Source organism: Grus americana, chromosome 25, assembly GCF_028858705.1.
Source record: "Grus americana isolate bGruAme1 chromosome 25, bGruAme1.mat, whole genome shotgun sequence".
NCBI classification, from domain to species: domain Eukaryota; kingdom Metazoa; phylum Chordata; class Aves; order Gruiformes; family Gruidae; genus Grus; species Grus americana.
In genome coordinates, this window is record NC_072876.1 from 6,179,510 (window position 1) to 6,452,534 (window position 273,025).

The 273,025-nt window shown below is 53.5% G+C and overlaps 17 protein-coding genes across 37 annotated transcripts; 12 read left to right on the plus strand and 5 right to left on the minus strand.

The window, feature by feature from the left end:
* Nucleotides 1-29,150: 29,150 nt before the first annotated feature.
* FMOD (fibromodulin) lies at nt 29,151-36,086 on the plus strand. Its single transcript, XM_054804189.1, has 3 exons — nt 29,151-29,471; nt 31,824-32,834; nt 34,796-36,086. The coding sequence occupies exons 2-3, from the start codon at nt 31,844-31,846 to the stop codon at nt 34,945-34,947; spliced, it is 1,143 nt and encodes a 380-aa protein (XP_054660164.1). The 5' UTR covers nt 29,151-29,471; nt 31,824-31,843; the 3' UTR covers nt 34,948-36,086.
* A 10,055-nt stretch (nt 36,087-46,141) lies between these two features.
* On the minus strand, nt 46,142-50,616 carry BTG2 (BTG anti-proliferation factor 2). The gene is made up of 2 exons (XM_054804058.1): nt 50,374-50,616; nt 46,142-49,375 (listed from the first exon to the last, which is right to left on the minus strand). Exons 1-2 carry the CDS (start codon nt 50,534-50,536, stop codon nt 49,035-49,037), a joined length of 504 nt encoding a protein of 167 aa, XP_054660033.1. The 5' UTR covers nt 50,537-50,616; the 3' UTR covers nt 46,142-49,034.
* A 25,371-nt stretch (nt 50,617-75,987) lies between these two features.
* On the plus strand, nt 75,988-79,625 carry LOC129196421 (acidic mammalian chitinase-like). The gene is made up of 11 exons (XM_054803871.1): nt 75,988-76,069; nt 76,590-76,619; nt 76,705-76,906; nt 77,215-77,271; nt 77,377-77,542; nt 77,652-77,776; nt 78,248-78,356; nt 78,447-78,632; nt 78,784-78,903; nt 79,003-79,144; nt 79,307-79,625. Exons 1-11 carry the CDS (start codon nt 75,988-75,990, stop codon nt 79,312-79,314), a joined length of 1,227 nt encoding a protein of 408 aa, XP_054659846.1. The 3' UTR covers nt 79,315-79,625.
* Nucleotides 79,626-82,199: 2,574 nt separating this feature from the next.
* On the plus strand, nt 82,200-86,068 carry LOC129196424 (acidic mammalian chitinase-like). The gene is made up of 11 exons (XM_054803875.1): nt 82,200-82,281; nt 82,800-82,829; nt 82,915-83,116; nt 83,425-83,481; nt 83,587-83,752; nt 83,862-83,986; nt 84,462-84,585; nt 84,711-84,896; nt 85,048-85,167; nt 85,267-85,408; nt 85,767-86,068. Exons 1-11 carry the CDS (start codon nt 82,200-82,202, stop codon nt 86,024-86,026), a joined length of 1,494 nt encoding a protein of 497 aa, XP_054659850.1. The 3' UTR covers nt 86,027-86,068.
* A 614-nt stretch (nt 86,069-86,682) lies between these two features.
* Nucleotides 86,683-89,182, plus strand: PIFO (primary cilia formation). The gene is made up of 6 exons (XM_054804123.1): nt 86,683-86,707; nt 87,062-87,204; nt 87,523-87,621; nt 88,170-88,303; nt 88,578-88,704; nt 89,114-89,182. Exons 1-6 carry the CDS (start codon nt 86,683-86,685, stop codon nt 89,180-89,182), a joined length of 597 nt encoding a protein of 198 aa, XP_054660098.1.
* Nucleotides 89,183-90,408: 1,226 nt separating this feature from the next.
* On the minus strand, nt 90,409-96,999 carry TAF8 (TATA-box binding protein associated factor 8). Of its 4 annotated transcripts, XR_008574164.1 has the most exons (9): nt 96,940-96,999; nt 96,152-96,308; nt 95,389-95,487; nt 95,048-95,110; nt 94,481-94,605; nt 94,022-94,169; nt 93,131-93,273; nt 92,003-92,665; nt 90,409-90,535 (listed from the first exon to the last, which is right to left on the minus strand). XR_008574164.1 is itself a non-coding variant. In XM_054803849.1 (8 exons), the coding sequence occupies exons 1-8, from the start codon at nt 96,997-96,999 to the stop codon at nt 92,522-92,524; spliced, it is 939 nt and encodes a 312-aa protein (XP_054659824.1). In that variant the 3' UTR covers nt 90,903-92,521. The 4 variants fall into 4 exon arrangements, 3 of the variants coding, with proteins under 3 accessions (XP_054659824.1, XP_054659826.1, XP_054659825.1); XM_054803849.1 differs by lacking the exon at nt 90,409-90,535 and having other exon boundaries at nt 90,903-92,665; XM_054803851.1 differs by lacking the exon at nt 90,409-90,535 and having other exon boundaries at nt 90,903-92,665; nt 96,954-96,971.
* Nucleotides 97,000-97,670: 671 nt separating this feature from the next.
* CCND3 (cyclin D3) lies at nt 97,671-143,371 on the plus strand. Of its 2 annotated transcripts, none has more exons than XM_054803853.1 (5): nt 97,671-97,881; nt 130,281-130,496; nt 137,805-137,964; nt 138,503-138,645; nt 141,600-143,371. In XM_054803853.1, the coding sequence occupies exons 2-5, from the start codon at nt 130,326-130,328 to the stop codon at nt 141,759-141,761; spliced, it is 636 nt and encodes a 211-aa protein (XP_054659828.1). In that variant the 5' UTR covers nt 97,671-97,881; nt 130,281-130,325; the 3' UTR covers nt 141,762-143,371. The 2 variants fall into 2 exon arrangements, with proteins under 2 accessions (XP_054659828.1, XP_054659827.1); XM_054803852.1 differs by lacking the exon at nt 97,671-97,881 and adding an exon at nt 128,216-128,469.
* A 1,516-nt stretch (nt 143,372-144,887) lies between these two features.
* BYSL (bystin like) lies at nt 144,888-147,969 on the minus strand. The gene is made up of 7 exons (XM_054803505.1): nt 147,558-147,969; nt 147,312-147,474; nt 147,080-147,218; nt 146,613-146,746; nt 146,313-146,473; nt 145,678-145,780; nt 144,888-145,490 (listed from the first exon to the last, which is right to left on the minus strand). Exons 1-7 carry the CDS (start codon nt 147,832-147,834, stop codon nt 145,142-145,144), a joined length of 1,326 nt encoding a protein of 441 aa, XP_054659480.1. The 5' UTR covers nt 147,835-147,969; the 3' UTR covers nt 144,888-145,141.
* Nucleotides 147,970-147,982: 13 nt separating this feature from the next.
* Nucleotides 147,983-154,099, plus strand: MED20 (mediator complex subunit 20). Its single transcript, XM_054803506.1, has 4 exons — nt 147,983-148,046; nt 148,195-148,349; nt 149,853-150,106; nt 151,763-154,099. The coding sequence occupies exons 1-4, from the start codon at nt 148,033-148,035 to the stop codon at nt 151,976-151,978; spliced, it is 639 nt and encodes a 212-aa protein (XP_054659481.1). The 5' UTR covers nt 147,983-148,032; the 3' UTR covers nt 151,979-154,099.
* Nucleotides 151,978-182,640, plus strand: USP49 (ubiquitin specific peptidase 49). Of its 4 annotated transcripts, none has more exons than XR_008574131.1 (7): nt 151,978-152,079; nt 174,091-174,235; nt 175,133-176,543; nt 178,387-178,591; nt 180,541-180,649; nt 181,443-182,142; nt 182,443-182,473. XR_008574131.1 is itself a non-coding variant. In XM_054803491.1 (7 exons), the coding sequence occupies exons 3-7, from the start codon at nt 175,161-175,163 to the stop codon at nt 182,631-182,633; spliced, it is 2,094 nt and encodes a 697-aa protein (XP_054659466.1). In that variant the 5' UTR covers nt 151,978-152,079; nt 174,091-174,235; nt 175,133-175,160; the 3' UTR covers nt 182,634-182,640. The 4 variants fall into 4 exon arrangements, 3 of the variants coding, with proteins under 3 accessions (XP_054659466.1, XP_054659469.1, XP_054659467.1); XM_054803491.1 differs by having other exon boundaries at nt 181,443-181,648; nt 182,443-182,640; XM_054803494.1 differs by having other exon boundaries at nt 181,443-181,497; nt 182,443-182,615.
* Nucleotides 182,641-184,053: 1,413 nt separating this feature from the next.
* LOC129196286 (basic proline-rich protein-like) lies at nt 184,054-201,616 on the plus strand. 6 transcript variants are annotated; one of them, XM_054803495.1, is made up of 15 exons: nt 192,048-192,156; nt 192,615-192,706; nt 196,733-196,840; nt 197,134-197,247; nt 197,461-197,619; nt 197,711-197,869; nt 198,055-198,146; nt 198,351-198,487; nt 198,608-198,750; nt 198,864-198,995; nt 199,272-199,388; nt 199,548-199,760; nt 199,928-200,086; nt 200,657-200,764; nt 201,227-201,616. In XM_054803495.1, the coding sequence occupies exons 1-15, from the start codon at nt 192,048-192,050 to the stop codon at nt 201,407-201,409; spliced, it is 2,025 nt and encodes a 674-aa protein (XP_054659470.1). In that variant the 3' UTR covers nt 201,410-201,616. The 6 variants fall into 6 exon arrangements, with proteins under 6 accessions (XP_054659471.1, XP_054659470.1, XP_054659474.1 ...); XM_054803499.1 differs by lacking the exon at nt 198,055-198,146 and having other exon boundaries at nt 192,088-192,156; XM_054803497.1 differs by lacking the exon at nt 192,615-192,706 and having other exon boundaries at nt 192,088-192,156.
* Nucleotides 190,114-192,074, minus strand: TOMM6 (translocase of outer mitochondrial membrane 6). The gene is made up of 3 exons (XM_054803507.1): nt 191,940-192,074; nt 191,754-191,855; nt 190,114-191,412 (listed from the first exon to the last, which is right to left on the minus strand). The coding sequence occupies exons 1-2, from the start codon at nt 192,047-192,049 to the stop codon at nt 191,759-191,761; spliced, it is 207 nt and encodes a 68-aa protein (XP_054659482.1). The 5' UTR covers nt 192,050-192,074; the 3' UTR covers nt 190,114-191,412; nt 191,754-191,758.
* A 545-nt stretch (nt 201,617-202,161) lies between the features above and the next one.
* PRICKLE4 (prickle planar cell polarity protein 4) lies at nt 202,162-209,543 on the minus strand. Of its 2 annotated transcripts, none has more exons than XM_054803502.1 (8): nt 209,300-209,543; nt 205,092-205,244; nt 204,787-204,894; nt 204,569-204,706; nt 204,281-204,481; nt 203,842-204,028; nt 203,348-203,665; nt 202,162-203,049 (listed from the first exon to the last, which is right to left on the minus strand). In XM_054803502.1, the coding sequence occupies exons 2-8, from the start codon at nt 205,239-205,241 to the stop codon at nt 202,556-202,558; spliced, it is 1,596 nt and encodes a 531-aa protein (XP_054659477.1). In that variant the 5' UTR covers nt 205,242-205,244; nt 209,300-209,543; the 3' UTR covers nt 202,162-202,555. The 2 variants fall into 2 exon arrangements, with proteins under 2 accessions (XP_054659477.1, XP_054659479.1); XM_054803504.1 differs by lacking the exon at nt 209,300-209,543 and adding an exon at nt 205,341-205,446.
* Nucleotides 209,544-212,106: 2,563 nt separating this feature from the next.
* FRS3 (fibroblast growth factor receptor substrate 3) lies at nt 212,107-222,588 on the plus strand. Of its 5 annotated transcripts, XM_054804100.1 has the most exons (9): nt 212,107-212,317; nt 212,740-212,915; nt 213,287-213,412; nt 214,863-215,003; nt 215,210-215,298; nt 215,828-216,014; nt 218,026-218,187; nt 218,770-218,927; nt 219,720-222,588. In XM_054804100.1, exons 5-9 carry the CDS (start codon nt 215,233-215,235, stop codon nt 220,641-220,643), a joined length of 1,497 nt encoding a protein of 498 aa, XP_054660075.1. In that variant the 5' UTR covers nt 212,107-212,317; nt 212,740-212,915; nt 213,287-213,412; nt 214,863-215,003; nt 215,210-215,232; the 3' UTR covers nt 220,644-222,588. The 5 variants fall into 5 exon arrangements, with proteins under 5 accessions (XP_054660075.1, XP_054660077.1, XP_054660073.1 ...); XM_054804102.1 differs by lacking the exon at nt 213,287-213,412 and having other exon boundaries at nt 214,896-215,003; XM_054804098.1 differs by lacking the exons at nt 212,740-212,915; nt 213,287-213,412.
* A 7,877-nt stretch (nt 222,589-230,465) lies between these two features.
* On the plus strand, nt 230,466-234,287 carry LOC129196422 (pepsin B-like). Its single transcript, XM_054803873.1, has 9 exons — nt 230,466-230,551; nt 230,850-231,003; nt 231,429-231,546; nt 232,206-232,324; nt 232,675-232,874; nt 233,026-233,148; nt 233,375-233,519; nt 233,773-233,871; nt 234,026-234,287. Exons 1-9 carry the CDS (start codon nt 230,496-230,498, stop codon nt 234,176-234,178), a joined length of 1,167 nt encoding a protein of 388 aa, XP_054659848.1. The 5' UTR covers nt 230,466-230,495; the 3' UTR covers nt 234,179-234,287.
* Nucleotides 234,288-237,152: 2,865 nt separating this feature from the next.
* Nucleotides 237,153-240,627, plus strand: LOC129196423 (pepsin B-like). The gene is made up of 9 exons (XM_054803874.1): nt 237,153-237,208; nt 237,348-237,498; nt 237,994-238,111; nt 238,396-238,514; nt 239,118-239,314; nt 239,480-239,602; nt 239,682-239,826; nt 240,103-240,201; nt 240,475-240,627. The coding sequence occupies exons 1-9, from the start codon at nt 237,153-237,155 to the stop codon at nt 240,625-240,627; spliced, it is 1,161 nt and encodes a 386-aa protein (XP_054659849.1).
* A 1,706-nt stretch (nt 240,628-242,333) lies between these two features.
* TFEB (transcription factor EB) lies at nt 242,334-260,394 on the plus strand. 4 transcript variants are annotated; one of them, XM_054804068.1, is made up of 9 exons: nt 242,334-242,472; nt 254,737-254,983; nt 255,064-255,318; nt 255,410-255,490; nt 256,187-256,307; nt 256,494-256,550; nt 257,003-257,078; nt 257,251-257,398; nt 257,725-260,394. In XM_054804068.1, the coding sequence occupies exons 2-9, from the start codon at nt 254,789-254,791 to the stop codon at nt 258,163-258,165; spliced, it is 1,374 nt and encodes a 457-aa protein (XP_054660043.1). In that variant the 5' UTR covers nt 242,334-242,472; nt 254,737-254,788; the 3' UTR covers nt 258,166-260,394. The 4 variants fall into 4 exon arrangements, with proteins under 4 accessions (XP_054660043.1, XP_054660040.1, XP_054660041.1 ...); XM_054804065.1 differs by lacking the exon at nt 242,334-242,472 and adding an exon at nt 245,700-246,915; XM_054804066.1 differs by lacking the exon at nt 242,334-242,472 and adding an exon at nt 249,056-250,207.
* The last annotated feature ends 12,631 nt before the right edge of the window (nt 260,395-273,025 follow it).

Here is a 273,025-nt window from a genome sequence, read left to right on the forward strand (position 1 = left end):
GGGGCAGGGGGTCCTCTCCCTCCCCACGAGCCGTCCTCTCTCCAGCCAAGCGGATCTGCAGCGGGGGCCAGGAAACCTGAGCTGCTTCGGCTCATTGAAATCCCAGTCCAAACCCCACCGGAGGCTGGCAGCCATCCAGGAGGGTCCAATCCTGCACTCCCACACTCGGCTGACGGTGGCTACCAACAGTGGGTTCAAACAGCTGAAATCAGAGCCTCCCCCAAAGTTCCCACCCGCTGGACTCCCCAGTTTTGCCTAGGGCTCCCTGCAACCCTTAAATATATTTGTTCCCAACACAGTGCCCTTCCCCTTACCCCAAAACCGGAGTGGTGCTGGTGAGTGCTGAGTGCCGGGAGCAGGATGGCCGGAGGGCACAGCCCTCGCCCTGCAGCGAGCTGGGGCACTCAGATGCCTAAAAACCAGCAGGTAGCTCGAGTGCCAGCCAGGAAAAGGAATGGAGAGAAACCACATCGGTATTTCACGTCGTTTAAACACAGGGTCAGGATGGAGACGTGTGTTTGCCAGCTGGAGAAGGATCAGAATCAATAGGGAAAGAGTATGCTATTTGGAGATTCATGCCAATTGCTTTAAAAACTAGTCAAAAGTCCCCAGATCCATGGGGACATGTTTCTTTTTTTTTTTCTCCCTGCTACCTAACGATACTCAGCTGGGCACTGGAAGAGGGAAACTGAGGCACCGAATGGGGTAATTGCTTGCGCAAAAGCCACCCTGCGATGCCAGGCACAGAAAGGTCTCACATCTTAGACCTTAACCACCGTGCTGTCCGACCCGTGAAGCTGCTAACACAGCTCCCATTGCTCGGAAGCACGAAAACCTTCAGCAAATCTGGTGAGTATAAATTTTGCTCTCAGCCAAGGGACTTTGTTTGTTGAATTTTCTTCCTGCAGGAATTCCTTTCAGTGTCCAAGTTTTGAATCCACCTTCAAAGACGTCCTTTTTAATTTTTAAGACGCAACAGGCTGCAGCCTTGAACGTGGCTCTGGGCACTGCGTGCTTGGTTTATTCTATGTCTGGAGCAAAATGTGGCCCCACTCTTGCAGGCGAAGGGGATGATGGAGCAAACCTGCTCCTACGGCTCTTGTTGGCTTGGGGGGATCCCAGTTCCAGTGCCCCTGCCGTGGGCGAGCAGCATCCTGGCCATCCCTGATCCCCCGGTGCCACGTCCCTTCGGCTTATCCCCTTTCCCAGCCACGGCCCGTTTGTTCTGCAGAGGTTTGTAACAGAAATACCGCTCTGGTCTGGCGGAGGTAGGAGAGGAAATGTCTGAGCATGAAAGCACTGGGAGATGGAGCCAGCGCGGCGAGAACGGCCTGTCTCGACCAAAGGCAACATGAGGGATGGCCGTCGAGTGGGTAAACACGGAGGAATGTGGTCCCCAGCGAGCCCGGAGGCTGCATCCCACCAGCCCATCAGGCACGGGGAGATTTCGGCACCCGGCCATGCCCCGGTCACTCTGCCCATCCCTGCAGGGAGTCGATGGCAGCCACGCAGATGCCCCAAGGGAGGAAACACAGACAAGGGGCAGCAGAGGGTTTAAGGGGGAGGACATGAGCAAAAAAGCCCCCATTATAACCAGTGGCTCCATCATCTCTAGCTGGGAAATGTTAGACACAGCGAGCCCCCACATCCCTCGTCCTCTCCATCCATCCCAGCCAGACCCCTCACACACCATCGCGGTGCTCGTGCGCGGCTCGTATCGGGTACGGTTAAAATACGCATCCCCTTCCCCTGGCAGAGGGTCCCTCCCTGAACCTCAGCACGTTGATGTCCAACAGCGCAGCCTCCCCGGCTGTTCGCAGCTCAGGCTACCGCAGTGTCTCCATGTCCCCCGGGCAGGGGCAACGTCGAGGGGACAGCCCCAGGGGACGTCACGGAGGGGACAGCCCCAGGGGACATTGCAGCACACCAAGAGCTGGCGGTCGCAGCCCCAGGAGTTTCAAGAAGGGGAATTTTGCAGCAGCGCAGGAGGCTTCTCAGACAGAGCCGAGCAAAGGCCTGTTCTCAAACCAGGCTCGCCTTCCCCACACCACAGCCGGGGCTCCTCAGGAATAGCAGTTTAAAATGTTTATTTGGCCAGAGGGAGATGCTTATTCTTTATGTGATCCCAGCATCAGCCACCCTGTCCCAAACCGAGCCTCCGCTGCGCTCGGTGCTGTACAAACACAGATGATTTACAGCACAGCCGTTCTTTCTGACGGCCAGATCTTAAAACTCCTTTCGGAGAGCTAAAAAATTTAATTTCAGAAGGGGGGAAAAAAAAAACCAGCAGGAAACCTGAGCTGCCCCTGTGGCCGCTTGGTCAGAGCGGCGTGTGTTCTATGCAAAACGTCAAATCTCAGGCGTTTGGCAGCGAAGCCTCGCAAGCCAGTCGTGTTCTCCATCATCAGCCGCCAGTGTTGTGGGAAGGGGCCACTGAACAGGGACAAGGGGAGCCCAGAGGTCCCCCCAAAATGATGGCTGGTGGATTGGGATGGACCCATTCCCTTGGGACCATAGCAGGACGGTGCTGCGCTGCCCTTCGGGGTAGCCACGGCTCTCCCGGGGCTCTGCATGCCTCCCCCACCGCAGGGTGTTGCCACTGGCACTGGGTGGCCACTAGCCTGGAAAATTAAACTCAGCTTCCCCCAAACCTCACGGCAAGCTGGGGACAGGCTCCTGCCCGTCCCAGCCCGGGGAGCACGCGGCAGCCTCTGCATGCGAGAGCCAGCGAGCCGGGAGAGCGTCACCATCCGTAAGCCCAGGAGAAACACTTGGCTCCCAGCAAAGCTCTGGAGGGGGAAGTGAGCGAAGGGGAAAAGTATGTTGCTTTGTAATGCACGGATCCTGCTCTCCTGGTGCTGAGATGCTGTGTGATGCGCTTCCTCCCCCCCCCGGCTGCACGTGTGGCAGGGGCAGAGCGTGCCTGCTCCGTGCTCACGTTTCCATCTCCAGCAAACATCTGGAAACATCTGGGAACGTGCTCCATGAGTGTGGCTGCAGAAGGGATGTGCAGAAGGTGCTTGAAACTCCCCTTGAACAAAGCAGCCCCCAGCCCCAAACGCTCCGGAGGCAGGAGGACGTGCGGGTTCAGCTCCGTGCTTGGCCGGGGAAGGCGTTTGTGTCCCTTTGGTCACCCCAGCACAGGGAGGGAGGCCGGAGGAGGAGGAGGAGGTGGCCTGCATCCCTTCCATGCAGATACACTCATCCCAAATGCCTGTCCTTTCTTCCCAGACATGGCCTGGCCTCTCCATCCATCCCTGAGCATCTCACACTGCTCCAACAAGGGAGAAAAACCCCTGTGGACCAGGACTCACAGCTTCTCCAGCACAGACAGACAGACGGGGCCAGGCTGGAAAGGGCAAGCTGCGCTCGCTCCCGCGTGAGAAACACAGCCAAAAAGGCCAGCTGACCTCTGCCCCGGCCAGGTGTTTAAAATAAAAGAGAGGAAAAACAAGAAATAACCCCTGTTTTGAGCACAGCCACTGCTTTGGTCATTAAACCTATGGCAAATCTCCCCTGGAGAAGAGCCTCCCGCGTTGGGTGCCCGAGCCCAGGCGCTGTGGCAGCCAGGGACGGGTTAGGGAATGGAAAACACCCGCGAGTCGCTCGCCCTCGGCGCTGGCTCCCAGTGCAGACGCAGCAGAGCAACGTGAACCCCGCCGCAGCTTCCCGCCTGCAGCCGTAAACCCCTTTCCGCTCGGGTTTTGCCAGAGACGTGACGCTGCGTGAGGAGCCAGCGAACGCCACGAGCCAGCCGGAATCAGGACGGTCCCGGCGGCTCCTGCTCTGGAGCCAGGCACGGCCAGCAGCCGGTCCTGCCCCCCATCACCGTCTGAGCCAAGGATGCAGGGAGGGGAGAAAGGGAAAACCACATCGCCCACCATCCACAGGAGAAACTGAGGCACAAGGGAGCTCTGCGCTCGCAGGGTGATGGAGCCAGCTGCCTTTTCTGTTTAGACAACCCATAGTATTTCCAGAGTCATGCAAAGCTTTTATTTTTATTCCTTTTCTGCCTTGGCACGGAGAGGCTGACGCGCACACACACCCCCCAGTCCGAGCATGGGGCTGCGAGCGCTCACATCCCAGCCCTGCGGCTCATCTGCATCCCCGGCGCAGAGCACGCGGCCGTTGCCCAAACCACCTGCTGCCCATCGCGACGGGACCCACTCCATCACCCCCATCCTCCCAGTCCGCCCAGGAACGAGGCCAAACTGGAAGCAATGGTCTCCCCATAGGGAAGGAGCAGTCCTTCCAAGAGGGGCTGAGACCCAGCAAACTCATTGCCAGACAGCCCGGAGGAGCCTTGGTTCCTGCCAAGCAAAAGGCAAAGTGGAGGGAGGGGGTTGAAGCTCTTTGCAACGGGGACCAGCCCAGTGGTGGGGAATTGGCATCGCGGCACACGAGGACCCCATCCCTGCTGCCTGTCACGGTCGGGGTGACAGCAGGGCAGTCCCTGTCCCCAGCGATGGCCGCAGCGTGGCTGCCGGCTCCACTCGCTCTGTGCCACGGACACTGAGCCCCCCAACCCTCCCTGCATCCCCCAGCCCCTTCCTACCCCACCTCCCATCTTTTCTGCTATTCTCGTGGCTGCTTTAAGTGCAGGGAGGAGATACAGAATTCATCAAACCTCACATTTCTCAGGGATTAAATCATCCGGCTCATTTCTTGGAGGGAGAGAAGTCCAAAAACCCTTTTTTTTTTTTCCCCTGCAAGGCTGAGCAGCCGCTTATTAGCTCCTGGCAGCGGGGCCGAGGGCTGCTCAGCACATCAGCTCACGGCCACAGCGCCGGGGGCCGAGCATCGCCCCGGGAACTGCGCCTGCGCAGGGAAGCACTGCGGGAACCAGGGGGCCCCCCACCTTCCCCTGGGGTCCCCCCCAGCACTGCCCCTGCCCTCCCCGCCAGGCTGCAACCCCCAAGCTCAGAGGCAGCAGAACCCAGTAACCCCCAGACAGGTTTCTCGTCACTGCACCACCACTTGCCCCTGCACCCCCAGAGAGAACAGCCCCCCGTTATTCCCCAGCTGGGCAGCTCCGGGCACGGTACAGAGATGCTATGAAAAATCCTGTCTCTCCGCTCACGCAATATTAGGGCTGCCATTTTAAATAAGCAAAGACAAAGCCATTCCAAGCCCAAGCTCCCCGGGCGCGTGTTTCACCGTGGGGTTGTTCTCTAGGAAGCAGTTACTTGCACCCTCCCCCAGTAACGCTGCTCCATCTCGGAGGTCACATCCCATCTGCTGAGCCCAAAGCTGCCTCCTCTGCTCTGCTGCCTACTTTGCAGAAGGGGAAACTGAGGCACACACCCAGGGAACCGATTTGGGAGCGAGCAGCAGGCCTCCTGCACCCACCCTCCTCCAGGGTCTGCAAGAAATCCTGCAAGGCTCCAGCGTGTCGAGCTCTCCCAGCACTGGCCGCTTTGCTCCAGCCCTTGGAAAGCGAGGACATCCTCTCCCCTCTCTTTATTAGCTCCAGCAGTTTGACCTGTCACTGAACCGGTTCCTATCAGCGCTGGGTTTAGCAGCACATCGCACTGGGAACAAAACATTTTGGGGCTGAGTGAAGGAGTTCTCCTGGCTGGTGGTTTCCCTCGCCCCACCATGAAGCAGCAGCAGAGCCGATGCCCCATCCCCAGGATGTTCAGGAGTGGGGGGAGCCCCCAGCAGCCCCCCCAAGCAGCTGGAGAGGGGAGATGAGCCAGGGCCAGCACATCCCTCCCCTCCAGCCTGGGGCTGCAGCTAGAGCAGGGCTGGGAGCAATTTACCCCCGGGGGTACACGGTGCCTATCTGGGCACCCGCCTTGTGCCCACTCTACCCTTCCCATGGCACAAGGGCAGGACACCAAGGGCGGCCCCTGACCCCCCCATCCCACCCCACCCCAGGATGGGGCTGACTTCAGCCAGCACCTCCCTGGTGCCCCCCAACATGGGGAGGGGACCACCCGCACCCCGAGCCCCACGCACAGCCCTGCCTGCCCCACAGGGCTGACGGAGCGGGGAAGACCACACACACCATACCACGGCCCCGGTACGCGCGCTCACTTCTTGCGATGCTTCGCTCGCTTGCTCTCTCGCAGCGCTTTGCAGATGGTCCCCGCGTTGGCACCCCGAGCTCTGCAGCTGGCTGCCCGCCACCAGCCACACTTTATTTAGCTTTTAGCAAGAGAGAGGACAGCTTTCCCCTCTGCTCCTTGCTATTTGGGCAGGACAAGAGGTAGCTGCAACACTCCCCCCCCCGCCCCCCGGCACGTCTCCCACGGGCTCAGCACGCTTCAGACCACGCTGGCAGCAGGGATGGGGGGGCACCACGCTGGAAAGGCTTCCTCCAGCCACGACAGCACTTTCAATGGTGGAAGGGTTCTTGGTGTCAGCTCAGCAGTGGGAAGAGCTGCCAGTGTTGGTTAAAACAAGAACAAGGGGGTGATTCAATGAAACTCCAAGTGAAGCGCACTGAAAACCATGAAAGCAAATATTTCGAGCCGAACACACAATTAGCCGGTGGGACCCATCACCACAAGATGCCGCTCAGGCCAAGGGTTTAGCAGGGTTTTAAATAAATACATAATAAAATACGTGAAAGACTGCCCACATGTACGGAGACTGGGGACATTGGGGTGGCAGGACTCAATGGGAACAAAGACTCGGACAATCCAGAAGGCATGGAGGACGCAGAAGAAAAGGAGTCACCAGGCTGCCGTGGACATCTGCCCTGCCTTCCTGGGTGACACGTGCCTGTCACTGCTGGCTGGCACTTGCTGTGCCCCTGGGCAGCCCCTGCGGGGGTGGGAGCAGGGGGTGCCCACCACGCAGGTGCCCCCTGAGCCCTCCGGCTGCCCCAAGGCAATGGCCTCCATCACCTCCCTCGTGCTGTCTGGGCTCCACCACCCAGCTGCTGTTTGCAATGGAAACACCTGGGTTGTGTCTAGTCCTCCCTTGAGTTTGGCCTTCAACCTTGCCTCCTCCTTCTGGTCCAGTATTTTTCCTCTCCGAAGGCAGGAGCCAGCCAGACACTTTCCTTGCATGACATCAACTGCCTCGAGAGCCCGACTGCTTCCCTGGTGCTCCCCAGGCAAGGGGCACCCACCACCATGGTCCCCACTGGGGACAAGGCACAGTCCTGGGGGCTGCTCCATCCCCCAGGGGCTGCTTCCCCTGGAGAAATTAATTGGGGTGCTATTTAGGGCTAATGGTAAAACCAGCTTCACCCTAGCTGGCAGCCTCCACTGGAGAAGGCATGATTGGGGACACCCTTGTAATTGCTTTTTTCTGTTAATAAATATTCTCCTCCTGTGCAAGAGTGAAACATTATGGAGAAAATTCTATAGCGAGGCGATATAACTGCCATATCCTAGTGGAAACAACAATGTGCCTTCAACCACAGGAGCTCTTATAGCGAGCTTCTTGCCCGCTCAGCTGTCCCCGGGAAAGCCCAGCCCAAGGGACAGTCACAACCAAAAGCATTTCAGCCACAGCTGCCGAAAGACCTTGAGATGTCCAGAGCTGCGTGCCTGGGATGGGGAGATCTCCTACGTGGAGACCGCACCGAGCATACGGCACCGTGGTGGTCCCCGGGGTCCTCCTCCATGCATGCGTGATGGGGAGGTGAAACCAGAGAGCAGAGACGGGCCAGAGGGCGCGGGGTGATGGATGCACAGGCCTGATCTGGGGATTAATCTCCGTGGCCCCATTATATTCTTGCACATTACACCCAGTGCAGACTTGCCTCTACGGCTTGGCAGCGCGCGAGTAGAAAACAGGCCTCTGTCAAAACCCCAGAGATATTCAGAAACTGCTCCAAATGTTACAGCTATAAATTCAGCTCATTTTTCTAACTGCTAAGAGCTGCCAGGGGCTTTGACTTAATCCATCTCTGCCTAACCTTTGCGCCAGACCCCTGCAGGCACCCGTCCCTCTGCAGCTCCTGCATCACAGACCCCCGCCTGCCCACGTCCCGCCCAGCTGGCAGAGCTGCCTGCCCCTGTCCCTGCCAGCATCCCACCCCACCTGGCTTCTGCCCCTGCTTTCCCACACCCTCAGCCCCCAGGGTCTGTGCTCGCCCATCACCCCTCCTGCTGAGTTAACCCCCTCCCTCCAGACCCACGGCCACGTTTGCAGCAGTGTTGGGGCCACTCAGGCACACCCAGGCTGCAGCAGCTGGTCCCCGACCCTTTCTGCCTCCCTTGCTCTCGCCACAAAACCAAAAACCATCTGCTCTACCCAGCATCCTTTCTCCTGCTTTCCCCTTCACAAGCAAATGCTCCATTTTCTCCTCTCAGCCTCTTTCAAGGAATAAAGATCCCATGAGAAAGTGCCCTGCAGCAGCATGCACGATGTTTGCAGGGAAGAGTTAACTCTTCCTCGGGGCATTGCACATGGGTCAGCCGTCGAGCAGGGAAGCATCAGAGACAGCATCAGATTTCCAAAACCATTCCAGGCTCCGTCCTGTCCTCCGAGGGCTGTATCCTCACACCCTGCTCCTCATAAACGCTTTTCTTCCACCCTGGGGAAGAGCAGGGCTGTAATTAACCCGGGATCATCCCCAGGCTTGGTAGAGCTGGGAACCATCCAGAACATGGACTCATCACCCAGCCCTTCCCCTGGCTTCGTCTGGCCACTCATCACCTAAATATTTTGAGGCTCAGTTGTGCAAAAAGCTCATTGTGCAAAAGGATGGAGCAGAAAACTGCTTGGCCGTTTGCAAGGGGAGGTGGGCACCTAATTTCACCCTGGATGGGGGGGTTCAGCATTTCCCATGTAGAAGCAACCTTCGGGTCTGGGACACTGGGGCTCACCGCTTCCATTCGGGGGGCACGAGCTGGCAGCGCTCCGGCAGCAAAGGGGGAGGTGGGAAGAGGCGCTGGGTAACGTCCTGGGCCCCCTTCCTCCAGCCCCAGCCTCAAAACGGGGCAGCAGCTTCAGGAGGACAGCGGTTTGCCAAGCACCCCGAGACCCCGCAGCTCCCGACATGCATTGCCCCGGGGAGCCAAACGCTGCAAAAAACCCTGTCAAGTGCATGTGAAATCATGTCCCTAAAAAACAGTCTCTATTTCCCACTTAGGGCTTTACTGAAGATAAAAATAGGTGTGAAATATTTTGATTGTATTGGAAAAAAGTTTCTTTCAACTCCAAGGAAGATTTTTCCAACAGTTCTGTTTTACGGGAAATGTCTTATTTTTGTATTATTTTGGAGTGGAAAAAAAAGCAGAATATGGGGCCTTTCCAGTGAAACTGAAACCCCTGGTCCTATCCAGCTCCAGTCATTGCTCTCACTCTCTTCTTTGAAAGAGAGATCAAGCAAGGCCCAGAAATGGAAAAGGCAACGCACCGGGAGAGGCTGCTGTGACGAGGTTTCTGTATCTCCTTGCAACACAGGAAATCTCGTAACGAAAGTTGTCTTGGTGAAAATCCCAGCTTGGTTTAAACAAGCTCCAGAGGCCTCGATAGTCAAGGTGATCAATCACAGCCCAGGTCGGGCTCCAGGTTTGTTTTGCTGGCGATGGTTTTGCTCCGAGTCTGGTTCTGCATGGAGCCGGTCCAGTCATTGCACAAGCTTCCTGATAAACTCTTCACAAACCATGATGAAAATTGGAAGCAAAGGAGATGAAGGGAAACAGCAAATAAATCAGGCTCCTCCTGTATTTTCCACCTAGCCGAGCTTCATCCCTTATCGCCCCGTCTCTCCCCGCTTGCTCCCAGCCCTTTCCAGCCGTTCCCTGGCACGGCTCCACGGGCACAGCCTTTACCTCGCCTCCCGCAGCTGTTTTCCCTCCTTTGCTGGATTATCTTTCTCCTCTTTCCTTTCCTGTTTTTCCAGGTGATCTGGGGTGAGAGGGAGCAGAGAGTTTCCTACACTGGTGTTCCTCCCTGCCCTTCCCACTCTTGGAACAGGGGTGGGAGGCTCCGATGCCCATCAGCATCTCAGGTTCTTCCCCATCTTTTCGGGCCAGGTTCAGTGAGGGGCGAAGCAGTTCAGACACTCTCCAACTGCAGCAGCCTGGTTCCAATTATTCCCCCAGACGGGTGTAAGGGAAGAACAACCCCCGGCCTGGGAGGGTTTAACCCCTTCGAGGAGGGAGAGCAGAGGAGGATGGGGGCTGGCTGGAGCCTGCACGTGAGCCGTCCATCCTCAGCAGGGCCAGGGATGTGGAAGGTGAAGCTGGGGCTGGGCTAAAACAGAGAGTTTGTGGAGCTTTGTATGGAGAATCTGGGAAGGCAGCTCCCCCCATGGCTGCTTGGTCACCGCCTGGATCCAGCCAGCTCCAGGTAGCTCCCAAGGCTCCGGGGAGGGAGGAGAGGGGGCAAACCAGGAGCGTTTGCAGGATTTGGGAGCCAGCACTACAGGCAGCTGGAAGGGATGGACCTCATCCCTCCACCTCCTCAGTCCTGGGGTCCCCATGCAAACCCACCATGCTCCCCCAAAGCCCCGGGGGCACACGGAGCCTTCCTCGCCTCGAAGAGGATGGGGGACACCTGGCAGCCCCCTGCCACTCCCCCACACTGGTGAGGAGCTGGAGCAGCCGCCTCTCTGCACTGCCAGCGGTCTGCCAGCACAGCCCGAGATCCAGAGGTTAAATCCCCAGGCTGGTGAGTCAGAAAATCTTTGATGCAGCCAGAAGGAGCTGAGTAATTTGTGTATCTGCAGAGGTCACATTGCCTCCTCTCTTTTTATGTCTGTTACTCATACTGCTCCTTCCCACTCTCCCTCCACAGCCTGGACTCTCCTTTTCTCCCTCTTTAACTCACCAGCTCTTTCTACCACCGTTGCTATTAATTACTGGCATTAGAGGAGCCCCTGGCAGCAGCTGCCCATCCCACTCGGTGCTGGTTCCCATCAAGGGCAGAGCAGCGGTCGGTGCCAGAGCCTTCGCAGTCGGCGCTCGCCCTGCTCCTTTCATCTCCCTCGCTCCTCCTGGGACATCCATCGCTCTTTGCTCTGCGGTTGCAGCTCAGGCCCGAGTGGCAGCATTTCTATAGGAGAAACCCTGCCGTCGGCTCTGGATCTAATTTTCCACAAAGTCGTTTAACCCCTGAGCGACAAACCTCACAAGGCAGAGAGGCACAGCCTTTTGCATCTCTATTTTCAAGCCTGTTGCTTTGGCTGGGCGTTGGGGCACACACCCGGGGCTCTCCTGCGCTCCCACAAGCCAAGTGACAAACAATGACCATGGCAATTAACCACTGCAAAATCAGAAACAAGCTATACTTAACAAGGTGCATCTTAAAGCACAGCATCTCCCAAGTAATGGTTTCAATAATCCCAGGTTGCTACAGAGCACCAGGGCAGCCAGAAAGACTTCCCTGCATTTAATCAAATCACTTCATTAGGTTGTTTAATAAGCAAGGGAGCTCTGGGAACACCGGGGTTTCACTGCTCTCAAACAGCATTCGGAGGAGGAATTTATGGCAGAGCTATTAAGTCCCAATCAATCTGCCTCTAATCCTCCCGCAGCCTCCACGCCACATAAAGCTTCCCCACTCCCACTGCCCCGGTGACGCCTGGGCCACCCCACGCGATGGGATGCTTCCCATGGAGCTGCCTAAAGGGATGGAGATGGTCCAGGCACAAGGTTAACCCATCCTGACCGCTGGCATCACCCCGGCTCCTGCAGACCAGCAGCAGGGTCTGGGGTTTCTGCACGTGAAACGGGGACTCCGCAGCACGCAGGGGGCTGGGGACAAGCGCTGAGCCCCGCTGGGTTCACAGGGCAGCGGAAAGAACCCGCAGGAGCGGAGCCACGCAGCACCTCATCTCACACATCCAAAGCGAATCGGGCTTTTGCCCAGGGGTGCCAGCACGAGAGCAGCTCTCCCCTGCTAGTCCCCACCACCAAGAGCTGAAATTATTTCCCCGTAGCATTTGGCTGTATTATTCATACTCCCTGCCCCTCGTATCGCCTTTGCGCTTCAGGACAGTTACAGCAATTTAGCAGAGGGACAGGGACCCACGGGCAGCAATCACGACACCCCTGAGGCCCCCCACAAGGTGCCTGCACGGCCCCGAGGGCTGGGACGGGAGCCTGGGGACGGCGCCCCGCAGCCAAAGGGAGCGTTTTCAGCCCCGGGGATTGCAATCCCAGCTGGCACCCGTGGGACAAAGCGGCTGCAAGAGCACGAGGCTGCAGCCAGAGACCCAGGTCAGCTCGATGGGCTCCTGCCAGCCATCGCTCACCGGCCGTACAGGGAGCTCGGTGCTTGCTAAGCCCCAGGCATTGCCCAAAACCTGGCTGCTTGCTGAGCCGCGAGCTGTTTGGACAGTCTGGTTAGCAGGGATTAAAGCCGACAGAGCCCTTCTGAGCCCCTCCAGCCCCTTCCTAAAAGAGAGGGACACTTGAGCAGGCACCTTCTGAATGCCTGTACTGGACTCGCTGCCCCGAGGAGCTCACGGCATCCGTGACGTGCTGCTGCCATTCCCCAGTCCCCTCCAGATGGATTTGCTTTGCATTTTCCAAATTGGGCCTTTGTGTTTCCTGCAGATTTTTCTAACCCCTCTGTCCTCTCTGGTATTTGCAAATCTTCCCAGTTCTGCATCCTCAGAGGATTTTGTGCATGTGTTATTTCCTCCCTCATCCAGAGAGCTCCCAAACCCCAGTAAACACAGCCGGTCCCCATGGACCACCACCGGACCTGCACTTTCAATCTTCTCTGACTTTGAGAGCCCTGAAAATCCTCAGATGAAGACACAAATATTTCCACAGTAAATTCAAGTCCATGAACCCCAAACATCTGCCAGACATGGCTAAAAACCTCCATGCAAGACACCAAGCCCCACCTGATGCAGATCACCACGGCCCCGCAGCATCCTCAGCTCCCAGCAGGGCATGGAAACGTGACCTCCGCTGGCTCATCCCCCGATGCCTCCACAGTTCCCCCAGGTCCTGAAAACTGGCTGGAATTACTGGCTGAAGGTGCAAACTTTCATTCCTCCATCCAGGAGGCATTTAGTAACTCCCCAGCTAACGCAATCACTTGCACTCAGTAATTACAGCTGCTTCTCACCCCACACCTGGGAGGACCTGAGACATTGCTTGGAGCTCAGGTGTTTGCTCTGGGTATGACCGCACCTTTCCTTTGAGGGGTCAGAGCTCAGCCTGGCACGCTGGCAGCTCACATGGCTTTTCTCAGCCCCCCGGTACCCTCCTTGGCCCCCTGCCCCTCTCCCAGCATCGCTCCTGGTGACAGGAAGCCCCATCCCCAGGGACAGTTTGTTCCTGTGGCCCTCAGCCTCCAAAGGAAACCTTGGGAAGGTGTCAAAGCAACTCGTCCCAGCCTCATCTCATTTCTTCCCTGTCTTTTTTCCCTTCTTAAGGGGCAGTCCGCGGTGGCCATCTCAGCCCTCCTCCTCTCTCCGAGGAGCTGGGCACAGGCAGGATCTGGCCGGAGGCGCTCGCCCTGTCCCGGTGTGCACTGTGGCTGGCAAGTTGTGGCTGCAGAGCCCTGCCAGGCCTTCCACCCCAACAAGCACCAACATTTCATAATAAATACATAGCTCAGGGCTGGAAAATAAACGTCTTTCTGTTTCCCTCTGCCTGGGGAGTTCGGCTCTGATACTTTAATATTGCACATTCATTTTGATTGAAGCAGAAGTGGACGGAAGGCTGAGCAGAGCTGCCAACACTGTAAAATCAGCTGTCAGGAGCCTTCCCAGAAGCTGCTGTCCTCCAGCCGTGCCCACCACCGTGTTTGCCATGGAGGGATGGGCTGGAGCTGAGCCGGAGCAAAGCACAGGCAGCTCTGGAGGGCAGAGCAGCCACCCCGGGGAGCATCAGCCCCCCCCCAATATCTTCCCGCTGCAACAGCACCATCCGGAAAGACTGCCTTCTGCCCACAAAGGTGGATGCTAAATTGCAGCATGGCCAAAAAAAAATTAACCCCAAAATGGTGAAAATCTGCAGCATCTGGGGGGCTCTGTTGGAGCTGAGCCACAGCTGACGTGGGGACCGGCAGGGCAGGCAGGGCTGCCCCTGCGGAGGCACCACCCTGCTGTGTCCAGGCTCGGGGAAGGCGGCTGGGCTGCACTCGAGTGCCAGGCGGCTCAGCTCTGCCCCTGCAAGGGCCGGCTTGTCACAAGAGGTCAACTGCACAAAGCGTTCACCCCTCGCCCAGGGACCTCTCCCACGTGTGACACAGCCCGTGATACCCATCAGAGCCTCTAGAAACGGGTGCTGAGGACCCACCAACTCAGTGCACCCATGGAGCCGATCCTCCAGCAGGCCAGCCGCATCCCAGGCTGCAGACAACCCGCCCAGGTCTGGTCCGGCGCTGCCGGCCGGGATAAACACCCGGTTCCCCGGACAACAGCCTGGGACGGCTCCTCTCCAAGCTCCCTCCCGGAGCCAGCGCTGCCCCACGCCGCCACTTCACGCCTTTCGGCATGATGAGCAGCGTGCGTAATGGCTCCAGGGAGCTGCAGCTCTGCTTTCCCAAATGTCAGGTGGAGGTGGAGCGGCAGAGGAAGTGTTTTCATCTCGAAGGCATCTGTGCCGCTGCTTCCAGCTGAGGCAGATGCTCTGGTAGCCGCTCCTGTCGCATCTGAGGCTCTGTCCCTCCTGCGGGTTAAGGGTTGCAGATGCCGGGGTCCGAGAGGGCTCCAGGCCCTTTCCTGCAGCCCCCAGCATCTTCCCAACGTGGCAGGGGGACACGGCAGCCTGGAAGTGTCGCTGGTTCCTCCTCCTTTAGCCACCACCAAAACCTGCCCGAAACAAGGAAGGTTCCCGGGAGGGAAGGGGAGGCACAGGGCTGCAGAGGCGCTGGCCCCACGGGTGTCTGCAGCAGACACCAGCCCTCTGCCCCCACAGAGGGGATTCAGCATCTCTGCCCTCAGCCGACCCCAGCACCAGCAGCGGGGAGTGTGGGGCAGCAAGGGATGTGGGGAGAAGGTGGCTGTGTCCCGCACAGTCTGTTTATTTTTCAGTGCAGACTGGGGCTTTGCTGGAGCTGGAGAAATTAATCTCGCTGAAAGAGCCTTGTTTTTCACAGAGGAAATGAGACAGCGCTCTTTTAATAGGAAATAAAAACACATAAAATAAAGAGAAACTGAGACACGGGCTTGGAAAAAAGTGGAGCCATCCAGCTGCGTCTCGCCAGCAGCCTGGCCCCTGCCAGCAACCCCGGCGGCTGCACCGGTGTGCGCAGCACGGCCACGGCCACACCGCGCTCACCCCCCGGCCCCTCGCTCCCCTCTCCCATCCCCAGCACCCGGCAGGTGCACCCCACAGATCTCCATCCTTTCCGTGTGCACCCCCCTCCCTGCCCCTGTACCCTCCTTCTGCACACGTGGGGTGGAAGGGATTGCTTGGGGGGTCTCTGGGTGGATGGATGGATGGTTGGATGGATGGATGGATGGATGGATTGATGGATGGATGGATGGATGGATGGATGGTTGGATGGATGGATGGATGGATCGATGGATGGATGGATGGATGGTTGGATGGATGGATGGATCGATGGATGGATGGATGGATGGATGGATGGTTGGATGGATGGATGGATGGATGGATGGATGGATTGATGGATGGATGGATGGATGGATGGTTGGATGGATGGATGGATCGATGGATGGATGGATGGATGGATGGATGGATGGATGGATGGATTGATGGATAGTTGGATGGATGGATGGATGGATGGTTGGATGGATGGATCGATGGATGGATCGATGGATGGATGGATGGATGGTTGGATGGATGGATGGTTGGATGGATGGATAGTTGGATGGTTGGATGGATGGATGGATGGTTGGATGGATGGATGGATGGATGGATGGATGGATGGATTGATGGATGGATGGATGGATTGATGGATGGTTGGATGGATGGATGGATGGTTGGATGGATGGATGGATGGCCACATCAATAGATCCAGCTGTTGTGTTCCAAGGAAATTGTTGATGCCTCACAGCAACCTCCCTGACATTAGCAACAAGGAACTGTTCGATAAACCCCAGAAGAGTTGACTCTTGCAAACGTGCCCCAGGGTTCAGTGGGTTTCACGCAGGACTGGAAATGAATATTAACACAGATTGCGGGGACAGTTGGGGGTGTTCAATCCTGGCTGATCTGCCAAACGTGAGCAGGGGCTGTGTGCAGGACGGAGGCAGTACACAGAAATGGGGTTATGAAAAATACGCCCGGCGAGGAGTGCAGGGAACGGACTGCGCAGCACCCGCAGCTCGGGGCAGGCGTGGAAGCCGAGGACGTCGGCGGGGAGGCAGGTGAGGGCAGAGCTGCGCTGCCATGAGGACAGCACAGAAGGACTTTCTGGCTGACTGGGGTGCCTGGTGCCCTGAATTGTGCCCTCCAACGCTCCCTGGGGAGCTCTGCCAGCCACCCCGGCGCAGGACATGTTATGAGTGGGATTGCTGGCACCCTGTGGGCAAACAGAGCCCAGCCCTGGCAGGTACAGGGTGAGGTGAGGAGCATGTGCTTCAGCAAACACGCGTGGAAAACCAGCCAAAGGCTGGGGAAGAGTTTTTCCAGCTGCGTGTTTTACAGGGATTTGCACCGGGATCAGAGACCGTTCATGGCTCATAACTCATTTGCATTGATTAAGTGAGGCAATTAAACAGCAAGGGAAGGGCTTGGTGGCGGGACGTGGTGGCTGTGCAGGGGAGGAGGCTGGGGAATAGCCCTGGAAACACATCCGAGAGCTGTTCACGGATTTATGGTCTCACAGTAAATATCTGATTAAATCGGAATGAAATGCACTTCTGGAGGTGGGGCCGGGGAACATCTGTCCCCCTCCGTCCGGGAGCCCGGGGCCTCATCCCAACGGCATCGCGCTGCCGCGTGTCCCTCGGACCTTGCACCAGAGCTGTCCCACCACGGCTGGGACGGGCGGCAGGACATCCCAGCCCGGTGGCTCCTTGGACCATCTGCCGGGCCACGGCTGGGGCTGGCACCGTTCTCTGCTCAGCAGCTGGAAATTGTCCCCAGGGCCAGGAGGGACCACCCTGAGCAGCAGCTTTACAGCCTGCATTTCTCTTAACTCCTTTCTGAGCAGGCAGCCGGTGGCCCAGCAAACCACGAGCCTCACACACCAAGTCAGAGCTCCCGAATTCAAGGCTGAACGTTCCCCATCGCTCCGGCATTGCTCACCCCCCCCCGCCCAGCTACCGCATGGTTTCTTTCCATCAGACACCGTCCTGACGTATGAAACCAAACTCCTCCTTACGTAGCTGTTGGCCATTGAAGAAATAGCGGTAGCTATGGATGCAAACAAGCGATGTTTCCACACCGGGCTGCCTGCAGCCCTGTCCTGGTTTGTCTGCAGAGAGCTGCACCCAGCGCTCGAGCCATGCACCAAGGGCTGGGAGGTTTGGTGATCCTGACCCGGCATTTCCTAAAAACCTGGGGACAGCGATACCTCGGGCCGTGCCGTCCCCGTGCCCGGGTCCCGCTGGCTGCGTGCAGGCCACCCCGGAGCTACAGCAGCACAGAGCCAGTATCAGAGAGCGGTTAAAGTCTTTGAAACCACTCCTCAGAGGCAACCTGCCGGGGATTTCTGAAGCTGCAGACACTTCAAGACAACCTTGCTGGGAAACATTTAATTGGGAGGGCTGGGAGGGAGAGAGGAGGAAGCCTGGGGTGTACACAGCACCCAGGGAGCGGGGAGAAAAGCTGGGAAGGAGCTTGCGGTGCAGGGGCTTGGGCTCCGGCGGGTGCCCCAGTGAAGAGGGATGCTCCCGGAGCTGTGCGTGGAGCAGAGCTGTAAATCCCCCAGGATCAGCTTTGCCGGATGGGGAAAGGTTGGGAGAAGGAGGCAGGAACAGAAACCTAGAAGTTTTCAAATTACTCTTGCAGCCATTTCCCCAACAAAAGCTCCTTCAGTCCCAGGGCGCCCGGCCCCTCGCGTGCAGCCAAGGGTAACATTTGTGCATGTGGAGCTATAGGGAAATGTGTTTATTTTTCAGCACGTTCACTGAAATGCTGCGTGCTCGGGTGAGGGGAGTCAGTGACCGAGGGCCGGCTCCTCCGCCGGTGGGAGCTGGCAGAGCTTTCCCCGATATGGTGGGACCGGTGCCAGCTCACACCAGCTCCTAAACCCACCCTGGAGCCGCTGCGTGACCCCATCCTCTTCCCCGTGACACCCACATCCCTTCTCCCAGCAGCGACAGCCGCACGTGAAGCTCTCCATCCTTTCACAGCCACGCCGCTGCATCCGAAGTCAGCCGGCAGCAGGGACAGCAGGAGCATGCCCAGCACCTGTACCGATGCACCGAAAAGCCACGGCACATCACATCCTGGCACCGCGGCTTGGGGAGCACCAGGAGCCAAGTGGGGCCCCCAGCCCCCCGCCGGCCCACGGGCCGTGTCCGCTAGAGGGAGAGCGCGGCAGCTGGCTTCCATCTCCGGCACCGCGCAGCACCCCGGCAGAGCCGGCGTAGCCGCAGGGCACAGCTAGGGCTGGGTGCCCCCGCAGCCCCCAGGAGCTGGGCTCCCCCCCGCACGCAGCCCCCCTGCTCCGGCCACACACACACTGCCCACCCGAGCCCTCCCGCTTGCACCCGTGGCCCCAGGCAGCCCCGTGATGTGGGGTAGTGGGTGCCGTCCTGCTTGGGCTGCAGGGTGCCGGGCAGGGTGCTGAGCCGGGGGTCTGCCGGAAGGCAGGAGGGGCTCAACCCCCCCATGCACCAGCCATGTGAGTCTGCAGCTGCTTCCTGGCAAAGGGTGGATGTAATCACCACCAGACCTCGTTGCGCTGCTTGCTAATTAACCCCGGGCCGCTGCGGTTTTCCTTGCAAGACCCCCAGCCCGTTGACTTGGGGGGCAGAGCCAAGGCAGCGGCTGCAGAAGCCGCCCCCCCGTACCCCCAGTGCTTGTGAGGTTAAACAGGGGGGTGAGAGGAGCGGGGGGCAGCAGCCAAGCCTGGGAGCAAACAGCACGGCCCCCCTGGAGTCAGACTAACACTCTCCCTGGTGCTGTGCACGGGGTCAAAGCTTTCGTTGAGTTTAAAACCAAGCAAACACGTTCCCACCCCTCCCACGTGGCAGCTGGAGGGAAGGACCCTGCTGGGATCAAGGCCATCTTTGGGGCTGATTCCCAATTAAATACCTGGGGGGCTCCTGGAGATTGCACCATCGGTGCCAGTGTTTGCTCGTGGGTTCCTGTTAAACGCACCTGAATGGAGACATTTACTTAGGATTTCACATTATTAACAGCCACAGCAGGAAAAGGTTGGGGAAAGAAAAAGCCAATGTTATTTCCCAGAGGAAATGCTCAGTGAGAGGATGCTGGCGGGGGTTTCCTCCAGCAGCTCCATAGCAAAGGGGAATTTTCCCCTTTAAAACACCCAGAGAAAGAAGCCTCCAAAAAAACTGCTGGAGGGAAACCCCCCCTGGGTGAGTGGGATGCGGCTGCTGGGGCCAGGATGCCCCAGAGCCATCGCCGGGTACTGCTGGCAGCCTGAGCTGCGCGTAACCGTTCATCACCGGCCCTCGGAGGCATTACGTGAGAGGATTAATTAAATTTTACACACAGAGCTTAGCGCAAGGCTGGGTGTGATCATGTATTATTCATACGTTCAATAACACAGCTGATTTATTAATGTAAAGGTCAGACTCCCTGGAAGTGAAGGCTTGTTGTAAAATTGCTTTGAGCCGGGATGTTTCGGAGGAGCTGCTGGAGTGGATCCAGCTCGGGGCTCGGCCGTGCCGGGGCTGCAGCCGCTGCCGGCCGGGACAGGGATGGCACAGCGAGAACTGCCCTGTTCCTTCCAGCCCGTTAATCCCCACGCTGCTTCGGAGACGCACGTTCCCGCTCCAGCACAGGCAGACAGCAGCGGAAATGTATAGGCAGGAGCCTGGAGGAGTATAGCAGCGTCTATAGGGGCGGCTTCCTGGCTGCCTCCTCCCCGCAGCTGCTGCTTCAGCCATGGAGGACCTGGGGAGCCAAAGAGACCCAGAGCTTACACATCAGCATCTCCGTCTTGCAGGGAAAAGGAAGAAAGCCGCAGGCAGCCAACCCCTCCCTCCAGCGCGGTGCCGGCCGGGAGGGAGCTGGCTGTCGGCTGGGAGAGCAGGGGCTGGAGCAATCTCCAATAAAAAAATAAAAATAAAGGAAGGAAATCCTTATAGCAGGAGCTTTTTTCCCTGAGGTTGCTCTTGGGGACTAATAGCCCGCCTAACTCGCAGCCCCATATTCACGTTGGCCCCGCTTCGGGCACCCCCTTTCCTCTCCTCGCCTCTCTGGAGGAGGGCAGCAAACGCTGCGCTTGGGGCTGAGCCGCCACCAGCCCGGCTCTTCCCGGGGAAACACAGGAACCAGGAACGTCTCCAGCGTTTTCGCACCCCCGGGGCTGTCCTGCGTCCCTGACACGGAGCGATGCTCACACAGCGTGCCTCATGTGACGGCTGAGAGGACAGCTGCCTGCAGACAGCACAGGGGACAGAAGGTGGGAGCACAGAGAGCACCCCAAAACCGGACCCGTGGCTCAGGGTCAGCCCTGCCCCCCCACGCCCCAGGCACCAGCCGTCCCCTTTTTCCCGCTCCTGCTGAGCGGTCCTGCAGCAGCCGGGGTCGGCCGTGGGGCTCGCATCGGCAGCGGTTTGCCTCCCTCTTTGAAGGCAGAGACAAAACTGAGCCCCAGAGCTGCGAGAGGTCCCGGGGCTCCCAGACACAGTGTGCCCCACTGCACAATTCCGAAGGGAAGGACCGAGAGGAGAAGTGGGGAGAAAAACACCCGGGGGGGCCACGCAGGTGGGGATGCAGTCGAGGTGCAAGCCCTGAGCAAGCAGAGGGGCTCGGGGGCGAGCGGGGAAATTGCTGGGACAGGTTTGGGGGAGAACGGGGCTTTTCTGGATGCCTCTGCTCCGTGGGCCGAGGCCGGGAGGAGGCCAGGAGCGCTGGGCAGGGGTTTGCCATGGATTCCTGCTTGTTTCTGCAGAGCAGAGCGTGGGTGCATCTCACACCCCCACGGAGCCGCTGCAGCCAGCGGCAGCAAGGGAGAGGAGCTGGGTCCTGGAAACGGCTCGTCCAGCACAAACAGGCACCCCCAGGGCAGGAGAAGCCACGGGTGTCCCCGCTGGGGACCAGAGGCAGCTGGCAGCCGTCCCCACTCTGATCAGCCCGCACACACTGTCCTCGGAGAGGGCCAGCGGAAATCAAAAGAAAACAAAGCAAGAATTTATCAAACCACATGTAGCGTGTCCGGGGCACATCTCATCCAGCCCTCCCACTGCGGGCGCCTCCGAGGAGGGAAGTGCAGGCAGGGGCACGGGAGCAGGGGTCTGCCAGCCCTGACTGGGGTGCAGGGGCTTGGTGCCAGCTCTGAGCGGTGACACGCTCCGCTGGGACAACCCGGGCAAGAGCCCAGGGCAGGGATGTGGGTGCCCCGGCTGTGGGGACAGCTCTGGCTCCGTGCAGGAGGGGCCAAATCGCAGGCTGGGGTGGCTCAGCAGCTCCACCATCGCACTCCTCAGCCTGCTCCAGTCCCCGAGGAGCTGCCAAACTCTCGTCCTTATTTGCCTTAACTCTCTCTTCTTGACTTGCAGAGATGCAGCGATGGAGACCCCGTCACTGCCAGGCTGGTATCAGAGTCCCCGCCGTGCCCTGCACACCAGCCACCCACGCACAGCTCTGCCCACGGGGACACTCTTCCCCAGCCCCCCAAAAATCACCCCACTTTTTTTGGGGGGTCCTGGGAGCAGCTCAGCCCCAGCAGACATCTGCCCGCACAAGGCGCTTGCCTGCGGGCAGGAGCGGGTGCTGTTTTTTCCCTGCCAGCAGCCGGAAAGCTCACTGAGATTTCCAGGCATCCGTATTCAGGGCTGTCGGGAAGAAGCCGCTTTGATCATCGCTAATTATTGCTCAGGGGCTGACAGCACCCGCGTGAGCTCTGCGGCACCCAGCCCACCCCCAGCTCTGCTGCCTCTGCCCACGGACCCCCCGGCAGCCCCTCGCCACCCCAGCCCCTGCCTGTCCCCGCTCCGTGGGGCTGCAGCACCGTGTCCTGGGGATTATCCACATCCCAGCGCCCACCCTCGGCGGGGGGAAAGGTGAACAGGGCACAAGGGATGCACCCCAGAGCATCCCGGGGCATGGCAGAGAGGGGCATCACCACCCCAGACCCGAGGCGATGGCCCTGTCCCTCCAACGCCACCTCCTTCTAGATGCTCTTTTTGTCTCCCTAAATTGCAGTGGTGCTGCCAGGACCCCAAGTTTTCTCCAAACAACTCAATTCAGCTGAACAGCAGCAAAAGCAGAGAACGCCCACGCCCTGCTTCTTGCTCCTGTTTATCTCCAAAGCTTTTTTTTTTTTTTTTTTTTTTTTAAAAAAAGAAGAAAACCACGTGCACCTTTAATCTGGAGGAGTGTTTGCAGCTCGGAAGAAGGCCCAAGCATGGTGATGGGAGCCAGGGCAGAGCAGGGCAGAGGTTCGCCGCGGTGGCCCCTGGCAGGGCTGAGCTCTGCTCCGCGTGAAACGATGCCAGGGCGAAGAGGCTCCGGGCAGTGGGACATTTTGATTTGTTTGCTAGCGCGGGAAGCCAGGTGGCAGGAGCAGACAGGAACGCTGATGGGTTTCCCAGGCAGCTGATGTTTCACTTTTCTTCTTTTTTTTTTTTCATATTTCAGATGCTTTAGAGAGAAAAACAGCCCATGCACCGTTTGGGAGGGGAGTTTGGTGCCATGACCATCCCAGAGCCGGGGGGATCTGGGAAGCTGGGGGGAACCACGAGGCACTGGGAAAGGGCTGAGCACGCCATGGGCCAGCCGGGCGCGGGTACCCATCACAGGGCTGTGGGGATGCACCCGGCTGCAGAGGGCACAGCGGGACAGGATCAGGCCCTGCTTTCTCCCCCTGCCCACCCGCACGGCTGTCCCCACCCTGGAGCTGGCTGCATTTCACTATCAGGGGAGTAGATTTGGGAGGCTGTGCATTTTAAGAGCGTTAGCAATGATAGATGTGCGGGTTTAAAGGCACCTCGGCACGGGGGACATTCGCCCTGCTCCTCTCCGACGGTCCCTGCTGAGCCAGGAGGGACCCCCAGCAGCTTGACTGCATGCAGGACCCTCTCCTGTTTGCTGCCTGATGCAGCTCAGACTGCTGGTTATAATTTATTAATCTCTACATGGGTTTATATTTGGCTTCCAGTGTGTCTGCAACCCTGTTTGCAGAGAGGTTTGGGTACCAAGCTTGCCTTGGAGGAGGAGGTCTGCACCGAGCCCTCAAAGCTGGAGAGGAGAGACCCGGGGCAGGGGGACAGGTTTGGGGCCAACTTTGGGGACAGGCAGAGATGTGGCTCTTGGGCTCGGTGCTTTGCAAGAGGGCTCCGATGCTCCCTGCTTGTGGGAAACATGACGTGAGATTTTCCCCATCCAGGAGCCTCAGTCAATGGGCTGGAATGAACCTGTTCCCTCCTGCTGTTTGTTCAGGAGAGCTGGGAGGCTTCGGAGAGGAGCCAAGCATTCAAAGGGCCTTTGAAAACATGAATTGAAGGCTCTGAGCAAGGAAACGCTGCGTTTTTTCCTTCTGCTCCTTGGACAGCTGCAGCCAGCGCCTGGCAGCCTTCAGAGCTACCTTGATGCTACGGTGGGGAGAGAAGGGGAGAGGCAGCTGGGTCCCGGCGGGACACCTTGCTCAGCCTCAAAGCACGGAGTAATCACCACTGCCAAATGTCCTGGGGCTTCCCGTGCCCCTGTCCCCTCCCAAGGTCCGGCAAGGGGCTGGGACCTGCTGCCACATCCCGGCGGAGCTGCTCTGCCCTGTGACGGCTGAGCACCGGGGCTCTGCGTTTGGACGCGCGTCACCCTGGGGAGCAGGGGCAGGTCCTGCGCCAGGCTGCTGCACATCAGGGTACGGTGGTCCCACAAACGGGGCTGGGAAGACCTCAGCATCCCGCCAGGTTTGATCCCGACACCATGTGATACCCACGAGCAGAACCGAGCCATACCCACGCAGCCGTGGGCAAACGTCTGCATCACAAGCCGGGGCACAGGCAATAAATCACGGCAGCAGCAGAGCCTGTGACACCTGGTGGGACGTTGTGATCTTTGCAGCTGTCGTCCCGAGTGGATTTGCACTTGGCTAATCTTGTGCAAACTGCTCTCCTGGCTCCTCTGCAAAACCCAGAGGCCCTCAAACGTATTTCGCTGTGTGCTCGTAACCAGCCTCGGTTAGCCATGGAGATGTTAGCAGCGTAAAGCATACGTCCAGGGACAGGCGAGGGAGCGACGGGATGAGGAAACGCTTCATAGTTTCCAGTTCTGTTCCAAATTAAGCACTTAACCTTTTCAAAAACATTTTACAGTGGTTGTAATAAGCCCTGACCCTCCTTGTTCTGAGACATCCTCTCCCAGCACAGCCCAGGGCACCAGCCACGCTGCAAGGGGAGAGACACCAGAGCCCGTAGACGGAGATTTAAGAAACCCGGCGTCTGGGGTTTGCAGGGAGGGGGATGAGAGCACACATGCTGAGACCGTTGGGTATCCAGAGCCATGTCCGTGGAGCTGGGAGCTGTGGAACAGGCTGCAGGGACATTCCTGGCTCTGGGTGCTGGGAGGATTGAGTCCACCCCATAATAACCCGCAGACCCCGAGAGACCAGGGAGTTATTACACGAGGCTCCAGAGCGCCAAAGGCAGCCTGTAATTACGGTGGGATGGGGCAAAGGCTTCCCCAGCCAAACTAGCGTGTCCCGGCGCTGGCAGCCGTGCCAAGTCAGCAGCTGGGGAGGGTAAGGGGCAATTTGGGGTTTGCTCTCACTCCCCCGGGCCCCCCCCCAGAGGCAAATAGGAGCTGCTTGTGGCTACTGCACAGCCACAGCCCGGCCCCGGTCACTGCCGGACCACGATGGGATGGATGAGCGAGGATGGGGGGACGGGGGCTGCGGGGCTGCTGTGCGCAGTGAAAGGCGGGCATCACCCAGGGTGGCACCCGGTACGTGTAGCGTGTCCAGGGCAGGGGACAGAGCAGCGACAAGGGGACACAGGTGGGGGCTGGGAGCTGGCAACCCCCTTATTTCTGGCGCCAAGGCACCTCTCTGGTGCAGGCTCCTTTTCGGCACGGAGCGGCTGGGGTGTGGGGTGCGAGTGAGCGAGCGGGGCTGCAGCTGGCCACCGATTTCACAATCCCGGGCGTCCCGCGGGAGGGAGAGGAGGGGAGCGGGCAGCGGGCGACCGTTCCCAGCCGAGGGCTGCCTGCCATCCCATTCCTAGCCAGGGAAAGCCTGGGCTGAGCCCTTGCAGCTCGTTGCACGCAAGGGAAGCTTTGAAGCACCTCCCATGGAAATCGGGTGACCCTGGGAGCCCCGGGAGCATCAGACCGTGCTGACACACGGGAGCCGTGGTGAGAGCATCGCCCCGACAGCCCGAGTCAGAGTTTCCAGCAGAGCCCCGGGGCTCGCTCGGCAGTCGCGCCGTCTCCGAGTGACCAACTCCCTCCAGATTGCCTCAAATCTCGATTCAAGAATGTTGTTTGGGCTGAAGAATGTATCATTAAAAAAAGAAAAAAGGGAAAAGGGAGGCCAGGGTGAGAAGGGAGGTCAAGGGAGGGTTCGCCCTGCCCTTCCGCACTGACCTTTGCATTTTTGGAGAGGAGGCTGCAGCCTCCCGGTGCAGACATTTGCCAGATGTTGAGAGTGTTCCATCCACCCGGCTTGGCTGAGGCCGAGCCCGAAGGGACCCGATGATCCCTGCTCCCCCCCACCCGCTGCCTGCACCCCCTCAGGACTCTGTTTCCCTGCCTGCCTTCCCACTGCCTGCTCATATCACGGCCGTCCTCAGAAATCAGGTGGGGGCTTCCAGGTGAGTTTATTTTGGGCAGAGCCCTTTGAAAAGGAGCAGCACAGCCCCGCGGGGGGGCATCCCAAGGGATAACTGCTCTGAAAGCCACGGGGCTGCTCCCCCAGGCACAGCCCCCCAGCAGACACGAGAGGGTTCCCTGCACAGCACGGCGGGATGGAGCGACGCGGACGTACCCGGAGAAGGGCACTCGCTGGCAGTGCCCGCACGAGAAGTCTCTCTGCATTTTAGAAAGGCTGGAAAGAGCCAGGACTAGTGAGGAAGAGGAGGTTTAGGTTGCAAACTTCCAGAAAGAACATGCAAACCTGGGAGCCACAGACCTCTGGGCACTGGCTCCAGAGCTTTCTGCTCAGCTGTGTCAGGAGGCCTGATGCAAAGAAGGGGCTCTGGATCGTGGCTTCAGGGGTCCCTCCACCGTGCAGGCTCTGCAGGCGATGCCCCACGCCTTTCCACCCACCCTGCCTGAGCAAGGCTGGGGATGCCAAGGGACAAGGTCTCCTACTTGGACTCTTGTCACTGGAGCCCCTTAAAAGAGCAGCTGGGACCTTCACCCTTCGGGGATCTGCGTTTAAAGACGAGGTCTAGGAGGGGACCTGCAGGAGCTGCCAGGCGGACAGGGCAGGGCATGGGGAAATGGCTACACCAGCACCCTGAGCCCAGCGGGACTGGTAACCCCCTCCCAGGACGGGGAGGGCCATGGAAATTAAAGAAAATAGCATGAGTGGGAGGACAGAGCAGCCAACAGCACCAACAGAGCTGAAACTTCTTGGAAATGTAGAAGAGGCAGAAATAACATTTCCATGAGTAAAAAGGGAAGCTGCTCAGAAGTAGCCGTGCTTATGACAGTCGCTGTTTTTGGATGCTCACGGTAGGTTTAATAGTTCTCCCTTCAGCCAGGCAGAACGAGCTTTAGCCTTAGCAGGAGCATCAGACTTTTGTTTCTTTGTTATACTGTGAAGCATTCGGTCCCCGTGCCAAAAGCATCCTGAGAAACTCCGCCCATCCACGGAGAAGACAGCGCTCCCGGCTCCGAGTGCAGGATTTACAAATTAAAGGCAAACTCGGGCCAGATTCAGTGGTTTCAAATACAATGCTCAAGAGCATTTGATCAAAACAACTGGAACAAACCCAACCAAAATAGACGTTGTTCACATCAGTTCGGTTCAGAAAACCAAAGCAAACCAATACAGGCATCTCTCTGGCCCTGATGAGATGCAGACCGTGACCGTTGGAGTAACTGCTCCGGATGAGGTTATGCAGCGATAGGGACCATTGGCTTGGAGCAAGCAGGACAGCATGTTCCCAGTTCCTGTCACCAGTTCAGGGCTTTCTTTGAACTGTCAGCAACAGGGAAGAGGGGTTTATAGGAAGAGCTGTTGAAAAGGTTTCATGGAAGTCACTTGGGAACCAAGGGGAGTTGTTTTGCACTGGCCTGAAATGAGCAGTAGCGTTGAGGTCTTATCAACACCCGCCTCATGCCAGGCAAACGGACCGAGCAAGGGAGCCCTGCTAGCAGCTTGGGAGATGCTGGACGCCTGGAGCATGAGATTTCAAGGTTGGATGGAGGAAAAAAAAGACATATGTAGTTCATTAGACAGTAAATTTTCACTTCCCTGAGATAGTCCTAAACTGGTCAGGATGAGATTCACAGAAAGTCCTGGTGCCTGCGGGGAACATACAAACCGAGCTTCAACGTGTCACTATTTTCAGGTTTAGGCTGGGAAAGGGGGATGCGGCCATGGGGAACGGCACCATTCGGAGCCAGCTCATGCGGGGAGGGCTCCTCAGCCTCCCCAAAGGGCGCATGTCCTGGGGCATGAATATTTTTAACTTCCAGAAGGCAGAGACACCACGCTCCTTATCTAACCTAGCTTGGGACAATTTGCTTTTCCAGAAAAACATCCAAGCCCTGTGAAAGCCTCCGAGCTGTTGGCCACCAGGACACCTCAAGCTGCCAGAGATGTGACGTTGGTTGACACCATCCGAGCGCCGAGCAGCAGATGTTACTGGCTGCCACCACCCTCCCCACCATTCTCCCTGGAACGGAGCTCCCTGGCAGCGGGAACAAACCCCTCCGAGCGGGGTCATTCTCCGCATCAGCCCAGAGCCTCGAACCACCTCCCTGCCCGCGGTGAGAGCCCTTCCCCAGCTGCCCCACGCCACGGCAGCGCTCGATGGGGAGGAAGAGATGCCACCCGCCAAATGAAAGCCCCCACCCCACTTCACTAGGGTTTTACCTCCTTTTAGGCAGCACTACCCCCCTGTCCTCTTTTCCCACTCGAAGGCAAGGCTTTCTCTGAATCCTCTCTCTCCTTGCAGATCCCGGCCCCGTGCTGCGGTGCAGCGAGCTGTGCTTTCCAGGCACACTCTTCCTTCCCAAACAGACCGGCTTTCTGGCAAAGTCCCCACTGTACAGCGTGTCCCTCGCAACCCCGGCTGCCAACCACCCCGCGCATTCCTCCTCCTTACAACAAGGACCTCGGAGCGATAAGGATCTTTGCAAGGCTTCCCAGGGGAAGAGGATGTTTTGGCTGGGAAATTTTGATGGAAAGCAAGGGAAAAGTAAGCCCGGAGGGAGTCTGGCACCTGCTGAACCTCACTAAGTAATTCCAGGCTCCTGGGAGGGCCTGGGTGTGCTGCTGGAGCCGGACACGGGATGGCGATGGGCGGTCAGGGCTCCTCCTTTCCTTTCCTTTCCCTTCCTTTCCTCGCTGGAGGAAATGCTTCGACAGCCCTGGAAGAGCTGTCTCCAAAGCTGAATGCATGGAGAGCCAGGATGGGGACCTGGGGGGAGCTGTGACAACACCCGCTGCTCCCCCGCTTTGCAGGACATCCCCAGGGCCAGGCTGGCACCGGGAGGCGAGGAGCCTTGCGGCAGGGAGAGCTGCGAGCTCTCCTCTCTGTGCGTGACCACGGGTGCCCTCGGCACACGCTCCCCTGCCCCGTCCCCCCGTACCCACCCCCAGGTCAGCCTCGGAGGGGAGCGCACCCCCGTCCCGGGCGGATGGGAACAGTCTGCAGCAATGCCAGCTTGGCATCTCTCTCCTGCCAAGCTGAAGACAAATTCCTGCTGTCACAGTGGCCCTTTGGTAGGCAATTTATTTACCTTGGATGCTGCAGCCTTATCGTTCATGGAAATGTTTATCCTAAATATTTAATAGCAGGACTGCATAAACTGAGGCTTCCTGGGGAAGAAGCCCAGGCTGCAGTCAGAGCAGGCACTAACGTCTCTTCCCCTGGTACTGCAAAAGTTAAAGATACTTTCTCGCTTCTCCCTAAGAATCACATCCTCAGCGCCTCAAAATCAGATATTTTTTAATCTGGCCAAAGGCCTCCTCGTTGCTTCCTGATGAGAAACGCAGCAGACCTAACAACAGCCCTTTTAAAAACAACATCCCCGATTCCACTAACTCGTTAAACAGAGAGAGCCTGAAAAGTGCCAACACTCCTATGAGAAAAGACGGGAGAGAGAGAGAGAGAGAGGGAGGAAAGAAAAAGCAGGTTATTTATAACGCCAGGCAGCATTAGGGTCTCTTCAGTCTCTTCTGCAAACTGGCTGCTGCTGGGAGGTCACTCCCAAAAAACCTGCCGAGCCCGTGACCTGCAAGCACAATATTTGATCTGGGATCTAGGGCGGGCACCAGCCTTTGCAAATTTGGAGACACACTCACATGCTGCTTGACACACCGGAGATCCCGGAGAAGAGCAGCGAGGCTTTGGAAAGGAGGCTCTTAGCTTGGTAAGTCCTTCTCTATATTTATTATGATTTTTTTTTTTTTTTTTTTTTTGAAGCCTGATTTCCATACCCTTGCCTCGGCGGGCGGGCGGCTGCCACGCGAAGCACATGCCAGCGACACGGGTGGCACAGCTTGAAAGCCAGCGCTCCGGAGCCGCGGCGGCGGGGAAGCCCTCTCCACGGCTCTTGCCCCTCTGGCAGCTCCTTGCCCACCTGGCTGGGAGCTGGACACCTACAGCCATCGACACCCGGGTGCGGGCAGCGCCTGCTCGCTGCCCCCCTGCCCATCCCAGCTCTGCCCGTCCCGTCTGCCGCGGTGCAGGGAAGGGGCAGCTGGTCTCACGCCTGGCGCAGCAGCAATGGGCCAAGTCCATGGGTGGCCACAAGACCGTGAAGCCCCTTGCTCCAAAACCTGCTCCCTCTCCGGGTGAGGAGCTGACCCCATTAGCCCGGCAGCCTCTGGCACGGGAGCATGGGCACCGGGAGATGGCACGGGCACCGAGAGGTGGCATGAGCACCGGGAGGTGACACAGATCTCATGGCCGGCACACTCAGCTCAGATCCCACCCAAAACCAGGGCTGAAGCCCACTGGGGAGGGGAGAAGCAACCTGCACACGAAGCAGGAGGCAGCGGTGTCTGCTGAGGACACGCTCTGGGGTTACCAGTATGTTGAAGGGGGCCACTAGAAAAGGTGGAGGGACCCCATGGATCGGTCCTGCCCCGCACAGAGGGGCCCCCGGGGAAGGGGCTGCCAAGCAGCTCTGCATGGGTGGAGAAGCCAGGGCGGCTCTGGTATTTCAGCAGGCAGAGTGCCCTGGAGCAGGAGGGAGGAGGAGGAGAAACTCCTCTGCCGCTGCCAAGCTCCCCCGTTGCACAGAGCATCCCAGAGGACCACGTCTCATCTGCCCCTCGGCCGCACGAGCACGCGGAGGGGGAAGGAAGGAAAGGAGAAAGCGAGGGAGCCATGCCTGCCCACCGCCACCTCAATCCCTCTTTCCTTCCAGCGCGAGCAGCCTGCCAGGGTGCCTCGGTGGCAGGGCAGCCGCTGCCTCGGAGCAGACTGTGCCCTCTTTGTCTGCCGGGCGAGACGTCCCCTCCTCGCTGCGGGCTGGGGATGCGGCGAGGTTTCATCGGACGACCCCACGGCCACCCCCCCGGCACGGCGAGGAGGGACGCTGGCCCGTGCTTGCACGTTGCCCGCACCGCGGCTGCCGGAGCGGAGCTGGCAGCGATGCAGCCGCAGTCCCACAGCGCTGTGCTCCCAGCCACGTCTATAGGAGCCAGCAGGCAGGAGCGACTCCTCTCCCCCTCCGAACAGCACGGCCCAGCGTGTTTCCTGGAGGCATTTCAAGCCGCCTCGCTCCAGGCCGCTCTGTGTGCTCGTTTAGCCCCGAGACGAGGAGTCAGGATGAACGGCCGTAGCTGGAGCCCTCCGGCTCTCAGCACCCCGGCGTGCCGGCACACCGCCCTGGGCACAGCGAGGGGGCGGCTGTGAAGCCCACACCAAGCCGAGGGGCTCAGGGACAGGTTTGCCTCGCTCCGAGCCCTCCGCCCTGCTCTTTTCTGGATGTCGGCCCTCGGCAGGCTGGACGTCACAAGCAGGGTCCAAGCACCAGGTCTGGTGACGGCTCCCTCTCTCCCTGGTCACACTGGCCTCGAGGGGCCAGCGGATGCTGGTCCTTTTTGCGTCGGGGCTGAGCTGGGGAAATCTAAGCTTGAAAGTGGTTTCATGTCAAAAATAAGCCAGAACTTGTTTACCAGGATTTACATCAGTCCCGAGCAGCATGAGCATCCTGCTTTTTTGTGGGGGAAGGGAGAGCTGGATGAAACCCACAGCGAATCATGTCACCAGCGAGTGTAGCATAAATATAGCTCCATCGAAACATGCCTTGAGCTCCATCAACCTGTTCTCACAGTCCTTTCTCCTCCCTCCCGTGCAGAGCCAGTGCAGGCAAATCCCGGGAACCTCGGAGCAGAGCTGCGCGACCTTACCCAAATTCAGACCACGTGCCCCATACCTCCATCCTCTACTCAGCTCTAACAGAAATACCCATAAGTAAAGATTTGGCAAGCAAATATCCACTGGGATGGAGGTTTCTAGCAGGTGAAAAGGGGGGGAGATCGGGTAACTGCAAACAGGGAACATGTCTGCAGCCACATTTTTTTGGGGGTAGGATTCACTCAGGTCCCCTGGTTCTCCAGCTCTGCTGCCAAGTGCCACCAACCCCACGCAGGGCTGCAACCACATCAAACCCCTCTGGATTCCCAGGCCACGGGATGCAGCTCTCCTGCCTCTAGCCCTTAAATCAGACCTGACAGCGCTGATGGTTTCCTCCCCATTTCTCCCCACCCAGGTCCCTCCAGCATCAGCACCATGCGTTGGGCCACCATCCTGATCATCGCTGGGCTCTGCGGTGCCTCCCTGGGCCAGTACAATGAAGAAGAAGACATGGCTTGGTTACAGTACTACATGCGGCAATCCCGTATGTCCTCCTATAACTACATGCCCTACTACGAGGATGAGAACACCCCTTACGTGTACTCTTACCTCCCAGCTCCAGACATGGAGGCGGAGCCTGGCCCTGAACCTCAGCAAGCCCCTTCCTGGCAATGTCCCCAAGAGTGCGATTGCCCCCCTAACTTCTCGTCAGCCATGTACTGTGACACCCGCAACCTGAGGTACCTGCCCTTCGTGCCTTCCCGCATGAAATACGTCTACTTCCAGAACAACCAGATCACTGCCATCCAAGAAGGTGCTTTTGACAACGCCACGGAGCTGGAATGGCTCGCGCTGCACAATAACCAGATCACCAGTGAGAAGATGGGCAAGAGGGTCTTTGCCAAGCTCAAAAGCCTGGAGAGGTTGTACATGAACAACAACAACCTAACCAAGATGCCCAGCCCCTTGCCCCGGTCCCTGAGAGAGCTCCACTTGTCTTACAATCAGATCTCCAAGGTCCCCTCCAACGCTCTGGAGGGTCTGGAGAACCTCACAGCCCTGTACCTCAGCCACAACTACATTTTTGAGATGGGAGCATCCCTCAAAGGGCTCAAGTCCTTGATCCTTGCTGATCTCAGTTACAACCACCTCAGGAAAGTCCCTGATGGGCTCCCAATGGCTTTGGAACAGCTCTACCTAGAGTACAACTACATCAACACCATCCCTGATGACTATTTCAAGGTCTCTCCCAAGCTGCTCTATGTACGAATGTCCCACAACAGCCTGACAAATCAAGGTCTCTCTACCAACACTTTTAATAGCAGCAGCATCCTCGAGCTGGACCTCTCTTACAACAGGCTCCAGAAGATCCCCCGGGTCAGCACCAACCTCGAGAACCTCTACCTTCAAGGGAACCAAATCAACGGTGAGCAGAAATGTGTCAACCAAAGCGTGGTGGTGCAATAGAGGGATGGGGAGATGGGGATGCAGAACCTGTGCCTCCCTGTGGGACACTACCGGGATAATGGTTTGAGCAGGAAGCTGGAATCTGGGAGACTTCTAGGTGGCTGTCAGCAAGGCAGGAATGGGGCCTGTTGTGTCCCAACATACCCGGAGCAGAGAAGCTCCCAGCTCTGAAGGCTCCCGTGTGATCCACAGAGCCATGGCGCTGGTTTTACTGAGCATTTATCTACCAGAAGCCTGAGCATCTTCTGGCTAGAGATGCCAGAAACCAGCCATGGGTTGAAGCTGACGCAGGGCACAGGGACGTACCCTGCGGTGCCCGGCGGTCTGCAGCACTCGGGGCCAGCACAGCCCCTTTCTCCAGCCCCTTCTGCCCACCTCCCTCCCCGCCTCGCAGGGCTCCGGCACGGCCCGGGCACAGCCCACGGCCCCAAAGCCCCCCAAGGGTCGTGGTCTGCAGCCGAGGGGCACATCCTTGCTGGGGCTGGGACAGACGGGAGCTCTTAGTTATTAGAGCCATCAACGCAGCATCTTCTGCCAGGACTAAAATTCGCTCCACTTAATACACAAATAAATAAAAGGAACAGATTGTTCTGGGGCTGCTATTTATAAAAATAAGCTAGAAAAAAAAAGCCACCAAGCAGTCTCCTGGAAAAATCCAGGCTTGCTCCTCTCACCTGCCAGGCCTGGAGGGCAGGACCCCCCCCGGAGCGGTGCTGGAGCCCCTGAGCAAGCCTGGGACGGGGATGGGGATGTGTCAGTGCAGCCATCAGCTGTTGCAGAGGAAACGCACAACCCCGCACCGGGGAACCGACAGAAACACAAACCCAAGAACAGATTCCCAAATGTTTGCTCTCAAAATTTGTAGCTGTTAACGTCTGCCCACAAACGCCATGAAACCACCACGGAGCCGTTCAAGCTTTACAGCAGTTTTTCCTCCAGCTGCAGGTTTTGCCGCTGACCTTTACAGCATCCCCAGGAGCGAGGGGCTGCGGGTCCAGGCGTGCAGCACCAACCTCTTCGGGGGGCACATCCCACCCCACGGGCCATCAGGGCCGGGGTCGTGCCCCTCCAGCCACCCCGGGAGGTCCCCGCTTGCCTCCCCGCGCACCGCAGGGCTTGCAGCCCCCCAAGCCCCCGGCCTGTGGGTGCAGGGGTCCCCCGGCACCCCGCTGCCTTCCCCAGCAGCATCCCGGCTGGAGCTTTGCTGCCCTCTAGTCGGTCGCTTCTCTCCCAAATCCTGCACAAAATTTTTCTGGATTTTGTTGCATCTTTTCCCTCCAAACGCCGCCCGGGAAGGGCCGGAGTTTCCCTGCCTGGAGCTGGCAGCAGCGGGTGGCAGATGAACGGAGAGGGGATGTCTGCGGGCATGGGATGGGGACGGGGACAGGGATGTCCTCCCTCCCGGACACGCTGCCTGGGTGGTCCCGTGGTGGCCGGCGGGAGTCGGGGGCTGGAGGCTGCAGCGTTTGAAGCCTCACGGAAGAGGCTGCAAGGGCAGTTCCCGATGAAAAGCAATGATGTTCTCCATCTGACTCCACCTGGCTTTTTCCCTACGAGCGCTCCAGCCAGGCTGGGAAAGGCAGCCGGGGGTGGGCACTGCCACCGCTTCCAAACCCTTGAACAGGCACAAACTCACAGGCTCCTTCTGACTGCAGCTGGGAGCATCAGTTACCCTTTCAGATTAAGAGCAGAGGGTGTCGAGTCCAAATTTGCAGGAATAATCGGTGATTTGGGGGTGCTTTCTTTTATTTCCTACCCACCTTAACATAGCCCAGCTCTCGGAGGTCAGTACTCTCAGACCCATCTCCAGAGCAGCCCCCTTCACATTCCCCACATCGCTCCCCTAAGATCAGGCACGAAGGTTAGATGGAGCCGGGACCAAAGCCGGTGCTCAGCTTTGTCTCCTCTCCCCCCCCGCAGAGTTCTCCATCAGCAGCTTCTGCACCGTGGTGGACGTCATGAACTACTCCAGGCTCCAGGTCCTGCGGCTCGACGGGAACGAGATCAAGCGAAACGCGGTGCCCCCCGACGCCCCGCTGTGCCTGCGGCGTGCCACCATCATCGAGATCTAGCCTGGCCCCCCCCGGCCCCCTCCCCGTCCTCAGGACTTGGCTCCCCCGTTCCTGGGGAGACACCCACTCCCATTTTAATGCAGCTTGACAGTTTGACTTGGCTTCCGCAATAGTGCAATAAGGGTACTCCCACACCAGCCCACGCGGGTGGGCAGGAGCCGTTCTTCCCCAAACACTGCCTCTTCCCGGCTCCCCGGCCACACAGGTCCCAACACCGTTCCCCCTCTGACCCCACTCAACCGCCCCCCAAAGCACTCACCTTCTCCCCTGGTTCGGGTGGGATGCAGCGGGGACGGGGGAGAGCTCATCCCACCTCCGGAACAGGGCGCTGCGTGGGGAGGGGTTCAGGCGTGGGTCCTGCAGACCCAGCAGATCTTAAACGACTCACCCTGGGCCAGGTGCCAGCGGTCGCTGGGAGAAGCATCCGGCGGTTGGGAGCTGCATGAGTAAAGGGTTAACGCTACCCTGGCTGCCAGCATCCCTCAGGCTAGGATGGGGAAGAGCAAATCCACTCTTTCCCCTCCGTTTTTCCCCCCTTCCATCAGCCTCCTGCTCCAGAAATAAAGGAGAGAAACCTTTCCTGCTGCTGCCAGGCGGCTGTGAGCTGCCAGGGTTCAAGAGAAACACCCTGAAAACGGCCTGTTCGCGGGCCGTGGATGAGGGGGGGTCTCACATCTTCCTCCCAGACCACTGGTTCAGGGCAGGACCGAGGGCGAGGGAAGGGGCAATTCCCGGTGCCATCACCCCAGCTCCCTGGGGAGCCCCAGCACGCCCAGCTCCATCCCACCCACCGGCTTGGCTCCAAGCTCCCTCCCTGCCCAGGTCTCCCAATTAAAAAAAAAAACCACCAAAAAAACCCAACCAACAAAAAAATCACAGTCACATGTGCATCTGCAGCAAGTCTGAATTCACCAAAAGCCAAAACCACCCAACTTGGTTCCTTGGACAATCGAGTTTGAGAACCAAAGGGGCAGCTGAGCTTTGGAGATGACCTGCAAAACTGAAGAGGTCATCCAGACCCTCCGCATTTAAACTGCATGCTAGCACTATAGAAACAAAAACCCAAAAAACCCTGTACTATCACTGACGCATGAACTGTAGATATCATACCGACGAATAAAGCCCTTTCTGTAACTGCACGAAACGTGTCTGAGGAATCCCAAGTGCAGAGACCAGGGTCTGAGCATCTGGGCTGCTCTGAGCTGCTCTGAGCACCGTAACCTCCCCTCTTGCAGGCCAGATCTTTCTGCAGACATAATCTGGGCTGGATTTGCCGTCTAGTGGTTGTACCAGACACGACACGTGCGTATGCCGCCTTCCCCGCACCGCGGAGCTGCTGCTCCAGCATATCCCAGATGGGGTCCATGCAAGGACGTTTGTAGAAGGAAAAAATAGACGTGGAAAAGTGTCAGTTGAGAGAGGGAAGGGATGGCAGTGCCACTGGCACAGTATTTCTGGTCGTTATTTTCTGGATGTTTTCATGTTCTCCAGCCTTCAGCCCTGCTTATTTTTAACAGCCTAAGCTAGAGGATGCTTTAAAAATATTTCACGCGGGCAGGATTTTTACAGATCTGGAGTTGCACAGAAAGTGCCGTTCCCAGCCTGCGAGCCTCTCCTCTGCACACTGGGGACCCGCTCGGCTCTGGGTTGGTGCCAGCCGGGGAGGCAGAGCCTGCGGGCGCTCCGTGGGGTGCAGGAGGTGGGTTTCCCTGCTGTCCTTCCCCAAACAGCCCTGGGCCCCGGCCGGGGGCAGCCCCCCAACTCCAGCTGAAGCTCTTGCAGGAGCCAGGCTGGAGGAGAGGCAAGATGACCCCGCTCCGTCCCCTTCCCCATCCTCTCCTGCATCCCAGGGCAACGCAGGGCCATGCACACCCCCAGTGCAACCTCCCAGAGCCAAACCCCATTCCCTACAGAGATCCAAATCCCCCCGGAGGCACCAGGACCGCGGACCCCGGCCGGACCCGGGGGACACCGCTGCAAGCCCTGCTGGCCGAGTCCCCCGGGGCTGTCACTAGATGTCGGCGTTGCCTGACACATGTGGTCCTGTCCAGGCTGGGGGGGTGGCCCTGGCTTTCCCTCCCCAAGCCCATGTCCCCAGAGAGCAGCACCCAGGTTTGGGAGCTGCCCTGCACCCAGGGGTGCCCACCACAGTCAGTATTGCTTGGGCAAGGCTGGGCTGAGACACGGGGTGAAACCCAGCTTCCCCCCAGGAAAAAGGGGCTCAGAGGGAGGCAAACCTGACCCTGCTTCTGAGACAGCACCAGGCGAGCGATGCTTGTGCCAGGCTCCCTCCAAGGCCGGCAGCGGGGCAGCGTGGGGGCAGCGGGCTCTGCAGGGAGGGAGGAAGATGTGCAGGCGGTCAGCTCCAATGCAGGTGCCTGCTGGTGTCTGGGACCAGCTCCCATGGTTCTGCCATCAGCCCCCAGGGACCACAGCCCACTGTCCGCCTCCCCCCCTGCGGCAGCATCCAGCAGGCCAGGTGGGAGGGGGACAGGGACAGGACCACAAGCACCGGAGCCCACGCCACGTCTCCACGCTCTTCAAAAGCAGCAGGGGAGGGTGTTTGCAGGATCCATCTACAAACCAGCCAAGCACCACGCTCCTCCCCGTGCTCGGGAGCTGCCCAGGCACCAGCACACAGCGCTCCTTGTTCTCCGGTCAGGTTTTTGCCTCAGAGCATCCACACTCCTTCCCAAATCAACACCAGCCTGCGGGAGCCGAAGGGGCTGGGGGTCCAGGGGGTGTTTGTAGGGAGGCCCCAGCCCATCACCTCGGGGGACACCTGGCAGCAGGGGCTGGTGGCAGCAGAGTAAAACCCAGGGTCAGCAGCCCCCCAGCGCTGCTCCCAGCAGCCGCTTGACGTGGGCAGGGCGATCGGGATTGCCGGGTTACCCCAGCCGGGGCACCGGCTCCGCATCCCGCAGGGATGGAGGAGAGAGGGCAGAGGGTCAGCGCAACCCACTGCCCCGCTTCTCCCCCTCCCCAAAAACAGGGGAGACCCCATTGGTCCTGGGCGAGCCCACGGGCGCCCAATCACCGCCTTGTTGTTGTGGTGGGGATAGCAGGGATGGGGGCTTGGCCGCCCTCCTCATCCCCTTCCTCCTCCTCCTCCTCCCGCTGCTGGGAGGAGGTGCGGGGTCCAGGGGGCCCAGCAGCCTGTATCCCACCGGGAAGGAGGAGGGGGCAGTGCAGGGCTTTGTCCAGATCCACAGAGAAGCATAAAGGAGGACGAAACCCCAAACCAAGGAAAAAATCGTTCCCCAGCCCCCTCGGAGGTGTGCCTGGAGCACAGAGGCTTTGTGGGGCTGCTGCAGGAGGTACCCACAGCTGCAGCCCCCCGAGAGGCACGTTGGGATGGGGGGCTCCTCCCCAGGACTCTCCTTGGGTGGGATGTCAGACACCCCACACTCCTGCCAGACCCGCTGCCCCCTGCCACCAGCCCACATCTGCAGAGGCCACGGGTCTTGGACCTGGGCACCCTAAAACCAGCAGCTCCCACGGGGCGCCCCATGGGGATGGGCAGGATTTCCCCAGAGCTCCCCTGAAAACCCCCAAATTTCATCTCCAGCCTCTTCCTCCAGATTCTGTTGCCCCCCTCACTTTTTTTCCCCCCTTTGCAGCATCCCTCAGCTCAAACGCTTCCCGGGCCATTTGCAAACATCCCTTTAGGAGGATGTTTCCCCAGGAAGTGCAGGATTTGTGTTTAAAAACAACCTCCCAAAATATTTTCCTTTGGAGAAGTACACAAGAAAGCAGCGAGGCAGCGAGCAATGAGTTTGACCCTAACGTGGCTGGAGGAGTTCGGGGGGGGAGGCAGAGCAACCCCCCAGTCGAGGGACGTGACTTCCAGGCACGGCACCGTCCCTGCACTCCAAATTCGGTGTGTGAGCGTTTGCAGAGCTGACGTGAGTCACAGCCAAGGGAAGGGTAAACCGGCGTCACGCTCTTCGTCGCTTCCCTTTGCTCAATTCTTCCTGGAAACCTAAAACCTTTATTGAGTGGCGGAGTTGCGAGGACAAAAGGATCGGTGGCTGGGTCATGGGTGCCACCGCCATGCCTGGCCATCTGCAGACATGCTTGCAATGTGACAAGCAATAAAAGTTGATTATTAATAAGCTGCTTGGATCTGACCCACAGCAGCTGCGACATTGCTGGGAAGAGATAAGAAAACTGTGGAGACAGCAGGAAAAGACGCCAGGGAAGGGCCCGGCACATCACCGGCAGAGATCGCCAGGACGAGCCGGGGTCCCATTTCACAGAGGAGCAGACTGAGGCTTGGAGGAACGGGAGGGTCCTGCTCCTGCAGCTCCACATCAGGAGTAAAATGGAGATGGGATTTCGGTGCTTGGGATTTTGGGTCTCTCCACCCAGCTCCGAGAGGATGCGTAGCCCAAGGGCTAGAGCAGCTGGTGGGGGTCAGTACCCCCAAGGGACCGACCACTTTGGGAGGACCACTGGGGAAAGGCGGTCCCGCTCCCCACACACCCCCAGCAGCGTTTGGGCACAGGGGAGAGCGACGGGCAGGAAATTCCCAATCTGTTCAGCTCCCATTCTTGCCTCCCCTTTTGTTTCATTCGCCATCTGTCCCGCAGCCCCGCACACCCCGCACTCCTGCTGCACGTGCCGTAAATATCAAGACGGGCTTTGTCTCTGCTTCAAAAGGCAGCGTGGCCCCCACGCCCCGGCCCTGCCGCGGCCCCCAGCCCTCCCCAGCAGCGGCTGCTGCCAGCCTTGGAGCTGCTGGGGGCTGGCACGGCCACGGGGGCTTTCTGGGCCGGCTGGCTCGCTGCTGGGGGGTCTGGGGTTGGTTGGGGGGGGCAGGCTCAGTGTTGCTCTTCCTCCCCTCCCATCCTGGCAGGTTTTCGGGTCAGTGCTAAGAGGGGGTGCATTGCTCTGACACCACAACTGTCCATAGGATCCAGGAGCACGGCCTTGGGGCTGGAGCTCAACCCCATCACCAAAGTCACCGCAAACAGGAAAAGGGAGAAAAAGGCAAGCTCAGCCCCCTGCACGCTGGCAGAGCTCGGCAGAGACCCCCGGCAGGCTCTGCCTCCCTGTGCTAAGCAGCGCTGCGCCCCACAACGGTGCCACGGTCTCTGCTGACCATCCCAAGGGGAATTTGCCGGGGCAGATCCCAGCCAGCCCCTCTGCAGAGTCCCCCCACGGGGGCCGGGAGGGGGGCGACGAGCCCTCGCGTTTTAAGGGAGCCGATGTCTCAGCCCCGATCCAGCCTTTTAACTCACAACAAAGCAGCAAACCAGTCAGCAAAGGCAGCTGCTCCCCTCCAGCCCCGTCCTTCCACTTTTCTGTTTTATCCGGTGCTATAATAGAAATAAACTCCCTGGTAAAAGGGCACTGTCAGAGGGGAAAATGGGCCTCGCCCTTAGTCTGGCAGCTGGGAACGCCGGGGACGCGCAGGGCTTAGCAATGTTGCTGCCTGCAGCCGGATCCCAGTAACACGCTTCCCCGCGGTTCCCCAAAGGAGCGGGTGTTGCGCTCACCCGGGGGTTGCGTTCAGGCGGGTGTTGCATTCACACGAGGGGTGTTGCGTCCCCGCAGCAGCAACACCCAGAGCTGCCCCTTCCCTGCGGGGCCGGGCACTGCTGTGCCAGCCACAGGGACACCCACGGGGACCAGTGGCCTTTGCAGGTCCCAGCCCCGCGAGGGATGCCCTGACACATCCCCACACGAGCTGGCGGGTCCTGGGTCACAGACCCAGCACCACCCTTACGTCTTTCTCCTCCTGCCTCCCTGGGACACGGGGCTGGCAGGGACTGCTCCGTAGCAGTGGTAGCCATGGGCAAAGCCTGGATGTGGCCCGTGAGACACTCGAGGGTCAGTGCCACCGGTGCGGAAACGTGGCAGAGCGGGGAGCCCCACGAGCCCTCCTCCCTCCGAGGAGGGAAACGCACTGCCCCAGACACTCACGGCTCATCCCAGCTACCAGCTCCAGGCTGCCCCTGGAGATGCAGCTCAGCAGAAAGCAGATGACGAGAAAAGCAAGCGGCTCAAAGCCCTGCACAAAGCGCGGGCAGCTGGTGAGACTCACAGGCCCAGCTGGAACCTGCCCCGGGCTCTGCACTCCCATCCCAGACACAGACACCTCTCCACGAGGAAGCACAAACTGCCCCGAGGCAGCGAACACAGCCTCGGGCTGCTCCCACCATCCCGGCTGCCTGTGCCCTGCCTTCTCCTCGCTGCCACTGCCAGGGCACGGGATCTCTCAGGGGATGGGGGCACCGCATCACCTGGGGACAAGGGGCATGGCGTCCCTTGGGGACGGGGGCACAGCATCCCCTGGGGATGGCTGTCGCTCCATGGCGACGCAACCTCGGGTCCTCGAGGGATGCCCCCCGCTTGCATCAGCTGCCTGCTGCAGCACGCAACATGTCGGGGCACCTCACTCTGCCCGACGAGCTCGCAGGGTGCGGTAAGGGGAGGACAAGAGGGGGCTCGGCACCAGGTTGCCCAACACCGACAGACTCCTCAAATAACAATAATTACTATTATAATATATAATAGGAATGGTTTGCAAACCCCCAGGCGAGCTGAGCAAGCTCTGCCCTGATCCGTGCAGCGCAGAGGCCTCTTCTCCCCGGCTCTCAGCCCTTCTCTGGGAAACAAAAGGTGCAAAGTTTAGTGGTGCATGAAAGGAGAAACAAAACCCCAGCCCCGGCTCGGCCCCGGCCCCCCCACTGCCCCACCAGACAGATGGCAACAGTTGTCCTCGCACACCAGTTGCTCGCTGCCGCCAACAAGTCCCTTTTATCCTCCAACAGGTCGTAAATGAGAGCGTCGGAGCCAGCCCCAGCGCAGGGGAGCAGCCGCTGCGCAGGGGGCTGGGGGTGGGAACAGGGACAGGGATGGTTCTCCCCACGGGATGCTCGGCAGAAAACAAAAAAAGCAGCTGAAAACGGCTCCTCTCCCCCTGCCCATCTGTCCCAGCCTTGGGAGCCCCTCGCCCAGGCGCTCGCAGCAGGGGGGTGGCCAGGGCGAGTTGGTCCCCCCCGACTCCTGAGCCCCTCAGTGACACCCCAGGAGTGGGGAGATATGGGGACCCACTGCAGGGCCAGGGTGGGCTGTCCCTCTCCAGACCCCCCTTCTGTCCCATTCGAGCTGGTCACCTCAATGGGGGATGACCCCTCCCAGGGCCATGGGATGTGCCTGCTCTGGGGGCACTGGCAGTAGCCCCCCCTTTTTTCTAATTTTTAATAAACCAGGATCTGCACAGGACCTGCTTTGTGTGCACTCCTGCCCAAAAACTGGCATGGGAATAAGCGAGCAGGCAGGGAACAGAGACAGGGCTGGGGCTGAGCCTGTCGACAGGTTTTGTGGTTGGTTGGGGGGGGGGGGGTGGGGAATTTTTTTCATTTCAAGTTAGCATTAAGCAACACCGCAGCCTGCCCCATCTGCTGCTGGAGTCCCTCCAAGCACAGCAAGCCGTGAGCACCGAGACGGTTACTGTGCCGCACGAGGGGGAGGCAAGTGGGCGTGCGGCAGCTGCAGCACACGCGCTCACGTCTGCCCATGACCTTTTTGGAGGAAGGAAGGGGTTTGTTTTTTTTTTTTTTTTTTTTCCACCGAGTTGTTCAGTTTTTAGCAAGGTTTGGAAAGACAGAGCGGTGCCATCCCGTTCACGCTGGTTCGGGGGCCTTGGCCATGAGCGAGGCTGTTGGGGTGCTCGGGGATGTACAAGCTGAGCCAAGATGGGTCATGGCTGGGGAGAGCTCAAGGTCTGGCTGCAGCCGCTGTGCAGATGCGAAGGGGGGCCAGAGAGCTGGATGGGGCAAGAGGAGGGAGAGGAAGGTCTGTCGGGAGGAAGGGCAGGCAGGGACCGCGGTCCCCAGCCAGGGATCGATCAGCCATCCCAGCCAAGGGACAGAAGCCAACAGGAGCCCAGGTGCCAACCCAGACCCCAGACCCGATGCCTGCCCATGGGGCTCAGCCCTGCGGGGTGCGGAGCTGGAGGCAGAGCTCGTGTGGGGGCTCCGCCACAGCAGCAAACGCTGGCAACACCAGTGCAAACTGGTGATGCCAGAGATTGGCGGCGCAAGCAGCGGCGATGCCAGAGCCTGCCAGAGGGCTGCAGCCCAAAGCACTGTGGGCTTGGCGCAGCACCAACCCCTCCAAACGCCGCAAACCATCTTCCTGTTGCTGGGCCACGTGACCATGAGTTTCTACGGCTCCGGCGGATCCTGGGAAGATCATCCGGGCTCCGGAGCACTGCAGGCAACGGAGTGCCCCAGGGCCCGCGCCTCCCCCTTTTCCCAGGGCCAGGGCTGGGCGCTGCCGGCTGCGTCTCCCCAGATACAGGCGAGCACGGCTGCACCCACGCGATTGCCTGATTGGCCTTGGCCGAGCCGAAATAGCCGGTCGCTTCCCATCGCCCCATCGGCAAACAAAGAGGGCAGGAAACACCTGGCAGAGGCCAAGCCCTGCACAAATGTGCTGGTGCAGGGAGGCAGCTCAGCAGCGCCTGGTTTCGCTTCTGTCCGTCCTCCAGCTGCAGAGGCAAACGAGGGAAAGCCCAGAGCCTCGGCTGCTGCACCGCTGCTGTCCCGCTCACCTTCTTCCCTTCTGAGCACCCTGTCCCGTTTGCCACCTTCCCAAGGGGCCCAGCTCTCCTCCCGGCTTCACGGCGAGCAGGGGGAAAAGCGCTTGGAGGCAGGGATGGTAATACCGGGACTGGCGGGGGACGAGGTCTGGCTCTGCGGCAGGGACAGAAATAACCCCAACAAGCAGTTTCACATCCTAAATGCTGATGTTGCTTTTCTGGTAACTTAGAACTGAGAAACACCCAATATCTGCTAAAGGAACCCCACGAAAGAAGAGCACACAAACACACAAAAATAATCAAACAAACATTTTGCCATGAGTCAACCAAAATATCCTTGCAGACCCAGGGGACCCGTTCTGTGCTGGCTGATGTTGCTGGGTCAGGATGTTCCTCACGGCTGATTTGGCCTCTACACAACCTGCATTTCTCCAATAGACCAGCCCCCAGAACTGCCCCAGCTCTGAGAGGAAGGACTGACAGCACTGCTACAGCACACACACGGCTGGGAAGCCTTGCACAGGTAGCAGGGGGACAACGCATCAGTGCGGGGGACAGGACATTAAAGCCCACCTGCCTTTTTACTGTAAATAGGCATTAAATGCCCTTCCAGACTGCTGGGATGGGAGGAGAGTGTTTTCCCCTGAGCACCCGTATCACTTGTGCTGCCCTTCCTCCCCGCAGCAGGGTTTTGTGGGGAATAACTTGCTTCTCACACCCATAGGGACACTCTCTGGGTTCAAGTCCTGGCTCTCGCTGTGCCGGCAGAGCTCGTCTCTCTGCGGGGTGCTGGGAAGCAGGCAGGTGTGCCGGGCAAAGGGCTGAGCTCTCACCAAGGACACGTCAAAGGCAAATGCTCGTTTGTGCAACACACCAATCGCTGATTACAGAGGACAACATTTGACCCAGGTTCCTTGAATCAGACACTGCCCTGCCCAGCCAGAATAAAAAAATCCCAACAGAAACACAGCAAAGGGCCAAACAGAAAACACTGCTGAGTGTTCCTCCTGCACCCCTGAGCCAATCCCGCGATGCGCTCGAGGATCTCGCAATGAGAAAACGTGCCGAGAGCCACAGCTCAGCACCAGAGGCCTAGAAAGTGCTTTGGGGGGGGGGGGGGGGTGAGACAGATAAAGATGCACCCCCAAGCTAACCCAGCTTGTACACCAGGTATCATGATCCTACCAGAAGAAAAATGACAAGCAAAATAAGAATAGCAGATGAGTCACTATTAGAAGGCTGGCGGGGGGATCTGGTTACGGTGCAGGTAGGGCTGACTCCTCACTGAACACTCCATGGCGTAAGAGCTGTATTTTTATCTTGGCTACAAGGAACTCAAATTTTAGATGATCTTGGCTCTGCCTGCTGGCCCAAATGCCAGCCACAGGCCACAACACGCCAGACCATGCCAGGCCAGCCATGGCACAGACCACGGCACACAAGTCCAAACGGACCACGCTGGTCCAGACAAGCCAGAGGGAGGAAGGCCACCATCACCTGACTTCACCAAGCCTTTGAACCCAGATGACTCCCAAGCTAATCAGCAACTGAATGGGACGCCCATTCCTCCTGACAGCCCTGTTTCACAAGCAGCAGCAATTTGGGTGTGTTTATGGAAACTAATGAAGGGATGAGTTCAAAAAGGAGCGGCTTTGACAGAGCACCAAAAGTCAGCCCACAAATTGTTTTCCTCTCAGAGGTGGCGTATTATGATACAAGCCGGAGGGGGGAAGCAGTAGGAGAGCAGAGTCCTGGACCAGGCCTGTGCCCCCCCCTTGGCATCATGGCTCTCAAAGGCACCAGCACAGGGTACAGCTTGGGGTGGGTCACAAGGACCCTGCAGGCTGCAGCTCAAGCCCTCCTGAACTCCCTAAAAAGAGAGTTTTGGACTGAAAGTAGCAGGAGCTGATTTAGCTAGGGTCCTTAAATCAGGCCAGCTTGCCGATGAGCGCAGATGGGGAGTAAACACACAAGCTGGCCATCCCCATCCCAGGGAGCAGGGTCACAGCTCCGTGCCGCAGTCACCAGCCTCTTGACACAGCCAAAACAGGATCTCCAGTGAATCAACCCCAGCTGCCTTTATCATGACAGGCCCGGAACATCCTCCACATACCTGAGCATTTCCATCCTGTGATCTCTCCCTCTTCCTTCTCTGCTGGCTCAGTCACTGCTGGAAAGACAGTGGGGGTAGGGAGGCTTGACCAGGCGCTGCCCCTGCCCCAGATCATTCATCACTTCTTCCCAAGACTTTGTTTATGCCATCCCTAGGGTCGGAAAGCAATCTGGCAGTTGACAACACACCTTCATGCCCTGGCAGGACACAGGATTTCTACAATCCTGCACTGAATAAATCCAAGCCAGAACCCAGCAGTCAGCATGGGGAAGGAGAGGGCAGGACACCCACAGCCCTGCCTTAGTCAGACCAATTCCCAGCCTTAATTCCGTGGGTTGAGGGTCAGGTTTAGAGTCAGCATGTTGACTAAGCAGCTTTTTTCTAAACCTCCTCCTTGACACAGCTGGACATTAACAGTCATCCACACTTTAACCAAGCCCACAGCATTCACAGTGCAGGATTTAGGCTGCAATCCCAACCCTCACCCTCTTTGCAAACATACAACAGTTCCCAGCAAGAAAACAAGGTTTGTTTATACTGCTACATTTTTATTAAAGTAACAAAAGCATACGTCTGCCAAAGGATCTGTACATTCTGTATATAAAAACACTACTATACAATTAGTAACCATCCACTCCCTCCTCCAAGTGTAGCTTACAAGCTTTCTACCATTTTCACCAAATACAAAAAGCAGGTCCCGTTCAACAGTCCAGCTTGTTTAAAAAAATGACAAGAAACCCCTCAAATACACTGTCTTAAATACACACCATTCAGCTCTGCAGCTGAGTATCAGGCTTGTAGGCAGAAGGCAACAGAGCACACTAATTCACAGCTTTTACACGTAACCAGCTACAAGAGAGAAATGGATTATACCCAAGTTTGGTTGGTTTTGAAGCTAAAAACAGACACCTTTAACATCAGACTCCTCCACACCAGGGACAAAAAGAATGAGACTTGGCTATTTTGGTTCTGGAAGTGGGGGCATGTTAAGAGCCATTATAGTGTATTCCTTTGGTGTGGGCTGCTGTTCCTGAAAAGCTTTTCTGGTAAGAGGGAGGGAACAGAGTAAAGGGGGGGAGGGGGGTTAAATCTTAAGACTGCTTTGATCATGACAAATTGTAACCTGCAGAAGTACCAGCCTTCAGGAAACATCCAGCCAAGGAGTCCAGCAAAGCAAACGCTGCTCATCCTGGATGCAGTTCTCACAGGCTTTTCCACATAAGCAGGTTAAGTGAGGACCCCAAAAAAGCACCGAGATCCTTTTCCTTGAAAAGAGAATTTGCCTTTTGGAAATTCCCGAGTACTCCCCTTTTGGTGAGGTCACCTATTGCACAAGTTCACCAAGGAAAAAGCCCCAGCACTTCATTTCAGCTTCTGCTTTGCTGACATGAGAAATTCAAGTGATAGAGAGGGAAGTGATGCAACTTCAGAGCCACAGTCTGCTATTACTGTTCAAGGACAAATAACTCATCACTTGACATTTTAAAAGGATCTAAGAATTGAGGCTGGTTTTCCAGTTCTGGAATTCATGATTCGAAGCTTACAAAAATCTGAACTTCCTTTTCCACATTAGTAGTCAGAGTTGGGGAGCTGTGCTGAATTTTTAATATATTTAAAAAAGCAAGCTAAGAACTCTGGCAGATGGGAGGCTTCCTTCTTCTCCCAGAACGCCCATGATTTGGAAATATATTGCACAAATGTCTGAGAACTTGATTCATCAAAGGCTGGGCAAGAATAACTCTGGTTATGCCAGTCAGCTGCCAGGTCAGAAAAGAGGAAGGTAAAAAAAGTATGCTGAAAGACAAATCTGGGAAAGTTTCATTACAGACAACCATGTCAATGCCCTGCTTTTTCAATCACTTCTCCCAGGATCACTGGAGGAGCACCAGCTGGTTAGTAAAAAGGCAACGGACATACAACATCCTGGTAAAGGCTCATCCCCAAAAGGTAGGTAAAGTTCTCGGGGTGGCACTTGCAGCTCCCACCCCATTTGCCAGAGCAGTTTAAGGGCGAAATCCCAAACAACGCTTGGGCAAAGTCTCCCTGAATACAAGTACCACTGGGACTCCAAGAAGAGTTTTGCTTGAATAGACAAGAGCACAGGAGCAGGCATTAATTGTGCAAAACAGTTATGTACCAAGGGATCAGAACCAAACAATGCCCCTTACCAAGGTATCAGTGGAGGCAGCTCCCAGGGACAGCCATGTGCTGGTCACCCAGAGGGGGAAGAGAGGGAAGAAGTGCTGTGACTTTAAAAGCACCATTAGGACACCAAAGTATCTGAGCATCCCACACACAGGGGGAAGAGAACCCCAGTACTTCCGATTTTAAGAGACAGGGTAAAGGGAGTTCTCACACACCAACCTCTATGGCACAAGACGAGTTGCTTCAGCTCTTCTCCAGAAGTGACACAGCAAGTCGTCAGCACTGGATTAGGCAACTTTTGCAAGCAAGAGACCAGACTCCACTCTTGGCGCACAGAGAGGCCACCCAAAAGCAGGTCATAGGCTGATGGTTAAGCCACACATAGCAGAAAGGCTTTGGAATTCACAGCTATTCAGTGCTGGTTTCAGGGGCTGGAGTACCCTTCCTGGTGCACAGCAAGCAGTGGGTGATAGCCAGGTACTGGGGAGCACCAGGGACAAACAGCACTCCAGTGCCACCACAGTAGCTGCAGTATTCATCTTGGGAACCTTCTCTGCACAGCCTGACCCCCAGTGCATCTCTACCTTGCTCCACTTCACAGGACACCAATACTTACACGGCCCCTTTCAGCCCAGCAGCAAACAGAAGATGGAGAGACTGGAGACAGGCCATGCTCCTCCTCACTTTGTGCTGGGAGCAGGACAGAGCAGAGCTGCACCACTCATGGAGTAAGTAGGTCCAGAGATGTGTGAGAACAAAGGAGAGGGATCCCAGGGTCCCCAGCATCACCCAGCCCTGAGGCAAGGTTCCCCGAAACACTATCCAAGCCCCAGAAAGATCAGACCAGCTGGGGAGTGTAGAAGTTAGTTTGTCCCTTCCCCAACAGCAGGGCAATACATGGTGCTACAGCAATACTGTTGGGTACTGGGATGGTGAGAAAGCAACACAGGCATCCCCCACCAAGCCACACTTCCCAGCCTGGCTCTTCCCCCTCATCCTCCATTCCAAGCTACCCAAGTGAGCAAGCCAGCCCAAAATTGCCATCCAACACTAATTAGGTAGATATCGGCTTCATAATAAAAACTCATAAGCTTGCAACAGCTTTAAAAAAGGCACCTAGAACACCGCTTCTGTTCAAAGCGGTGCCCAATATTTTAATTGTGGATTTTCTTGGATTTTTTTAAAAAATATAAATAGCTCTTCATCTTAAAAATAGATCCTCAGGTGAGGTATACAGTAGCCTGTGTCTTGGCAGTGTAAGGACAAGAGGAGTATTTAGCTGGAGACAGTCATAATGTAGTTTTTGGAAGGACTGGTGCGACCTAACATCATCTGGTTCTTACAGGTAAGCATCCCATAGGAGCTCACAGGTTTCGTTGCAGTCGCTTCATATAAGACACAGATGGAGCCATCCTCACCGATGCGGTACGAGACCTCATAGGGGTCCACCCAGAGCGTGAGCTCGCTGGGCAGGAGCTGGTAGAGCTGCGGTAGACTGAGTCCAATCTGGCTAGCTGCCTTGCTGATAATGGGGTCCATTTTGTGATTGATCCGGATGCAGCGATACCCAGAACCTTTGAATGGTTTCTCAGGAAACCAGTGATGTTTGTAGTGCTCTGCAAGGGAAGCGAGAAGGGTAGAGCGGTGAGCAGGCACACAGCAGCTGTGAGGAGGTCTGCGTCCTGCTGCAGTCCCAAGGGGGTCCCACACCTCGCCGCAGGCAGAGGAAACAGAGTCCTCCTTAGGCTGCCTCCATCAGACAGAGGCTCCAGAGCCAAGCGCTCAACTATTCAGCTGCTGCTTGCTCCAAGGCACCAGAGTGCAGCTCTTCAGGTCCTAGAAACCCCAGGCAGGACAGGGCCACAGGGGCTGCAGCAACAGAACCCCAACAGCTGAGGTGGCCAGGGTAGATACTATATCACCGACAACAAAACACCACAGTCAGGGAGTAACATCCAGGTCATTGTCTAAGTGCAGGGGCACATCGCTACCCCTTATCTCGGCACCGCAGCAAAGAAACCAGCCCTTCTTCAGGCTGATAACAACAGGGCTGCATGAGGCTGGGAGGAGACCCTTGAACCACCCAGTTAGTGCCGAGCCTCAGACATGCTTGTGGGGAGGGGAGTGCCAAACCCCACTGACACAGGGCTCAGCACCTCTTGCCAGGAGGCTGAGCACACAGCCTAGCTGTGAATCTTCTATATCAAGCCCCAGCAAGGAGGGCCACACAAAACCCTCAGAGACCAGGCAGCAGATCCATTCATTTTCAGGGCTGAGGCAGCTGCTTGCCCAGGACTCCTCAGGGGGACAGGTGGGTGCCCAAGGAGGCACACAGACGCCTGCCAGTCCCCCAAGGGACACGGGTGGACACCCAGGCAAAGGCACAAACAGGTATCCGGCATCAAGGATGACACAGCAGGATGTCAGGGAAGGACACAGATGGGTGTTCGACCCAAGTGGATGCAGGGAGGGACACTAGGTCCTGGGAGCAACTCGAGCGGGGGGGGGGCACCAGGGAACGACGCCAGTGGGCGCCCGGCCCCGATGGGGAAAGGAAGATAACGGACACGAGTGGGCTTTTCTCGCCCCTGCCCTTCCCCGGCCCACGCCTCACCTGTGAGCGCCTCTCGCAGCGCCCCGCTGAAGACCTGGAGCTGCTGCTCGCTGACGCAGCCCCGCGTCCGCAACAGGCTGGAGACGAAGCCCACGGCGGCGGCGATCTCGGGCACCATGTCTGCCCGCGGGCCGCCGCGGCGCTGGCTCTGGCGCTGGCTCATGCTGGGCTCCGGGCGGCAGCGGAGGGGTCGCGCTGGCTGCGGCGCCGCGATGGACTCGCTCGGCTCAGTCTGCGCCGCCGGCTGCGCGCCGCCCTTAGATAGGGCAGCCCGGGGAGGCGTCATCGGCGCGGCGGCCCTCATTGGCCGAGGGGGCGCGGTATGCTAATAGCGCCTGACCTCAGCGCAGTGGAAGGAGTGACGTCGCCGCCGCGATGACAATAGCGGCGGGAGGGGAGTTACCGGAGGGCTATTTTTGGGGCTGACCTGGGAGGAGGAGGAGGCGGAGGAGGAGAAGGAGGGGGCCGGGGCTCGGGGCTCGGCCCACCCCAGCTCTCCGCAGCCCCCTGCTCCAGGGCAGAGGCCCCCGTGGGCTCCGGGTGTCGGGGGGATCGGCACTGCCAGGCAGCTGCCGGCGCTCAAGGTGACCCACGGGAGATGGTGGTTGTGAGGTCAGGGGAGGGCAAGGGCTGCCCGGGACGTCCTGAGCGGTGGAAGCCCCCCCCCTCCCCATCCCGGATCGACCCAGGTACCCTTTGCTGCCCCGGGGAAGCCGGTGTTGGGGTCCACCGGTTGCTCCCGGGTCCCTGGCAGCATGCAGGAAGCCAGCCCGGTCCCGCTGCCCCCCACAGCCCAGCCTCCCCAGCCTGCTGAAGGGAACCCTGGAGCACCGGTACCACCAGGGTCAAGTTTCCACCAGTGAGTGAGTTCATGGGCCACTTCCACTAATGAGCACAATGCCTTGGGAGGGTGAAGCAAAGGCTCATCCATGCCAAGCCACTGGCAAGTCACTGAAACCACAACAGACTGAAGGAACAGTGCAGCCAACGGGAGCTGTGCGAGGGGAAGGGTGACCCTGACGTCAGCAGCCCCCCGGTCCAGCACGCTTCTGCTGGGGCATCGGCCCAGCACGGGCACTTGGTGCTGGGTTGGCGTCGCAGCATTGTCGGCATCAGTGGAGCAGCATTTCTGCTGACCTGGAATGACACAGATCATTCACCCAGGGCAGTCAGCAACAGCGCCCCATCCCTGATGTCTGGCCCATCCTACCCTCCTGCCTTCAGTACAGAGTGAGATCTGGCCCCCCACACAGGGGGTCTCCTCTCCCCAGAAGTGTCCAAGCAGGTTTCCATCACCAAATTTCCTTCCCTGAGACACATTCACAGATCCTCGTTCCTTGGACAAAGCCAAATCCTTTCCTTCTCCCTGAAGCGCACACGGAGAACTTGCCACCGCCTGCACTGTCCCAGACAGGTGAGAGACATGAGGGGGAACACTACCATAACCACTTTCATCTCAGTGCCTGAGGAGCATTTGAGGCGAGGAGCGAGGGCAGACACCCCAGGACCCAGCACCTCACTCCGGCCAAAAGCCAGGCTGGAGGAAGAGCAGGATCCAGGAGGAGGTGGCTGCAGCACAGAGGACGTGTCCGATCATGGAGCAGGGAGAGCAAGCCAAGGCAAGCATGGAGCAGAACCAAGCGTCCTCAGTTGCCTCCATCCGGCCCAGCAGGAGGGGAGAGGACAACCGGTGCAAGCAGTGCATGGCCCTGATGCTTAGTGAGATGCAAGCGGTACCTTAAAGGCACTACAAAACAGGGAGCTGCACCAGCTGGCCCAGCTGCCAGCCACGCTGCCCAGGATAAAGGCACTCGCCCAGCTTCTGCTGAAACTGGCCCGAAGCTAAAGCAACAGTAGGAGGCCAAGCTCTTTTCTTGACTTTGCTTTGATCAACCATGAGAGAGCTAGTATCAAAACAGGATGGGATTTCTGAATGAATATTCCTTGGCAGAGAACTGGGATTGTTGCAAGCCATTGTCTTGCAGCCCCAGATGCCTCCCTTGGCGTGCACCGGGGGAGGATCTGAAGCCACAGCTCTGATGTGATCCCCAGTGAAAACGCGTTCTCCTCCTATGGCTGGGGCCTCATTTGGCATCTCCACAAGCAGTGGGTGCAGCTGGAGAATACTGAGGCAGGGAATTAGATCATCTGGGTTTGCCTCTGCCCGAGGAGCAGCCCAGCAGAGGCTAAGCCATTGCCGGTTCCCACAGTGCTGCTCCCATCGCTGGCACAGCGCTTTCACCGCGGCGCTCCCTGATAAGGAGGAGCACGCGCCTGCCGGCACACAGCCTGCCAGCGTGGCTCTACCTTATCGTGGCTCTTATCGAACCGCTCGGGGTCCTGTCCCACTTGGGCACTGCTCTTGGCACCACCCTGCCTGTCCCCCTCAAAAGAAGGGATTTCGTGCAGCAGGTTGGGGGGAGGCTTTCCAGCACCAACTTCATACAGCTGGTCTCAAAACTCCAATTATTTCACATGACCCAAGGATTTTTTGAGGCCTTTTGCTTCCAGAGTCTGCAGCTCATTTTATTCACGCCTCTGTCATTCTTACATGAACACACTGTACATGGGATTTCACACCTTCAGAAGGACAAGATGATGGCTACGTAGCAATGTGTAACCAACAAGCCAGAGCAAAGAGTAAGAAAATAGCTTCTGAAATCATAGAAGAGGTGGATATAACAGACACTGCCCAAGCAAAGGTCTGTATTGACCCCGTTTTGTGTTCTGCACAACTTAAAAGAAGGCGCTTTGGGCAGCAGGAACAGAAGTAGGGTCAAGCTAGAAAGGAGATAGAGCCAAGGGGTCCCCAAGTCCTCCCCTCCCCACTCCATCTGCTACTCCATTCATCCACAGGGCACAAGGAATAAAGCAAATCTCTTGCTATAAACCAGATTTGTCTTTGTAAGCTTTGAAATAAACCCAAGGATTAAAGTCTAAGGACTTTTTTTTTAAGTCAGCAACACACATGAAAGAGCACATGGGTGCATGTGAAACCCAGAGCACAGCACAATGCAAGGGGAGGTTATTTATACCGTAGCAGAAGCCAGAGGCCCCTGGAAGAGGCTGCACCAACACACGGTGCGAGCCCGTCCACGCACAGCTCCATTACTTTAAACACATCTGTATCGTCAGCCAGCAGACACGCTCACCGCGCGTGGGTACAGTCATAATGAGCAGAAAATTAGGGAGCAAGCAAAACCATCCTGGTAGAAGATACCTTTATACAAATACATCAGTAAAAGCCAAAGGAAAAACTTTTCTACTGTAGGAAAGCACAGGAGGCGTGAGCAGAGCTTGCAATCTAACCAGACAAGCTGAGAGCAGGGAGAAGGGCTTGTTTCCCCCATCCAGCAGAAGGATACCATTAAAAAGTACTTGGATGGTATCATCCAGTCCTGAGTCACTGGACAATAATTGTAGCAAGAGGTCTTCTGTCCTCCAGCCTGCCAAGAATAGCACTAATAGCAGTGCAGGTTTATTTGCCATTAGGGCTAACAGTGTTCGTTAAGTGCCGCTGATGATCTAACCTTGGCAAGCAGGTTCCCCTGGTCCCCCCTGCTCTGCAAGTGGATGAAGTAAGTGGTGGCACCATTCTCCAAATTCAGATCTTCCATTTATTCTTAATCACAGTGATTCTAAAGGCTCCCTTCACACGGCTTAGGGTTGTTCAGATGGTCTGACACAGGCCCTGGTCTCCAAAATCAGATTGTCTTCGTTAAGCCCTTCCAATAAGAGATTTCCTGTGGAGCTCAAGGACCTCTAAGTGGGTTATGTGCCCATAATTTCTGGCCCTGTTACAAGAAGACTGCAGTCTTAAAGACAGAGCATAAGACTTAATACATGCTTTAAATTGCTTTGAGGAATTAGAGAGTAAACAAACAATTAGAAAATAAAATTCATTTTAAAAAGAGAAGTTAGAGCTGGTTTTAATGCTGTTCTAGCTAGATTAGTTTCCGCCCTGTGTTTAGCTGGAAATGGCTGAGAGCATTTAGATTTCAATTAAAAAAAACCAAACCCCAAAACAATAAACCTCTCCATAGCAATCGCCCAGACTAGATTTGCAACTGGTTTAACAGGAATTAGAAGTTCAGATAGGCTTTCAAACACTCTGGCCCTGTTTATCCAAATGAGGTTCAAAACCAGTTGAGCTGGAAATTTTACAATAAAAGGGGAACATCTGGCTTTCAATCAAGGGTTAAAACTCAGCACAGACAGACCAAGCTGCTCCCACAGAGTTACGCTTTTCAAGAGTCAGCAACTCACAGTGTTTTATGTACACCTAAAAGGCAACTGTTCCCACGCTACACTTTATGGTTTTTTGGGGGTGATGACACCTCTTTTAGTCTGCTGGGCTGAAGTTCATAAGGCATGAGATCCAAAAAAACAATTTCAAGTTGTCCTCGAACACCATTGGAGTCAGCTGCCAGTCAAACAGCCACAGTGTGAATCTGCACCCCCTGTTATCAGCAGTAAAATAGTTACACAGAATTAACATTCAAATCCTCCCAATTAGACGTGTCCCACAGATTGCTAAATTAGCTGTCACTTCTCCCGGGAGGGTCCCTCCCAATCGCCCTAGTATTTGAGAAGGATTTGAAGGTTATCTACGTAGATGTGGGAAGCCAAGGGCTGGCTTTCTTTACATTAAGAAAAAAGAAAAAGAAAAAAAAGAAAAAATCTCTGGGAACAGTTCTGAACTGTAAAATAATAGATGTTTGGCCCAGTTCAAATCTCATTATCTGGCTCTGCCAGAGAGGCACAGACAATTGTGAATGCAGAGCCAGCAGCCACCTGGTTGCTAACACCAGTTAAGCACAATCACTGGGAATTTAAGGGGAAAAAAGCCCAGGGGTAAGCTGGGCTAGTATATTTAATCACAGCTGTAATTGGTAACCTGGGTCTGACCCCAGAAACAGGCCTAGCAGGCAGGGTAAACAATAAATCAAGAGTCTTAAGCCCAGCCTACACTTAGAGCTAGTAAGTCCTTTCAAAACACACAGTTGTGAAATAAGGCTGTGACTGAACCGTGTGAAATGCAACTGGGGGGGAGAGAGAGGACATGGACAGAAAACAAAGCCTTTTTAACCTGTTTGCTGCTAGATCAGACCATGTTTTACAGCACGTATGGATTCCCGGCAGTCTAGACCACAGTCAGGACAAGCACTAGCATCTTCTAGGCCGGCCAAGCTCCTAGAAGCTTATCATCCTGCATGACTCCATGGCGCTGGGCTTTGCTAAGCACCTCACCACCTATTCTGGTGCCTGAACGTCTTTTGTCAGCTTGGTCCTTTGTTCCGTCTGTGTCGCCTGCAACCTGACTCCCCACGCCAGCTCTGAGTGCCTTGGGATTTGTGGACAGGACATGTCAGGACACATTTTGGGCATGTCCAGGCAGTTTAATTTGTAGACTATCGGGAACCTTTAAATATTCCCCTCTGCTTCTGAATGGATTTGTATGTGGACTGAGAGCTGGATGCTTTTCCTCACAGCATTTGAACACAATAGCTTTTGTAGCCCAAGCCCAGGGCATCCGCAAGGGCCACATAGTTCCTAGGAGCTGTCTTTCGCAGAACAACCTCCCTCTGATCCACTTTCCTTGCTGCATGCCATGTTTCCTCATGGAAAACAACCTATCTGACCCACTGCGAATGTCACATCTGTTCAGAAGTATTTTAGGAAGCAAACATTGCTGTACTCAAGGGAGTCGCAAGCAGAAAGAACTGCTTTTTCTTCAAACTCCTTAGGACTTTGGACCTAGTTTTCCAATAGTGCTGAGCACTCGCTGGCTCCAGCTGCCTTCAGTGCACTCTGGGGTTTTCTCCTCGGCTTTACTAGCTTCCTGTTGAACCCATGCTGACCAGCGTCTTGTGTAAGAAGACATTTGTTCAAAGCTCAGTATTATCGGCTGGAGACGAAGCCTCAGACTAGTACTCAGTAGCACTGAGACTACTACTGAGTAGACTCCGCTCCTCATGAAGCCGCCTCGTTGGGGAAGGTGTGTAGATGACCTCACGCTGATTTCAGAGATGGTTTCCTGTTCTTTGCATTTGGTTATTGTTTTTTCCACATCCTCTTTGCAGGATGCAACTGCCTCCACCTACTTCTGTTCCTGTCGAACAAAGCATGAGAGGGTAGAAAGGGGACAACAGAAAAGGTCCAGCGGATCGCTCACCAAGGCAGCAGTGTGGGGATGGAGGTGTTTGCACGGTCAGGTCCAGAGAAAGTTGCCAGCTGTAAAGCCTGGAACAGACTTGTTAGTTTATGAGATAAAAAGACTCCAGAGCCCTGTTTCTATCTTAGAAATGGAGCAAGGAGCAGCAGGACTCTGGGAGTAAGGCACTGCAGTAAGACATGACCCTGGACAGCCCCTTGTCCCACTCCACCCCTTCTGCCCTTCACCAGCCCTTGGCGATGACATCTTGCCCCAGCCCTCGCCCTCAGCACAAGGTAAACAGCACATGTGAGATACAGATGTGCGCAGAGGCAACTTCCCTTGGTAATTCTCCCTTATCGCAGCACCCTGGGGTGTGTCTGCCTACCCGGACTCTGCTCTTTTCCCCTCTAGAAAGTCCCAGAATAAATACTGGCTCCAGTCAAAACATGATTTCCCTTGCCACAACTGGGAACAGGTAAACCCACCACTAACTCTGGTGGCGAACCCACCAATAACAGAGGAGCCAAATCCTCCTCAGCACCACAAAGGCGCACATGAACAACCCCATGAGCTGAGGAGTTATGGTCTGACGTGGGAGAGACAGGCAACCAGCACGGCAGGAAACTGAGGCCCAAGAGATGCTGTGTCTTGTTCCAAGCCACAAAGCAGAGGCAAGATACAGGGCCTTTCCCATGAGCTGCACTGCCCCAGTAACGCAGCCTGGCAGGGTAAGGGACCAGCTCCCCCCACCCAGAGCTTTTCAAACCCCCCTCCTTGGGTCTATCTCACACCTTTCCTTCTAAGGGAGGCTGGAGGGTTATACATAGGGATTTCACACTTCACTGACATGCAGCCATGCTACGAAAAAGGGATTTTTCCTTCCTTAGAAATGAGAAGTTAAAAAAAACCCCAACCCTCTGGCTGAAACCACAAGACAGGATTTTTTAGGTGGTGAGAATGTGACTTGTCTGCCAAACTCCAGCTCAGCCAGGGAGCAATGCTGTGACGAGCTGCCAAAGCAGCACATTGCCGAAATCTGCGTTTATTGCTTATAAAGCACTAATGCAGGGTAACGTGTGTTGCAGCGCCATAGCAACCCCAATCATCAGCAAAAAAATAAGGGCAAGAGCACCAAGGGCACTGTTGCTGTAGCAGCTGGTACGTGAATTTACTGACCCTGTTCAGAGCTGCCTGATATCTCGGCCCCGAGTGAGGATCTCTGCTGGGCCTGAATGTGTTTTTTGAAAGCCTGTGAGGAGCAGTTTATTTACCCACGCTTTGGAGAAGAAGAACAGGAGATGGTTACAGACTAAAGCGATTTCTGTTGTGGCATCAGAGACCTGAGCTACCACCACAGCGTCCTTTGCTTCAGGGTTTTATAGGACACACAGTGTCAAACAGAAAATGGGATCTTTCTGGGAAGTTCTGTGTTTTCCCACAAGGCTAAAGAGATCAAGCCAGTCCCATACAGACTTCAAAGACTCAGTGCAGTAGCTGCTGCTTAACAAAAGAGAAGACAAGTAGCTCTAGGACTTCCAGATTTTGTCCCACTCCAGCACTGTTACACCACAGTCAGTTTATGGCAAGGTGACCTGGTTAAGGGTAACTCCAGAATCTCATTACCATCACAGGCTATGGATCTGGCCATATGGATCTGGCCTCCCCACCAGCCCTCTTCTTGGTCCCCAGCTCAACTTCACAGCATGGATTATGTCAGGCATAATCTATAGCCGCTCTACTGACAAAGCTCTGCCCAATCCATCCCTCTCCCTGTGGGCTCTACATGCCAGACTACAAATCCACAGGGGGATTTTTGTCTTACAGCCAGTGAGAGCTGCAGTGTGCAGCTCCGGCGTGGGAGAGAAGGGACACTGGGAGAAGGTCCTTGGGGTTCTTCTCAGGCTACACCCACAAATATGAAAGAAGCCATGGCTTCCCAGAGCCCAGCAAACCTCCCAACCCCTGCAAACATCAATTAGTGCACAAAGACGGCCCAGATAAAGCAGGGCAACACCCTACGAGAGCTTAGATCTGGGTGGTGCCCTTTCCCAAGATGCAGGCTGATCCCTGCTTGGAGAGATACCTCCTGGGTAGCAGGTGGACTCTGCAGGACTGCTCTAGGCTGTTCCCAAGGATTCCTCACCCTCCCTGGCAAAGTCAGCTAATTGGATTTTGGTGGGGCACCACACCTGGGCAGGGGGAGGCAGGCGCGGGGTGTACCACACGCATCTGCCCTCCAGTGCACTGCAAACTTCCTCACTATCTGCAATTTCACATGCGACCAGCACGCTGTCCCTAACCAGAACACAGCTCCTTTGTAGCTAACACCAAAGGCCAGTTGAGCATCAGAGCAAAGACAGATTTAGTATCAGCATTCACGCATTTGCTTGCTGCCTTGCAGACTCTAGCAGAGGAAGCAGATGTGGTTTTCTTCACTCTGCCTGTTGCAGAAGTCCCACAGAATATTCTGTTATTCAAGAAAGTCAGGGAGGCCGGAGCCAAACATATCTGGATTCAGAGCTGGAACTCGCCCTGCACTGCCAGGGTGTGTGCAAACAGGGAGGGAGGGAGTTGGTTAGTTATTAAAGTAGGGGTCATTTACTCAAAAACCTAGGTTTAGGCATGGCTTTGGATTGCACACAGAATTCATCTGGGTTTGGATCCAAATTTCAGGCTAGAGCCACATCTATTACTCACAAAAGCAGCACATAAGCTCTCTTCATATTTCTGCATTTCAGCAACAACCAAGGCTTCAGCAGAGTCTCTGGGGGCATTTTTCCACTCATATTTAGAGGAATTAAGAGAGTCATGATTTTATCTGTGTACATTTGAGGAGAAGAGGTGGGGGCTGGATTCCTGAGCCATTTTCAGGTCACACCTTGGTGCCTGTCCAAGGCCTTGATCTGTTGCTCAATTTCTGCTCAGGACTTTGGTCTGGCTTTACAAAAACCCAGGAACTCCATGTAGAAGCTAGGTTCGGAATGAAACAGGCACATTTAAACCTGCTTAAGCTAAATGTAACTTCAATTTCCTGGAAATAGTCTCCAGGAGGCTGCCCTGAGGTATGCCAGGGATCGTGATGGTCAAAGTCCCCAAGGACTCTGCTGGAGCGTAGATGATCCTGAGACCAGCCACCCTGGCCCAGGCTGCTTCAGTCCACCCCTGCTGACCAGCGTTCCCCAGAACTCCTTGGTGATCGTCCTCCACATGCTCATCACCAGCTCTCACTATAATTAATGCTTTTGGGAGCCCAGTTATACCCCAGCCCTGCCCCACCCCACCCACCAGTAATGGCAGGGACAGTCCCACTCCCACCCCAGACAGCTATGTCCCTGTCTCCCACAGGGAGGTCAGCAAAGCCATCTGGGAGCTCTCAGCACCTCTGGAATTTGAGCTGGCACCAAAAAACAAACACGGTGCCTAAGACGTGCCAAGAACAATGACTGGAAATCCAGCACACGGACACTGTTCCCCACGAGGTGACGGAGGAAAAGGCTGTGCAAAGGAAACACTGAAGATCTGCAATAGCCACAATGTGTGGGAGGATGAAGAGTGGGGTGAGCTGTGTCACAAGGGGAATAGCTGCTCGGTTGTAAAAGAAACAATGTGCAGCTCACTTGCTGGCATCCATCCCCCACTGCGCACAGCAGCCCCAAGGAAGACCTGCCATCGAGCAGGACTCTCAAGAGAGGCTTTGGTAGCAGGGCTTTGCAGCCACATTCCTTAGGAAACAAAAGGAGGTTTGGAAAAACAATAACAACAATAACCCACTTTCCCCTTCCTGTACTGAGCCTTGGCTGAGGCCACGCTGAGTGAATTATACACGGGGCTCTGTCAGGAAACCTTCCTCACAGCTGGGAAAGCACGACCCAAGGTGCCAGCAGCTGAGACATCAGCACAGCCAGGGAAGGGGACAGAGGTACCAGGCAGGGATCAGAGCCCCTCCATTACAGCAGGATGCATCCAGCTGCTTCCCATCACAGCCAGCACCATCCTGCCTGGGCACCGTGGGCTCAGCAACTCACCCCCACTCGCACAGGATATCCCAAGGCCTGCAAGACTGAAGTGTCTTTAATATAGCTATCCCCCAAAATTAGCCCACAAAGTAGGGCACTATTTCTTCTCCCCTATTTCCCAGAAGGTAAACTGAGTCACAAGAAAGCAGAATGGCATGCCTGCGGCAGGCCAGCGGTTTGTGATGGAGCCAGGAATTGAACGGAGATGTCCCCCCAAAACTCAGATTCCTAACCACCAGGTCACCCATCTTTTGTTTGTAACACCCCCAGCAGCTCCAGTACCAGATGAGCCCAGTCTGCTGTGTTAGAGCTGCGCAGAGGCACAGCAGCTCTGCAGCTAAAATCTTCTGCCTACATTCTAGCTGTCTGCTCACCCTGACCAGATTCAGGTCTGGATGTGAAATCTTGTTTGGTAACCCAAGATTTGAAAGTTAATATTCATGGTTTAAGAGCTGCCTAAAACAGTGTCTTAGATTACCAGCATTTGGGAAATCTGGATCTCAGCATTGGAGATGTTATGGCAGTGTAAAACAAGAATTAGAACTCACATACTTCTGTGACCTCCAGTATGGGACTCTGTGGACATCTATCAAGGTTTTCTACTCTGATGCAGCCTGTTGAAGGCTCCCAGAGTTCCAAGCTAACTACATCCCTGCTACCCATCTCAAGGTGTGAAGCCAGGTTGAAGTCCATTACTATCCAGCTCTGCTGTGTGTGCTTGGGATAGCATTCCTCCCAGCTGGCCTGAAAAGCAGCTGAAGAAGCACTATAGGGTTGATTCTGCTCCTGGCACCTGCCTGCTCTGTGTGTGCAAAAGCAACTCTCTTTTTCTCAGTATATGGCTCACTTCCCATTATAAAACCATCTGGACACTTATGAACCGGAAAAAGTGCATCTCTGAAGAGTGGAAGGAGCTGGGAACGTAGCTGTGAGGCAACGCCCTGCTAGAAAGAGGATGAATGCTGTGAGGGTCTCTCCATAGAAGACACTGCACAAGAGGGGAAGGGAGGGGAAAACCGCCTTCCAGTTTCCCTGTAGCAACAAGCCGTACAAAAATACAAGGCCCAGGACTGTTTGCTTATGGTCCCTGTGGAGGGGCTGTTCTCAACCCGGATCATGGACACTCGGTATGGAAATGACCCAGTGGAGCAGGAAAACGTTCCCACATGACCCATTAGTCCTGGCTGACAGGGCTCCAGGGATCTCCACTCCCTCCTGTGCCTGCAGCTCTCACCATGATAACCATTTCAGATTTGCCTCATATACATGCCCTTGAAATCTGTGGAGGCTGGAAGAGTAAACAGACCTTAAAAGGGTCTCAAATTCCTGCCTTCCACTCCCTTGTTCTCAAGAGTACTCCTGAGTGAAGCAGCTTTTGCAGAGACCAGGCAACCGAAGGCCTTCTTTACAATACAAAGCGGCTGATAATAACTCACACACCCTTCACCCTGCCTGCTCCAGAGCCAAGGAGGGCCCTTGCTTGGCAATTCTACACATTTGTCTGCCATAAATGGCTGTTTTCCCTCTTTCTAGCAAGGCCACATTGTGCTCAAACTGTTCTGTTCCACCATTAGAAATTCCAGCTCAAAGCTGCCAATGCTTGAGATCTCATCGCAAGTTTTCTCATGTTTGAAGTTTTTCTCTCCCTCCTGCAAGGGGTGAGCTTTTAATTAAAAAAAGGTTATTGCTAAGAAGAAAACTGAACACATAAATTGGCTCTGCAGATCCATGTTAAGGTCTGAAATACAGGAGTTTGCTAAAAGAAGCAGAGAAAAAGAATAAAGAATAAAATCAAATTTCAGTTTTGGATGTTGATGTGTGTTTTGGGGCAGAGAGAGGGTAGAAGATCCACTGTGAATTTAAACAGCTTAGAAGCTACCAAAACCATTAAATTCACTGACTTTCCTGGTACTCCCTTGGATGGACACCAGCACAGCAGAACACTAGGCCTGGTGTGCCAGAGGGAGCAGGGTGTTGCAGCAGCACAGGTTGATACACAGCCTTTCCTCACACCCTGCTGTATCCCAGAGCTGGTTCACAGAGCTCTCTCAACCTTATTTTCAGGAGGGGAAGGCCTGACCTCTGTGCAGACTGGAACATATGCATTAGAAAACATCCCATATGAACACGTATGTGCTGCTGGCAGCTAGAGGAGGATCTGGTCCACCCAAAGAGCAAACAGGTGCCCTGGGGACAGCTCTGCTGACTCCAAGACAAGGTCCTTTGTGCTCAGGATGCCCCCTCCTTCAAGCACAGACAGCTAGTGGGGGTGGGCAATGACAGAATTTTTTCCAACCTACCACTTCCTACAGCCTCTGGATCTTAGCGCTGTCCTTCCTAGTGCTCAGGTGACTCTCTGCCTTCTGTATCAGGGTTGGTGCTGATGTGCAGTTATCACAGCCAGATACTGGCTCCTGTTTCTCTCGATGAGGATGGAGTGACTCCAGCATTAAAGCCGAGGTCCAGATTAGGTTATGGCTTGCCTCAGGCATTTTACTGCTTGAGCAGAGGTCTATCTTCAGGCAGGAAAGGGAGAAAATGGCTTTCAGGGACCCAGTAAAAGGGTAGAAGAAAGCAGAGAGCTGCCTTTTGTCTCAAAAGAACTGGGTCTAAAGGAGGAACCTCATGGTATTTGCAGGAGGACTGATATATCCTTCCACTACAAACAAAAAAACTTCAAGGAAGTTTTTTTGCATCAGCACCATTTTGTTGGGAAGATTTCTCAGAACCAGGCTGGAATTTCTCATCAAAAAGCAAGAGAGGAAGACAGCAAGCAAGCGAGCCTCTGCTGAGGGCAACCAATGCTCCCCCCGTGGAGTGACAGCTCTCGAAGTCAAGCCCTTCTTCTGGTGGGTCACATCTGAATCTGGGTCACTCACATCCAGAGTCTCAATTTCAGTCTGCTTCAGTACAGAAACAAGATATGAAACTCCTTTTCTACACAAAGGAAGAAAGAGTACTTCTCCTCCAGCCAGCTGTTTCTCAGCAGGAGCAGAACAATAATGTCCACTTCAAAGATGTCATCTAAGACACACCTAAGATGAATGTTTTAGAGACATGTGAGCAGGTAAATCATTTGAAGGGCACTTTGGGCCCTGTAAGTGCCCCTGGGTATGCTAAAATTGGCCACAATTACTCTGTGGGGTGCTTACCTTACATAATTGTCTAAATTATATGGGGCTACCTAATTATACTTTATGCAGCTTTAACTATGCAAAGAAAGGCATCACACATGGGCTAGAAAAGATTCCGACCACGGCTTGACCAACATGAGAAAAACCGAAGTATTCCTGGTGGACCCACTTTGCATCTTGCTCTATGACCCAGCTAAACAGGTTTCCACCCCTGCTCGATAAGATTAGAGACCTGGGTGTGACCCTCACTTATGGCAACACACTCCTTAAGCCAGGCCGGAGCGCTGGGAGGCCTCGGGGTCAGGCTGGGCTGGGGGGGTAAAGGGACTTTCCAGCTAAGCAGCGTATCCCACAATGGCAGCATGGTAATTGTCCTTCATTTGGGGCTGTTTATGCCAGGGTAGAAAGCTGTTCTGAGATTAACTATCTCCTCACAGCTCTGTAACCTTGGTAGCCTGATTTTTTTTATTTTTTTTTTTAAACTACACCACGTAGGCACAGAACAGAGCTGTCTTATCTCACAACCACCCACATGAAAGGAGGAATTCTGTGGCATACAGCCATGTCAGAGCTGCAGGGAAGGCAGAGAAAGCAAAGCCTTGCCAGGCAGGCAGGACGTGTGTGCTGGGGAAAGGTGCCTTGCCATGGATTTTGCGTCTAGCTTGGGGTTTTCCCAGAAGCCAAGGAGCAGTCAGGTGGGGATTTGACTTAAGCCTGTCTTAAAGACTTGTTGTAAACTGTCCAAATTTCCAAATCTGTGTGCATATATATATAACCTACTCTGAATAACACACCACTTAAAGCGTGCTGTGATCCAGGGCTATTTTGTTCCCCCTCTTCCAGGCACTTGAAAGCCCCCAGACTGAAGCTGGAGGTATGGAGCGGTTCTGCTTTGCTACTCTAGTTCTCTTTCTCCACAAATACAGCCTTTTTGAAACCCCAAAAGTGCTCCAGTTCAGGTGCTGCCTCGGGACATGAAACTGCTAAGTTTTGTGGAAGGCAAATGATAGTTTCCATTTCAAAAAGCACAGCGATACAGCTGCATTAGAGAAGTTGGAATGGGGGAGTGCCGTCGGAGAAGAAAGTCTAAATATAACTCTGGAAAAGCATTCCACTCAAATTAATTATCAGCAGTGAAATAACATTTTTAAAAGAGAAAGGAAAATATTGTGCTGAGCTGAGAAAAAGAGGGAGGTCTGCCAGTCCTGGAGTGTGTTTATCCTGGGTATTGTTTAAGCTCTTAGTGCTAAATTACTGACAGAGCCCAGCTGTTCCTGAATCTCAGCCCTTCTCTCTGCTGGGGCCAATAGACTTTGCTCTAGTTTGCACCCAAAAAAGGACTACGTTTCCCTTCCCGGCGGTGCCTGACGTGGCCTGATCTGCAGACGTCAGCAGGACTAGCTCCTCAGCAGGAAGCTGGCAAGAGCTTCTTAAAAACATGTGACGTAGGAGACAGCCACACAGCACGGTTAAACCCTCCACACAGAGGGCAGAGCCGAGTGGGGATGTGGAGCAGAGCCACGCTTCCAAAGAAGGAAAACCCGCATGCTGCTTTCCTTGCTAACAAAAGCACGGTAACAGCCTCCGGAGCCTGCTGTGTCGCTGCCAGGAGTGCCAGGGGTTGTGGTATTGGGGTGGGCAGATTTTAAGGTTTCTATAGAGATTGGCGTGACAACAAAGGGTACCAGGTAAGAAGCACATTCAGGGTGCCTGGATGTTTGAAAGAGGGACTGCATCTAGCCTGTAAGTGAGGAAGGAAAGGAAGAGAGGCAGAGAGAGCATCTTGGATCTGCGCAGAGAGGTGGCTACATCCCAGCTACGGATGGGACAAGGGTGTGTGTGTTCATTTCCCTGCCAGTAAAATAAAGTGTCAGCAAATTGAGGGGAAGCCCCTTCACACCACCCTCACCGCGTCTGATCAGTGAGGAGAAATGATCACTGCTTGGAGAAGCTACTATGCAGATGTTTCTACTTCCACTTCCTCTTCCATCTCCCAAATCAACCTGGCAGCTTTTCAAGGCTCTCTCTGCCCTAGATCAGCCCCAGGAGAGTCCCCATACTGAAAGATATGAATACAAGATTAAACTCGGGACAATCCCCTACTCCAACTTCCCCACTCCCACGCCCCACTGAACAGGCTGGCCAGCATACAAGGGCTGAGCAGAAATGTATTCACATGCTAGAAACCTACTGCTTCCTTCCCTGCAGCATGTCCCTGAGTGAAGTACGTAATTGGTAGTTTCTTTGATGCATTTCACTTTTACTGCTTTCAAGTCAGCCACAGTCCTCAGCCTACCTGGGTTTTCTCTCATGTCTGCAATATTCAGAATTATTTGCTGAATCTGCTGTGAGCAACACCAGCCAGCACAGACTGAGGCTTGTGAAATTCAGTCTGTCTTTAGACATGACTGAGCAGACAGCTGGCTGCACTAGGTATTTCAGTTCCTGGACAGAAGTACAACTGCTACGTTGTAAGCAAAAGTTGAGAGCATACCAAGCTGGAAGCAGTGTACTCTCATGAGGTATGCAGTCTCCTGTCCCCAGGACACACAGATTCTCCCATAACCTGCTGACAGCAACACTACAAACCACACCAGATCTCCGCTTCTCAGCACCACGCTCCAAACAGCAGCGCGCCCGCACAAACTAGGCAGCTTCGCACAGCAAAGCTAGCAGATCAGCTGCATTGCCTTGCAACTGAAGCTCAGGCTCTGAGCAGTGATATAATCAGGCTGACAGCCTACACCATCAGGGTGAAAAAGTTACTAATGAAAATGTCTGATTGGAGAGATCTTGACTGGCCTGCAGTGGGGACAGGAGCCTCCTGTAGCCATTAGCGAAGAGAAGTAAGCACTCTTTCAAGGGTGCTGGCACAGGCGTGTTTGTTTAGTACACCAGCATCTCAGAACCCATATGGAGGAGGAGGTGGAGAGCCGAGCATCTCGCTCTCCCAAGCTAGTTCCAAACTAACCTTATACAAGCAACAACTTGCCAGCCAGCACAGAGGTACCCATGCTGCCAATTCAGACTCAGGCTTAAGACCACAACATACGTGCCCTTAATGCCTACACCCTGGCTGTGTGTGCACCCCGGACGCGCACGCCCTGGATGTGCCTGCCCTGGATTTTGCGTCAGGCCAGCTGGCAGCACAGATCAGGTCGCAGAGCGCCGATCCGGTCGCAGGCCCGGCGGGGCCGCACGCCGGGGGCGGCCCCTGCCCACGGCCCGGCCCCTGCCGCGGGGCTGCACGGCGGGGAGCGGGGGGAGGCCGGGGGGGGGCCCGGGAAGGGCTGGTGGCGCCTCCACGTGGTTCCGCGCGGGAATTACCGGGAAGGGGCCGGCACTGTGCGGGTGCCACCGAGGTCCCTCCGCTCCTCCCTCCGAGGCCCCTCTGGTCCCCCCGAGCCTTGGAGAAGTTCAGTCCCAGCTCAGAAGATTTCTGCCCCCGGTGGCTTGTGCTTCGCCGTGGCGCTGAGGGAGCAGAGGAGTCATCATCTCCCCTTCTGCGGCTCCTTAAACTCTTTACACCCTTAAAAGCAATTATCTGCCAGCCCTCACCCCAGATCTTGAGATACGCTTAAAAAGTTGTCAGTGCCCTGGCTTCGTTCCTGAGACCCCTTAGTTTTCATAAAGGTTTTTAGGCAAGACTTTACCCCTCTGTTGGCACTAATCGCCATTGAGGGAATGGGATGTATCGGCAAAAGACGTTGTCTGTGCTGCCCCAGAGATGGAAACTTTGAATGGGAGAAAGGACGGAGGTGCTCTGTGACATAAAACCCCATCATTCGATTTTGCTGTAACAATTCTAGCAAGATTTTTAAACAAAACTGTTCTTTTGAAACAAGGACAGTAACTGATGAAGCGTGGGGACAAAGAATGTCTCTGCCTAGAATTAAGGACACGTTTCACCCTGTTCAGGAAAGCTGAACAGGACATCAGACTGACTTCTGAGCTATTTTAAGCATTTGAGGTTAAAGGGCATCTAGAGCCGCTGCTTAAGTAGTGAATGTTTTATTTAAAGACAATTAGGTTGCTAGACCTTCTAGGGCCCCAAACGCTATTGAATTATTTTAAAAGCTTTTATCATGCTAATGTAGCAAGAACGTTCATGAATGTAAGCGAGAGGAGCACGTACCCTTTTGGGGGTGTGTGATGGTCCGCGTACCTTTTTAGACCCATCTATTTTTCTCACTCGATTACAGCGTGGCAGTTAGAGGCGCGGGCACTCCCCTGCACACAGACACCCGCCTGGGTTGTCTCAGCAACAGTTGCTTCATTACTCTTGTTATGTCCTGTAAATGTTTAATGGGAAGCTTATCTCTCTTACCTATACAGATGGCTCAGGTTATTGAGCTTGTGAACAAGGATTAACTGGAAATGGGCAGATGTTGGCTAACCAGAAAAAGAGCTTAGTAAGTAATTAGATGAGCTGGGATGCTGTTGTGGGGGCAGAGGCTCCTCTGAAGGGTTCAGAGGAAAAAGGACAAGCCCGAAAGGAAGTTCCTGAAGCCCTGCTATACGTTACTGGTAACAATTAGACCTCATGAACACTGGATGCAAATGCAAGACCATGGCTGTACGTCAGCGCCTTGCTCGGTGACGGCTGCAGCGTTCAGTGATGGATTAGCACCCGATACTCTGAGCTAGTCTCAGCTCGCAATGCAGGGCATCTGGTTCTTTCCTCACAGATAATGGGGATTGTCGGGGTGAGATGGATGGGGAAACCAGGTCATGTTACATGGAGCAGCCTGATTGAACCTGCCACTTTGAATCCTGCCTGTAAGAAATTCAAGATCTGCATGCTTGGTGCTGATATTTTTCTAAATAATAGATTATAATAGTTTAGGCTGTAATATGCATTATCAATCTTAAGAGGATTTTTGAAGATTATATGCTTTAATACATCCAATTTTTAAAAGATCAGACTATAAAAAAATTTCATGTAACATAAGGTGCATAAAAATAGAGAAAGAAAACTCAGAGCAGCTGAAACAAAGCATTCTTCATGTGGTATTTCCTTAGCTAAAATAGCACCCGTGCGCATGTTCATTCATGCATATATAACCTTTTTGCAGTACATTTTGCCCACCTGCACACACCTGCATTAGGGCACAGATATTTATGTGCGAGTAATTTGTGAATCTGTATCATATGCACACGTGCCCCCTTTCGAAGGCCTGTTCTCACTTGCTGACAGACCAGGAAATAATTCTTGGGACTAACACTTGGATACAAGGCTAGGTGGAAGGATCTGCAGCCCATTCCCAGGCGAAGAGAGGACCCTGTTCACTGGAGCTCCCCACCACCACAGATAGCTGGTGAACTCATTGCCTCAAACCTGATCGTCAGGGAATGTTAGTAGGATGCCTGCAGTGCAGAGTCAAGGTTTATTTGAGGAACGGGATGGTCAGAAATCAAGTTTGAGCGTTTCACAGCATCAGAGAAGCTTGAGATTTGTTTACAGAGCCTAATTATAGCAGTTTAGTGCCAACATAGAATAAGGAAAGATGAAAGATGCGCTGTAAGGAAAGAATATGCAATGGGCGATTGCAGTACTGCATCAAATTCCCCACGAAACGAACTCTTCTAAGTCCTTATAAAATATACCTGGGGACAAAAGGTGAATAAACGATGACACTCTGTAGAAGTAGCTGGGGAAATGGCTGCAGCATTTCATAATCAGAGTGAGTCAGAGATGATATTTCTGGGAATGTGCGTGCAGAAGGCAAGAATTTCCCCCGGGAGGCAGGGAATGGTTGGTATCTGAAAATCAGCAGTTCTTTAGTTCCACTCAATGAGCTGTGAAGACAAGGGAAATCAAATGCCAGAGGAAGATGGCGTGAAGCAGAACAGATCCAGCCCTTGTAACAAGGAGTTAGTACTAGGGAAAGCAGGCTTAAAAATAGAGACCCTTAAACAAATGAACTGGTGTTGTCAGAATCAGAGAGATGAGTCTCTCCTGGCTGTCCTATATAGGCTAAGTGCCCCGAACACCTGTCTGCACAAAGTCCCGCCCAAGACCTACGTGGTGTGAGCACCTTTTGGAGGAGGGAATCTGAGGAGCTTTAAAGCTTCTAATTTCTTGCTGTGAATGTGAACAAGAACAGATGCCAGACATTTCCTGCGCATCATGTGCTCCTGGATAGACCATGTTACACTGCAGGCAGTGGTGCTGGCTCTTCAGCCTGAGCTTCCCGCAGGATGGTTCTCATGGTAGCAGCAGCTCGAGTCTTTCAGCTACACCAAACGATCTGTTAGAAGAACAAAAAGGGATTCAGACCAGGACAGCTCCCAAATCACTGTCAAAGCTCTCGGTCAGGCAGCTGAGCAGATGGCAGACCCATAGGCGTTCCAGCTATCTCCTCTTTGCGCAGATACTGTTACACCAGCCACCATCAGCTCTGTGTGCTGCACAGTAAAGGACACATCCAAGGCTTACGTGACTTGGACGTAGGAGAGATCCTATTTCAGGACTCCATTTACAGGCATCGGATTACAGTGGCAGTAACTTAAGCAAGCGTATACGTACGCAACTGGATGTGGAGCCAGATTTTCACATTTTTGGCCATTGACACTGTGGCCATATTTTCTTAATTCTCTGTCAGAATCCTGAAGAGAGTGGGACAGTTTTCCAAGATGGTCAGCAGCCCCAAGTACAGCTCAGCTATTAAAAGCTGCTAAGCCATCGAGAAATCAGCAATATCACCAAAGCTCTTGATAGGAGACTCGGATAGCTCTCTTTAAACATGCTCCATGCATCTCTAATCGAGTTTCAGCTTGCAGAGTATGTTCCTTCCCCTGCCTCCAGCTCAACTCCAACCTCAGGATTTGCAGAACATTAAAGCTGAGGTAAAGATGTTCCCAGTCATTCCCTTAGGTCCAGCATAACCAGACTCCTGATACCTTTCACCTTGCTTTTGAAAGGAAGAAACTCCACCATTCTTCTCTCTAAAGCAGAAACCAAAGGAAGAGGAGGAGAACATGGTATCTCCTAGCACCTCCCAGACTGGGCATTGGAAGCAACACAACTCAGAGTGGTAGTCAGTGATTTGTTGATATTCCTCCCTTAGATTCTAAGCCAAGTCAAGCAGGGAAACTTTTGCCAAGATGGCAAGGTAAAAGCTAAGAAATAAAACCACCATTGAGTCAAGCTGTCCTAATCATGGCACAAAAGCTTTCACTTTTAGCAAAGGGAAAATAAAGGGTTACTTCTTGCTGCAGGCATTTATGTACAAAGGGGTTGTTGATTTTGTTCTTCTTGCTTTTTGCTGCTTCCAAAGGTTTGATATTTGACACAGCACAGTTTAGGCTGGGCTGTGGTATAGACCATTGACGTGTGCTGGCATCAAAAGTACGTTCTCTTTTACAGGCCCTAGAGCATGAGCTGAACTCCAAAAGGATCAAGCATTGGGTAGGAGTCTGAAGCTGCTTACTATGTCCAGGATGAAGATGGCTGCATTTAGATGCAGTTTGACAGGAAGGAGTAGATAAGATGGTTCTGACCTTCATGATAAAATGCTTATCAAGTGTATAGAGCTTTGAGCAAAACCAGGCAGTTGTTAGGAGAACCTGCTGAACTGCTGTCAGGATGTAACACTTCTCATTGGAGCGAGTAATCTCGTCGGACTGCTTTGTCTCATGTTTTGCTAGGGTTTGTTCCACAGCAAAAAAGCGCCCAATAGAAAGGAAAGGTTTGGGAACCATGAACACATCAGAGATGGTTTGAAATTTCCTTTTCCTAGCAGATTAATAAGGGACATATGCCAGGGCCACACAGAATTTAGGCCTGCTTCACCCAAAGCCACTTGAATAAAACTAGGCATATTACAAAGACTGCACAGACATAGCGTGGACCCAGGGAAATAAAGTTTCTATCTTTAAACTGACTACTCAAGCCCATTTTTCCCTGCAATAAATACTTACTATGCTGGTAAGGAAAGGCGGAAGAAACAGAAAGTGAGCATAATTCTTTGTTAGAGATATAAGCATGTGACTTAAACATTTGAGATAGCCAAAAAGCATAGATTTATTAGTACCCTGCCAAGGCACTGGGACGCTCTTCTATGTGGGATGCAATTCCTGGGCATATCAACAAAATGACTAATGTCTTATTAGGCATCCTGACATGTTGCAAAGTTAGGCTAGTTTGTGGACAGATGTGTTTAATAGCTCCTCTTTCACGCTAAGATAGTTGTGTCTCATGTAGGTTATATAGCTCTGGAGAAATGAACTGAAAAGTTTAGCCTTTATCCTGGTTATTTTTTCTACAGCAAGAATGAAGCACTCCATTTCTATTTGAAAGTGCAAAAACCGTCCTGTTAATCTCAGATCTCTATTTGTGATTAAAAAAAGAGGAGCAGCAACCAAGCTTTCTGGCCTGCAACTACATTTCTTCTTGAAATGTTATCAGCAGACTGCTAGAAAAGCACTCTGTCTACGCGGTTGAGAAGAGCAAGCAACATTGACACCTACTGTTGGATATTTTAATTGCTGATAGTACCCAGCCACTGACTACAAGATTCCTGTAAAACAGGAGGAAGATGCTCTCCTTAGTTAAAATTACATGCTGATACTTTTATTTTGCTTTCATTTTGCCTCCTGCAGTGCTTTAAAGGTGCACTTTATTGCAAATAGAGAAGCTGCATATGCAGGGAAACTTCTTCCTTTAACTCAATTTCTTCCTTTGTTTAATTCATGGAATTAGATGATTCTTTGGGAGTGAGAGTCTTTTATGAGGCTAGCTGATAAAAATGAAAGAGCTGAAAACTAATGCTGCTAGTATCAGACAAGGCTATACTATATGCTAAGTGAGAGAGAGCACGCTAATTTCTCAGGAGACACAACCCTTCTAGCTCATAAGTAAATGAAATTCCTATACAAACCTCTCTGAGCATATCAGAAAGCACTGCCCACCCAAGTATAGAGCATAGGTTTGAAAGAAAGAGTTTATCATGTTTTACCGTAGTATCAGATCATATTCAACAACCTTAAAGTGCTTCACATTAAAAAGTTAATCGTCGTGATTTCCTTCATGCACAGCTGTTTTCTTCCACCCCATTAAAGAGAATTTAAGCATAGGATGAAATTACTCTTCCAAAAGGTGAAGGAAAAATTTAGCAAGCTGCAGAAAGAGCTTACCTCTACATTGTCCCTCCAAACTTTACCCTTTTCCTACTCAGAAACTTTCAGCAAACTGCCTTCAACAGACTTTCCACAATTCTGAATAGCTTCCTATTGTTCATATTAATAATCCGTGAAAAGAGATGAGAGAAAAAGACTCCAGAGCTGGAAATATAACCACCATTAAAGAGAAAAAAGTCTGAAAACAGAAGAGAGCAATGTCCATACTTAGAATCATAGAACGGTTTGGGTTGGAAGGGACCTCGAAGATCATCTAGTTCCAACCCCCCTGCTGCGGGCAGGGACACCCTCCACTAGACCACATTGCCCAAAGCCTCATCCAACCTGGTCTTAAACACTTCCAGAGATGGGGCCTCCACAACCTCTCTGGGCAACCTGTGCCAGTGCCTCACCACTCCAACAGCAAAGAATTTCTTTCTAACATCTAATCTAAATCGACCCTCCTTCAGCTTAAACCCATTACCCCTTGTCCTGTCACTACACTCCCTCATAAACAGTCCCTCACCATCTTTCCTGTAGGCTCTCTTCAGAAACTGGTAAGCCGCAATTAGATCTCCCTGGAGCCCCCTTTTCTCCAGGCTGAACAATCCCAACTCTCTCAGCCTGTCCTCATAGGAGAGGTGCTCCAGCCCTCCGATCAGCTTCGTGGCCTCCTCTGGACTCTCTTCAACAGCTCAGTGTCCCTCCTGTACTGGGGCCCCCAGAGCTGGATGCAGTACTCCAGGTGGGGTCTCACAAGAGCAGAACAGAGGGGCAGGATCACCTCCCTCGACCTGCTGGTCACACCTCTTTTGATGCAGCCCAGGACACAGTTGGCTTTCTGGGCTGCAAGCGCACACTGCTGGCTCATGTTGAGCTTCTCATCAATCAATACCCCCAAGTCCTTCTCCGCGGGGCTGCTTTCAATCCATTCCTCGCCCAGCCTATAGTCGTGCTTGGGATTGCACCGACACACGTGCAGGACCTTGCACTTGGCCTTGTTGAACTTCATGCGGTTTGCACAGGTCCACCTCTCCAGCCTGTCAAGGTCCCTCTGGATGGCATCCCTTCCCTCCAGCATGTCAACCACACCACACAGCTTGGTGTTGTTGGCAAACTTGCTGAGGGTGCACTCGATCCCACTGTCCATGTCGCCGACAAAGATGTTAAACAGTGCTGGTCCCAGTACTGACCCCTGAGGAACACCACTCGTCACCATTCTCCACTTGGACATTGAGCCGTTGATCACAACTCTTTGAGTGCGACCATCCAGCCAATTCCTTATCCACTGCGTGGTCCATCCATCGAATCCATGTCTCTCCAATTTAGAGACAAGGATGTTGTGCGGGACAGGGTCAAATGCCTTGCACAAGTCCAGGTAGATGACATCAGTTGCCCTTCCCTTATCTACAGACGCTGTAATCCCATCATAGAAGGTCACCAAGTTTGTCAGGCACGATTTGCCCTTAGTGAAGCCGTGTTGGCTGTCACCAGTCACCTCCTTGTTTTCCATGTGCCTGAGCATAGTCTCCAGGAGGGTCTCCTCCATAATCTTGCCAGGCACGGAGGTGAGACTGACCAGCCTGTAGTTCCCTGGGTCTTCCTTTTTACCCTTCTTAAAAATGGGGGTACTTGCTCCTCTGGTAATATATATTACTCCAAGAACTACAGCTTCTCCCCGCCAGTCCCAACATAGGCTATACATATGTGCAGACATATCTGGGGTATAATCCCATAGGAAAAGTCCCAAGGAATTTCCAAGAACACCACTCCACGCAAAGGAAAAACATACTGGCAACAGATTGTCTCCGTGGCGGCAGTAAGTTGTCTGCCTGCAGTGAGGAACATCAATCAGAACAGCAGCCCAAAACACGCATAGCTCTCCCCAGGCGTTATAGCTTCTCTCATCCAAAAAATAAACCCAGAATGCATTGATGATAGCTCAACAGCATCTTTGCATCGCCCATGTGATCTAAAGCAGCCTCGCTTCACATGGAAATCCAAAGCCAGATCTTTCATAGACACACACCTCGCCAAGGGCCCATCTACCTAACAATACTGCAGTCTCTGCACTGCTAACAGGAACCTTGGCTGTCGTGACGCTGCCATCAGCACAAACGCCTGTACCGGCTCTCAGCTCCAAGCTCCCTGTACCAGGAGACCCGATGCCCGCCCCCCTGCATCCAGATAAGGGCTAGGATAGGGCTCTCCAAAACACACGGCGCCGTTGCATTGACCTTTACGTTTCTCCCCAGTTCAGCCTTGCATGGTGACCTGCCTCACCTCCATAGCAAGGGCAGGGAGAGCAAAACAACCTCTCTAAAGCAATGGCTCGCGTACACCGAGGTTAGCAAGGCCAGGATGGCGAAGGTCTTTGGGGAAAACAGCAGGTTTTAGAGAGTTTGCTGAGAGTCAGTTGTCAGACACATCTCGCAGGAGATGGGTGCAAGGCTGTGCAAGCACCGTGCCAGAACCTGACAAATCTCCTTCAGTGGGAGGAAAGGTAACCTCATGATGCTCCATCCCTGGGCTCTCTCTCATAGAGCTTGACCTCCAAGTAATAATGCTTCTGCCTGAAGAAAATTAGCTTCGCAAGTGGAAGACAGACTCGGCAGAAGCTGTTTCTGATTCGCTTTGGGTATGGGACACCAGGAAATCCTCTCCGCTTCCCTGAAGGGACAACACCTCAAGACGGTGTGGGCAAGAGACAGCTCAGGCAACAAAGCCCCCTGCATCACGACGGACAATTTGCCTACAGCTACTGAGCCCAGTTCCTGTGTCCCCCAAAAAGACCCTTGCTGTGAGCCCAAGCCCAGCTCCGTCCTGCCTCGCTGACTGCCCCAGCCAAGGGGACAAACCCTCGTAAACCACCTTTGCTTTGGCAGTGCCTACACCTCCAGGCAGACACAATGACAGCGCAAGGTGAACACTTTGGCCACCTATCACTGCGTAATTGCCAGTGTTGGCACCAAACCTGTTGTTGTAGACAAAATTTCTAAGAATAAAAGCCATCTAATCTTGTTCTTCAACAGCTCTCGCAGCACCACGACCTGGCACTGCCTGATAACGGTGGTGTCCCCAGCTGGAGTGTTAAGGCCCATTGTGCTGGTATCGTTTTTTTGCGATACTGATCTTTACCAAGTTTCACAATGTTTGCCCATCTTTGTTGATACAAGACTGGCATGACATGAGAGGAGTGTATAAAAGTGGGAGACGGTCTGCACCAGATCAGCCCTGGTCAAAAATGGCCAAGCTCACTTTGCTTACCGGTAAGTCTCCTGCTTCAAAACTCAGTTCTCTGCCTTTATGACAAGTATCTGTGGCTCCTTCACTGTTATACTGCATGGCTATACAGGAGATTTTGGGGGATTAAAAATGCTGCACTCTCTTTTCTGTCAAAGATATAGCAGTTTACTTCCAGGAGGGATAGTTACATTTTTAGTACTGCTGGAGCGGATATGTTATGCTTTGAAAAGGAATAGAATTCATAGCTGACTGAAATTGAAATATGGTCTTAAAAAAAAATATCTAAAAATCAAAATACTGCATTGTCACTTGCTTGGTTTCTTTTCTATATTTTTGCCTGAAATCATTCAACAAATTTCAACCACTTCCATAGAAACACTCGGCTAACCAATGCTTGAGCATACACAGATTCCTGTATGTTTTATATAGAAAAAAGTGACCACAAGATAAGGTTATATTGGGTTCAGTCCAGTCCTGCACAAGAACTTTGTATTTCTAAGTGAAAACACTAAAAACTTTGTTCTTTATCTTTTTTCTTCAAAGGTCTGGCCCTCCTGCTGAACGCCCAGATAGGTATGTGCTTGCTCCTTCTGCATTTCAGAGACATGTCCTCTCTGCTCTTTTCTCTCCCAACCACAGCTCCTCTATTTCTCTGCAGGCACTGCCTATGTGCTGTCATGTTACTTCACCAACTGGGCCCAGTATAGGCCTGGCCTGGGAAAATTCACGCCAGACAACATCGACCCGTGCCTGTGCGACCATCTGATCTACGCCTTTGCTGGGATGTCCAACAATGAGATCACAACTTACGAATGGAACGATGAGACCCTTTACAAGACCTTCAACGGCTTGAAGAACCAGTACGTAGCAAGAGCAAAGGGCATCACTTGTTCTCCCTCCCAGGTCCTGCCCCCTTATTCAGGGAGGGCAGGGCACGGCAGGCTGCCAGCACCGGTCCTCTGAGGACGGTGACAGCGATTCAGCGTGCTCCAGATTTGCTCTCTGGGTTTCACACCAAGAGATCGTGGCCTACAAAGACAACTACCCCAGACGCTTTCAAGAAAAGCAAGAACACTGTGCTTTATGTTGGTCTGTTGAGTAGTGTCAGAAATTGGTAAGACTAAACCTTTCCTTGTAGTGAAACATGTTCCTGTTCCTCTCTTTACAGGAATGGAAAACTAAAGACCCTCCTGGCAATTGGAGGATGGAATTTCGGCACAGCCAAGTAAGTTCAAACCGTCTCCTTCCCATAATGGCACCCTAGAAAGGGAGGGAGAGGGGGAAGGAGGCACCAACCAAACCCTAACTCTGTCCTGCTCTGCTTCCCTAGGTTCTCCACAATGGTTTCCACTCCCGAGAACCGCCAGACCTTCATCAAGTCTGTCATCAAATTCCTGCGCCAGTATCAATTTGATGGGCTGGACCTTGACTGGGAATACCCTGGGTCCAGGGGCAGCCCAGCCCAGGACAAGGCTCTCTTTACCGTCCTGGTTAAGGTAGGCTGAAACAGAAGGGTTTGGTCAAGCCCTCTGCTCTGCACGGCTCTGGCTGTGAAGCCTCAGCCCAGAGAGTCCACAGCAAGAGCTGTTTCTTGGCATCCCTCAGGAAATGCTGGCAGCCTTTGAGCAGGAAGCCAAACAGGTCAACAAGCCCCGTCTCATGGTCACCGCGGCTGTTGCTGCAGGACTTTCCAACATTCAGGCTGGCTACGAGATTCCTGAGCTTGGAAAGTGAGTAGCCAACCCTCCGGTATCGTTTCTGTGACTTAAGTGCTCTTCCTTCAAGTGGTTAAGGGAAACTCTGCCATTATCGGGCAGAAACCAACCTCATTGCATGTGAGGTGCCTACGGTTTTCCATCAGGCAAGAACGCTATGAGGGTGGTGCTTCTTTGGTGGGGAAGGGGACACCTTGGGAAGGGAAGCCTAACAACAGGCTGCTCAAGTCGTCGGGGAGCATCTCTCGGTTCCCACAATACCATCGCAATTTCCACTCTGCCTTGACCTCTGCCTCCTCCACTGGAGGAGAGAATTGGCTCCAGCACTTTCAAGGCCAGCTCAAAAGAAGTCTTGAAGAACCCAGATTTGCAGAAAGTGGGGACATGGCCAGGGACATGGTGGGGCAAATGACCAGCACTAAAGGAACAATCAGGTCTGGGTGACTGAGCAGGCCAGGACATAGACACAAGCAATGTTCTCCACAGGTACTTGGACTACATCCATGTGATGACTTATGACTTCTACAGCTCTGGGGATGGACACACAGGGGAGAACAGCCCTCTGTACAATGGCGGTAACAGCTACCTCAGTGTTGTAAGTATATTTTGGGAGAGTGTCTCACAGAAGTCATTCTCCTGTCTACAGATCCCAGCACAGACTTTAGCTGTGGTGATTGTTTTACAGGATTATGCTATGAATTATTGGAAGAACAATGGTGCCCCAGCTGAAAAGCTCCTTGTTGGATTCCCAACCTATGGACATAACTTCAACCTCCAAAACCCATCTGACACTGCTGTTGGGGCACCAACATCAGGACCTGGGCCAGCTGGACCTTACACAAAGCAGGCTGGATTCTTGGCTTACTACGAGGTATGTGAGTTCCCTTAAACCTAGGCCACTGACAGCAACACAAACACCCTTCAAGCTGCCCAGGAAGGAAATTTTAACCCATGGACCTGTGGAATATGCCCTTTTCTGTGGGACACTTGCTAACTTCTCCCTCTCTCCCCTTTTTTCCTAGATCTGCACGTTCCTGGACTCTGGAGCCACTCAGGCTTGGGATGCCCCCCAAGACGTGCCCTACGCTTACAAAGGCAATGAATGGGTTGGCTACGACAACATCAAGAGCTTCAACATCAAGGTATGGTGGCATGTGTGGCTCTGCTAATAATAAGGCAGGAGGCCTTCTGCAGTAGCAAGTCCCTGGAGTAACTGGGATTTCTCCTCTGGCACTGGACAGGTTGACTGGCTGAAGAAAAACAATTTTGGAGGTGCTATGGTTTGGACCATTGATCTGGATGACTTCACTGGCACTTTCTGCAAGCAGGGCAAATATCCCCTGATCACCACCCTGAAGAACAGTCTCGGCCTGCAAAATGGTGGTGAGTAACTTGAGTAACATGGGGTTTGCGCTTATTACATCTGCTATAAAAAGCTAGTGTGCTCACAACGCCTTGGGACCATGGAAGAAGGGTAGGGAGGAGAGTCCATTATAAATATATAATTGCTTCTCAAATGAAAACTATTTCCTGTTTTCATTTCAGGCTGCTAGACCTATAAACAGTCCAGTCGTCAATTCCCTGTAGCTCTTAAACACGGAATCTGAAGTGCGAGCATGAGCTGAGAAACAATTCAGGTGACTGTGGTGTGAGTTGTTTGTGTGCTGGCAAAGCCATCCAGACTCAACAAAGAAGAGCAGCTTTTACCAACATTTGAACATCAAAACTTGTTTCAGAATTACCATGACAATCTTGTCTATAATAGCAGTTGCTCCTGATGCAACTGCTCATGAAGATACCAATCCTATTACAGCAAACAGACCCCTCTGATCTTATTGCATGGAATAATAATGATGAAATAAAGTGTTCTGCAAAAGCAACAGTCCTCACTGTCTCACCTCATCTCGCTTTTAACATTTTGATGCTCCCTGATTCTCTCGTGATACTTACACATGTGCTCAGGGAAGAACCCGAATCCACAAGCTGTATTTTAAACAGCCATAAACTGGCACTTTCCAGGGCTTTCTTGCTGTGCCAGTGGGGGAGTCACCAAGAGGGGAAAAAAGCAGAAGGGAGGGACAGGGCATATCAGGCTGTGCCATGAGGGAGCACACAGAGAAGGGTCACAGTGGCACAACCTGGAGACTGGCTCCCTGCAGAGCAAGGCCTGTGCGTTTGTCCAGGAAAAAGCATTCTCCTCCTGGAAAAGTACCTTCCAAAGGGTAAAAAGGTCTTCAAAGCTCCCACAGCCCTGGTGCTCTGGCCATGAGACACCAATTACTCCCTGCTGCAGGAATGGTTCAGCTGAGCACGTACCAATTCACAGGCAGACTCCCGGTGCGTCCTAGAGCCCCAAAAGTCCTCTCTGTGGTCTGAGCAGCAAAGGACAGTCATGCCCCGTTGTGGCAGCCTAAGGCTGGATCTCAAAACCGTTCTGCCTCCTCTCCCAACCAAGGTTCATTTGAAAAGCATCTGCTCAGAGGAGAGAAAGGAGTGGGAGTGATCTCTGCTGCTGCTCAGGCACTTCTGCCCTTCCCCTCATGCAAATGGCTCTTACAAATGTCAGTAAGAGGCTTCTGCTCTTAAACGACAGGGAAGCAGCCTCAGATACTCCCTGGAAAAGAAACCACAGAGCAAGAAAGGCTTTGTGATAGCTGCAAGAGCAGCCCAGTGTTTCTTACCAGACCCACAGGTAAGAAAGTGAGTTTCAAAGAAGCAGAGCCACTGCTTTTCAGAAGCAGACTCTGTTTGAGAAGCAGAGGGAATGCCGGAAAACCAGTAGGCTCTGAGGTGTTTGTGGCTGCAGCACACAGGCAAACACAGATCAATCTCAGAGGGGACAGAAGTCATCGATCTCCACACACACAGTCTCACAGCAGGTAAATCCTTGTGCTAAACCTAGGGCCTCGTGACTGATCATAGGAGCTCTGGCAACATAGGCTATATGTGTATGCATATGTGCAGACATATCTGGGGTATAATCCCATAGGAAAAGTCCCAAGGAATTTCCAAGAACACCACTCCACACGAAGGAAAAACATACTGGCAACAGATTGTCTCCGTGGCGGCAGTAAGTTGTCTGCCTGCAGTGAGGAACATCAATCAGAACAGCAGCCCAAAACACGCATAGCTCTCCCCAGGCGTTATAGCTTCTCTCATCCAAAAAATAAACCCAGAATGCATTGATGATAGCTCAACAGCATCTTTGCATCGCCCATGTGATCTAAAGCAGCCTCGCTTCACATGGAAATCCAAAGCCAGATCTTTCATAGACACACACCTCGCCAAGGGCCCATCTACCTAACAATACTGCAGTCTCTGCACTGCTAACAGGAACCTTGGCTGTCGTGACGCTGCCATCAGCACAAACGCCTGTACCGGCTCTCAGCTCCAAGCTCCCTGTACCAGGAGACCCGATGCCCGCCCCCCTGCATCCAGATAAGGGCTAGGATAGGGCTCTCCAAAACACACGGCGCCGTTGCATTGACCTTTACGTTTCTCCCCAGTTCAGCCTTGCATGGTGACCTGCCTCACCTCCATAGCAAGGGCAGGGAGAGCAAAACAACCTCTCTAAAGCAATGGCTCGCGTACACCGAGGTTAGCAAGGCCAGGATGGCGAAGGTCTTTGGGGAAAACAGCAGGTTTTAGAGAGTTTGCTGAGAGTCAGTTGTCAGACACATCTCGCAGGAGATGGGTGCAAGGCTGTGCAAGCACCGTGCCAGAACCTGACAAATCTCCTTCAGTGGGAGGAAAGGTAACCTCATGATGCTCCATCCCTGGGCTCTCTCTCATAGAGCTTGACCTCCAAGTAATAATGCTTCTGCCTGAAGAAAATTAGCTTCGCAAGTGGAAGACAGACTCGGCAGAAGCTGTTTCTGATTCGCTTTGGGTATGGGACACCAGGAAATCCTCTCCGCTTCCCTGAAGGGACAACACCTCAAGACGGTGTGGGCAAGAGACAGCTCAGGCAACAAAGCCCCCTGCATCACGACGGACAATTTGCCTACAGCTACTGAGCCCAGTTCCTGTGTCCCCCAAAAAGACCCTTGCTGTGAGCCCAAGCCCTGCTCCGTCCTGCCTCGCTGACTGCCCCAGCCAAGGGGACAAACCCTCGTAAACCACCTTTGCTTTGGCAGTGCCTACACCTCCAGGCAGACACAATGACAGCGCAAGGTGAACACTTTGGCCACCTATCACTGCGTAATTGCCAGTGTTGGCACCAAACCTGTTGTTGTAGACAAAATTTCTAAGAATAAAAGCCATCTAATCTTGTTCTTCAACAGCTCTCGCAGCACCACGACCTGGCACTGCCTGATAACGGTGGTGTCCCCAGCTGGAGTGTTAAGGCCCATTGTGCTGGTATCGTTTTTTTGCGATACTGATCTTTACCAAGTTTCACAATGTTTGCCCATCTTTGTTGATACAAGACTGGCATGACATGAGAGGAGTGTATAAAAGTGGGAGACGGTCTGCACCAGATCAGCCCTGGTCAAAAATGGCCAAGCTCACTTTGCTTACCGGTAAGTCCTGCTTCAAAACTCAGTTCTCTGCCTTTATGACAAGTATCTGTGGCTCCTTCACTGTTATACTGCATGGCTATACAGGAGATTTTGGGGGATTAAAAATGCTGCACTCTCTTTTCTGTCAAAGATATAGCAGTTTACTTCCAGGAGGGATAGTTACATTTTTAGTACTGCTGGAGCGGATATGTTATGCTTTGAAAAGGAATAGAATTCATAGCTGACTGAAATTGAAATATGGTCTTAAAAAAAAATATCTAAAAATCAAAATACTGCATTGTCACTTGCTTGGTTTCTTTTCTATATTTTTGCCTGAAATCATTCAACAAATTTCAACCACTTCCATAGAAACACTCGGCTAACCAATGCTTGAGCATACACAGATTCCTGTATGTTTTATATAGAAAAAAGTGACCACAAGATAAGGTTATATTGGGTTCAGTCCAGTCCTGCACAAGAACTTTGTATTTCTAAGTGAAAACACTAAAAACTTTGTTCTTTATCTTTTTTCTTCAAAGGTCTGGCCCTCCTGCTGAACGCCCAGATAGGTATGTGCTTGCTCCTTCTGCATTTCAGAGACATGTCCTCTCTGCTCTTTTCTCTCCCAACCACAGCTCCTCTATTTCTCTGCAGGCACTGCCTATGTGCTGTCATGTTACTTCACCAACTGGGCCCAGTATAGGCCTGGCCTGGGAAAATTCACGCCAGACAACATCGACCCGTGCCTGTGCGACCATCTGATCTACGCCTTTGCTGGGATGTCCAACAATGAGATCACAACTTACGAATGGAACGATGAGACCCTTTACAAGACCTTCAACGGCTTGAAGAACCAGTACGTAGCAAGAGCAAAGGGCATCACTTGTTCTCCCTCCCAGGTCCTGCCCCCTTATTCAGGGAGGGCAGGGCACGGCAGGCTGCCAGCACCGGTCCTCTGAGGACGGTGACAGCGATTCAGCGTGCTCCAGATTTGCTCTCTGGGTTTCACACCAAGAGATCGTGGCCTACAAAGACAACTACCCCAGATGCTTTCAAGAAAAGCAAGAACACTGTGCTTTATGTTGGTCTGTTGAGTAGTGTCAGAAATTGGTAAGACTAAACCTTTCCTTGTAGTGAAACATGTTCCTGTTCCTCTCTTTACAGGAATGGAAAACTAAAGACCCTCCTGGCAATTGGAGGATGGAATTTCGGCACAGCCAAGTAAGTTCAAACCGTCTCCTTCCCATAATGGCACCCTAGAAAGGGAGGGAGAGGGGGAAGGAGGCACCAACCAAACCCTAACTCTGTCCTGCTCTGCTTCCCTAGGTTCTCCACAATGGTTTCCACTCCCGAGAACCGCCAGACCTTCATCAAGTCCGTCATCAAATTCCTGCGCCAGTATCAATTTGATGGGCTGGACCTTGACTGGGAATACCCTGGGTCCAGGGGCAGCCCAGCCCAGGACAAGGCTCTCTTTACCGTCCTGGTTAAGGTAGGCTGAAACAGAAGGGTTTGGTCAAGCCCTCTGCTCTGCACGGCTCTGGCTGTGAAGCCTCAGCCCAGAGAGTCCACAGCAAGAGCTGTTTCTTGGCATCCCTCAGGAAATGCTGGCAGCCTTTGAGCAGGAAGCCAAACAGGTCAACAAGCCCCGTCTCATGGTCACCGCGGCTGTTGCTGCAGGACTTTCCAACATTCAGGCTGGCTACGAGATTCCTGAGCTTGGAAAGTGAGTAGCCAACCCTCCGGTATCGTTTCTGTGACTTAAGTGCTCTTCCTTCAAGTGGTTAAGGGAAACTCTGCCATTATCGGGCAGAAACCAACCTCATTGCATGTGAGGTGCCTACGGTTTTCCATCAGGCAAGAACGCTATGAGGGTGGTGCTTCTTTGGTGGGGAAGGGGACACCTTGGGAAGGGAAGCCTAACAACAGGCTGCTCAAGTCGTCGGGGAGCATCTCTCGGTTCCCACAATACCATCGCAATTTCCACTCTGCCTTGACCTCTGCCTCCTCCACTGGAGGAGAGAATTGGCTCCAGCACTTTCAAGGCCAGCTCAAAACCAGGCCAGCTTGAAGAACCCAGATTTGCAGAAAGTGGGGACATGGCCAGGGACACGGTGGGGCAAATGACCAGCACTAAAGGAACAATCAGGTCTGGGTGACTGAGCAGGCCAGGACATAGACACAAGCAATGTTCTCCACAGGTACTTGGACTACTTCCATGTGATGACTTATGACTTCCACGGCTCCTGGGATGGACACACAGGGGAGAACAGCCCTCTGTATGAAGGCCCAGCTGACACTGGTGACCTTGTCTACTTCAATGTTGTAAGTAAATTTTCCAAGATTGTGTCACAGATGATTATCCTGACACCAGTGATCAGAAGTTCAAGGAGTCATTCTCCTGTCTACAGATCCCAGCACAGACTTTAGCTGTGGTGATTGTTTTACAGGATTATGCTATGAATTATTGGAAGAACAATGGTGCCCCAGCTGAAAAGCTCCTTGTTGGATTCCCAACCTATGGACATAACTTCAACCTCCAAAACCCATCTGACACTGCTGTTGGGGCACCAACATCAGGACCTGGGCCAGCTGGACCTTACACAAAGCAGGCTGGATTCTTGGCTTACTACGAGGTATGTGAGTTCCCTTAAACCTAGGCCACTGACAGCAACACAAACACCCTTCAAGCTGCCCAGGAAGGAAATTTTAACCCATGGACCTGTGGAATATGCCCTTTTCTGTGGGACACTTGCTAACTTCTCCCTCTCTCCCCTTTTTTCCTAGATCTGCACGTTCCTGGACTCTGGAGCCACTCAGGCTTGGGATGCCCCCCAAGACGTGCCCTACGCTTACAAAGGCAATGAATGGGTTGGCTACGACAACATCAAGAGCTTCAACATCAAGGTATGGTGGCATGTGTGGCTCTGCTAATAATAAGGCAGGAGGCCTTCTGCAGTAGCAAGTCCCTGGAGTAACTGGGATTTCTCCTCTGGCACTGGACAGGTTGACTGGCTGAAGAAAAACAATTTTGGAGGTGCTATGGTTTGGGCCCTTGATATGGATGACTTCACTGGCACTTTCTGCAAGCAGGGCAAATATCCCCTGATCACCACCCTGAAGAACGGTCTTGGTCTTCAAAATGGCGGTGAGTAGCTTGAGTAGTGTGTGCTTCTTGAAGGTGACTCCCTAGCTTACTGCTGATGCAGGGCTTCAGAGACCCAGGGACCTTTATCTCTGGAGCCTTGGTGGATAAAGACTTCCTGTGGAAGCCCCAACCAGAGATTGCCCTGGAAAGATCCATTCACTCTGCATCCCCTGGGATAAAAGAGGGAGACTGTAACTTGGACCTGAGTCCAGAGGTTTCAAAGGCCTGGTGTGAGCCAGAAGAGACTTTGGGGGAACGCACGTCAATAGCTGACCCCACCACTAAAGGGCCTATGGAGGGAGAGGAGGGCTGAGAGACTGTCAACACAAAAATAAGCCCTTTCCTGCTTTTATTTCAGACTGCGTGCCTCCAGCTCAGCCCAACCCTCCAGTCACTGAAGCTCCTAGCCAAGGAAGTGGAAGTGGGAGCGGGGGCTCAGGGAGCAATCCTGGTGGCTCTGGTGGGAGCAGCTTCTGTGCTGGGAAGGCCAACGGCATCTATGCAGATCCAACCAACAAGAGCAACTTCTACAACTGCATGAATGGTGAAACCTTCGTGCAGAGCTGCCAGGACGGCCTCGTCTTTGATACCAGCTGCTCCTGCTGCAACTGGCCATGAAGATACCAATGCCACTGCAGCAAACAGACCCCTCTGGTCTAATTGCACAGAATGAGTAAATAAAGTATTCTGCAAAAGCAACAATCCTCACTGTTTCAACTCATCTTGCTCTTAGTATTTTGATGCTCCCTGATTCTCTCATGATACTCAACGCTTGTTTTCAGGAAAGGGCCTGAATGCACAAGCTGGGCTTAATTTCAGAATGGCATTTTCCAGGGGTTTCTCACTGCCCTACCTTGACAGCCAGGCACAGGGAAAAAGAGAGACAGCAAAGAACGGTGCAGATCAGGCTGTGCCACGAGAGAGGTCACAGAGAAGGGTCCTGACAGCACAACCTATAGCCTGCTTCCCCAGGGACCTCTCCCTTACTGACTTAGCGTGCAAACAGCAGCTCCTCGGAGTGGGAGCCAGAAAGGTGCAATCCACAGGGATGTTCTCAAACTTCTTCCTTTTAAACAGCCATAAACTGGCACTTTCCAGGGCCTTCTTGCTGTGCCAGTGGGGCAGTCAGTGAGAGAGAAAAAAAAGCATTATTAATCCTCCTCTTTTCCTTGCACCCTTCAGGCACTGCCATCACCAGCATTCCCTCCAGCACCCCATGCTCTGTGTCTATAGCAACTGGAGTACACACACATCCTGACGTCTGGCAGGGCAGCATGGCAGCAGAGTGGGAGCCAAGAGGTGAGCCATGCGAGGTGCGTGCACCCAGGACAGCTACAGGCACAAGGGCTTCCCTTCTCGCACAGCTCCCCATTGTCACCAGGCTTCCCCAGCAACCTTCCCCACAACTGAGCTGCTAGGCTACTCTCTGCTCAGGCTGGGGAAAAAGAAGTCTGTGTGGCAGGAGAGAACAGGCATCCAAAGGGCAGACTCCTTGCAAATATCCAGGGTCAGAGGAAATTCCCATCTGGGAGATAAGGGGATGGTCGGCCTCAGGCAGAGAGCAGCAGACACTTAAGAAGGAAAACAGCAGCAAGTGGTCACCTCCACGTGGGTTTATCACACTGGTGGCTTTTCCCTCTCCTGGTCTCACAGATGTGCAGAAGCAGATCTCATTTGGGTCATGTCAAGAGCGGAAAATGTTCCCCCTCCACCATGCCCCAGACAGGCTGGGAATCCAGCTAGGAGCCATCAGGGGAGACCCTGTGCTGGGGCCAGGCTGTTACCTGGGTCAAGAGGTAAGCTGTTCAGTTTTCATGCTCTGAGCTTTTTCTTCACAGAAGACACACAGTGCAGGAGCAATAGGACCATGGCCAGCTGGACACAGAGTTCCCCACACCTGCCCTACAAACCCATTGTAAAGGTCTCCACATATACTTAGAAAAAGAAATTCCCCTCCCCTTCCAAATGTACCAGCCCTCAAAGCTCCAGCTGCCCTAGCACTCTACATTAGTGAGAAATTAGAAGAATCAATAGGAATAACATCTTCTGCCCTTCCCCTGATGCAAATGGTGTCTTAAAAGTCTCAGTAAGACACTTCTGCTTTTAAACAACAGGAAAGCAGCCTCGGATACTCTTTGGAAAACAAACCACTGAGCAAGAAAGGCTATGTGATAGGAGCAAGAACAGCCCAGCGTTTCGTATCAGAGCCACAGGTAAGAAAAGCACACTTCAGAGAGGCAGAGCTGCAGCTTTGCAAGAATTTGTAGGCTGTTCCCAACATAGACTTAGTTTCGATCACATTTGCTGGGGCTGCCTCCAACTTCATGTATACAGCAGCTATGGATCTCCTTACACTTAGCCGAGTGGGAGGTATAGAGCCTAGAGACCGGTGACTGATCATATGAGCTGTGGCAACATCAACACATGCATTTGTGCATACACATTCCTTTGTATCACATACACACACATGTAAATGTACATATTGAGGCAAAATCAGGGAGGGAGCTCAGCTATACTACCTGAACAAACATGCTACGTTTTCTGGCCCAACTTCTCTAGAATATATTAGGAGACACATCACAGGACAGACTGGGTAAGGAGCAGGGAGTACATAACTGACTTGTTCTGATTTTTTTTTAGGCTGAGTAGCCAAAGCATGCATTGAACAGCGGGTCTGTAATGCCCAGCTGGCTGCTGATCACAGCATGTAGGAATGGTTTGCAGAAAATAATATTTCATATAGAAATGTTATCTCTTGTAGACTGTGACTCCCGGCCCAGCAACGTACCAGTCATTCTGGAAGAAGGAGAGGAAATGCCAGCCTGCCTACGCTCCATTTTCCATTAAGACACCACGATTTCCAGATAAGCCTTCAAATAAAGAATTTTTCCCTGGGTAATGTAACTTATTTTCTCACACTTTTAATAATAAGCAGAAGTACTAGCAGAGAGAAATACTACGACACAAATGAGAGATAGGTAACTGAGTTCCCGGTAATGCTTTTTTATCTTCAGAAAGCTCCCCTGCTTTAGTCTTTAACTTAGCATGATGACTAGAATACCACAACATGGATTTCTCCCAGGGATCGAGGTAGGGCTGCTAAATTTTGGTATTACAAACATCATACACCAGCTCCAGAAATGAGGTATTTTGTGCCTGTTTCTTTTAGACCTGGAACTTATGAAATAGACAAGCAATTACACAAAAAAATCACTTGGCCGATGAAGTTTGGGTCTCCAGACTGGTCTTCAGTGCTGATGCCAGCAAAGAGGATGCTAAAAATGGAGGTACAGAAGGTAAGGACAGGGATAAGGGGATGTTATTCCTGTCTCAATGCTTCTGCAAAAGGAAATTGTATGATTACTTCAACACATTTGCACTATGTTTTGTCATTCTTTCCCCACTGGCCTGCTGCGTACGTGGCTCTACCAGCCTGAGGCATAAGATACAAAGTGATTTTCTATCAGAAAATGCTGGTTTGCAAAAAACAGTTAACAGTCCTTCAAAAAAAACTTCTATTAAGAAATTTTTCCATCCACAAAGTGAGAGAACCAGAGCACAGCCTTCCCCATGCAGCTCTGCTGAGAAGAAAACCTTTCTGATTTAAAATATAAGTTCAGATTCTCAACACCATCTTACATCATCCTGCGCTTTTCTGAAGCAATTGCCATTGCTAATATCTAACTGATAGTAGTTGTCTTTTAGCTGACCATAGACAGAGAATTCAGGAAACACCGGGACCGAGTGGCCTACCTGAGTTTATACAGCAGCTGAGGAGCCAGGGCTGCTGCCAGACGCCCTCCCCTTCTCAGGCTTCACCTCTGCTTCCCACCCACTTGTGGAGACACTCATCTGCACCACCCAGCCTCTCCAAATAAAACCATTTTAAAAAAAAATATATTTCTTGCCACTAGTTGTGCTTACCTGGTATCGCACCAGGTGTCTGCTGCCTCTGTGGGTGTTTGGGTGCTGCTGGGTGCCGCGCACAGCACCCCTTGGCCCAGGCAGGGCTGGCGGCCATTTTCCCTGGGTCGCCATGAAACGCCTCACCACCCCTCCCAACATGGCTTCTCTCACCACAGGGGGCTTTTCCCCCCAAAATCCAGCCCTTGCTGGCACCAGAGAGGAGCCAAATTAATGCAGCTAGAAGGCAGCTCTACTGCTGCTCCATCTCCAAATGGTGGCAAACGCCACCACCTTCTCAGCCACCACCTGCCTTCCCCAGCCTCCTCACCGCCACCAGCCTGAGGAGAGCTGAGAAACATGGGGACATACATAGAACACCCACCGGTACTGCGCTGCCCTCAGGTACGTTCAGAGGGAGTATAATGGCTTTGTGCCCAGCCAGCAACGGTATTAAAGTGGCACATAGAAAACACCCCAGGGAAAGAGGCTGTGCTGGGACAGGTTAGAGCAGATGGCCTGCAAGACATACGTTTGCGTTACTAGGTTTTTCCCTACTGACGTGAGGAAGATATTCTCAAGCGAGCAGCAAACAACATGCTGCTAGCTAAAGAATCTGGCCACAAAAATAAATTTAGTCTGAAACAGAAAGGTGATGGTATTCATCATGAGTTGTTTCTGTAATGTACAACTCAGACCCTAGGGATTTCTATAAATATTTACAAACCTTCACACACAGACTGAATCTGTCTGATCACAAGCTTGATTCAATCTCAGGGGGAAACTAAGAGCAGGCAACCTTTATTCTTAGTGTAACTACCAGTCACAATGCAGGCTTTCAAATTTTCTGGGTCTGTTTAACTGTTTTAGCAAATTTTACCTGAAGCCCAATTTCAGCTATAAAACCAAGATGCATTCTTCCCATTTCCCACTTTCAGTCTTCGAGTTCTCTCACATGTGCACGACAACAGCTGCTCAGGACCTGTCTTTTCTAGGCACGTTGGCCTTTCCTTCCCAACCACAAGCTTCGTAGTTGCAGCTGTCAAAAAGGGATGTACTCGCGGAGTCGCAGTTGCCCCTTTTGGTGCAATCTTTTGAAGGAGGGGGTATGACTTACTGGAAATTGTACTGTCCTAAGAACTGGGTTTTAAGGCTGTTTAAGGCTTCACCCTTTTTGTATTCATGGCTGATACTGCATACTTCATCTCCATCTGTCTTCATTTTCTAATCAGGAGAAAAATACATGTGTAAGAGAAGATGTAAAAGAAAGTAAGCAGTACCTCTGATTCTGCAGTCCTTCTCAACCACATATTCCACCTGTGATTGGAGAAACCTTCTACTAAAGGTTTTGCAAAACTGATGGTATTTCAGAAGGCACTTTGTCCTCACTGAGCATGTTTCTAATGAACCAAAGTTTTTGTTGGAAAATTCCCACCCTTCTCAGCCATCAGGTGTTGCTGTGGAGAAAGGAAGAGATGCAGAAGGAAGGACAAGACTTCCTACTGCTTGTAGACCCCACTGAAAACATAGTCAGGCTCCATTCAGGTGCTTTTCCGCTCCTGAAACTTTAAGGACTCAGCCAGTTTTGCTTGTAGGAGATAAAATTTCTTTTATTATGAACATAAAAATGACTATTTTCATTCTACATTTTTCCCCTACCCAGCGAGGGATTTTCTCATTATGAAAAATGCTTACTCCAAGTAAAAAAAGATATAAATTTTTATATATACATACATACACACTGTCTTTGTACATTTGTTATTCTGTACAACCAAGGCACCAGCAGAAGTGACAATGGCACATGCAGGACGTTTTTGCTAGAGATGTCATTTCAAATTGTTTGGCAGGAACACCTCCGTTCTCGCTGAAACAATTACTCCTTTTTATCTTCCTCCTCCCTGGGTGACAGGAGGATGCCTTAACTAAACAGAGATGGACATGTACATGCAGAACTCTGATATCCCCAGTGACTGCGACAGGCTTCTTGCATTCAGCTGCTACTCTCAGAAACCATGACCGGCCCGGCAACCTGTTGCAGGCAGTCTTTGCTGCCTCTCCCAGCACCACATTTTCATCTAGAAGACATGCTTAGGAGACTGGACCAAACTACAGGAGTCTTTTGTCAAAGAAATTTAACCCAGATTTTGCCTAAGTAAAGGTTGAGTGAAAATTAAAGCAAAGCCCTCCAGGACCAGCTACTCCCATCACCAATCATTTGCAGTGCTGAAATAAAGTCTTCTGCTCTGGGGAAGTAAAGGGGGGCAAAAAGAGCAACTTCTGTTGATAAAAGCCCATATTTAAGAATGGACAAAATAAAAAAGTGCGATCAATAGCACGGCCTTGCAGACTGCAATCAATACAGCTTTATTCCATATTCCAAGTTTTTCAGCACGGCATCTTTCAAAACAGCTGGGGAAGGTGCGAACTCTCAATGGAGTTGTGCTGTGTTGGAATTAACAATAGAACTGAAAAATAGCCTGAAGCAGCTGTTAAATCTTGCCATTCAAACTGCTAAAAAATAATCTCAAAGCAGAACAGGGTAAACACCACACTTAGCACTTTTAAGTTAGAAGTGCAGCTGCAGTCAGGAAAGTGAGAATAAAATGCCATCTTAGCTCTGTATTTACACTTCACTCTTACCAACACATCAGATGCCTTTAGTTTATAAAAGGAAAGTCTGTTTGCTTTTACCTGCCAAGAATCCAAAGAAAGAAACCTCTCTGGGATTTTTCTGTCTCTGTTAATACATGCTCCTTAGATTATAAGGCCAGGCAAGGTCGATTGCAGAAGTTTCTTTTCTAGCCTGCCAGACAGCCAAAAACGAATTATGCCTTTGTATTTTGTAGAGCCTGCTGGGAAGCACTGAGCAGCAACAATCTTTGTGTCCCCCATCTTTTCAGAGAGTAAATCCTGCCGACAGTGAGAACAAACCAAAGCAAACGAGACGATTCCCATCTGGAACCTGGTGGCCTTCAACGCTTTTAAGGCAATTGACTGTTGACCATTCCAAGTCAGCAGGAGAGCAGAGGGGAAAGAGGGAGCGCTGCAAACCAGGATGAGAGTGTAGTTCCCTAGGCAGACAAAGATCATTCTTCTGCTTCTGCCACTCAGCCAGATTGCCTCTCCTGTCTTGCTCCATGCCTCTCACCCACAGCAGCAGAGGTGAACCCCCCGGGTTCCTCTTCCTCTGAGCAACCAGCTGGCTACACCTCACTTCTTTCTGCGGATCTTGGGCTTTTTTACTGGCCGGAGGTAGGGATTGTCTATCACATTTTCCTCCCCGTTCCGACTGCCTGACAAGGAGCTGTTCTGCTGTAACACTGAAGTGTTCTCCTTTTCAGGTCCTGAATCATCCTGCCACATTAAAAAAAAACAAAACAAAACCAAAAAAACAACATAAAAACCGAAGTTAGGCTAAACAAGGCTTACAAGTTCAAACCACATAACCCATGGGCAAAAGAGATGAATAATAAACAGCCAAGATAAACAGCAGCACACAAGGAGCTGCATTAAAGGTGAGGACTCCTGATTTCTAACACAAGAAGATCCCCTTTGGGAACAGTGTGGGATCCTCGGACAATCCTCTCCCCCCTAACACTGAAATGAAGGTTGTACTGAAAGCTCATGATTCATCCTCATTAACCGTGCAGAAAGTTAAAGAACCATGACAACGTTTAGTCATTTACAACTGGTAAAACAGAACCCACTGTCATTTTCCACCCACTCTGCCCAGCTGCACGGAAGACAGGCAAAGAACCAGGTTTCATATGTCTAAGAAAGTCAGGCCCAAGAGACCTTGATCTCTTGGGCTAGGCGTACCGTGCTCATGTGCAGGGGGAGGTTCTCGGTGTCCGTCTGGTCGTCTTGCTCAGATGAATCCGTTTCTTCCATTTGCTGCATTTCCAGCTCAGAGGGGAGAAGAGCTGTCAGGTAGGGTACCGTGAAAGGCCTGGCAGCAATCACTGGGGTAGGGAAAAGGACACAGTCAGCAAGCTGGAAGACAACTCCTCCAGTCAGAGATTATGAAGCACAAAGCCAACCAGCTACTTAGAGACCAAACACTGGTTCTGGTTTTAAACACACTGCTCCCAGGGATCAGGAATGAACTATGCTGTCCCTAAAAGATGGCGGTCTCTAATTTCCTATTTTTGGAGGCCCCTTTATGTTTCCAGCCAAGGACACAAGCATTGTACTAACACGAAAAGTCCTTCCCGACCTCCATAAATGTTCAATTATCTCACAGACTGAAGTGTCACTTAGTCCCCCTTAAGGTAACACTGACATCTGTGCTGTCAGCGAGCCTTGGGAAAGTGGGAATTCTCATCACTGCTCTGCAGACCGAGAAACAGGAAAACCTCTGCTGCCTGCCTCAAAAGGTAAGAGAAGAAATTACTTGTTTAAAAGTTACAGAGCGTCAGAGACAGAATTGGGATGAGCTTTGAATTTAGCACCTGCCAGCCAAGACCCTCTCCATCGGCAGAAGCAAGTGAGCCTTTGGTGAGGGTGGAAGCCTACCATTTGGCTTTGACTCTGTTTTTCATCTCCCTTTTAAATAGAAAATCCCTCATTTCCCAGCATTCCAGTGCCTCAGAAGGGTGAACACAAGGTGATCATTCAGTGCTCATCTCCTGCAGTAGCAAGAACTCTAATGGAGTGTATACTCAGTTAAACAGCTGTCATTTACAGCACAAAGTGTCCTAGATAACTCACATGGGAATGTGCTAACATCATCTTTGAAGAGACTCTGTGTTTCTCCTGTCTTAGCCATGAAACGTGTGAGAGCTCTTTCTACATCACGCCGTTGAGATGCTGCCTTTTCCCGTAGGACTTGATAATCAGATACTGGCTCCCGGTACGTCTGTGGAGCAGGGAGGGAAAAAAAGAACACCGTTAGTGGATGCAATGCAGACGGCTGAAGTTCAAGACACTACTAGGATGCAGACGCTACGGGCAAGCATTGACCTTCAACATGCACAGATTTTCAGGGAGCTACAGATGTCAGACAGACATCTACAGCAAGGGCAACCCGCAAACAAGAAGTGATATATTAAACCAGGAGAAGCAATGTTTTGGATAAACAGTACCAGCACTGCAGTAAAAATACACCACTCCTGGTGTCACTGACTTCAGACAGACCCCAAATGGCACAGAAGTCTTTCTTTCACTCACTGGTGTCTTGATGTAAGTGTGAGGATCTGGAAACTCAGGGAAATGGCCAGGAATGTGGGATGGATGTGGCTTGTTCTGTCCAGCTGTCAGGGCTTTGGGAGTCACGGGCTGGTTTGTCACAGGAGCTACAGTTAAAAAACAGGCACACAGACAAATCAGCCAGATTCATTCTGCCAAGAGTTAGGCATAAAGTGCTAGCTCATACTGAGCTGTGACCCATGTCTCAGGGTCCTACAAAAGGGACAGAGCAATAATTTCAGATTGGGTTTGACTTCTCAAAAGGGAGCAAGGATTACTTGACCACTCTCTCCTACCCAGGAAGAGCAAAACCATCTTGAGGATCCTCAAGTGCAATGAGGATGCTGAAGCAAAGGCAACTGATTCGGTGGAGGGTACCTTCCTTCACCTGTTACACAATCATTACAGGAATCTTTAACACAAACTGTGCTTCCAGGAGCCCTGGACTGCACCATCCATCAGAAAAGCAGGAGCTCTGGATGCCAGCAGATAGGAATGCTGAATTATTTCCAATTTTCTGCATAAGAAGAGAAAGGATTTCCCACATACGGGCAGTGATGACCATCCTCTGGGACCGCTTGGCATATGCAGGAAGTGTTTCAACGTTGAACCCTGAAATACAAAAGAGGAAACACAAATCACACCATGAGTTTATCCTGTCAAAAATCCCTTCTCTTAGACTTCTCCACAATTTTTCCAAGGACTCCAAATTACATGAGAAAGAAAATCACGCACTCTGTATATATTCATACCGATAGCTGAGTGTTTGCATGAGGTGAGCATCGCACAAACACCAGAAACATCAGGGACAGATTTTCCTAGTGATGCAGCACACCCAAATCTTCTGCCATGCAGGCAGCTGGAATTCGTGGGACCGGTCAACTACTCACCCATTTCCACAAGAGTAACCACTATATCAGAGAGTGTGGGCTGCGTTCTGGCTGTATGTTCACAGTAGGACTTTGCGCTCCTTCCAATTTCAGAAATATCTGGGAGGGGAAAAAACCACAGTGACCACACACGTGTATCAGCCCAACCTTAGCTTCAGAGACCTGAATTTTTAGCAAATTTAGCACGGAATGAAAAAGAGCTCCTAGAATCCAGTGTCTTACAGCCTGCATAGTTAAAATTAAAACACGTGCGAAGTATGGAGATACTAAAGATCAAACAGTCAGATGTTGTCCACAAATGCAAAAGGCAAATCTGCATCACAAAACCTGATCATCTCTTGATTTCAGAAAAATATGTAACATCCTAGGCACATCACCCAGAAAAGCAGGAGCAGAGCTGCCAAACACAGGCACTGCTACAGCCTTAACTAACCAAATGTCTGGGACTTTGTTGTTTCGCTATTTATTCTGGCAGCATCTCAATATGTGGAGCTTATTAGGATACCTAAGAGTGAGTGCTCACTAAGTAAGATAAATAAGTACTTCTGAGTTCAGACAAATATCTCATGCTCACACAAGTCTCTGACTCCAAGGCTGTGCTCTAACCACCAGTCTAGCGTTCCGCTTTTGCTAACGTCATTATCACAAGATAATAAAAATGGAAAAAAAAAACCCAACCCAAAAAATGAAAGAGCGAAGGCCAATGTGAAAACAGAGAGACCAGTAACTTCAGGGGACCGGTGTGACTGTGCTGGACACTTACAGCTTTGTAACATCTCCGTCAGCGTCTCCACCGCAGCCTTTTCAGCACTCTCGAAGCCAGCTTCGGTGAGCAAGGAGCTGACCACCACTTGCAGAGTCCTCCTCCGAGCCAGGTAGTAGTTATCCGCAGGCGTGGTGGCATGCTTGCTGCCCGACCTCTGTGGACACAGACCCCTCGCTCAGACAAACGAGGCCACCGCCAGAGCGTGGGGAGCAGGGACTGGGAAGGGCGGTGAGCCTGCCCCCGGCACCCCCGAGCTGCGGGGCACTGCCCTGGGACACACCGCAGGGCTGCAGGCAGGGCTGCAGGCAGGGCTGCCTGCGCTCAAGGAACAGGAGCTGGCCCTGCCTGTCCCCCACTGCATGCATGCACATACATAACCATGCATACACACATATATACATAAATATACGTACACACACAGATCTACACATATACGTCTACAGACACATACGTATATATATACAGGCACTACCCAACGCGAAACTCCCTTTGGGGCGCGGCCCCTTTAAAAAAGCCGCCCAGGGGCAGCCCCGCCTCTCTGCCCCTTCGCCGGCCAATCCAAGCGGAAGAACTCGAGCCAATCAAGCCCCGCTGCCGAACCCCGCCTCCCTCCGGCCATTGAGCCAATCGGCGCCGCCCTCCCTTCAGCCTCCGCCTTAAAACCCCACGGGCAGGCCGCAGGGGTCTGAGCACCATATGGAGGGTAGGATGCTGCCGTTTCGCCCAGCCCCCGCGGGAGACACCCTCTACAACGGCCCCGCGTCCCGGCGAGGAGCCGTCGTTACCGTGCCGGAGCTACCGGACGCTGTGTCGGCCATCTTGGAACCATATGGAGCTGTGCGCATGCGCCAGGTACGGCGGAGGGGGCGCGTTGGGGCGCCCGTGGGGCATTGTGGGATTTGTAGTCTGGGAGGGCGCGTGCGCGTGGGGCCCCGCTGCTCCCCCTGCAGCAGGGTGGGGGTCCCATGGGCGCTGCCCTGCAGCCCGCGGCCCCGCAGGGTGCCCTAAGCCAGCGGGATGAGGGTCTGAAGTTCAGCCCGCCTTGTCCCGGGGAGTGCCTCTGTCATCCCCTGAGATGGGCTGGAGCTTGTGGTTTTCCCCTTCTTGCCTGGGCACCTTTGGGGAGAGCCCTTGCCCTGCCTCTGCAGGGGAGCCAGGAAAGCAAAGCCTCGTGTAATGGCATTGCACTTGCTTTAGAATAGCCACTGTTCCCATTGGGAAATTGTTTACTGAAATAAAAGCTTGACAGGTCCCAGTGGTGTGCCAGGAACCCTGTAACCATGGGAGCACTTAGGGGTTTCCTGTTGTAAGTAATATGTACTCTTAGCTGAACCTTGGTGTACCAGCTTTGTGCTTAGATCTTTTGATCAAAGCTTTGGTGTCAGTTAAGTGTTTCAGAAAGACAGAACAGGAAACCTCCCCACTACAACTCCCACCCCTTGTTTCCTGTTTAAGTACATGTGTGGGAGAGCAAGAACATTATAAGAACCAATTACTGCATGTGAGGGGGGGAAAGTGATGTAAACAACAGCTGCCACACTGGAAATTAAAGGTCCTGATCGCATTTGGTTTGGATGGCAACACGACTTCCACATGCTGCTGGCTTTTCAATGACAATAGCAGCAAAATCTGTTAACAGATAGGGAAAGCAAGGAGGCAGAGGAAGGTGGAGGCTGGATTGTTCAAAGCAAACATGCCTGCAGAAGCAAATTTCTTGATCATCAAAGGTAGGAGGCAACATAGTTTGAGACTGAAAATGCGTCACAGAGGGCAATCGTATACTCTATGTGCTCAGGGACAAGCAAAACTGTTGGCAGAGGGCTGCTGGGGTACAATTGTGCTGAGGATATTAAAAGTGCTTTGAAATGGCTTTGTGTGAGGGGGCAGTGCTGACTAGGGATCTTGCTGCAGTTTGTCTATGAATTCCCACGGCTCAGCCAAACTGAGGCAGCTGCTTTGCCATCCCTCGGCAGGGGTGTCTGTGTCTGCCAGGGCTCTGCAGCGGAGGTGGGGCAGGCTCTCAGCCCCCCAAAGCACGTTGAGAAAAGAGATGCTGAAGCCTTGTAGCTTCCAGCTGAGGAACTTCTGGAGGTCTGCATGCTAGTGAGTAAGCTGACATCACAGATGAAGCTAAAAGAGGGGAAATGTGAGCGTTTAACCCTGGTAGGCTGCAATTTGCTGTGTAACTTGAGAAGTATCAGACCCCAATTGTTCGGATGGGAAGGGGAGTGAATGCTGGCAGATCTGGACTGAAAACATCAATGTAGTGCTGGTGCTGTAAAGGCAGGCTTGAGTTGACTGAGAAATCCCTGTAGGAGGGCTGGGGGTGTTCCAGACTGGTTGGTATTATGTGTGGAAGCATTGTGCTGCTTGGTCTCAGCTTGACATCAAGTTAATTCAACCAATTTACAAGTTGCTCTTGTAGCAAATCTAGGGAATGAGTAAATGGGGAATCAAGCGAGGACAGGTGCTTTAGGTGATGAATGCTGTGTGCATCAGAGTACTGAGGCAGCATTTCTTCCTCATAATATACCAGCCATCACACTCAGCAGGGGGAAAAAAAGAAGAATAAATCATGATTAGTGGTGTGGTGCTAGATCCTGAAATCTTTTGGGCAGAAGAGAGATCGGGTAGGGGCCCGGTGCTGAGTGAAGGAGTAGCACGCACGTGTTTGAGATGCATGCAGATCAGGACTCCAGTCTGCTCTTATCTCTGCTACTAAGTCTTTCCTTCACTCCCTCATTTGTGCCGTGAGGAGGATGAGGGTGTTATTTGGCAGACTTATCTTACTGAGATTGAGGGGTGCAATATAAATGCAGCATGTGATAATTGATCCATAACTGCTGGTTGTTTTATTGCATGAGGACGGTCTCTTCTTGGTCACCTGTCTCCAGTGCTTTGTAATGTCACTCTTCAGCCTGTTATTTACAGCACTAGGCTGAAACAAACCTGGCTTTCAGTCCCTGCCTTCAGGAGTCTTCATGTACTTAACTGCTTCATGTGAAACAGACACAATCCTGAAGAATTCTCCTGCTCTGGAGAATTAACTGCTGATCTGTACAGCCACAGAGCTTTTCTCTGCTCCAGTTGACTCAATTTTTTTTCTGTGCAATCCTTCTTTTTGCCCACAGGGATTGAGGGCATCTGGTGTCTGCCTGAGCAGACCTGGAGCATCTCTCTGGGAGTTGGAAAGTGGAGAGGCTGAGCAGTTAATGAGAACATGGGCACAGTCTGTCTTCATTTTTGTAGGAAAGAAGGAGCCCTGCAGAGGCAAGATTTCAGACCCCCCCATCTGTCTGTAATTCCCAGCTAGTTCTTTGAAGTCTTTCTGAAATGTCCAGCTCCCACTTGAGCATTGCTGAGCCTCGCCCAACCTAGCTTGTATTCCCATTGGGGATCAGCTGCCCCACAGGACAATTCAGGCTGGAAGGGACCTCAGGAGGTCTCTAGTCCAGTCTTCTGTTAGAAGCAAGCTCAGCCATGAGATCGGATGAGGCTACCAAATGTAAACCTTCCTGTGCCCACTTGTGTCATGGCCCCACAGCAGTCGAGAGCAAAGGGACACTGGTAGCTGGGCTGTGTTTCCCCCAGGCGTAAGCTCCTTCTGCAGCTGAAGAATCTGCCAGCCAGGACAGAGGCAAGGCCAGTGCAGCGCCTCCCATAACAGAACAGCGTTGCATAAGCATCTGCACCCAGGCAGGGTCTGCTGCTTGTGTGTGTGTGCTGCCTCCTTCCTTGGGGCGCACGCTTGTTCAGACAAGCAGTCACAACTCCTCAGTGCTCCCCTGGCACCCACTGTCTCCTGCTGTGAGCTCTCCTGACGGATGAGTTGCTGCAAATGAAGCTGCTGAAATTTCAGCATGAGCATTTATTTCCTGCTCTGGCTGGGTGATTTGGCCTGGCCTGTGCAAGCCCCTCTGCATTTGACTTTTACCGATTCTTTCCTTGTATGTACCGCATTACCTGATTTATTTACACAATAGCTCCCACACAGGAGTACCTTGCAGCCCTGTGCCGCCTGTTTTTTTACTATCTTGGGAATATTCTTTTTTCCTTTCTTCCCAAAAAGTCATAGATAAATTTCAGAAAATAAAACTGCTAAAACCTCTAGCTCTCAGCACTCCAGGGGCTTTGTGTGGGAAGGGGGTGGTGGGGGAAGTCCTGCAGTGAGGGATGCTAGGGGAGGCTGGGTGCTGTGGTTAGTGGGGCAATGTGTTGTATTATTCTAGGCTCTAGTCCTGGCTGTGCAGCCAGCCTGCTGAGTAACCATAGGCATTTCATTTTCCCATCTGTAAGTACTGGCATGCCTTGTGAGATGCTTTCAGAGCAGATAGAAAGCAGTATTTGACATTAAAATATTCTTGTTGGTGGTGCAGTGCCCTTGCAAAACTCTTCCCAGAGCAGTGCAGTCCATGTTGGACTCACCACAAGCAGAGTATCCAGAGCCTGGCAGAAATCCACTAGCCCACAGATTTGTAGACAGTCCTAAAATTATGAATAGAACATCCCTCTATGGTGTGGGTACATAATTCTTCCGTTATGCATAGCTCCCCTGCTGACTGGTGGGGTGGGAATAAGAGACTTCCATAAAGGTGCAGTTACTCAGTGATTTAAGATTTTGCATGTCTCTGAAGTATTGGCTGCTCTGAAGTAGCTACTAGCAGCCACTAGAGGAGACTAGCCAGCTGAGACAAGAGGGGACTAGCAAGAAAGGAGCATTTCAGTGCCATGCTAAAAGATGTTGCCAGGGATCCAATTTGAAAGGGATGGAATTTGGAAGGAGAACCATGCTGGCAGTTTGTGTCCATAGGTGGAGGGCAGCATCTTTATTTCTGAGCCCATGTGAAGCGGGAAATGACATTGCCACTGGAAGAATTTGCCAGTTTCCTCTGGAGTGCTGTGAAATTGGTCATCTGGCAGCAAAATGAAAAAATGCAGGATGGCGATAGTCTGTGTGCCTTCCTGGGCTGTTGTTGCATTTTTCCAAAGATTGGAACACTTCTTGTTTCCCACTTTTAGCAACAACAAACACTTTCACATTGGTGTCAAACTGAGAAAGGAAACAAGTTCATGTGTTTTTATTCTGGATCACATGCAGATTATTTAAAAGAAGAGGTAGGAGTTAGGATTCCCAGGTCCATTGACACTAAACAGTTGTGTGACCTCAGACAAGAAGAACATTAACCTTGTTGAGATACAGCTGAATAGTTATTCTGATACATACAATCCCAGAGGGGAAGCTGTAAAGCTTGTAGAAATTCCTATTTGAGAAGAATAATGGGAAATGATGACTCTGGGCCCTTTGGGTAGGGAAAGCCCAGGGCTTTGTAAATTTTGGAGCCTAGGAGGTGCTCGGTGTAGCAGAAGAGCCTACGGAAGGCTGACTGTATGACCTTGACCTTCTCAAATCACAACTTTGAGAGAAGTGGTTAGTCAGATGGAAATTACTGAGCTCAACGTAAGGGTGAAATTTTGCAGCATGTTAGCCAGGAAGCCAGGCCAAGTGATGTAATGTCCCTTTGTGGTCTTGAATTTCATGGTGCCTCCGGCTCGCCGGAGAGATGTGCCTTGGACAGGCCCAAGCGAAGGATGGAGCTGCTGTGGGTTGGTTTCCTCGCAGCACCCAGCCCTGAAAGGAGGCAGCTGCCACCCGCACGGTGCTGCTGCCCCAAGCCACCCCTGCACCGCTGCCACCAGAGGGCACGTTGTGACCAAGATGTTCTTATTTCTGAGCAACTTAATTCAGAAAGCAAAATTGCCAATAGTGAATTCATTTACTTCTTAGCTGTGAGGATGCCACCAAAATCCTCCCTGTACCCATTGCTGCTGAAAAGCTCCTATGAGCCCCTCAGTTCCTTGAGTGACCAGGTCTGAGGGGTTTTGTCATGCAGTTTAACAGTGACAAACACTTCATAGGCAAAAGAAGCTGCTGCTGGGCAAGGAGGGAATAAACTGCACATCTGAGAATGTTTGGGGCTTTTCTTCCTAATGACATTGGCTTATACCTTGCAGAAATGAAAACTCAAATGCTGAGAGCTTATAGCCATGTTGCTGCTATTGTTTGTTATTGTTATTTACTATTTTGAGAAATATTATTTGTTAGTGTTATTATCCTCCTCTCTAAAACAGTAGTGGTGTTATTGTTGGCAATATACATGTGTTAAAGCCTCTTGAAGTAAAGCCCTTGCAGATTTCTTGCTGGTTTTGTTATTTGGAGTGGGCTGCTCCTTGGCAGAAAGGACTGCCCTGCCTGGGCTCGTAGCAAGGTGTGGGGATGCAGATGAGCTCTCTGGATAGTGCTGAGGGGGTCACAGCTGGAATTTACACTCATATCTCAAAAAGATGTAACATGCACAGAGGGTGGAGAAGAGTTTCCAGAATGCAAAATACCTATTAATGTGCGAGTTAAGTGTCGTAGCCCCAGAGTTTCTCAGGGTAAAGCTTGAAGCTGTTTAGTCAAACCTCTGAATAACCACAAAGGGAGATGATGTCTGGTAGTAGAGGGCTCTTTGATCTAACAGTCATAACAAGATCCAGGTGCTGGAAGTGCAGGTCAGCACAGTGAAAAGAGGAAATAAGATGCATCTCTTCATAGGGGAATGTAATTGGGCTCCTCAAGAGTGCAGTGCGCTCCCAAACATATCAGGACTGACTGTCTTTCCAGAAGATAACGCCGTAGTTCGTCTGCAGGCTGCTGAGCCAGACAGTGGTGAGGTATGCACAGCCAGCTCCTGAGCAGGCAGTGGGAGCTAGTATCCCTTCCCAGGTTATACTATCTGGCAGTGTCAGCGCTGGCATTAGAGCCCAAAGGGTCCCTGGCTCTCCTGCCCTGCAGCTCAGGCAGGCTCCCCCCACCCAGGGTCTCCTCTTGCAAGCTTTGCTCCTTAAGGAAGAGCCTGCAACAGCAAGGAGTGTCCCAGGAGCTCCCTTCAGCCAAACTGGAATGTCGGAGCATCTTTACTGCTTAAAACAGGGCTGGGGTGATTGATATTTGCTAGACCTTTTATTTCAATGCTATTCAGCTGATGTAAAAACTGTTCCTTCCCATTCCACCAGCTCATAGCTATGTTTCTGAGTCAGTGCCATGTCTAATCCACCAAGCATGTAAACCCACACCTCCAGGCTGTCCTGAGTCTCTGCTGCCGAGAACTATTGTAGATCTCTGGTCAGTTTGTCCTGCCTCATCAGTGACTCAGTGGATGTTCCTTTCCATTCTGTTCTCTCTGTTTGCCTGAACCTTTAAGGTCCAAAGGTGATGAGGAGATGGGTTAAGTCTGTTTTTGGTTTCCTCGCTGGTTAGATGTGAACTTTATTTTCTGAGAAACAGCAGATGTTAGGCTTTGTTTGAGAGAACAGGCAGAGGAATGCTGCCAGCTTTAGGGGATGCTTTCCAGTGCAGATTCTTAAAGACAATGCAAATGGTCCTCGCTTTCCTCCTGCACTGGGCAGGATAACAAGTTCTCTGCCCAGTCTTAACTGCTAGCTGTCATTCTGACTTCCCATCCTTGCTTTGGCAAACTGTTTGCAGCTGCTTCAGACATGCCAGGTGCTGGATGTAACAGCCACTGATGCAGTCCCTTGGTATCAGGGATGCTGTAAATCAAAATATCCCCAGAAGTGTCAGGGAGAGCCAGTGGCATGTTCAGAGAGCCAGTACTTGTCTGGCCCAGCCTCTCTTCTGCCTTGTCAAAGGATGATGATCTGGCTGCTGCGGACCCTGAAAACCAGCTAGAGAGAATCTAGAGACACATTGCCTCTGCCTTGTCCCTAGCATGGGCTGATCAGTCAGAGCCATGTGTCTGACCCTAAACTTTCTCAAATCTTGAATCCTCCTCTTCTTATTCATCCTTGACCAGGAAGTGGCAAATGCAATGTGTAATTGCAGCAAAACCAGAATTATCCCTGTTTGACTGCTGTATTCACATATGGAATATTTTGCCTTGAGCCCATTTCCCACCTCAAGTACCTGCCAGACTTTTTAAATGTTGTCTTCAGAGGATCAGACCTTCAGGCTGTCAGAGGAAGTACTGCACAGTGAGGTGGGCACCGTCTCTCTTGTAAAGCAGATGTCAGCATTAAAGCTAGGCCAGGACAATGTCTGTCTCCCGTGTGTTTTTTTGCACACTTCCCTCTGTGGCTAACAACTTGCCAGATGAAGCATCTCTGCTCCGAGCCAGAGCTGCATTGCATGTGCCTTTGATATTTTGCAAAGAGTAAGGTGTTGCTGCTGGCCCCACAGGGTGACAGCCTTACCCCAGAGCATGAGCACTGGCAGCTCTCAACTCAGAAGAGGCCGCTTACCGCATTTGGTTTTCTTACTGCTGTCTTTGACAAATATCACTATCGTTTCAGGAAACCACACGGTGGGTGTTGCCTTTTTGGTGTAGGGGTGGGGGAAGGAATCCTGTTCCTCCATGCACAGGCCCAGAGATGAGGTGGTGGGATACCTCTGCTCTCCAGGATGGGCTGTGGGTAGCTCCTCTATCAGAGCAGGGCAAAGGTGCCCATGTTCACCCTGGAGGGAACATCCAGGGCCAGCATGAGTAATTCTTGCAGCAGATCATGGCCTATGCTATGAGTGGGCTGAACTGGCCCTGTTTCAGAGTAGAGCAACACAAGCTTGGAAAATTCTTCTCAGCTGTGGTTGTATGATGTTGCCTATCCCAGCGGGGCTTGAGGTCCTTTTTTGAGCTCTTCCTATTTTCAGTGGACAGGGAAGCTGTTTGGATGGATTCTGAAGAGCCCACATGCCTCAGCTGGGTCTCATGCATGGACATGGCTTGCTAAAATTCTCCCATGCTGGACTGAGGAATTTTACTAGCTTTTGGAGATGCTTCCTACAGTGATGGGTGACATGGTGCAGGCTCTTTTTGTCCGCTACTGAGGTGCAGTGACTAGAACATCAGGCTTAGCAGGCCTGTTTCTGGCTCTGCTGTTCGTCTTTGTGTACAGCAAGACGCTTCCCTTTCTGTGCTTGTTTTTTCCCCATCTTTAAAAGGGGTGGGGGGATAGCTTAAAAAGCATCAGTGATTTGACTGGAAGAGTTGCCAAGTTAGGCAGCTGCTTACTGCTACAAGTGGGTGACAACAGCAGGGTTGAAAGGGACTGTTGTCACCTTTACTTGCCCATTAAATCTGTCATTTTAAGAACACTGGTGTTTCTTAGCAAAGCACTTTGAGGAAATGCCTGTATCTGTGAATTCAAGCTCAGAGTCTGATGAAAGTCACTTTTTTCTTCCCAGTGGGATCCTGGAAATACAGAAGCAGTAGCAATGGATGAAATGTAGGAACTTCTGTGAACTTATTGGACCTTCTCAACAGGTTCAAGCTGAGTTTAGAGCTTGGGTTTGGACTGATTCTTGTTTGATCAAATCTAGCTCCCTGTCCCCATTTTCAGATGAAATGAAAATTGTCACTGTCAGGGCAAGAAGCTGATAAAAGATTCTTCCTAAGAACAAAGCCTGAAGTTTATTCATCTGTTTAAAAAAGCCTTCCTTTTCCCTTAAGATTCTTCTTGGGAAGAAATCCTGAAATAGGCAGTGAGGAGAGCAAGGAGAGGCAGCTTTGTTAATCACCTGAATAGCATTACTTTTCTTTCAAGGACTTACCCCCTCTCCCCAAAGAAGCTGGGGTTTTTGTCAGTTTAGAAGGAGCTGCATTGCTTAGTGTCTCAAAATCATACACTCTTCATAAAATGCTTCCTTTTCTAGCACAGAGGCATATTCAAACTGGAATTAGATGCATAAGTATCTTTGTGCAAATGAGTGGAGAGTCTCAGCCAGCTGTGTCCGTACACACCTTCTTCTGCTGGTGGCCATGGAAGATTCCCATTGCCCAGGTGGGGAGCTATGGCCAGGCCATCTGCATGCTTGTTGCTCCATGAAAAGCCTTGGGTGTTGAAGAAAAAAAAAAAAAACCAACTCTCTCCTGCCTGTTCTCACCTGCTTGACAGGAGGGAGGCTCCAGATCATGTCATGGAATAAGCCTGAGCTGGGAAAACCCTTTTTTCCTCCAAATGGCTCTTTCCACATGAGCCTGACCCAAAGTCTTGAATCAGTCAGACCTAGTGGGAACCCAAAACTGAATCCCACCAGACATCTGCAGTCCTCCAGACTCATGGTGTAATGTCATTCCTCAGGGCCACCTTATTAGCCTGGCAGAGCAGTTTGCTGCTTCTGAAACCTCCAGAGACAGTGAGAGACACAAAGGGTGAGGCAGAGATAGAGGGTGGCAGCAGCTGTTCAGGATATGTTGCTGATTCTGTGACTTCTCCCACCCTTTTTGGAAATCAAGAGTTTGGAGCAAGACAGAAAGAAGAAACAGCTGCTGATAAAGCTTCACATAGATGACAGCCCTATCCTCAACAGGCTGTTACCCACAGCCTGTCTTTGGGCATCCGCACCAGCTGGGAGGCAACGATAGGCTTCACTGCTTATTCTGTCTGTTCACCTCCCTGCTCTGGGCATGGGGATGGATATCATCTCCCTTCCTTCCTCCCTTCCTCCCTCCTGTCTCCATCTCTTCCTCTCTAAGTCTGAAGCTCTCTCCATAACCACTGTTTAACTTGCCCTGGCGGAGTTTCTGGCTTGGCTCTGCTTGCTGACCCTGTTGTGCAACTCCCTAGGGTCTTGTAGCCTTGGTCCCCTTGTGGGTTGCACCTAGTGATGGTGGGCTGGGAAATCCCAGAGTATTCTGTCCTAGGAAATGCAATTTTGAAGAAGTAAAAAAATAAAGTGAAGAAAGTGTTTGTGGCTAGAAATTGTTGATGCTGGACCAAGTTTTTCTCAGAGCATGACTGTATGTCACTTGGGTTTGACTGTGAGGATCTCCATCAAGCCAAGAGGATGCTGGTGTCACCCCAAGGACTGATCTTTTGAGGGATGGTGGCAATAGGACATACACTGAAGTGTAATGGAGAGGGTATTTGCTGGAGCTCAGGGTGATACTTGTGTCCCAGCTTGGGCTGGGAGCAAGGGAGGCTGCTCCAGGGGCAGATGTGGAACAAGTTTTTTGTGGCTGTGAAATTATTTACTTTGGCCAAAGGGAAGGGTATCTCTGAGACTGAGGGCAACAAGACTTATCTTGGCCCATGGAGATGGGGAAGAGATGGTCTATGCTGGGGAAGGTTCCTTGGGCAAGGAGGACTGAGATCTGCACTGGCTTCAGAGGGAGGGGTATATGGGAGGGCATGTGGAGTCTGGTAGAGCATGCATTTCCTCAGCCTTGCTGACAGCAGGGTCTATTTTTGGGTAAATGTTTAAGACTGGGTCTTTGGGTGTCTGATAAACTGGGTTCCCACAGCCCAAGCAAAGATCCTGTGGCTTCAGAGTATATGGGAGGCTACAGGCCACGTTTCACGTGCAGACAACAACTGTCACCACATGTAATTTTGTTTCTTTTCTTTTTTCTATAACAAGAGAAGGGGGTCCCCACATCTGGCTGTGGCAGTTAAACAGGCTCGATTTAATCACAGACTGATATAGGACGCACAGAAAGGAGGGGAAAGGGATGAGAAACACCTGCTCACCCCCAGCCAGTGTGCCCCGTTCTGGGTCGGGCTGCGCATGCGGGAGGGCCAGGAAATCCACAGCCGGTGGGGGGGGGGGGGAAGAATTGCCCAGGTCCTGCCTGGGTGGAAAGTCAGATGGTTGGGACCTCTTGCAAAGGTTTTCTGCAACCTATGCCAAGGTGGAGTGGAAGCATGAAAGGGATATTGCAAAGGGGCCAGGGTTGGCAGGGAGGGTTTGTGCACATTCATTCCATAGCAGGAGACTTGCAAAGGGCATTTGCAGAAGTCTGGTGTGTGGTGAGGTGAGACAAATCCAGTGGCTCAGCTGCCTCCCAGAAACCAGGAAATCTCTCCCCCCAAGAGCAGGTTGCTCCCTAGCTGTGTATTACAGATTGCCTGTTTAAGCAGCAGGAGCAGCTTGCGTGTGGAGAATAGCTGGCTGAGCTGGTGGTCCTTGTGTTCTGGCTGCTCTACCCCCAGGGTGAGCACCATCTTTCTGGGCCGGGGCAGCAAAGAGGGGGGGGGGGGAAAAAGCTGAAAACTGCCCTCTTCTAGTGGCATTTTCCATACCTAGTGGAAGGATGCTAAAATAGTGACTTCCCAAACTAAAGCCCCCAGGCCAAATCTTTCATGCAGTCTACAAAGAGCTGATCCTCTGAGCAAACACAAGGTGTCAGTTCTCTGGGATGTCCTGTGTGTTAAGCGGTTTCTTGAACATGGATCAGTGGGTTCCCCTGCTGAACTGCACCTCTCTAGCCCTGGGCTGGTAGGGTACAGACGTATAGCTCACTGTATCTGTTCCTAGCTGCAGAAGTGATTCTCAGTTAAGCTGGCAAGCAGAAATGTCCCAGCTGGGTGGAAAATACACAAGGCCCAAAAGAGAGGTGAAACTTGGCTCTTCTGTGAGGAGTCTCTTGGAATCAGGATTTGGGGGTTGGAATGCAGAATTGGGAAAGCCCATGCAATCACTGAGGAACTGGATCTTCCCACCGGGACCCAAGTGTTTTGCTTAGTGATGGGTTTTGCCATCCAACTCAGCACTGGGTTTTTTTCCCCTTCTGCTCATCTTTTGCAGTGGGTGAGCATGTTAACTGAGACAGCAGTTTTTCTTAACCCCCCTTTTCCTCCCTCCCCTCCACCTCCCAACCTGGTTATCGATGAAAGCAGATTTGACCTGTGATAGGTCCCAAGATAAAAGCAATGTTACAAGAGAATGTAAGCAACAGCTTGGGGGGGTGGGGGAGCCCCCAAGAGTTAAGCAAGGTATGATCAGGGTATCTGGTGTCAGCCCCAGCTGCTCCTCAGCCCCAGGTGCAGCTGGGAAGAGGCCTGCCTTCTGGAAAGGGTTAATGCCAGGACTGCTGCTAGACTTTGGAGCCCTTTTGACAGTGGTTTTGAAATCTGATTTTCTTTTTGCAACCAAGTGAGGTTTTTATCAACTTCCTATTTGAGAGCAGAAGTCAGAGCTGGTGCAGAAGTGCTGCCTTGTGTCCTTCTGCCCCATGCCCCTGCATTTAGTTGAGGTAACCAGTGTGGTGGCAATGCAAGAACCACAGCTTGGGCAAATGGGAGATTTAGGGTAGGGAGCAACGTACCTTCAATGAGATAAATTGTCCTGTTTTAGTCTTTGCTCCAGACCATAGGCCAGCCATGCTGCACATGCAACCTACTCCCGGTCGCTCACTGCAGTGTTGCTGGTCTCATCTTGCCTGTGTGCAGGATTCAGCTGTCCATGGCTAGTGGCCTGTGTCAAATTCCTCATGCAAAGCAGAATAACTGTTTGTGTCTCTGCCTGTAATGCCCAGGTGCTCAGACCTGCACTGGTGCCTGAACTCCAAAATTGGATGAGTCCCAAATCGGCTCTTGTAGCCTAATACCACCTATGTCACCATCATGAGAGGTAAGGAGCGACGTGTCCCTGTGCAGATGGCTCCATCCTGCATTTCTATTTGCAGCCACAGTCTCTGGGAGGCATTTTGCTGGCACAAGGGAGGCAGAGTGGAGCAAGTCCCCTGCTTCATGCAGACGTACATGAATCCGCTTGCTCTAACGCCGGAGTTGTTTGCACAATTTGTGTTGTCCCTTTCCATATGCAGCTGGGGCTTTCTCTTGCAAGGGCTCTTTGCTTGAAAACAGTCTGTCCTAAGCTCAAGTATTCAGGGACTTGCACTTTTCAGGACAGCTTGGGTTTCTATATGCACATGTTTTATGGGGGAGCTGGCGCAGGCAAGCACAGATGGACTTGAAGCTTATGGAAAGTACCTTTCAAACCAGCCTGAGCCAGAAAATAAATAAAGATGGGAGTTCTGCCCTTGTTTTTTGTCTGATGTATTTAATTTCATTGACAATCGGAGCCACTTGGGTCAGCCTCTCTATTGGAAATACCCCAGAAAGTCTCAGATTTTGCAGAGATTTCCCCAAATTCTTCATCTGGGGAGATGACACTTCTCATCTTTACCCAGAAACTATCTCAGCATTTTCCAGTTATCTTGCACAGGAGAGAGCCAGTGGCACCTCTCTAGCCCTAGCCTGGTAGGGTACAGATCAAGGTCACTTGCTGAAGCCATGCAACACAGGGCAAGGCACGGAAGGATGCAATCCCAATATTGCTTGTGATGCCCCAAATCACAAATGCCATCAGAGCAAGCACCAAGTTCAGCAGAGAGGAGTCTTTGCCTGGCATTGCAGTGCTGCCAACATGCAGACAGTTAATGGAGTATAAGAGCAGTAGTGACAGCACCAGAACTGGTAAAATCTGATGTGCTTACAGCTGCAACAGTGTGCAGGGAAACTACTGCTGAGATACATTGTGTAATGTTCACGCTGCTGTCTTTCTTCAAAGGTCTTGTGCCACACTTGTTTTCTGCCTCACTTGCAGTTGTTTTTTCAACTCTGATGCAACTGTTAAAGCTCTTTGAAACTGTCAGCTTGCAAAGCTGAAGGGTTAAACACAGGACGCAGAATGGGCCTACCTACAGCAGACTTCTGTGGTGGCTGAGGACCACCAGTATAATCTCTGCTCTCAAAGTGCTATCTCTGCTCCAAAGCAGTGGTTTGCATCAAAGGGTCATCCACATGTGCAACCAGATGCATCTTCCTTAGGCACTTAGCTGTGCCTGCAAGGGCTTGGCTGAGCCAGATCTGCAGGTGCAAGAAGTGACAAGAGATGGGGAGTGGAAACTGGTCTGTCTTTAGGGCACCACTGTAGCTTTCAGCTGTGCATCCAACCATCAATCTCTGCAGGTGAGCAGAGATCGTTGTTGAGCATCTATTTTCTCCTTCTTAACTTTTACTGTGCAGGAAGTAAATAAACATTTATGCTTGCTTTTAACATATTTGTCAGGTAATGGTGGTAAAAATAAGTTTGCATATTGTGGGGCTGAATGGGCTGAGATCTGCTTCATGTTGCACATGGGAGCCCATTGAAACCAAGGGGGTCTCAGGGGTATAACTGCTGGCAAACATCAGCCCTGTCTCTAAGCCTTTTGTATCTCACTCTCAGCTGCTGGCACATGAGAATGGTACCCTGCAGCCCTGCCATCATTTGTCATGGGCAAACCTTCCCGCTCCTGGGTGTGTGGGGGCTGAGCGCTCTCTTGCTTACATCAGGGAAGTAATAATCCAGGATTTCGGTGGTTATAACTGCAAAAGATATAGTCTGGGCTTTGTCTTACAGCATCTCCTAAACCCATCTAGGAGGAGAGCCCTGTCAGGTTCAGCAGTACAAGTGCACAGTTCCTGGTTTACAGTTTATGAAGATCAACAGTAATCTCAAGCAGTGTATGCCTGGAAATGAGATCTACAGCTTCCATGGACATCAAATTGGTATACAGAGCTGAGTATGTCTACTGACCCAAGTAGGAGTTTCCAGGGCATGTAGTTAGTGTTTCTAGTGTCTCTGGTTGCTGTGTTCAGTAATAGCTGACACTTAGATGAATGTGTCTCCCCTCTTTCAGATCAATCATAAGCTCTTGCATGAGACAATTCATGTGGACACTTGGCATCATTTCATAACCCAGGAGCAGAGGACAGTAATACAGAGGAGAGCACAGCTGTAGGAGAAGGGAGCTGCCCTGGTAGGAGACTGAGGAGTCTCTACAAAAAAAAAAGCGCTTTTTCTCTGTGGAGACAAAGTGCAAATATTAGTATTGGAGGTTATTGAAAATCACTTGCTGTCACAGCCCCAGGCCCCAGCAGCACTGTGCATACAGACAGTAAGGCAGACTGCATTTACTGGGGGAGTGTAGGGGGCAGCAGGTACTGTGTCCATTTTAAAGCAAAAAGATTGGGGGTAGAGACTTGTCACACATGCTTTTGGGCTTGAATGAGCTCTCAAGTTCTACCCCAGCCTTTGGCACCAGCCCTTCCCCTGGGAGCAGAAGGCAATTGGAGATTTTGTTTTTTCTGTAGGTTGTGGTATAGCAGTTGTATACAGTGGTGGGGTGCTCTGTGCAGGTAGGTTTTCCATCACTGTTTACACATGCTGATTTCTTCCTCTGCGTTGTGCATTAGGTTGGATAACTGAGATTTTTAACCTGGTCACCACCATACTAAGCAAAACCATAGTGCCTGCATTTCCTGTTAACCTGGTACCTTTGTTTCTTCAACAAATTCAGCACAGCAAAAGGGAGAAGCAGCATGTCTAGCTCACTTTTCTGAGAAAATTGTAGCAAAGGCAGAAAGAGGTGGTTGTCTAACAGCTCCCAGTTGTACCATACAAGAGATTTTGGATAGGAACTGAAGAGCAACTTTTCCCATGGGAACTACAGGGGGAGGCAAACTGAACTGAATGGAGGCCTCGTAAATCAAAGACATACGCCTTTGACTTTCTGCACTATAGCCTTGGGCAGCTGCTATTTATATGCCCAGTCAAGAGTTTAAAAAAAAAAAACCAAACACAAAATGCAAGAATTATAAAAAATGCTGAGTTCTGTGAATGTCTCCTTCCATCAGCCTCGGAGTATTACAGAAGGGGAAACTGAGGCACAGTGTATGGGGCTCATTTGCTGAGGGTCATGCAGAACCTCAGCATTACAGGGCTGAACACAAACCAATACAGCTGTTCTTAGACATTTGTGCTCCTCATCCTCACTCTTGGTGAGATGGGAAGGGGTCAGGCAGTATGACTAGCAGGGACATCTATGTTTTGTTCCAGTTATAAGCTAAACATGAATCCCATGTGTTTTCTTCATCCAGAAGCAGCAGCAGTATATTTCCACTGCCTGCTTGAGAAATCTACCTCATCAAAGCACTTTGCAGGTATTAACAAATTCATCATTGTTAAACTGCAGTGATGGGATTTTCCAAAGCTGTCATCATTGGCCTAAGCTGGGAGCAAAACTTGCAGCAGCTGTGATGGAAATAAAGTTAAGCACACTTTAAAATACACTGGCCTAGGGAAATGTGATTCAGTATGTATGATGTTACTTCTCCATCCACCATCATCAAAGTACCTTCTAATTTATCAGTGATTAAAAGCAGGTTATTTTCACCCAGTTCAGCAATCCCCTCCCTTGCTGTCTCCCTGATAGCCACCCCTCCCCAGCTCAGAGCTGCTGATCAGCAATGGATATTTGTCTGTGCCTTAGCCTAGACACTAGCTCAGTGTCCTGTCCCCCTTACCCATCACCAACCTCAGCTTGGGGTGTGGAGGTAGGTCTGAGGCTTTGTGCTAGCCACCAGCATGAATCTCACCCTCTTTAAATGATCTTTCTGTTCACAGACTTTCCTGCCAGCCTGCAGTTTGCAGCTGCTGAAGTGCACTAGTGCAATGCATCTCTACCTCTACAGGCCAAGTGGATTCTCTTGTGTCTGCACATACCTTCTGATGCAAGCTGATTGCCTGCAATTTTGATTGCACAGCTACCTCTAAACATGCAATCAGCTCTTCCCTCCACCTTGCTGCCCTTAGCCCTCTCTGTGCACAGGGATATGAGACTGCCAATACCTTAGGGCAACCTCTCCTTCTTGCCTGGGCATTAAAAACAGCACCGTGGCTTACTGAAGCACTATCGGTCACTGTCCCCGTGCAGTTGTTTGTCTTTCTCTTTTTGAGGGCAGCTAGATTCTAAGAAACCCAGGCAGGGAGACAGGAGCACAAAAGGACCTTTTGCTTATCTCTGACCTTTCTGGCACAGATGTGTGTGGCAGGGTGGCCTCTGGGGCCCAGATAATGCAAAAGCTGGGATGCACGATTAGGCTTTGAGCCACCATCTGCAAAGATCTGGTAAAGACCTGCGAGGTGGCAGCCAAGAGGGAAAAAATAAATAAGGGAAGTCTCCTCTGCCAAGTGTGGTGAAAAGCCAGGGTGGAGGGATGCATTTGATGTGGTGGGGCTGTGCCCTGGTCTGGGGAGCTGGAGGGGCTTTGCCAAAGGGGTCAAGGCAGCGTTTGTAGCCTTTATGAGTTTCTTGCTGATGAAGGGTGTAAGGAGGTGGATGCTGGAGAAGAGCCGCCCCCGAGCAATGCCCCACTCTGTGCAAACCCCAGCCTTGCTCTGCGGGTAGTGGTGAGCAGCCTGTACCTGTACTGGAGCTGGGTGAAAGTCTCCGGTGTAAACAGTTGGAAGAAAATGCTGATTTTTTTCCTTGTGTGCTTGGAATTCTATTAGGACGAGAGAAAGAGTGACCCCGTTGCCCCGGCTGTAGCCACCTCTTTGGGCACAGACTGAGAATCAAGTCTTGGACTTGAGCTTTGTCCTATCAAGTCCCAGGTCACGCCACTGAGCTATCCGGACGCTACTGTCATGAGCAGCAAGGCCAGGCACAGCTGGCTTCCGACAAAACTGAAGCTCCTGTGTGTTATCTGGTGTCTGTGAAGGACTGAATCTATTTCTTACTGGAAGCATGATTTGGGTCTCTTTCCTCCTGAGCTGCCTGTTTGTATGATGCCTGTGGGAATGCAACACTGTTGGTATCTTTACCTGATCAAGTCGGTCAGACTTAGTTGTAATTGGCCAAAGAATTAAGAATTTATGGAAAAGGGAGGACAGACCCGCACAGCAGGATTGCATATGGCTTGTTTCTTCAGAAAACAAGACTAGAAGCACTGAAAGGTCTTGGGTTCATCCTGATGCAGAACAGGAAGATTTTTGTGGGATGGGAAAAATGTTTCCTGTCCCTCTCCAGTCCATGCCGCAGCGTAGGGACACCCATTGCGGTAAGGCTGGCTGCAGCAATGTGCCCTGGACAGACAGAGAGGACCACAGGGTGTGTTTATGTCCAGCAGCCTCAGTAAAAATTCCCCTTTATGGTATCACAGCCAAATCCTGCTTCTTCCACTCCATAAAGGACAAGCAGTACAGCATGACCTTGAGGTAAACAAGAAGAAAGATTAACTGGGCAAAATATAATGTACATATATATTTATTTTCAGGTAGAAAAATCAAACACTTTCCCAGCCTCTTTGGAGAAAAACATCCTCTAAAGTGTCTTGTTTTGCTGAGGCTTCTCTTTCTTGCGAGCTGTTTCCAGCTGTGGCGGGCGGAGGGACAGATCCCCGGTACAGATGCTGGCAGCCCCACCCTGCCAGCTGAGGAGCTGCGCTTTCAGTAGCCATGTACCAGGGTGACTCTGGGTCAGCTGGGGTGTAGCCTATGATATTTATCTTTGTGGAGCCTTGAATGTTATTATTTTTTCCTCAGATTGTGGGTGTTGTCGCCCCCCTTCTATGTTTAGGCTCTAGTGACCCTGCTCTGATTTCCTTTTTTAATTAATTGCAGTAGTCTCAGTTTCTGTGTTTCATATAGTAATAAGCATTTCCGTTATTATGGCTATCACTTATGCAGCATATCTGTCTGCTCCCCAGAATGGCTGCCTGCCCTGGTAATCACTAGGGCTCAGAAGATGTAGGTCTAGTCTGTGCTTCACCAATGTAAATTGTTCCTGAGCTGTGGGAGGTTTATTTGCCAGAATAGTTAGAGCTGTAGAGGCTCTTATACAAATATGGTCATACTTTACATTAATATGGTTTATTTTACATATCTACTAATTTAAATATAGTTAAATGGTTTTGCCACCGCGATATCCTTTGCATGGTGAAAAGAGTAAAGCTTTTATCTGGATGGAGCAAATGGAGAAGCCCACCTGATTCTGAGACAGAGCTGACCTAAATCTCGCCCGGGCACGGCTTTCCTGTCTGCACTTGCCCATTCAGTAACGCAGCTTTGCAGCCAGCTGGGTCTTGTCCCTGATCTGGCAGAAGTTAACCCGGTCAGAGCAGGGCAGCCAGCACAAAGACCAGCGTCCATGCAACGAAGGGAGGAGAACTGGCATCGGGCAGGGGGGAGAGTGGGACAGCCCCTTTGGCAGCAGCCCGGACTTCCACAGTTTCACCCGGGAAACCAGCTCCCAGATTGTCCTTGCTCTCCCTGTGCAGTTGGTTTCTCATGCAGCTCCTTTGTCCGCCTTATCTAGCGAGGTTGGCATCTCCTCAGTCTCTCCTGGTGTGCATCGGGGCCCAAAAGGCCCAGATCTTGGGGTGTGAGGGGTGCTTTTATACCCTTTGTAAGGCAAATAATACAAATAATAGCTGTTGGTTCCCAAGTCCTGGAGCTTGTACCACTTCAAGCAGGCAGGCCACTTCAGAGTATGTTCTGGGAGTTGTCACTACAAAAGCTAGCATTCAGCTATTAAAGTCTCTAAGTCCTGACTGAAGTTGATTAATTTACACCAAGTTAATTACTAGGTCCCTTTCCAAGGGTCTGATACAGTCATTCCATTGCACGATGTCATTTTCAGGGAGAATTAAATCCTTTGCTGACGTGTTTATAGAGTTAGACGTAATTTTGTAGCATCTTTCACCTGGGAATTTTCTACCATCTTGAAGGCCTTTAAGACCATTAATAAATGAACATCATTAATGATTAATTGCATAAATATGAATGGAGTAGGCTCAGTGCCAGGTAAGTGCAGAATAAATGCATTTGCCAGAGTTCCACTTGCACATGTGCGCTCTGGAGTATCTGGCAGCAGTTCTGAGTTCAATGGAGACTCCTGTACTTCCATTATCTCAGCTGGCTGGAGGGAAACTGAGGCACATAGCAGCTAAGTGGTCTGCCCAGGCTACCAAGCAAGGCAGAAAAGAGCTAGGAAAGTAATCCCCAAGCCCTGACATTTCTGGCTCTTTCCAATACATACCTTTTCTTTCCACTGTGAACACTTATTACATATTTTTTTAATTGTACATTGTATTATCTGGGTGAAGGGAATAATGCTCCTCATTCTCTCTGGGAAACTTAAGATATTAGAAAATAGAAATTGCTGTGCTGGTGAAACCGAAGGCTCATTTAACAGTCTCCTCTCTATCCGAAAGGCAGTATTAGCTGACTCAGAAGAACCCTGCATAAGTAGACTAGGGATAATTTGCAAGAACAGTTATTAGTGTTGACTCTGAAGCACGTGGTTTAGCATCTCCTCTCGTGCATTTTAGAATGCAAGACAGTCTTGATATCCAGAGAATATCCAAACTCTTTCTGGCTTGTAATCTTGCTTAGGAATCGCAAGAAGTTGGCATTGTAGGCTCAAAAGGAAGTGGCAGGAGCCAGGACTGGTTGTTAGCTGTCAGACCCCAAAAGGTCATGCTTAGGTTGGTGCACTGAGAAGAACGAGGTAGGAGTGCTGTTGCAAATGGAAAACATTTCCATGCACTGCACCGTTGTCTCTAGGAAACCTTTCAAGCACTCCCAGGCCCAGCAGTTTGCTAAGAAGACCCAGATCTCATTCCTTTCACTATGGTTGCCAGCAGAAAGGGTTTTGTTGTTTTGGTTGGTTTTCTTTCCCAAGTAGAATCTCCTCCTGGCCCTACTGAAGCTGGTCACAGTTTTTGTTCAAAAGTTAAGCCCTTCTGTATTCAGCTGTGCTTTATGCACTAATACATGGCCTGATCCTTGCCTGGGTGCGAGGAAGCTCCTGCTAACCCTGCATGTGTGGGAGGGGGCTGGCTGATTCCCAAGTGACCAAACAGCTGCAATTTGAAACAGGCAGCCAAGTGGTAACTGCAAATGTGCATACAACTCTTCTGCCCTGGAGCGTGACCACAGGAAAGGGGCTCTGTCCAAAATAGCAAGAAATGCATTGATGCCCTTCAGCAGCTCCAGGCGATTCAACGGATTTCACGGGGGGACCTCGGGCCTCGGTGAGGCAGCGGTGGCAGGGGCTGGGGGAGACTCCCAGGGTCTCCTTATTGCTTGCGTATGTGCTGGGCACAGCCAGTGCGGAGGAAACATCCTTCCCGAGTGGGTGCTGAAGTGTCTTGCCTTCTCTGGTGCCACAGGTACAACCCCGGCCACTCCCAAGAGGCTGTTCCCAACATCAGGCAGGGAGGCGAGTCCTCTTTCAGTAGCTGTTTCCTCAGAGGGACTCACAGGACTTGGGGGTAGCTCCAGTTTCCTTGGCAAAGGCCCTTAAATTACAGGGCATGCAAGAGATGTAAGTAGAAGTGAGGTCTAACTGTCATCTCCCATCACCTCCAACTTGTTTACATCCCTCTAGGGCCTCCGGTTCTTTCCTTCTCTGTAGCTATTAAGAACTTGTTCTTTTCTGGCAAGGAAAAAGCAAGATCCCAGCTGACCTGGAGTCTTTTGGTAACTCTTGGAGGCAACTGCAAACTGACTGTACTCCCCAGCCTCGATGAGGTCAAGACAGAAGCTGAGCTCATTAGTCACTGTTTCCCAGGAATTAGCTGCTGTACTGTGTGCTTGACTCTCTCCTGAGTTCTCAGACCATTATCGAAAGGCTGGCTCAACCACTCCCTGTGTCTTTACACTCACATTTTGCACTACGAGGTCTGTTGGCTGCCAAACAGGGCAAGACAGTGGTGCCCACAACTGAGCGGCCAGGTCCTCCAGAAGATGATGGCCAAGTCACTTCAGAGCACGCTGGGCTTGGCATGAGTTCCCAGATGGCTGCTTTAAGGGGGGCAGAGAGTCTCTTGCAGCCTCTATTTAGACACCCAGACCTGTGTGTTACATCCAGGACCACAGGATTATTCCTTTAAATCAAATAGATCTCATCTCTGTGAAATCTCCATCATAGGCATGGAAGGGAAGGGGGCAGGTTTCTAAAAAAGCTTAGCTGTCGCTCAGAGCAATGCAGATCCTACTTCTTCCACCACTGACTTAAGAACAAAAAGATTTGCTGGCTGCTGAGGGCCTTTGAAAATTCAGCCCTTGATCTAGCTTTTATTTTTTTCTCTCCTTGTCCTCCCTTTTCTTTCTCTTTCTGGCGCTCTAAGGATGCATGCATCTTCCCGGTTTCTGTCTCTGCCTGGGCTGAGAAGTCAAAATCTTGTGCCAGTTTGACATTTGCCTTTTCTGAAAACAAGAAGCCCCTGGAGCTCAGGTGAGAGAAGAAACAAGTCAGTCTACTTTCCATCACGTGCACCACTCGGAGCTCAGCCTGGGAAATGAAAGTTCCTTGGCTGAATCTGACCAGCTGTCTGCTCCTGTCGCCTTGCCAGCTGAACCTCACACACTTGTCACAGGTTCATCTTTCTCGCTTTGCCCAGTTCTCTGCATGCTGTTCGCAGCTCTCCACCCATTCAGTTCTCCCCCAGTGCACTGGGTAGTAGAGGTGTATCTCTCCTTTTCCTCTCCCTGGGGTCACGTTAGCAAGTTCAGCCTGGCCAGGGGACCAGGCTGGTCCAAAACACAGAAGGAAAATCCAAAGGAGAGGCTCCAGAGATCCCTGTTCCAAAGTCACACTTGCAGAACAAAGGCAGGGGCATTCCAGGTCAAGGAACAGCAAAGCTAACACCGCTGCACCTGCTGGGCTGTGACGACCCGTGTGTCCTTGTCCCCACGTTCCTCATGTGTTCGTCTGTCACATGTTCCTGATTCCCTCATAGGTTTTCAGCAGACAAGGACCATGGTTTCCCAGAGATGTCACATCCCCTGGCACTGCTCAATAATCCCTGCAGTGCCCCCGTGACAGCCATTTATCTGGCCGTGTAACACCTTACGGGTCCAAAACAGCATCTCTAGTTCCAGCATCTCTAGCTGCTTCTAAAGCTGCTGGGCTAGCTTTCTTTGGTGACTTGCAATGGGCTTTGGCTCAAATACGTTAGGGAGGAGGGGACATTTTTATGGTAATGACACCCTAGTAGGCCTGGCAAGCCCCGCACTCCTTACTGCCTGACCCAAGCTGTGCAGATAATCAGTGGCTCCGACGATGGGGCTGTTCAGCAGTTCTGCACTTATCATTGCTCTGAGCCTGGATGGGGACTGGCAAGGTGGCCGCGCAACAGGGAGTCTCCCCCACCAAAGAGCTGAAGAAGACCCAACAACAGTTGCAAGGTCCCCTTGTTTGCTGGGCTATGGAAAATCACCCAGGGAGGAGTGACTGCTCAGCATCTTTACAGCCCTGCATTGCAGGGCAGTGGAAAGTATGTGCAAGTGAGTGCCACGCGGAGCAGTGCCTGGGGCAGAGCGCTGCGTCACCAACACCAAGCATACCAGAGCACGCCTGAGCAGGACGTGGTGCTGATGTTGGGCACGCGACCTCTGCGATTGCGGTGGGGCTTGGGCAGACAGAGCACCGTGCTGGGACTTGGAATTTGCAGGCTCCCTGTCTAGGCCTGGCACTCATCTGCCAGGGAGCGATGAGCAAGTCATTTCAGTGCCCTGTGCCCCAGTTTCCTTGTCGGTAAGTGGGGATGCTCCTGCATTCCTTTGGAGGTCTGCTAAGCACTGCCGTCCCCTCATCTTTTCTCCTTCCCCAGCTGCTGATGTGCAGTTTCTAAACCCTGGTAGCAACGCAGGGTTTTTCAGTGTGGACCAGATACCACGGATTCATCCCTGTGGCAGCGGCCACCCAGACCAGAGCATATCCAGCTGGGTTTCAGGTCCTCCAGCCCTGAAATCGGTCTGGCCCAGCCCCTAACACCCGCAGCAGGCTGTTCACTGTCCAGACCTTAACGCTTGTTTTGGGGACATGGTCTGCCAGCTCACCTTATAAATAATGCTGAAGAGCTACAAAAATAAACTCAGAAGCACTCACGCCTGATTGCAGGAACCTCTTTGTTTGTCAGTTCGCAGTGGGAAGGAAGTTTGTATTTTAATTGCTACAGACAGTATCCTGGTAGGAGGCTGACTCTGGTGTTGCACTGCAGTAGATCTGATTCCCTTCTGCTCAGGCTCTTGTAGACAAATGAGAATGACAGTATTTCTGCTCACATGCACAGGGCAGGCGTGTAAACTGCTGACTTGCTTTTGGTGGCAGGGCTAGTTGGGGTGGCTGAAGCCTGGCTCTCTAGTAGGAATAGTTGAATAGGCTACAATACAACTACAGGATACAGCCATTTAAACCACTACTGATTTCAGCTTCTGATGTTTCAGGAGACATCATCTTCACTGCTATGGTGCTAGGAGAGGCCAGGGTGGACAGGCAGGAGCAGCAACTCCTATGTTGTAAGGCTCAGAATAAATGCAAAGCGATGGGTTAGTGTTGGCAGAAATGGTTAACGTATCGGACAGCTGCTGGAATCATTCCACCAAAGATCTGTCTAAATACAGTGGGAATACTGCTTGCCCAGTGATGTGTATGCATTCACAGAGTGTATCTCATTAGCATGTTGTTAATGTCAGTAATTATTGATGATGTGAATACAGAAGCATACGTAGATAATATACAATTGCCAGAAGTGCTGGGAGAAATACATCTGTATTTTATTATGGACACTGGCACCTCAGTGAATTTGGTCTGTATACATCTGTTGGGGTATACAGAGGTACCTGGCTGTGACAATCACAAGAAATAGTGACATTTGTGCCTTCAGGGAAAGGTGCTCTGGGACCATAGTCGAATACTTAAAAAAGGAGACTTGTCTTCGAAGCTGCAGGTTATCTGAACGATGGCTGTGCTGCTATGTGGATTGTATTTTTATTTCCATTTATTAACCCAGGGGTGTGATGTTCCCCTTTGCCTGTACTCAATCACTGTGCTTTGTAGGTCCTTAAAATTTTCCTTCCTTGGCTCTGCAGTTTGAACTAGAAGGATGAGCGTACTTCACCGCCTAGGTGGGGGAGGACACATACGCTATATATGCATTGTGGTAAAGCCAGTTGGCAGCAAAGATGGTGTGGGCTTTGAGTCCGTCCCTGGGGTGTCAGAGCAGAGGGCCTGCCACGCACAGACACAGCCGCTGTGCTGGACGTGAGAGCAGCTCAGCTCGGCGCCTGCTGGCTGCGTTGGCCTGTTCTGGCTGATGTGGGGTTGGTGCAAGATGTTTCCTTTCAGTTACACCAAGGGTGAACCGAGCGCAGCCAGCAAGCTCATGGTAAAGGCTTCTTGCCTGTGATGTCTGCCGCTAGTTCAAAGCCCTTGTAGCATATACTCAGCCTGTGCTGGAAGGTAACAGCAAGCCAGGTGTACCACAACTGGGGGAAGTCAGTGGGGTATCAGTCGTTCTCTTTCTACCCCCCAAAACACTTACATGCACACAGTGCAGTCCTCCCTCCAAGGAACCAAATCTAGCACCGACTTGACTGATCTGATGAGACTGCTGCCTGCCCATTGCTGGCACCCGGAGCTCAGTCCCACAGTATTTCCACTGCAACATCGGTAGCGGGATAGCACACCCCCTCCAAGCCCACCCTCCATCCTGTCCTGGCGTGATCCCCTCTGCCCCTGGAAAGGCAACAATCCTCCTAGTCCAGACCTGGGCTGAGACCTGCCCAGTCTCCATCCCCATTTACTGCCTGGCTAAGCCAAGATTAAAATCCTGCCAGTCTAGTGCTCAGTCTATGACACCGCATTTCCTCGGGAGTGCTGGCTGGCTGCAGCCCTGCTGCCATGATTCTGCTGCCTGTTTTGCTTTGGGAGGTCCTGGAAAATGTGGCGGGGTGCTACCGTGCAGTGAACGGCTGGGATGCAGGCTTGGGGTGCTGCAAACAGCCTCATCCCACAGCAGACTCAACGTCTTGCAACAGGAACACCAAGCCCAGCTTTCAAGGATTTTTTTTTTCCCCTTTTCCCTGCTTCTGTTCCAGCTGGGCCGGTCCCCCCTTCCTCATCACTTCATCAGCAGGCAGGACGGATCCTTTCTGCAGTACAGCCATGGCAAATTCCCTTTCTGCCTGCACTGCTGAGAAGCCTTGAGCTGGTTCTGACTCACTGACTGGCAGTTTGCGTTGGCAAACAGGCGCTAGGCACTGGGCTTGCCACATCAAATGAAAAATATCATGCAACCAAAATTTCTTAGAAAAACCCAAACGCTATATCTACCGAATAGCGTGCACGAGACATAGGCAACAAGATCAGGGCAGGGCAGGAAAAGGCAGGAAGGATGGACAAGGGCAGGGTGTTGTAAAAAAGATGTAGTTCATATGTAAAATTTCAGGGTAGTATTTTTTAACAATTTGCATAATTGGTAACCATAGATAATCCCCTGAAATGAACTAAATATATCACAACCTGGGGCTTTCCAAAGCCCAGTTTGCTTTCTGAAATTGATTGGTTTCAGCTTTGCATTTTTTCTATGATCTTTCTTTCTATCTTTACCAGCTTAATTTGGCTGGTTTCTGAAATGCCTGATTTGGGAGCAAAACTGAACATTCACCTGGGGATGGCTCACTATGGTATGAGTTTGAGTCAATGAAAATGTGACTTAATTTTAGATTTCATTAGGAGAAGGGAACAAAGGCAGAAAACAGCTGCTAAAATGACAGATGAAGACAAACTTGTTCTAATGCTTTTCATAAAAAGTCAGGTGAAACTACATTTAAATCCCTGCTGGCCTAAATTGTTAGCTGAGGCAAACTGAGCTGGCTCCACTGGAGGCAAATCTGGCCCAGCTGCTCTGAAATGGAGATGCTCCAAAGCCGTAGCCACTTCTGGAAATTTTCTCCTAAATGATTTGCCAAAAGATGTAGTGAATTGCTAAATGCTTGTTGACAAATGCATCTCTTTTCGTCCATTCACACCTCTTTCCAACCACTTCTTCATTCCGTTCTGGAAGCCACCTAAGTGAAGGGCTTCCCTACATCCAACTGTTTCTCTCCTTTAATAAACTTGGTTAAGGAACTCATATTATTAAATTGATCTATATCCCAGGAACAGGCATGCTCAGATACAGATGTGATGGATATAGCATAGACCCAAAGAGTATCAACAGTCACGCTGTTGTTTAAATAGACAATTGGTCCAAGCTGAACCAAAAGCTGCTCTAATAAGGGGATTTAAGTCAATGAAAAATCCGTATTTTGACCTTTGAAGCAGCAAGCTTTCTTCTTCAGAATGTTCATGTATATCATTACTGGACATATCTAAGCATTGCTGGGATTCAGTATTCAGATGATATCACTCCCAACTAATTAGTTGTACTCAAAAGCCTGACCAAGTCAGAGGAAAGGGAATGCAGCGGTTGCCAGTAATGGGAAAGATATTATGAAACACGTCCCCTGGGTCAAGTGTTAAACTTGTACTCAACCAAGCTTCCCTTCAATTCAGTGAAAGCATTTTTTTTCTAAGTTAAGAATGAGTAAGATATGAGAAAGGGGAGAGAGCCAGCTACGGGGTGGGGGGAGACAGCAGTCTTGGGTTCAAGCATGGGACCGAGACCAGGAAATCCTCAGCTCTCCTGCCCACTGGACCAGGGAATGGCTGAAGGAGCAGGGAAGATGCCTCAAGCCCTGCAGGCTCTGATTCATGTGCGCTAGAGCAAACATCTGTGATGGGCCAACATGCTCCATCCCTGCAGCGATCTGCCCGGCTGCTGCCATGTCAGCAGATGAACTCTGCACCCCACAGCCTGACCTGCTAGTACCGGTCCATCTTTATCAGCAGTTAAGTGCGTGTGATGGACTGTGAACTGGGCCATCTCCTTCTAAAGCAGCGGGGACTTCTGGCAAGCCCAAGAGTGTGACACCAAACTGCCACGACGCGCTTTGCTAGCACTTGTGTGCCAGAGCCCTTGTTCTTTCCTGCTGGGAGAAGCTGCAGTATCTCCTTGCTTTAGGGAAAACTGGATGTGAAATACAACAGATTAGGATGTTTGAAGTGCTCTGAAATCTTCAAACCAGAAAGTGTGAAATACGGTCTTCGCTCTTCCTCGCACATGCACAAAATGGTACCTGTTTTTCATTCTTTTTTGGGGATTTCTTGGGTTCATTTTTAAGTCCTTCATGTATGTTAAGCACTTTCATTTTGATGTCACTGATGATGCTGTAGTTGCAGTATGACCAAGGAAGAAGATGGCTTAGCTCTTGGTAGATCAAAATTGGATGGAAGGTTGATATAAAATATAAGACACAGAAACCAGTGTGGAAAAGGTACTGATCACGTTTGCTGACAACCTTTGGGGCCAGGCCCACTGTTGGTGCAAAGTGACATAGATAAAACTTACTGCAGCAAAGAGCTTATGGACGTGCCCCTGTTGAATGGCATTAGCCTCGATCCATCATGATCAGACCTGCATCTGCCTTGTCCCTTTAAAAGCTCCAGCTGCTGGTCACTCTTTTTAATTCATCATCAACATACCAAAAAAATGAGCCCTTTTTATGATTCAGCAAAGAATAACATTTCTGGTTCAGGATCCTGGAAGTCTGGAGGCTATCAAGTTTTTTAATTTTTACTCTGAAGGAATTTCCTTTTTTAATATTGCTGCGCTCTCTCTTGCTAAAGCCAGAAAGCTGACTATCTATGGACAGCAGTGACCAAAATTTGGTTTTCCTGGAATTTTCTCTTTTCCCTCCGCACACCCACACAATAGGCTTTTTAGGATGCCTGCAGTCTGTAATTTGCCTTTCTAGCCTGATAATGCGGCTTGCCGAGGCATCGGTTTTGCCAAGTCATCATCTGGAAGGAACACTTTCTTATGCAACAGGCTTCATTTTCCCCCTCCGTGTCCTATGGCCCACGGTTGCCGCCGAGCCCAGCTGCAGCCGATTGGGCTGCGTCAGAACCACCGTGCAGACACTGGGAAACAGGAGAAAGACCATGAAGTCTGGGAAAGGGCCTGAAACTTTCAATTTCAAAAGGCACAGCCCAGAAACCAGAAGGACCAAGAACCCAGTTCTGTGGTTTCCCTTTGCCTGACTAAAGAAAATAGCTGCTGTCTATTTTTACTAAAAATGTGGGACATGGGGCCCTTCTCTTCCCCTGCACAAATGGGGGATGCTGCTCACAATGAAAGAGTGGGGGAGTGGAGCGGGGGCGGGGGGGGGGGGGTCATCCCGGATTAAAAACAGCTGACTGGTCCACAGAAATCTCTCCCATAGATTCTTCAAATATTTCTTGCCCACACCACTGGAAGATTTATTTATAAGGTGAAAGAAAGTTAGTTGGGAAAGGGATTTGGGAATCTCATCTCACCTACAAAAATTCCTCTTTTTCATTTTAAGGCAGGCATGGGATTGATCTAATTCTTTCCCCCTTTCTTTTCTCCAGTTCCGTGTCGCCTTGCTGTATGGTGTTCTCAGGGCATTCAGCACAACAAATCAACGCTGATGGCATCATTAAAAATTTGCAATGTATCACATACCTTGCAGAAAATGAAAGCCATCTGTACAAGTGTAGAAATGGGATTCCAGTGTGTGAAATGTGTTATGTATGTGACCTTTGTGTTCACTGTCATGAGTAGTATTTCGAACCTCTAAACCTCTGATCAAAAAGATGTTTTTCATTTTCAATACAAAAAAAATCCTAAGCAGGGAGAACAAAGACTTCAGTCTTGTTTTACTTACACTTATTAACTTCGTATGTTTGTTCTTCTTTAAAAGACTCTTTTTAGATGACTGAAAATACAAAAAAAAGTACTGAATGTGTCAAAATGGCACACATAGAAGTGATTTTGGGGGGGGAGTAGCTATTGTGGCCAATCACTCCACTGCTAACTCCTTTGGTTCTTTGTTCCTTAGCCGAAAAATACAAGTAAGCGTATATACTGAGGAGTACTCCAGCAGGACTGGTCAGAGGTGTTCAGCTGAGTCCCCTGTGCATGATACTGCATCCCAAAAGTCCTCGCTTTCTACAAATTCCGTTGCTCCATTCCCTTCTGAACACGAGCAGCTTTTTCCCCAGGATTGCAGATACAGATCGTTGCTGTGAGTTGAATTTGGGCTCGACTCCATCCGACTCCTTGTTTCGTGCTCTCAGCTCAGCAATACTGCGCGGTAAAATGGAATATACTGTGCAATGAAGTGTTACAGGAGTGCGTACTGCTGAGGTGCTTCATTTCACGAGGTAGGGCAGTCAGAATTTGGCAGGGAATGATGCAATCAAGCAGAGCAAGAGATGCTGGTGGTCTGGAATGTCATTCCCACCTCTCATATTGGTGATTATAATCATTTGGTTGCAACTGCTGCTGCAAATGGCACATTGCGGCACCATCCTGCTGGCAAAGAGGCTTATACAGGCAGGTCATCCCATTTGGGCACGTTGCCCTCGTTACCAGTATTGGGAACTTTCATTAAAAATGGACCTCCTGAGCTAATTCTCTCAACTCAGTGAGAGGCTTTTAATTTGCAAGCTTGAAGGCAATCCGTTCCCCCTTCCAATTAGAGAATCAGCAGTACATTCGATACTGTTTTCTGACTCTTCCTCTTGGCACTTGCAAAGTCAAGACATGGCGGTTTTTGTAGCCAGCGACAACCATCAGGGAGCAACGTGGCCAGAATTACAACCCCTTTGTCTTCAACTTCCCATACTAGAAAGTAATTACTGCTGGGTCAACTGGAAGCAGACTCACGTACCAATACAGGGCAAATCCTATGCTGTGGAAGTCGCAGTGCAAACTTACTCAAAAGAGTTTAAAATTCCTAGGCTAAGTAGCCATGCAATGTACAATTTGCAAAAGTATTTCCAAACAATTGTTAATTGTTCGGAAAAACCAGCCAAGCCTGACAAACCCTTATCTCGGCAGACACTGAGGTTGCTATCTCCCATGGAGCCGCACCAGTAGTAACATGAGGGTAACTTCTGGGAGACAGCAGGCTCAGTACAGACCGGCTCCAAGTATGTACCCAGCTGATTATTTTCATAGCCTTGAAGGACTTTGGTCAGACACACACACACACACAAAGGTACAGGACTAAATACTGAAAAAAATTACTCTCAGAAATTTGTAAAGGTTGGGTTGACAGAAACCTCCCTGCAAACTCCGGAACTGTCCTTCTGCAGCCTGCTTGTCCTGCAGCGCGCTGGGCACCCCTGGAAACAAAGCGGGTACCGGGGGAAATGCGCGGTCGCTGGTGCCGCAGTGGAGGGACGGGGCGAGACCCGGGGGCGGCCGGTGCCGGCTTCCCGCCCCCCCCCCCAACATGGCAGCAGCGCCCCGCGGCCGCTCCACGTGCTGCCAGCCCGCCGGCGCGCCGCTGTCCCCGCCTCTTGGGGGCGTGACCACCCCCGGTTTCGGCGCGTGGCTGCCGGTCGGTCCGCGGATTGGCGGGACGTGGCTGTGGCCCCGCCCCGCGGCGCGTCTCGGCCGCCCGGGCTTGGCGGGTCGCCCCGGGTGGGCGGCGGCCCCGCCCCCTGGGAGCGCGGCCAATTCCCGGCGTCCCGCGGCTGCAGCGGAGCCGGCAGGGTGGCTGCCTGCCCTGCCCGCACTGCCTGCCCTGCCCGCACTGCCTGCCCTGCCCGCACCGCCTGCCTGCGCTGCCCGCTTTGCCCGCTCCCATGGAGCTGCTCTGCATGGAAGCCGTTCCCCGTGTGCCCCGCGCCGGGCGCGACCCGGAGCTCCTGGGTGACCGGCGGGTGCTGCAGAACCTGCTGAGCCAGGAGGAGCGTTACAGCCCCGGCGTCTTCTACTTCCACTGCCTGCAGCGGGAGATCAAGCCCTACATGCGGAAGATGCTGGCCTTCTGGATGCTGGAGGTACGGGACGCCTTGCTGCCTCCTCTCCCGCCGCAGCTCCGGCTTTCCCTGCCCGGTCACCGGCGCTTTTCCTTGCCCGCCGTCCACGCTTGCAAGCGTGCGCGCTCCGGCGGGAGAAAGCTGGTGGGGGGGAAGCGCAGGACAGAAGGAAGCACCCGACCTCTGTTTGCTGCGGGGTTCGGTGGGATCGCATCGTGCAGGGGTGCAAGGGACAATCCAGGGGACAGGAAAGCCCTGAAGTTCCAGGGCTTGGTATGCGCCGAAGGTCAGGGCTCCGGCATGGGGGGGGTTATGCCGGTGAGGAGGAAAGGGGCTGCACATGGAGGGGCCGGGGGTGGGTGAGGAAGGTAGTCTGCAGTGGGGCAGTGTCTCTGTGAGTGCCAGCTGTGCTAGAAGATGTGATTGCCCCACGCAGGAGGAGCAGGCACCCCCTGAACCCACAGCCTGTGGTCACCCCGCCCCGGTGGTGTGCTGCCACACTGCTGTCGGACCCCCCGTTTGCACCCCGCTCCCCAAAACTTCTGGGCAGAGAGCTCAGCTGTGCACCCACAGGCTAGAGGCTTGTGTTTCCTCAATGGGGCTGAAAATGCCTGGTTAAAGGGGGAAAATAATATCACTACCGTTTACTTCCCTAAATTAAAAATGAACGTGGCTCTCTGCGGGATGCAGTTCAGTGGGGGAAAAATCTCATGGGCCTCTTCAGGAGCTGGTCAGAGTGAACAGTCTCAATAGAGAAAGAAAGAACAGATTCTGCAAAGGACAAATGATGTTGGGATCGAGCCCGCCTGCTCTCCACCCTGGCTGCTGTTGCAAGAAGCCGCCTGCTTCTGTCAAAAGAAATAATGAGCATCTTGCTTTTTCAAGTTTTGGGGGTTTTTTTCCCTTGCTATTATTGTTCTGTTTCTGTAATTCCCTTTCAGAGAAGGGTAGTTAGATAAATGCTGCTTTGGAGCCTCTTCCTGTGCAGCCCAAAGGCAGACAAGAAGTGGATGACACTTGGCAGTTGCCGTGACGGTGTGTGTCGGTGTTGTCGGCGCTACGGCAGTCTGTGCAGGGGGAGGCAGTCGCTGCTGGAAGGGGAATGGCGGTGTTTGCTGCTGTGTGAGGCTAAACCTCAATATTTTTATGGTTGCTTTGAAAGAAGGAAGTTAATGATGACCGGTGTTTTGATACTGGTTGACAGATAAGAGCAGAGGGCTGAAATTCAGAGCTGCTGGATTCTGTTCATGGCTGTGGTACAAGTGTGGCTGAGGACTGTCAGACTCAACCATTGATTTGGGCTCTGCCATTGATTCTTCTTGTGTCTCCGGACCGCTTACGGTGGAGTTGCCAGAAGTGGCTGTGGATCCTGCCCTGTTAGATCTCCAGCTGGAGATATGCTGGAATTGCTCATTTTTTCCAGAGGTGCCCAGTCCCCACGGAGCAGAAAATGGCAGCTTTGCAGAACAGCTGGCTGGAGCCATCCCCAACAGGGGACGTTAAAAAAGAAGCTAAATAAAGTAATTTTGGTCTTAACTTATTTGTGCACTCTTTCTAGCTACATATAAGTTCTGCAGCTTTCCGCAGGAAGATAAAGTCTTAAGGCATTGGTCAGACTTGTTGCTGGTGTAATTGCACCAAAGCCATAGATTTAACGCCTGTAGCTAATTTACTCCTTAGCACCAAAATGCCTTCAAAGCCCTGCAGATAAGTGTGAAACACCATCGTGACCAGAAACTTTGAAGCTGCGGTGCAGGCAGGATCTGGGGAGTCCTGTGCTGATTAAAACTTCCTTTTATTTTTTATTTATTTTTGTAATTGGGTTTTGTCAGGTGTGCGAGGAGCAGAAGTGCGAAGAAGAGGTCTTCCCCTTGGCCATGAATTACGTGGATCGCTACCTGTCATTAGTCCCCATGCGGAAAAGTCACTTGCAGCTTCTGGGAGCGGTCTGCATGCTCCTGGCTTCCAAGTTGCGAGAAACCATGCCCCTGACCGTGGAGAAACTCTGCATTTACACAGACAATTCCATCACGCCTCGGCAGCTCCTGGTAACCACCCCTATCTCAAAGAGCCCTCCACCCCCTCGACAGCTCTCTTATCTCCTGCATCCTGCTACTTGGCAGCATACCTGCCTCTGTGTCTCCTCCTGCTCTCTTTCTCCCACTTCTTCACCTTCCTCTGTGTTCCCCACCCAACCTCCTCACCCCGCTGGGTCCGATGTCTGTTGGTGGAGACCTCTCCATCCTGGGCAGACACTCGCTCCCTGCTGTGGGAAGCAGCTTTGTCACCTCCAGGTTGTAGAGAAAGTTCCTTGTGCCTTAAGTGCTCGTTGCCAGTGGAGCTGCCATGCTGAGCTTGCTCCTGGGCACTGGTTTGCTCTCGAGTGACAGCTCTGGAGACCGCAGGCATGAGGTGAGGGCCGCCGTTGAGGCGTGTGGCTCTGACTTGCCCCGGCTGCAAAGGGGCATGGCATGGGAGGTGCATTTCCACACCAGTAGGAAAAATGAAGCTTTAAGTGGAGAGTTAACCAGCAAAATGGGTGGGAGCTTTTCTGACCTGGGATCTGGCTGGCTGGGTCGTACGTGGAGGCTGACAGTGCTGCCAAGGGGATGATGGAAATGAGGAGGGACATCGCTGCTGCCCAGGTCCTGCTCTGCGCCCTTGAGTTAAAGCAGGGCTACTTTGCCTCTCCCATCGTACCCTCAGGCAGAAGCTGTGTAGGCTTTGAAAGGCAAAGCGTTTTCTCGTCTGATAAAAGTTCAAAGCAAAGATCCAAACCTCCGAGTTCAACTTTGTCAATGGGGGAGGAAATTGGAGAACCCCTTTTCTTGGGGGCCTTCCGTGCTGGTAGATCAGAGCCCTTGGGAGGAAACGGCCACCTCGCTTCGAGTAACAAACATCCCTGGAGACGGTTTGTCTGCAAGAATTTCTCAGGGTTAGTCATCGCCTTATTTAATATCTTTTTTTTTTTTTTTTTTGGGCTGGGGTGGGTGAGATGATGTGAATGTGATTTGTCCCCAGGGTGGGGAGTGAACCCACAAAACTTTCAGGTGTGAATCGGAAGGCAGTTCTGGTAACTGGGGAGCTCTATTATGAACGTGTTTTTTCCAAGTGCCCATGAAGGCTGGGGAAAATCCCCTCACCTCCATACCTCTCTCCCTGTAGCCACTTGTGGGTGGTTGTTGCCTTAAGTAGCGCTCACGGAGAAAGTACGTGGATCATTATTACCATGAGTAGTGGTGAGGGATGGGAACACACAGAGGAAACACAACTGCTTATTGCTGCTCTGGATGCTGAGCTGTGGTTGTGCTGCAGCATCCTGCTGCAGGGGGCTACCACAAAATCTGTGTGCAAAGGCTTTCTCCTGCTGTGTCAGTAAAGCTTCGTCCTCGAGAGCACCTCCTCATCCAGCGATGGATTCTGCGTGGGTATCTTCCCAGGACTGGGATCCATCACATGAAGCAAATCCCAGCCAGTCACGGAAGGGTTCCTGTTGGCCCTGTGATAATGAGGGGGTTAATGTTTAGCTGCAAAAAAAGGCAGAGGGGGAATGGGAGTTGGTTTGCGTTCACTTTTCTGCTGGGCCTCTGTTGCAGAGACAACAAGCTGAGCAGAAGGTGCTGAACAGTCACCTTGTAGGCAAGCGGGCTGTATTTCAAAGCAAGGATAGCGCGCTCTGTGTTCTCAGGAGTGCGAAGCTGATGGAAATGCGTGTCGTGGGCCACTGTCAGATCTCTGTTCCCTTCGGAGTGATGGATGAGCTCCCTGTCCAGCAGGAAGGTGAACTTACTGCCATGCTTCACCTCTATCCCCCTCCTGATTCAGACTTTAAAGGCAGTCCTGCTGTCATCATCCCTGCAGAGGAGGGGAGATGATCACAGCAAATTCTAGTGATTTCTGCAGCGCGGACCTTGGGCTACAAGGAATTGGACTTGGTGAGCGCCTTGTGTGTATCTCCCGTGGATCCCAGTTGTATTTCATTCTGATTCATTTGTTGCTTTATTCTTGGTGAGGGTTTGCTTTTTTCAGTTGAATCTTGAGCTTTGTTTGTAGCAGGTTCCCTCCAAGGAGAGCAGTTAGGAGATGTGCAGGTGGGTGGTGGGCAGAGCATGTGCACCATCCCTGGAGGCTTTCCTTCACTCGCACGCTCAAATGCTAATGCCTCCTCACTTGGAGCCTTTTTTATTTCTTCCCCCCAGAGGTTTGTCAGCAGGAAGCTGTGGCTAAGCAGTGCCACAATATTCATCTTCTCTTCTCCCTCCTCCTGGCAGTATTGGGGTGGGGATGAAGAAGGAAAGTGCTGTCTGCCTCCTGTTGCTCACTTCTGCTTGTGCAGGTCTCTCTACTGGAGTTCTCCTTTCCTGTACTTTTTTTCCCCATCAGGATCCTGGGACACTCTCACAACGTGAGGCACAGCCGGACAGTTGGCACGGAGCTCTTCCATCCTCACAATCAATATGCAGTTGAGGTGGACAAGACCGGCTTCATTTTGGGGGTCAATATATATTATAGCTTTTTCAGGCAAATAGGATCCCTTTTCCCCTTCCCAAGGGGACGGCCGTGAGCACTCGGCAGGGGAGGGGTTTGTTCCTGGTAGTTGCTGTTAGCCAAAGGGCATCGCAAACCAGCCGCAGCCCTTCAGGAGAGGTGCTGAGGCGTTTGCAGATGTCTGGGCAGGAGATGCTCTGCAGCCTGTGATCCGGTGGTCATCTTTCCCTGCCCGCCACAAGGCTTGTTTTGGTAGATACTTAACCCTGTTTGGAGCAGATCCCGCTCCAGTCTCCCATTGCTCTCCTCAGTAAAGAGGGAGTGGAGGTAACATCTGAAGATACATGAAGGATTTGTCTTCGCTTTGGGACCTGACAAGAGTTAATAATACCCTGATTGCAAAACAAGGGCGAGCTGCTGTTTTCCTCTGTGCTAATTGTGGTGATATTACTTCTCTTTCACAATCTTGCCGTGGAAGAGGGTGGGGAGGGGAAGGGGACCTTCTTCATCAAGGTTTGGACAACGGTGCATCCTGGCTTCTTCTCGTGGATCGGTGCCACTTCAGCTTCCCACGTGTCCTCCCTGGCCTTTCAGAGGAAGCTGGCTCACTTTCCCAGTAGGTTTGCTTCCTTCTCTTGCAGGGATGCTTGGCACCAGCTCAGCAGTTTAGAAAGGACACATTTGAAATAAAATCTTGATGAAGTTATTCTAGGGAGAAGGAAATGATGCAACGAGGGACTTGTCCATTTGGAGGAAGTTGGATTTCCGCCAAGGGCGTTATCTAACCTACCTTTACTTTTTTTTTTCTCTTTTTTTTTTTTTTAATAAAGGCTTTTCTGGCCTGTGTCAGAGGGTGTTCAGCTGCTTGAAGGTCACCTTCATCTGCCTGGTTTGCTCCTAACACCTCTGAAATCTTTGACCTGAGGTCAGCTTCGCAAACTGCCAGGTATTCCCTAGCAAAGACTGTAAGCAGGATCGAGGCAGTAGGCAGACAAGGAGGGGAGCAGCAGTGACAGCAGCCATGAGGAGTGAAAACAAGAGAAAGAGGTAACAGCTGAATAGAAAGGGATGGTCATTTGTGACAGAGCATTGGCTTTCCAGAAGACATGCTTATGTTCTGCTGCGTTACCTTCTGCTTGTTGCATGGGTCACATAGATGTGAGCGTTTCTGCATCTGAAGTTGGCACCTTTACCCTTGACATCCAGTCTCGAGCTCTGGTCAGGAGATGGAAACAAATGTTTGCCCCAGATTTCCTATTTGCAAATGGACTTTCATGGCTGCTCATTTCTGTAGCTGTGTCTCAGCTGCTGGGTAGGGTGGGTGGCCAGCAGCAACATCAGCAGCTCTTTCCACCCTCTTTTTGAGTCAGCTCGCGAGCACAACGGAGCACAGCCTGCTCCCGCTTTCCTGGTGTCTCATCGAGTCTGATAATGTAAAATGGTACTTTATCAACTTGAGTGACAAAATCGAGTGCAACTTCCTTTTCTCCTGCAGACGGGGCTGCTGCAGAGAGGAGCTGGGCGCTCTGCTCCCTGTGCAGCCTCACCAAATAGGTTTACACAGACTCCTTGTAGGCATAGTGGGTGTGTGGGTGTTGCTGAGGGTAGAGCTTGATGTACAGAGTAACTGTCACTACATGAAGAGAAGCTGATGTGACTTGTCGCATCCCAGTCTGCATTTGCAGACCTGTAATTTGAGTGAAACGGTCTCTGCTTCTGGACTCGGGTCTGTCTTGGAGACTACAGAGGCAGCAACTGGGGGCTTGAGGCTGCAACATGACCGTGCTCTGGGATCACCGTGTCAGAGCAGTGGAGGCAATGGGAAATGGTTGCTGCTTTCTTTCCTTTTTTTTTTTTTTCTTTCTTTTTTTGTGGGATGCAGCCAGGAGAGATCAAGGGAGCAAGTTTGCCAAGGGGAAGCTCAGCTGCTGTGCAATTTCCACCCCTAGAGGTGCTGGACAAGTGTGGGGGATCTCTGCCCTGGGGGGATCTTGCAGAAGGGAGACCTGATGCATTCCCGGCAATGGGATGCTCAGTGGGCAGCACTGGCAGCTTGCAGACCTTCCACGATGAGAGTGGGCTCCTCCGCAAGCTGGAGAAACAAAGGAACATTTTCCACTTTCTTCCTCTCTTTCATTAGCCAGGCAGAGACTGATTCAATTAGGTGCAAAACAAAATGCCAGGAAAAGGATGTTTGCTATAGAGCGGTGCTGCTGTTGCAAACCTGCTTGCCTATCTCTTGCAGCCTTTTGTTCTGTTTCTTCCACAGATAAAGTGATTCAGAGATTCTGACATGCTGCTCTGAGAGCAGGAAGTCCCCAGGGTTAGCAGGAGAGAAGCGAGGAGCGGGGTGGTTTGGCAGGAGAGAGGCTTCCCTGAGCTAAATCCTGCGAGCTGGTGACAGTCCTTGGCGCCTGTCGCCTTCAGCTGGCATCTCGAGTGCCGGCTGGGTCTCGGGATCAGGCCTTTTGTAACAACAAGGTTTTTAAGAAGACGACAAACCTCTGCAGTAGCTGGAAAAGAGCTACTTTTGTGCATTGCAAACGGACAGGCTGTTGCCCCGGATCAGTCCTGGTGTGGCGGGAGCCAGCTTGTCCCAGGTGAGGTCTTGTGGCTGAGCTGGTCTGCACCTTGGATCTCCTTAGGACAAAAATGTGTCCCAGCAGGGACGGGCTCTCTGCCACACCACTGTGGATGTCCTGTGCCTCTGGTGACTCCCATAGCTGGCTTGCAGCTCTGGGAGGAAAGGCAAGGAGCGAGAGCCCGGATGATGCTGGGCTGGTGTCCCCTGTGTGCTCAGGACTCCCCTCAGGTGTAGTGATCCCTTTCGGGTTTGCTTCACGAGCAGCCATCTCCAGGTCCTCCTTGTGACGTTCTCCCTGGCTCCGCAGAAGGGCCACGCTTCCTGCTGGAAAAGTGCAGGCTGTGAAGTGGCAAATTTGGCCTCGTAGGGGGTTTGGAGCAGGTTGAGCAATGCTGCTCACTGAAGCAACTCAAAACTGGTATTGTTTTGTAAGGGGAAAGAGTGGGGTTAAAAAAAAAAAAAAAGAGAGATAAAATGCAGATCTACCCTTATGAAAAAATCTCACTTCTTCAAATCCATCTGTTCTGGCAGCCCTTTGGCACGTCTGGGCAGCATTGACCTTGTAATCCTAGACGATTTGGAAAAAGAATAGATATTCTGCTGGGTAGGACTAGGCCCTGAAATGGAGATACCTGATACAAATCCCAGTTCAGCCCTGTCCTCCCAAACCTGGGCAGGGCCACTGTTACCCTCCGCTAGCGGGGAGGAGGGACACGGGGGCATCTTCTGTGCAGAGAGGTTCGGGCGGCTGGGTGCGGGCTGCCTGTGACATCCCTGCTGGGATGGGAAGGGAGACGATCCTGGGAAGACGCCACTCTCGTGGTGGCGTGGTCATACCCAGACGTAACATCAAAGCCACCCGGTGCAGTGAGACCAGGATACGTGCTGCCTCTGAGTTTGATTCAACCGCTACTCTAGTGAAGTGACATAGACCTTGATGTTGATGGCGGAGTGGGGAACCGAATGCAGGGGTCCCAAATTCTGTGCTGAGGCTCTAATCGTGGGGCTCCCCTGGCTTGTACCTTGGATGGGTGGTACCACCTGGTAACATGAGGACTTGTTGGGTGATGACCCTGCCAAGTGCTTGCCCATGGCTGCTCTGCACGTTGGTTTCCTTGTTGGTGTTAGGACCAATTTCCAGAGCTGGAAGAGCCTGCAAGAGGCTGAGCAGACGAGAGGAGCAGCCCAGGCTCCGGCTGAAATCTGTGGGGGGGCACCCGGCCTTCCCACCATCTGTTCCCAACTTGCAGTTTGCACGGAGACTGGCTCGTGGAAGGTGTTACAGAAATCTCTGTTAGGTGCTTAGAGAGAGCACCACAACGTCGGGCAACGACGGACACGTCGGCAGCCACCTGGCACGTCACTGGGAAGCAGCAGGGAGCCGTTGCTGTATGTCAGTGGGAGAGGTGGGCATTAGTGCGGCTGTTTAGTGCCTCTTCCCCAGAGAAGCTGCTGGGGATGCTCCGCTGAGCACGGCTGGAGGTTCTCGTGGTGGAGAAGTAGCATGATGAATAGGGGATGGTCTGCCAATGTGCTGGTGACCAGCCTGGGACCTCCTCCGTAGCCTGTGTGCCCAGTGTTTGCTGTTGGGCTGAAGACCTCAGCACCCAGTCGCAGCCCCCAAGCTCTTTCGGGGTTGAAGATCTCAAACAGGAGCTTGGGCTGTCTGGATGCAGCCCTCAAAGCTCAGCCGTTTCCCTCGCCTTCCCTTGCTTCAACTTGTTGTGCAAAGGGGCTGGCAGAGCAGCTGTGGCCTCCTGTGGCCAAGGAGCTACCGCAGGAGGGAGTCCACATGCTGGCTGGCCCCAAGGGGCACGCAGAGAGCTGAGCTGCTGTGTTCCCTTTGCTGTAATGGCGTTAGTCCCAAGCCAGATTGGCCCTGGCAGCCTGGAGATCAGCCTCTTCTTTGGAGAGTGGAGAAGGAACATGGGAATGGCATGCCTGCTGCTCCTCGCTCTGGATTTTCCTCTGTGGGCTGTGGCAGCAGCCTTGCAAAGCAGAGGAGTGTCAAAGACTAATCCGACTGCACCTTGGAAAGAAGAAACCAGATTTATCGCTTCCTCTTCTGATCTTTACTCCAGGCTTTGCACAGCTCAAGGCTGGATTTGTGCTGTAGTCGCACTGCAGGGACGTTACCTCTTTTCTTCCCTCTCTCATGGATTGTACTGTTCTACTGTCCCTTCCCCAAGTGCTGGCTTTATCTGCCCTTGAATCTGGTGACTGTTTTTGCCTGGCCCAGCCCCGCTGAATAACGTGCTGTCCGTCTGTCTGTCTGACTCTGCAGGACTGGGAGGTTCTAGTCCTGGAGAAGCTAAAGTGGGACCTGGTCTCGGTGATAGCAAACGATTTCTTGGCTCACATCCTCTATCACCTCCCGCTGCCTAAGGACAAGATGGAGCTGGTGAAGAAACACGCACAGACCTTCATCGCCCTGTGTGCCACAGGTGGGTGCCGGGTCCCACAGGAGTGGGATAGCCTGGGCTTGAGCCAGGCTTGCTGGGTGACCTGGGGCTGGTCTCCAACACCCTTGCTCTCTGGGGAGCATTTTGCTGCTCCACGATGTATTTTCCATCCCTGACAAAGTGGGGTAATGGTCCTAGGGGGTCTTAGTGGGTGCCTGGAAGATGCTAGGAGAGAGCAAGCTGCCGTGCCACCCCTCTTGCCGCACAGGCTGCGACTGGGAGGGCATCCAGGGTAAAGGCAGGGTTCAATCTGAGCTTTTATTAGCCTCAAAGTCACTAGAGCAACCTCATCTTCAGGACTTCTTCTGGTGAGACAGGCCCAGAGAAATAGCTTAATGAAGCTTGCTGCTCTGATGCTCAGCCTCTTTCCCATTGCTTCATCCCCATTTCTCCCCGCTAAGCTGGAGAGACCTCTCTGCCCGGCCCTCTCCAGTTTTTCCCGGAGATCTCAGTCCCAAGAACTTACCACACACATCCTGGCTAATGACTACTTCTTTCTGTGCCCCTGTCCTGGCTCTAGACTACACTTTTGCCATGTACCCCCCCTCCATGATTGCGACAGGCAGTATTGGAGCAGCGATCCATGGCCTGATGGTCTCCGTGAACAATTTCACCGGTGAGGCGATCACCGAGCTGCTGGCTAGCATCACCGGCACGGAGGTGGTGAGTGTTCACAGGGGAAGAGCAAAGCAGTTTTGCTGCTGGATCTGGTGGAAACCTTCCCCTTTCTGCTGCTCGCTCCTCTTAGAGGGGGAGGAAATTAGGCTGTTCATAATGATGCTGACCTTGAGGTCTGAGGAGCGCCTAGGGATAAGTGAGCGTCCCTAAACGCAGCACCCTTGGTCAGTCCCGTGGCCGTGGTTGGCTTCGGGCACTGCGTGCGCAGAGCGGGGCGAGCTCGGGAGCCTTTGAAGAGCAGCACAAAGGGGAACGGCTGTTCCCTGCATGGGCAGGTGTTAGCGGGATCAGGTTGACACGGCGGGACGGGGTGGAGGGAGAAGCCGGGCTCGGCATCTGCTAACCTCTGCTGGTGTCTGGTTGCAGGTGCCCAGACTGGGGTGGGAAGGGGGTTGGGGGCACAAAACGTTTCAGGACGCTGGCACAGCGGCTTTGCCAGGGACGTCGGGACAGTGAGGGGCGTCTGTCTGCCCCTCCACCGCCCTTTGAATGGGGACGGGGGACCCTGTCCTGCTCCCAGTTTCCAGGCCGCTCCTGCTGCAGCGAAGCAATCGGGAGCCTTTCTTCTGCCAGGGGCCTCTTTTGATCTTTTCTTCTGCCCAAGCGCTAATGCTGGCAGCCGGGCGCGGGGTTAGTTACAGTCCCCTGACAGCAGCGCCGGGAATTGGAAGAGGTGCCGGTGCCGCAGCGGGTGGGAGGCTGCGATGAGGCTTTGTCCAGGCAGGGAGGGGACGGGGCAGGATCTGTTTGTGCGGCTTTAATTTTTTTTTTTTTTTTTTGTTTGCCGGAGCCTTTTTAAAGAGAGAATCAGTGCAGCCAGCTGCTCTCAAGCTGCTGCGCTGAATGGGGCAGGGGGTGAAACCTGCTCTGGGTTGGGGCTGGTAGAGGGAACAGGTGGGAAGCAGGGAGGGCACCACCGAGGGAGGGGAGCCGAAACGGACCCAGCACATCTCTGCTACCCCCCAGCCTGCTCCTTTCCTTCCTGCACCCAGAGGGAGCATCCCTTCTGCCCCACAGCCTCTCCGAGTGCGAGGTGCTGCACACACAGCCCCCGCCCAGGCAGGACCACAGCAGCTCCTGTAGCAGCAGGAAGCCCTGGGGATGTGTCCGCAACATTGCAGGGCTCCCGGGGGAAGCACCCGGCCTCGGCCTCCTGCTGAGTCTGTAGTGTTGATGCTTCTCCCTGAACCTGGCCTTGCAGTGTCCCCAGGCCGTGACTCGGTTTCCCCTTTGGCTCTGCACTGGGGAGAGTGAGGCTCAGCTGGGCAGTGCTGGGGGCGCGGGGAGTCTGTGGGGACGGCGGGGTACAGTGGTGCAGGGCTGTGCCAGATCCATGGCCGGCAGGACCTGCGCTGCTGCACTGAGGCTGGCTCATTGCTGGCTGTGGCAGTGCTTGGAGCTGCTCTGGACCAGTCCTCACCCCGTGTGGAGCAGGATCAGCCCCACTGGGTGTCTGACCCAGAGCCCCATGGCACAGCTGCCCCGCAGAGTAGGGTACATGCAGGCTGGGGCGAGCCGAGCTGCCTCCTGGGCAGCCCCCGAGGCTTCGCCAGCCAGCGAAGGAGCCTGGCTGCCTCTGGCCAAGCCACCTTTTAGCATCTCTGCCGAAACTGCCAACCGAGAGCCCAGTTGTGGAGAGCCCAGGGACAGGCTGGCCACCGCACCAGGCCCTGCAGTGAGCTCGCCCTGGGGCTGCGGGCGGGCTGCAGGCCCCGCTGACGGGAAGCGTTGTGGGGAAGGGGAGGTGGGCGTTGCTATTTTTGCTCGCCACATCCTCTGTCAGTTTCTAAGAACTGGCAGTGGATTCCTGGTAAGAGATTTCGGGGTGTGACAATATCCAGTGAGCGTGTGGCCCCGCGGCATCCAGCTCGGCTCTGGCCCCGAGGTGTGAAATGCCACCTCTTACCCCTCGGCTCTTGCGGGAGCCGGGCTGGGGTGCGTCTGACGGCGATGCCTCCCATGGCTCTTGGTGCACCATGGTGCTCTGGTGTCAAAGCAGAGGAGTTTCCTTCTCGCTTTTCAGCTTGTGTGGGGAGAAAACAGAAGGGGGGTTGCTTTTATTACAAGTGATATGCTGCTGCTTGCAGTCCCCTGCACCTTCCTGTTTGTGGGGCTGGTGTGTCCCCAGCGCTGGGCTCCCTGGGCCCCGGGGAGGTGCAGGTGAGTCCCACGGGGCTCCCTGGGGGGACAGCAGGAGGGTAAAAGCCTTGTGAGAAGCTACATGGCTGCAGCATCGGTCTCGTAATGACCCAGCGTCGATGGTGCGTAGTGTTGCAGGGAACACGTGGCGGCTGGGTCTGGGAGGGTTGGGTCCAGCTGCTTCGGAGATCCCCAAAGTGCTGCAGCGTGCATCGGCAGGGCACCCAGCGGGGATTCGCTTTGTCCTGGCTCGGACGCGGGCAGGGACAGGAGGAGGCAGAGCTGTGCGCAGCGTCTCTGCAGTGGGCGGCTCACTGTGAAGATGCAGGACCATGCTGAGCTCTGGGAGACCTGGGTTGGGGGGGGCTCCATGGCCCCCACGCACACACCCGTGCTGCTGCACGCCGGCCATCGCCTGTGGATCTGGGAGGTTTGGGTTGTAAAGGTTGATACCAGCCTGCACAGAGCTGTTCTGCTCTACCCCTTCGGTCATCAGCGGCAGCTGACTGCCGTGATGCTGAGATCACACGCTGCATCCGGGCACGACGTCCGTTCCTCAAGAACGTGGTCGAGCAGGGAAGTGGGGAGAAGACAACCAGAGCGCGGGGCTTCTCCTGGGGATGGGCCTAAAGCAGAGAGAGCTGGAGATCTCCCTTGTCGGAGAAAGGCTGCTTTGTCTTGCGTGTTTAGATGCTCCGGGGCCAGAGATGTAGCCCAGCAGCTGCTCAGAGCTATTTATAAGGCTCCCACCTCTGAGCAGCAGAGAACTGAGGCCTCTTGTCTCGCTCCCTCTCCCGCAGGACTGCCTGAAAGCCTGTCAGGAGCAGATTGAGGCAGCCTTAGCCGAGAGCCTGAAACAGGTGTCCCAAAGCCAAAAGGAATACAGCGCTGCCAAGACTGCTGCTTACTCGGCCAGCCAGCCCACCAGCACGCCGACAGACGTCACGGACGTCAACCTGTGACCAGCCACCCAGCCCCGCCGCAGCCGGACCTCACCCTGGACGCCGACAGGTCGCTGCATTTCCCCCCCCTCCATCCCATCCGTCAGGCCCCTCCATCAGATGCCCGCTGAGGATTTGTTCCGCTCGCTGGGAGCGCGGAGCAGGATCTGTGCTCGTCCGTCGGAGCGGGCAGCCAGAGCTCGCTGCTGCAGGTGGCCGGGGTGAAGCGACCGTTTTCATGCTGGCAGGGCACAAGAATAGCTGGGGAGGGGGAGCAGGACCAAAATGAAGTTGTAAAATGTTTCTCAGTTTGTGTTCCTCATAGCCTGGCTGGCCGCTGTTCACCGTCTCCTCGGGGGTGTTTACCGAGACGACTTCCAGCCCTGCGTGGGCCGTCGGTGGTGGACAGCGACCCTCTCACTCTGGCCTACATGACCAAAATCCTCGTAGCCCCCCACCTCCCTCCCCGGGTGGGGGTGCTACAGGCCCGCGCGCCTCACGAGAGCGTCGGGTAGGAGGGAGCCCTCAGTCCCAATTGCTTTGTGCCAGATTGCTGCGGCTCCTGGGGGGCGATGCGGCTGCTTCTGCTTGGAGGAACCGTGTGGCTTGTTCCTTGTTGCCGTTGGATTTGGGATTTGCGGGCTTTCGGCTTGCTTGGGGGACGTGCTCCCCATCCGCGTGGACGGCAGGAGAGAAGCCCTTGCCTCAGGGAGCTGCCTCCAGGTCGCGGTTGGGCGCAATCCCCTTGGCTTTCCGCTGCTCCACTGAGGCTGCTTAATTTATTAATTGCTGAGAAACGAGGAGGGAGGAAGACTTTGCAGTTCCTTGGCCTGGATGCTGGTCGCTTCTCCGTCCGAATGAGTGCCTTCACCCTTCGTCCCCTTCCCTAGCTCCCTGGGCAATGGGAGACTCTCACCTGGAAGCTGGTTGGTTTTTTAGGTAGCTTAGACATCAGCCTAGGTTTTAAGAAATACATTTGAATGTGCTGCTATAGTCTGAAATGCATTTTTGCTCCTCCAAGGCAGGGATCTCGGAGCGCGTTCAGGACGGGGCTGTGTTGCATATATGGGTCCGACTTGTCTCCTTATAGGGTGGAAAACTTGCTGCGCACTTGAGTTGAACTGCAATTGCATTTTTGTATTGTTGATTCTTTTAGTTTTTATAAAAAGTGTTTTTAAAAAAAAAATAATGCTGCTTTTTAAAGAGAAAACCATTAAATAGTAGAATTGTATTAACCAGAAGCCACAGCAATTCTGCAGGGAGGGGAGGCAGACTGCTGCTGCTTGGTGACCTCTGGACACGTGGATCGGTGGTGGCTGTTCTCCTGTGAGGGACGTGGAAAAGGAGGTAGAAATCTTTTTTTGGATGCTACTAGAAACAAAAGTCTTATCAGGTGGAAAAAGATGGGGCTGCTGTTCCTTCACTAGCCTGATCTGTCAAGAAGAGCTGTCTGCCGCTGACTCCTGCTAGCAGGGGGGCTGGGGGTGCACAGGGCCTGTCTGTACAAAATTTTTTTATATATATAAATGAGTTTTAATTTAAGAGTAAACTGGTTTGATGTTCACAGGCAAGAGTCCCACTGCTGGGAGAATCAGGATCGTATAATGTTGCAATAAAGTATTTTAAACAAGTCTGAAGGCCTCCAGGGTTCCCCTTTGCAATCTGCCCTGCGCTGTCCTTCCCTCACAGAGCTCCTGCCTCTGCCCCAAATCCCTCTGGGGGGGGACCCCAGCAGCTGGGGGATCCCCTCGTGCTGCTCTGGAGGCTCCAGCCCTGCGTTTCCTGGGCACGCAAGAGCAGGATGAAGTGGGGAGCAGGCAGGCAGGACACCACCAGCCAGCTCCAAACCCACTGAGAGGTGGAGGGGAGATGCTGCAGTGGCTGAGGGATGCGATGCGCTCCCCAAGGGCCTGGGGCAGCTCAGGGTTGGCGGTGGATGAACGTGGAAGTGAACGCTTTCCTGCAGGCAAGGAGCCTGCCTGCAGAGCGGCCGCTGGAGAGGAGACAGCGACTTCACACCCCCGGCAGCTTTGAAGCTTCCCTCTTGCCGATCGGTGCTGCAGCAGCTCGGGCGAGAGCGTGCTGGATGTGCTGTGTGAGCCCGGGCTATCGCTTGTGCTCATCAGCTTCGGGCTTCTTTGAAGAAAGGAGATAAAAATCAGGAAGCCAAGGAAAAGGTGCTGTGGTGTGCAACCAACCCGGGTGGCCGGGCTTTGTGAGCTGCTCCACTTCATGTGGCTCCTGCTGCTGTCACGGGAGAAGGTGTGAACTCGTGAGGGAAGCAGATGGGAGGCAGATGTGCTGCTGCCGCAGGAAGTTGCGAGGCTTTTCTCCACGGGCCACACCAGCAGGACGTCGTGCTGGTTGCAGGGGCACGGCCAGGTACAACGCACAAACCTCGCAGCATCACACTGGCAATTCCCCAGGGTAAGCGCAGCGCCTCCTGGGACGCAGAGGGGGAAAAGCCCCCGCTGGGTTTTCCAGCAGAGGTGACACGTGCGCGTGGGCAGGCTGCCACGAGCAGGCCAGGCATGCGGCCTCGATGGCCAGCTGAGGACCACGGCCCCGCAGCTTCCCCAGGCTGTCTGAGCGGAGGTGTACCCAGGGGGGCAGCCGGGGAAGCGAGTGTTTTGGGAAAATCCTGGGGAAGGGGGTGGCACACGTTTTGGGGGCAGGGGGGTGGTGGGAACAGTACCAGGCAGGCAGGCTGCCGGCACTGCGGTGCTACTCCTGCCCTCGCCTCTGCCCATGACCGTGCACACGCTCCCTGTGCCGTCCCAGCTCAGGCCCCACAAGGAGGTGATGGTGACAACCCAGCCCTAGGGAGACCCCCAAGCACCACCAGGAGGGTTTCTTTTCCCTGAGAATGGTTTGGGGCTCTGGGGGTCCCAGGCCTGTCCCCCCACCCGCCCTCCCTTTGCCCAACCGTGCAGAGGCCGCTCTGGGCACAGGGAAGGAAGAGGGGGTGCACGGGGCTCCCCTGCTCCCTTCGCACCGGCAGCACGGACTCGAGCCGCAGCTCTGCGAGAACCCCAGGCTGGTGCCTTTGCTCTGCCACCTGCTGGGGACAGGACAAGGTGCAGGGGGGACGGACGGACGGGACAGGGCAGGACAGCGCAAAGACGCGACCACAGAGAGGTGTGGCTGTGGGGCAGAGCCTGACCGATGGCCACGGCTCGAGTTTTATTTTCCAGTACAGGAATAGGCCAAAGCCTCCCGGGTCGGACAGGGGCTGCCCTGCCCCGTGACAAGCAGCGCGGGGAGCACGGCCCAGCTCTACGGGCACAGCCCGTCCCCAGCACCCACCGCAGCAGCAGGATCCTGGGCTGGAGTCCCCGCATGCCTCCCCCCAGCTTCACTCACTACCGGGCTCCCAACTGCATCCAGCAGCTTTTCCCTGCTCACTCCATGGCCACGGGCTGCTGCCCCTCCACATCCCGCGTCTTGGAGTTCACCAGCTCTCTCCGGATCTCCTGCGAGATCTGTGGATGGCTGTGGAACTTGAGTAGCTCAAGCAAAGCCTCCTTCTGCTCCGAGGAGAGGTCCTCCTTGTAGCGCTGGGCAAAGGCCAGGAAGCTCTGGTGCCACAGCACGGGCAGGACCCGCTGGTCCGTGCGGAAGGCCAGGAAGTGAAAGACGAGGGCATCCACCACGCGGAAGGGCAGGGCGTACTTCTTGTCGATGAGCAGCCGGAGGAAGATGCTGTTGGCGCCGCTGTACTGCATCTCGGCGATCTTCAGCATGGCCGCGCTGCAGGACGGAGGGAGCACCGAGGTGAGGGCAGGGCAGGCAGGAGCCATGGGGTACCAGGCACAAGGATGATAAACCCGGCGCTGAGCCTTGAATCTCTCGGCCCCCCCAGCTCCAAGGAGCCGAGGCGTTGCACCGGAGTCCCTAAGGGAGAACCTCTCCACCCCACGGCCTCCCAGTGCCTTACCTGGAGTGGAGCACAGGGACGGAGCACTTGGTGAGGATGCTGCCGATGATGATGGCCTCCCGCAGCGTGCAGGTCCCCGACTCGCACAGGGGGATGAGGATCCCTGTGGAGGGGGAAGAGTCTCAATCGCAGCAGGCAGAGCTGCAGGATGCGGGGCTCAGCCCCTTCTCCTATCCCAGGACACATCTGACCCCAGGGAATAACAGCTCCTCCAGCAGCTGCTGTTACAGGGGTCGCAGCACCTCCCTGCCACGCAAGTAGCCCCAAACACCCTCAAGTTGCCAGACGAGACCGAGATCAGACCCGAGACAGTTCATAACCTGCCATCAGTCTCCAAAAGAACCCAAATACCTGCCAGCACTCGCTGGCAGCACCTGCACAAGCCTACGGAGCTCATCACCCTTCCGCCCTGAACGCTGCAAATGGGCCCTGGGGCTCTGGAAGCCGCCTCGTCCAGTGAGGGGACTCCTGAGTCTCTTTTGCATCTCTCCCTCCTCCCTGAGCCCCCAGGGCCGCGCCACAGGGGACAGTGTGCTGTCACACTGGGCAGTGGCGTGCAACACGTGCCCCTGCAGAGCTTCCCAGGTGGCGAGAGGGTCCCAGGTAGGAACGGCAGCCCTGCAGGGAGGCCCTACCTTTGAACCAGGCTGCCGGCTTGAACAGAGCCTTCTTCAAAGCCATGTAGAGGTGAAAATTGAGGCGCTTATACTCGCTGATATCATCCCTGACCCGTGGCAGCAGCACCAGGTTGTAGAACCGCTGGGCCATCCTCTCTTTCAGGTTAGATGAAAATATCCTGGGAAAGCAAAGCACAAAGCGAGGTGTGGAGAAAGGAGACCAAGCAGGGCACAGGTTGGTATTCTGTAAATCTGCTTCCAGTTATGGAAAGAAAAAGCAAGAAATCCCACGTCAGCAGCTCCCAGAGATGATCTCACCTGGTGGCTTGGTACATGGCTGCTGCTGTCCATGTCTCTGGCTCTGTGATGTAGAGGATCTGCTCCCAGTTGGACAAGGCAGGAATGATTTTAAATGCCTTGGGGAGTTTCCCGCTCCTGTATTTGGACAGCACCTTGAAAGACACGGATACAGGCCAGGCCCTGACATGTGGGCACTGACAGCAGCGCTGCGGGACTTGTCTCGTGACCGTGAGAAAGTTGTCCCCTCCCTTAGCGTCTCTGGTGAGAAAGGACCGTCCCAGGTCCTCAGAAAGGATGGTCCCAGGCTCATCCCGAGCACAGCGCTCAGGAGATCGTCACTCAGACCCTCTCCGGGCCGTTCAGTGACTGATACAGTTAATCCACAGAAGTGCCTGCACAGAGGGAGGAAGGGGAGAGCGGGCACAGGGGCTGCGGGGCTCAGCGTGGCGTTCGCTGGGCCCGGGGCAGAGCTGCTTTGGCCTCACCTCTCTGACACCCCTGTAGACCTCCAGGACGCGGGGATCGAGCTGGGGCACGGGGCAGCCCGAGATCTCCGACAGCGCCGTCTCCACCTCCGTCTGCTTCTCCGTGATCTTCTCCATGATGATGTCTGCCAGCGTGCGCCTGGGGCCAGCGCAGGAGGGGCCGGTTCAGGGGCCGTGTGGGGAAGCGCCAACCTCTGCCCTGTCCCGGCCCCCTCTCCCGCCGCGTCCTCACCTCAGCGGCGGGTTCTTGTTCATGAACATCTCGATGGCCTTCTCGTCCTCGGGGTCCACCGCCACCTCCCCGCAGTACTCCCCGCTCCGTGCCGCCGCCTTCTCCAGCGAAGGCCACTCCTCATCGTCCTCCGAGTCCGAGCCGGGGCCGCGCACCGCCGGGCCTGCGGGGGAGCGGCGCTGGCTGAGCCCGGGGCCCGGCACCCTCAACGCCCGGGGGCGGGCCGGGGGCGAACCGGGGGCTCACCCAGCGCCGTGCTGCGCTGCTTGGGGGCGGCGGGCGCGCCGGGGCCGTGCTCGGCCTCCAGCTCCTCCTGCTGCCGCCGTGCCTGCTCCAGGATGCGCCGGGACAGCCGCGCGTCCACATAGCCCTCCCCGCCGCCGCCCTCCTCCTCCTCCTCGGCCTGGCCGCCGTGCCGCTTCCCCCGCGCCGTGGGCCGCGGGGCCGCCTCCTGCAGGATCTGCTCGGCCAGCGGCAGCGTGGGGCCGGGGCCGGAGCCCCGCGCCCGCCGGACCTTGGGCATGGCGGCGGGGCCTGCGGGACGCTGCCGGCCGGGGGGGTGTGTGGGGGGGTGTGGGCCGGCCCAGGCCTGCGCTGCTGCTGCCGCCACCGACCGCTCCGCCACCGGCCGCGCGTGCGCTCTGACCCCGCCTCTTCCGGCGGCGCGGCGGCGCCCCGCCCCTTCCGGCGGCGCTTCCGTCCCGGCGCCGGGCGGTGCAGCATGGGGGTCACCTGGTACGGGCGGGGGGGACGCGGCCAGGGGCTCCCCGCCGGCCGGAGCCGTCCCGGGGGGTGCTGCCGCAGCGGGGAGGGAGCCGGGAGAAGCCGCCGGTCGGGCCTGGTGCGCTGCCGGCGGGTCCCTGACTCCCTCCCCCCGTTACAGCGTGGCGCAGGTGCCGGTGGCGGAGGGGAAGAGCGTGCAGCAGACGGTGGAAATCCTGACGCGGAAGCTGGAGCTGCTGGGGGCCGAGAAGCAGGGCACCTTCTGCGTGGACTGCGAGACCTACCACACCGCCGCCTCCACCATCAGCAGCCAAGGTCAGCGCCGGCCCCGAGAGCCCCGGGCCGTGTCGGGGGGGCGGGTGCTCCCAGCCGGCCCTCCTCCCGGTGCCGAGCTCCTTAACGTGGCGCCCAGCCGGCTGCTGGTGAAACCGGTGTCTGCTGTGGGTGAGGCCGCGGGGTCCGGTCCCGGGAGGGTCGCGGCCGGTGGATTTCTCACCGTGGGGAAGGAGCAGCCGTCTCGCTGCCTTCCGCACCGGAAGGTGCGTGCTGCGGGTCCCCCGCTCTCCTGCGGGAGAAGGCGCGTCCGTCCCTGGACGTGGGTCTGGGGCAGCCGGGGAAGGGCGGCGTGGGGCCGGTGCTGTGCGCTGGGGCTGCCCCGGAGCAAACGCCCGGCTGTGCTGTTGGTTTCCCCCGCTGCCTGCGTGCCCCCGCGCTGGCCTGCCTTAGCCGCCGTACCGGGTACCGTTGCTGTCGGGTTAGATTTTTCCGTGAAACTTCTTAAAACGCTGTTTCTGCCCGAGTTGCGTTTGGAGGCTGCGTTTGGCTCTGGAGAGGGCGGGCGCAAATCTCCTGGCAGCATCTGTCTGCTCTGCCCGGCTCCGAGGGCAGGCGGTGGCAGCCGCCCTGCGAGCTGGAGGGCCGGTGGAGAGGGGTGCCGGCTCCGGGGGGGGCGGTGGGGGGCAGCTCGGGGAGGGGGGGGGTTTTGAGGCGTGAGGTGACCCCGCTCTTTGCAGGGGATGTGCTCGGAGAGCCCCAGTCCTGAAAGAGCAGCTGAAAGGCCTGGCGTGGCCCGCTCACCCGGGGGGCCGCTCCCGCCTCTACCCCCTCCTGAGCGCTCGGATTTTCACTGCGTTTAAAACCGCTGGTGCAAACGTCGCGACGGTCTCTGCGGCTGCAGCGGTCAGCACTGAGCCCCTGCAGCCCCGGGGCTGCTCAGCTGCCTTCCCCAGACAGATCCATTTTCAGCTTTTTGCCGCTTCTTCTGCAGCCAGAACTTGTAAGGCCACGCGCGTGGAAAGGCTTTTTTTGACCTATGTGGATAAATGAGAATTGTTTCCAGCTTTTAAAGCGTGGTACAAGCCAGGCGCGTCCTGTCTGAACACCCTGTTTTCCAGAGCGTGTCCCAGCACATCCCCCCCGGGGGCACTAGTGGGTGGGTGGGAGGAGAGGCAAAGCCCAGCCTTCCCCCGTGACCGTGGGCAGGAGGACAGTCAGCGGATGGCCAGCCTTGTATTCGGGGTGGGAGGTGGGTGCTCTTCGCTGCCCCCCCCACCGGTCTGCTGGGGATCTCGCATCCAGCTCACCCTCTGGTATCTGAGCCTCTTGGGCTGCAGAAGATTTTTTCTTTTTTCCCTTTTAACTTTAACTTTCCCTTTTAACAATCTATTCAGTGAACGGCTAGATAACATAAAGCATGTATGAGCAGTATAAGGATTCCGGAATTGAAGCAACAAAGGGAAAAATCAGATGCTTCTTCAAAGCACATACAAGCGCAGGACTCTTGGTTTCACAGCCCAAATGCTATTTCTCTTATTTCAGGGCAGACAGGCAAGCTGATGTACGTGATGCACAACTCTGAATATCCCCTCAGCTGCTTTGCTCTCTTTGAAAACGGTCCCTGCCTCATAGCAGATGCCAACTTTGATATCCTTATGGTGAAGTTGAAAGGCTTCTTTCAAAATGCCAAGGCGAACAAGATAGAGAGCCGGGGCACCCGCTACCAGTACTGTGACTTCTTGGTGAAGGTGGGCACGGTTACAATGGGGCCCAGTGCCCGCGGGATATCTGTGGAGGTAAGAATCGCCTTTGAAGGGTATGAAATGAAACTACAGACAGGGAGATCCCATGTTGGAAGCGAGAGAAATCCCCTATCCCTCCTGCGTCTCGATTGTATTGCTCGTTGCTGGTAGTTTGGACTAGATGGCTTCACGTATGCGGCAGGCAGGGTATTTATCTCCCTTTCACAAGAAGGTTTAATTCAGGCAGGTGCTTTGGGGCTCAGCTGCAGCCTCGGAAAAGCCTGTCATCAAAGTGTCAATAAACAAAACCCTGAAGGGATGCCATCACACTAAAAAGCTGCTTAAAGTCCTGATGCGCAGCACTTCAGATTAATAAGCATACCGAGGGGGACAGAACAACCTCTTCAGCTGCTAATTCCATGCTGATTTGGGTTTTGCTTTCTTTCCGCATCTCTCGAGCAGACGATGGCAGGGCTGAGGCAGGGCCCTCCTGCTCACGTGGCGTAGAGATGGTCATCTCCTCACCAGAGAACTTTTGGCAGGTGTCAGCCCTACCCCACAGCGTGCTGACCGGGACTGGCGCACCGTGGGCTTGAAGCTTGCCATCAAACCATTTCCGTGCTCTCCGCTCGGTGCCGTGACTGCTGATCAGGCTCGAGAGCATCTGTTGCCAGCTTGGCCAGAACGCAGGTTGGGCTGAAGCAAACTTCAAAGGGAGATCCTTCAGCGTACGCGAAGGGGCGTGGGAGGATTAGGAGGGCGTTTGGGGAGGTGGTTGGGTGAGTGCAAGCGTGAGTCAAAGGCTCACGAGCCATGGACAAGCCTCAGCTGGGCTAAAAACCACCTCAGGAAAAGACAAGGAGCTGGGCTGTGCTGCTACGGGAAGGGCAAAGCAGAATAGGTCAGACCCCAGACACGTAGATATGTTGGTGCCTAACAGTCTTCAAGATAGCTGAGAATTAGATGCTTAAAAATCCTTCAGAATCAGAGCTTAAGCTTTTCTAAACAGGCAAATCCTATTATCTGATCTACAATTAATAATCATGCTGCATCTACTCAGGCAGGTGTTCTTAGCCAGCAGGATGAGGATTGAGAAATAGCTTATTTCTTCGCTGCAATAAACACAGATGTTGTAGCATCAGCGTTGCTATTGACCTGGGGTTAAACAGAAGCTTGTTTTACCCTAAACTTGAATTCAGGACCAGATTTGCCAGGCGGTCTGGCTGCTTCTGTTTTAGTTTAGTAGTTTTTTCAGGGTTAGGACCTACTCCTGATTTGGGACCAGACTCACATTTAGTAAAACATTTCAAGTCCTTAAGTCCCAAGGCTTTTTCCAGTACACTCCTGAAAGATGTCACAGCCACACAAGTCATCGACCTACCAGCACATGGGAATGAAGTTCGGTTTTGGATGGGGTAAAGTTAATGAGGCGTTTGAACCAATGTCCCAAGACCTCCACTACTGGGGATTTAATAAAAGCAACGCCCTTACAGGGTACGTTTTACCTCCCCTTCCCTTTTGAAGGGATTGCTTGCATGTTCCCAGCATGTCCTGTTCATTTATATTTGTCCATCCTTGTTATAGGCTAAATATTCTCTGATATTTTTATGAAAAGCATTCTCTAGTGAGGCAGAGAGAGAAAAGCGCATTGCCTCGTGCATGGTTATTGCCCCTGCCGTGAGCTTTCAGGGCTGTGGTTTCTGTTGCCAGGTGGAGTACTGTCCCTGCGTGATAGCCAACGACTGCTGGAGCCTGCTCATCGAGTTCATGCAGAGCTTCATGGGGAACCACACTCCCGGCATCCCGTCCGTGTTTGGCACCAAGCACGACAGCATCTACAGCCCAGCGGACACGATGGTTCAGTACATGGAGCTGTTCAACAAGATCCGCAAGCAGCAGCAGGTGCCTGTAGCGGGGATCAGATGAAAGGACTCCCTGGAGCCCGGTTTAGAGTGATTGCATCCTCTCGTCTGCCTGCCCGTCTGCATCAGGAGTTCTCCAAAAAGCGGCACTGGAAGCAGCCTGAGGTTGTTTTTTTTTTATTTTTTTCTTCTCGATCTCTTTCCCCTGTTTCAAAGCAAAGGTCTGGAACGCTATGCGTATTTCTTGTTGTCCCTCGTGGTTTTGAGTGTGTCTGGGATCAGGCCTGTGGTTCTGGTGGTTCTTTGTACAGTGCTTCGTGCAGGGGATTACTGTTCGTTGGCAGAAGGGAAAAGGAGAAATTCCAGCCAAATGCATGCAAGGGCAGAGTTTCCTTGACTGCAGACAGCTACGTGAGAGATTTTTTTAATTTTTATTTTTCTAGATATCCACGTGAAAGTGTCTTGTTATTTTTCATCAAAATAAAAAGCTGTATTTTGTGAGGAGATGGAGTCTTTCTGCACAGCCAGTGTTGTGCTGTTTTGTATTGTTTATTTACAGCTTTTGAAATTTTCTGTTGCATGGAGACAACTCTTCAGCAGAGTTTTATCTTTGATTTGATTCAAGAGCTTTATACTCCTGAAGCAAACTAATTTCCCTGTGGCAAAATCTACAGGAATTCTTGCATTCCTATTATGGGTACGTTCTTAGCTTGCCTTCATCTTTTATATCTGATGGGAGTATTAAAATCTTCTACCTCTCAGATGATACTGTTGAAGCCTCGTGATAAATAAATAAATAAGCCTGGCAGGAGCCCTCTCATGCATTGAAAGAGAATCCCAACCGCTTTATCTCATTGTTTGAAAGGTAGGTAATAAATGTCCTATCCCTGCACACCATTTCTCATTTGAGAAATCCTGGTGACTTCAGCAGATTACTGGAGTAAGGAAGGATTTGGGGAATAAGAGCCAAAAATTTTTTATAAGACTTAACGATACGGTATCACTTGAATATATTTTTTTTTAGTGGTGATTTATTTTTACAGCAGGAAAACCAGGGACATTAGATCCCTTTTGAGCTATCCGTCCCCTTGGTTTTACTTGTTCGGTATCTATCTGGCTTGTGGCTGTCATTTTTTTCTTCTCCTCCCTGCTCCACCCCCTGCTTGGTCTCAGAAAACGCGGAAACACCCTTGTTCAGCCACCAACCTTTGCGCTGAACTTCCTTTATGGTTCCCGGGAGACTGTGTGTGTAGCAGGGTTCCAGCTCTGCAGCCCATGTCCTGGACGTAAAGGACAGTTGTAGAGAATGTCTAAGGATGGTTTTAGGAGGGGAGATTTTTATGACGGACAGCGGGTTCCTTGTGAAAAAGCAGCGTGCATCTTGCTTGCGGGAAATATTGTTGGTTCCTTGCCGATACATGGGTCCTGAAGAGTCTGAAGAGCAAGTAAAACAGAAATAGATTTCTCTGAAATAGGTTCTTCCTTCTGAAGCAGTGGAGGGGGGAAAGAAGCTGGTTTGTTACTTGATTTCCTGACTGGTAGAAAACTAGTTATTTAGATATGACTTCTCTGTGATGATCATTTATACCTGTAAACCCAATTAACTGTTAGAGTGCCTAGAGCTTTTAGTGCGGGCTCTTAATAAATTTAATCAGCACTGGGTCCAGAAAGATCTGGTTAATGAGCCATAATAAATGGCATAATGTACCATAAGTGTGTTACAAATTCCAACATGCTGAATATATGGAATTTTTGCAACTCTTAGCTCAAGTTCATGACATGTGCACTGACTTCAGTGGGACTATTAATTTTCAGTAAGAATCTGACCTGCGTTTCACGTAGTTAAGCGTGGCTGGGAAAACTTGGGAAAACTAACTGTAGCCTTTGTAGGGATAGTTATTTCTGTCCTGTTTCCCATTTTAAGTCTTAAGGTTAAAAAAAAAAACAAACCAACACAAAAAACAAACCCCAAACCTTTTAATGATCAGATTAGTCATGCTGAATGTTCCTAATGCTTTATTAATTCCCAAAAGATGTGTTCTGTAACCAGAGATGTCAGAACTCTGGTCACATGTCTTAAAAACATAAAATGTGTGCGGGAATCTCTGGGGACTTCTGTGCTCTTATTAATACATTGTACTGTTCCTAGAGTAATAAAATGGGACCCCTTGAGCTACATTCTGCCTTCAATTACACCATTACAGCCATTGACGTCAGTAGGTTTCCACGTGTGTAAGGATGGGTAGGATTTAGCCCTTTACGTCTTAGCAAAAAAGTCTATTGCTGTAACTGCGTTCTGTGAACAAGGGGATCAGCTGCCCCACACGAGGGGCTGCTGTTACTCTGGGGCTTTTTACTCTCTTGATGGACAAAATTACTGTTTTTCAATCTTAATAGCTGCAGTAATCCTCCTCATTCTGCCCCCCTCCCCCTGCCCCAGCATCAATGTGGCAGGTTAACGTGGCTTCGAACATGCTAGTCTGCATCTTAACAAGTCTTCAGGGGGCATTCAATTGTGTTACATTAATGGATTGAGCCAGTGTAATTGAAAACCACCCTAATTTTGCCTGTCAAGGCATGGTCTGGAAGGTTGTTTTCCTGTTGCTCCCCGGTGTTTTCTCAGAGATTGCAAGCTCTAGAAGGAGAGGGTGGCCAAGCTCTAGTCCTGTACCACTGTGGATCCTTTTTTCTGCTTCTGCACCTCTCAAAATCACTGGCAGGGTGGTTGTTTTCCGTGAGTTGAAGCCTGACTTAGAGGGGACTGGGTATCTTGGGAATGTGGGTCTCACCCTTGCATGGTTATAGCTTCCCTCTCCTAGCTGGGTGATGTTTCCAGGGTCACCAATGCTTCAGTGGCAGAGAGAGAGTCCAAGTCTCGCTGCCACCCTGGGGATACTGCAGGCTTTTGTTCTGTTTTGTGCTGTGGCATTTTTTATGAGGAAGTACTTACATAGCAGCTGCACCCTGCTAAGCTTTACAAAGAGAGTGAGGACGTAAGGGCCTTGTTAATCTTCAGTTTTAATTCTTAGCAGACATTACAGACTGAAGGCTCATTGCAGTGGGGAGCTGTTGAAGAGTCGAGAGGTGTGTGACTGTGGATTTCGGTGTTATGGGTTCAAAACAGACCAGGCACTGGTCAAAAATGGAAGGTGTAGAGAAAGGACAACAAAGTGGAATTTGTGGGAGGGCTGGCTGGTGAAGGAGCTCACAAGGAGACCACAAGGCTGTGGAGTGTCTTTGTGCATGGCAGAAGAAAGCAGGCTCCCCACCTGTCGCAGTAAATTGCAGGGCTTTGTCTCAAAACTTACTGGGAGAAGATGGAAGTGGGGGGAATACACTTTGTCCCTGTGCAAAGGAATTGTGTCTGTGAAGCTGCTGACCTGTGCTTCATGTCATCAGTGCTGCACGATCCATGACTGCTTGCTTGCAGCGTTGCCCCGGCTCAGTGCTGCCCAGAGAGCAAGACTCACCGCTCCCTGGCAGGTCCCCGACGGTACGTCCTGCAGGCTGCAGAAACACTGAGTTGTCCCAGTGGGTACCAATGGCATGGCTGTCCGTTGCTGCGGACAGGCTTCTCCCCGGGCCTCAGTGCTGACGTCCCTTTGTCTCTGACAAAACGTGTTTCCATCCCCTCCTGGCTCCTGCACTGTGGTGACGAGCGTGTGACCTAGGGGCCTTCGAGTGACCTCTGGCAATGGCCAGTATGGCTCGCGGGCCCTTTTCTGTCTGCAGTCAGTGCTGTCTGCGGCCCTGTGGGGTGCCCACCCCCGTCACCTCAGGGTCCCTGTCACCTCAGGGCCCCTGTGGGGTGCTCACCCCCATCACCTCAGGTCCCTGTCACCTCAGGGCCCCTGTGGGGTGCTCACCCCTGTCACCTCAGGTCCCCGTCACCTCAGGGCCCCTGTGGGGTGCTCACCTCTGTCACCTCAGGTCCCCGTCACCTCAGGGCCCCTGTGGGGTATTTCCCACCCCACACAGCCACTTCAGGGGCCCCGCGGGAACGCGCCACCTCCCGCGCTGCCCCTTTAAGAGTCTCTTTGTCTCCGAAACATCCTTATTTACCCTCCTGTGACTCAACCGAACTTCAGCTTGGGATTCACAAAGCCCGGTACGTCACCGTCCGGGGCCGGGCCCGGGCAGTCCCCGCCTCTCGGCGCTGCCCTCTCGCTACTCGACCGTAAGCCATTGAAGAGCTCTCCCTAGCGGCTACGCAGAGCTCGTAAGCTCCGCCAGAACTCTTTCTGCCGCGACGTAGACTGCGCAAACGACGTCCGTCGGTGCGCCAGCCGCGCCGTTACCGCCAGGCTCCTCTCTACGGAATTGGCGTAAGCAGCGGCGCTGAACAGGGAGCGGGGCGAGGGGGAGGGCAAGAACGCTGTGTGGCGTGCTCTCCAGCCAACGGCGAGGCGGGGCGGGGCGCGGCGGGCGGCCAATGGGCGGGGAGAGGGCGTGGCCGACGGCGGTTGGGGTGTCTCGCGCTGGGTGACAGCTCGCGCGTGCTGATGATGGCGGTAAATAAAGGGGCCGTTGGGGGGGGGCGGAGGCCGCGACCCCCCCTGAGGGCGGAGGGGGGGGCGAGGAGGGAGCTGGGGGGGGGGTGGCACCCCGCCGTGAGGAGGGGGCTGAGGGGTCCTTGGTGTTTCCCCCCCCCTCCCCGAAAGGCCCCCCCCTCCGCTGCGGTTGGGGGGTGCAGGGGGGGCTGAGGCAGACCCCGTTCCCCCCCCTGGCCCCGGCGCTGCCGCCTTTGTCTGCGGGCGGGAGCCCCGCGCCGGCCTCGGCGGCTCCGCAACTTTCCCTTTGTTGAGGCGCGGGGGCAGCGGGAGCTCCCCCCCCCCCCCCCCCGCCCCTTCCCTCACCCCCCACCGGGACCGGCCCCTCCCGGCGGGGCCCTCACCGGGGGCTCTACCGGCCCCCGCCGGCCGCGGGGGGGGTTGGACACAGCGCCGGGGGTCGCGTCCCGCCGCGGGTGGGTGTGTGGGTGCCGCGGGTCGTGGCCTTGCTGCTGGCGGGGAGGGGGAGAGCGCCTCAAAAAACTGCCCCGTTAACCTCCATGCTGTTCTCGGGCGGGGGGGGGGGTGGAGGGGGGAGAGGGCACGAAAATGGAGAAAATCGGTGCGGATTCGTATTTATTTAAAAAAAAAAAAAAGCTGTGGGTTTTGTGTCTTCCCCACCCACCGCAAAGGTGAACAGCACAAGTTAATAACGGGGGGGCTGGGGGCATCTTGGGTTTAGGTGTCCCCATGGCGAGCGTCTGCCCCGGGGAGCAAAGCAGGCTTTAAAATCCCGTTTTAAACATAATTTGAAGCAGAGGGGGTGGCAGCAATTTATATCCTCTCCCGCGAATGCTCAGATAACCAAAGAAAATAACTGCTTATGCGCGTGAGCCCCTACAAACAGGAGTCAATTTTAGAAAAGCTGCTAATTTTAGGAAACGTGCCTGCTAATTGTGTTACGTGCAGTTGTACGTAGGAAGAAGCAGGATCTGTGTGTCAAAACAGCTCCTGATCTCCAGGTACAGTCAGCGGGAGAATATTGACAGACGTGATGAAAACACCCGGTTATTTTGAAATATAGAATGGGGGGGGAAAAAAGCATCTTTACTTTTCAGAGCTACACTTGTACTTCTAATGAGGGAAAGATGCTGCGAGCTCTTGAAGTCGCTGAGCTCGTCTCGTGTGAAATATTGCAAAATTTGGTCCTTTTATATACTGCTGCTTCAAAAAAGGTGCTTGCTGGAACCTGAGGAGCGTGCGGTGAAAGATGCGATAGGCGCTGCTGATTGCTTAGCCCAGGCAAAACTCTTAATTGACTTCAGCGGGAGCTTCTCCTGAAGTAGTATCAATCGTTCTCGTGCGAAGGCGAGGCAAAAAGTAGGGACCAGATTAAAAGGGATGATAGGGAGGTGGGACTGGAAGCAAAAATAAGGTGTCGGGGAGGGGGAGGAAGGGAGCTGTTGGTGGAGACGAGATCTGAACTGCTGCTCGAGAAAAGGAAACGCGCGGCTGGGGTGTGAGAGCGAGGACAGGAGAAAGCTGCGGGAGCCGGGAGGATGGGAGCAGGTAAATCGGTGGAATTGAAAATATAAAAACTCTGTGTGTGTGTGAACGCAGTGGATTAAACTTGCCCTCGGATTAAACGAGCGTCAGTCCAGCAGAAGTGGTTGGAGTTGCACCCTGTCTACAGCCGGCAGTAAACGCAGCGCTGGGGTTTGCGCTGAATTTCTGCTGCGCTGCCTTTGGCAGCTACGCTTGGGGGTTGCTGTTGTTTTACAGTCGTCAAATGAGTTGGTGTGATGTTAAAAAAAAAAAAAAACGAAAGAAAAAGGAGAGGGCAACAAAAGCATTTGCTGTTGTTTTTAATTGCTTTGAAAATATTCTAGGTGCAAATATTTGAAAATTATGTGCCAAACGTGAGCAGCATTTGATGTCTCTGAGCTGGGTGTGCTTTCAAACACGAGGCTGCAAACGGTAAACGCTTGTTTATTTTTCCCCTAATCATTCTTCCTATTAATGTGAGCTGACTTCAAGTGAAAAGGGCGTTTTGAAGTTGGCAGCTTTTCAGGTCTGGAATAGTTCTTGGTCTTGTGCAAGTTCTGTTTGTTACAAAGAATTTTGCTTATTCAGGAGCAGGGCTTAACAACAGTCACATATGCAACGGTTTATAGACTGTTACAGCTAGTAAGTCAAAATTGGGGATTTATTTAGCTGTTGTGTGTCCAAAGATCGTTAGTAAAGAATCTGTCACCGCAGTTCCTGCGGAGATTCAGATTGCATGTGGTACAAAGCCCTGTGGTTGACAAGACATGCTGGAGGCCTGTAAGAATGGAGAAATTGTGAATAAGCCTCATGTGCTGCGGCTTGCAAAATGAAACAGCACTTGGTCTGGTTAGTATTTGGATTGGTAAAGTCGAAGGGAACAGCAAAGCATCTATCTTTTGTGCGTTGTGCTGTTAATCACGGGAATACTGCTGATGGAGGAGAAAAAAAAAAAAGGAGCACGTTTGGCTTGGTGTATCGCCTCTCTGCTTCTGGGTGTGAAAGCCTCGAGTGCAGTTTCTTGCTGCAGTGGATTCCTTGCGACTAATCGTAATGCTTCGCTTGGTGTTTGCGTGGTTGCAGCTCTCTGTCCACATCAGACAGACATTGCAGGTTGTTTTCTTCAGTGCTGGAACACTACTTGATAATGGTTGGTTTTTTTCTTTTAAAGTAGCTATTGTTTTGTCTCAGTGCCTAAGAAGGAGAGACAAGAAGCACTTTCTCTAGTGGCAAAGGTGATATAAATTCCTGAATAGTCTTTTAAGATCCTGTTTTTATTGGCCTTTTTTCTTTCGTTAGCTATTTTTATACTGAAATTTCTTAGAACTTCTGCTGGGACTTGTAAAGTGAAATTTAGTGTTTTCTCAGCCCTTAGAAGATGTTAGTGGATAGATCTGGAATAGCTAACAAATGGAAATACTATGAAATTCAGCTTCTGTCTTACAAGGTACGTGTGAATTCTTTCACATGGTGCATTTTTCGCTTTGGGGAAGTGCAAAAGGGTTTCTGAAGTTGACTTCAGCTCTGAGTCAAAACAAAACTAAGGTTTTTGCTTTAAAATCATTCGTTAGAAATGCATAGAGAGATATTAAGATAAGTTGTTTGAAAACTTTGCCTGTCACTGGGTGCAGCAATTCAGATCGAATGGGGGAACGGGAAGGTGGGGTAGCTCTAGCGACAGCTCTGAAAGACCCCCCCAATCCTTTATTTTCTGCAGGAATACTCTCCAGCAGATGAGAGCCACTGGGAGTTTCTCACTTTGTTTAACAACCTTTGTGGTTTTCATCTTGCATATTTCATGAAGGGTTGGTTTTGTTGTGTTTTGTGTTGGTTTTGGTTTTTTTTTTTTTCCTTTGGGGAATGAAACCTTGGGAGATGTTCTTGTCTCAGCAGCCTATTGTTAATTGCTCTGTGTATAAACACTTCACCTTGCCTAAACACTTAACCACAATGAACAGGCTGTTGAGTTGATGCTGGTACGTTGTATAGAAAAAAGCCCCCCCCCCCAATGTCAGTGAATGGAAGACCATCCTCGTTAGCATGAAACCCTTAACGAATCATTGCTCTGGAGTGTACTAAGCAAATTCAACAAATTGTTTAACAGAAACCGCTACCATTTCAAAATCTGATTTATAGATCGGAACGTCTCAGTTGTTTCTTCATATCTCTGTGTATACCAACGCTAATGCTCTTCACTTTTGTTTTTATTAGACTTTAGATCAAAGATGGCTCAGGCGAGGCTGTTAAGTCGTATGTGGCTTGCGAGCCATTGAATTACAGCCCCAGCATGCAGGCTTCATCACGTAACTGGCAGCAGAGCCACGGAGCAGCTATAACACGCCACTGAAACAAAAAAGATTAAAGTGGGAGTGAGGGGAGAGAAGGTAAAAATGGACACGGAGATTCTGTCCTTTGCCAGTGTCGTAGGGAAATAATTTCTAAGTGGTTTAAAGCTAGTTGTTTGTGTGTAATTCAGATCATAGTGTATTGAGGAAAATGCAAATTAAAATGCACGCTCTATTACGCTGCATTCTGCTGGTTTTGAAGGGAAAAAAAACCTCTTTACTTTTTGCTACAGTGTTAGGAAGTGAGTCAGTATCTTTAGTGGACTTAAGGTAGGTAGAAAAAAATAAACTTGTCCGCTTCATGCTAAGTGTTGTTAATTAGCTTTTTGCTTCTAAGATGGTAACGAGTGCACATTAACTATTACACCTCCGATACATTACAAAGATTAGTATGCAATCTCTCCGAAAATGCCAAACTTGTTGGGGTGTACCTTGAGATATTTTTTTTTAAAGAAGGCTCACTAGAAAAGTTCCTTTAATTAGGTAAATTTAATGTAATTCACCTAAAAGTCTGTCCTTTTAAGATCTTTACTGAGAAAGTAGAGGAAAAATATAGGCAGCTATTTGAAAAATAGAAGCTTTTTTCAGTACACCCTCGTTCCTCCCCACGGTGCGCACACTCTCTCTCTTGTCTCACTGCCTTGGCCATGTAATTCGGCTGCATTTTCAAATGAAGACAGAAAACTGGAATACGCGGATCTGACAGCTGCAAGTTAGTATGAGTGCATTCAAAATATATCCTATGTTACATGTCAGTCTTGACAAATGTACTCTTAAAAAAAAAATCCTGACTAAGGAGATGCTTTTTCAATGTTTTGTAACTTTGCTAACTGAAATGCAAGAGGGTGCTTTAGCCAAAGCAAAAACCACATGCTCAAGACACAGGAATCCCTACAGAAGGTTGGAATTACTAAATAACATGCTTCATCTCCGTCTTTAAAAGAAAATAATAGTTTGATCTATTATAGTATACCTCAGCGTGTAGTATATATCCTGAAAACTTTAACACTTTAACACTCAACCTCTAACCAAGCGTACTGAAAAAGAAACGTGGGTTTTTTTTTTCCCCCCTCTGGGTGAAGCCAGTGGTGGTTTTGAAAGAACCATTTTAATGGAGAAAAGCTTTAGTGCATTTTTGCTCTTTTCAGGCTTTTCAGTCAAACCATGGAAGATCAAGTCAAGAGTTATGGGCCACAGCTGTGTTCCTCCATTGAGACCTTCTATAGGACATCAGCTGAGCTGATTAAGGAATGGTGACCACAGCTCCGTTCCCTTATTCACTCTGAAAGGCAAATCCGTCCACTTGATTGAGAAGCATTGCCTTGCAACCATATTTTCCCATTCACTTTCAGTGGGCGGCTTAGATTTGATTAAGAAATACTGTCCTATAATTACATTCTGTCCCTCTCTCTCATGCTATGAAAAGCCTCTGAAGACAATTCAAGGTTTTGAACTTTAAATAAAAACGGTGCGGAAGGAGGGTCTTTGCAGCCTGGCTAGGTGGGTATGCAGATGAAGTGATAAGTAGCTTTTAGCTTGAAATACTAAAAGAGTGTCCTAAGAAGGGCAGTCAGTGCTGGCTTGTGTTTCTGTACTGCTGCGGCTTTGTTCCCCGCTTTCCTGGAAGGGATCGGTGTCTCTGAGCCTGACTCTGTTCCAATAAATTTGTGACAAATGAGCTTTCCTTTTACTCAAACAGCAAAACTGTATTTTATATTAAATCCTTTCTTTCTTTCACTGTGATGGGACCCGGTTTGTCTCTTGCCTGGTGCTGAAGCTAACTTTACCCACTAATTTTAGATAGTTTAGAATTTCACATTACGTTGTATATTAAATGCGTTCCAGCTGACTAACAAGTGCCTTGTGTATTAAGAAAATGATAGAGATTTGTGGCTGACTTCTAGCTAGAACATTATCTGCATAAATATTGAACTGTAGTCCATCAGAACAAATAATTTTTCACACACTAAACTTTAGCAAATACAGTTTGGCATGAATACCTCCCCTCCCGCCCCTGTGGATTTGTGTAACTCAGTCAAACGAGGAGCTAATGTCTCTTTTGACTAATTGGGGTTTGCATTTCTGTTCACTGTGGGGTTTTTATACATGACAGTAGTTGGTGGGTTTTCTGAGGGAGAGATCTAAGGAGTGATTTAAACAGACTGTATGTCTAGATATTTGTGCGTGTGCGTGTATCTATAGATGTGTTGCTAGAACTGGACAACACAGTCTGCTTTTGGATGCTTAGGGCTTTTCCAATCATTAACAAACAGTGAAAACTGATATGTTCTAATTTGGAGACTGCAGCTGGCTTAGTATGAGCCAGAGGGGTACTTAAAGATGAATTAACCAAAACTGGGATTGTGTGTTACTTAAAAAGAAAAACTCATCGTCTGATGGGGCTGCAGATTGGCGGTTGGCTGCTTGGGCTGGGAAACCAAGGAGATGTGCAGTCTGCGGCTGGCGGGGTGCGACTAAGCTGTGTAATTTCAGCATTGTGCTCTTGGAGGAGTGATGCCTCCAGCTCTTCCATCCAGTGACCTTCCTTAGTAGTTACAAGGTGGTTTTATTTTTGCTTCTTAGGGGAAACTTTTTCTCTCCTCATTGTCCCATCCATACCTCCTCTCATGGAAACATAGAAGACAAAAGCAATGAATTAAGGCAGCTCGTTGAACCAGGCTGGCTCCATTTTCATTAGATGGAGAGAGCGATGGCTAAATATCTCCATCCTCTGCCAAGATACAAAAGTATAGGGAAAGACTGCTCCTCGCTTTCCTTACTAATGCTGCCAAAGGGACTGTCAGGAGGAGGAGGACGTAGAAAGGATGACTTTAGATACCTGCTTGGTGCTGCCTTCTACGTTACTTTGTTGGCATATAGTGAAACCGTTTGCTGACGGCATGGAAATTTTAGGTGGCATATTTGGCATATTTCATATAAAAACAAGCCACGCTTAAATGTATGCTCGATGTCCTCAGTAGAGAGGAGTCGTTAGCTGGTTGCTGTATGGGAGAGCATCACTGCCTGCCTGTAGAACCGGTCGTGTCTCCTGTAGCTGGGGGAACGTAACGGGAACAGAAGTGCCACGCTGGGTACGGAGGAGCAGGTTGGTCTGGATAGCTGGTTCTCTCCAAGGAGAGCAACGGGGGGGTTTATGTGCCTAAAAACCACATAAAAATGAAAAACATGTTTTAATTTTAAGGACAAGTATTCTAGACTTAGAATAGTATTAATTACTCTGCAAAAATACATGTAAAACTCTGCTGTTCTTTCTTTTTTTTTTTTTTTTTCAAAATCAGCTAACTGTTTATTCACTGGAGTTGTGAGAAAAAGCCCTTAGCTTGGATTTAACAATGTTTAATCATTCTTTCAAAAATACAAAGGAGGTACTAAAAGCTGTTCAGCTAAGCTTTAAAGAACTAATAGCTATAACTCAGATTCAAAAGTGATTTAGTTCCAGAGGTAAGTCTATAATCCTACCAGTCGTGAGTTAATCTGTCATCAGACTAAGACTAGAAGCAAATCTATTTAACTAAGAATAGTTAATTCACCTGAATGAGAGCAAGGATGAAGATCCTTCTCACAAGAGTTAGTTTATTCTGAGAAAATGTAATAGTCATGATAGAGAGTGAAAATAGCGAGTGGTTGAAAAATCCTGCGTTGAAATTTGCACTGCTCTTTTTGTGAACTTTTCAGGGTGGTTCAGAACCATGGCTGCCCGACCGTTCTGGGGGAATTGGGGAAATGAGGCAGTCAATAAGGAAGACAATATTGTGTTTATTATAAAATTGGAAGGTTTTAGGAAGAGCTTTTTGAGGCAGCAGATTGTGACATCAAAACCAAATTCACCTCTCCCTCTTTTCTGGTCCTGTTGTCGTTTCATCTCAAGACAAATTGATGTGATGAACTCTAACCTCTTAGTAAGATAATTTATTAAAATAACAGATGCTGTAGAATCGGGCCTGAGTTGATCTTCAATTCTTAAAGAAGATTAACAACCTGATATTTTGCAAATCAGGTTCCCGTTTCCTACCTCATTCTGTTATGTCGATGTGTTGTGGTGAGGACAAAGGCACTACTCGGATATTGCCTGTAATTTATAGAAAAGGATTTCAGCCAGAACAGGATTCTTAATATGCAAATTAGGAATAATTCCATCAGGAAGTTGGGGGAAAAAAAGGTGCATTTGAGCAAGGGAAATTGTTCCTTATGTACCAGAAAACAGAGGCTCAGACCTCGTGTGTCAGCTGGCAGGCTGGATGTAGGAAAGGTCGAGACTGAAAACGCACTTCTTCATTTCGTTAATGGCACTTCGCATCTCCTTTTGCACGCCTAGGAAGAGGAGGATTTGCTGTATAGATTTTTTTTTCCCAAGCGCAAAACAGGCACATCAGTTGATCAGAGCAAGAGGATGTGTAAATCTCTCTGTCTAATTCTTTGTTGACAAGAAAACAGAGAAGACCTTGGTCGAGCCCAGTGGTCCAAGTGAAGGCTGGGTCAGATCATTTGCTGCTTCTAGAGCTGAGGACGCGGCAGCGCCCTCCCGTACAGGGATGTGGGCATGCTTATGGATGCTATATGTATAAACACTGTTCAGCATCTTGGGTTGTTGTCTGATTTTTGTTGGTTAGACAAATAAAAAACCAGAAGTCCTTGGTGCATTTGAATAAATTGGTCACTCTGATTTACTCCATTTACCAGTTAACAGCATTTATTAAAGGCCATAGAAAATTTTCTACACTGTTCTGTGTCGCTCGCCTGGGGTTTTAAAAGACCTAATAGTAGTTGATTGGCAAGTGAAGGAAGAGAAAATGATGGAGAGGTGTGTCGAAACCCTTCGGTATTTTCGTCTTGTTGTAATCTCTGTTCCTCAAACGCATCGAAGGCACCTTTCCTGCCTAAAGCGTAGCAAAATGTGACTGTTGAATACGGTACTTATATTTAATACTATTTCCCTATTCATTATGGCTGTGAAGATAATAAGCCCCAGCCTGCTGGGGTTGTCTTGTTCTTTATTGCTTCAGTAGATGGCACTGACATGTTCATTTGACTGATTGCTTTATGTGTTGTATCAGCTGTGATGTTGTTTTAGATTAGTTAATAGTCTGTCTAAGATTTTGCCAAGATGAATATGAATTAAAATGGGGGAGGAAGAACAGCAGAGGACTACCCATAACTTACCAAGTATTCACTCTCTGGTATAATCCGTCTTTGTGTCTGTCACAAAGAGATTCTCGAAGAGGCTGTTAGTCTGCTGCTGAATACCAGGGCTGTTAAATTGATCTCTGCTGCAGCCGTCAGTTCTGTGTGCGTGAGCAGCAGCGAGAGGATTCTCTGATGTGCCGGAGCTAGAAAACTTCACCTCGTACCTGTGCAATGAAGGGCTTTGGGTTCGGTTTGTTTTATTCAAATTGCCTGTCTTTTGATACCAAAGTAATCAGGTTTTGCAAATGATGGGGGGAATGGAGCAAGGTACTGTAGGTCAAAACGCAACTGGTTCTGACGTTGCTAATGAAGCTCTTTGCCAGCAGTGGAAAGTTATGTTTAATTTTGTTGATGTTATTGTGAAGGTGGATGGAAACTGAGTAGAATTTTCCCTATCAAAGTTTGAGTGTGTGGGTTTTAATATTTTTAATGTGTAATGTCTGAACCTCAACTCTGAATGTATTGTTTACGTGACAATTGGTGATAAATAAATGGGATATACACTGAAGGTAAAAAATACTGTTTAAAGAGCGTGGCCGAAAGAAATAATGCTTTTTGCATTCTGAAAAAAATGTAGCTTTTTGGCTGTGCTGTGGTAAGCCATGATTAAAAGGAATAATAAGGTAAAGTATGGGGGACATTAAGAGAATGGCCTGCTTTGTTAGGCCACGTTTAAATATAACATGGCTTGTTTTGTTTAATTTGTACCTTGTTAATTAAACTGCCTTGTTTACTTGTGCACAGGTCCTGACCCGTGAATACGTAAGCACATACTCTGTCCATTTGAGCAGTCTCACTAAACTTGAATGCTTGCTTAATTGGGCAGTCGTAAGCGTGAAAGGAAGCAAAAAGACATCAGTTTTGGTATGGATCCCAACAGTTTGGGGATGGTGGGGCATAAAAAACTGAATTTCCAAAATTGAGGTAGCTCTCTTGGAGTCAGTGCCACTAATTTTGCATCTGTCAAAGTTCAGTTTGTCTGCTCAGGCAGAGAGGTTTCTCGGGAGCGATGTTCGGGGGGGGGCAAACATGTAGAAAACTTGAAGGCGCTACCCTCTGATGTCGTCAGAACTATGGACATGGAATTCATTGGGAATTCATGAATTCTATAAAGCTGGTTGCTTGACTCATAAAGTGAAATGATTACTTTATATTGGGCAGTTAGCATCTACTTTCAGACTGTTCTAATGCAAACCATTTTTTCATGTTTGATTCTGATCAAATTGTATGTATTGCTTCAGGCTTCTGCAGATGTAAGTACCAGTGGAATTACTTGCGTTGACTCTTTCCCTTTTGGACTGGTTCACTAGGACTAGAGGAAATACTGTGAATTGTTTTAATGTAAGGCGAGTCCCTCTTTTATACAGTATATCCATATCGTGTTTCCCAGCTTATTAACACTTCAAAAAGCCAAAGCAAAAATAAAACCTCAGAAGCCTATGAAAAGAAAGGAGAGGGGGGGGATTTTATGTGTTGCAATAAATGAAAAAACATTAACTTCCAGAAAGCCATGAACTAAGAAGTATATAGCATTTTAATAATGCTTTTTAACATTCAGGTCCATTATATAGTAAGTTCCCACATTTTCAGGGAACTGTAGGGTATGTCTCTTTTTTTGTTTGTTTTATGGTGATCCTAAAGAATAAATAGTATTGGTTGTATTACATATTGAAAAGTTATTCTTAAAGCTAAGTCCAAAAGGTGAAAATTGAAAATACAGGTAGCTGGGGGCTTTACCTGAGGTTTTAGTCACTTATTTTTATTCATCTCTCACCCTACACAAGAAACAGCATGAGTTTAGTTTAATAAGAATATTCATATTTCATCTTTAAAACAGTTTATATTTTAAAAACTTTCAAGTTTAAACTCGTATGACTGGGGAATTTGAATGGCAGTATAAATAATAGAATAGCTAGTTTCTAAGGAGTAATAAAATGCTTTGTGAACTGAAGAAATTCACCTTCTCATTGCCTTTCTGTGATTATTTTCAAACCATGAACTGCCAGATCCGTTCCTAGTGAACACTGGACTGTCTCTAGTTTAAGAGGATCTTCATCGGGAAGGAATGTGGATAGAAGACACATGCACATTTGCAACTATTTGTTCGTCTGTATAAAGTATGAATTATTGCTCTTTGAGGATGCAGGCAATGTGAAGTCTTTTGTTTTAGTCATAAATTTATTCTAACCAAACAAAAGGATTTCAGTGTTTTTTCTAACTACTTAGACTTTGCCAGCAAGCCTTTCTTTTAAAGAGAGTGTATATCTGCAGAAAGGTTGTTTTGGGTAGCGTAGCTAAATCAGTTCACTAAGGACAATAAACGTGACGGCAAAAAAAGCAAAATAAGTTTATTTTATCTGTTCCAGGCATTGACTAGCCTGGAATGGGGACTGGGGAACATTTTACTTCCTTTTCATTCTCGATCAGTATAGGTGACTTAACAGCACATTTCAGTTTACATGAGGCCTTAGATTTAAGTATGCCAGTCATATTTAAAACAGTCTCATAGACATTAAAACTTTTTTCTAAAGTACTCAGAATTCCAGAGTTTTAGGAAAAAGGGAAGTTTTTTCATCCTTGCTTCTTCCCTGTGGCTCCATTCCCTGGGCACTGAATTTGAATTCACACAGCTTTAGCAATTTCATTGACTTGGTGGTTGGATTGTTAACAGATAGTACCTGGAAATGGTGGGCTTTGGTTTTTGTTTTTATATAATATCTGCTACTTGTAGCTGTCTGGTGTGTGGCAGGTTTTCTGTCCGGTGCATTGTGGTATTGGGATCTTAACGTCTCTGATTTGGAAAATTTGGGATGTTTACATCTGTTGGCTGATGCAAAACATGAAGCAAATGCTTATCTTCTCTCAGTTGTCCCCCTAAATCTGTGTGAACTTCACAGGGAGGATGACCAATTTTTGCAGGTGAGTTGGTGTTAGGGACAAATTGGAGCCCCTTGAAGCTTTGTTCTTCTTGCTATGGGGTATGAAGTGTTTGAAGCTAATAGTACTTAATACATCATAGTGTCTGTGCTTTTCATTGTACTCTAAAATCAGATACGGACCAATATCCGCCAGCTTTAGCTTCCCACGGTGATTCAGGGAATGAAGTCCTGCAGAAGTTGTGTTTACTCCCACCGAGGATGCCAGTACAGGAAATAGGATTTTCTCAGTCCTCATGCTTTTGAGTGCTTTGGGGGTTCTTGGTTTTGGTTTGTTTTGTTGGGGTTTTTTTGCCATGACTGAATGTTTCTTTGAAAACTGATTCCTGAGGTTCCAGGTTTGAGCCTAGAGCAATTTTTTCCAGCACAGTGTGAGCCCCCAGAAACAGTTTAACATTGACATAGTTATAATTAACTTAAAGGAGTTAATAAAACAGAACTCGCTGTGGAAGTTGGCAGGAAAGTCACATTTTTGTCAAGCTCCCTTGTGATTATAGCTTCAGAGTTGAACAGTGTGGTGGGGTGGGGGGGTGTCTTCCAGCTCCTGTACGGAATGACCGAGAGCAGCTGAAGTCCTTTGAGCTTGTCATGACTCCTGTAGGACATCAGCCATCTCCCAGGCACGCTCGGGTGGGATGTTTCAGAATTTGGTAAACTTTGGGTTGAGGTGGAGGATTTCTGTGTTTCAGGGCTCTGGCAGGGTGAGGAGGTTGATGCTCGAGGAGTGGGCTGGCCAGGAGGGAGGTGGGACCAGTGACCACTTTTGCTGTCACAGCTCAAGTCTCCTGTCTGTCTGAAATTGTGGTTTCTCATGTATTCACAGTAGCTATTTAATTCATTGCTTTGCTTGTCTTTTCAAAGAAACGCTGAATCCTGAATCATCTGTAACTCTTCCTCATGCATTTTCCTTTTTTTTTTTCTTTCCTTTTTCTTTGTCAGCTGTGTTAATTTGCCTGTAACTAACTTAATAACATGTCATCCTGGATAGAGAGAATCCAGGAATTGTAGGATATAAAGCTGACAGTTTTCAAGAAAATATGCTTTCAGAAGAATTGAAAAAATCTCTAGGGCTGTTGTTACTCTTTGGAGATGCAATTTGAAAGTCTAAAACCAGCAGGGTTCGAACTAGAGGAGTAAAGGGAGAAACCCATTCCTGCCTGGGCAAGCTGATGGCTCTTCAGAGAAGGGGAAGCAAAAAGAGCTTCTTGCATGTTTTCCTGGGTGTTTTCCTTGCTCTGGTTACTGAGTGAGTCGTTCTGGACCGCACAGTGACTTTGTAAGGACAGAGGATACCCACTCAGGTGATGTGGTGACAATCATTCGTTCGTGCAGCAATTCCTTTTCTCTAATAGAATATCAATTACGAGAGTTTTTCTGTTTGAAAAAGTCCCATTGCTGGTGGCTTCGAGAAGCAAATCCAGGATTTTGCTGTGAGTACGTACACGGACGGCTCTTGCTAGCAGAGGAACATGAATGTCTTGAGCAGGAAGTTTTTTTCACCATCTTCCGTGCAGCTCAGATTACATGTTTTCATTAGACATCTGGTTGAATAATTGGTTTCTCACAAATGGGTAGGTTAAAATAGTCGGAGGAATAAAGTTTTTGAGTAGTTGTATGCAATTTTTAGCTATATATTCTCTCTGATATCTCCCTCTTTGCATTTTTGAGTATTTGCAGCAGGCTTGAAATTGTACTCTAGAGTTGCACGTAAAAAAATGTTTAGTGGGGGGAAGACGGGAAGATGCCTGTTTCTTTGCATCCAAGATTCTGAAACCTATTTGATCAAATACAGTATATTTGTGTAGGGTATGTAGTTTTGATGGAAACCAAGAATATCTAAGGATTACTTTTTTCCTACGGTGTTTTTCTGAAAAAATGAGGTGGGAAAAAAAAAAAGGCAAACGTGTTTTATTTAATGCGGTACCAATTCCCGATGGACTGGTGAAATGCTGCTGTGTTTCACTTTTGTCACTCCCGGGAGAGGGGTGAATGAATGAAAGAATCATTCAGTCTGAGCTTCCCACCTGTCCTTAAAGATGATTTCCAGGCTGCAGCTAAAGGAGTTTGTATCAGTATTGAAGACTCTTATTTGTTCTGGAATCAACTCTTGGACAAATGAGAGAGGCATCTAGTTTCCAAGGCTAAACATCTAGCACCTTTCCTGATCCCTAAACTTTTCTTTTTGCTTTGTGCACATGTATTTAGAAAAAAGAAAGTAGCTAGTGTCAACAGATCTGTACAGATGTCTTTAATCAGTTTCCAAATGTGTAACAATGGTACAAAGAAACATAATAAAGTCATGTGGTTTATTTTAACACTCTTTTAGGGTCAAGAGCCAAATTGTTTCTGCTGTGTTTGGTTCTTGAAGCTGTTACAGGATCTTGCCATATGTTTTTCCAGGATTATGAGCCATGCAAGAAAAGAAAGTAGGGTTTGACCCAGTGTTTAAATACTAGAAGTGATTGGCAAGGTGAGAATTTTTCAAATTGTCTCTAGAACACTACTGGCTAAACTAATGTCCTTATTTTCCTTTTATTTCCTTATTTTATTTCAACTTTAACTCATCTTGAGTTGTATTGCAATGCAGCTCCACACTTCTGGTACCTCTTCTCCATGCAGAGCAATTAAGTTGTTCCTCCTCACCTCTTTTCCTTCCCCCACCCCTTAGCTGGAAAAAAAAAAAAGAGAGATCAAAGTAGGTGAGAAGGGATGAGTTTATAGATATTTCTTAAAATGAGATCTACCTTGATGGAAAAAAATTGTAAAACCAAGAACTAAACCTGATACACTATAACTGCAAAGAGCAGAGCTCTGTTTGTTTCCGAGACCTTAAAATGTAAGGTGTTAATTCCCTGTCATTAAACTCTGGTGTTGCTCATGGCTTGTCCTATGCTGTCACATCAACCACAGAAATTTGTGTTCAGTTGTTGCAGTGTCTTAAATAGCTCCAGCCCTGTAATCTTTGCAAGGTTTGTTTTTCCCCTTGTGCAACTGTTTACAGGTTCTGACTCATCTTTGTGTTTTCCTTTAATCATAGCTTTGTAATTTCTCCTGTTGATGTGTTCTTTTTATTCTTGCTAGTATGTTGTGGCAAGCTATTTGTTTACCTATGTAAAAGAGAGGAACAAATTTTGTTCTTAGTGGTGTGCATGTCTTTCAATGACTTATTTAGCAGCCTGTTTGATAGCAAGGCTGAACCTGCAGATGCTCCAGCTACCTGTAGTAAACTGCACAACGCGAGAGCCAATTTTAATTTTTTTTTTTTTTTTCATGGAAGGGGTCAAAAATGCGAGTCGGTAATGGGTGTCCTTAACGTGCAGAAGAAATCCTTTAGCATGGTGCATGGCAGAAGCTCTGCTCGCGCAGCAGCCAGGTGCATGGAAAGCAAACCCACTGCGCGGTCGTGAGCAATGCAGATGCTCCGGCAGGCTGGCTGTGCAGGCAGCCTGCTCTGCCTTCCCGGCTTTGACACGAAAACCACACCAATGAAAAGCAGATCTTGTATGAGGAAGTTGAAAAGACATATCATTGAAGTGGTTTGGGTTAAATAAACACAGTTTATTTCTAACTTGCAGAGCAGCCGAGTGTATGTGGTATTAGGACTTGGATTTGCAAGGGAAGTATCTGTAGATACCTAAAGAGAAACAGGTGGGGAACATCACGGGCAGTATCAAAGATGCTTTTGTGCTGAGAATTACTGAATTGAGGTGTAACAAAGCTGCTTTGTTAACTGACCAACGTTGTTAAAATCTCTTTCCTTTTTCAAACAGGAAATCTTGCTGGCCTGCACAGGAAAAGCAAAAGCAGTTGACAAAAAGCTTGTAATTTATATACTGACAGCCTACTTCATTGTTAAACATGATTCTTTAATGCACTGTATCTGGTGTGTGATTGATTTCCTTGTAGCCTGTTACCCAGCTGAAACTAGCAACATATCAGCATTGTTTCTTTTTTCTGGGAAATTGAGGATAAATTCAGTGCTCTTTCAAAATATTGTGTCCTGAGACCTTGCAGAGCTGGTGAGCGACTGCGCTTGGCGGCTGTTTAATCAGTCTCTAGAAAATTGTGTTTATAAGGCCCGTTTTTTGTTGCACCGTAGAAATCTCAGCTTATGCTGTTGAGCCTCAAGGGTTAAATTCCCAACACTGTCGCATATGGCAGTGAGCAGAATCACAGATGTTGATGATACAACATAATTAGTATTCTTTTATGTAAATGAAGGCTGTCAATGTTACCATAGTGTCTATACTCTTTCAAGCCGGAATCTATGCCACTTGGTCTCACCAAGGCTAGACGGGATTATTCCACAATTTTCTATCAAAACCTGAGCAGAAAAATAAAGAAGAAAGAGGGGAAGAAAAGGTCAGGGAGGAAGGTGAGAGGAAGGTGGGAAGGGATGTTTCCAAGTTGGGAGAAGGAGACCAAATTGTCCTTTGTTTGGTGTAGGATTTCCAAAAGTGTCTTGCCGGGTCCTAGGGTTTGCGAGTGGATGAACGCAGCCCACAGGAGAAGTCTAGCAGATTTTTGAACCATTTTAAATAAACGGCTAAAAAGGTTATTTAGACACCGCAGAACCATTCTGTGGAGAGGAATTCTGAAGTGGCCACTTGTGCTTTAATCTAAAATTGAGAAGAGTTAAAGAATAGAAGAGCTTTGATTTTTCTTTAACAGATTCCATCTTCAGCAGCAGTGTCACTGGAAAAAGATGGTAATTAAAGTAAATTTGCATAATTTGGGGGCCACTAAGAATATGTTTTCTTAGCCTGGTCAGATAGGTTTTCTGCATGCCAATCGAGGTAACTGTTCAGCACCTATCCTAAAGCTTTGGGAGAGCGTGCTGCGGCCTTCGTTATATGAAACTGCCTCTCATAAAACGTTTTTTTTTTTTTTTAACTAAATACTCTGTATGCCAGACCTGACACTCTCTGTGACATCTGTAACCACTTTGTGCATATTATTGCTGTCCCTCCTATCACTACTTTCTATTGTATTCAAGTACTGTAGTCGTAGATGTGTAAGCAAGTTAATTTAGTCTTTCTTGGATTATTACAACGTTTTTACAATCTTTTCTGCCTTTGGCAGAATGCAGGTTTTTCCTATTTTTCTTTCCACTGTAGTTCTTACTTTGTTGCCGTTTGCATTCGACAACTATTCATTACTTTGTTTTTATTGTTTGAAAAATCATCTAGAAATGAAATTTAATTCGGGACAGATTTTTTTTTTCTTTTTCCCCATCTCCTCCCCCTTCTTTCGCCAAGTTATCGAAGCAGTCAAAATTGAAGTGATCACAGGAGGTGCACATTTTTGCTCAGTTATTTTTTACTCACATTTTTTTTTCTCTGCCATATGTTGGGTCATCCACTACAAAAGACTTAGGATGAAGAGGCTACATGTGATCAGCAGATTTATAGATTATCAGAAAATGAAAGCAGAAAAATGAAATTCCGTGGTGCCTCTTCCGTGTGACGTTTCTTAACATCTAAGTATTTGGGTTCCTAGGTGCGTTCATGCTTTGACTTCCAGATAATTCTGTTCTCTGTAATAAATGTGTTCTCCGCAGTAGCTCTTGCACTGAGGGGATTAATCGTGTTCAAAAGCAACCCTGCCAGCGTTCTTAGTTTGTTTATGTGCATCACAAGAATATTCTCTCTCTAGGGCTTTGAAGCTGTGCTGCCTTACAGTGAAGACTTAAGTAGTAATTAAATTCTCGAAGAACCGCCAAGACTCCTTTGGCTGAAATGGGGATGTTCCGGGCCCTGGATGCTGCGTCGCGGAGGAAAGGATGTTTAAACACGACTCCGTGAGTAGGGCGTGCAAGCGGGTCTGGGCGCTGTTTCTGCACCCTGATCTCTTCCCGTTGGATCAGAGGGACTGTACAAAGGAAACCACAGCGCTGGCACGCGGTGTTTTAGTTGTGCTCTTTGTACAGCTGAGTATCTTTTATAAAACATAATGGGCGCAGGACACGGAGTCAAAGCTTTTTGCGCCTTCTAGTTCTAGTATCCCTGCTTTGATTTCAGTTACAATATAGTGATTTAGTAAATCAGTTGCTTTTTCTGTATGTACTCATGCAGATGTTCATTTAGGTTCACTATAACATGGTGTTACACATTTCATTTTTTTTTGCCCTGCTGATTTTTTTAAACATTGAAATGTTTGGGAAGCTGTGGGAAATCAGAGAATTCGAGGGTAGAATGTAAAGCCTGCAGACTTGCAAATGCTCTGGTTATGACAATTATCTGATATTTTTGTGGCTTCTGCAAGAAGTTGGTGTAACCTCAGTCTAGTTCCTGATGACACGCATTCCAATTCCAAATTCATCTTGTATGTATCAATTTCAAGAGGGCAGCTAAAGATCAAATATGTGTGTGGACTGAATTAATCTTTTTCTCCTTGGAAGTGAGCCATTCAGGTTGGGTAAGGCGTGCTGGCAGCTGTCTGGGCCGTCCTTAGTAGACAGATAGACAGTTTTATTCTGCAGACCTTGTCAATCCCATATCTTTCACTAGTACTAAAAACTGCTTTTAAAAAAACTGCGCGCAGAAATAATGTAGTCAGTTGAAGGAAAACCACAGTTGGGATTGACAAGGCGCGACATCCGTATTTTTATACGTCTTTACAGCTGATACAAAAGAGATCCTTTTAAATACGTATAGTGGCTCTAAGGTCCTTTCCTTTCTTTTTTTTGCCTTCCAAGGTCAAAGCAGCGAAGACTTCTGTAAGACATGGATAGATGCAAACATGTTGGGCGGCTACGACTCGCCCAGGACCACTCTATCCTGAACCCCCAGAAGTGGCACTGCGTGGACTGCCAGACAACTGAATCCATCTGGGCTTGTCTGAAGTGCTCCCACGTAGCCTGTGGGAGGTACATCGAGGAGCATGCACTTAAACACTTTGAAGAAACCAGGCATCCATTGGCAATGGAAGTTAATGATCTGTATGTCTTTTGTTACCTTTGCGAAGATTATGTCTTGAATGATAACCCGGAGGGTGATTTGAAATTGCTGAGAAGTTCTCTGTCGGCAATTAAAAGTCAAAAACATGATCCGTCAACGAGAAGTGGCAGGACATTGCGATCGATGGCTTTGGGAGAGGACGTGTGCAGCCATCAAAGGAGCCCTCAGGGACAATCTCAGATGCTTACAGCTCTCTGGCACAGGCGCCAGTCCTTGCTTGCGAAGGCGCTGCGGACCTGGTTTGATAAGAGCTCTAGAGGCCAGCTAAAATTAAAACAAAAGAAACAAATGGAGGAGTTGGAGAAAAAGAAGGAGGCAGCTAGGCAGCGGCGGCAGGAGATGAAGAGACAGCTCCTGGAGGAGCTGGCAAACACTCCTCCGAGGAAGAGTGCAAGGCTGTTGTCTCACGTGCACAGAGAGAACTTGATTCCAAGGAAATTCAGGGAGGTGGCAACTGCTTCCCCTACCTCAAGGCAGATGCAGAGCAGCAGATTCAAACAGTTTTATTCCATCCGGCGTAAACCTCTGATGACTCCCGGGGTAACGGGTCTAAGGAACCTGGGAAACACATGTTATATGAATTCTATTCTGCAAGTGCTAAGTCACCTCCAGAAATTTAGAGAATGTTTTTTGACACTTGATCTCTGTGAAACAGAAGAACTCTTAGCCAAAACTGTGAATGGGAAGTCTAGGATGCCTGGCAAATTGGCAAATGGGTCTGCTGCTAATGAGTCAGGGAAGACTGACAAAGTGGGATCATATGGCACGCAGAGCTTGCCAGCTGGCTTAAATGGTGGCTCCTCGATAAGCAGGAGTTTAGAACTAATACAACCCAAGGAACCGAGTTCAAAGCACATCTCCCTCTGTCACGAATTGCACACCCTCTTCAGAGTGATGTGGTCTGGCAAGTGGGCGCTAGTGTCCCCCTTTGCCATGCTGCACTCCGTGTGGAGTCTGATCCCGGCGTTTCGAGGTTATGATCAGCAGGACGCTCAGGAATTTCTCTGCGAACTGTTGGATAAAGTACAGCAGGAGCTGGAGTCGGAAGGAACGAAGCACAGGATCCTCATCCCTTTCTCACAGAGGAAGCTCACCAAGCAGGTCCTGAAGGTGGTGAACACCATTTTTCATGGGCAGTTGCTTAGTCAGGTATGCAGCTGCTTTTGCACAGAAATCAATTGGAGCCGTTCATACCAGGCTCTACTTTTTGAGGAGCCACCAGATACCTAAGAGGAATTGCTTAGAAGTGCTCCTGAGAAAGAAATCTGTTGGGTTGCTGTGCAGGTTGTCAGCATTTTCGATTCTTGTCACATGTATTGTAAATTCAGTTGACGCTTGCCACTTCAGAATGAAAGCTGCACAAGTACAGAAGTTCTGAGCTCTTAGTTTTTAAGTTTTTACTGTATTTTTAAAGTGTCTTTGTAATTTGTTTTGCTTCCATGGCTGGAAAGAATATGATGAAGGACAGAGAGGGCAGTCATCTTGTGCTGTAAAGAATAAGCTGTCTGTGACTATTTTTTTTTTTGCAGGCATTTGAAACTCATCTTCATATACTGAGCATGCTTAACCTATGTTTCTGTAGGAGCTGAAAGTGCCTGTCATAGTGCTTGGTCTCTTATTCCTGTGCTGTTCCCTTGTCTGAAACATATTATTCCCCACAAGGCAGACCCCTGAGAGCCCGGTGCATTTTGAAAGTCCTCAACTACCTTTACTTTCCAGGAGAAATGAAATGTGTGCATAACTTGACACTCAGAGGTTTGCAAGATCAGACCATGAGGAGTATTATACGTGTGCGTTCTCATTACTATTTATATCGTCTTTCTCAGTGCCAGTCTCGCTAAGCTTACCACTCATAAGAACTTCTGTGCATGTGAAAGATTAAAAGGTGTATTTTTCAAGTTAAAGCTTTTGGCTTTTCAGGGAAAGGACGCTTGAAGTCGTGGTTCACATGAATCATCTTTGCAGTGCACGTACTTCTCGTGGACTTCTTAACTACAAGCTCTTTGTTCATTTGTCTCTTGACTCTGGCAGTTGGTGCGTGTTCTAGATTCAGTGGCAGGTCTGTTAACAGCGTGAAGATGGTCACGGATCAGTGTAATTTATCTGTTACTATGATACACTATAAATAACTTTCCAAGCTATTTATTCTGCTTGTGTAACTCTTGTGTACATGTATTGTATTTAATTTCAAACCCCTCTACACACAGAAGACTCCTTCCCTATCTGCTAGCTACGAATCCGTCTTGTAGTTACTGGTGCCTTCAGTGGATGAAGCTGCGAGGCTGGAAGTTGGTTTTTGGTGGATGGTTCTCACAATAACAGAGTCTGACCAGACCAGCTTTCTGGCTTTGTTACCTCCTCACGTTCTCACTTTCTGCCTCTGAGTTTAATTGAAAACTTCTCTGCTGTTTCTATTTATAATACTCTGGGATGACGTAAGAGAACAAGTGCATCTGAAATCTGTCCTTTCGTGCTCTATTCATGAATAATTTTTATATAGTTAGCAGATGAAACATTAAAGGAATTACACACTTTGAAATGTGCAAGGAAAGTAGAGAAACTGTGGAAGGAAGATTACGTGATAAATGCAAACGTGTACTTTCTGTAGTAGAAAACAGATCCAAGGTGCTTCTTGCCCAACTGTGAATTGGTGTGGTACCTGTGATGGTGTTTATCTGAGGAAGTGAATCCCATAGAGGTGAATATTGTCTCAATTTTTTTGAGAATTGAGAAAGTAGTTTAAATTATCTGCTCAAGATAGAATCATAGAATCTTTAAGGTTGGAAAAGACCTCTAAGATTATCAAGTCCAACCGTAGACAGCTTGCAGACTGGAAATAAGCAGTGTTTCTCTTGACTCACAGAGTGTGTTTATGTCCGTGAAACTGCCCTGCCGTTTGGGCATGAGCTGGCTATTTAGATGTGAATGTAAATGCCTGTCCGCAGATGTACATGTTCATAACTTCACTTGTGGATCCACGTTTCATTCCCAGGTCACCTGCATAACATGCAATTACAAATCCAATACCGTTGAGCCCTTTTGGGATCTTTCCCTGGAATTCCCCGAGCGCTATCACTCTTTCGAGAAAGGGATCGTCCCTGTTAACCAGACAGAGTGCATGCTGACGGAAATGTTGGCCAAATTCACTGAGACCGAAGCTCTGGAAGGGAGGATATATGCGTGCGACCAATGCAACAGTAAGTCAGATGGATGCTGCTGCTGTCTTTGCCATCAGAAGCACTGTCTCTTTTTCTGTGAGAGGTTTCTGATGCATGTTTTGTGTTTAAAAACATGTATTGTGGCCTATATGTATATGGAAATTGTGTTCTTCCTCCCTGCTCGTGCTGTTTTGTTTCCCCCTGTTGGTAGCTTCTGCTCCTTTGGCACCACTTTGGATCTGATATGTCACTTTTCTCTCGTCTCCGCCATTCTGCAGTGCAATTTACTATGGGTTTAATACGACCCCATTCAGAACTGCTCTCGCTGCCTGTGTTGGAGCAGAAAGCAACTTCAAGATTTTTTGAGGGGGAGAGGGGCTTGGATTTAGAAACAGAAGAAGGAACCTTATCCCCTCTGGTTTGCTCATCTCTGCGGGATGCTTTTATAAAAAAAGCAGGAAAAGCTTTTATAACAAGTCATCTATATGCCGCCTGTTCTTGATTGAATCCTTTGACCAGAAATCACAAATGCGGAGTTCTCAAGGTCTGCTGTCAGGGTAGAGTTTCCATCTCTCTGTAGGCATTTTGTGCAAGAAGCAATGAACTGACATTATTCTGGGCGTCTCAGGTTAATGTATTACCCCTTATATGAATGCACGTGTTTTGCTGCGCTCAGCTAGAAGATGACTTCTGCTTTCCTGTAGTAGGTCTGAGTTTGTAAGGTTATTATATGCCTGAAAATAATTTTAGCCGTGTGTATAATCATGCAGCTCAGCTACTCTGATAAGCTGGATTTGAAATTTTTTTCGTGCAGGTATTTATGGCAAATGTTCATCCCCTTGGGAGGAAAATGCCAATAATTTGACTTACATTGCAACTAAGCGGCTGAAGTAGCAAATATTTGTAGATATCTGTTCTCTATCAACTTGCAAATCTGTTACCAAACATCTTCACAAAATGTTAGGAAATAATCATTGACTAGATGTTCTTGAAACAAAGCCAAATATACTTTGAACAGATTCTGATTCACAAATAATGTTCACAAAGTGTCGATATGGATGAATACAGCTTCATCTTAACTTTGTTTTCTTTGATTCTTTGGGAAAGCCCGAATTTTAACAGTTACTTCAGAGCTAAATGGCTAAGGAAACATTAACCAGCTGAAAAAAAAAGTCAGGGAAAGGCAACCAGCCTTGCGTCTAGGTGCCAAAAACTATTGGGGGCACTGCTTGTGAGACGTGATGGAGGAGGAGCAACCCATCTGTTCTGAACTGGTGCAGTGAGGTGCAGAAATCTAATTAACAGGTACATTTCTTATTGGAAGCTCTGAAAGCCACCTGTCTTCCTCCTGGTATAGTCGTATGTTCAGTGTCCTGGAAAGAGTAATTGCTGGGAAGAGGAACCTTTTTTTCCTCTTCAGTTTCGGTTCAGCAGTTGCTTTACGTTCTTGGGCAGGCAGAAACCCTGCGAGAGGTGGAACCTTGCTGGAAGCATTTTCTGCTGACTTGTGTTAATATTCTTGAGCTAGTGAAGCTTGCTACTGCAAGCTTTATGTAGTGCTGTAATAAGTAGTATTTTAACAGAATACAAATAGTATTATTTGTACACTAGTAGTTCGCCTGTAGAAACTACTACAGCCCAAGATGTCTTTGGCTCTAGCTCTGTCTTAATATTTCTGTTGTATTTCTCTGAGCAAAATGTCAGCACGAGCAGCTTGAAGGGGATAACTGATTGTGTGATTACGAACATCACAAAAATTAAAAGCTTTAAGTATTTTTAAAGGTATGAGTTTTGATCCTAGAGAAGTTCCTGCTCCGTGAAGGAATTCATAAGAAATGTTTGCTGGCCTGTCCATCTGGAGTGCCTGTGAGCTGGACTACTGCTACTGGAGGAAAAAGAGTTGAGAATGCGCTCTTTTCCCCTCCTGAAAATTAATTTCACCCTAACAATCTTTACCTTGATTTTATTTTTTTTATTTTTTTTGGTAGGCAAACGGCGAAAGTCTTCTCCTAAACCTCTTGTTCTGAGTGAAGCTAAAAAGCAGTTAATGATCTACAGACTACCTCAGGTCCTCCGACTGCACCTTAAACGATTCAGGTGAGTGGGGCACGCTGCGTGGTGCCAGGCAAGCGGCTTGCCTCTGTCTTCTTGGAAAGAACTGATTAGCGTGGGCCCGTAACTTCTCTCACATTCTGGGAAACACATGTGTATAAACACTTCACCCAAACCAGAGGTGCAATACCCTCTCAGAGTACTTGCGTTACAGCCTGTAGCCTGTTGGTAACGTGTTTTCTACTATACACAATGTAATGTTTTGTAAATATTAATACAGATTTCCTTGAATGGTACTCAACAGTGTTTGTGATTCTGTGTCTGAGTTTGCAGACAACTTGAAGCAGTGGCCATGAGATGGATGAACTGATAAGTTGAGTGAAAGATTTGCTGAAGCTGGAAGCGTGGGATAGTTAAATGCCAATATTATCCATTTACCCATTGAATAAAATGTAGCAGACAAAGTTCAAAATGTTATGAAAAGTTTCTAAAATGTTTAGCACAGGCAATTGAGATGTGTGGGGTTTATATTTGTATAACTGAGTATTTTAAACGCTGTTTGGCTTTCTTTGTGTTTGGCTGTTGCAATGCTCAACAATATCTTAACAAATAACAAATGGGCATCAATGACAAAATCAGCTGTATGCAAAAGATAATTGTAGTGGATGTTAGAGTGAAAACAGAAGGAAAAAATTACATGACACCTACTTGACCCTAGCACAGAAAGCTCTTTGGAGTTGTTTAGCAGCAGCTACTTTTGTGTGCATCTTCCCGCAGCCCCGTACCACTGTCAAGAAGCGGGAACCCGAGTCTTTGATTCGTGCCCTTGTGTTTGCAGGTGGTCTGAACGTAATCACCGTGAGAAGATTGGGGTCCATGTCCTCTTTGACCAGGTATTAAACATGGAACCTTACTGCTGCAGGGACTCTCTCTCCTCTCTTGACAAAGAGACCTTTGTCTATGACCTCTCCGCTGTGGTGATGCATCACGGGAAAGGGTTTGGCTCAGGACACTACACAGCATATTGCTACAACACAGAGGGAGGTGCGTGTGCCTTATTACGGGGGAAACAAATTCAAGAAACTCATGTTTTATTCCATAGATGTAGTGCGTTGTAAAGCTTTATGATCAGAGTTGTTTGAAATCAAGTCTCCTGACATTTGGTAGTTTGTTTCCCAGAATGTATTGCTAGTAGCATGTTACTTTTTTTTCTTTTCTTTTTTTTTTTCTTTTTTTTTCTTTTTTTTTATAAAGCCACAGATTGCTGCTCTTTGCTTTGTGGCCCGTTGGGATGCCTTTTATTGCTTGCTGGTAACAGCATGAATGCTTCATTTTCTCATGCGATGTAACTCCGTGGAGCTGCTCCAGCTGGGTGTCTTTTCTCAGTATCCTTGGGATGATGAGATAAACAGAAAGTGTTTTGAAACTGGACAGGAACTATTCATGAATAACATCCGCGGGGTTTTTGTGATTTTCCAGCAGTCTCTTTCTGCAGCTGAATTAGTACTGACTCTGCCTTCTGACTTGTGGAAAAAGAGGTACAAATTGGGTATCTCCAGGGAACTTTTATTTTCCTAATTCAGTCTTTGGGCTATAATATACAATTGGTTAAATTATGATTTGGTATTTTTAAACTCTGCTAACAGCACAGAAATGATCAAAATGTTTTCCAGATCAGAAACTCCTTTCCAAAGCATCTTTAGGGGAAAAGATAGAGGTGCCTTTTCTCTGACATAGCCCTCTTTCTCTGTGGATGTTTTCTATGAACAGTTCCAAAATGCATTCAGAAGGAGTTATACCTCCCTTACTAACGTCCTCTTTCTCGCCTTGATTCCTAGGTTTTTGGGTCCACTGCAATGACTCCAAACTGAATGTATGTAGCGTGGAGGAGGTGTGCAAAACCCAGGCCTACATTCTTTTTTACACTCAAAGAACAGTGCAGGACAAAGCAAGAATCTCAGAAAAACAACTCCAAGCTCAGGTGCCGTCCAAAAATAGTGATAAGGACAGAAGACTGACATTCCCATGATGGGGAGCTCTAACTCAGTCAACAGTCTGTTGTTTGTGTTTTTTTTAAACCATCAGAGTTCACATCTTTCCTCTTTGTAGGAAAAAAGTCTCACTGCAGGAAGGGGATCAGATCATGATGTTTGCCGCCCAGGGTCTGGAAAAGTGTATCGAGCTGTGCAATTCTGACACATAAGATTGCAGTCAGAATCTTGTTTTTAAAGCATCTCATTGTTAATTATGCTTGCAAAACGAAATGAGAAAGTTTGATGCTGTATATCATTCATCTCATATCAAAAAGGAATTAGGTAAGGCATGTAACAAATGAGCACAACCCCGAAATAGCAGCATTCAGCTGGCTTCAAAAACTGTCAGTCCCTGGTAATGCTGATAAAACTCCAGAAGGAACAGGTATAGTACCCTCCCCTTTAATTGCCATTCAGATTTCCAGGGTTTGAATCACAACGTCACCCAGGTATTTATTTGAACGGTTCTTGGATAGATGGAGTTGACGGCCCGAAGAGCCGTTCCTGCTGGAGAAAGGTTTCATGTTCTTCTACCAGAGAAAATATTCCCCCAGGCCTCAGCTGTCTCTGTGATACCAATTTCTTTGCCATCAGTTGAGGGCAAACCCCTGGTTGGCAAGCTTTGTCAGCAGCTCTTTCTCTCAGTGTTCCTGGGGCTGTGTGTACACTCGATGGTTTATTCTCTGGGCTGAACTGAATTGGCAGCTAAATTCACCAGGAATGTGATTTTAAAACAGTTCTGCTCTGGAGAAAGTGTGTTTAAAAACTAAAACAAAACCCTGTCATAAAACAGGAATGTACCTGTGTGTCATATCTGTTTACAGTGGCAGCGAAAACAAAGCCTATACTACCGGCTTCTGCTGCCATAACTTCGTAGACCAGGTTTATAAAGGAGTCTGAGCCCTGGCTTGCACAGCAGTGACAGCAGAAGCAGGTAGCGTGGAGGCATCTTACACTGGCAGACTAGCACTTTTTTACTAGTGTGGCTTGTTTTCCTCAGGGGAACAGGGTGGTGGTAATACCACAACGGTGGGAGACAGAGCTAGCTTCTGTTATTGCTTCTGTAATAGAAATATTCATTAATTGCGGTGTCACACAAAGCCCGGACTAACCGAAGGCAGTGAGGTTGCGTGGGTGTCGTGCGCAGAATTCAGGCTGTGAAGGCTTTATTTCTGCTGGGATATAAAGGGAAGGAATGTAGTTAAATCTCAAATTCCATGTTGAGTTTGAAAGGCTACTAAAATGTCTGTATCTGTAATCATCTTGATTTTTAGAATTCTGTGAGAAACATAGGGCCTTAGTTGACTATTTATAGTCACTTCTCAGCCTACAGTTGCACCTCAGGTGTTTTTATAATTTGGGGTTTCACATTTCATGTTTTCATCAAATCTGAATATGTAACTGCAAAGAGACATGATGTCTGTCAATCTTGATGGGTTGTTTTTTTAAAGCAGTTAACGGTGATGTAATCTTAAATAGGAGGTTCTTCCAAAAAAAAAAAAGAAAAACGGTTCCATTTTCAGGCAGAGAAGTTCTGAAAGTTTGTTTCTCTTCCTCCTTCTTCTCCTTTTATTCTTGTCAGACCATCAGACACACACTGACAACCCCTACGTTGTTGTTGGAGAGAGTGAAGAGGTAAGTTTCCCAAATACCATTCCTCTCTTTCCACTGCCACTACTTTTAATCTCCTGTCCTAGGGGCAAACGGGTCTCTCTCCCTTTGGCTGCTGTTAATCGCTTCAGCCACGCAGAGATGAGCACAGCAAACAAGAAACTTTGATTTTCTCAGAGCACAGTGTCGCGCTCGGTCTCCTCTGTCCTTAAAAGTTTCCCATTTCTTGTACGTCTGAGCAACATGCTGCTTTTTGAGCCTACAGAAACTGTCTTTTTTGACAATTAAGTATAATTTTGAGATCGTATGCTCTTTTGTTTTTTTGAGATAAGAGTTTGAAACGGCCCTACGGGAACTGATTAAAAAGTTTTAGTTTTGGTTCTCTAAATGTAGCAGGGTCTGGAAGGATTTCTTATGAATGTCTGTATATCTATGTATTTACTAGGTAGGGGATTTTTTTGCGCTACCAGTAAATAAAATTAATAAAAATGCACTAGGTCAACTTGAGATCCAATAAAAGTAAACGGGAAAGCTGAGTTGGGTTCAGCACAGGTAGAAGTTGACATTCCTGAAAGAATCCAAATCAAGTACTTGTGATTATCAGATACATGATGGATTCTTTCCTAGAGCAAAACATACGCTCTGTGAAGACTGTGTGTATCAAAAAGAAAATTAAAAGAAAAATAGTGCTCAACATTGCCTTTTTAATCTAAGAAGTAGAAGGGGAAACTGGTATTTTTCCCATCCATCTGTCCTTCCAGGCCTATCCACCCTTTAAGAGGATTATATTCTTCTAAATGACAGTGCTGGTTTACTACCAAATGGTGCATTCACTTTCTGAATCCCTTAGCTGTGCTGGCCCTGTTTATACAAAAAAATCCATAGAAAAGCAAACCATAATGCAGCATTAGTTGTTACTGCAGTGAGCTGAGACTCTTCGCTATGAATGCTCATCTTTTGACTGAGTGTTTTGCATTAATATTTGAATTCAGGTAGTAATACAGTCGTCACATGGATCGAGTGGGAAGCTGGGAGCGTACCTGTAGCCATCTGATTGCCCAAGCCGATTTTGTAGCATTTGCTGGTGACATCTTTTGACGTTAGTGGCCTCTCCATGTGACGTTAGCCTAGGTGTGCTGAGATGTGGAGATAGTGCAGTCAGAAAAACGATTGCCCTGATAGGGAAGGAATGAATTATACTTCAAAGTAAATAAACTTGCTTTTTCCAACACTGTGAGGTTTCTGTAATATTTAGCTTTTATTTGGAAGCGATAGCGTATAGCATTTTTTATGCTGTTTGGTTTATATTTGTCTACTGCAGGCTTCTTTATATAAGCATAGCCCAATGCTCTCTCCGTGGTGGACACTGTTTTATAGTGTCCTGTTTGCCAGAAATTCTGATGGGAAGTTACCTCTCTACACCAGTAAGATGAAAATACTACTTGCAATTACAGTGAAGTCCACTTAAGTGCATGCCTGACAAAGGGTAGCCTGTAACGCAAAACTTTGTCCCTCCTTTAACGGTATGGCTTCAAATCCTGCTAATATACTGATGTGTATGTGGAATAATTCCAGGTTTAGGCTCTGCTTTTGCAAACACAGGCAGATGATGTGACTTAACTCGTGCGTGGAGTTCAGTGGCCACAGTTGTGAGTTGCAAGCAAAGTGTCTGCAACATAAAAACCTTTATTTTGGTACAACTGGGAGCAGAATTGGTTTCTCTGTGTGCTGGAGTTCCTGCACTGGGGTTCCAGTCTTGCAGCAAGGAGTCAGTTGCCTTGAGAGATGCTCAGAGCAAGTGTGAGGTTCTTGGCACCTTGCAGGTTGTTGTGTGAGGGCGTAGGAAGGCACTGTACGCTGGCAGACTGTCAGCTCGTGAGCGTGCAGCCTTTGGGACAGACCTGTTCCCATCGTACCCTTACTCCAGTCAACTTGTAAGTAAATTGGCGTTCCTTAATTCTATGGTTTTAAGAAAGAAGAATCTTAATGGCCAGGTATGATACAACATCTGCTCTCATTGGAAACCACTTTATTTTAGCTAAATTTATTCCACTAGTGAGTTAGATACATAAATTTGCCTTTATGGTTTTCCCTTTACTGCCTGTGTTCCCAAGTTAAACTATGCATACCACAAAACCAGTTTCTCTTTAAAGCACTGAAAAAACAAATGTTTTTCCCCATTAGTTCTGACTAGAACAATTATCTGGTCTGGCTTTGAAGTTGTTAATGTGAGGCAGCAAACAGAATAATGCATATTAAATACTTGACGTCAGATTCTTCTGGGTGGCAGCACCGCCCCCACTTAGGGACTTCCAGACGGTTTTTTGAGTGTGGGAACAAAATTAAGAACAGTAAAAGCATTAAGCGTGTCCTGTGGACTTGCTATCAGGAGGTTCTTTTTGCTTGTAGAAGGCAAGGCTTCTAGCGTAAATATTGTCTTGATGGTAATTTAGAAACTCTCTTATTGATTATAACGTCCCCAGGCCTGAGTATGCTTAATTGCATCCCAATGAGAGAGACTAATGAAACTTGTGGCTGTTGCCAGCTTACCTCGGGATGAGCTCCAGTGAAAGTCAGTGGTGTTGCAGAATTGAGAATTACGTAAGCACGAGACAAGATAGGAAGATAGTTTTACCCGCCAGTACAGTTTTGTGAACTAATTTTGTACGATTCCTTGGATTCGGTGCCTTGTATCCAATCATATTTTGCTTGGGACAGAAATGTTGGGAAATAAGTCATGAATTTCCCCCTCCTGGCTGAAGCAGACAGATTTGTGTGTTTTTACAAGTCCTCACTATCACTGACATCATTACATTTCATATCTGTATATGAATGAAGTTTGCCAGCAAGCTCAGAAGCTAGTATTTTATTGTAGTATGTTTGAAATCTCTTGTATTTGTAATAATTCAAATAATAGCTTGTTCAAAGGCAGATTAGATTCGGCTGCTTAGATTTTCTTATGTCACCCAGGCCCCTCCAGTCAGGTCCGTAAGCTGACGTCTGTCAGAGCATGTAGCATAGAGCAAGGATTAAAAACTCCAGTGGGGTTTTTGGTAGAGTAGCTGTAGCTTTGGGAAGCACCTTCTGTTACAAACCTAATGCTAATTGCTGGTTTAGAAAAGAAGAAAAAAATACATTTCCCATTTGTCATGGCAGTATTATTTGCACAGGTTTCCTCTTAGCAGCCTAGCAAATACTGAGCAAAAGCATGCCGTGGAATTGCCTGCGTTAATTTAATATGCAACAGGTACAGTGGGGTAAGGTGGCCAAGTGTCCCTTCTTCAAAGTTAATAGTAAAATCCAAGCTCCAGCTCTGAATGCTGCCTTTTTGTGTGCGTCTGATCCCTTCAGGGTTTGGGATCAGAATAGGATGGACTTGGGTTGAGAATTTATTGCCTGTGGGAATATAAAACATCAGTTCAGTGGGTTTTTTTGGTGTCTGTTACTTTTAATATTGATACCTGTTTATTGCAGATGGGGATGTGAAACATTCCAGCAAGCTTCTACATTTGTAAACCCACCTGTTTAAATGATCAAAAGCTACATATGTTAGGGACCCGTACCCACTAATGATTATTTGTCGTAGTTGATTTTAAGGGTTTGCCTTTAGGACGCTCCTTCTGTTGTACTGATTTTTATTTTGTGCGTGTGGGTGTATGGGTTCCACTTGTTTAAAGGATGGTGGGCCAAAATGCTTTCAAAAGAGTTCTTAAGTCTTAAAAATGAGCTTTGCAACGTGCATTTCAAAGGGGGGGGGGGGGGAAGCCAGCCCAATGGGCCCAAGACTGACTTTAACCACTGTTAACTATTTATTGTTCTGAAGCTTGTGCACGATACAGAATGCACTGCAGTTCCAGCAAAGTGCTGTACCCGTCGGGTTCTTCTTGAACCGCTGTACTACTGATTTTGTGGGGAAGGAATTGGGGTGGATGAAACAGCCAGGAAAAAGAAAGCCAAGCCGACCACAGCAATAAGCTGCGATCTAAGTTTAGAAGAGACAGGAAGCGTGTGATAAGGGGACCTTGGGTGCTAGAGGATTGCGTGTTTTGCAGGCAGAGACATGAACAAAATCCAAACACAGTCTCCTTAGCAGCAACCTCCTATTGATTTTGTGGCAAAAACTTTCTCTGATCAGTAGTCTCATACTGGCAAAACGAATGGTGCTTTTCCAGTAGATATTACAGTTCCTAAGGAACAGTACCCCAAATTCTCAAGTTTTATGAAGGAGCTACCTACTTAAAGCCCACAACATCACTGTAAATGCTTTGCATAACTGGAAGTGAGAAAGGAGATGGTACAGTTGATGGCTCTACCAAGTCTGATTTGTATTTTTTAGTCTTGATAACATACGTCCAATAGAGGCTGCAGGTGGTGAATTTTATTTTCTTTTTCCCATGCTGAAGTGCTGTGCCCTGAGTTGTCAAACTAGGACTTGGTGGAATCTGGAGTAGAAAAGGCCTCCTCTTGTTTCTGTTCCCTGCTTTACAGCCACTTTCTCCGCGAGCATGTCTTTATGGGAGCGTGGGGCTTCTGAATGTCGCTTCTGGATCAACCACATCCCTTCAACAAGGGCAGGGTTAAGTGTGAAGTACTTAGGCTAGCCTTATTTCCTTAGATAACCATATCTGTACCATGGGGATAATTTCTACTGCTGCGACTGTGTTAGTACAAATCCGTGCCGCGTTTGTGGCTAGACAAGGTTAAACAATGTATGGCACGGGCTGGCTAGAGCTATGCACATGAGGAATGTCACCACAGGCTCGTGGTGCACTGCTGAACGGAATCGGCAGCTGAGAAATTAGGATAGCTGCCTGTGAGGCTCCTTCTCTTTTGCACAGTTAGCGTAGGCTGGGCTGCATAACTCCATACCTCTGATTTTAAGAATGGTGTTTTCATAGCGAGTGTCATCTTCACTCTCCTTACATTTATTAAATGGCATTACTAGGCCTGGCCCTTAAGGCTATTTCCTTCTGCTACAAGACAAACCACATATTTCCATATGAAAACCAAGTTTTCACCTAGTTTATCAGATGTGCAAACTACAGTGACTTACCACTGCCAACCTAGAGCCCATGTAAAAGAGAATTAGGTCCTATTTTTTTCCCTGCTTAACTTCAGCTTTGGTTAAGCAGTTACAAACTCTTTAAGCCACAGCCTTGTATACATCTAATGAGCAGTTTACAGGAAAGGAACAAGTGGGCGAGTTTGTTTCCAGTAAAACTTTTTTTAACAGCTCTGCCTTTTCATAAAAGAAACTTAAACACAGCTTAGAAACTTAAAACAGCTTCTTGGAGAGTAGTGCTGCCCAGACGAGCTGCCTTAAGGTGTGACAGGCTTGGGCAGGGTGCTGCCAGGGAGCCCCTGCTTCTGCTAATGCCCTGGAGGCTTCACTGTTGACTGGAGTAAGGGCAGAATTAAAGCTAATCTTCAGCACTTTAAAAAAGTTAATCCTGCTCTAAGTTAAGGTTGCTGGAAGGGTGCTGTTGGCAGAGGCTGGGTAGAAGACGAGTTTTCCTTCAATATGAAATCCCCTGGCAGCCCTTGTGAAAACAGGAGTGAAATGCAGCGCCGCCTTCTTGGGTGAGGAGCCAGGCTGGAGTTTGGGTGGGTTTCCTCATTTTTCAGTGACTTCTGGGGGGGCTTTAAAGTCAGAACAACCTCGAGTTTCTGCTTCAAGTTTCTGGTACTTACGTCATTAATGACTTAAGCTGATGTATGCCATGCTGTGCTCATGAATGAGACTGCCTTTGCTTCAAGGACACTCCTGGGCAGCAGCAAGTGACAAGAGAATCCAATTAATTACTGAATGTTTCTGGCAATCTGGCCAGCTGTCTCGCAGCTCAGTGCAAGCGCACTGCTCCTTAATCGCAGGTTCAGCAGCTTTTATTTTAGTCAAGGTTTGTTAATACAACATCCAGTAAGTCACCTGCGGCAGCCTGATGTACTTAACTGCATGAACTGCCCCCTGCCTGAACCCAGGCCTGGGGAGGAGATTAGTGTGTTCTAAATCAAAACTAAGATTAACCATAAAGTGACTTAATGTTCTAATTAATCCCCTTTTTCCTGCAGACACTGTTTCTGCATAACTTGGATTATCCATACTTCAAAAGAACTTCATTTCTTTACAGGATGTTAAAATAACCCACTTTGAAAGCTGCTGTTTTCAGACTCGGTATCGGTAGTGGAATGAGTTTCTCTCTGGGGCAGGGAAGGGGGCAGTTCTCAGTCACAAAACATGGAGGCAGCGCTACTTCAGAAGAATGTCTTAAAACTAAAAACCCGCGCGTAAGTGTCCAAAGAATCTGAAGCCATGTCGCAGTCCTACTGCCGTAACTGCTCAGGGCTGGGAAGTTATTCTGCTCTACAAATAGCATCTTCGAGGAGCCATCAGAGGAAATCACAGCCGCGGCTCCCGCGCCAGCCTCACGTGGTGCTTTCACTGTCCCCTGAACAGCCCCAGCGCCCACGGCTGGACTTTAACGTTGGTAACGGTGAGCTGTAGTCTCAGTCCCGGGCACTAACATGCTATGCAACACCAAATGGCGGCTTCTTCCCACACACAGCCATCATTCCTTCACAGTAAGCGTCCCAGCTTTATCTCATCCGGCCATTACCCAGGAAACCTTCTGGTGGTTAGAGTTCACCGAGGGCTTGTCACACTTTTGTTTTCCCTTGGAATCAGTAGCTGATGGGTCCTGCTTACAACCCAGCACTGGACTTGTTCCTTTGTCTTTCGGGTGTGAAATACAAATCATGTTTTTATGATTTTTTTGTAAATCTTTACTCTTTTTACACCTTGTTTTTGTAAGCTGAAGTTTCTTATTAAAAAAAAAAAATTCCAGTGGGTTATGTCATTATTCTACATAATATTTATTAAACATCGGGGGGAGGAGAGAAGAAAATTCCACGCACAATGGCTTCACATCCTTGAGAAAACTATTCTCACTGTGCCTTGCAGCATGAAATAAATTCTCTCTCTCACACTCACAAGCTTTCCCCCCCCCGTCACTGCTCCAAGCGTGACAGCTTTGAAGTGCGAGTAGCACCTCTGCAGAGAGCAGAACGTACTCCCGCGAACGTATGGAACTCGTAACGGCTCAACACATCTCTGGTCCTCGCGTGCGGGGAGGGTGAGCTCTTCTCCCTTGCAGCTCCATTTCTTCCCTGGGTCAGCAATTAAGCAGAATTAGACAGGGTTGTTTCTAGTCCAGCCTACTGCCGTACCGTACCGCGATTTAACGCAGCTCCGCGTCTCTCTGCACGAATTCAGATTCTTTCGGGCTTCGGTCACGCCTGTAGCTCCCTCCCCGTTACCTGGTCACCTCGCACGGTGCCATCCCCTTCCCGGGGGGTGCCCTGGCGTGCCCCATGGGGGCTCTGCGAGCACGGCCGCACGCCGCGGTCAGCACGGTTGGCTCAGCGGTACCTGGCGCGGGTTTTACCGCCGAGCTCCCGCTCGTCCCTGCGGCCTCCCTGGGCCCCCGCCCCGCTCCCCGGGGGCTCACCGCCGCTACGGGACGGGCTGCGGGGTCATCAGGTCGATGTCCGTCAGGTTCCGGGCGACCCAGACTCCAGCGGCGAAGAGCCCCAGGTTCACCAGCAGATTCCTGAAGGAAAGAGACGGGCAACGCTGGCTCCCGTTCCCGGCGCCCGGTCCTGCCCCCGCTCCCCCCGCCTCAAACGTTACCGACCTTCGGAAGTCGTTGCGGTCGGTGGCGAAGCGGTAGGCGCTCCGCAACCACCCGCGCAACCCCCGCGGTGCAGCCCCGGGCCCAGCAGCAGCCGCCGCCGCCGCCGCCATGTCGCCGCCTCAGCCTCACCTCGCGCCGCCGCCGCGCGATGCCGTCACTTCCGGCGCGCGGCAGCAGCAGCAGCAGCGGCGGGGAGCTCCGCGTGCAGCGCCCTCCGGTAGCGGCTCCCCGTGCAACGTGCAACGTGCAACGCGGCGGGCCGGCCTTGCACGAAGCGCGTGGCTTCCCGTGCAAAGGGGAGGGGGATGGGGATGGGGGGTGTTGTCTGCGGGGTGGCACCGGCAGCACCCGCGCCTTGCACGCTTGCGGGTGTGCCCCCTTGCACGCCGCAGCTCTGCACTGGTTGGTTTTAGAAGGTGCTGCCTGCTCGGAACCCCCCCCCACACACACACACGGTACAGCCCGGTGACCCCCCGGCTCAGCCCCGCACGCCGGGATCGGGGCTGCTGGGAGCCGGGCTGGCAGAGCGGCCGTGCGGGCAGCCGGTGCCGGTGCGGGGGGAGATGAGATACGGGGAAAAACGTGTGGAAAGCGAGGGAGCGCCCGAAGCGTTGCGTGGACCGTGACCCGGTCGGGCGTGGGGAGGTGCCTCACGGCCTCGTGTGAATTTTCCAGGTGCTGGATCCCGGCCGGGGCGGTCGCAGCCCCAAGGACGGCGCTCGGCAGGGAGCACCGGCGGTGCCCGTGGGCAGGACGGCGTTGCAGCGGTGGCGTTTGGAAAGCGTCTCTCCTGTTTCCTCTGCCCCCCCTGCCCGCGTCTGATCCTTCGTTTTCTGTCCCTCCTTCCCAAATTCTCCCTTTCCCTTCCACTCCTCCGCGCTCTTCTGCTCCGGTTTGCAGATCCCAAACCGCTCTCCCCCCACCGTGAGCCCGCTGCCCTCAGCCCCCAGCGGGCTCTGGCCTTTCCCTAGCCGGCTCCCTCGTACGACCCTTGTACGCTCCTGGCGACCCCCCTCCTCAGCCTTTGCGGCTTTGGGGGGAAAAAATATCTCCCAGGCATCGCCACCTTCCCTGGGAAATGCCCGTTTCCATCAGGAGGGGACTTCCCAACAGCAAAACTCACTTCGTTAGCGCCGTTAAGCCTTGCACGTGTGTGCCCGCTGCCAGGGCACCCTGCGCTGGCGCTGACCTGGGCATCCATCACCTTTTCTCGGTGCCCTGGTAATAATTTCCCTGTAATTGCGGCCGTCCCTGCCTTGTTTTCCACACTCTTTGACAGCAGATTATATATTGCTGTGCCCACGTGGTTCCACATCAAACAATCGGGGACGGAGGAGCCGGGGTCACCGTGACGGCCGGTTACTGGCGGGACAGGGCGTTTGCTGGGCGAGCTGGGATGAGATCGATGCACCGAGACGGGCCCTCGACCCCGCGCCAGCTCTTGTGTTCTGTGCCCGAGCTCTTGTGCCTGGAAAAAGCAGATGATGGGACAGACCTGCTGAAGTAACCTGGCCCGAGCAGAGCCGTTCGGTGCAGAGCCCCAAACCCGACGCAGTTTGCACCTTTCTGGGGTGCGCTGCGTGTCACCCAGCGCTACAGGGCCGAGTTCTTTTAAGGATGCTTTGTGGAGTGAGAACTAGCCACAGGGTTACACGGAGAGCAATCGGCATAGCTTATCTTTACCCAGAATTTCCAGCAATTAGCATAGCTTTCCTATTGCTCCCATTTCCCTGCTCCCTGAGCGCTAGCTCTCCTCCTCCTCGGGGCCACCCAGGTCACCAAGCCGGGCTCCGAAAAGAAGACGTGCACCAGCCGAGGAGCCGTGGGGTTACGGAGCCGCTTGGCTCTCAGCAGTGACGGGGGGGGTGTACGGCGACACTGGCCACCCAGGCTGCGGCCACCTTTGTCCCTGCTGCTGTATTCCTTTCCCAAACCCCAAAGAGCTAATTGATCCACCCAGTTAGTTAATTGGTTTATAGTTATTAGAGACTATAATTAATTGACCAGCTGGAAAGCTGTGTGTTATCTGCCTGGTGGGAGCAGCGTTGAGGAGCAGCCAGCGCCGATGGGCCACGGGCTGGCCCGTCCCAGCAAACAGCACTGCTCCTTTGCCGGCTTTGAAGGATTTTACTCCACCTCAGACTTTGGGCTTTCCCTTTTATCTCCTCCTTCGCTAACATTTGGCATCAGCGAGCTCATCCCGAGCTTCCCTGTTCTCCCTTATCTCCTCCTGCAAGGTCACAAACTTGTCTTCACGCTCCATGTTGATGTAGGGCTTTGCATTACTGAGCAGACCAGTTCAGACCAGCTTGTTATCAAAGTGTTCCCAGCCCCCAGCAAAACCTTCTGCTGCTGTCAGACCCTGACATGATGCAGATGTTCATTAAGCATTGGGAAGACGATGCGTCTCATCGCGGGGCCGGGCGAGATGGCTGTACCTTGTACTAGCACATCTGGCCGGTGCTAACAAACTCCTGGCAGTGCCGTTCCCTGCGGGAATGCCGGGAAATAGGGAGGAGGAGACGCTGTAGGTGCCTGGCAGAGGTGCCCAGTGCCTGGCCGCCCCAGGAGGTGATGCATCGGACTGGCAATGGGTGCGGGAAACCCTCTGAGCCGCAGCGGGCTCTTTCCCCGGGGCTGCTGGGGGGCGGCGATGCTGCAAGCAGGGCTCAAACCCGGCTGCAGTGCTAGGAGGTGAACGGACACAGGCGGCTTCAGCAGCACGTTGGCCCCAAGCAGCTCCCGGTGAACCTGGCGGTGCTGCCGCAGGCAGTCTGGTGCCGGAGCCAACCGTGCCCGGGGAGCGAGGCTGCCCGTGCGGGGAGCGGGGTGCTGGGCACGCTGCTCCTCGGCCTCCCGGCGTCGGCAAAGGTGGGTGTAATGGCAGCATCCCTTCCTGCTGGACCCTGTCCTGCCAGGGCCACTGCGCTCTCTGGATCCTCTTCTCCCCCTTCCCTTTCCCCTCCTCATCCCTGCAGGCTGTGCCAGGGCTCTGGGGGGGGCCCTGCTCCCCCACATCCCCTGGCACATGGCTGGGAGCATCCTGGGGATTGAGTGGCCGATCCAGGCGATGCTGGAGCTGGATGGAGCCAGGTGCTGGGGGTGTGGGCTCAGGGTGGTTCTGTGCCCTGGGGGTTCAGGGTCCCCCCCTTGCACGGATGCTGTGTGTCCTGGGGGCGCAGGGTCCCCCCTTGCACAGCGGAGCACAGAGGTGGGGATGAGCAGGAACGGGGGGGCTGCACCCGGGGGCTGATGCCGTGCAGAGATTGCATCAGGTCTTGCATCAAACTGCTTTAAACCAGATTTGCTGAGAGATTTTAGATAAGGGGAGGAATTCGGCTGTCCCTGGTTATCGGAGGCTGTTTCAGGAGAGGTGCTGCCTGGGGTCTGTGCAGCCCTCGGGAAATGAGGGGGGGTCTGGGGGCTCGTCCGTGGGTCCCCTCCTAGGGAGGGTTTGTTCACAGCAGCTGAGCTCCGTGCGGGGACACGCTCTGCACACAAGGGTGAAAGCTCGGGGAGGGGATCGCAGCTTGGCTTCCAAGGAAGGGAAATCAAGCACTTAGGAGGGCTCCAGGGGAGCTCCCTGGGGTGGAATTAGCACCTGGCTGCCACCAGCGATCGCTTGCTGTTGGTTTGCACTCAGCATAGTGGGGGGGGAGGTCGGGCAGCTCCAGGGGTGAGGGGCTGCAGGGAGCCGGGATGGATATGCAGGGGTCTCCATCCAATGCTCCTTGGTGCTTTGTCTTTCCGGGTGGGCAAGCTGCTTTCCAGGGCCACCTGGGACCGATCTGCCAGGTAAAACCCTGATTTGGGGACAAAAGTGGTATTTTCTCTCTTTTACCCTCGGTACCGCCCTAGCACGTTCCCCGCTGACCTGTGAGACAAAGCGTGGTGCCTGAGCTGCCGTCAACTCCTGCCAGCCTGGGTGGAGGCTGCGGGTGTTACTGGTGGCTCTGGGAGCCCAGTGCCCTGGCCAGGCTGGGGCCGGCTGGTTCAGGGTCAGAGCATCCCCTGCTCGCTGGGATGGTGGCCCTTGCCATAAGCCCTGATCTGCTGCCCCACGGTGGGGAAGCCACAAAGGCTGTTCTGGGGACCCTGGGAAATGGCCCGTTGCATCCGCAGGGTTTGAGCCCCCTCGCCCCTACAGAGAGCCCAAACCGTGCCCGTGCCAGGCTGTCCCGTGGGAGCAGCACGGGGGTAGGGACACGGGCTGGAGTGGGGCTCGCAGCCCGCTGCGGTGCCGGGCTGGCCAGGAGCACCCGGTGCACGGCTTGTCGGAGCGCTGGGGAGGGAGAGCAGCTCGGTCGGGATCCCGCGGGACAATAGTGGGGTGGTGCCGCTGGGTGCTGTGACCCGTGGGGTTTGCACAGAGTGATTGCAAAGCAATCTGCCCGCAGCAGGGGGGTTGGAACTAGATGATCTTTGAGGTCCCTTCCAACCCAAACCATTCTATGATTCTGTGATTGACACGTGGCTGCGAGTGAGCGGAGGCTCGGGCGGGCAAGGGGAGCTGCTTCAGGCAGGGTGCGGGGGTGCCCGGTGCTAAGGGAGCAGCCCCGGCATTGCCAGGACCTGTGTCCCCTTCTGGGACAGGGTAGCGTGTCCGTGTGGCCCCCAGCTCGCCCATCTCCTGGGGGTCCTTGCTGGCGGCGGTGCCGGGCAGCTGTGGAAGGGACCCAACGCTCAGGGCTCGGCAGAGCCGGCAGCGCTGCGGGTGGCACCTGGCCAGCAGCCGTCCCGAGCCGGCAGTGACGTCCTGTGGGATGTGCTCACCCTCGCCTCTCCCTTTGCAGCTGGGTGCTGACCTCCCGGGGCCCTTCTCCTCACTGGGACCCGTGCCAGGACGAGCTTTTGGCGAGATGTTCTCACCGCTGGCTTGCAGGAGGGGCTTCCCGAGGGAGGTAGGTGGTTTTGTGACCCTCCTGCTGCCACGCAGCTGGGGCTGCCAGTGTGGTTGGGAGCGGAGGAGCTTTGTGGGGCAAGGATGGGTGCTCGCTGCTCCAGCGCTCAGGATGCCAAAGAGCCGGGAGAGCATTGCCGCGGTATGGGGAAGAATTGGGAATTGTCTGGGACCTTGGCCAGGAGAGGAGGGCGGACGGGCTCTTGGCTCCCCATCCCCGCTCAGCATCCATCTGGTGCAAGGGTGAAGGTGAAGGTCTCATCCTGCTTTCATGTCCCTGTGCTCTCTCCGCAGCCCGGTCCGTGGCAGGCTGGACCACTGCCGCCCCTCGCTCACGGTCCCCAGGACGTCTGGGACGAGCTGCCCTGGGAGCACCAGCACAGGAGAGGCAGGGGCAGATGGCACCCGGTAAGGGGACAGGGCTGGGCGAGCAGCCGTGCAGTGAGGGGACACAGGGCTGTCGGGGTTCACCAACACATCCGGGGTGGCCAAAGCCGGGGGCTCCTCCAGGAGCAGGAGAAGCAGAAAGAGCTGAGAGCCACAGCGGGGAGGGGGAACGGCAGCAAAACCAAAACACCCCAGCGAGCTGCCGTCCTCGCCGGTGGCAATTTGCCATTGCAGCCCGATCTGTGGGAGCCCAGACCCTTCCCTGGCCCTGCCGACTTGCCTTGGGACGAGGAGGACAGGAGATGGGCAGACCGTGACTGTCCCCCGCCACCCCCCTGGAATGCCGGAGAACACCCAGGACCCGAGGACTGCTTCCGAGAGAACCGGCACCCGGTGAGGGGGAGGCGGGCTCGGGGGTTGTGGCAGCTGTGTGGCCGCCCCCCCGCATGCCGCCATCCTCACCGGCAGTGGTTTGCCCTTGCAGCCCGGTCCCTGGGAGCCCAGACCCTTCCCTGGCCCTGCCGACTTGCCTTGGGACGAGGACAGGAGATGGGCAGACCGCGACTGTCCCCCACCACCCCCTTGGGATGACAGAGAAGCCAACCGAGGACCTGAGGACTGCTTTGGAGAGGGCTGGCACCCGGTGAGCGGGTGGTGGGCCGGGGGGGGGCGGCGGCAGGGGCCATTCGCTGCCCTGGTGACAAGGACAGCGCACGGGGACAGGTTTCCCTGCACGATGCTGGGAGCTGCAGCAGCCCAACTTCTCCGCTCCGCAGTCGCGGCATCCCCTGTCCTGCTCTGTGCCCAAACCCACCCCCTTCCCCGCAGGAGCAGCCGCTGCCCAGCTCCGACTGCTTTGCCTGGTCTGAATTCCCACCTGAGGAGCAGCACCTACCCCGGCCCCCTGCCAGAATGCCAGGGTGGGTGCCCGTGCCGAGGGTGGGGGGCACAGGGGACACCGTGCAGCTGGGGGGTGTAGAGCAGGGGGTGGGGTGGCTCTGCTGCGGTGCACAGCCAAGGGGTGATGCAGCGTTGAGGCTGGCCCTGCTCGGGGTGGGGGGTTTTGCACCGGAGACCTCTTCCAGCCTAAATTCCCTGCCCCGGGGCTGCCTTTGCTCCTGCAGCGAGCAAGGCGGCTTCCAGGACGGCTGCCCGTCCTGGGGCTATCGTGGCCTGAGTGGGAGACGCTACCGACGCTTACGCCATATCCGCCGCGAGTTAACCTTGGTCCAGCGCCTGCCGTGTCGCTGGCCCTCCAGAGGTTTGTGCCAACCCTGTACCGGCTGCCCGGGGCTGCGAGGGGCCCCACGCCGCGCTCACCGGCATCACCCGTCCTCGGGCAGAGCAAGGAGTTGCTCCCACTGTGTTTCTCACTCCGCAGGGAAAACGCCGTCTTTCAGGTCCTCTCCTTCCCTCTCTGGGACGAGCCAGCCGGCGGCCAAAGGAGAGGCGCGGCGCCCTGACGCTCCCCAGCCACTTCCTTCCTTCAAAGGTGGTGCACAGAGCAGGGAGCAGACGGCTCAGGTTGTGGGGTTTTACTTACCCCCCCCATCCCAGCACCCAGCAGTGACCCGAGTTTGCACAGTCGGAGCCCGGTGCGGTGCCGCCGTGCCCCTAACCGGTGTGGTTTCCCCCAGAGCCCGCCGGCGGCGAGCAGGAAGGTCCCGGAGCCCCCCAGACCGGCCGACACCCCTGAGAAGAGCCCGGCCGCTGATCCCAGGGCTGTGACAGAGGCTGCGGAGCCGGAGCTGGCAGCAGGAGCGATGCCGGTAGGAGAGCACCCCTCTCCTGGGGGCAGGCAGGGATGCTCGCACCCCTGGAGGTGCCCGTCTCTTTGGCCAGTGTAACGTCTTCTCTCTCTCGTCCAGCCCTTTCGCTCTTCGCCTCGCTGTCTCTTTGCCAGGCACGGACATTTTCCTGACTCTTCTCGGGGCCGCAAAGCCCTGCGATTTCCTTTGGGTTTTGGTGCCCTGTCCATCCCGGCCCCCAGCTCTTCTCCCCAGGCCAGACGTGTGTCCTGGCCTCACGCCATCGCGTGTCCCCAGGTCGAGACGGGAGCTGGGCAGAAACCCACGGACGGCCGCGACCAGGACTCCTCTGCTTTGGAAACGGAGCCGGCGCCACCGGAGGAGAGCTCTGCGGGGCCAGAGGAGCACCTCGAGGTTTGAGCTAATGCATCTCCTCACCCCACCTAAAAGCAGTGCCCAGGGGAAGGTGGGAGCTCGCAGCCCCCTTCGCAAACCTCTCTTTTTCCCCTTGCCTGGGCGGTGTCGCCAGCCCTCTCCGTGGGCTCTGCAGTGCACCCGTAACGCTTTGCGCAGGTAGAGCCGTGCAGCCAAAGCGTCCCTGAGGCTGGCGCAGGTGGCGAGTCCCACGCCCGGGGTCCGACAGCCGCTCCGGAGCCTGCCGAGAGGGTCTGCGCAACGGCCGGCTCCGCTGGAGATGTGGGTGCTGAGCTCTGCCCGCGTTCCCAGGGACGGCAGCAGCTGCCGAGTGGAGCTGGAGAAGCCGAGGCAGGAGCTGCCCGCGATGGGGTGGGTCTCAGCACGTGGTGGGCAGCTCCGTGGCACGTCCCCCCCCTTCCCTGGGGCAGAGCCCCCCCCGAGGCCGCTGCTGCTGGCAAGGGTGTGCTGGCAGCGCTGGCTCCCCGCACTCCTGTGCAGCCGCTGCCTGCCTTCCCCAGCCGCTTTCTCTCCTACAGCTTCTTGGTGACCTTCAGCCACCCGAAAACTCGCCGGTCCCACCTGGAGCTACCGCGGAGCCCGAGGCACAGCCCAGCCAGGCTTGCTCCGATATCTGCGCCGCACCAGAGACCTCACCGGGGACCCAGCACCCTCCTGGGTCCGGTGAGACGGAGCCGGTACGGGGTCAGGGTGCCTCTGCTCCCCGGCGCTCACCCTGAGGCGTCCCCGGGTCCCTGTGCGGGGCAGGCGTCCTGGGCTCGGGAGCGCTGCCCGGATGCAGGAGCAGCGGAGGGGGATCCCTCTGGCCTCCCCGTTTGCAGGATGACGGGCTGCGGTTAAAGCGCTGCTTTGTCTGGAGGCAGAGCCTGTGTCAGCCCCGGTTCCAGCTGTGCCGGAGATGCTGATAAACGGGAGATAGCTGGGAGAAAGGCCAAAAAAATAACTAGAGGCTTGACAGCGTGCTGGAGCGCGAACAACCCTGGGACTTGAGCTTTAACGAAGCAAACGAGAGCATTGCAGAGTGGTTTAATTACTGCCTAATGGGGAGGAGAAATCTGCTAGCAGGGCGCTCAGCCGCAATGCTGCCAGGGCTGGGGTGGATGGGCAGCTCCCGCACGCGTGGGATAAGCAGGGTGACCAGTCCCTGGCTCGTACCGGGCACTGGCAGCCCCAGCGTGGCCCCAGCCTTGCCCAGTCCCTCTCCCCTTCAAAGCGTCTGACCCTTCCTCGCCTTTTCCACCGCGCAGGCTGCGGGCGGCCAGCACCAGCTCTGCTCCACGCTCCCAACGCCCTCCCTGGTCAGCGCGGACCTCCGCTCCGCCGCCGTCCTCGCCAGGAAGGAGGAGATCGAGCTGGTGAATGCCGGCGGCCGCTGGCCGAGGCGCGCGGGGGTCTGGGACCGGCTGCGGGGGGGTGGCTCACCCTAGGACCCTTTGAACCACAGGGGGAGAAGCAGTGGCAAGTGATGGGGGAACGTGAATTTGGCATTTTTGGGGTCACTGGGGAGAAACTGGGGATGAGGCTTTGGGCAACGTGCTCTAGTGGAGGGTGTCCCTGCCCGTAGCGGGGGGGTTGGAACTGGATGATCTCTGAGGTCCCTTCCAACCCAAACCAGTCTGTGATTCTGTGGAACTCCTGGGGACGGTGGGTGCAGGGGAAGGTGCTTGTGGGCAAGAAGGGGTTGGCAGGGGCTCGGATGCTGTCGGGGGGCTCGTGGGCCAGCCCTGGGGGAAAAAATAGCCCTGGCGGGGGGCTGCGTGCTGCTGGCAGGGAGGTTTTGGGGTGCCCCATGCTGACCCCGTGTCGCTCCCCTGCAGTCGTACCAGCAGTTCAGCCTGACCATCGCGGTGGTGGCCACAATGCTGCTGCAGAAGGAGCCCTCCATGGAGGCGGCGCTGGGGCTGGCGCTGAGGGCCAACCTCCGCCAGGGCCGGATCCATCACCTCCAGGAGCTGGAGGACTTCATCAACAGCTACGACTCGGCCACCCTCAGCCGCTGAGGGGGGGCCAGGGTGAGCGGCCGGACACCCCCTCTGGGTAGCAGGTGGCCGTGCCGGTGCATTGGGGTGCTGGTGGTGGCGCTGAGCCCTCGGGTCACGGTGGTATGGACGTGTTGGCACCATCCCACCATCTCTCTTGGAGATGGAGGAGGGGGGTGCTTAGTTTTAGCCCTGCCCAGACCTGTATGTGCAGCAAAAGGGGGAACTGGTTTTACTGGGTGGAGGGTGACGGAAGGGAGAGTGGCTGCAGGGAGCCCCCCCACCCCCCAGCTCTGTGCTCCATTCCTGGTTCACAGGGATGTGCCCCGAAACCCCGGGGATTGTTCTCGATTTTAAATCTCAAAATAAACCAGCCATGATCTTTGCAGCCCCTGCTCCGCCATCGCTCTGGCCTCACTCTCCGGGGCCGGCATGCACGGGGAGGGGTCCCATGGCAGACCCCCATCCCGGACCCGCTATGGGGGACCCCCAGCTGCAGCGGAGGGCAGCGGCTGCCCCCAGGGATCACACCCCTCCGGTGCCATGGTCAATGCCACAGCGACCCCGGGGTGGGGAGGGACAGGGCAGAAGTGGTGGCTCTCCTGGGTTCAGGTCTCGGCTGACCTTTATTGGAGCATCGTCTGCGGCAGCAGCAGAGCTGCCCCCCCCCCCCCCCCATCCTCCCCCACGGTGGCAGGGGGACAGGGTGCCACCAAGGATGGAGAGCATCTGGTAATGGCGCTTATCCTTCAAAGAGGTGTCCCAGGGAAGGAGCCAGCCCTGGTGGCCAGCACCCTCCCGTCCCCGTGGGTCCTTGGCAGCAGCCCCGCGGCGGGGCGATGCAGGCAGCTGCCCTTGTCTTTAAGCACCCAGCCACCCTCCCCTGCGCGCGGCTGCTCTCTGGGGCTGCCACCTTGTCAAGAGATGGGAGCCCTGGTGCGGGCTGCCGGCTCCCTGCTCCCTACCTGCTTTACCTGTTCCTAATTGCGGGAGAGGCTGGCAGGAATTGCAGGCTGTGCTCTGCCAGCAGCTGCCGGGGAGATGGATCCCAGCGGCTTCTCCCCACCAGCCTTGGGCCGCATCCAAAACGCGCTTGGAACATGTTGAGACCATGGTAGGGGCTGGCGGGATGGCAGTGGCGGTCGAGGACCCCCCCTGTCCCCGCTGCTAGGACACGCTGCAGTGCTTGCTGCTGCCCCGCGGCTTCGCCGTCCTGCCCCCAGCCCTCCCCAGGGGCTCCCTGCCCAGGGAGCTCATCGCGGGCTTGGGGATGGGCTTCCCGAAGAAGAAACCCTCTTCCTCTGAGTCCGAGTCTGAAGACGAAGAGCAGGTGGGACACCAGGAGTCATCCTCCTCCGTGATGTCCTGCAGGTCGATGTCCTCCAGCCGGGGGCTGTGCTGGGCAGGGGATGTCCCCGCTCGGAAGTGTGGGTTTCCATTGCCTGCGGGCACTCGGGGGTCCAGGCCCCCCGAAACTGGGTGGCCCAAGGCTCCAGGTTCCTTGGGACCCTCTGTGCTGGGCTGGGCGGCAGCGGGGTGGCCGGCTGGTGGTCCCAGCATCCCTGTGTGCACAGCATCCCTGCTCCGCTCCTTAGCAGCTGCTCCGTGGTCCTCCAGGCTCCTGAACGCAGGATGCAAAGGGGCCTGATCCAAAAAAGCCTCTGGAAGAAGGAAAGCAAGGATGGGTGAGGAAGGGGAAGGCTGACCCTGCCCTGCCACAGCCCCTCGTGCAGCGAGGGCTGCCTTGGGATGCAACGGAGGGTTGTACCAACCCAACCACAGCTGCCAGCGCTCTCCCTCCTGCGGGAGGTGGGCTGGAGTCTTGTCGCCGCTGCTCCAGCGCTGGGTTGGGCTGTACCCGTGCAATGTACCCCATAAAGTACCCAGGGGCTGAGCAGAGCCTGGTTTTGCTCCCACTCCCCTCCCACCACATAGCAAGTGGAGCAGTAGGATCCTTACCCGCCCCTTCCACCCGCTGCCCGCAGCCCCCGGCTGCCGAGGTGCTACCCGTCCCCGGTGCGGTCCTGCCGGTGGGACCAGCTCGGGAGAGGGGTGTCGAGTCAGGGGATGGAGCTGAAGCAAAAGCCGAGTCGGAGGAGTCGGAGGTGGTGGAGGATGCATCCCAGCCCAGGCTGCAGGTCTCGGAGCAGAAGAGCCGGCCGTGGCGGGAGGTGAGGGGCTGCCCGCGCAGTGGCTTTCGGCAGAGGCTGCAGCAGAAGCAGGCGGCTCGGGCATGCCAGTGGAGCCCTTGGTGGGTGGCCTCCTCGCTGTCGGCACCTGAGGGGCAACCGTGGGTGAGGGGGAGGCTCTTCGCACCGCTGCGTGCCAAAACCCATCCTCCGCACCGAGCCGCGGGGCTCTGGCTCCGCAGCCCTTCCAGCCCGTGTCCCGCCTGCCCGGGCAGGGAAGCCCCGCTGCGCCCTGCCCCGGGGAGGGGGAGATGGGGGCCATACCGATGGGGTCCCCGCAGGCCTGGCACGGCTCGGCGAAGAGGCTCTCGAAGCAGCCGCGGCAGCAGGGCCGGCCGCTCTTCATCACATAGCGCTGCCCGCACAGGGGCACGTCGCACTCCAGGCAGCAGAAGTGCTCCAGGTGCCAGCGCCGGCCCTCCGCCTCGATGCACTCCTCCATGAAGATCAGCTGGAAGGGGGGGAAAAAGAGCCGTCCTCTAAGCACCCGGCTAGAAAACCTACAGCCCAGAGGATGCTTTGCTGTGCCGAGGAGAGAGGAGCAGCCCCCGCGCCTCGGCACGGGGCTCTCCGCAAGGCTCAGGAAGGAACCTGTCCCCCTGCCCACCGGCAGCTCTTGTTGCGTCTGCAGCTCCTGGCCAAGCACAGGAGCTTTAACAACAGCAAAAGGGAGGTAAAAGCCTCTCCCCTGCCCGGCACCCACCTGGTCGCAGGAGGCACAGCGGGGTCGGAAGAGCTCGGCGTGGTGCCGGCCACAGTAGATCCTCCCGTCCTGCTGGAAATAGATGAGGTCCACCAGGGGCTGGTGGCAGAAGTGGCAGGAGAAGCAGGACGGATGCCAGAACTGATCCCCCAGCCGGGATGCCGAAATCCCCGGGTCTCCTTTGTTCAGCCTCCTGCCGCACTGCAAGGCAGAGGGACGCGGGGTTTGGGGCCAGGCTGGCTTTTGAGGATGGGTCATTTTTGGGGTGCTGGGAGGGGGATGTCTCACCTTCTTGCAGGGACAGCCATGGCAGGGACCCGGCACGGGACATGCCAGCCCCTGCCCCAGGGCCTCCCGTCTCCGTCGGGCGCTGAACGCACGTAGCTGCCTCCTCTCCTCCTCCGCGAGGTCGGGGCAGTACCGCTCCTGCATAGGGAGGCGGAGGTGAGGGGATGCACGGTGGGTGAAGCCCGGGGTGGGCAGCACCCGACAAATACGTGTCTTACATCGCAGTCCTGAGGAGGCAGCTGCTGCAGGAGGGCTCTGGTGCGGAGCCGGATCCTGTCGGCGGGAGAGGCAGGCTGCGGCGAGCAGGTGCTGAAGCACACCGGGACCTTGGGACGTTGCACGGGAGAGAGAAACACAAGCAGGTTTTTAGGGGGATTAAGCTGCGTTGCTTGAGGTTGCTAAATCGTGTTTCATCCCGGGGCTGGGGGTGCTGGGCTGCGGGTATCACCCGTGGATGGCACCCGCGGGGCCGGGGGAGAACGGGGAGCAAAGGGAGCCCCGTGAGAGCTGGGGTGCTGCCCACCTCGGGGGGAGCGGGGTCCACGAGGGGCTCCAGGTATTCTTCCAGGGCACAACCGGAGTCGCTGTCGGACGAGGCTGGCGGGAGGCCGGTGGCGGTGCCGCAGGGGGGAGGCTCGTCTCGCTGGGGCCATGCGGGGCTCGGCAGGGACATGGGCTGGGGAGAGAGCATCAGAGCTGCTGAGCCCCTCGGCGAGGCGGGGAGCAGGGTCCGTCCCCAGGACACGTATCATCCCACCTGCCCAGCACGGACCTGTCTCCACGTGGCAGCAGGATGAGCAGCCCCTCGTCCCAGGGAGGGACCTCGGGGCAGGTCCAGCCAGGATGATGCTCAGCACCACCACGACCCCAACGCCCTCGGCTGAACCCCTGCAGAAGTCCGAGGGCTTTTGGAGGCTGCTCCTTTCTCTGCAGGGGTTATAAGCAAACCCACGCCGAGGACATGGGTGCTCGGCAGGGCAGGGGCTTTGTCTGCTGAGATGATGAGGTGAAACGGGGCAGGGAAGACCCCGAGTGTCCGTGCTCAAGCTGGAACAGGTTTTGGGAAACGGCACCGGCCATTCTCTCACCCACAGCAGGAGATTTTCTCCAACTGCCGCCAATCCTTTGCTGGCACGGCTCATCCCTGGTCTGGCAGCCTGGCCCTGAGCGGGGCAGTGGGAGGAGACCGAGGTCTAGCCCAGTGCAGTGGAAAATAATTTATTCCCCTCGGGCTGCTATTGTTCTGCCCCGAGCGGCTGTTCCTGCCCGGGCAGCCGGCTCGCCCAGCCGCCACCACCTCGCCTGGCTAATGGTTACGCGGTGGAAACCCGTCCGGTCCCGTCCCCTCCTCCCCACGCGGCGCTTTTCAACGCTCGCTTCCTTCCTGGCTTGGCTTTCCAAAACAAAGGCGAGATGGCGATGCGGTGGCTCCTGGGGCTCCCTGGACGCCGGCCCAGAGCCCGACGCCCTCTGCCCGCGCTTCCTGCCCTGGTGTGGGGAGCGAGGGTGGGATGCGGGTGGGATGGAGCTGAGCCGCTGCTCCGGGGGCAAGTCCCAGTGCCACAACCCAACGGCCCCAGGACACCCCTGGATTCACCCCGTGCAGTGCCCACTGTGGACTGATCTACTGCTCTGGAAACTCTTTTATACAGCAAGCAGCTTGGCACGGGCTCGGGCCGAGGCCACATACCTAGATCTTCCTGCATCACTGCCACCATGAGGACCAGTTCACTCCTCCACACTGGAGTGGTATTTCTGCACGTCTGGTTTATCCCCCTGCCCACGCTGCCAGGGCCGTCCTGGCCAGCACCAGCAGCCGCATTCCCACTGCTCCCACTAAACACCTTCGACACCCCCAGCTCAGCCCCCGGTCCCAGTGTGCTCCCTCCACCACAGCTGCCCCTTCCTATGCAGCATCTTGGGGTGCTGGGATGTTGTACCCAAACGTGGCCAGCCCTGGAGCTGGGAGCAGGTGAGATCAGCCCAGGCAGCTCAGGTTTCCCTGCTGTGCACCTGGGTCAATGATTAACGCTGCAGATTGACTAATCAGTGGGAGAAAACAAAAGGGCTGCTCGCGCCTTTCCATGGTTTGGGGTTTGCCAGCCCTGGGGCAGAAGGACTGTGGGTCTGGTTGTATGGTGCTCTAAAAGCTGTGTGCAGCTCCGGGACCTGCAGCCCTGGCCTTGCTGACAGACCGCTGTACCACCGCTGGTGTTGGGCCAGTCAGCAGCCTTGGCTCTGTGGCTGTGCAGGAGGGTTGCAGGATTGCACCCTGGGGATGCTGAACGGGGACCTCGTGGGCTCGGTGACCGGTCCCAGCTCTGCTGCTGCCTTGTTTGGGTAACATATCTCTCTTTTTCCCTCCCCACGGGAGGTGGATGGTAGTCCTGGGCTGTGCTTAGCTGATTAAGCCTCCAAGCTGCATTTGTTTAATCTGTTGGGGCTTTGCTGTAATTAGACCCCTCTGCTGCTCCACGGCCCCAGCAGAGCTGGTGGTGCCTGCGTGGTCCCAGCCCCGCGGCAGGGTGCACGGGGTGCCTCGTCCCAGGGCCATCAGCAGGGAACCCGGTGGGGTGATGCTGGGGGAGAGTGGGGAGGGCAGGGCTCCTGGGTGCTCTGAATCCATGGGGCTGTGCGGGAGAGCCCAGCCCGGTTTGATGTGATTACGCTGGCTGGCAGCCGTCTGGGCTGTAGACGAGTCCCTGTAATTAGCCCCAGACGGTGACAGTGGTATGCGCCTCCCATGCTAAGGAGCCAGGCAGCCCCAACAGGTCTGTCTCCTCTGCTTCCCATCCCTGTCCCCTCGTCCTTCCTGCCCTCCCTCGCCACCTCCAGGCAGTCCTGCCATTGCCTACGAAGGGACGCAGGGATGCTCCCAGCCTGCCCCTGCGCTCAGAACCAGGGACAGGAGAGGGGACTTGGCAGGAGGGAGCTTTGGGGAGCTGCTCCTCCCTGCCAGCGCAGACCCGAGCGTTGGAGGTGCGTCCCCCCAGAAGGGACGTGCGAGGCACCAGTCGGGCAGGCTGAGCGCCACTGGCTGTCATTTGCCTGTGCTTTAAAAGCCTCTCATCCTGCCCGTGGGAGCTCCTCCGGACCACGACTGTTCAATCCCCTCATGCTTTCCAAAGGACGTGCAACGTCCCTGCCATGCCCCCCTGCTCCGCAGCCTTTTGGTGGTCGTGTGGCTGCAAACGGCCGGCTCGGTGGCCCCACAGGATCCCCGTTCCTGCTCCAAGCACATTTCTCACAGTAGCTACAACCCTTTGAAGCAGTCACAGCTCCCTGGGTGCGAGAGGCTAAAATTCACAGGAATATTAGGCTTACTTGGCTCCCCGGGAGCAGCCCCAGTCTCCAGCTGGCTACCAGAGCGTGTGTGGGCTCCCAGCCCTCTCCTGCCAAGGTCACACATTAACTTGCAGTGCAGCTACCCCAGCCCATTCGCATTCAGCGCAGCCTCCCTGTTCCCAGCACGGCCAGGGGCTGATCTGCATCTCTGCCACAGCCTTTGGTTTTCTAAAGTCACCTCTCCCTTTTCTAAGACCTGCTTTTAGACCCCTCTAGCCTATTTTTTCAGAAGCACCAAACACCTCCCCAGCTCCATGACCCCGAGGAAACACAACAGCTCCTGTCACCAAAAAGGCCAGATCCCCTTTCAAGCGCCCAAAAGCACTGGCAGCTTTCAGGGGCATGGCTCTGCGTTCACCACCTCACCCACAGGATAACCTGTTTGTGCTTAAGCTCCTGTCAACACAGCTGCAACGAAGGTACGTGGAAATAAAGATGCAGAGCAATAAAGATGCATCTCTTCTGGGGCGAGATAAGCTGAGGTCTGGCAAGGCGAGCTGGAGCAGCTAGTCCTGCAACACAGCCCAAGCCTGGCTGCCCAAGCTGGAGCCTGTCTCAGGAAGGAGCCCATGGTGGCTTTTGGACCTGCGATGGCACGAGGTGGAGCAACGGTGGGCAGCGTGGAGGGACAGGGTCAGCTCAGCCCCCCCGACTGATGCGGGATTTCAGTACCCTGCTCTGCCGTATGGCACCATGTCCTCCATGTCACCGGGGGGGCTGTGGCCTGTTGGCTCGCAGTGGGATGTTACCAGCATTGCAAAGGGCTTTTCTTAGCGTGTTTTCCCCGCACAGGCGTGGCTGGCTGCCCCGGCTCGGCGGGAGCAGTAACCCATTAACCTGCCGTAACTCAGCCATTCGTACGTCCGTGGGTACAAACCAAGACCCACCACCCCGGCTCTCCCCCGCAGCCACCGGGTTCCATCCTGGCACATCAGTGTGCAACGGGGTCCGGCCACCTCCAGTGGAAAGCTCCCCCGCCACCCCCAAACCACCCCATTCCTGCTGAATCCCAGGCGGAGGAGGGATGGCAGAGCCAACACCCCCTCCCAGAGACCCTCGCTGGCCGACGGAGCCGGGCAGCCCTGCCAGCCCCGTGCCCGCACACCTGCCCGCTCTGGGGATGGCAGAGCCTGCCACGATGGAGCGGACACCGTCCCCTGCTCTCAGGGACATTTTCCCGAAAACAAAGACAGCGGGGGCAGCGATACCGTTCCGCTCCCCCCATGTATTTCTCCCAAGGTCCAGCCAAACCCCCTCCCTCTGCCCTGGCTCGCCTCCCCTTCCCCTCACGATCCTCAGACGGGGACCCTCCCGCTTCTTCCCCAGCCCCAGCTCAGCAGGGAGCTCGGAGAACCGACCCCCGGAAACCTTTCCCGCCTCACCTACCTGCCCTTTCCCCGTGCCCCGGTGCCCGGTCTCCGTCGCTCCCAGCTCCGCCGGCCGCTCCAGCCCCGCTCCGGCCGCCGCCGTCCCGCCCTGCTCCGGAGCGGGCGAGGGAATGGAGGTTGAGCAGGGAAAACTTTACAAAGCGAAAGGAAAACATCCAAACTCAGTCAGGGAAACAATTTTTTTTTTTCTCTCTCTCTCTCTTTTTTTTTTTTTTTTTTTTTAATCTGCCTGCCCAGGAAACTGGATCTGTGTCAGCCGGGGTCCTAATTACAGGCTTTTTAGCCTAAACCTACAGAGACAGCCAATGGCAGGGAATCACAGCGGCAGGCAGGGAGGGGAAGAGCAAAGGATGGCGGAGGGGGATGTACATTAACCCTACAGGGGAAAGAGCTCTAGATGACATCTGTTTTTCTCGCTGCCTCTCATTTTCCGAGCGTCCGCGCCCTTCCCTCCATCTGCGGCTCAGTTCACCCCAGGTTGCCGTTTTGATCACTTTTATGATCCGCGCGGTGATTTATTTTCCTACCTAGATCAGAAAGAGTTGAAGCTTCATGAAAGAGGGGAAGTGTCATTACACCCCAATTTAGAGGTGGAGAAACTTTGGCTGGGCTCTCTCACAAAGGAGTTAGCCAGAGGCAAGTCAGGATGTCCCAGTTTTCGCAAGCCCTGAACACCTGACGAGTCTCCTAAAAGCCATTTAGCCCGGCTTTGGCTGCGGCAGTTGCACTGGGGCAAGAATCAGGGCAAAATTTGTCAGAGCCTCCGACGCGAGGCAGAGCCTCTTTGTTACGTTTCTGTGTATTTCTCACGTGCTGTGAGATTTTCCTGCCTGCTGGTGTAACTTTGGGGATGGGCACGGACGCAGCATCCCCCCAAAGCCCCCATCTGCAGGGACTGGACCGGACCTCTGCCACCCGCGTGGTCCGAGCAGCTCACTGCCCAGGAGCTGTGTCTCGTTTTGGGGCTCCGTTGGGAGCTCCGAGGGGTGCAGGTGGCTCGTGCATTATGTAGGTCCCTGGGACCGGGGTCAGAACTGCATTCTAAATCTGTAAAGTGACGGTAATTTGTCCGAGGAGGTGGCCAGGCTCCACGGCAAGCTGGTGGCGCTGCTGGGAGAGGCCGCGCAGGGCCGTGTTGGTGCATGAGTTATTGCACTGCTCACTGGTGGTTTATATCTCTGCAAAATCACCTGGGCAGGGAAAGATGCAGAAGGAAAAGGAGAAGGGGCAGGCGAGCATCTCCACAGGCTGCCACTCTCTGCTTCCCCACAGAGGGGTCCCATCGGGGCTGTCGAACCAGTGCTGCAGCTCCCCAGGAACCCTTTAAGGTCTCAGCTCTGTGCGGGGGAAGTTTGGCTTTGGTGGGAGGTTGGTCTCAGCAGCTTTATCTTGACCCGTTTGCTGCTATGGACTTTGTACCACCGGGTGGTGGTGGGCCCCCCCCTGCTCCCCGCTGCCAGCTCCTAGCCCGAGCTGGGAAGCGGCTGCCGCCTGCGCTCTGCACGCTCCACCATCCCTCTGTACAGCAGAGAGATTAATGGGCAAAGTCCTCGTCAGGAGGCCAGCCGGGCACAGGGACTCAGACTCGACAGATGGGTCACTCGGGGCTTTCCGAGGTGGGACCAGCCACCGCTCCACCGAAGCCACCACCCTGGAAACACCACGACGTCCCCCACGGGCACCGGGCGAGCGTGCACCTGCGACACGGCGTGTGTGACGGGCAGGACGCCGGCCCGACGGGCTTCTCTTCTGCTAAAGCACCGCGGCACGAGCAGCGTGCGGCCGGCAGCGTCCCCATGGAAAGGGCAGGGCTGCAGAGGCACGGCTCGGTGACTCGGTGCTGGAGCAGACCAGGAGCACTCATGTGTCACGGCTGAGGAGCCGGCGGTCCCCGCCACCCCTCCGAAGCTGTGGCTGATGTCCGACAGCTCCGCGCCATAACAGCGCGGGTGGGATTGTAATTGCAGAGCGATTGCAATTGTAAAAATTGCGAGTGTAAAAATAACAGCTGTAAAATCTGCAGCCCAGTCCAACTCCCCTCGTGGCCTCCCTGCTGCCCTGGCTGTGTGTGGGGCAGCCCCCCCGCCCGTGCCCCAAACAATCCCGGAGACCCCCCACGTTCCTGGCCGAGAAGCCGTGCCTTGTCGAGGCCAAACGCCGGCCGTGGGCGTTATTGTTTAGCACATCACACCAGGCGTGCCGGGGCTGCGTTGGGACCCCACACAGCCCGACCACGAGCAATCGGGCGTCCGTTGAGGTGGTCTGGGGGTGCAGCCGCCTGCGGGACCCCAGCACCGAGCTGCCACGACTGTGCTGTTTTAGTGCTCCGGTACTGGTGGAACTGGGACGGGCAGTGTTCAGGGATGCTGGGAGTGGGGGTAGCTGGGTGCAGAGCACACCCCCCAGCATCCCCTCCTGCTCCCGACCCCCCAGTCCCCTCCCCTGCCCCCCTCTAGAGCACCCCTACACCCCAGACCCCCCAAATCCCCCTTTATTAACCCCCCAGCACCCTCTCCTGCCCCAGACCGCCCCCAATAACTCCTCCTGCGTCTCTGCCCCCCTCACCCCAGGACCGGTCCCCAGCCCCCCCGCTGCCCCCCCAGACCTCCTAGCACATCGCCTTGCCCCCGCCCCCCGCCCCTCGCCGTGGCCACGCCCCTCGCCCCGCCCCTCGCCGTGGTCACGCCCCTCCCCGGTCCCGCCCCCGCGGCGCTGGCGCCGCGGACCCAGCGCGCCCCCTGGCGGCCGCGCCCCTGCCTGTCCGGGTCCTCCCAGCCCGAGACGCTCTAGGCGGCGGCCAGCGGACTCGCTGCTCCCGGCGGGCCCGGCCCGGGCTGGGGAGGGGGGGACGCGGCGCTGGCGGGGCCCGACCCGCACCCGGTCCCCGAGCCCGAGCCCGAGCCCGGACCCGGCGGGCCGGGCAGGGGACGGGCCGGGCCGGGTCGGGGGCCGGCCGGCAGCGGGGGCCGGGGCCGGGGCCTCAGCTACCGGACGGCGGAGCCGGGCAGCGTCTCAGGTACCGACCCGCGCCCGGGCCTTCCCTCGGCACCGGCACTGCGCCTCGACCCGGGGCCGCCCGCGTTGCCGCCTGCCTCCCTCCCTCCCGCCCCCCTGCCTCCCTGATCCCCCTCCCCGTCGTGCCCCCCCGTGCCCCCTCGCACCCCGTCCGCACTCCCCAGCCGCCCCCTTGCACCCCCTTCCCCGTTATCCCCCGGGACTCGCCCCTGCCTCATGCCCCGGTCCCTACGGGCTGTGCAGGCCCCTTCTCCTCCCTCCAGCCCCTTGTCCTGGCCAGCGGCCCCTCTTGCCCCCCTGCAGCCCCTCTCCTCCCCCCCCCATCCTGGGGACAGGGCAGTGGGTCCGTGGCAGCGTGTCGCGGGTGGGTTGGTGTGGGGCCGTGTGTGCTCCCACGCGAGGTACCCGTGTGCCCCTGCGCAGGGTGGTGCCGGGATGCTGTGGTCCTCTGGGATTAGACGGACCCGGGTTTAGGAGAATCACTAGGAGGAGCATGGGGGGCACGAAGGGTCTTCTGCAGGCTGGGGTAGGGACAGAGCCTCTGCAGGAGCAGCGGGCCTGGGACGGGAGACGACCACCCGCCTGCGAAACCGGGAGAGGTGAGCTGGGTGCTCTGGAGACTGGGCCGAGGAGGGCTGCGAAGGCTTTGAGGAGGATTTAGGTTTGGGTCCCGGGAGATGGGGAGACGGGAGGCGAGGACGGGGCTGCTGGTCTTAGGAGGCACGTGCTGTCGCTCGCAGGGAAGCGTGTCGTACCGTGGGAGTGTTTGGTTCAACTAGTTATGGCTCTGAACTGGCAAACGGCCCTGGGAAAGGTGCGTGTTGAAAGCGCCGAGCAAGAGACGGGAGTCTTGAGAGCCTCGGTGTCTGCGTGAAAGGGATGCCGCTAAAATATTCAACAGTGAGGAGTAGCAGGAAGCCCCCGGGGAGTGTTCAGGCATCTCGTAATGGTTTTTTCATCATTTGTTCAGTTCTGACCACAGTAACTGTTCAGGATAGGCGACAGCACTTCAACCTAAGCCCCTCGCAGGTTAGACAGACGCGGGTAGAGGGAGCAGCGGAGGGAGAGAGGAATAAAGAAGAAAGCGAGCCTAAAGGTAACGTGTTTTCTACAAGTTGGGTCTTTTTCATTGAGGGAATTGATGAGATGGGAGTGGGAGGGCAAAGACGGTAGAGGACAAGGCCTGTAGTGACCAGATTAGATGAAACAGAGAGGGATCTGTTGCTAAATTATTGATCAAAGCTTGTAAGGTCAGCGGGGAGTAAATCCATGCTGAGCCTAGAAAAACAAATAGGATGGCTTGAGCAGGATGCGGTGTTGAACAGGGAGCGTGTGGCGTTTTACCGTTAGGGGCGATGGGTATGTGGAAGAGGGCAGGCGGCAGCCGGCTTGATCTCTGCCTGAGCTCCTTCAGCATGCTCAAAAGGAAGCGTTTCTCTTCGTTCCTCTTCTGTAGGACTTTGCAGGGTTAGGATGTGGTAGGGGATTCTTCAGCGGCCAAAGCTAAGGCACAGGGTTGCAGTGGAAGGTAATTTAGGTGCTGTTTTGATGTAAAAACTGAAACGGGACCCCTCGATCAGCTCACCGCTGGCTCTTCCCCCTCCCTCTGCACTGCTCTGCGCCGCGAGGGAGTCTGAGGGTAGCTGTGCAACGTGGCTTTGCACGGAGATACAACTCTGTGATTCATTGTTTAATTCAAAGCGACTGGTGAGGCAGATTCTGGCATGGCAGAGCGAGAGGTTTCCAATAGCCTTTTCATTTTATTTACTGCTCCAATGCCAGGCTGGTTATCCATATGGCTTTATTCTCTCACGCCTCAGATGGAGAGATCGTTAGCTGTTCTCGCCAAATAAAATACGGCATTCCCTTGTGTTATCTGCTGCTGAATTCCCTGCCCTAGAGTGGATGTGGAGTCCTTTAAGTTTGCATCAAAGACAGCAGTATTTCTCACTAGTAGTGTGTGCAACTCCTGCCTGCTTGATACTTGCGCTTGCTGACTTTTCAGATAGCAGAGTTTTTATGTTTTCTGGCATTTGTTACTTTTCATAGTCCAAAGTAGAACAGCCGTTGTGTTCACTTGCTTGAAAGGCTGCTGGTTCTCTGGCCCCTAAGGACCTTCCATTGAGTGAAGGTATCTTCACGTTCCTAAGCAGCAGATACGTGTGAGTCCTCGTATCCTCGCTGCTCTCGGCCGTTCCATATTGCTGTTGTGTTTTATTCGCACTACAGTAGCTCTGATAAACCACACTCCTGTGTAGGATCCCAAAGCCAAGAAGTAAAATATCTCTTATTTTTAGGGGTTTTTTTAGCTGCAGACTGTGTATTTTTTCAGAAATTACAGGAGTGGTCTGTGCAGAATTATTTTCTATATTCATATAAATGCATTGTTAAAAAAAGAAAGTGCACATGCCTGCCTTGTGATATTTGGAGAGAACTTCAGTCCCCTGATCAGAGAACTTCCCCCCCTTCAGAACCTCTACCCCCTGTTTTTTAATCTTCTCTGATTTTTTTTTTTTAAATTTGTTTAACTGTATTCTCCTTGTCAGGTGGAAGATGGGACAGTTTCCCTTTTGTTTTAGGTGACTCTGACACCTGGTTACCATGAAGTCCCGAAGGAGATAGAGGGACAGTAGTGGGAATTTCTTCTCACTCCTCCAAAAAAAAAAAAATCCAACAATTGCCTAATGGTAAGAAAGCTGTTATTTTTAATTAGCCTGATATTGTACTGTGTCCATTAATGGAGGAACACATTGAAGAGTTTGAGATCCAAACCCACTGGGCCACGTGCAGGGGGACTGAGGAGGATGCAGGCTGTAAACGCTGTGTGTTTGGAGAAGGTGGGAGGAGTTGCTTCGAAAACATGATTGTCCTCTGGTTTGTGCCCTTTCCCCAGGGATTACCTCTTATGCTGACGTCATGGGGAGCTGCTGCAGTTGTCTGTGCACAGACAGCATCCCAGACAACCATCCCACCAAATTTAAGGTGAGTCTTACACCTTCATCCCCATCAGAGTGTCTGCGACAGCAATGACTACTAGCAAAGCCCAGCGTGGGTTGGACTCCAGGCATGAAAGAAAAGAAAACCTCTGCTCTTGCAGAGAAGTTTTTCACTTGATAAGATTCATAAATATGTTACTGGTTTGGTTGGTTGGTTGGTTTTTTTTTTTCCTTTCTTTAAGCAACCTCTGGTGCAAATATGTTTGTATTTGCAGTAGAAATTGCCTCTGCACTGAGATTCAGCCTGAGCAAGGAAATGGGGAACTGGAGAGAAACCTTTTATTGCTCAGGGCTGTGTTCCAGCATCTGTGCTGAGACACATCAGCCGAATTGCCAAGCACACAGTCTCCAGGGCTGCCGGCTTGGCGCCTTCTGCCAGCAATGAATTCATGCTCTCAGCTGAGAAAAAGGCATCTCAGTAAATGAAGGGGGAATCCATGGGAATTACAGTATCTTCGTGGGTGGGCTTTTTTCAGTACCGATGCACTGAGTTTCTTGATCTGTGGCCTCTGCAGGTAACAAACGTAGACGATGAAGGTAACGAGCTGGGGTCTGGGATTATGGAGCTGACGCAGACGGAGCTCATCTTGCACACTCACAAGCGAGATGCTGTCAGGTGGCCCTACCTCTGCTTGCGCCGCTATGGCTATGACTCCAACCTCTTCTCCTTTGAGAGCGGTCGCCGCTGCCAGACAGGGCAGGGTGAGTGTGGAGGTTCCTGGAGGAAGGAACGCTGATGTTTCTGTTCCCAGGCAGCGGGAGTGAGCTGATGCTTGTGTCTTCCCAAATTCCTGCATCGAATGAATCAACAGGTTCTTTTGCCGCCTCTGTTCCCCCAGAATACCGGAGTGTGCATGCACATACAGTTAATGCTCCTGATTAAACACTAATGAGAACAACATTGTGGCTCAGGACCTGGGCGTAAATCTAATGGTCTCATTTTGCTAGTGCATCACTGCTCATAAGGTAATCAGTGAAGCAGGCTTGAGCCTCGGACAGGGCATATTTAATGTCAGAGAGGATGTTAGTTTACGCTGTCAGCTCTGTGCTTCGGTACCGAAGGATGCGCAGCTGTGGTAGGAGCGATTGCTGGACTTCTTTCCTTAGGAGCTAGAAACCGCTTTTTGCAAGACTGGAGCTTTGTCAAGCATTTTTCAACTCCAGGGATAAAGCGAGAAGGCATCGCCTGCACCTTTTTGCAGGCCACTCTTAGGGTTTGCTTATTCCACAGAGCTGTCAAATGCATGTCAGTAGCCATAGTTGTTTGAGCACATTTTGTTTTTCTCGGTGCATTCTCTCTGCCGTGGTTAGTGCTAGTTCTACCTAATGCTTTGCATTTTGTGCCTGGCAGCACTTTGTAACGTAGAGGAAAAGGAGTTTTACGTTTTAGTGATTTTATGCATGGGGATGCTGTGCATAGAGAAGGGAAGTGAGTCACCCAGGAGTACATGCCAAATCATCAGTAGTGCTGGGAATAGACTCCAATTTTACAATGGTGCCTGTTAGTTCCTTTACCAGTCTGTCTCTCTTGCTTTTAAAGAGCTGAACGTTTTCTTGGCATCTGCATCCCCGGGGAAAAAAGTTTGTTTCCTCATTCTGTTAATGTGTTTGCAAACTCCTTCTTATCCAAAAGGACTCCGCATGATTGTTCAGTGTCTGTGTAAAGCACTGCGCAAATCTGTAGTGCTGTATGCTCCTTTTTAATATTTATGTAAGTGGGGTTTTCCTCTCCTGGAGTCATGTGCTTATCAGTTGCCAGCGATGGGAAATGCTTGTCTTTGGTTTCTGTTTTGCCTTTTGCAGGATGCAGATCAGTGATTAAAATTCTACCTTGTGTGTTGGTTTTGTTTAGGTCCAGTAAAGCAGAGCCATTTGCTCTTCATATATTACAAAATTTTTAGCAGACGTATACTTATTCATCGGTCTTAAAGCAGACAGGAATGAGAGGGATGGCGTTGTGTTTTGATGACTTTTCTCCCTTCCTTGTAGGATTTTATTCTGCTTAGTTAATTTTATTTGGAGGACTCCTTCCTGATGCTGCTCCCCACCTTATATAAGGCAGATACAGCTATTTTTTTGGGCAGAATTTTAAAAACCTTATTCTTTGGGGTAGCAGCTGTTGTTGCCATGCCATTCTCGTTGCTATGGCTTTTGTGCGTGTGTGTGCGTGCCAGCTTGGGATTGGTTAGCTCTGCGTACACCGGCTCTGGTTTGGGCTGCTCGTTTGGGGAGACGCTGTTTAATTCCATACATTTTTGAAATACAACATTCTTGTCCCTCATGTACACACTCCACAGGGCCCAGTTCAGCTTCCAGTAGTCACTGGATAGACTTTCCCCTAGTAATGAGAACCAGACTGGGTGCCAAGTGAGTTAAAATAGAAGATTAGAGATGAAACGAGACCGGTTAGCCTGTCCCTTTCATACCTCTGCTCGTGTGGGATTGATCCTCTTAAGATAACTGGGGTGCTCACTATTTTTCTTGTAATAATGCACCATTTGGTCAGAAGGCAGCCATGGCATTGTATTTCTGTTGATGCAATAATCCACTGAGTTGTTGGTTGTTTTCCTGTGGGTTGCAGGGGCGAGATTGTGTTAAACCCAGCAAAAAAAATCAGAATTGCCTGTTCATTTAGAGCTGGGAATTACATATGCTCTTGTTAAAGCAGCATCGCTTTCTTGCTTTTCCGACCTTCCTCTTCATTACTGCGCAGGGATTTTTGCCTTCAAGTGTTCCAGAGCGGAGGAGATCTTTAATCTGCTTCAGGACCTGATGCGGTGTAACAGTATCAACGTAGTGGAAGAGCCTGTTGTCATCACCAGGAACAGTCACCCCACGGAGCGGGAGCTCTCCCGGACCCACCAGACACCCAACAGTAAGGCTCCTTCGGTATCCAGGGAGAAGAAGGGGAAAACAGAGACGTGGGCGATGTCTGCAGTTGCTCGGGTGAAACTGCCCTCTGCAGCCCATGGATCTCTCCCGTGCGCTGCCTGGCTGCTGACACTAATCTTTATGTCCACGTGTGCCCCATGCAGCGTGTTTATTTTAAGGCCCCACTTGTCTGCGATGTGGTATTTTGTTTCCAAGGAAACGGCAACAAAAAGCCCTTCAAACAGTCAACGGAGTAGTCACCCTTCAGTGGGTTTTCATCTGGACCGCTGCCAAGCGCCCTTTTTTAACTGTCACCTACAAGGATCAGGTGGTTCCCGGAGGAAACCGCATCTGGAAGAATTCGGATTTGCTCAATTCCAGTCTGCATTGGGAGTGACTTAAAGAAATTTAAACAAGAAAGCCTAGCCCTTGTATTTATACTGGGTACTTCGCCGTAGGGATCTTCCCCAGAGAGGCTGATTCTGACTTACAGGGTGCATTTAAGAGGCCAGCTCACTGTGAAAATGCTATCAGCTCTTATTTTATACCAATGCTCTAATGCTTATCTGTCTTGATTCTTTCCCAGGTCTGGGGTACACTATCCCAGGGTTTCCCAACGGATTTCACAGCTTTCCTGGAGAAACCGTATCATACTCTGCAGCCCGCCACCCCTCCGTGAGCAGCCTGAGGCATTCCTCTGTGGGTGAAGACTCTACTCATGCCCTTATTGGGCCTGATGAGCAGGTAAACGTGGGTGTCCTAAATCCTGCTGTTTGCCAGCAGTGAACAAGGAGCTTGTTTTGCTAGCAGTCCTGTGCAATTCTGGGTTTCTCTTAACTCCGGCAAAGCTCAGGGGAACCTCATACATTGTCATCCTTTTTTTCTCTTTTGCTTCATTTTGCTCTTGGAGTCTTCTGCTGTCTGACACTTCACTAGAACAGGGACTTTATCAAGGCTGACTGAGTTGGCTTCCTTAATCCACTAGTATTTGCATGGCAGTTCTTTAACAGCAACGCTTTGCTTGTGAGTCCGATCTGTCAGCTATTACTGCAGCCCCTAAACTGATGTGCAGGTGCATACCCAAGTTCAGACTTTTTATTTTTATTTTTGATGTTCAGCTCTTTGTTCTCAGTTGTAGAATTTAAGATTTTTCCCTACAAAATCCAGCCTGTCTCAACCATCATCAGAGAAGCCTGGGTAGGTGTGAGTGCTGCAATATTGCCAGTGTAAGCCGGTCAAGGAAATATTTTGCAAGTGGCTTTGCTTTTTGTTCTGTGCCACACGCATCGAGCGTGAAATAGATGATGTGTATCTTCTGCAGTTGGACTCCTTTTTGTTTCTCCTTCAGCCCACAAATCCAGAAATGGCTTCTGTGGTTTGTTTCCCAAAATCTTTTCAACTTCTGAAATTCTTTCATCTCCTCCTGCTTCATCAGCCACCGAAAAATTTTCCATTCCTGTTGGTTTCTCAGCTGATGACAGCTGCTTTGCTCTTGTCTCTTCCCCTTTCACTGTCCCTCTGCTTCTCTCCTTGCAGTCCCACACCTACGTCAACACGGCCAATGGTGATCAGGAGCTGAGGGGCCGACACTGTATGCACTCCTTGCCTGAAGTCCACCCTCCTTTCCCCCATAGGAACCACAGCTGCTCCCTCGAAGACCGCAATCCCCAGGTCTTTCTGCAGCCAGGGGAGGTTAAGTTCGTGTTAGGTCCCACGTCCAACTACAGACGCGTCTGTCGGCCCCGGGAGTGCAGGACGCACTTCTGCCCGCCCAGCAACAACAACAACGAGTGTGAGGAGGAGTGCCCTTCGCCCCAGTGCGTCTACGAGAACGTCAACGGCTTGCTGCCCCCCAGCACCTCCTCTCTCTGCCGAGGCGGGCGCTTGAAACTCACCCGGGAGGACGCGGGCTTACCTGGCTGTTCCCATCGCAGATCGGCGTTGCTGCACTATGAGAACTTGCCGTCGCTGCCTCCGGTGTGGGAATGCCAGCCGCTCCGGCGGGGCGAGGAGGATGCCGGCGCCGGGGACATGCCGACGCCTTCCCCCAACGGCTACTCCGAGGCTGGTGAAGAAGATCCCCTGCAGAACTACATGAACTCGGAGAACACCGCGCTGCATGGGGGCAGCAGCCAGCGGCGCAGCGGCTTCCTGCCAAAGCCTCGTCGCGGCTGCGTGCCCAGCGTCTTCAGCTTCGACTTCCCCCGGCCCTGTCCAGAGCAGCCGCGGCAACTCAACTACATCCAGGTGGAGCTGGAGGCTGAGCCGCGCAAGGGACATCAGAACCCGCCGGTCCACCGTGCCCCACCTCTTGCCACCCACGAAGCCTGCCGGACAGACTCCTACGCCGTCATTGACCTAAAAAAGACAGCAGCCATGTCCAGTTTGCAAAGGGCCCTGCCGAGAGATGATGGGACTTCGCGGAAAACTCGACATAACAGCACTGACCTGCCTCTGTAAGGGGGAACACCAAGTTCAAGCACTGTGTCGTGGCTTCGGTACCTGCCCTTCAGTGTATTGCCCAGCGTGACTTCCATCCGCCATTGCCTTCTGCTTCCCTGTTTACCCCATTACCTGGTGTCACGGGATGGCTCCTACCGCTGATGTTAAGGCTAGTCTGTCTGTCCGTCTTCTGTCCGTCTCTCCCGTGTAGTTTGTTTCTAAAGCCTTGTGGGATATGTGACGACGCTGTTTGAAGGTTAACTTTCTGGCGAAAGGGGCAAGACTACCGGCACTGTGTGGATACAGCCCAGAACGAGTTAGCTCTCCTGAGTGCCTGGCAGCTCTGTGAGCAGTGCCAACAGCCTGGCTGCAGAGGCAGGGCAGTAGCGTGGTGGAGGCGTGTTTCCAAAAGCGAGTTGCTTTAGGAGTTCCACTGCAAATCAAGCCCGCTTCCTGTGGATTTCATGCCTTGTGACTCCAGGCGAGCTCTGCAGCTGGGCCACTCCAAAGTCGGGTTTTGCCTTGTGGTGTTGCTGGTCCCTGGTGATGTGGGAGCTCATGCTGTGGTCTTTCCCCCCTCAACTCGCTCCTCTCTCCCCTCTGTGCTGCTACCTATTTTCTTGAAGCTCGTAGAAGTGTTTTATACTTCTGTCCCTTTCTCAGATCCGATTTAAATTGGGCAAGTCTAGAAATTAACAGAGGAGAGCAGAGCGCCATGGGCACAGACACTGTGATCACATAAACCTGATTTCCTGAAGAGATCCTGCTTTAAAAGAGGAGGGGAAGACCTCAACTAAGAGAGAGATTTGAGGTTTGGTATAGAAAACTTCAGTTGTACCGTACCCTGTTTTGATTTTTAAGGGTTCTTTTTGGTGGCTGTTCAGAAGTGTTGTTGATTTATTTATTTGTTTACTTATTTATTTATTAAATGTTCTTTTGCATCCCAGTGGTAATTGCCAAAACGGGTGCCAATATGGAACACGTACTCGCTGTGGCTCGCTCCTGTCTGGGGAACAGATCTCAGAAGAGGATGGTGGGTTTCTTGAGCTGCAGTTGGGGAAAAGAGCAGCTGTGAATCAAAAGTTTTTTTAACTGAGACTGACTGTCACAGGGTGGGTGGGAAATGGTACGGGAGACGTGGGAGTACGAGCAGAGCTGCCAGGCAGCCGAGCCTGGAGTTGTATCAAAGTCGTTGCCTACACCCACGTGCCTGGCTGGATCCATGAGAAATATTTGATCTGTGTTTTGAGTGAATGTGCAGTTTGTTTCCTACAACTACGGACTTGGAAGGGCTAAATTTCGGCTCTCGGGTAAATTTGTGGCCTTTGATGTGGATTTTTCTCTTGATACCAGGGCTGAGTCTAAGCTGAGCTGTCAGGCCTCTGTGTGAGGTCCTGCTAGGGTCTCTGCTCCTCTCCCGTTGCAGGACGTTCCATCACCCCTCTCCGCATGGCGACACGCTGCAGCTTAATCCCTCCCTGGATTACTCTTTGCTGTTACAAGCTGTTTCAATGAGCCAGAAGTGTTCTGGGTTACTCTGGAGTCCCACCGTTCTGCTGTTTGTTCTTCATTTTCCTCCCTGGGATAGGAGTTGAGAGGTCCAGTGCTCTGCGAGGTGTCCCGCTGCTAGCAGAAACGTTGCCAAACCTTGCTGTGTTCTCCTTGTCCCTAATGTTTGCCGATGTCGAAGTTGCTGAGCCTCCAGTGTGAGAGAGGAGAGAACCCGATCGTCCAGCTGCAACCTGCTTCTGAGGTCCAGAAACTCGATTTCCAGATTTTTAAAGTTCAGCCTTTTTGGGTTTTGGTGCTGTAATGTCACGTTGAAATGTGACCCTTTTGGGAGCAAGGACGTGTGCCGTGCAGTTCAGAAAAAGTGATAAAAGTATGAGTAATGCCATGCTTGTGTCGGCAGCACATGGATTTCTTGGCTTGCTGTTGCACTATAAAGTCAAAGTACACCACATGCTTAAATTGACTGTTTTTTCCTTTTTTTTTGAGGTCTTTGTGTTTGTCCATTCTTTTCTCCACCCCAACCCTTGTGTGATCTATAACTGAAAGGAAACCCAAGTAATATATTTTTATATGTATACCAAATGACTTTATTTGAAGAAAAAAAAAAAGTAATGTATCCCCCTAAATCTAGCTTTCTTTTAGGGAAGTGAGGGAAAAAATTGTTTTTAGAGAGATATATATATATTAAAAAAAAAGTTAACTGCGTTAAGCTTTAAATAAACTATTTAAATAAAGAGTTTCTAAGCTGTAAGTGTCACCCTCTGGGACTAGCAACTCCCATGTGGCAGCACAGGGCAGCGCTCCGGGAGCCTCCGTGTGAACCTGCCTTTCCACTGCCTGTGCTGAGAAATGCAAAATAATTATTCCCCTCTTCCCCCTAGAAAGGAGACAAAGGGATGAAATGTTTTACATTTACGTGGAAGAAAACGTCAGGGCCCTTTCACACCCACGCGGAAGGTTTGCGGGTTGGGTAGATGCAAGGGAAGATGCTGTTGGGTGGCAGCTTGGGTGCTCCCTGTGGCCACCAGCCTGGCTGTGTGTCTCGGGTGGGTGGGATGAGGCCGGTGGGAGGGTCTGTAGATGTTGCGAGCTCCAGGGATCAGGGAAAGCACACCGGTGCTGGTGGTTCCGAGCTCCAGGGATCAGGGAAAGCGCGCTGGTGCTTGTGGTTCCTCAGGAGCTGGGCTGCCGGCGAGCCCCGGCTGAGATCCCATTTAGGTGGCTCTGAAATTGCTGTGGGAAAGCTGGTCTGGACCTTCTGAACTGCTGACTTTCACGTCCTCCAGACAAACTGGGTTGTCCGACTCGTGCCTCCCTTTCCTCTTCAGCGAATCTGATGCTCTCCTACCTCCCAAGGACGCTGAGAGCAGCAGTGACGAGGAGACCGCTGTGCAATAGCCGTGTGCGCACGCAGCAGATACGGTATTGCTGTTCCCTGCCGGCATCCCTTATCCTATTCATAGTGGAGGATGCTGCACCTGTTCAGAGAAGGAGAAGAAGAATTTCCTTGACCTTAAAGATAAGAAAACGTACAGCCGATGCTGGCTGCATCTGCTGCTTGCAGCACAGAGTGATCTGGCGGGTGCCTTGCTTCACCACCCTCTGCTCTTCATCCGCTTGTGTCCTGCCTGGTGGCCGTGGGTCAGGGAGCAGCGCTGCTGGCTCAGCAGTTTTTGCTCGGGAGGTATCGCAGGCTCCCCGGAAAGCTTCAGGAATGAAAAGCCGGTCACAGCTCATTGTTTGCAGTGGGTTTGTTTAATGTTTAAACAAGTAAATGGGAAACGCCGTGCAGGCAGCCAGGAAACTAGTTGTCATTTACGGCTTTAAGGGCGCGCATCGGGTTCACGTCCTGGTGATTTTCTCGCTGTTTTGCTTTTCTGGAAAACTTCACGAGAGCAATGTCCGCATTAAGTAGCCAGGACCCTTTCAGAATTTCTTAATACTCAATTTTGCAGGTGGTGTGAAAGTGCAAGGGAAGACCGGAGTGGTGGTTGAACCGCAAGGCGGTTGTTCTTGGAGCACCGGGAGCGGGAATGTCACTGGTTGGGATTTCTCGGTGTTACAGCCCGAGCGGTGCTCGCCAGTGTGGCAGCTTCCTCTAGTGGCCACGCTTGAAATGGTTTCGGAGGAGAAACCAGCCCTGGGTTGAAAGAGGAGGACCTCTGCATTTTCTCATTCCTTCAGTCCTTTGGTTTGGGTGACGGGCAGGAGGGATCCCTTCTGGTAACTCTCTGGAGTCTTTCCTCGTTAACTGTTTTCTTTGGGTTGAAAATTATCTTTATGCAATATGTTGTATCTTTATGGGACCTTGTAAAGATGGATCTTACAGATCTTGCTTTGAGCCTTACGTGCAAGTTCGCTGGACGTTCCCAACGGATGCATACTAATATACCTGTGCGTGCTTACTTGGACGGGAAACTAAACTAGGGATACCCCATGGCTCCTCTTATCCCTGCAGCCATGGAATATCCTCCACAGCGAAGATCACCTCCGTGGAACAGAATACCTCGTCCATAAATCTGGTGTTGAGTTAAGAAGGATTCATCCAGGGCTCCGTGCATCCAGCCGATGCCACGCAGGTGACCGGGAGGAAATGAATGAGCCCGCCGTACATCTCAAACCTGCTCTGGACTCAGTCCCTGGGGCTGAGTTGAAGCTGTGAGATCTCTTACTCTCCCAAGCTTGGTTCTGCAAGGCCAATGGTTCGCCTCGATGTTTTGTCTGTGAATTGGTAACTTGGAAAACAGAGCTGTGTTCAGTCAACTATTGCGTTTTCAGAGAATTTGGTTCTGGGAAAAAAAGATTTAGGCAGCAAAATGAAGCTCTCCTGGGTAGTGCTAGACCTGGCCGCGTGAGCTTGGCCGTTGGTTTAGGGACTGTGCTGCGGAGCGGGTTCGTGTAGCCCCGGCTGGGGACTCTGCTGCATCTTCGCTGCTCTCCTTCCTCTCCTTCTGAGGTGGAGGTTCAGGGGATGACTTGGGAAGCAGCCGTGTGCTGTGCACGGAGAATTTGAGTGTCGTAACCTTTCTAAGTGGTTCTTGTTTGAGTTTTGAGTTAATCAGACTTCCTCCCCTGATATTTCTTCCCCGGTGAATGCGTAAATAGGTCTTTTACCCTTCCCTTCCCCAAGAACCTGTTGGTAGGAATATAGCTTCTCCCAGCACTCAGTTGTCTTTTGTCATGGGAGGGTTTTTTGATTTGTTTTTTCTTTTAACCCATTTTATGGCCCTGCTTTTCCCCCAGGGAAGAAGGTTTTGAGTATCTGTGAGCTGTACCTGCCTTACAGGGAGAGGCTGGATTGTGAGGGTTAAAGGATCAATATTTCTGCAAAGAGACTCAAATGTGTCAGTTATTATGGAAATATTGTTATTTTTATTACCTAAGCCATGCTGTTAACTGGGAGAAAAACCAAACCAGGGCTTGGTATTACAGCTGCCTGTTCCCTTAGCCATTTTCTCCCAAAGTCTTTCCTCTGTCCCTCCGCGTGACGCTGCTCAGCCCTCTCGGGTGGTATCTTGACTGTGAAGTATCATTAATGAATGATCGTTAATGAACGCGTTGCCTAAATTCAGCTTCAGGGAGGGCTGCCGTCAGCCTTTCTGGGAAGTTTGTCTTTTCCCCCACGCTTGGCTCATCTTGAAATGCCGCGCGCAGGTAGCAGAACAGGTTTAGGTTCCTGTTACCGAACAGGACCAAAGGTGAATCCATTAGTGGAAGTCCTGAGAGCTTTGAACTTGGCAATTATAGGCCGGGGTATGGAGAAGGCTGATTGTAAAGAAGGGATCTAATTTGTTTTTCTTCCATAAGTGGATGTGATTTTACAGTTGAAAGGCCCAGACGCATCTGTGTTATCTCAAGCGCTTCTCCCATGCGATTCTCCTTGTCGTCACTTGTACTGGTGTCTTCGATACTGAACATTTCTGGTATGGCAGAAAAACAAAGGTGCTTCGGGGCCCTGGCCACCGGGGATTCAGTTGCTCTGACCAGAGGGGTTGATCTTGCTGTGTCATTGCTTCTTCAGGTTATTTCTATGGATATCCGCTCAGTCCCTCTTTCTGTCTCGCCCGGGTGTAAGCTTGCAGGTGAAGACCAGCAGCAGTGCTGTGCGACCTGAGGAGCGCTCGTGTCCTATGTTAATGTGCACTACGAATGTATACAGAATAAATGGAATATGATGATTAGCCGGTGGTCCTGTCTTTTGTGTGTGCTGCAAAGAGACAACTGTCACATTTCAAAGGGAACTTCACTTTTTAGTTAAAATTGAAAGCCAGGCCAGCAATCACCAGTTGTCCTTGCACAATTCAAGCTGGGCTTCTTGCAACCTTTGTTTTCCAGGTCTCCCTCCCCAGAAGGAATAAGGTCTATGTCATTACGTGTTCTACCTGCAGCAATGGTTGCTGTCTTCCACCTGAATAGTCTCACTGCGATAACTTTAAAAAATAAACAAAAGCGAGCGATGTGTGTGTCTCGGGGGCAGAGCCGTCGCTCACAGTTGATCACGAGGGTGTAGGCCAGATTTCCATTGAGCTGAACATCAGGAGAGAATCACGAAGTTGCCTTGGAAATGGATGTGCTATGGATGTAGGCTGAACATAGCAAGAATATTCGTGGTCTCTGGAGCACCTGCCCTTTCAGACATGCTGTTTCCACCATGAGTAATTGAAGAGACTGGTTTGGAGTGGTGAAATTTGGGTGCTGGTGGGAACGAGGTGCTTTTGCTAACATTGAAGATGTGGCTTCACTCTTCCTGGCCGTGCTGATCTGCTCTAGGCACGGGGACTTTCCATGGCTTCTCTGCCATCGCTCTGTGCAAAGAGTTGATTTGCTTGTTTTTCCAAACTCTACACCAACTGAGCGCTAATCGTGCGGTAACATGCAGAGTTTAATTCCTTGGCTTATAAAACTCCCCCTGGAAACTCTTCCCCAGCAGGAATCGACTTCAGAAGAGCTCGTAGGGCCACCTGTGACTTCCGAAGTGAGCATGCCTTCGTGTGTGTCTTTCCAACCCAAACCCGTGTGTTCTTTCCTTCAGGGTCGTTCCATGACTCTGAAGTGCTGGAGGTAAGAACTGGAAGGGAAACAGAGGAGAAAACGCAACTGATGATAAACCCATGTTATTACTTCCATCCTATCCCAGGAAAACACAATGAAACATTTTTCAGTTCTCTTTCTAGGAAGACTTTGATAGACCCATCAAAGAGAAGTTGAAAACAGCGTGGCATTTGCCACTGGTGTTTGACCCGGAGTTTTCAGAATAGTCCTTAGAGCTGTGGGAAAATCTCTTGTGATGGGTGCGTTTCTAAACCTCAGGTACATGAGTGGACTCTGATGCAGGGAGGTGGGGACCGTTTTGGGGTGTTCCAGGAGGTGATGTAGAGCCGCAGCGTCGGCTTGGGGTCTGGGACTGAGCAGGGTGGCTGGAGGTCTCTTTGGGAGCTGCCTGCAAGAGAAGATCATCAGGAAGTGGCTGATCCTCGCCCTGGTTTGGGAGGTTGAATGTGAGACCTAGGGCCCAACGGTTTATTTCAGGAGCCGTTCTCATGGTTGCGTAGGAAAAGAGGAATATTTATTTTAGTGTGGATGGAAGCTGTTCATCTGTGTGCTATAATCTCTGTTTTGGAAATAAACCACTAAAACCAGCTCGTGCAGCGCTGAGTAAAGGAGCCGTGTGCTTGTGTGCAGTTCATAAACACAGCTGCTTCGAACACGCGTGTGCCGTCGTGTGGCGTGCTTCCACCAACGGCTTCTCTTGGTTGGAGAACCCAAGCAGAGAACAATTGTGCTCCAGGCAAAGTGCATATAGCTATTTTAAATTAATCACAGAGAGCAAGCCTGTTCAAATGATCAGGGAGGAGAGCTCAGATGGGATTCGGCACCTTCAGGAAGGGTTTTAGGTGACCTGGTGCTTACAAAAGCAACAGACTTTAATGACCGGGGAAGCTCCTGGCAGTCCCATATTCACGTTTGTTAGGTTCTGTGCTTCCACTGGGTGAGGGAAATAGCAATATCTTGTGTCTGGGGCCAGGCGCAGGAACCGGGGTGGTAAATTGTCCTGGAGTGGGGACCAGTCGCTTCTCTGTGGCTTTGCCACGGGTTGAGCGGAGCCTGGAGCAGACTGGGAAGTTCAGGGTGATGGCAACGCCTTCGAAAAGGTTTCTGTCCCCTCATGGCTCTGGGAGCGATGTCTGCAGGCAGGGGAGGTCTTTGGGTCACGAGGGAGGCTGGATCCCGCTTCGGAGCCGATTTCTAATCCTGCCAAACGCTCTGTCAAGAGCTACCAGCTTTTGGGAGGTGCTGCCCACCTCCGCAGCGGCTGTTCGGGCTCTCGGTTTAGCCGGATTCGTTGCCTCGTGTTGAAAGTGCTTAAGCCCTCCGGACGGCCAGGACGGCTGCAGCTCACGGCTCATCTCCGTTGCTGGTTCTGTCCCACCGCGGCGTCCCGGGAGAGGCGGTGGGGTTGGCCGTGGGATGCAGAGGGGATCCGTACTGCTCTGGGAGGGACGGGGTTCCCTGGCTGGGGCTGTTGGCACGCGGGCTGCGCTGCTGCACCGACGCTGAACAGAAGCTGAAAGCGAAGGAGGGGAGATGCCCCGAGGAGACGCGCTGGCCTGGAGCGCGGGGGTACGTGCTGTCGGGGGAGTCCTGCTCCGCGTAGGGACGCGGCATCGCTGATGTCAGAAACCGTAAATCCTTGATTGCTCTTAGACTAAATGCCTCACCAAAGAGCTGCTGTCTAACTTTGGGTCAAGAAGTGCCAAAAGGAGAATGCGTCTGTGCGTGCTGCAGAGGGCACCTTATTCCTTTGTCTTTTGGCAAGGCTGCGTCCCCGTGGGGACCCGCAGATAACGCTCCGTATATTGACGTTTCGATAACTGCTCTTTGCTTTCAGCCAGAATTTGCTTTTTATCCAATCTTAATAAGTTGATCTTTCTATCAATCCTGCTAGCAAACAAGATAATTGCTTTATTATAGTCTCAATATCCAGCAAAGGACACACACTCCCTGGTGCTCCCGAGGGAATAAAATCTGTGCAGAGCGTTGACACGGGATGAGCGCCGCGATAGCGCCGCTGGGCTATCGGCAGATGATGGAGAGCGCGATTTCCCCGCCGTGAAGAGCCAGGCTGCTCGGGTCGGGAATGCAAGCGGGGCCGGAGGAGGTCTAGAAAATATTTAGGTTATAACTGGCAACATTTTGGTCTGTTTGCTAGAAAATATTTAGGTTATGACCAAAAATGTTTTGGTTCGTTTGCTAGAAAATATTTAGGTTATGACCAAAAACGTTTTGGTCTGTTTGGGTGTTTGTTGGCAGTTTGGGAGGTCTGTGTTTGTGGTTCTCTCTTTTTCTTTTTTTTTCACTGAAAGAAAAAAAAAAAAAAAGCAAATGAGAAATTTCCTGACTGGTGCGAGGAGCCGGTGGGTGGGTTAAACCCCGAGGGCTTCCTCTGCAGGTGGGTTAAACCTCCCCGGTGCAGGGAGGCACAGCACCTGCCTTTGAACGCGGGGCGGAAAGGGAATCAGTTGTTCCATAGAATTTAAAAAAAAAAAAAAAAAAAAGGGAAAATATGTGATTTCTGTCCAAAATAGTATGAAAGCAGAAGCAGGATTGAGGTGCATGACATATGGAAACGAGCTGTACCTGGGGCAGAGGACGGTGAAGGACTGGGAGCTGATGAAGAGCTGGAGAAGGACGGAGCAGATGAAGACGTGGAGGACAGACCAGAAGGCAGAACAGCGCTGGAAACCACCTACGAGAAAGCAGAAGAAACCTCGTGGTCTCACCGAGCCCCTGGGACGGGGGCAGCGGAGCCACCGGCTCCAGCTCTTTGCCCTGGAAAAGCCTCGACGCCAGCAGCCATCCCTCCTCCACGCCAGAAGGTGCCCGCGGGCGGGCAGTGGGGCTGGCCGGGCGGAAGAATGGCAGACAAAAAGTCCGACGCGTTTCCATCCTGCGCCAAGAGCCGCGAGCGCCTTTTGTTTTGGGAAAAGGTTTGAACAGGTTTTGACGAACACAGATAACGCCCCACCACGGTGACGTTTGGGTCACTCCTGGCTTTGCTGCGATAAGACCTGGCCTCTTATCGGATGGGAACACTTTGATCTCGCTATCGAAGACGTGTGCTGCTCTATTCTCACCTGAGCGCCTCGCTAAGCACAAAAACTCCTCAAAATCCTTGTGGCCCAAAATACAAAGAAACCCTTGAAGCCGGGGGTGCGCGTGGCGGTAATGGAAAACAGAGGTCAGCAGATAAGGGGGGGGTCACTGCTTCCCGGTATAAACCCGGGGAGGCCGGGCAGCTCAACCCACTGCTGCGGTCTCCGAGAGGGCGTGCGCGGACCGGTGGACAACTCCTGCACCATGAAGTGGCTCGTCCTGGCCCTGGCGTGTCTCCAGCTCTCCGAGGGGCTGGTGAGGTGGGTGTCCTGCGGCAGGAAGAGCGGGGAGAGGGCAGGTAACAGAGCCCGGCTGGAACCTGCCCAGGCTGCACAGCGTCCCCAAGGATGCTGAGCGGCTCTGACTCCAGCCCCCCGCATCTCCACAGACCATCGTGGTCCCAGTCCAGGCTGCATCCCTCGCTGGGAGGGCAGCCGAGCAGAGGGCTCCCATCGTGGCAGGGTTCAAAGGAGCCCGGAGAACTGAGTTTTTTGAAAATGCCCAAATCTTCTCCTCATTTCCTGCTGGGTTTTGGGTTTTTTCCCCCCCTCTGTGCAGAATCAAACTGAAGAAAGCCAAGTCTATACGGGAGAAAATGAGGGAGGCTGGAGTGCTGGAGGACTACCTGAAGAAAATTAAATATGATCCGGTTAAGAAATACCACTTCAGTGAGGACTATGTTGTGTATGAGCCGATAACCAACCACCTGGATGTGAGTACCCCGGGTTCCCCTCCTGCTGCCTGTCCATCCCCACGCTCCCCCTCCCCTCTGCCCGCCCCGCTGCGGAGGGATCCGTTCACCCGTGAGCCCCTCGGAGTGAGAGATGGCTTTTTGCCCCACTCTTTTTTAAGCTTCTGTTTTAGACTTTAGAAAAGTTTTCCCCCAGCCGTGAAAAGCAATGCTTTTCTATTTGCAACAAAAGGCCTAACAAAATAAATATCTAATATTACGTCTTTTGGGAGAAAAAGCAGGGTGAGAGATCAGTCCGTTGCTGCCTACTTTGTTACCTGCGAGAGCGCGTCGGGCATTCCCGACACCCTGCAGAGCGCTGGGATGCCGGCGCAGGGCTGGGAGGCGAAAGCCTGGTCCGTCCCTGACCCTGTGGCCAATGGAGATACCCCGTCACTTGTCTGCAGTCCTCCTACTTCGGGGAGATCAGCATCGGGACCCCACCACAGAACTTCTTGGTGCTCTTTGACACCGGCTCCTCCGACGTGTGGGTGCCCTCCACCTACTGCCAGGCGCCGGCGTGCTGTGAGTACCACGGCCGCGTTGCACGGAGCTCCCCCAGCAGCACCGCGTAGTGCGATTGCACGGGGGACATCGTGATGCCAGACCATAAATGATCCCGGCACGCTACTCCGGCGTACCAGCTCCCCAGTACCAGCTCCCCAGTACCAGCTGGTGCCTTGCCTGGGAAACAGAGTCCTCTGCCCCTGTGTGCGTGGCTAACGAAGATGGCCAAATCACTACGGCCATCGTGGGCGTCCCCAGCGTGCAGAAACGGCAGTGGTTGTGCCTGACCTTTCGTGGCCAGGCGGAGGGGAGAGCAAAGCTGCGAATCCTGGAGCTGATGTCCCGCTCCCCAGCAGAGCTCATCCGGCGCAACCCGCTGCCGGCGGGGGAGCGATGGGGAATTAACTGCTGATGGCTTTGCTCTCGCTGGGTGGCTGACGTGGTTGTGATCACAAGAGCTGTTCCCTTGAGAGGGACACAGGCAAAACGGGGATGCAAACCCTGCCTCAGAGATAACCGTGAGGCAGAGGAGCAGCCCGTTCCGCTCCTCACGACTTGCTCTCTGCCAGGGAAGCCGCTTTCCCAGGCATTATCCCGGCAGAGCGACCAGTGCTGAAATCCCACCGCGGCCAGGTGAGCGTGTGCCCAGGAGCTTTGCCCTCTTCTCTCTCACGCAGTCAATCACGCAAAGTTCAAGCCCAGCGAGTCCTCCACCTTCATCTACGACGGCCGGTCCTACAACATCTCCTACGGCAGCGGCGCGCTCATGGCGGTGCTGGGCTACGACACGCTGAGGGTGAGGGCGTCCACGGCTGTCCTTGTCTTCCTGGGCACCCCAATGGAAAGAGCCTGGGGGACAGCTGAAGGGCAGATCTCGTGTCTTGTGGAGACAAGACTTGGGCAAACCAGGGCCTGGGCTGGGCAGAACCGATATAAATTGGTTATTGCCACTGTCGGTTACCCAGGTGGGATTTTACTCTGTTTTAACCCAATTCCTGCTAATTTTCCCAGCTGCCTGGAGATGTTTTCACCAGCTGTGACCTTGCAGTGTGCTTGTTGGGCTTTCAGAGCATCAGTCATCCCATCCGACGGCTGCTCGGGTTTCCCTAAGCCTGCAGGCTGACCGGGCGTCCCCTTCCCCTCCAGATCCAGAGCATCGCAGTCACAAAGCAGGAGTTCGGGCTCAGCAAGAACGAGCCAACCCAGCCTTTCTACTACGCGGATTTTGATGGGATCCTGGGAATGGCGTACCCCTCGCTGGCGTCGGGAGGGATGCCCACTGCGCTGCAGGGCATGCTGCAGCAGAACCAGCTCACCCAGCCCATCTTCAGCTTCTACTTCTCTCGGTAAAAATCTGCCGGCGCCCTCTGCACATCCCACGTGCACCGGTGGCCCTCTGCCTGTCCCCATGCAGGTTCCTTGGGAATTTGTCCCTTGCTGGCCCATGCATATTGCACCGATTTACTGATCTCTGCTGCTGTAACCCTGTTTTTGCAGCCAAGCCACCTACAAGTACGGGGGAGAGCTCATTCTCGGAGGAGTTGACGCTCGGCTCTTCCATGGGGACGTTATGTGGGCACCGGTGACCCAGAAGCGTTACTGGCAGGTCGCGCTTAATGAGTGAGTTGGGTTTGTACCTGATGGGCACGATCTACCCGGGCAGCTCACGTAATGAGGGCATTTCAGCCGTCCTCCAGATGCAGCTGCAGCTCTTGCCGCCGGCGTGGGCTGGAGGCAGGGGTTAGGCACTGCGTTCAGAGCATCCCAGACTTACAGATCCAGCCAAGACAGGTTTACTTGCCAGTGGGTGCTTAAAGTGACGTCCTTCTCCCCGTTCGCCTCCCAGGTTTGTTATTGGGCAGTCAGCAACAGACTGGTGCAGCCGGGGCTGCCAGGCCATCGTGGACACGGGGACGTTCCTGCTGACGGTGCCCCAGGAGTACATAGGCAGCTTCCTTCAGGCCACGGGTGCCCAGCTGACCAGCTACGGTGTAAGTGCAGGGGATGCTTTGGAGGTGCGCACGGAGCAGCGGGGATCCTTCAAGTGAGCCAGAAGCTGTGAGCTTGACCAGATCCTGTAAAACTCACGTGGCATCTACAGAGCAGGGTGCTGTGGGCATGTCCGGGAGGTGATGGGGCACTGCCAGGGGATAAAGTGTGTGTTACCCCCACATAGCGGGGTATCTCTGCTCTCGCAGTGGGTGCTTTTCCAGCCATAACCTCCTCTTCACCCTCTCTCCACAGTATGCAGTTGACTGCAATGAGATCCACAACATGCCCACCATCACCTTCGTCATCAACGGAGCTCGGCTCCCACTCCACCCATCCGCCTACGTCTTGAACGTATGTATTAGCTGAGCAGCTTCATCCTGCTGGGTCCCCGAGGGCCAGGAAAGGACCTGGTGCTTCTTGACAAGTAGTGGTGGTTTCCCTCTCCGTGCGGGCAGGGTCCTGATGCTTGTTTGAGGCTCCGACTCCCCGTTATTCCCCCTTACAGAACAACGGCTACTGCACTCTTGGGGTTGAGGCCACCTACCTGCCTTCCCAGAATGGGCAGCCGCTCTGGATCTTGGGTGACGTCTTCCTCAAGGAGTATTACACCGCCTTCGACATGGCCAACGACCGCGTTGGCTTCGCTCCATCGGCGTAGAGGAGTGGAGCAGTGAAATCCAGCCCCTCTCGTGGACAAACACACCTTAGCCAGCATTGCTACAGCGCTGCGGGGTTCCTATGGACCTTTATGTTCCTTTACGTGCCTGCGCGGCTCCCTGTCGCTCCGGGATTTCTGCGTAAGAGTGTTCTTACAGTCTCCTGTTACAAATAAACCCCAACATCCCAAATTGTCTCTGACCTTCTGAGTTTGTTGAGTGACGACTGAGCGCAGACTGATGGGTTGCGTGTCTCAGCTGCTCTTTTTCCAGCAAGGTAAGCACCGTGATAAATTCCTAAACAGATTTCTGCAAAGTCAGCACGGGGAAAGCGGTGGGGAAGCTGTCCCTGGGCTGGTTCAGATCTGAAGTCAAAGCGTTTATGTGTCTCACAAAGAGGTGTGACATGCTGTTGACTCCTAACAGCTGTGGGACCGAGTCTCAGCCTTTATCTACGGTGAATTATTGAGCTCGTGCTTGGTGGTGGCTCTGATCAATGCAGCAGCTCCGAGCTGCAGCTCAGCTCACAGCCTGACGGGCGCAGGGACGGGAGCGAGCAGTCCTTCCCCGTGCTGGTGCCCAGGGCTGCTCCTGCAGACAGGGCAGCACAACTTCCTGACCCCTTGGGCATGAAGATGTCCCACAGCGCAGCCCTGTCCCCTCTGCAAGGCTGGTGCGACTCAGCGGGGGCTGCAGACCCCGCGTTGGAAACCAGGCAGCTGCCGTCCCCCAAATCCCGGCCGCTGCCTCAATGAGGGACAAGCCCAGAACAAGGGTCCTGAGCCTGATGCCTACAAGGGATTTGCTTTGCAGGTGAGAAGCACCATGCACCAGGCTGCGGTGAAGGAGATCGGGACACCAAAAGGTCACCGGGGTTGGTGTTAAACACCTGCCACAGCCCTGGGGCAGGAGTTTCCCGAGGCATTCCCCAAAAATCCAGTTCTGCTCTGTGCCATCAGGCACTGGTGTGTGTCTGGAAACATCGTGCGTGTCCCGAACGGGGTGGTACGGCTTCATCCTCCTCCAGCCGCCGCTTGCTGCCGGGCTGCACTACGTCACTTCAGGGGGCTGCTCACCAGCACCTACTCGGGCAGATACGGAGTTAGCCGGTGGTGGTGGACGTTGCTTTGCCAGCAGTTTGTGGTGACCTTGGAGCGACCGCGGGGACACGCTGTCCTGTCTCTTGCTGCTGCTGGTACTTGCAGGGCTGAACTGATCGCTCCGACCAGCCGAGGATAAAGCCACGGGGCCGGCGGGTCCCCACCTCCGTCCCTCCTGCTGGGCATCAGGACACCTCCTCAGGGGTGCCTGTGGGAAGCCACTGATCTTCCTTGCAGCTGGATGAGGTTTAACAAAGTCCTGTGATTAAGGCAGAGTGGGAATATGAGGCCAGATTAGGTTGGCCATGACGTCCAAATGACCCCTAAATCCTGAAGCGGGGCTATTCAGTCAGGTAAAAGAACAGCCGGAGCACTGGGAATCGTGGTCTGTGGCCGAAGGGGATGGGGAACACCTTGGCCAGGGAAGGCTTGGGTAACACCGCTCTTTCCCAGGATCCAAACTCATTTCTTAGAAGCTCTTTATCATCGGAGCTCTTTATCAGATATATTAATAGCTCTGTCATTTCACCAGTGGAAGGACACAAACTCCTCAGTGCTTTGTGTCAAAATATTGACACAGGCTGAGCGCAGCGAGAAGGAGATTAGACAGGCACGGATAGCAGGGGAGGGTGTTTCTCCTCCGCTATAAAATGGGGAGGTTTCCGAGAGCTGAAGCTGCTCTGGCAGCAGCGGTGGCAGGAGGGGACAGGCGAAGGCTGACCATGTCCCCACTGCTCTTTGCTCTTCCCTTTGCTCCCTGCGGGATCCGTCCAAGCGAAGGCGGATCTATCAGGATGCGATGGAGGAGGAAGGGGCGCTGGAGGGTTTCCTGAGCCGCCACAGGCTCGAGGCACCGGTCCAAACCCAACAGCTTGGATGGGAGCAGCGAGGCTCTGCCAGGGTCCATCCCCACTGTTGGTGGGAACGGGGGAGTCCGCAGGTGCCCTACCAGGGGAGGAAAGGGGCTCCGGGACTAGGAATCCCCTGCGAATGAATGCCTAAATACGTGCTCCCCTGCATCTCTCCAGCCCTGGGTACGACCAGCATCACTCAAAGCGTATGGGAGACATCCTCTCCAACGCACCAGACGTGCGACCTGAGCATCCTCAGCATAACTCTGACCCGGATAATAAACTGCAGCAAATCAAAATGTCTTTTGGAGATGGTGGAGTGGCTGTAACCGGGCAGGTAAAGGCCTGTTACGTCTTTCAGGGCTGCTACACCAAGCAGTTTCTAGCCCCCATCTCAGCTTTTGGGGGGTGTTAGCAGAGGTGGAAGGCAGAAGGGACAGGATGACAAATGGACAATTGCCTGGGAAGAGACATTTTTGGGGGTGTGTGCTGGTTCCTGGGAGGCTTCGAGCTGGGCTGGAAAACCCACCCTGCCGTGTCCTGCTAGCTGTGTTGGGGATGTAACACGGTCTGTAGACTTGGACGGAAGAAATGCTGCTGGCCCGTGGCACTTCCTTGGCTGCCTGGATGGGTCAGAAGAGGAAAACCAGCACCATAAATTTCCATTTGCTATAAGGGGTGTGTTTTGCCTTTGTTTTCTGGAAAGATCAAGCTGGTGCTGAAGGCAAGAGAAAACACTTTAATTTCTTGATAACAACAGAATTTTGCTTTTTATCAGATGTCCCGTATTTGGTCTCGGTATCAGAGGTACCGGCCAATCTGTTAGCGCCTGGACAGCCGGGTAAGGAGGCAAAATCAGGGCGGCTGCGGTGATAAACACACCGCAAGCGTTGGCGTTGGGTGGGTGCAGTGATAGAGGAAAGGGGTGTCTGGAGGCAGGGGCTGGGCACGGCTCCCGGCTATATACACCCTGTCCTGGCCGAGGAGGTGCAGGAGCTGCCCTGGAGCCACCAGCACCCGGGGCCATGCGGTGCCTGGTGCTGGTCCTGCTCTGCCTCCGGCTCGGGGAGGGGATAGTGAGGTGAGCCCCGGGGCCAGGATGGGTGCGAGGGTGCAGGGTCCGGCCGCGGAGCGGGGCTCGTCCTTGGTACATGGGGTTGCACACATGGACGGGGCCACCCGGCCACTCAGCATCTCGCTGCCGTCTCCATCCCACGCAGGATCCCCCTGAGGAAAGGCAGGTCCGTGCGGGAGGTGATGAGAGAGAAGGGGGTGCCGGAGGGTTTGCTGAAGGACCTCAAAGGGGACCCCGGTAGGAAATACCAACTCGTTAACGCTGTGGCTTATGAACCGCTAACGAACTACCTGGATGTAAGTATTAAAGCTTTTCCTTCCTCCTCTGAGCCTGCTGGCTCCAGGTTTTGGGGATGCTCTCCTCCTTCCCTGGCTGCCTGCGGGAAGCTCTGCAGCGGGTGGCTCGGCTCCCTCCCCACTCCCGAGTCGAGGGGCTGCGCTGGGCACGGGCAGGAGTTCTCCTGTCTTGGTAGCCTGGCTCCAAGGGCTGGGTGATATTGGGAGACGAAGGCGGGAGGCAGCATGCCTTACCCTGAATTGATTTCCCTTCTCAGAAAAAGCAGAGTTTGATGGTTACAGGGCAGATCTACCACTCCTGGCCTTGCTGCTCACTTTGTTATGTCCTAGGCAAATCACTGCCCCTTTCTGCGCTCCAGCTGCCCTGGATGCATGCAAGGACCACGAGCCCTTCCTACAACCCCTTAGCAGTTTGGTTTTCTCAGCTAGCAGAGGGCAGAGCGATGAAAACTTTCATTCAAATACCAGGCAGAAACATAAATTTCTCGTTCACAGTCCTTCTACTTCGGGGAGATCAGCATTGGGACCCCCCCACAAAATTTCCTGGTGCTCTTTGACACCGGCTCTGCCAACCTGTGGGTGCCCTCCACCTACTGCCAGACTCCAGCCTGCGGTGAGCATCCCTCGGGGGACACAGCAGTGGGGGGGCCGGGGCTCCCCACCCATCGGCGCTCTCGGACATCCCTTGCACGCTGCGGGCTGGAGCTATGCCAGGGAGATCAGTGAGAGCCGATGGGGTTTGGGGTTTGCTCTCTGCTCGGTGACACCGGTGGGGCTGGTTTTGGACGGTCCCTTCTCTGCGAAGCCCCTTGCTGGGGATTTCTGCCCATGTGGGGACAGGGATGCTGAACGGAGGGCAGGATGTGACCTGGGGGCTGTGACCTTGTCTCCGTGCAGCGAATCGCGCCAGGTTCAACCCCAGCCTGTCATCCACCTTCTCGGGCATCGGTGTGACCTACACCCTGAGCTACGGGTTCGGTGACCTGTTGGTGGCGTTAGGGTACGACACCGTGACAGTAAGTGACTTCTGATGCGCGGCTGCCACCAGGGTAAGAAGTGACTGCAGTTGTGATCAGTCCAATTAGGTTAAAAATTCAGGGGGTAGCTGAAGGGACCTTCTTATTTTGGGTATTAGTGCCTGAATTTCCCACACAGAGTTTATGGCGCATCAGCGTAAATTTACTTGGAGACTGGGATCTGCAAACAAACTCGGTTCAAGCCCTCTGGGCTTTTCATCACGGCTTTGGGCTAAGGGATATCTTTGGCCGTAGGCGTTTGCTTTTTACACTGATGGCTGAGCATTGTTACAGGACATAAGAAATGTTCTGTTGTGAGACTTGCACACCGTGAAAGTATGATTTTAAACTAATTTAACTGAGGCAAACCCTTTTTGGGGGTATTTTTGTGAAATAATAAGGGGGATGGGACAAAGAATATAGGCCAGGCTGCTCCCGACTCCATCTCCCATCCGCAACAGCTCAGCACCTCTCAGTGCAGATGTGCCTTCGTGACCTTCCTGGCCATCCCAACCTCTCTCCAAAAACTCTCTGGTGGGACATTGCTGTCAACGGGGATGTCCCAAATGCCGACATCTCCCAGCAGCTTTCCTCCTCCTCTAGATCCAGAACATCATCATCAGGAACCAAGAGTTTGGCCTGAGCTTGGATAAGCCCAGCAGACCCTTTTACTACTTGGACTTCGATGGGATTTTGGGCATGGCTTACCCGGGCGTTGGCATCGGCGGTTACAACACTCTGATGCAGAACATGCTGCAGCAGAGGCAGCTCGCCGAACCCATCTTCAGCTTCTATTACTCGCGGTGAGACCTCTGATGGCGGGTCTCGCTTGCACAGACACAGCCCGGATCCGTCCTTTTCTTCGGTCGCTCTCCAGCCACACGTTCTCCCCAAGCACCTGTACGCTACCCCGCTTTCCACTGAGCAGCCTGTCTGATCTGGGGTTTAATTTTGTGTCTTTCCAGCAACCCGACCTACAGTTACGGCGGGGAAGTCATCCTCGGAGGGGTTGACCCCCAGTTGTACTCCGGGGAGATTTTATGGGCTCCTGTGGTCCAGGAATTGTACTGGAAGATCGGGATCGAGGAGTAAGTGCTGTACCATGGCTTGGAGGCGGTCGTGGAGGGGGGGAGCCTTTTCTGATGCCTTTTCTGCTGCTCTCTCCAGGTTCTCCATCGGACCGTCGGCCACCGGCTGGTGCAGCCAAGGCTGTCACGGTATTGTGGACACCGGGACGTTCCTGCTGACCGTCCCAGGACAATTCATGTCAGCCTTCCTGCAGGCGCTGGGCACGGAGGAGAGCGACTACGGGGTAGGTGGGAAGGATGCCATGGGATGAGGACGCATCAGGTGGTAACACTGATCTATGGAGGGCTCCCAGCATCTCTGGAGCAAAACATCTCACCTGAAACCACACTGCAGCGGTGTATCCCCACTCGCAGTGGTGTAAAATAAAAGTAATTCCTTTAAACATGATAAACCTGGGTTAGCACAGGGCTAGGAGCACGGTAGGGGTTACGGCTGGAGGAAGGATGGTGCCCAGCCCTGGGGGTCCTGACCCGTCTGCCCCTCTTCACTTCTTTTGCAGTTCGTCGTCGACTGCAGCAACATCCCCAGCATGCCCACCCTCTACTTCGCCATCAGCGGAGCCCAGTTACCGCTGCCTCCCTCTGTCTACGTCTTAAACGTAAGTGTGGGTTTATCATCCCCAGTGTGCATCTGCCATCCTAGGGCAGTTTTCCCCAGGAAAAAGTCCAAGTTTCTTTTCAAACGCAGAGGCTTCCAGCAGCCTGAGTGCCGTGCTTCCCAGCACCCCATTTCACTGTGCTTTTGCATGCCTGTACGTGACTGTAAAGAGGGTCTAATCCTGCTCCCAGACAAAGCAGCCGTGAAGGCATGGGCAGCACAAATGCTCCACGCTCCTCACCAGCACTGAAATGTGCTCCTTTTTCCCCAACAGAACAACGGCGTCTGCACTGTTGGGGTCGAGAGCACGTACGTGCCCTCTGCCAGCGGCCAGCCGCTCTGGATCCTCGGCAACCTCTTCCTCCGGCAGTATTATTCCATCTTTGACATGGCCAACAACAGAGTTGGCTTTGCCCTGTCAGCCTAGGGAGGCCGAGAGGCCGCAGCTCTCCGGTGTCCCTGCAACACCTTATCTTGCCGTGAACCAGCATACGGTGATGAGTAGTTGCCAAATCTCCTGTAGCGAATGAAGGGCTGCAAATCTAACGGCCTCGTGCCTCGTCTGGCTGGGGCTGAGCAGGATTAGGCAGAGCTGCTCTTAATAAAACAACAAAGTCTGAGTTCAGGCTCCAGGTTTCCAGGCGCTGCCTGGGCTGGGGGTTTCAGATGTGCATAGAAACTTTAAATTTGCAGCGATGACAAATTTGGGGTCGCCTTTTTGATTGGGACTCGGCTCCCCACTGGGGCTGGCTGGGAAACTGGGATGACTGGGAGAAATTCAGGCTGTGCCACGAGCTCAGCTGCGGCTCAGGGACCCCAGGGCTGAGCCGGTGCGGTCGCTGGAGGCTTCAGAAACCAGTTCGGAGCAGGATGTGCAGGGACGAGGAGCTGCGTGTGAACAGCTCTCTGTTCATTAGGTTTGGGGGAAATGCCCACACGTATTTGCAAATAAATTAGGGATTAAAAAGTGTCATGCAAAGACACTCAGGCTGAGGAAAACGCCCTGGTTTTGTTCTCGAGGGGTAAATCTCTTCATTGCTGCCGCCTTGAAGGATGGGCGATGAGAAGTAAGGAGGTGTCATGCCTGGGACACGGATGTGACCAAAGCTTGGGGTGTCTGGATTCCTCCCAAGAGGAGCTGCTGGATGCAGCGTCAGACAAATCCGGCAGCACCGCGTGGCCGAACGGGACCCAAGAGGCTGGTCCTTGAGGTCCAGCACAGGGCGATGCACAGGAGATGCAGCGCTGAAGGGCCCATCGCCCATTGTCTGACACCCATCTCCCGGTCAGATGACGGTCACCCCGCCGGGGCACGTGACCGGCTGTTAAATCTGCTGTTTCCAGCCAAATCTGCCATGGTGGGTCCTGCAGAACGGGGAGCTCCCAGCCACGGAGAGGGAAACGCCGTCCTGCCGCCACGGGCAGCCCGGTGGCAGGGTCACGCTGCGCCCTGGGGACTCGGGGCAGAGCGGGGCTTCTTGCCTCTGGCTGGGCAGGGTCCCCACCGCCCCCTCCCGCTGCTGCCCCCGGTCCCCCGAGAGTTCATCTCGCACTAAAAGCTCCGCTCTCCCTGCACGGCTTCCCCCGGCAGCTGCCAGACCCCAGGGGTCCCGTCTGGAGCGGGGCAGACACCCCCGTGCCTCGAGCAGGCCCATGCTGCTGCTGCTCCCCACCACCCTGCAGCCTCCAGGTCCCTGCTGACCCCCCCCGGGTCACCAGTGCAAGGAACTGCGTGATCCTGGTGCAAGGGGCTGCACGACCCTGGTGCAAGGAGTGGTACAACCCTGGTGCAAGGAGTGGTACAACCCTGGTGCAAGGGGCTGCACGACCCTGGTGCAAGGAATGGTACAACCCTGGTGCAAGCGGCTGCACGACCTGGGCACAGCCCTGCCCTCACACCCCGCCCTGGCCCGTTTGGGGCGGAAAAACCCGTTTTTGGGGAGGAAATCCCCTAACCCAAACTTCTGCTGTGGCCGAGCCGGGGACTACAAGTCCCGGCAGGCGCGGGCAGCCCTGCCCCGCTCCGGACTACAGCTCCCGGCGTGCTGCGGAGCGGGCCGTGCCGTGCCGTGCCGTGCCGTGCCGTGCCGTGCCGTGCCGTGCCGTGCCGTGCCGTGCCGTGCCGTGCCGTGCCGTGCCGTGCCGTGCCGTGCCGGGCAGTGCTGCCCTCCCTCGGCGCGGGAGCAGCGGGGCCGAGCCGGGCCAGGCCGTGCCGAGCCGAGCGGAGCCGCTTTATTTCCTTTGGCGTTCCCCTCTGCCCCGCAGCCGCCGGGTGAGTGCGGGGGGCCGGGGGGGCCGGGGGGGCCGCCGTGCAGCGGGGCCCTCTGGGATCGGAGCCCGTCGGGGGGTGGTGGGGGGGGTGGGGGTCCCCCCGCTCCTGCCCCATCCCGGGGCGCTTTGAACTCGCAGCCGTGGGGTTGTTGGGGTTTTTTTTTTCCTCCTTTGCTGTAAATAATGAGGGCCCTCCCCGCGCCCCCCAGCCGCCCCCGCTGACAGGAGGCTCCAGCCGGGCCGGGGCTGCGGCTGCTCCCGGCGCTGCCGGGCTTGAGCCGCCGGTCGGGGGGGTCGGGGGTCTCCGGCAGTTCGGCCCGGTGTCCCCTCCGAAGGGCCGAGGGCCCCAGAACCCTCCGGCAGCCGCGGGTGACGTGCCCGGGTCGCCTTTATCGCCGTTCCACCCCCCCGCCGCCGCCCCGCGTACCCCATGCGTGGGGAAACTGAGGCACGGATGCTCCAGCCCTCGGTGCTGACGGTCCGGAGCGCTGGGTTCGGGGTGAGGGTTTCCGTGCACCCCCCCCCCCGGGACAGGGTGCAAATTTCTCCCGGCCTGGGGGCGCAGGAGAGTGGGTTCCCCGCGGCGAGCTGGCTGCCCCCCAGCCCTGCTGCTTTTGGGGGCTGCAAAAGGCAGGGGAAGAGTTGGGGTACCCCATGGCACAGCTTTTAGGGGATCACCGAGAGGAGCCCCCCCAGCCTGCAACTTGCTCCTCTGAGGCAGCAGGAGGTTGGCGGGGGTGTAGGAGGGGGCTGCACTTAACCTACAGCCACCGATTAATTATATTCATGAATTAATTGCGAAGCAGGAAGGATTACGCCAGCCCTCATGCCCATGTCCTCTAAAGCTTCAGTGAGTCAGATGATGGGGAAATTTCCTTTAAAAAAAAAAGAAAAGAAGAAAAAGAGAGAAAATATGGTGGTTATTGTTGTGCTCTTCTAAGATAAATAAATAAGCCCGTGCAAGTCCTCTGACAAGCAGGGCCTGTTTCCAGGAATTGCATTGCTTCTGCGCGTTCCCAGCCCTTGGGGCATGGGGGGAGTTAGTGATTTATTTTTTTTTATATAACAGCAGAGAGCGGAGCAGACAGCGAAGGTGTGGAGTTTGGGGGATTTTTTTTTTTCTCCCCCCCTCCCCTTTCATTTCCCCTGCTGTGTTTGGTTGGCTTCATGCACGGCTGCTCCTCCGGCCGGAGGAGGGAGCGGGGCTGGTTTCTCCCTGCTGCGGGTGCCGGTGGCGGCTGAGCCTGCACTTACCTGCTGCCGGGGGATCCGGCAGGGAAAACCATGCCAGGGCCAGCGGGCCTTTGGGAATTGAGCTGCTGGAGTTGAGAAAGCACCAGATTTGGGCTATAGGGGTGCGTGCCAATGGCCGCGGTGGGCGGCTGCGAGCGACACGTGCTGACCCCGCGGTGCGTGGAGGGGACCCGGCGTGTTTTCCGAGGGATGCTGAGTTTGCCTCCCGAGGGATGCTGGCTTTCCCTCCCACCCTTATCAGTAGGAAACCGCTCCGGGGTGGGGCTGGCTGCAACAGGGCGACTTCAGCATCCGGGTGTTTGGGATGGAGGTTGTGATTCCAGCCAGGTCTTTATTTCTTTTTCCACGCTCCAGCGGTGCCGAGTTTACCGCACGTGTGTTCCTGGTCCTCCCCGCCCTGCCGCTGCCTTTGCCGTGATGAGGTTTCCCTGTTTGCTGGATTTTGGTGGTGCCGTGGGGAAGGGGAAGAGCCCTGCGTGCGCGAGCGACAAAGTGATGAATCATCGGAGCAGGGGGGGACAATTTCCAGGGCTGAGGGTGGGGTGGCCGTGGAGCCCGAGCTGCACAACCCTGCGGGGAAAGGAACAGCCGCTGCAGGGAGATGGGGCTGGGGAGGCCATGCCGGGGGTGCCCTTCCCCCAAAGCACGTGTGCTGAGGGTGGGAACGCTCTCCTGGCTCCCTGCGGCTCCCCCCATGTCGTGGGGTGCTGCGGGGGCATGCTGGGGTCTTTATGTTGCGATGGCACGGGGGGATCTCAGTCCTGGGTTCCCATTTCTCCCTTCTTTCCCGGGGGTGCGGATGGATGGTGGGGAGGGACGGAGCTCTCCCGGCACTGGGCACATCCCCATTGCCTCTGGGCTCCGTCCCTGGGGACACCTGGAGTTTGTGCTTTGGGGGGTTTTTTTGGGGGGGACCACTTCGAGCTGCCATTTCGTAACTGCCCTGCGTGGGGTTATCCCGCTTCCCGGTCAAAGAGGAACCGGGCCGGGGGGGAGCGACTTGCCAGGGTCACCTCAGCACAGCGATGCCCCCGGCATGGGCACTGCAGCCTGGCAGCGGCACCGCGCCGCTGGCACGTCCCCGCGGCAGCATCGTGGCATCCCGTGGCCGCGGCCCGCGCCGGCATTGACCGGTGGCGGCCGTTTCATGACAGCTTCCCCGACCCTGTGTGTGCTGGGGGGGATTTACAGGGCGCTTCGCAGCCGCAGGAAGCGGCGCTGGGTGTTTTACAGCCCCGTCAAAGAGCAGAGGCTGCTCGGAGGTGTGATGTGTGGGGTGGAGGGAATCCCGTGGTGGCCTTTCTGCGGTGGCATCACCTCCGCTAGCCCGGGGGAGGCAGCAGCTCCAGATTTGCCCAGCTGTGGTGCGGAGGTGGCCGGGGTGCACACCCCCCCCGCAGCCGGTGATTCTGGGGTGAGCTGTGGCTGTTGTCACCCTCACCGCTGAAGCAGGGGAAGGTGCTGGCGGTGTAATGCTTGGAGGGATGAAACGGATGATCTCTTTGTGCAGACAGGAAATACGTGCTCATCTTTTTTTTTCCCCCACTGGTTTGGCCAGAAAGAGCGCCGATGGTTCCCCCTGATTCGTTGCAAGGTCGTGCCCCACCGCAGGGCTGGTGCCTGGCACTTGGGTTTCGGTCAGGGTGGGTTTTCCTGGCAGATTTTCGGGCTGGTAGGGTCCCACAACGTGGTCATCCCAGGGATGCAGGAGGCCGAGCTCTGTGCTCCAGGATGACCGGGAGCTTGTGTTGTGCCGTAGGTCGTAGGACGGAGGCAGAGCTTGGCAGGTCCCCAGGGAACGGGGGATGCTCCGTCTCTGGAGGCGCGGTGGGCAGTTCGGGAGGCGTTTTGGGGAGGCAGGTGTTACGGGACCAGGAGCGGGGGCACAGGGACGAACACCGTGTGCGGCGCAGGGGATTTGCAGTGGGGAGTGGGTGGGTTTGCCTGGACGGGGTCGCTTGGGGAGGGTTTGAGGTCTTTCAGTGACACATCCCGCCCCAGCCCCACAGTCCCTACATCTTTGCAAGGAGGCTGTGCCATCTTATTTTTAAAGAATCCTCGAAGAATTGCTCCCGGGGTCTCGTCACCCTTACTACAAATGCATTCAACTCCAAACAAACTCCCCGCACCCTACCATCTGCTTAAATCCCCTCCTTTAGTTAAATCGGTACAACTTTCTTTCTGGATAAACCTCAAACGCCCAGGCAACATCCTTTCCTGCTGGTTACAGCCCGCTCTTTCCCCCCATCCACGCACGCTGTTAACGAAAGTCATTTGCTTCTTGTACGAACAGTTGCGAAGCCGAAGGTTTCCCTCCGGCCGGCAGAGCGTTACTCGGGGACTCTGCTTCGCTTGTAAATCCTCCTTTCAGCGCACGGCCGGACCTGCAGCGCAGGTTGTGCAGCTGCAGCAGTAGCACCCGGCTGCCAAAGTTAACAGCACCGAGGGGGCACCCAACCCGGGCAGCTTCAGAGCCCGCTCTGCGGCATCGGGAGCAAGCGGAGGGGCTGCGGGTGCTCCCCGGCGCAGGGTCCGGGCTGGGACATCTTGGTGGCAATGGCTGGCAATGAGCTTGGGGATGGGCAGGGGAGTTTTTGGAGCCTCAGGAACAAGCGAGGGCAGCAGCTCTGGCTTCCACCCGGGCTGTTTCCCCAAAATTGTGGGGGAATCCCACAGGGTGGGGAATTTTTAGGAGCAAATGACCAGGGGGCTGTAGTTAGGTCAGGCTGGCAGAGTGGAGCCTGCAGCCGCCCGGCACGCAGGGAGCGTTTCCCCGCTCCCGGCTTGCAAACCCCGTGGGAGGAGGGGAGGTTGGGTGCCAGCGGGCTCGGTGCTGGCTGCAGCTCCTGCCTTATCTGCAGCAGGGTGGGTGCCACTCTTGGCCCCGCTGCCGCAGCCGCTCCTCGGGGACCACTGCAGGCTCAGGGCAGGCAAAGATCTCGTCTGGAGAAAGCCGAGCCTGGTGGGAAAAACCTCTGGACTCCCTCATGGTCAAACCGACGTAACTCATGCCGGGGAGGCAGCAGCACCCGTAGCGAGGACCGGACCCGGTTGCAGCGGCACGGTGCCAGGGCAGGGGCTGGATTGGCAGCGGGGGCTCCCGAGAGCTGAGTTTGACCTTCACGGAGCAGGAAAGCACCGGGCTGAACCTGGGGGAAAGGAAGGGAGAGGAGAAACCTCTCCTCTGCGGGTAAGCGGCGATGGCTGGGTGCTTCCCCCCGGGTATGAGAGGTGCTGCTGGGGCCGGGATGGTGGTGGGGAGGGCTCTGGGGCTGTTTGGGAGGACAGGTCACAGGCTGTCCCCAAACTTGTTTATTCTTGGGACCAGGGAACAGCTGCGGCTCCCATGGACGGGGCGGCCACGGTGCTGGGGCTGCGGCCGTGGTACGGTTACATGAAATCCGCCTTCTGAGAAACCTCCTGGCTGGGTGCTGGGGGCTGGACGCGGTGTATTTATAAATATTACCTCCTTCCAGCAGCACGGGGCCACGGAGGGAGGGAGGGAGGAGGGATGGGGGCGGCGCTGGGAGCACCTCCGGCACCAGCGGGGAGCAGGGTGGCCGCTGTCACCTCGTGCCTTCTGCTCGTGGCAAGTAGCACCACGAACTGGGCTGGTGTTGCTGAGCGTCCCCACTTTCCGGGGCGGTTTCTAGGATTTTGGGGCACGCGGTGCATCACCGTGATGCATCTGCCCTGCAGGAACCAAGCTGGGGGCCAGGGATGGTGCCGTCCTGCCAGTTCCCCTCGTTGTTCATTTATGCAGTTATTTTAAAAAACACCCCAAACAGCAGCACCCAAGTTGTTCGGCGTCAGCCTACGTCGGAGCAGGACGGGGTTTGCTCTTTGGCCGCGGGTGGCGTGCGGGGCCCCGCTCCCGGCTCTTTCCCGAGCACTTGGGAGCACGCGACCTTTGCCAAGGTGAGCGGGACGTGGCGCGGCCGCGCGTCCTTCCCCGCCGGCGCGGCCGAGGCCCCTCCAAGGTCACCCCGCTCCTTTCCTCGCCTCCCCGCTGGAAGGCGGACACGATACGGGGCTGATTAATCACTCAGCCCGGGGTGGTGCCGGGCTGCGGCCGCAGCGCGTCCCTGGTCCCTGCGCTGCCGTTGGCTCGTCCTCACCCCAGGAACGTCCTTCTGCCTGTTAACACTTTTATTTTTAATTGCCGCTGTCGGGCGGGGGGCGGGAGGGGAGGGCAGGAACGTGTTGGTGCTGGTGGCTGTGAATTCCCCGGGCGGTCAGTCGGACAGTGATGTTTCAATCAGGGCTCCTGCTCCGTGCCAGCCGCCCTGTGGGAAGGGCTTTTGCTCCAGTTTGGGGTGGCCACAGAGGCAGGATCTGGCCCCACCGTGGGGGGGTCCCAGGGGTCCCCCCGCCTCCCCCAGCCCTGCTCCGGGGGCTGCACCCGCATCAGGTCTGTGGGTGCCAGCCTCCACCCGCCGTGCCCGGCCGGGGTGATGGCGTGCGTGCCGACCCCCAGCTGTGCCCCGCTGGGCAGAGGGGCTTTTTGGGGTGAAGGAGAGGTTTTTTGGGGTGAGGGAGAGGTGTTGCAGCAAGGCTGTGTGTTATTAACCCATAGTGGCTGCCATGCGCAGGTGGGCTCTCATGGATGGGCATACCCTGGCACCACCGGAACCAGGGGGGCTTTTCATGGACCACGCTTATGCTGCCCTGGGGGTGACACGGTGACAAGGGACACTCAGCCCTGGCTCCTGGTGCCTGAGGACTGATGCTTTTCCCTCCGCCGGGTCCCTGACACCTCCCTGGCGAGGCAAGCTTACCTGGGTGGTTTGGGGACCACTTCAGCCAGGGTCCTGCTGTCATACAAGACTTGCGTTAATGTTTTTACTGTGCTGGATACCTGGGCCGCTTCCAGAAGCGGTATTTAACGCATGGAAGGGAAAACTTTTGGCCTCTGACCCAAACGCCTGTTAACAACGCCGTGGTCCGCGTTTCTGAGATGCCGAGGCTAAAAACAGTCCCGGTGACTCAATCTCTCGCTGGCGTCGTCAATTGACCCCGGCTTTTATTTGCTGAGTCCCTCCGCCTTCTCCTTCTCCCTTTCGGGGCTGCGTGCTTGCTGCACGGGGAAGGTGCCTCCAGACGGGTTGGGGTGGCTCTGGCCATCCACCTGCCCGACCCATCCATCTCCTGCCCGACCCATCCATCTCCTGCCCGACCCATCTCCTGCCCGCTGGGTGGGTGATGGGGCGAACGCTGTTGCTCCCTGGGGTTGGAAATGGGGACATTCCTGCCCCTTTCCCACCACCCCATCCTCATCGCAGAGGGGCATAGGCTGGATGAGACCTCTGGAGCCTCGCTGGCGTTAGATCGGGGTCTCCGAGGATGGAGGTTGCCCCGTTGCCCGGGTTTGGCCACCCTCGTGGTGAGGAACCCCTTCCTAATAGCCCGGCTCAGACCCTGTCCCTCTGCCCCTTCCTGGGCTGCCAGCCGCAGCACCGCGCTCCTCTGAGTGCTGATGAAGATGAAGGACCCCAGCCTTCCTCCCGCTGGGTGCTGGCGTTACCCAACCCCTGACACCGTGGGGACGCTGGCACGGCATAAATCACCCCCCGCGGTGGCCTTGCCAAGTCAGGGCGAGTGTCCCGATGGAGAGGCCGCCCGGCCGGTCCCAGCTGCGCGGGAGCGGATGGGTGCCAGCCGCGTTGCTGGCGGGGTGGCGTGGCAGCGGCTCGCCGGCCCCGGGGGGGGCTTCCCCGGCAGGGGAGTGGGGGAGCTCGATCTGCTCAGGGTGCGCGGGGAGGTGCTGTGGAGCCCTCGTGGGACGGTGGCACACCCAGCACGGGTGCAAAGGGGACGTGGTGCAAAGCAGCTTTGCACAACAGGGGCGTGGGTGGGTCCCCGGCGCTGTGCCAGCTGTGTGGGGTGTCACACAGGCGTCCTTGCTGTCCCCCGGCTTTGCCGTTGCCATCGTGGCTGGGGCCGGCCGGCACTGGCATCGCCATCCCGGTGGGGACCAGCTGCGGGTGCCGGCGGGACCCCGTGGCTGCGTAATGCTGGTGCTTGCTCTGCATCCGCTCCGGGCACGCGGAGGTGAGGGATCCCTGCGTTCCGCATCCCGTGGAGGGACGAGGGACGGCTTTCGTCCCTCTGTGTATTTGCAGCAGGGACGTCGCCGCAGGCAGCAGTGCAGCCGCTCTGCCGGCAGCTCCGGAGGGGATGCGATGGGGCAGACCCAGCCTGGGCTCCGGCACCCCGAAGAGCCCGGTGACGATGGCTGCGTCTATTTTTGCCACACTTTTTCTCAGCTCGATCGCTAACTCCTGTGTTGCAGTGAGAAAAACAAGCAGGTTTGGAGGTTTTTTGCAACTTCCCCCCGCTCCCGCACCCCGCGTGGCTGCTGCCGTGTTAAAAGCAGGGTCCTGAAAATGAGGAAACGCGGGGCCGGCGCAGGAGCCGGGCTGGCCCTGGTGAGGAGTGCGGAGGAGCTGTGACCCCCCCCAGCCCCGCCATCCCGCGCCCAGGTAACCCCTGCCCCGTTGTCCCCCTTCCCTGTGTGCGGGGGTAGCAGCAGAGCCTGTCCCCCGCTGAGGGCACCCCTGGGGTGGCTTTGCGGGTGCCCGGCGGGTTGGGAGCTCGGTGCTGTCGGAGCAGATCTCAGTCCGGAGCAAACACCGCCGGGCTCCCGCTGCCTGGACGCAGCCAGCCGCTGCCTGCCCCGAAATGGCGGTGGGTGCTTTACCCTGTCGGGCTGGGGCGCGCCGGGCTCCCTCCCGCGTCTCTCCCCCCCCGCACCGTGGCATCTGAAAACGAAAAACGAGGAAGGAAGGCTCAGCGGGCGCTTGCTGCTGGTAGCAAGAAGTGGAGCTGTTTTCACTTCTTTCTTCTCCCTTCTCGCCACCCTCTTGGTTATCAATGAAGTGACCCGGAGCGGAGGGAGGGTGGGTGGGTGGGTGGGCGGCGTGGCCCCTGCCCCGGCTCCCCTCCTTCCCCGGGGGTCCCCGCTCCCCGCACTGGAGCCAGCTTAAGCCACCGATTGATTTTTCCGCTCATAAATGGCCGGAATCGACCAGGGAAATAAATGTACGCGCGGGAGCGGGGCTGGGCGGGTGGCTCCTTGGTGCAGTGAGTTTGGGGGTTCTCAGCTTTGTTTCAGGGCTGAGCGGAGCATCGCTCCCCTCTTCTCCCTCCGGCTTTCAAAGGGGTGGGCAGGAGATGTGTTGCACTCGGTCTGTGTGTGTGTGTGTGTGTGTACGCTGCAGGCAGGACGGGCAGCACGGCTGCCGCTTCCCTGTGGGCCACCCGGGGAGGGTAACGCGATCCCCCTGTATTTTTGCAGGGGCTAAATCTGGAAACTGCCTCACGGCAGCTTTTATTTCTAACCCACACCTGGGTGCAGCGATGCGCTCGGGGAGGAGGCGGTGGGGTGCCGCGTGGGCGTGGGGACGGCGGCTCGGGGTGGTTTGTGCCTTTGGGGTGGCACCGGCTGTCCCATGCCGACTCTCTGCAGCAGCCCGGCCCCGCGCGTTGCGGAGCAGCACCCGATGTCACTCCAGAAAGCACTGGCGGTTGCTGAGCAGCCGACCCCGCGCAGCTGTCTGTCGCTTTATAAACTCCATCGGCAGCCCGGGTTGCGGTGCCGCTGGGCTCCCGTGGGGACGGGGGACAGTTCAGGGCTGTGCAAAGTCCCGCGGGGGACGAGCGAGGGTCAGGGCAGCTCTGGGTGCTACCAGGGATCCTCCGGCTGGAGCCACCCCCCGAGTGCCGCCCCAGTATGGGGGGAGCAGGTCGGTCTCTTGGTGAAATAACACCCCCAGAGGAAAAGCAAGAAAGGTCCAGAAATAACCGTGTCACTAAGTAGCAGTGGAGATATTTTGAAGGGAGATAAATTCCCTGGCTCCAGCCCCGCGCGATGTCCCAGCGGTGGGTCTGGTGTGCGGTGGTGGAGCACGGACAGCCCCGCCGCTCCCCAGCACCCAGGGAGGTTTTCACTTGAAGAGCTGCTCTGGCTTTAGGGTGCGATCCTGCAGCAACGTGGGATTAGGTTTTTCCTGCACCCCAAGGAGGCAGGGGCAGGGTTACGGGGTTTTCGGAGCACAGGTTGAGCTTCCTTTGGGAAACCCGTCCCTTTTCCCAGCATCCCTGGGTTGACCCAGGGCCGGTGCTTTGGGCTCCCCCGTGGAGCTGGGGGCTGCAGCAGGGTCAGGATCAGCCCAGCTCCACGGCTTCTCCTGCCGATGGCTGGCGATGGGCAGAGGGTTGAGGGCCCACCTGGGTGCGTGCTGCTCTGGGCATGGAAAAGCCGCCCTGTGTCCCCCCGGACAGGAAAGGTGGAGTCGGGGTGTGGAGGGGGGCTGGGGCCATCCACCCTTTCCCCACTCCCTCCCGCTTTCCTGCCCCTCAGCCCCTCTTCTCCCTCTCCATCCCCTTCCTGTTGCTCCATCGCCGGCCCTGGGCATCCCGCCACCTCCCTCCCTCCCCTCTTCTGCTCTTCCCTCTCTCTGACCCATGGGGACGTTGCCCCAGCAGGTGCCCTGGCAGCTCCCGCTGGGAAACCCAATGCCCAGGCATGCCCTGGCCGGCCACGCTGCCCGCTCGGAGCCAGGCAAGCTGCTGCCCGTACACCAGGACGGACCCTCGCCGGGGTCCCCTCCAGGTGGGGACCAAGCTGGGGCTGCCCCTGGCACGGAGACAGCTCCGGCTCAGCGGGAGAGCCGCTGGGTGTGCTTTTTCCGGGATGCTAATGTCTTTGACCTTCCCAGGAATAACAGGCATCCCGGATGGAGCTGCCATCCTGCGTGTTTTATTTCTGCCCCCCCTGGACCAAGGGACGGCGGGACGTGTCCCCCAGGGTGGGGTGTCTGCGCCGCGGTGCCGGCCGAGTCCCCATCCTTTCCCACTGCCGGCTGCCTCCCTCCTGCCTGCCCGCCGCCCTCCTGCTACGGCTGACTCAGAGCGAAAGCAGAAGCTGCTTGGTGTTTTGGGGGGCGGGGGGGAAGCCAAGCAGAACCAAGCAGGTTATTTTAAACCTGACCTAATTTCCTCCCTCTCCTTATTGGGCCCAGCTCTGGCCACTCTTCCCCATCGTCGCTCTCGGCAGCTCCCCTTCTCGGGAGTTTCTGGGGGGAGAGGGCAGCCGGGGGGGGACTTCCAGGCAGGGGGGGTCCTGCAGCCAGGCAGGGCGGTGGGAGCGGGTCCGGTGGGGTCAGTGGGTGCCGTGGGTGGCTACGCCTCGGCACACTTCACATGACAGCCTCCTGCCCCCACGTACCAGCTGCCCTTCCTGAGAAAATCCTGGACCTCCTGAGCTCTGCACCGCGGCAGCTCCGTCCTCACCCTCGACACCAGGTTTCCCCGGTGCCAGAGGTGCCGGCTGCTCCGGCTTCCTCCTCCTCTCCGTCCCGTCCCCCCACCCTGCACCCATCGAGCCGGGGTCCCCATGCAGCCACCCGCAGGGTGTGCTCAGCCCTGCTGCTGGTGCCACGGGTGGCCGCTGGCTTGCAAGCACAGGGGCTGACTGCAACGTTTCCCATGCACGGCTTGAAATCCCTTTCCCGCTGTCCCCCCGTGCGGGAAGCCCCCCAGACATGGCTGTCTTGACTCCCGCGCCTCTCCCCATCCCTCCCCTGTGTGGTGCGAGCTGGGTTTGCAAAGCACGGCCGGTCCCTCCACGCCGCCATGGCTCATCCCGTCTCCTCGTGCCTCTCGGAGGCTTTTCCTCTCACCCTGCCCTTAATATTTGGGGTTATTACATCCCTCGTGTGCATCAGCTGTGGTTTATCCCCCTTCAGCCTTGTTTTATCCGCTGCGGGCTGTCCCTGGCCTGGCTGGGTCCTTCTCCAGGGCTCTGCTGTTGCTCATCTCAGACATCCCCCGTGCCCTCCTCTAAGGCCATTTGTGACAGCCGTCTTAACGAAGCTCCAATTGATAACTGTCCCAGGCTCCTCTTCTCCCATCCCCCTTCGGACGGGCCACCATGTCTAATTAATTACCTTCCTCTTGCCGTTCAATAGCTGGCTCTTGATCCATGTAATCGTATTTCTGTCCATGCTGGCTTGATTTAATTTCCCCCTTAGGATATTGCGTGGCACTGTGTATCAGATGCCTCACCGAAACCCCCGTGTGTTGTATCCGCCGCGGCCCCTTTGTCTGCAATTACACATTGTATTTCAATAGCAAAACCCTCCAGATTTGTCTGGTTACGCTGCCACAGAGCAAACCCCGGGTGTTTGGCTCCTGCCTGTTCTCCTGGCAGCGTTTGCTTTGGGTCCTCTGCTCTGCTTTAGCTCCCGCCCTGCCGATGCTGCGGTCCAGACCCCCCATCCCGCACAGCATCTTCCGCATCCCCGTCGCAGCCCCGCCTGGGAAACCGGCCCCGTGCAAAGCCATCGCCGTGCCCCGGAGAGGCCGGGTAGGGCAGCTCCCCTCGCCCGGCATCCTCTGCCCCCCCTCCACGGGCCGCCGTCCCCTTTGTACGGGGGAACAAGGGCCGGTCTGTGCGGTGCGGGGACCTCGCACGCCTCCCCCCCGCCTCCGTGCTTGCGTGCCGGCCCCGCACAGAAGCTGCGTTGTTCGCCCCGCGCCGGAGCTGAGGTTTCGGGGCAGCGGGGCTGAGGGTTAAACCCTGTCTCTGGCTCCTGGCACCCGCCGGCCTTTTCTTCCTGCTCTTCCCTTGCTTTCTCTTTCTCTTTCGCGCCGCTCCCGGGCTCTGTTTTTTCCTGGCCCTTCTCGCTCTGCTCCAGTGTTTCGGAAGTCGCTGGCTCAAAGCACGCTCCGGCTGAACACGGCGGTACGTGAGTCCATGCTCGCTGGGCACGGGGTCCCGGCTGCTCCCTGCCCTCCCCGTCGCCCCCGGGGTGCCCCGGCTGTCCCCAGGGAGAGCGGTGGCGTGGCGCTGCGGCAGGAGGGCAGACCCGTCCGTCTGGCATTGGGGCGATCACCCGGGCTTAGTCACCGGCTGGTACGGGTGCTCCAGGGCGTCTGCTCCCTCCCCGTGCCTCAGTTTCCCTGTCGCAGAAAGGACTGTTCCTGATGTGCCGTGTCCTCCTCTCAGGGTCATCTCCGTGCCCGGCGGGCGCCCGCGTCCCACCCCTCCCCGGTCCACCATGGCGTCCCGCATCGGCCTGCGGATGGAGCTGATGAAGCAGCAAGCGCAGCAGGAGGCCGAGAGGGAGCGCGTGCAGCAGCAGATGATGATGAACTACATGCAGCAGCAGCGGATGCCGGTGACGTCCACCCCGGCCATCAACACCCCCGTCCACTACCAGTCCCCACCGCCCGTGCCCGGAGAGGTCCTCAAGGTACCGTGCTGGGGGTGTCCCCCCCCCTGCCCCGGGGCCGAGGGGCTGCGGGAGACCCCTGACGGTTTGTGTCCTCGCAGGTTCAGTCCTACCTGGAGAACCCCACCACGTACCACCTGCAGAAGTCGCGGGACAAGAAGGTTCAGGCTTATCTTTCCGAAACCTATGGGAACAAGTTTGCTGCCCACGTCAGCCCCGTCAGCCACTCTCCCAAGCCACCCCCCGCCGCGTCCCCCGGCGTCCGGCCCGGCCACGTCATGTCCTCCTCGGCGGGCAACAGTGCGCCCAACAGCCCCATGGCCATGCTCAACATCGGCTCCAACCCCGAGCGGGAGGTGAGGAGGTGCCACCGGGCTGCTGGGGGAGGTGAAGGTGCTGGAAAGGGACAAAAGAAGCCCGCTGGTACCTTACATCTTTCCCTTTCAGTTCGATGAGGTCATTGATGACATCATGCGCCTGGATGACGTTTTGGGCTATATGAACCCCGAAGTCCACATGCCCAACACGGTGAGTCTCTGATGCGCGTTAGGAAGAGGTCAGACCCCGAGCTGCAGGAAGGAGGGTGGCCTGGGGGTCCCGTAGCCCCGGGCTTGCAGGGACGGGGGTGGCACAGAGGGGACCTGTCCTTCTGCCACATCCCTGCAGTGACGCCCGGGTGCCAGCCCAGCCTCGTCCCTGGGGACCTGGGGCTGGGGGAAGGGACATCTCCCTTTTGCAACTGCAAGAGCCAGTTCTTCAGCTTCTTTTCCACTTTAATGACAGTTGGGAGCCCTTATAAAAAGGCGGAGAGATGGGAGAGGGGCACAGGGAGGGACCAAGCACCCGCTGCAGCACAGAGGGACGTTGGTGCCGGGAGAGGTTTCCCGGCCAGAAGCTCGCTCGGAGCAGCACTGTCTCTCGAGGCATCGGGTCAGATCGGATCCGTATGGCAGCTTGTGCCTCCCAGTGGGATTCACCCTGCCGGGCCCTTCTCGGATGTGATTCATCTGCCCTATTTTAGATGTTGGCTATGGGAGGGGATCAGCTGCGCCCTTTGAAGTCCTGTTTTCTTTGCTACTCTGATTATAGCTGTTTTAAGGGCCCGGGAAGACAATTACACCTGCCTGGGCTACGCACTCGCGTCCCAGAGGCCAAGCAGCTGGGCTTGAGCCCCGGTCCCGCGGCCCCGGATGGAGCTAACCTGCCTGTCCCTCTGGTTTTCAGCTGCCGATGTCCAGCAGTCACATGAATGTCTATAGTGGGGACCCCCAGGTGACGGCCTCTCTCGTAGGTGTCACCAGCAGCTCCTGCCCCGCTGACCTCACCCAGAAGAGAGAGCTGACAGGTACGTCCCCGGCCCCAGAGCTGGCGGGGAGCCGGCGGTGACGGCGAGCACCAAAGCTGGCCTGTCCCTGCGGGTGGGGAGGGCAGCTCCGGGGGGTGCTGGGGAGCTGTGACGCCAGCCCGGGATGCTCGTGGGGCGAGATGCAGCCTCGTCCCCTCTGGGTGACGTTGTGGGTCTCCGTTGCAGATGCCGAGAGCCGAGCCCTGGCGAAAGAGCGCCAGAAGAAAGACAACCACAACCTGAGTGAGTTCGGCGCTGGCTGCCCGTGGGTGGCACAGCTTTCCCTCTCCCACCCCTGCAGCCCTTTCCCCATGGCTCTCCATCCTCCTTCCCCTCTCTCTGAGCTGGGTCCCCCTCACCCCCAGGAAATACCCCCACCGCCCCCTGCCACGGCTCCCTCTTGCCCAGCTCCGCAAATTGCCCGCGGCGCAGGAGAGACGCTGTTGCCCTTCTCGTTAGCACTGGGGGAAGGTCAGACCTGCCGGGGCGATGGAGAAGAGCAAGGTGCCCAAGCGTTGGCCCCACGGGTTTCTCATCCTGAGCTCCCCGACTCCGGAGGGTCTGGCCGGGGCGCAATGGTGGCTCCCAGCCCCGCGAGCCGGGAGCAGCAGCGTGGCCGGTGGGGGCTGCGGGACATCCAGTCTTTCCTGCTCCTGCTGCCTCCTCACCTCCTTCTCTCTCTTCTCACCCTGCAGTTGAGAGACGGCGAAGGTTTAACATCAACGACCGCATCAAAGAGTTGGGGATGCTGATCCCCAAGGCCAACGACCTGTACGTATCGGTGGTTTCTGTGGGGCTGGGATAACTGCAGGTCTCGCGGGCTGGCTCGACGCTCAGCCCCGGGGCAGGTGATCCTTGCAGAGGGGCTTTTTGGTGGAGCAGGGGTAAGGGGACGCGTTGCCGGTATGCAGTTGGCGATCTCTTTTTCCGTCCTGCGCGGCAGAGACGTGCGCTGGAACAAAGGGACAATCCTGAAGGCGTCTGTGGACTACATCAAGAGGATGCAGAAGGACTTGCAGAGGTCACGAGACCTGGAGAATCACTCGCGGCGTCTGGAGATGACGAATAAGCAGCTGCTGCTCCGCATCCAGGTGAGCTTCCCTGTGCTTTGCTCCAGCCCCACGAGCAGCTCACTCCTGCCCCACCGAGGGGACGGGCAGGGGCTCTCCTCCCTCCTACGGCTGTCAGGTCACCAGGACCAAAGTCTTCAGACAAACCAGACGTCTGAGGTTCGGGTCACCACAGTGAGTGTTGTTGAGCTTTGCATGGGTCACCATTTTCCATCCTTCACCTCTTGCGCGGGCTCCTTCCCTGTGAGCTCCTCGGTCCCTCTGTCCCTGCCACCTCTGTGAATGCCCTTGTGCCGTGTCCCCGTGCACGATGTCCCCACCAAACACCTCCCGTGCTCTGTTGGCAGGAGCTGGAGATGCAGGCACGTGTCCACGGGCTGCCCACCTCCTCGCCCTCGGGCGTCAACGTGGCCGAGCTGGCTCAGCAGGTGGTCAAGCAAGAAGCCAGCGGGGACGAGGGGACGCTGGAGCCGCTGCTGCCACCCCCAGACCCCGAATCGCAGCTGCAGCCGGCGCTGCCTCCACCACCCCAGTCTCCTTACCACCAGCTGGACTTTACCCACAGCCTGAGCTTCGACGACGGCTCCCAGGGCTTCCCGGACAACCTGGAGCCCGGCCACAGCGCTTCCTTCCCATCCCTATCCAAGAAGGAGCTGGACTTGATGCTGATGCAGGACACCATGCTGCCCCTGGCCTCCGACCCCTTGTTCTCGGCCATGTCCCCGGAGGCCTCCAAGGCCAGCAGTCGCCGGAGCAGCTTCAGCATGGAGGATGCAGACATGCTGTGACGAGGAGCTGCTCCGACGCTGGGGCGAGGACTGGACCTTCAAGTTTGGTTAGTGAAGTTACAGGGCACTCTCCTCGCAGGAGGAGCCCGTCCTGCAGCGCACTTGAATCTACGTAGGAGTACCTTTTCTCTATGCAACGGGGGTCTCGGATCAAGGCTCGCCGGGTACCGCTGTGTCTTTCGCAAGCTTTTTTTTGCCAGGAGCTGGAGCGGACCTTCTTGGCTTGCCATGGCGTTGGCCTGACTGCAGATTCCCCAGCCTGGGAGCGTGATCTCGGCCGCTTTGCCTTTCAGCGAAACCCTCCCGGACCGTGCCCCTTCCGCAGGGCGCTGGCTCGGAGTCGGAGCGGGCAGGAGCCTTCGCGTCCCTGGCAGGAGAAGGATGATGCTCAGAGCTTTCTGTCTGGCTTGCAGCCTCCTTGCCACCGCGCTCCAGGAGCCCACGTCCCTGAGTCTTCCCCAGCGGTGGCCTCTGAGCCCTGCGGATGCTTCTTGGTGCCACGTCCCTCACGGTTCCTCCTTCCTCGGAGCGCCCGCTGTCTCTCGGGGTCGCAGGGCTGGAGGGAGAAGAGGCGCTTAATTGGAGCGAGTTAATTCATGGAGCACGGGGGGTGTTGTCCGAGTGAGCTGAGTCTGAGGCTACGAATTCAGGTTGGCACTGAGGGCTTCCAAAACAGGCGGGACAGGGCGTTTGATGCTCGGTCAACCCCCCCGCTGTGCCCCCCACCTTGCAGGGGGGACCCTCCTGGGGTTTGGCAGCACCCACCACCCCAAAACCTCGCTGGCCTCTGGACAAGGGCTGCATCTTCAGCCTCCCTTGAGACATCCCTGCAGAGGTGCCTCTGCCCTGTGACACCAAGCCAGGGCTCTTCAGGTGGAAGGATAAAGGGTTTTTACACTTTTTTTTGGGGGGGATACTTGTTGAAAGCGGATGTCCTGCCCCACATCCGGGCATGGAGGTCCGGGCTCTGGCTGGGGACCAGGGGATGGTTTGTGCGGATTGCCAAACCTGAGCTGCCTTTGGCTCGCGGGGTTTATTTCTCTTCCCAGTGTCACCAGCTCGTTCCCTGGCCGGGACGGCTCGGTGGCAGGGAGCTGCTTCGGGATCTGCATCATCTTCTGCCTCCTCAGCCCGGCTGGCGGCAGGGAGGGAGCTGGGCAGGGAAAGGGGACGCTGTTCACAGCACAAATTTATTGTGAAGCCCGAAGGGGAGCACGGGGAAGGCTGGGGAGAGGAGACCACTTCGTGATCCTGTACTACAGCGCAGCGTCACCCCCCGGGCTGTGGGAGCTGTGGTGGGGTGGACGGGAGCCCATGTGGGGGTGGGGGTCACTGGGTGCACCCTGTCCTGGACCAAGGATGTCACAGGGTTGGCACCGCCATGGGAAAACCCAGCCAAGGAGGGAGAAGCTTGCTTCATCATGGCTGGATTTGGGATTGCGAGGTGGGGGACAGCCCCGGTGCCCCCCCCCGGAGAGGTGCCTGTTGGACCTGAGGGTGTGGGGAAGTGCAGAAGGTGGGGAGGAGAGGGGGAAGGGAAGAGGGAGGACATGTCGGAGGTGTCCTCGAGTGCTGGGGCAGCGCAGGGTCCGGCCGCTGCCCTGCAGGGCGCAGAGAAGGGAGCGGAGGGGACGTCGGGGCGCCGGGTGAGGGGCACGGGGCTGCGCGCTGGCGGGTTTGGGGCTGTTTCACCCCACATGTTCACAGGAGGCCTTGGCATCCTTCACGCACTGCCGTTAGTGCCTGTAAAGAGAATAATCCCCGCTGGCAGGGCGGCAGCACCCCGTACGCTGTGCCGAGTGCCTGTAAACCTGGGGGATCTGTGGACACCAGAGGGTCCGTGCGGGTGCTTCAGGGCGGGCACACGAAATCCCCGCTCGCTCGGGATTATCGTGGCTGTAAGGTGGTTGTGCTGGACCCTCGCGGTGGTACACGACACGTGCGGGGCTGGCTGGGGCGAGCGCCCGTTCTGTGCCCCGCTCCTGGCACCGGCGCAGGCAGAGCACCGTCCGCTGCTCAGCACGAGACGTGGCGTCTCCCCCGGCCGTGAGTAAACAGTTGTGGATTTATTTTTTTTTTAATCTTTTGGGGGTTTTGTTTGTTTTATTTTTCTTTTTTTAATGCACTGTGCTCTGATTAAAAAATTTTACTACTGTTTTATAAATAAATGTATAAAAGAATGAACTGGAATGGAAGAAGAATCATTAAAATATATTTATTTACAACGTCCTGGAGCGTTACAGCGTGGGCTGTTTCTTCTCGTCCCAGAGAAGGGAGGGTCATGGTGCTCAAAGCACCCAGAGCCGCTTTCTCCCAGCGATGCCCGCAGGTCGGGCTGCAGCAGCGTCCCCGTCTCGCAGGGGAGCTGCCCTGGATTTGGGGAGCTGCTTGGGGGCTGGTTTTGGTTTATTATTATTATTTTGGTGGTGGTTTTGCAGGTAAGCCTGGCTCGGTTAGAGGGGGGAAGCACTGCTGCTCCTCTCATTCAGCCGGTCCCAGGGTGGTTTGGGGTTTTCAGGGTCCCTCCGGAGGGATGCCAGCCCCGCAGCTGGGTGCTTCGGGGGGGGTCCACAGCTCCTGGTGCTGAGCACAGCTGGGACTTGTGAGGTGCTGACCCATCTGCTGATTGCTTAATTGGAACCAGGCTCGGCCCCTTAATTAACAATAGTCAGAGGGCCCCAGAGAGCAGTGCTGGAAGGAGTCGTGTCCCTGGGACTCAGTGTGGTGCCGGGAGCGGGGCAGGTCTGCGGCGGCCGTCCTGGTCTGCGCTGGGTGGGAGCGATGGTGGGGCCATCCCGGGAGCTTGGGTGCGTTTCCCACCCATTGGGTGGCCCCTGGAGCAGGCGTGGGGCTGCACGGGGGCTTTGCTGCTCCCTCCTCGCTGCTGGGGCTGGCTCAGCATCGCCCCTGGGTGCTGCAGAACCCCTCTGGGCCCCTGGTACAGGCAGGCTTGGGGCTGGGGCATTCCCCACCTCCTCTTTGCAAACCCGCTGCAGGCTGGGGACCCTCCTGCCCGCCGCAAGCAAGGGGAAAAGTGTGCTTGTAAAGTCCGTTGGGCTGGGGGCCGAGACCCTGCCTGGCAAAACTCATCGCATGCCACGTTTGCAGACCCTGTCTGTGCTCCTCCGCGTGTGCGGAGCCACGTGCCGGGTCCCCGCTGCCCCCCGCTCCCCTCTGATGGTGTTAAACGCGTGCATGCACACAAGAGGAAGGAAAAAAAAAAATCCACCTTAAAATAGACTTCCCAGGATGGAAAATCACAGGGGCTAATCTTGGAAACTTTATTAAAAGAAGGAGGAGGGGAAAAAAGAGTGTGAGGAGGCTGGGGGGGAAGAGAAAGAGTAAGTAGTTTCAGACACTTTAAAAAAAAAAAATCCCTGATTTGATTTATCTGGGGAGTGTGAACACTAAATAGAGAACAACGCCTGAAGTGTGAATTATTTCCTATATTAACACAGAGAAAAACTGATAGCCTTTTCATGTCAAGAGAATAGCGTGGAGGGGAGGGAGGGGGGAGAATGACATTGTTCAATCTCCGGGTTTGCTCACTCTTTATCAGGCTGAGATCAAAATTTATTCCCAGGATGAGGCCTGCGGCCCGGCTGAGGCCCTAGAGATTTTTAAGGGCCTAATTAAGAAAACAGGATGAAAATGGCGAAATAAGAGGGCAATTTACTTCTTGCAGAATAGGGAGATCAAATCAACTTATGAGCAATTAATGTGCACAAGGAGAGAATAAAGGGATGCCGGGATATGGTAGAGGGCCTCATTTTAATGACATGCTCTGGTGTTGGCATAGAGGATTACTCTGAAGGTCAGATGTAGATTGAAACGACCTTGCAGATTCTTAACCCTCCTTCCAATTAACAGAACCAACTCAGAAATGCAAAAGACCCTGGCTTGGAGCACTGTCATCCCTTTATGTTCAGAAGGGAGAAGGGAAAAAAAAAATTATAAAGGAGAGAGAGGACGAAAGGGGGTTTCCTTCGCTTAAACAGCAGCTGCTGGAGATGGGAGCTGGGGCAGGCGGGAGAGAAGGGCTCTTAATTACAGTCTGTGAGCCACCCACGGAAAAAAAATCGGTGTCAAGGCTCCAAGTGGGATATAAAAGGGAGGGAGTGCTGGCTGGGGCTGTGGCGGGTGTGACGAGCTGTGGCTGGGCTCTGCCTGCGGGGATGGAGGAGGGATGGAGCAGTGGGCTGGGGACCGGGCGCAGGTCACCGCTGCTCCTGGCGCAGCCCCTCTGCCATCGCACCGGGCAGATTTGGGGTGCTGCACCCGGGGGGGGGGGGGGTCCTGGCCTCTGCTCCCCCACCCATGACCCGCTCTCTCCGTGGCACTGCCAGGCTCGCGCAGCCCGTGGCGCTTTTTCCCGCTGCCCCACGCAATGTTGTGGCTTTTTTTGGGGGGGGGAGGAGGAGGCGGCAGGGTGCGGACCGGAGCGCGGCCTGTAGCTGCTGCTTCCCGTGGGCCGGGCGGAGGCGTCGCGCGTGTCCTGCGTGGACGGGACACCCGGGCCGGGCGCGTGTCTCCGTGGGCTGGGGCGGGGCGGGAGCAGCGAGGCTGCACCGGGGCTCAGCAGCCACAAGAGAGAGCCAGACCGTTGCCGGAGAACCGGCCCGGCCGAGGACGCGCATCCCCGGGTGCCGCCGGTGCCGCGGGTGGGGAGCGGAGTGCGCCCGGCCACGCTGCCCGCAGCTCCGCTGCTGCTTCGGGCCCCGGGACGTAGGAACCAGCCTGAACAAAACGCAGCTCTCACGGGTGGCTGATGCGGGGTTTGCCGGTCCCCGAGCGCTCAGAGAATCCTTTCGGGTGGGAAAGACCTTTAAGATCCTCGAGTCCAGCCTTAACCCAGCGCGTTGGACCGGGGCTGGTGCCCTCTGCAAGAGCATCCCCTGCTTCTGCTCTCAGCCTGCTGCCAGCATCCCCTCGCCAGGGCCGCTGCCCCATCTCCCTCTTTGAGTTGGCTTTGGGAAACCCGACCGGGTTAAAAACAAACGGCCGGGCAGGCAGAGGTGCTGAGCTGCTGCTGGTCTCTGCAGGCTGTGCGCTCAGCACCTCCGACAGACCGACCGATGAGTTTTTATCCGCCCATTGCATAAGGTGCGGTAAAAGCTGGGGAAAGGGAGCGCCCCGGGAAGCGGCTGGATGGTGAGCTGGGCTGGAGAAGAGCAGAGGGGCTGCAGGCTCTGTGTGAGTGGCGGGTGACAAACACCCGCACCCACCTGGGACAGGATCGAAACCCTCCGATGCGCAGTGCCAGGAGGCTGAGCCGTGGGTACCACGCTCCCCGGGAGGATGCAGCCACATCCCCTTGGGCTGCTTTGTGTAAAAGGTGTTAGGGCTGGGTTTGGTTCTGTTGGGTTTTTTTATCAGACTGCGCTTGTCTGAAAGCAGAGATCTGCGCAGAGCTGTGACTTCCCCAGCACCACCCTTTGGGTACCGCCGTACAGACTTGTCTCCAATCCGCCTCACAAATGCTGTTGGCAAGTTGTTGCTCAAGTCACAGAGAATTTTCTACAAAAAGTTTTCCTGGAGAGGGAAAAATAATAAAAGAGAAGATGGGCTTGATCCTGAAGCAAGAAGGAAAGAGCAGTAGCCAGCCCAGCCCTCAGCACCTCTGGCGCAAGACGCTCACCCGAGCAAGACAGCCTTTCCCTGGAGAGCAAAGAGCAGTGCGGAGGCAGCAAGAGGAGTGGGAGATGGCTCAAGGGGCTTCCCCTGCTCCACCCCAAGCCTTGGGGTCTCTGGGCCCAGGGCACCCACACACAGCTCTGTGGCATCCCCGGCGTGGGACTGACCAGACCTGCAATCTGGAAGCCATCCCCTGTCTCGCTGCTGGGCTGTTGCTGAGTTTTCCTTCTCCCCCCGTCTCCCTTCATTTCCTTTCTGGCTCTCACCGAGCTCCTCCTGCGGTTTGAGCACTTCGGCTACTCCTGCTGCTTTCCCCACCTGAAGCCCTAATCCTCCGCCAGTGATGTCGCTGGAGGTTGTTGTGGCAACGGTTGGGATGAGGTCAGGAGGAAGGGATGGCTTTTTCAGGTGGGGGAATAGGCAGCACAGCCGCCTTGGCTTTGAGAAACCGAAGCAGTTCTTTGCAAGTAAATCTTTGCATGTAATAAAGAGGGAGAGTCTGGAAAAACCTCTGATGCCTGTCCAGAAATTGCTTCCAAAGGGAAGGGGCTAGGTTGGTCCCTGGGTGAGTCCCTGGCTTGGAAGGGTTACTCCCTGGATGCATTTGGCCTGTTGTTTTTCCATCAACAGCTTTTTCAAGCTATGGGGTTGGGGAGCCCTTTGGACCGTGCGTAGAGCCCTTGCAGACAGTTTAACCACTGTTTGGATTTCTGGTGCCTCGGCCGGGGTGGCTGCGTGCTCTACACCAAAGGGCCAGGAGAGCTGGGGCTGGATGGTGGCTTGCTGGCTGAGAAGAGGGGTAGAGATGTGTTGGAAAAAACCCCTGGGAAGAGAAAAACGATGTGCAGGTAGAAAGCCACTCCCTCACAGAGAAGGACATAGAGAAGGTCTGTGCCTCAGTTTCCTCAGGACGCAAGGGCTGACGGAGGGGACGTGACCTGGCGCTTGCTGCTGAGCCCCTGCAGCGCGGGCGGCAGCTCGTGCGGAGCGGTGATGCCGGAGCAGCCCCTGCCTCGACGTGCAAACTCTCCAGGCTCAAGCCCCGTGCGGCAAAACTTCAGCTCCTGGCTGGCTGTGCACGGCCCCCCCAAGCCAGATTTGGCTGAGACAAGCTGGGCTGCTGGAGGGGCTGAGCTCTGCCTCCCGAGCGGTGGGTAAAGCAGCAGGAATTTGCACCCCCAAGTCTCCGCCGGAGCCAAGTGGCCCCGCTCCACTGGCCCTGGCAGGGCTGGGACTTCTGCCAGGGGCAGCTTTGGCCCGGGATACCCGATAGACTTGACAGCAGCAGCCCAGCTGGATTTTCCATGCCTGACGCTGAATTTACAGCGCTGGATGCTGGAGCAATTGCTGGCTGGCTTGTTGTTTAAGCATGGTCTTGCTGAGATCAGAGCAGTGGAGCCCTGTCCCCGCAACCAGAAAAGGGGACAACAGGCACCTGGAATGAAAAGAGCAGTGGCTGCAGCAACAGAAACCCGGGGAGCAGCGGTCCCGAGGCCCGTGGAGGTGCTGGGACCCCAGGCAGGGCCAGGCTGAGACGAGCATAGCCCCGTTTGTCTCAGCGTTTAGAAACCCCGTTGGAAATCCCGTCCTCTTGTGCTCGTCGTGCCACGCAGACACCCCAAAGAGGTTGCTGTGGACGTGCCAGGACCCCTTCTCCCACCCAGCTGCACCCCAAAGTGCTTTCCCAAGGATGCTCTGCCTGGGAGCCACCCTGCTCCTGGGATTTCCCTCCCAGCGGGGAACTGGCGACCACAGAGACCTCGGGAATGCGGGATTCCTCGTCCCGAGCCCCTTCAGGGTCCCGCCGTGGGTTTGTCCATCTCCCAGGCCACCGCGGAGTCCTTTTACCTCTTCCCCCACGCTCCAGAGCTGGTTTAATCAGCTCATAGTTTTCATTTCATGCCTTTCTCTCTCTCCTTTTTTGAGGGGGCAGTGAAATTTATACAATATTTAAGCAGCATAGTGGAGTCCTGGAAGATATTATTAATGTAAAAGGGACAGGCTGGAAATGCACTTGAACCTGGTTACAATTAGAGGGTGATTTTTCTAAAGGTCAATGAATTCAGATAATATCCACAGGGGGGAAAAGAAATTTAATACCTTTTTAGTGAATTAATTAATTATAATATTATATCGGCTTGGGGTTCTTTTCCAGAGTGATTAAGGGAACGATCTGTCTTCGGAGAGGCTGGGGGAAGTCAGTGAGCGAAGGAAAGACTGACAGAGGGAAGGGAGAGAGGGGGAGAGCTGGGGAGAGTTTAATGGGAGAATAATGGAGCCTTTTCTTTCCTTTAAAAACTTACTGTATTTCCAGGCCACACGATCCCTGCCTGCCGGGTCCAGACCCTTTCCTTGCAGTCTCTCCAAAGGCCGTCGGAGGGATTATTTTGTATTTTTATCTTTCCAAAGCGGCTTCGGATGCTTTAGCATCTCGAATGCTGGACATAGTACAGGGGTGGCTGGACCCTCTGTGGCAGCCCCATCCCTGGTGCCACCAGCACCGTGCCCCAGGGCTGGCAAAGGGGCTCTTGTCGGGTCCGTGCGAGGGCACACGGCGTCCCCAGGAGCCACCGAGAGCCGCGGCCTCGGCACGGTGCTGCTCCCGGCCCCGGGGAGCCCTGCGGCCCCAGCCCTCAGCGGTGTTGGTTTATCTGCAGCCCAAGCTGAGGCTGGAATTTACACTCTCTGCTAATCCAGCCAGCCCCAGAAATTAATTACAGTCTTGTACATTAAAAATTAACATAACCTTTCTGGATATATGTTCTTATAGCACAGGAGTGGGCCAGAGTCCCTCAACCGCCTGTAATTGGAGCTGCTTTTCTTCTAATTCTTCCCCCCCCTCCCGTTTTTTAAAGATGTGGACATTTGAACTCATTAATCATGGAGCCTGGTAGCTGGTAAAGTTTAAGAGGGTTGTAATTGCGTTTGGTCCTGGCAGCATCTGCAGGGAGAGGGGGGGGCGTCTCTCCTTCGTCGCGAAGGTTTAAGCAAGCGCCCGTGGGCTGGGGTGGGAGGGAAGGGGAGGCTGTGGTCACCCACGCAGGGGCATCTCCTGGCACGGGTACCAAAAGGTACCAAAACCTGTCAGGGGGAGCACAGGGAGGTTATCAGGGCTTCACCGCGGGGAGATGGGCTGGAAGGTTTGGTGCAGGAGTTGCTCCACGATCTCCTGCGTGCCCCGTGCAGCTGCAGTTCCCGCGGCTCCTTTTACTCTGGAATAAAAGCTCCGGGGGCTGAGCTGAGCCCTGTGGATTGAGCGCTCCCACCGCTCCTCTCGCCGCTCGGCTGATGAGTGGTAACATATGGAGCGGTGGTAACGGGCTTGCTGGAGACAGGTTGTATCTACCGTTAACGTGCTTCTAAAGCAAAGTGTGCGACACGGGCATGAAGAGCATCCGCACGCAGGGATTTGCTCGCTGCGGCTGCAGCATCACATCCCTGGGTTTCTGTCCCTCTGGTCCCCGTGTTCCATCCCAGGAGCCGGGGCTGGAGCCCTCTGCCCGACGTCCCTCTGGGTGGTAGGGGAGATCTCCCGGCAGAACCTGGCCAGTGCCGAGCCCTGGGTGATGCTGCTGTGTCAGGGCATTCTCCTGGGGAAGGAGATTTGGAAGGACCGAATTGTGATGCTGAGCTGTGCTGGTGGCTCAAAGCTCAGGGTCTGCTGATTGCCGGGCAGGATCCGGCACTGCCCCGGGCTCTCTCCTCCTCCGTTGCCTCCAATGGGGCAGAGCACTTGCAAGGCCTTTGGGCGCATCTTCTCTTCCCTCCTTCCCCATCTCTGCTCTTTAAAACCCCACCATCTTTTATCAAACCAGCCCTTTCATTTCTCTTTCCTCCCCCCTCCAACACCATCACCTCCCTCCCACCACCTCCACCTCCCTCAGCCAGCCAGCGACTGCCGGAGAGAGCCAGCTCGCTCCCATTGTGCTATCTTTGGGTCCTAAATTAAAATTTATGACATCTTGAAATGAGCAGTGAGGGTAATTTTGCTTCTGAGCGAAGATGCTAATGAGTCCCCTTAATGGCGTGAATAAGGAGTTGACGGGTCGTGTGTCACTTTGCGCAGACCGTGCTGGTGGTGTAATGGCCACAGTAAGTGTCTGTAATTATACCCTGTCTCGCTGTATTTTGGCAGCCGTTGTGGGAGAGCAGGCGGCTCAGCCACGTACAAGGCAGAGGGGGAGGGAGAAGGGAAGGGGGAAGAAAAAAAATCCCAGCACCTCCTGAGCTTCCTCCGTGCTCCCCGGACTCGGCGTCCCTCCACCCGTGCAGTGCCTTTGCTGGGCTCGGCGCCGGTCAGGAGACAGGTCGGCTGCGGCTGCTCTGAGGATGGGCTGCCCCATCTCCTTTTCTCCCCTTTAAAAGAGGGCGATAAACCCATGCGTCCCCTCTGCCGTGCCCCAGCCGGGGCTGCAGCAGCCTGCCCAGGGCGGGACGGCAAAGACTTGTCGGAGCCGAGCACGTGGGACAGCCCTGCTCGGAGCCGTGGGGTGACACGGGGTCCGTCCGTGCCAGGTCCCAAAACGCAGGGTCCCGGCTGTGCCTGGGAGCAGACGGAGGGGTCCCTTCCTGTGGCTGGCGCTGAGAGGCCCCCAGCTATCCAACTCTGATGCTGTCCTGGTCTTTGCTTCCTTTCCATCTAATTTCATCCGTGGGGGATTGTCCTGCCCCTATTTTAGTCCCTCAGGGTTTTGTCAGCTCTTCAACGTACCCCGAAAGCTTCTGGCAGAGAGACAATTAGTGTAGAGGCAAGAAATCCTCCCCCGATGCTCCCCAGGGCGTAAAACCAACCGCTGTCACCTGGGCAGGAGCTGAACCCTCCGGCGCGGTGGGGAAAGGGTCCGTCTCCCTGGGATGCTCCGTGCCGGCCCCACCGGGCTCCGGCCGGGTCCCTCGGCCTGGCATAGAGATGCTGCCTCCGAGAAACCGCGCCTGGGGATCAGGCCAAGCGGGACAAGGCTCTTCTGTCCTGGCAGGAGGAGCTGCTCGGGAGCTGCCGTTTCGAGGAGTCATTTTGCAGTCGAGCTCCGTGCATGTACGTTTGGGACTCAGCGCCGTGTCCTGAGCGAGGTTTTGCTCAGCTGCAGCACTCGGGGGACCGGGCATTGCTCAAAAAGCACAAACTGACTTTACAAAGGGTTTTATCTGCCCGGTGAGATTATTCTGTGGACCACCTTGCTCCCAAGTCTTCTTGAGACCATGAACCTTCCAGTCCGTGCTCGAGTTGTTCCTTGCTTGGCAATACCCGCTCAGTGAGGGGTGGGATGGTGGGTGAAAATGCCAAAGCCCCAGATGTCCGTGTGGCTGATGGGGCCGTCGGGTGCGCTGCGGGAGAGGGCTCCTGCTCGGATGCTCTGTGGGACCGGTTAGCGCTCGGCGCTGCGACCCGGTCCGTGACCGAGCCAGGCGTGCGTTCCCACAGTGCGTGAAGTCAATAGGTAAGACCCAAACCATGCGGCGATCAGCTTCTCGAGCGAGCCAGGCTTTAATTTGCTGGCACCGGTGAAGCTCGCGGCTTTGTAGCAGTTTGCAAGCCCCGAGTGTGTGCTCGGGGGTGGATTTACACACGGGAAAGTGCCCGGGCCGAGGGCAGGGCTTTGCTGGAGGAGAACATGACAAACAGCAGCTCCTGTGCCCGGCACGGGACGGCTCCCAGGGGTGCGTGGAAGCTGGCTGTGAGGTTGGGAAGCTGTTTCCCCTCCCAGTCACTGCTGTGAAACGTCCGAGCTCGCGCCCTGCAAGCAGCCCCATGCCTTGGACTTGAAAAATAACAAGCGGCTGGCTCTTTTCCTTGCGTCTCTGGGCTTGGGAGCCTTCGAGCTGCTTGCAGAGAATGATTTACAAACTGCAGAGAGTTTCCCTGGTTTGTTTGTGTAGGTGGGACTTTGTTTATGTGTCTCTTGAAGCCTTGAGAGCCCTCGACATATTTCTTCCTTTCATCCTCCTGCCTCAGCCCACACCCTTCCTGCCATGAGAAATTCCTGGGTGACCCCACGGCAGGAGCCAGGAACAGCACGGGCAGCCGTGGGACCCCTCGCCAGGGCCAAGCCCGGACCAAAAGAGGCTTTTCTCTGCGCTGTAGAGATGCTGCTGAAACGGGTGTCGAGGTGGAAATTATGCACCCTGGCTTTCCCCATCCTCCCTTCACATCTCTTTCTTGCTCCGCCATCACCAGCCACCGCCTTCAGCTCCTCGGGGCTTTTTGGGACCCTTTGCTGTCCCATCTTTGTGACAGGAGGGTCTGGAGCTCGGTGAAGCGGCAGCTTTGGGCACAGCCCCATTGAGCGGCACAGCCAGCACTGCTCCGAGGTGTCCCTCTGGGGACGTGCAGTGTGGTCCAGCCGCTCCGCTGTTTTCCAGACTGGAAGGACATAGGTTCAGCTCTGGGCACTGATGTGTGCACAGGCAAGTTATTGTCATCTGTGGAGACAGCAGCGATGATTATGAGAGTAAAAGCATTTGTGTGCAAAAAGTATCAGTGCTGTGGGTGCTGCATGTTTGGTTTTCATAGAATCCCGGACTGGTTTGGGTGGGCAGGGACCCCACAGCCCACCCAGTGCCACCCCTGCCATGGGCAGGGACACCCTCCACCAGCCCGGGTTGCCCAAAGCCCCATCCAACCTGGCCTTGAACACTGCCAGGGAGCCAGGGGCAGCCACAGCTTCTCTGGGCACCCTGTGCCAGGGCCTCAGCACCCTCACAGGGAAGGATTTCTGCCTCACATCTCATCTCCATCTCCCCTCCTGCAGCTTCAGGCCATTCCCCCTTGGCCTGGCACTCCCTGCCCTTGGCACCAGCCCCTCTCCAGCTTTCCTGGAGCCCCTGCAGGGACTGGAAGGGGCTCTAAGGTCTCCCCGCAGCCTTCTCTTCTCCAGGCTGAACCACCCCAACTTTAGAAGAGCCCAGGAGCTCCTTGGGGCCGAGGAAGCACATGGGCTTGAGCAGCACAAGGTTGTCCAGAGCAGCTCAGTGGTGGCCGATGCTGAAGAAAGCCCTGACAGCTCCATGCTCCCAGCACCGAGGTCCTGTAGGTGCCAGCGCTGCCGGCTCCGTGCCGCGTGGCAGCCCCGGGGATGCCGGTGGCCGACGCGAGCCCCGTCCCGGTGGGAAGCAAAGCTCTGCCGCGTCACCAGCACCGGCTGCCTGCAGAATCAATACAAGTGTCTGTTACAGATACACGCGGCAGCGTTTTAAAGGACAATATCAATAAACTCAGGAGAGCTGTTAGCAGGCTCCGACGAGGGCTGGCAAGCAGGCGCTCCCCACGTCGGGGAGATCATGACCATTGAAATATTGAAGTACTTGCATATAAACTGCGCTTTCAAGTATTTTTGACAAGGGTACTAATTAAATCTTAATTGACACTGCACTAATTAGCTTCTTAATTACATGGAACCACATAATTAGCAGCACACTCTGTGCTAATTGTTAATTAGGAAAACCAGGCTTCCCCCTATTCCCCCCCCCCATCCCTCCCCTCCTGTTGTCGCTTTTAACTAAAGAGCCTCTGGTGGGAGGAGGAGGAGGAGGAAGAAGAAGAAGAAGAGGAAGAGGAAGAGGGGGGGAAGGCTGTGAAACCTGGCCTGGGGGGGTGGTTGGGATCCCAGCACACGGCACTGGGACGCTGTGCGGCTCCAGCTGGGGGTGTGGGCAGGGGGACAGGGACCGGGGTGCAGGCGCACCCGTGGGGGTGAGAGGTGCGTGAGTGGGGAGCGCTCGTTGGGGGTTGTTAATGCTAATGCGTTGGCGGTGCAGCACAGCCCTTCTCCTGCAGACATCCCCGTGAAGCCCCACGCCAGCCTCTTCCCTGCAGCTCCAGCCAGGATGAGGCGCTGAGCCCCTGTGCCAACGTCCCCCCGCGGCCCCAGGCCGTCCCAGTGCCCGGTGTGCTGCCGCTCCTCCGTGGGGTCCCACAGGACGGGCGATGCAGACCCTTTGCTCTGCACTGGCTTGTGTGACCCCCTGCCCCGAGGCCACGTGCTTGACGTTCCCCAAAGAGGGGGGGTTTCCCTTCCAGTGAGTCTGTCCACTTGCTCCCTTTATTCCTTTGGTTTTTCGGGTTTTCCTGCCTTGCTCTGTCTCCCCTGCCAGACAGCAGGCAATGGGAGCATCTCGTTGCTGGGGCAGCAAAGCTTTCCCTTAAACGGGTCCTCCTCAGCCCAGCACCCCCAGGGTTCAGCTTGGCTTCTTGCTTCGCAGGGACGAGGGTCCATCCTCCTCGAACCGGGCACGCCGGGGTGGCTGCGCGCGCTTCCCTGTCTGGGTGCGTGTGGGAACCGCCGTGGCTTTGCTCCCAGGGTGGATTTTTGTGTTGGCTTGGCACCATGTTTGAGCTCTGTACCTGGGTTTGGCAGAGGAATAGCTCCAGATCTGGCCGTGCCGCCGCCATGTGGGACCAGCGCCGCTACATCCCAGCGCCGCTACATCCCAGCCTGCACCCCGCTGTGCACCAGCCCGGCTGCAGCGCCTGCTCCCCAAACCCCTCCAGTCTCACTGGGGACCAGGGCTGCGGGGCGATGCCCTGTACCACAGCACGCTGTGCTCAGCATCGGCCGCTTTCTCCGCATCTCTCTGCCCCGAAAGCTGCTCTGGCAGCAGCCTCAGCGCCCTGGCCAGCCCACCGGTGCCTGTCCTGGCTGTGGGAGCAAAGTCAAAACCCCAAGGCTGCGGTTTGGCAGCTTTCACCCTCTCTCTTTCTAATTTTTTATTTTTTTATTTTTATTTTTTAGTAGTCCAGTTTTCCAGGAAATATAAAAAAAATGGCCTAAGAGCTGCTGCAGAGTTTGTCTTTCCCAGGAGCCCAGAGGAGCGGGATGCGGCACACGGTGCAGCTGGGAGATTGCAGCCCCTCTGTTTATGAGGAAAGAGGCGGAGGGGAAAAGAAAATATCTGTATTTTCACCAGGGGGAAAAGAGGAGGAAAAGAAAAGAAAAAAAAAATGAAGAGGTGAGAAAATTGTTCACATTTGACAAATCTTTCTAATTAGGGGCCAATTATGTCCTCAGATTCCTAATTGGGATTCCGGCAGGTTTTCAGGCTTGTAGGGTAATTACAGGCTCGTAATTCTATTAAGATGGAAATTTGGGAGAAATACCTTATCATAACATTTAGATTTTGCCATCTGTGTTGACGGGCTGCAGCTCGGGAAGGGGGTGCTCTTGCTCCCGCACTTGGAGCCCGATCCTCAGCTGGCACCGCTGCGGGCAGAGCCCGGCTCTGGAGGACG

Coding starts and splice junctions, on each gene's coding strand:
- LOC129196423 (XM_054803874.1), top strand. CDS start 237,153: ATGCGGTGCCTGGTGCTGGTCCTGCTCTGCCTCCGGCTCGGGGAGGGG. Junction 238,515..239,117: donor TAGGGTACGACACCGTGACA/GTAAGTGACTTC, acceptor CTCCTCCTCTAG/ATCCAGAACATCATCATCAG. Junction 240,202..240,474: donor CCTCTGTCTACGTCTTAAAC/GTAAGTGTGGGT, acceptor TTTCCCCAACAG/AACAACGGCGTCTGCACTGT.
- MED20 (XM_054803506.1), top strand. Junction 148,350..149,852: donor CTCCACCATCAGCAGCCAAG/GTCAGCGCCGGC, acceptor CTCTTATTTCAG/GGCAGACAGGCAAGCTGATG. Junction 150,107..151,762: donor CCCGCGGGATATCTGTGGAG/GTAAGAATCGCC, acceptor TTCTGTTGCCAG/GTGGAGTACTGTCCCTGCGT.
- USP49 (XM_054803491.1), top strand. CDS start 175,161: ATGGATAGATGCAAACATGTTGGGCGGCTACGACTCGCCCAGGACCAC. Junction 178,592..180,540: donor TGCGTGCGACCAATGCAACA/GTAAGTCAGATG, acceptor TTTTTTTGGTAG/GCAAACGGCGAAAGTCTTCT. Junction 180,650..181,442: donor CTGCACCTTAAACGATTCAG/GTGAGTGGGGCA, acceptor TTGTGTTTGCAG/GTGGTCTGAACGTAATCACC.
- FMOD (XM_054804189.1), top strand. CDS start 31,844: ATGCGTTGGGCCACCATCCTGATCATCGCTGGGCTCTGCGGTGCCTCC. Junction 32,835..34,795: donor TCAAGGGAACCAAATCAACG/GTGAGCAGAAAT, acceptor CCCCCCCCGCAG/AGTTCTCCATCAGCAGCTTC.
- BYSL (XM_054803505.1), bottom strand. CDS start 147,834: ATGCCCAAGGTCCGGCGGGCGCGGGGCTCCGGCCCCGGCCCCACGCTG. Junction 146,747..147,079: donor TCTACAGGGGTGTCAGAGAG/GTGAGGCCAAAG, acceptor GTGTCTTTCAAG/GTGCTGTCCAAATACAGGAG. Junction 146,474..146,612: donor GCCATGTACCAAGCCACCAG/GTGAGATCATCT, acceptor TTGCTTTCCCAG/GATATTTTCATCTAACCTGA.
- TFEB (XM_054804068.1), top strand. CDS start 254,789: ATGGCGTCCCGCATCGGCCTGCGGATGGAGCTGATGAAGCAGCAAGCG. Junction 256,308..256,493: donor CCAGAAGAGAGAGCTGACAG/GTACGTCCCCGG, acceptor TCTCCGTTGCAG/ATGCCGAGAGCCGAGCCCTG. Junction 257,399..257,724: donor AGCTGCTGCTCCGCATCCAG/GTGAGCTTCCCT, acceptor CTCTGTTGGCAG/GAGCTGGAGATGCAGGCACG.
- LOC129196286 (XM_054803495.1), top strand. CDS start 192,048: ATGTCGCCGCCTCAGCCTCACCTCGCGCCGCCGCCGCGCGATGCCGTC. Junction 197,248..197,460: donor GCAGGGGCAGATGGCACCCG/GTAAGGGGACAG, acceptor TTGCCATTGCAG/CCCGATCTGTGGGAGCCCAG. Junction 199,761..199,927: donor CAGGAGCTGCCCGCGATGGG/GTGGGTCTCAGC, acceptor TCTCTCCTACAG/CTTCTTGGTGACCTTCAGCC.
- PRICKLE4 (XM_054803502.1), bottom strand. CDS start 205,241: ATGTCCCTGCCGAGCCCCGCATGGCCCCAGCGAGACGAGCCTCCCCCC. Junction 204,895..205,091: donor TGGACCCCGCTCCCCCCGAG/GTGGGCAGCACC, acceptor CAACGTCCCAAG/GTCCCGGTGTGCTTCAGCAC. Junction 203,666..203,841: donor GGCCTGCGGGGACCCCATCG/GTATGGCCCCCA, acceptor GTTGCCCCTCAG/GTGCCGACAGCGAGGAGGCC.
- FRS3 (XM_054804100.1), top strand. CDS start 215,233: ATGGGGAGCTGCTGCAGTTGTCTGTGCACAGACAGCATCCCAGACAAC. Junction 215,299..215,827: donor ACCATCCCACCAAATTTAAG/GTGAGTCTTACA, acceptor TGGCCTCTGCAG/GTAACAAACGTAGACGATGA. Junction 218,928..219,719: donor TTATTGGGCCTGATGAGCAG/GTAAACGTGGGT, acceptor CTCTCCTTGCAG/TCCCACACCTACGTCAACAC.
- CCND3 (XM_054803852.1), top strand. CDS start 128,272: ATGGAGCTGCTCTGCATGGAAGCCGTTCCCCGTGTGCCCCGCGCCGGG. Junction 130,497..137,804: donor TCACGCCTCGGCAGCTCCTG/GTAACCACCCCT, acceptor CTGACTCTGCAG/GACTGGGAGGTTCTAGTCCT. Junction 138,646..141,599: donor GCATCACCGGCACGGAGGTG/GTGAGTGTTCAC, acceptor CCTCTCCCGCAG/GACTGCCTGAAAGCCTGTCA.
- BTG2 (XM_054804058.1), bottom strand. CDS start 50,536: ATGAGCCAGCGCCAGAGCCAGCGCCGCGGCGGCCCGCGGGCAGACATG. Junction 49,376..50,373: donor GCTGCGAGAGGCGCTCACAG/GTGAGGCGTGGG, acceptor CTTCCCTTGCAG/AGCACTACAAACATCACTGG.
- LOC129196422 (XM_054803873.1), top strand. CDS start 230,496: ATGAAGTGGCTCGTCCTGGCCCTGGCGTGTCTCCAGCTCTCCGAGGGG. Junction 232,325..232,674: donor TGGGCTACGACACGCTGAGG/GTGAGGGCGTCC, acceptor CTTCCCCTCCAG/ATCCAGAGCATCGCAGTCAC. Junction 233,520..233,772: donor CCCAGCTGACCAGCTACGGT/GTAAGTGCAGGG, acceptor CTCTCTCCACAG/TATGCAGTTGACTGCAATGA.
- TOMM6 (XM_054803507.1), bottom strand. CDS start 192,049: ATGGCGGCGGCGGCGGCGGCTGCTGCTGGGCCCGGGGCTGCACCGCGG. Junction 191,856..191,939: donor GACCGCAACGACTTCCGAAG/GTCGGTAACGTT, acceptor TCTTTCCTTCAG/GAATCTGCTGGTGAACCTGG.
- LOC129196421 (XM_054803871.1), top strand. CDS start 75,988: ATGAGAGGAGTGTATAAAAGTGGGAGACGGTCTGCACCAGATCAGCCC. Junction 76,620..76,704: donor CCTGCTGAACGCCCAGATAG/GTATGTGCTTGC, acceptor ATTTCTCTGCAG/GCACTGCCTATGTGCTGTCA. Junction 77,543..77,651: donor TCTTTACCGTCCTGGTTAAG/GTAGGCTGAAAC, acceptor GGCATCCCTCAG/GAAATGCTGGCAGCCTTTGA.
- LOC129196424 (XM_054803875.1), top strand. CDS start 82,200: ATGAGAGGAGTGTATAAAAGTGGGAGACGGTCTGCACCAGATCAGCCC. Junction 83,753..83,861: donor TCTTTACCGTCCTGGTTAAG/GTAGGCTGAAAC, acceptor GGCATCCCTCAG/GAAATGCTGGCAGCCTTTGA. Junction 83,987..84,461: donor GAGATTCCTGAGCTTGGAAA/GTGAGTAGCCAA, acceptor TGTTCTCCACAG/GTACTTGGACTACTTCCATG.
- TAF8 (XM_054803849.1), bottom strand. CDS start 96,999: ATGCGCACAGCTCCATATGGTTCCAAGATGGCCGACACAGCGTCCGGT. Junction 96,309..96,939: donor CGTCCGGTAGCTCCGGCACG/GTAACGACGGCT, acceptor CTGTGTCCACAG/AGGTCGGGCAGCAAGCATGC. Junction 95,488..96,151: donor GACGGAGATGTTACAAAGCT/GTAAGTGTCCAG, acceptor TTCCCCTCCCAG/ATATTTCTGAAATTGGAAGG.
- PIFO (XM_054804123.1), top strand. CDS start 86,683: ATGGCAGCAGAGTGGGAGCCAAGAG. Junction 87,205..87,522: donor GCTGTTACCTGGGTCAAGAG/GTAAGCTGTTCA, acceptor TTTAAACAACAG/GAAAGCAGCCTCGGATACTC. Junction 87,622..88,169: donor GTTTCGTATCAGAGCCACAG/GTAAGAAAAGCA, acceptor TATCTCTTGTAG/ACTGTGACTCCCGGCCCAGC.